This window comes from Rhinolophus sinicus, chromosome 9 (genome assembly GCF_057876585.1).
Source record: "Rhinolophus sinicus isolate RSI-liver-muscle chromosome 9, RSI-T2T, whole genome shotgun sequence".
NCBI lineage: Eukaryota > Metazoa > Chordata > Mammalia > Chiroptera > Rhinolophidae > Rhinolophus > Rhinolophus sinicus.
This window is the reverse complement of record NC_142509.1, coordinates 22,105,197-22,357,745: the sequence shown is the minus strand read 5'-3', so window position 1 is coordinate 22,357,745 and position 252,549 is coordinate 22,105,197. Positions and strand designations below refer to the sequence as shown.

General features: G+C 48.8%; 8 protein-coding genes and 1 non-coding gene across 33 annotated transcripts; 3 read left to right on the top strand and 6 right to left on the bottom strand.

The window, feature by feature from the left end:
- The first annotated feature begins 4,177 nt into the window (after nucleotides 1–4,177).
- GAS2L1 (growth arrest specific 2 like 1) lies at nucleotides 4,178–9,777 on the top strand. The gene is made up of 6 exons (XM_019743127.3): nucleotides 4,178–4,358; nucleotides 5,316–5,973; nucleotides 7,330–7,437; nucleotides 7,534–7,630; nucleotides 7,718–7,889; nucleotides 8,433–9,777. The coding sequence occupies exons 2-6, from the start codon at nucleotides 5,335–5,337 to the stop codon at nucleotides 9,466–9,468; spliced, it is 2,052 nt and encodes a 683-aa protein (XP_019598686.2). The 5' UTR covers nucleotides 4,178–4,358; nucleotides 5,316–5,334; the 3' UTR covers nucleotides 9,469–9,777.
- A 150-nt stretch (nucleotides 9,778–9,927) lies between these two features.
- RASL10A (RAS like family 10 member A) lies at nucleotides 9,928–13,247 on the bottom strand. 2 transcript variants are annotated; one of them, XM_074321389.2, is made up of 4 exons: nucleotides 12,953–13,247; nucleotides 12,023–12,105; nucleotides 10,839–10,963; nucleotides 9,928–10,561 (listed from the first exon to the last, which is right to left on the bottom strand). In XM_074321389.2, exons 1-4 carry the CDS (start codon nucleotides 13,041–13,043, stop codon nucleotides 10,294–10,296), a joined length of 567 nt encoding a protein of 188 aa, XP_074177490.2. In that variant the 5' UTR covers nucleotides 13,044–13,247; the 3' UTR covers nucleotides 9,928–10,293. The 2 variants fall into 2 exon arrangements, with proteins under 2 accessions (XP_074177490.2, XP_019598688.3); XM_019743129.3 differs by lacking the exon at nucleotides 12,953–13,247 and having other exon boundaries at nucleotides 12,023–12,866.
- A 4,218-nt stretch (nucleotides 13,248–17,465) lies between these two features.
- Nucleotides 17,466–65,995, bottom strand: AP1B1 (adaptor related protein complex 1 subunit beta 1). Of its 8 annotated transcripts, none has more exons than XM_074321856.2 (22): nucleotides 65,850–65,991; nucleotides 50,355–50,417; nucleotides 47,261–47,366; nucleotides 44,684–44,819; nucleotides 43,674–43,919; nucleotides 42,294–42,484; nucleotides 41,253–41,474; nucleotides 38,717–38,837; nucleotides 38,189–38,284; nucleotides 37,083–37,198; nucleotides 36,574–36,739; nucleotides 33,138–33,236; nucleotides 32,452–32,711; nucleotides 31,616–31,817; nucleotides 30,755–30,775; nucleotides 29,981–30,124; nucleotides 27,301–27,446; nucleotides 25,991–26,120; nucleotides 25,626–25,710; nucleotides 24,882–24,968; nucleotides 24,632–24,786; nucleotides 17,466–17,546 (listed from the first exon to the last, which is right to left on the bottom strand). In XM_074321856.2, the coding sequence occupies exons 2-22, from the start codon at nucleotides 50,389–50,391 to the stop codon at nucleotides 17,481–17,483; spliced, it is 2,832 nt and encodes a 943-aa protein (XP_074177957.1). In that variant the 5' UTR covers nucleotides 50,392–50,417; nucleotides 65,850–65,991; the 3' UTR covers nucleotides 17,466–17,480. The 8 variants fall into 8 exon arrangements, 7 of the variants coding, with proteins under 7 accessions (XP_074177957.1, XP_019598637.1, XP_019598635.1 ...); XM_019743076.3 differs by lacking the exon at nucleotides 17,466–17,546 and adding an exon at nucleotides 22,039–23,037 and having other exon boundaries at nucleotides 65,850–65,995; XM_074321858.2 differs by lacking the exons at nucleotides 17,466–17,546; nucleotides 30,755–30,775 and adding exons at nucleotides 22,039–23,037; nucleotides 64,449–64,588 and having other exon boundaries at nucleotides 65,850–65,974.
- LOC141569312 (small nucleolar RNA SNORD125) lies at nucleotides 26,654–26,750 on the bottom strand. Its single transcript, XR_012492811.1, has one exon. It is a non-coding gene; the product is annotated as a small nucleolar RNA SNORD125 (small nucleolar RNA).
- Nucleotides 65,996–70,001: 4,006 nt separating the features above from the next.
- Nucleotides 70,002–99,988, bottom strand: LOC109453418 (uncharacterized). Of its 6 annotated transcripts, none has more exons than XR_016022378.1 (5): nucleotides 97,950–99,988; nucleotides 94,154–94,539; nucleotides 90,179–90,286; nucleotides 83,994–87,617; nucleotides 70,002–70,350 (listed from the first exon to the last, which is right to left on the bottom strand). XR_016022378.1 is itself a non-coding variant. In XM_088800949.1 (5 exons), the coding sequence occupies exons 1-5, from the start codon at nucleotides 98,254–98,256 to the stop codon at nucleotides 87,167–87,169; spliced, it is 849 nt and encodes a 282-aa protein (XP_088657075.1). In that variant the 5' UTR covers nucleotides 98,257–99,988; the 3' UTR covers nucleotides 82,607–87,166. The 6 variants fall into 6 exon arrangements, 4 of the variants coding, with proteins under 4 accessions (XP_088657075.1, XP_088657074.1, XP_088657077.1 ...); XM_088800949.1 differs by lacking the exon at nucleotides 70,002–70,350 and having other exon boundaries at nucleotides 82,607–87,180; nucleotides 87,584–87,617; XR_016022379.1 differs by lacking the exons at nucleotides 70,002–70,350; nucleotides 90,179–90,286 and adding an exon at nucleotides 96,704–96,921 and having other exon boundaries at nucleotides 82,607–87,617.
- A 147-nt stretch (nucleotides 99,989–100,135) lies between these two features.
- On the top strand, nucleotides 100,136–108,005 carry NEFH (neurofilament heavy chain). The gene is made up of 4 exons (XM_019743104.3): nucleotides 100,136–101,098; nucleotides 103,039–103,238; nucleotides 104,242–104,366; nucleotides 105,956–108,005. The coding sequence occupies exons 1-4, from the start codon at nucleotides 100,225–100,227 to the stop codon at nucleotides 107,415–107,417; spliced, it is 2,661 nt and encodes an 886-aa protein (XP_019598663.3). The 5' UTR covers nucleotides 100,136–100,224; the 3' UTR covers nucleotides 107,418–108,005.
- A 10,277-nt stretch (nucleotides 108,006–118,282) lies between these two features.
- THOC5 (THO complex subunit 5) lies at nucleotides 118,283–147,743 on the bottom strand. 7 transcript variants are annotated; one of them, XM_088800945.1, is made up of 23 exons: nucleotides 147,612–147,665; nucleotides 147,373–147,482; nucleotides 146,789–146,905; nucleotides 145,698–145,829; nucleotides 144,190–144,333; nucleotides 143,182–143,295; nucleotides 142,945–143,042; nucleotides 140,715–140,861; nucleotides 138,951–139,065; nucleotides 135,811–135,943; nucleotides 135,078–135,110; nucleotides 133,721–133,798; nucleotides 133,014–133,054; nucleotides 132,672–132,771; nucleotides 131,120–131,228; nucleotides 127,185–127,286; nucleotides 126,509–126,605; nucleotides 125,815–125,929; nucleotides 124,439–124,542; nucleotides 124,207–124,294; nucleotides 121,850–121,965; nucleotides 121,070–121,260; nucleotides 118,283–118,485 (listed from the first exon to the last, which is right to left on the bottom strand). In XM_088800945.1, exons 4-23 carry the CDS (start codon nucleotides 145,791–145,793, stop codon nucleotides 118,422–118,424), a joined length of 2,085 nt encoding a protein of 694 aa, XP_088657071.1. In that variant the 5' UTR covers nucleotides 145,794–145,829; nucleotides 146,789–146,905; nucleotides 147,373–147,482; nucleotides 147,612–147,665; the 3' UTR covers nucleotides 118,283–118,421. The 7 variants fall into 7 exon arrangements, with proteins under 7 accessions (XP_088657071.1, XP_088657072.1, XP_019598649.3 ...); XM_088800946.1 differs by having other exon boundaries at nucleotides 147,335–147,482; nucleotides 147,612–147,657; XM_019743090.3 differs by lacking the exon at nucleotides 147,373–147,482 and having other exon boundaries at nucleotides 147,612–147,743.
- An 871-nt stretch (nucleotides 147,744–148,614) lies between these two features.
- On the bottom strand, nucleotides 148,615–163,153 carry NIPSNAP1 (nipsnap homolog 1). The gene is made up of 10 exons (XM_019743131.3): nucleotides 162,997–163,153; nucleotides 157,065–157,192; nucleotides 156,846–156,891; nucleotides 156,511–156,605; nucleotides 153,382–153,452; nucleotides 153,106–153,246; nucleotides 152,784–152,815; nucleotides 152,382–152,476; nucleotides 151,112–151,195; nucleotides 148,615–149,804 (listed from the first exon to the last, which is right to left on the bottom strand). Exons 1-10 carry the CDS (start codon nucleotides 163,104–163,106, stop codon nucleotides 149,740–149,742), a joined length of 867 nt encoding a protein of 288 aa, XP_019598690.2. The 5' UTR covers nucleotides 163,107–163,153; the 3' UTR covers nucleotides 148,615–149,739.
- Nucleotides 163,154–173,680: 10,527 nt separating this feature from the next.
- NF2 (NF2, moesin-ezrin-radixin like (MERLIN) tumor suppressor) lies at nucleotides 173,681–241,175 on the top strand. 6 transcript variants are annotated; one of them, XM_019743081.3, is made up of 17 exons: nucleotides 173,698–174,315; nucleotides 197,865–197,990; nucleotides 200,248–200,370; nucleotides 202,377–202,460; nucleotides 210,795–210,863; nucleotides 211,732–211,814; nucleotides 213,470–213,545; nucleotides 216,036–216,170; nucleotides 219,192–219,266; nucleotides 220,588–220,701; nucleotides 223,276–223,398; nucleotides 224,130–224,347; nucleotides 225,678–225,783; nucleotides 227,065–227,192; nucleotides 229,037–229,202; nucleotides 230,324–230,368; nucleotides 230,785–230,947. In XM_019743081.3, the coding sequence occupies exons 1-16, from the start codon at nucleotides 174,202–174,204 to the stop codon at nucleotides 230,357–230,359; spliced, it is 1,776 nt and encodes a 591-aa protein (XP_019598640.1). In that variant the 5' UTR covers nucleotides 173,698–174,201; the 3' UTR covers nucleotides 230,360–230,368; nucleotides 230,785–230,947. The 6 variants fall into 6 exon arrangements, with proteins under 6 accessions (XP_019598638.1, XP_019598640.1, XP_088657069.1 ...); XM_088800943.1 differs by lacking the exon at nucleotides 230,785–230,947 and adding an exon at nucleotides 240,865–241,175 and having other exon boundaries at nucleotides 173,725–174,315; nucleotides 230,324–230,383; XM_019743080.3 differs by lacking the exon at nucleotides 230,785–230,947 and adding an exon at nucleotides 240,865–241,175 and having other exon boundaries at nucleotides 173,729–174,315.
- The last annotated feature ends 11,374 nt before the right edge of the window (nucleotides 241,176–252,549 follow it).

Genomic DNA, 252,549 nt, shown 5'->3' with positions numbered 1-252,549 from the left:
TCTCTGCCTGCCAACCAGCCAACCAATCAACCAACCCCCTAGCGTAGCCACGGCAGTTATATTAGTGGCTAATGGCTAACCAGCCACAGCGGATGGCTATCTGATTACAGCTGATGGCCATCTAATAACCGAGCCAGCACCTTGCCACATGAGGCCAAGAGCCTGGAAACTGCTCTCTGGGACTCTGTCCCCACAGGGCCAAAGTGAGAGTTGAGGGCAGTCTCCCTCCAGAGCCTGTGCTCTCACCCTCTTGCCTCCCCCCACACAGATTTCCTGTTTCTGAAAGGCTGGGTGCTCTGGCAGCAATGGGCATGGATCAGCCACTTCCTGGCCTGCAGCCCACGCTACGAGATGACAAGCAGTCTTCACTGAAAGCTGCTGCACAGACAACCATCGCGTGTGTGAAAGGCATTGCTGGTCTCTTATCTAGAACTTGAGGCTGTCCCGGGAGTAGCCTCCTGTCCCTGCCCAGAGAGGGGTATCTCATTAGCACTAAACAGCCCTGTGAGAGGTGTTTATGTCCTAGGTGCCTAGGCCTAGAGTGGAGCTGTTTGTCTCAGCAAAAGAAACATCTGGACCACACTCAGATGCATTCAGGCAGCATGTGAGCTATGTCTCAAAGGGCTGTACAAAGCTGGTTTGTGCTGGGGGTGGGCAATGGGCAGGGGCAGGAGAGAAGAGGAGAGGTGGAGGGAGAAGTCAGAGAAAAAGTCTTGCCTCGTTTCCACACCCTGCTCCAAATTCTCAGCTCCTGGTCAGAAGAAAAATTTCCAGCACTGCTCAGTGATCCCACTAGGCCACACCCCACAGGCCTGGGCAAAGGTTGTGAGGTCAGTGGGGCGACTAATCTATGCCCCACATGTGGGCAAAGGCCTGAAGGGAGCGGCTCACCTGCTCCAGGGGAAGGAACAGGGGGCCCCAGGGCTGCAGCCGCTGTGGGGTCAAGGACAACGCAGTGAGTGGGGCCAGTGTAACTGGGAAACAAGCACCCAGATACCAGTCACAGGCTGACAGCTGGCTCTCAAGTTGCCCCAATCCTGCCCGACTCCTGACAGCTGCCAGGCGCAGGTGAGCAGTGAGCAGAGAGTGATGGAGGCAAGTTGGAAAGCAGGCCCTCTTGAGCTTTCTGGTGTTGCTTCTCTCTCATGGAGGGCACAAGAGGCAGCTCAGAGAAGTTTGGGGGCACTTGTCCCACAGCCAGGGCAGAAGCAGTTGTCATGATTGGACCTACATCTGGACAGAGCAGCCTGAAACCCCCTGCGGGTCACTCACACATCCTGGGCTCTGCTCACAGGATCAGTCCAGACTGGAGAGCTTCAAGTGGACCCAACCAGCACCCGAGCTGCCCAGCACCCGAGCTGCCCAGCACCAGCACTGCGGCCTGCCAAGTGAGGACTTTGCTTGAACATTGCATGGCCATCCTCCGACATCCAGCTGCAACCAAGGCTGAGCGGGCTGCTCCCTGGCCCTCAGCAGAAATCTGGCCACATGCCCACTAGCCAAGCCAGACCGAGCCTGCATTGGAGCCACAACACTTGGTACACCACCGTGGCCTCTGGGATCTGTTGGGACGGGCTCAGGATAACCATCGCCCAAATCTCTTATCCCTCCAGCAGTTTCTATGGCTTCCCTTGGTCCTGCAAGGAACAGGAGAGGTTGCCACACAACAAAAGGGGTGAAAGCCAAGGACCTCCATGGCCTGGGCCAGGGGTCTGGCCACACCAGTCAGCATCACACCTGCCAGATGTCCTAGAATCAGAATGTTGGAGTCTATGGTCTGGAGTGGGCCTCTGTGGCCTCAGACCACAGCTCAGGGGACTGGAGATAGGGAGGAGAAAGTCCCCACTTGGTTCCCATGTCCTCAGAAGAGTAGTGCACATCTGTATGCCCTGGCTGCACTAAGACGAGTAAGGGTATCATTCTTCACTTGTCTATGACATGACGACTACTGCTGTCCCATTTTACAGGTGGAACTTAACCATCTCACCCAGTGACCACTAGCAGGGCCTGGGTTCAGTGGGATCTCTCCTGTGTCCAGAGCCCTGCAGTGCAGCAAGATTAATATAAGCGGGAGTCAAACTCCTGCACAGCTGCTGACCACACACATCCTTTGCCCACTCTGAGCCTCAGTGTCCCCAAATTGTAAAATGAGCACACATAAAAGCATCATACTTCATAGGATTATTTTGAGGATTAAATTACTTAGTATCCACACACTAAGTAATTCCTCCCAAAACCCATCTTTAGCAGTCTTCTCCTCCTTGGGTATCAGCAGTCCCAACTTGGGAGGCATTCGTAACTCCGTCCTCATATTCACACCTAATTCACCAGCACATCCCATCAGTTCTCCCCTCAAAATACAGCCAGAATCCAAATCTTACCACCAACCCCTCCGGCACCTCCTGGTTTCCCCCAGAGCTCCTGCCCTGCCCACCACAGCAGCCACAGGGATCCTTAGACCAAAGTCAGGTCACACTCCTCCCCTGCTCTAAATCCCTCCATGGCTCTCATGTGCCTGGAAAGAGGTATGGACTACAAAGCCCACTCGATCTGCCTCCATCTCTCTATCCTCATCGCCTCCTCCATCTCCCTCCACTCCAACCTCATGGGGCCTCGTCACTCTTTCTTGAACACACCAGGCACAAGCCCACCTCAGGGCCTTTGCACGGACTGTCCCCTCTACCTGAAAACCTCTCCTTTCAGATATCCACACAGCTCTCTGCCTCACCTCCTGTACTGATCACTGATTCAAAATTACAGGCCCATTCCACCCCTGCACTCCAGAATACTGCTGCCTTTCACCTAGCTCCACCTCTGTCTCCTCCCCAGCACCTCACCCAAGCCCTAAGAACTAGTTCAGTTTGTTCTGTGCTGTCTGCTCTTGGCTCTCAGTGCCAAGAGACTCAACATACTGTCAGCCATTACTATTACTAGTTATGGGCCTTCCTCACTCGTGGTGGGGGGAGAGCCTGGAGGAGAGGGTAGAGCAGAACCTGCACCACCTGGGTAGCCAAGGCATTGGGGTGAGTGCCCACTTTTTGAAAGGTCATGAGGACCCAACGAGATGATGCATGTGAGCAGCCTGGCACCAGGAGATCTGGCACACAGTAGGTACTCAACAAATGCCCCTGATCCTAAAATGAGGGTATACCCCTAACACTCATGTTCAAACCCTGGCTCCAGCTGCTCTCCTGACTAAGCCCTTGTTTGGGCATAAAAGTATCTCTCATAGAGGTGACTCACCAGTTCCTTCAGGTCTAGGGCACAGAGCAGGCCTGGCACACAGTAGGAGCTTTATTAAAGCTCTAAGCCTTGGCTATTATTGGCAGTGCTTCCCCTGCCAAGCTGGCCCCACCAGGCCAGCAAGGCTGCGGCTCAGGCAGTCCTGATGTCTCCGCCCAGCCGGCAGCAGCAGGGGGCAGGATTTCCCGCTGATCCCAGCCAGGGCCCTCCTCTGCAGTTTGAAAAGAAGCCAGCAGGGGATTAACCCAGGCAGCCCCTTACCCTCCTCTCCTCTTAAATCACTGCCTGACCTAGGCGGCCAGAAGTGGTTGAGTCTGGCTCTCTCCTGCCAGGGCTGGGATCACGGGGTCAGGGGACCCTAGGCCTTAGTCACCCACCTACCTTCTGAGCCTCAGTGTCCTCATCTGAGAAACGTGTACCCCTAAACTCAGGGTTTAAAATGAACATTCAGTGTGGAGCAGGACATCCTGAGTGGGCATAATGGGGGCCGTCCTCCCACCCCCTGAGGTCGGCACTGCCTGAAGAAAGCTCGCCACTCCTCATTTATCTGACCTAGGGAGGTCCACCCCAGCCGGAGGTGACTTTGCAGCCCCTGGCCTCAACCGCTTCCTGAGTTATCTTGGGAACAGGCCGTGGGGCCTTCTCCAGGGAGACCACTATAGGGGGGAGAGGCTGCAATTAGAAGCGCCAAATCCCTCTCCAGAAGACCAACGAGGGTGGAGGGACTGTGGGACTAGCCTGGGTGGGGATGGGACTTCTGGGCTGGTAGAGTTGCCTGGGGGCCCTGGCCTCGGACCTTGGCCTGGGCCGGGAGGGCCAGGCACTCTCGTCACAGACCGGGTTCCGGGCCCGTCCCCCAGTCAGGAGACTCCAGCTCCTCCCCCAGTCCGCCCGGCCGGCCCGGGGAACTGAGCGGTCCCTTTAAGAGCTCGCGGCCCCACCCGCCCCTCCGGGCCTGATCCGAATTCCAGGGAGGCGGGGCGGAGACGGTGAGCGCAGTGAAGCGGCGGCGGGACTGGGATCCGCTGTGGCTCCGGAGGCGGCTCTCTGCGGCGGCCTGGCCCGGCTCCGGCCCCAGCCGGGGCGATGCTCCCCGAGGCCGCGGGATGAGCCAGGTGAGCGCGGGACCCCAGCACCGCCCCGCCTTGACGATGCGCACTGACCGGGAACCGGGCTGCGGCGCGGCCTCTGTTCCCTGGGGCTGTGTGACCTTGGGCGGCCCTGTACCCTCTCTGGGCCAAAGTCCGGAAGGACAGGCCGGGCTGGCGGAGGCCATTCCGAGTCGTCGCCGCACACTCCGGCTTGGGCTCTAGGGAGGTTCCTCGGAGGCGGGGCCTGGCTCCGGCCAGCCGGCTGCCGATCATGTTTGGGATAGTCAACGCGGCGGCTTCGCCTGGCTCCGCCATCCATTGGTCTCCGCGACCTTGACGGAGTTTATACCTTCTCTGCGCCTCAGTTTCCTTATCTGTAAAATGGAGATAATATCACAGCGCGCTCAGCCCTGGCCAGGGTCAGTGCGGTTGCTGTTACTATTACTGCTATGTCGTTTGTTATAATGACACTTAGGGAAGGGGGCTAAGGGAGGACCCTGGACCTTCCTGGAGGAGGTGGGGACGGCAGCATCCCTGAGCAATGGAGCTAACCCCTTTCTGAGTTTTGACCTGGGCTCCTTTCCTGTCCACTGTGAGTCCGAAGCTGTGGGTTTCATCTCTCTCTCTCTCTCCCCCCCCCCCCAACCCTATCACAAAGGGCAGAAAGCATGAGCTTCCTCCCTGCCTGGGAGGGAGCACTCAGCCGGGTCCCCCAGTTGCCCCCCCCAAGAGTGAAACAACAAACACTTATGGACACTAAGTTATTTATAAAAATTATTCCATTAGGTGCAAGAGGAAGTAATATTATTGTGCCCATTTTGTCAACCAAGAAACAAAGGTGCAGAGAAGTTTCTCACAGCTGGGGCTCAAACCCAGGCATTTGGCTTGAAATGACAGGCAGGTGCTGGTGTTCAATGACTTAGTCTGTACTGAGTGCTTTCTGGGTCCTCCAGCAATCCTGACTTGTGTCCCTGCCCACAGTGACTCGGCTGGCCCGGGCATGGCGGACCCAGTGGCGGGCATCGCAGGCTCCGCAGCCAAGAGTGTGCGGCCATTCCGCTCCAGCGAGGCCTACGTGGAGGCCATGAAGGAGGATCTAGCCGAGTGGCTCAACGCCCTATATGGCCTGGGGCTGCCCGGTGGTGGCGATGGCTTCCTGACGGGGCTGGCTACAGGCACCACCCTGTGCCAACATGCCAACGCTGTCACTGAGGCCGCCCGTGCTTTGGCTGCTGCCCGCCCGGCCCGCGGTGTGGCCTTCCAGGCACACAGTGTGGCACCCGGTTCCTTCATGGCCCGTGACAACGTGGCCACCTTCATCGGCTGGTGCCGCGCAGAGCTCGGTGTGCCCGAAGTGCTCATGTTTGAGACCGAGGACTTGGTGCTACGGAAGAATGAGAAAAGCGTGGTGCTCTGCCTGCTGGAGGTGGCACGGCGCGGGGCCCGCCTCGGCCTGCTCGCCCCTCGCCTCGTGCAGTTCGAACAGGAGATTGAGCAGGAGCTACGTGCAGCACCCTCGGCCCCCAATGCCCCCAATGCCCCCACTGCTGAGGACACTGAAGAAACTGCCGCTGCTCCGGGGGTTCCCACCCGTGGGCCCCGCATGACGCCCAGCGACCTGCGCAACCTCGATGAGCTGGTGAGTCCCTTGGCCCCTGCTATGATCTTACCCTGCGCTTTGTGCCAGGGACCAGACAGCAGAGCCAGTGCCCACCACTAGTCCCTGAACCTATCCACAGGAAAGCCTGCCCCATGGAAAGGGTGCATGTGTGGAGCACCAGGTGTACACCTGGCCCCGAGAAGATGAGCAGGCCCATAGAGGAAGAGGTACACGGTGCAGTCACATGGCCCAGCTGGCCTGGGATAAAATCTGGGCTCCATGCATGACTACACCCCTTCTTTATGTGCTAACTAGGTACCAGATAAGTGCTGTGTATTCCTTCATCCAGGGGCCACATGATTTGAGCCCCTCCTATGTTCCTTCAACCGAGTGCTAGATAGTTGTATCCACCACAGCACGGAGCTTGAGGTTGAGTGGGTGCTGGTGGTGCTTGGCCCTCGGCAAGGTGCCTGGCACACAGTAGGTACTCAGTGAGTTCCTAGGGAAGTTCTCAGGGGATCTGCAGGCCCCTCACATTCCCCAGGGCCCTGGGCATATCACTTATCTAGGAAGCCAAGCCCACAGCTGCTGCTGCTGCTGGAGCTGCAGACTTAGTTCTATTCTACTCTGCGCATAGGAGGTGCCAAAGCATGCCCCCAGCTTCCTCCTCCTCCTCCGAAGACTTAGGTGTCCCTGACACCCCCGCAGCTTCTTATCAAGGGATTAGGACTATGATGTGTCCATCCTGGAGGGGGGTAGCCGGATGGCGTGGGCAGAGACTGCCACCCCACCCCTGTCCTGGGCCAGGGTCACCAGAGGCTCCACCTGCTCATTTCCTCCAGCTCCGCTGTGGGTGTGGAGGCAGGCGGGGTTGCCCACATAGCCAGCCTGGCAGCTCTGGGCCTGGAGGCACATGTGGGCAGATGTACGCATGCCAGGCGGGTGGCTTGTGTGTGCATGTTGGTGTGTGCTGTACCCCACATTTGTGGCACCCCGTCTCAGTATGATGTGGGCCCCCTGCACTCATGTCCTGTAACTTGCCTCCTCCCAGGACCTGGCCTCCCTGTGGGCCTCACAGCCTTCGTGTCTGTGAAGTGGGTGAAGGGAGAGTGAGGACAGCTCCAGGGCTCCCCCAGGTTCAGGGGCTGTGGGGAGGTGCCTCGTTGGGGTCCCAGGCCCTGGTCTGACCACCATCTGGTTGGTTCCCTGACCCCTGATAGCCAGAGGGGAAGGCTTGCTCATGGAAGGTCAAGTATAGAGGCTGCACCCAAGTATGGGGCAACACAGTCCATGCCCCCATTCGCTGGACTTCCTCCTGACCTTGGGGTCACTGACGTCAGGCTCCAGGAGGAGGGACTTGACCCCTGACCTCCAGCCTTTCCTCGCTGGCCTTAGGTGAGAGAGATCCTGGGCCACTGCACCTGCCCAGACCAATTTCCCATGATCAAGGTCTCAGAGGGGAAGTACCGCGTGGGAGACTCCAGCGTGCTCATCTTCGTGCGGGTAAGAGAGAGGGGCTGCCTGGCAGGTGGCAGCCCAGGGGGTGGGCTGCCAGGCCCACGGGACAGGCTGTGAGTTGCCCTTGCTGGGCTCCCACAGGTGCTGAGAAGCCACGTGATGGTACGCGTGGGTGGCGGCTGGGACACGTTGGAGCACTACCTGGACAAGCATGACCCTTGCCGCTGCTCCTCCACAGGTCAGTGCCCACGGCAGGGGCAGGCAGGCCGCAGGCGCATCTCTGTGGCTCCACCCCTCACGTACCACCTCTCTTCTCTCCCTCCAGCCCACCGCCCACCCCAGCCAAGGACCCGCACCTTCTCCCCCCAGAGGGTGTCACCCACTCCCAGCCCCCGAGCTGGCAGCCCAGCCCCAGGGGGTGAGCGCCGGGGCTCCCGGCCTGAGGTGACACCCATTAGCTTACGCAGCTCAAAGGAGGGATCTGAGACCCCACTCAGGTAAGAGGCAGGAGGACATGAGGGTGAAGGGTGTAGAGGGTGGGGGCGTCCTCCCTAGACTGGATGACGAAGGAGCTGTGTTCCAGAGTGACTCACACCCTGGGAAAAGTTCCCGTGGGTGGGGACTGGCTTGGCTTCCACTCTCCATGGCAACTCAACCAAATGAACAACACAGCTGAGGCGGGCCCTGGGCCTGGGTGGTGGCCAGTCCAACCCCGCTTCCCTCTGGCCTGCCCAGGAAACAGGCAGGCTGGGGACCCGGAGCTTAGGGCCCTAGAGGCCTTGCTTCTTCCTCTGCCTTGGGGTGGGGGTGGGGGCCCTGGCTGCAGGAAGCTACTGCAGAATCTCTCACTTCTCCCTGGAAGTCCCCAGGACACACAGAAAACTTTGACAGCCCCCACCAACACCCGCCAAAGCACCACAGGTGTCTTCCCCACCCCCTACCAACCACAAATCTGCTTCTTCATTCCTCTCCCTGCCCTTTCCGCATGCCAGTCCTCTTTCCGTGATGGCCCATCTCTCTCTCTTGTTCCCCTGCCTCAGAGCCCGAGACCAGCTTCCCCCCCATCCCCGCTCTCGACGCTATTCCGGGGACAGCGACTCCTCAGCCTCCTCAGCCCAGAGTGGCCCCCTTGGTGCCCGCAGTGACGACTCAGGCACTGGTCCCCAGAGGGAGCGGCCCAGCCGGAGGCTGACAACAGGTGCCCCGGCCTCCCTGAGGCGGCCCCCTGCCCCTCGCAGCCAGTCCCGAGACCGGCTAGATCGGGGGCGGCCCCGGGGGGCCCCAGGAGGCAGAGGAGCCCAGATGTCAGCCCCCAGCCCAGCCCGACGGGCCCGGAGCCAGAGCCGCGAGGAGCAGGCTATGCTGCTTGTGCGGAGGGACCGAGATGGGCAGCACTCGTGGGTGCCGTGGGGCAGAGGCAGTGGGGGCTCCGGCAGGAGCAGCCCCCAGACTCCCCGTGCCCGCAGCCCTGCAGCCCCCCGGCCGGCCCGGGTCTCCAGCCCCAGTCCAGAGTTGGGCAGCACACCGGCCAGTGTCTTCCGCACCCCACTGCAGCTTGACCCGCAGCACGAACAGCAACTGTTCAGGCGCCTGGAAGAGGAGTTCCTAGCCAACGCCCGAGCCCTTGAGGCTGCTGCTGGTGGAGCCCCCACAGAACCAGCCCCTCCCCCAGCTCGGGCCCCAGACCCTCCAGCTCCTGACTCAGCCTACTGTTCCTCCAGCTCTTCCTCCTCGTCCCTCAGCATCCTGGTTGTCAAGTGTGGCCAACCGGGGGACTCGGGCCGGATGACCAATGGGCTACCTGGGCACCGAGGTCCAGCCCTGTCCAGCTCTTCCGATGAAGGCAGCCCCTGCCCTGGTGTTGGGGTGCTGCCAGATGCATCTGGGAGCCCCCTGGCTGGCTCTGAGTCCCCAAGGACCTGGGCACGGGGCCGGATGGACACACAGCCAGACCGAAAACCCTCACGAATCCCCACACTTAGGGGCCCCCGCCGCCCATCTGGACCCACAGAGCCCGGGGCCTGGCACGCCCTGCACTCGGTCAGCCCAAGGGCTGAGCCAGATTCCTGGATGTGATGGACCAGCCTAGCTACTACCCCCCAGGCCTTCATTCCTTCTCTTTTTCCTTTGTGGCCTTAACCCCTCTGCATCAGGGAATATCCCCCAACCCCATGTCTCTCGGGTACCAGACCTCATGGGACCAGACTCCTTGGGACCACATGGCACAATGGGACCTCTGCTGTACATTCCGATTGGGGGATGAGTGTTGCTATTTAATTACTAATATTATTGAATGCCTTAGAGGAGGCTGGGCCAGTCCAGTGAGGACCCCTCCTGAGGTCCTGTGGCCCTGAAGAGCCTGACAGTAAAGTTTTGTTCCAGCCACTTGTGTCTGCTTCTTGGGAATTCACTCTGGGGGCCATCATACCCCTTTGAGGGCCCTCATTAAATGTTGGGATTCTGGAGTTAACTGCCTGGCAGCTCTCATCTCCACAATTAAGACTACCCTGCCTGTCCCAGCAATGCCAGATGCACTTGAATTGTTTCCCCCTTTATTAGCTCGGGAGAGGTGTGACTTAACAATTTGTCCAATGGCTCCAGTAGCAGTTAGAGAGCTTCCAATCAGATTCATAGTCAAGTCCATTCCATCCAATGGGACCGTGACCCAATGAGGTCCCAGAAAAGACTGATCTTATACAAAAAGTCTTGGGCCTGGTTGGGTCCAATGAGATTCAAAGAGAGGCCTGTCGCCCAGGAGACTGGGTAGGAGCTTTCCTTATCCAATCAGGGAGGACACTTCTGTCCAATCCAAGAGAAGTTGGGCAAGCTCATCCAATCCAGGTCCTTGGTGGTTGCAGTCAAACTGTCCATCTCCCCCATGGTCTTCGTGATGGAATTAGGTCACATGAGGCTGCAGCGCGCCGGATGCAATGCCCCTTGCAGGCGCAGGGCTGGGTGCGCAGGGCGGGCACGCACCAGAGCGCAGCGCAGCAGCTCCCGGAAGAGACGCAGCACGTGCCAATTGTACTTAGCAGAGCACTCGAGGTAGCCGCAGCGCCAGCCCCTGCGTACAAGGGTGGCCAGTGCGCGCCGAGGCCCGAAGCGCAGCCGCTGCCGGTCCCGCTTGTTGCCTACCACGAGGATGGGCGCCTCGGGTGCGCCCGCTGGCCTGGGGGCCAGATGGGAATGAGGGCCGTGGTGCCAGGGACCCCACGGCCAGAGAATTCCCCCCAGTAGGCATATACACTCAGGAGATTCCCCTTTTGCAGCCAGAGGCCCCCAGCAAACACCAGACGCGTGTGGCCCAAAGACCTTCCCATGGCAAAAGGCCTAGCCCGGCAGGCCTGAGACCAGGCCCAAGACACAGGAAGAGCCCACCCACTCCCCTCAGGCAAAGGCCCAGTCAGACTGGCAAACTCCCCCACCACCTCCAGCTGCATGCCCACCTGGTCTCCGCTATGCGCTGCCGCAGTGACTTCACATAGTCGAAGCTGTCTGGGCTGCAGATGTCATAAACTAGCACGAAGGCGTCCGTGTCTTGCAAGCTCCAGTCCTTAGGGTCCAGCCACTCCTGGGGGCGGGAGGCTGGGTTTTGTCAGAGCCCCATTCCCACTCTTCCAAGTCCTGACCTTCGCAGGGGCCTAACCCCATAGTGCATCCTCAGGCCTCTGCCATACCCATCCTCATCTGTGGGCCCCGGCCCCCAAGTTCCTGGGCCAGACTGTCCTCATGGCCATCAGGGTAAACATTTCCAAACTGCCTGAAACCGGTCAGTCACCACCAGCCCTCTTTCACTCTAGGTCTCCTCTCCACCCACCCTCTAGTTTCCCCCTCCTTCTTCCCCGCTTCCCACAGCTCAACAGGAGTCAATTGCTTCCCTCTAAACCCTGGCAGATTACTACTTCTCCTAATACTAATTCCAAAGCACTGGGCCCTCAGAGACCACTGATTGTCGGAGCCTGTAAACTCTCAGGCCTCTGGGCCTAAGCACACGTTCTTATTTCCACCTGGAATGCTTTTGCCACTTCTTTTAATCAAAACTTTACTCATCCTTACAGGTTCAGTCTAAATGCCACCCACTCTTGGAAACCCTACTTAATCCAGTCTGCTCTTGCTTCTTCACCTCTCGGAGGCATCCAGCTCCAAGGATTCAGTCTGTTCTTGACTTAGCATAAATTACTAAAGGAGACTTTGCTCCAGGTCACAGGAATAAAGGAGCAGAGAATGCCCCCCCCCCCAAAGTACACCCCTGTATCTGGCCCCAACTTCTTTCACTAAAGCTCTGCTCAAGGCCCCAAACACTCAACGCTCACCCTTAGGGAGACACGACCACGCTCTGCCACCCACTGATCCAGACCCACCAGCGGAGGCTGGTAAATACAGAAGCATTTACGCCAGTGAGAAAAAGCCAGTTTGCAAAATCGCCCGGCCTCAGGCCTGGTCCTGTGAGGCTCCAGGCCGGCGAGAAGGGCTGAGACACACAAACACCAGGACACACACATCCATCCTTCAATCCACGAACACATGTGGGCACCCTGGGGCTGTCCGTGCGGACAAGCACGTGTGCACCGAGTATCCCCACCACCCCTCCCCACGCTGTCACATGCTCCTTCGCCCTTGGAACCGCTACCTCTAGACTCTCGGGGTTGTGACCCGGGCCAGCGGCGTCGCCGTCGCGGATGCTCAGGTCGTAGACGGAGCCGTCGAGCAGTACTGCGGGACGGTAGAGGCGCGGTCCGTTAGTGGGCTGGTGGCGCTCGGGGTAGTCACCGAACAGAAACTGGCGGATGATAGCCGTCTTGCCCACGCCCGGGGCGCCCAGTACGGCCACCCGCAGGTTGCCCCCCATGGCCGGCGCGCACTGCCGCGCCCCGTGCTGGAAAATCTCAGGCGCCGGCGCCGGGCCGTGCGCCCCGCGCGCCCTGCCCGGTGCGTCCCGGCCCCGCCGCGCTCCGCATCGCTACCCGTAACACTGAGGCCCGGAGAAGCCAGGCGAGGACAGAGCAGGCAGTAGGCGGGCACACAGACAGCCGAGAAGGCCGACGGCGGACGAAAGAGTAGCTCCGGCGGGTGCAGAAGAAGCACAGAGAGAACAGACCCGGCGCGCCGCGCGCAGACACCGCCTCCGCTCCGCAACGCTACTGGAGGCGCCGCCGGCCGCGCGGAGCACCAAGGTCCGACCTCCTCGCCGCGAGGGTCCCGCAGCAGAGCCGGGCCCGGGGGACGGCGCTGCCCTCGGCGCCTCAGTCCCTCCCTCCTTCTCTCGCTCCGGCGCCCGGAGTCGCTGCACCAGCCGGCGGCGCGAGCGAACGAGCAGAGCCTCCCGGAGGTGGCGATGAGGTAACCGCCCGCCGCCCCTCCCACCTCCCCCTACTCGCCCGGGACGCCCCTCCCGGGAAGGGTCGCAGGAAGGTGATTGGGGTGCAGGGAGCCCGTGGAGGGACCTAGCTCCTTCCGCGGATCGCGGTTCTCTCAACCCGCTCCAAAATAGAAGCCCTTCCCGCCCACGTCCGCTCCTCCAAACAGCGCTCTGCGAGGCTCACTCCAGACAAACCCCTACCCGCTAGACTCAGGCCGCCCGGGGTCGGATACTTCCCCAGCGATGTGACCTTGGGCGAGTCGCCGCACTGCGTTGGCTGTCTGCTCCGCATCCATCAAAACCAGACACCATTTCTTGAGAGCCTACTACATGCGGGGTCCTTTACTAAGCAATTCCATACGTGATCCTTGAATCTATAGCCTCAACCTGGTATCTCCATTTGAAAGGAGAAAACTGAGGCCGGAGAGGGGATTCTCCAAATTTGGGGGCAGTGGGTAGCCCCTGACCCACAGCTTTATGGTCTCTTCTGAGGAGCCCTCCCACCTTCCTCTGCCCACAGGGGAACATGGGCAGCACTAAACAATATGTCAAATGACAGTCATCGAGGGAGGGCAGGACAGGGGGTGCTGAGCCTAGTACACACCGGTTCACAGCAGCTCAGCCCCAAATCCCTGTCCCAACAAGGCTGAAAGATCCAGAAATTGGTGGACACCACCCCTGTCACTGCTAAGGCCAGGTTTTCTGCCTGAGACTCCACCTGTAACTCTCTCAAAGCACCAAGCCACTCTCCCTGGAGCTGGGGAGAAGATTCTTCCCCATCAGGCTTGGAAAGCCTTGATTTGCCCAGCTTCCCTCCCTTCTGCCTCTGCCTGCCCCCTCCACATAGAGGGGGCTCCCACATCTCTGATCAGATGCCCAGGTATTTGGTGAAATGGACACACTGCTCTGTTTCTGCATTGACCAAAGTTTTCACTTACTGTTTGCCAGGATGCTGAAATGGATTTAAAAACTAAAAATAAAACAAAAAGTCCTACCTTAGGAAGGAAGGTTCTAGAACACATGGGATCCAGGAACTGTAAGAGCACAAACATCCACTCCCCGTCCTGGGGGAAATAGAGGTGTGAAGAGGAGCTAAACCCTGAGTGGGGAGGGCGTGCATCCTCCAGGGAGAAGGTGATGGCAACCAGAGAGTGTTTCTCCAGAGCATTGGGTGTGTTTTCATCCTCCCACATTGGATTAGGGACCTGGACCTGTTTTCACTCTTCTCAGCCACTAGGGAGCTCAGAGCCAAACTTGTGGGTACCTCTGGCAGTTGTTCCAGGTCTTCAAGCCCAGCGAGGGGGGACTCCTGGCTTCATCTTCATTTCCTGCCATGATTTTTCCCTTCACCTGGTTTCCCCACTTACTTTGTAACTTTTCAGGCTTCTGGAGTTTGTGAACCGCCTCATTTCCTTTGGGGAACAAGGCAGGGAGTAAATAAACTAAGCCTCCCTTCCCTTTTGGTACTCAGCAGGCTTTTTTCCCATAAGGCTCTCCGTGTGGCCCACTCCCCTGCCTGGAGCACCCTCTCTTCTTGCTCCTATCCACCCTTGGGAGCCAGCTCTGGGTGTCCTTCTTCTGGAAAACCTTCCTTGCTTCACTTTCCGACAGAGTGCCTTCTTGGGCGGGGCTTCTTCAGGAACAGGCAACAGGGCTGGTGGATGGCATACCTGGGATCCGGTATGGTTTCTCAGGGCGAGGTTTTGGAATGATGGAGGACAGTGAATGTCCTATAGTTCCCATGAAGCCCTATAGACTCTGCAGGGGTGACAAATTCCCTAGGAAACTGTTATATCAGCATCACTAGCAGCGCTTCCCATTTATCAAGGACCTGTGATGTGCAAAGCTCTGACCCATGGCTAGATATTCATTAAGGCTCAGAGGGATGCAATGATTTGCCCCAAATTTTCCAGCAGGAAACTGGCAGCACAGGCACTGGAACCCAGGACCTTGGGCCAATGAACCTGATATTCTGAGAAGTTCGAGTTCATCCGGGCCCAGGGGCCAGAAGGAAGGCAGCTGGAGCCTGTGGCCTTGTGGGAAGGGACTTTGAGGAAGCCCCTGGCACTGTGGGGACTGAGCTGAGCTGTGACAGGTGTGGGCAGCCAGTGCCAGGCTTCCCCAAGACTGGCAAGCCAGAGACCTTGGGCTGCTTGTCTGCCTGGGGTGTAAATTTTGAAGTTTCTCTCATCGATCCCCTCACTCCTTCCCCAAGGAGAGGCAGCCAGGCTGCTGTTTGCTGCGCCGCTACTCCTATACCCCTCACGTCCTCCCATGCAGTGCTCCAGGGAACACCCACCAAACATCCACACGTGCTCCTTTGCACGTGGGACCTGCCCTGCCCTCTGTGGCTTATGAGGGAGACAAACATACAGCCAGGCACAGACAGATGGAAACAGGAGCATTAGGCTGGTTCAGGCCTAGGGGACACAGGGGATGCACCAGCTTGACCGAGGGTGGGGGCTCAGGAAGGGCCTGATGACACAGCTAAGCTGAGCTCTGGAGGATTAGCCACAGAAAGTAGGGTGGGCTCAGTGACAGTTGAGAGGGCCTGGCCAGGGGCAGGCACTGGGTAGGAAATTCTGTGTCGCCCAGTTCATTGCCCACAGCCTCCCAAAGCCAGCCAGCTAGGTGTCCCCCACCACCCCAGCACCTGACTTTTGCCACGCAGCTGCTTCCCAACTGGCCTGATTCCAGCCCTTCCCTGGGTCAAGCACTTGGAGTGCATCCAGCATCCAGGGACATTTGCTCTGGACTCCTGTGGCCCAACCATCTGGGCGACTCCACTGACCGTTAGTAGTGGTCTGTCCTGACCATTAATCACAGCTCCACGCTACTTGTCCCAGCAGTAACTCACCTCCCTGGGCCCTGAATTTTGTGTGGGCAGGTATCTTTACCGCGCGGATGCCGGGCACTTAGTGGGTCAATGTCGCTGCCCATTGAGTGTAGCTGTCCAGCCTCCTGAAGGCCAGTGGGGCTCTCACAGCCATCAGGACAAAGGAGGCAACACAGGCAGGGCTTCCAGGCCTCTGAAGTGAGATCTCCTGCGTTTGAAACCTCCCTGTGCCATCTGTGCAAGTTACTTAAACTCTCTGAGCCTCAGTTTCCTCTCTGGAAAGGGGATAATAATAGTCTTGACTTCATAGAGTTGTTGAAGGATGAAATGAGACGGCACAGAGAAAAACGACAATTTAGTAAGGCTGGAGGGGACAAAGTTTGTACATACAGAACACTTTTGTTTTTATATGCAAAGAATTACCAATTACAAAACATAATGAGGAGTATTTGTGTATACACGGGTAAGTACCATGTTTCCCCTAAAATAAGATGTAGCTGGACCATCAGCTCTAATGCATCTTTTGGAGCAAAAATTAATATAAGACCCAGTCTTATTTTACTATAATGTAAGACTATGTTAGGCCGGCCCGGTGGCTCAGGTGGTTAGAGCTCCATGCTCCTAACTCCGAAGGCTGCCGGTTTGATTCCCACATGGGCCAGTGGGCTCTCAACCACAAGGTTGCCGATTTGACTCCTCGAATCCCACCAGGGATGGTGGGCTCTGCCCCCTGCAACTAAGATTGAACACGGCACCTTGAGCTGAGCTGCCGCTGAGCTCCCGTATGGCTCAGTTGGTTGGAGAGCGGGCTTTTAACCACAAGGTTGTAGGTTCAACTCCCGGAAGGGATGGTGGGCTGTGCCCCCTGCAACTAGAAAACGGCAACTGGACCTGGAGCTGAGCTGCGCCCTGTACAACTAATACTGAAAGGACAACAACTTGAAGCTGAATGGCACCCTCCACAAGTAAGATTGAAGGAACAACTTGACTTGGAAAAAATCCTGGAAGTACACACTGTTCCCCAATAAAGTCCTGTTCCCCTTCCCCAATAAAAAAATCTTAATATATATATATATATATGTATATATAAGACCGGGTCTTATATAATACAATATTACATAAGATCCAGTATTATATTATATTATATTAATTATATACCCGGTATATTATATTATATTATATTGATTATATTATAAAAACCCGGTCTTATAGTAAAATAAGATCTGGTCTTATATTAATTTTTACTCCAAAAGACGCATTAGAGCTGATTGTCCGGCTAGGTCTTATTTTTGGGGAAACACGGTATGCACAGATATTTCCTAGTTCTGTCAGCTGAGAGGGCCTCAAAGTGCCATCCAGAAACAAGCACATCCAGATCTTGGTTTCTAATGCTACGCTCCAGTAAAAGGAACCAGGCTTTTTGGAAAAATGGGTGATTCTAGGGTTGGGGCAGGACAAATACAAAATGAGCCTGGAACATCTTGTAATGCCAGAAAGTTAGGAAGTTGCGAAAGAAACAAAAGGATGGTGGCATGTCAAAGGGACACAGAGCCTATCTGAAAGACCTCCCAATGGCCAAAGCTGGAACAATTTAAGCAAAAAGTAAATGTGGTTTTGGATTAAACCCGAATTATAAAATATCCACGACTCCAAACTAATGTAAATGATTTAATAAGTAAGTGTGGGAGAAGAAACAAATCTTCATAACAGAAGAATTCCAAATAATTTATGCCGCTATTCCCTGCCCCCGTGTTCTTTCCCGAGTGTAGGCTGCACTTAGTGACTTGGTTCCAAAGAACAGAGTACAGAAAGGGGGAGAAAGTAACTTCACAGTAAAGAAAGCTGCAAATTCTATCTTGGCCAAGTGATCCAGACTAATGTGACTGTGATAAGTCATGCTGATGGCGTGTGTACCCGAGATGACGTGATGAGAAGGGCACCTCCTCTCTGGTCTTCTTCCTAAAAACCCAGAACCTCAGTCTCACCATGAGAAAAACATCAGACAAACCCAAATGAGGGATAGTCAACAAAATACCGGACTAGTATTCCTCGAAATTGTTAAGGTCATGAAAAACAATGAAAGCCTGAGAGCGTCACAGACCAGAGGGAACTCGGGAGACATGACAACCCCATGGAATGTGAGCTCTGGGAACAGAACAAGGACATGAGTGGGAAAACTAGTGAAATCTGAATAAAGTCTGTAGTTTTGTTGAAAAATTATATAATTTGTTATTTTATATTATCAATATATAGTATTCCTATATATTATATATTTACAAATATATGTTTAGATCATAAATATATAAGGAAAAGAATGAAGAAGTCCATTTATAAAAAGAAGCAAAAAAAAAGGAAACACTTCATGAATCTATGCAAAAATAAACCAATATAGTCAATAATATTGTGATAACTGCACGGTGACATGGTTACTAAGATTTAGTTACTAAAGACAGCATAAGGTATATAAATAAATGTTGAGTCACTATATTGTACACCTGAAACTAATTGTACATGTCTTTCAACTATACCTTAATAAAAAAAGTAAAAAATATATGCATGCAAGAACTTTTAATGAAGAAAACTTAAAATATTACAAGGAGACATCAAAGAAAGCATGAACCAATGTACAGCATGTACTCCTGTATTTGGATGTAAATATTATTCACATTATAAGGATGTGAATTCTCCATAAATTATGAAAATATAAAGATACAATAGTTTTTAAAAAACACAGTGACCAATGAATAGAAAATTCTCTGGTACACAGCGGAATCCACAAAAGCACTCTTATATATGTGGAACTTTAGTATATGAAAAAATGACATTTCAAATCTGTGGGTAAAGATGAATTATTCAGTAAATTGTGTGGAGAGAACTGGGTAACCATCTGGGAAAAGAGGAAGTTGGATCCCTACCTTGTTCCTAACATAAAGCCCAGATGGAATAGGATCAAAATGCAAAAACTAAGATCAGACAAGTATTAGAAAGATGAAGATATTAAGACTACATAAAGGGGCGGCTGGAGGGCTCAGGTTGTTAGAGAGCGAGCTCTTGGCAGCAAGGTTGCCAGTTCAATTCCCGCATGGGATGGTGGGCTTGGAGCTGAGCTGTGCCCTCCACAACTAGATTGAAGGACAACGACTTGGGGCTGATGGACCCTGGAGAAACACACTGTTCCCCAATATTCCCCAATAAAATCTTAAAAAAAAAAGACTACATAAAAAACAAATTCAGCAAGGAAAAGTTAAGAGCAGTAATAGAATGAGGGAAATAATGACAAATCAGGACAAAAAGGACCAATAACCATATAGAAAAACAGGCAAAAAATATGAAGACAGCTCAGAAAAGGACACATAAATGGCTCAAAAACACATGAAGAGTTAAAACACAGTAAGCTATCATTTTTCACCCATCAGTTTGGCACACATCAATACACTGAGTTTGTGAGGGGGCGAGGAAATAGGTGTCTCATTCCTGGCTGTTAGGAGAGTAAATTGAAGAATTTTTAGCAACAGCTATCAAAATTATGAATGAACCTACCTTTGACCCTGCAATTTCCATCTCAGGAAGTTATCCATGCATGAAAGTGAATATTCTTTGCAGTATCACTTGTACTAGCAACACCTTAGATACTGTGTTTCCCTGAAAATAAGACCTAGCCAGACAATCAGCTCTAATGTGTCTTTTGGAGCAAAAATTAATATAAGACCTGGTATTATATTATTATATTATATTAAAGACTGGGTCTTATGTTATAGTAAAATAAGACTGGGTCTTATATTAATTTTTGCTCCAAAAGACGCATTAGAACTGTCCGGCTAGGTCTTATTTTTGGGGAGACACGGTGTAAGTCAATGGACATCATGGGGTGCTGGTTCATGATGGTACCTTCATTCATTGGAACACCACACAGCTGTTATAAAAAGGCATTAGGACTCTCTCCATGATGGACCGGTAGGGGAAAAGTCTCCAAGATATAAGGTGCAGAACAGGGTGTATTTCATGTTACCATTTGTGTATTAAAAGGGAAAAAGAAAACAGCCATCACTGAGTCTCTTTGGAAGGTAACATTGGTTTCTTTGGGGAGAGGAATGAGAATTTTTCACTTATATACTTTTTTGCCTTTTGAACGATGTGAATGCATTACCTTTTCAAAACAGAACTAAAATATGAAATGTAAAATGCTTATGTCCTCTGGTCTAACAAATCTGGGGCCTAGATCCTACAGGTACATTTCCACCCACGATCAAGGACTTGTGTAGGAAAGGAAGATGTGACTGCAGTTGCTTGGACTGGCAGCAGATGGAAACAGCCGGAATGTCCACCAGCCGGCACTGGCTAATGGCCGCCCATTTGCACAAAGAATACTGAGGTGGGTTTATTTGTACAGATAGGTAAGATAAGGAAAGTGCTGGTCGTGTATGTGTAGAGTGTGCTACCATTTGTTAAGTAAATACCTCCATGGATTTGCTTACATACATGCACAGAATATTCCTGGAAGAAAATCCAAAACCCAGCAATGAAGTTTGCCTCTAGCGAGGAAAACTAAGAACTGGGTAAGGGTGGGAGGGAGACCTCAACCATTTGTGTGGCTGATCTGACCCTGGTCTGGAAGCTCCATAAAAAAACAAAAACAGCAATCCACTAGTTAAAGATTAAAAAGTGTAAAACGAGTTCATGTCACAGGCCTTAGCACAGTGGCTGGCACACAGGGGCACCCATGAGGCCCTTGGTTTTTGTTGGACCTTCCAGAAATGACTGGCTGCTGTTGTTGAATTCCCCAACTGGCTGGGAAGGCCCAGAGCGCTGGAGAATGTCCTGCAGGATGCCAAGGTCTTGGAGGTGTCAGGCCCTGAGCGGGGGAGGCTTGAGCACATCAGGACCAGCGAGTTACACGAGAAGGGGAGGAAGCACGGGATGGCTTCTCACTGAGGCCAGGGAGGGAGAAGCAGAAGGGCAGACTAGATATCCCCGAAAGCACTTCTCCTAAAGGCCTGGGCCCCCAGTGGCGATGCATGTTTTCCTGATGCGACGACGAGGGAAAGCCCAGGCTGGGGGAACTGGGAGTGCAAATACTCTCTGCCTGTTTCTCCCGAATATATTAAGACTGCTGGGTCCCCTCATAAGGGGTGCTGTATGGGTGAAGAGGGGAACCTCTGGTTAAGGTCCTGCCCATAATCTCCTGAGAACCAAGCACAACTTGAATTAGGAGGGTGAACCTAAGGTGTCTGCCAGTCCCAGGCCCTCTGTCCAACCAGGCCAGCCTTTCTCGTCAGCTTTCCTCCTCACCCCACCGGGGACAGCTGTCTTACACGTCCACTCTTCTGCCCTCAGCGGTGGAGGGGTGGGGACAGAAAGCTCTGTGAGGTCCCGGATAGCTGAGCCAGCAGTGCACTCAGTGGGTGGGTCAGGCAGCAGGTGACAGCAGGCCACATGACAGTCTCCTTAAGGGCTCACAGCCAGAGGGGACCCCAGCCATATTTGAGCACGGCCTTCTGAGCCTGAGGACTCTCAGGTGAGGTGGGAACCAGAGTTGTATTAATAGTCAAGGGTCTTGGCTGACTGCGACTCTGTGGTCCCTAAGACAGCGTGGCAACCCCCAGTCAGAAGAGGGCCAGGTGCTCCTTCTGATGCCAGGGCCCAGGCAGTGGCAACGGCAGCCGTTTGTCAGAGGTAGGCCCGGGGCAGTGTGGCTGGGGCTGAAACAGGTGAGGGCACCGGGGCTACTCTTCCCTTTGAAGCAGGGTGAAGGCCCACCGGCCACAGGCACTGAGAACCGGCAGCTCTGCTGTCGGAGCCCAACCCAGGGTCTGGCTGCCTTTCCCTGGGAGCCAAGTCAATGCGAGGACTGGGGCCACATGGGGAGTCAGCCCTTGGTAGCAGCTGGGGCGGCTGCCAGCCTAGTACCCACGCAGCAGCCAGTGGCAGGGTGGGGAACAGCCTGCCCAGACAGGTCTGGTGCTTGGCCCGCCCGCCCGCACCCTCTGCCACAACCGCTCCCAGGAAACTCCCCGATGGCAGGGAGCTGAGGAAAACAAATGGATGTCAGCCCTCGGCCCACATCAAAAGGGATGGCGTCTGCTCGGGCAGAGTTGGGATCAAGGATGGGAGAGGTTCCAGGGAGACCAGCAGACTTCAGACGTCAGTACTTACAGACACGGAGGAGGGAAAGGCGCTGTCCGCAGTGCCAGGGGAGGGGCCAGGGACCCTGGACTCCAGGGGACTCTGGACCCACCCAGAAGAGCCTCAGGCAGCACCTGACACACTGGCCAGGGATATGCTTGATGTCATCATTTTTATTCACTTTCTCTTTTCGAAAATAAACATACAATATATAGTCTATTTATATATATATTAGATATAGTTACTGCAGGGCTCAGAACACTATCCTTCCACTAGGAGGCAGATTTCAATTCTGACATTTGGTGGAGGGGGAAAAAAGTGTCCGTGATTGCCAAAAGCAGAATCTTTATTATTAAACAGCAGTAACAGGAAAACCTAATGCTCTGTCACACATACTGACACTTGGGAGGCCAGGCGGAGGGGAGCAGACACTAAGGAGAAACCCCAATAACCCTGCACAGGAGGCAGCCTGCTCGCCGAGTTCCTCATCCCTTAGCCCTGTCTGTGCTCCAGGAGCCCAGGGGACACCGAGGAACGTATCATAGGTAGTGACCGTCCTCAGGGGCAAGAGGGGGGAGCCTGGTAGGTGTGTGTGCAACTGCCAGGAGAGCAGGAGCCTGGGCAGGGCCTATGGGAGCTTCTGCCTGGTCTTCCCCACGTGGGTCAGCTCTCAGGAGGCTGTGGCCCGACTGACAACCACTGGGCCCCAGGCTAGGGGGATTCAGGCAGGGGGGGTGTGGGGGTGCAGGCCCCGGGAGTCCCAGACCCTGAAAGAACTGCTCTCCTGATACCAAGGGGACCCTTCACGCATGCCAGGACAGCCTGGCAGGGCCCATCTCATGACAGCGCGTGGTGGGGAGGCACACGAACACCAACCCAAGAAAGTGGGGGCATGGTGCTCCCCAGGCTGGGAGCGCCCTCAGGTGTCGAGAAAAGGAAGAGAACTTTGGGTCTTCCTGTCCAGCTTCTGCAGCTGCTCTGGCTCTGTCTCTTTTGGTCCTGTCCTCACCTGACCCTAAGTGTCAGCAGCCGTGGAAGAGGGGAGTCCCTGTGCACCGGAGTACACTGAGCCTTCACTCCAGGAGGGGTGCCGCCCGCCCTGAGGACCCAGTGGGCCCTGCAGTCAGGACCAGGGAGCCCCAGGGGTGGCCAGCAGCCTTCCCTGGCCCCTCCCGGGAGGAGGTGGTGCTGTTAACCCCGGGGGGCTCCTCAATGGGCTGGGAGAAGGCTGGGGCGGGCACTGGACGGGGCCTCAGTTCTTGAGGATGGTCTCGTAGGCCTGGTACACATGCTGGGACACCTCTGGCGCTCGGCACTTCAGGGACAGCTGCAGGGGAAGAGAGGGGTCTCGCTCATTCCCACGGCTCCTCTCTGGGGTTGTCATTTACTAGCCTGGGAAGGAACACGTGGGGAGGGCAGAGAGGATGGGAACCAGATGGAAGAGTGCGGTGTGCACACGTGGCCTGCTGGCAGCAGCGGCTGGGGCAGATGTGTGGGGAAGGAGAGGGCGGCCGCCACAGCCAGCCGGGTGTGGACAGAATCACTTGCTGCCCACACACCTGCTGTCAGCCCAGACACCACGGCCCTACGGCAAGCAGCGTGAATCAGCAACGGGAGGCTGGCAGGGAGGGCCTGGCCCCCACCCTGCAGAGCTGCCTGGGCCCCCACAGCCCATGGAGGCTGAGGTCCCGGAGGAGGCAGGGGGCTGGGAGATGGTGGGGCGCTGGGGGTTCTTCCTGATTTCCTACCCAGGAACCAAGTACATCAGAAACTTTGCCTCAGTTCCAAATGCAGTGTGAGCCTGGAGAGCACAGGCAGAGGACAGACAAGTGCCACCACCCTTTCTGCCAAAATCACTGCTTCTGAAGGGTGCAATTAGGAAGGGGGAGAGGAAGTGGAGCTCCGGACATCAGCAGGAGTGGCCCCAAGGGGCTCTGGTCTCCTGAAGAGCTCTGTGCATAACAGGTTGGGAAGTGGGGGTACCAGCTCAGTTGGGGCCACCTGGTTGGGAAGCGCTGGGGTATCAGCAGTGGGCAGGATGCCCTCCTGCCTGCGCTTGCATGCGTGTCTGCCTGGCTTCGGGAGCAACAGGGTGAGGCAGGGCCGCAAGAGCCAGGGGTGCACTGGAGCCAAACCAGGAGATGGGGTGTTCGAGGTGTGGCTGGGGAGGATGAGGGAAAAGAGGAAGAGAAAAGCAATCCGCTAACCTCCAAGTCCTGCACCACGGGCACCAGCAGGGCAGGTGGACATGCAGCAACCAAACACAGGGAGACGGAAATCACCACCACCGAAGCCACTGCAGCAGCCCCAGCCCAACCACAGAGCCATCACTGCCAGTGGGGCCCGGGAGCAACGTCTCGGGAAGGGGGAGGCATGCCTGCCAGAGATGGTGCAGGGGGAGAAGCAAAGCCTGGTGCTCGCTGGGCCTGGAGCAGCAGCTTGGCCTCCAGGACAACCACGCACTCCGTGGAAGCCGTGTCCTGACTGGGGTCTGACTCAAAGCGTCGAAAGGACAAGCTGCTGGGAATCACTGACCTCCCAGCTGCGTCCCCAGGCAGGCCGGAGCAGGAGGGCCAGAGACTGGCCTAGCAGGGCCACTCTGCAGTCAGGCAGGTGTCGGGCCAACGGCGCCACCTCACAGGCCCACTTTTACAGACTCTTCTAGTTCAACTCCTTATTCTGAGGCCCAGTTTGGTGTCTTACCTGAGTGACTTGATGGGATTGAATCGGAGACTTTCTAAGGCCCTTTCCAGGGACACACTTCTGATGCTTATCGACACCAGGCTGAAAGGGACCCCAGCCTAGCTGGGCTAGAATGTCCCCCATCAGAGCCAACCTCCGGCCTGGGAGGAAGGCGGGGCAGGAGAGGCGCCTGGGATGGGGCGGGAGGGCCCAGGGGCTGGCAGGGCGGGAGCCCTCACCGTGAAGCTGGGGTTGCCTGGCTGGATGCGCAGCTCCGCCAGCACCCAGATGCCGTTGGTCAGCTTCAGGGACTGGTAGAGCATGTCCTGGCCCTCCACGTTCCTCTTGGCGACTGTGAAGATGTTGCTGCCCTGCAGCCGGCTGCTCGCGGCCTCTGGGTGTCAGAAGGCCCCCTGGTCAGCAACGGGGGAGGGCCTGGAGTGCAGGCGAGAGGCAGTATGGATGGGGCTGGGTGCTCAGGAGTCCTACCTGCGTTGAGGGGGCAATCTCTGATCTGGAATTGGGTTTCGTTCTCATTGGGAATGTCCTTCCATGTGGCCAGGAACGTCTGCCGGTCTGCGGGGAAGAAGGCACGCTGATGAACTTGTGGCCCCACACAGTAAGACCCAGCAGGAAGCCGGGTACCTTGATGCTGAGGGCTGGCACGGGCCCTGCCGCCTGGAGCTAACCCGCAGCTCTGGGAAGGTGGCTACTTGCAGTTCCCAAAGGACTGGGCTTCCTGCCTCTGGGCCTTAGTTCTCTCCTCCTTAGCACCCACAGGTGCCCTTCCCCTGCTCTGGCCCCAAGCAGCCTACTCATTAGTCAGCCTGCGTTATGGGGCCTCTGAGTGAGAGATGAGGGGGGCAAAGAGCTCCACGCAGCGCCGGGCTGGGCGTGAGTCCTCTGGGCCCTGGGATGAGTCTTTTCAGGGATTCTCGTCAGGGCACAGGAGATGGGCATCAGGGGTGAGGCATGACCTGGGTTCCCGGCCTCGGGGAGCTGGTGGGTGACTCTCTAGAGCGCTCAGGCAAGGCTGAGGGGCAGAGCAGAGAACCCTGGAGTGAGATAGCTCTTGCGTGGCACAGCTCCCTTGGGGGGGGGCACAGATGGCACGGTGAGACCCTGGGGCCGTGACGGAGGTGTGCCCCTCACTCCAGGCTCTGACTCATGGACTCTGCTGTGGGGCTGCCAATCTACCATTCTAGGGACCCTACGGGTGCCCTCATGACTCACCCATCTTCCCGTCCTCCACAAAGAGGATATGCAGCGGGTACAAGGTGCTGAAGTAGAAGACGTCGATGTTGTTCTTCACAGCCACCTAGGAACGGGTCCCCACGATGCCTGACTCACCTCTGAGGCCTCAGGAAAGGCCCTGCTCCCTGCACCCCCCACCTGAGCAGATTCTCTCACATGCCTTTCCTGGGAACCATGCCCTTTCGTCCCCTCTGATGGGGCCTCCTTGTCACATCTGTGGCCTAGAGCCCGACTTCACAGATGCAGCCCTTTGCCGACACAGGCCAGGCCCAGCCCTTCCCATCAGACTCCTCCCCGAGGGTGGATGGGTAAGGACCGGGTGTTTGGTCCTGCGGGGAACACACCTGGAGGTTGTTCAGCGGCTCCATCTTCATGACTGAGCCCACCGTGCTGAGAGGCAGAGAGAGCTCCACAGTCTGGTTGGGGCTGAGTGGTGCGTGGACCTGGAGGGGGGCGGCGGGGGCCAGGCCAAAGCTGGGGAGAGAGAAGCCCCCACAGGGATGGCAGGGGGAGCAGTGCTGACATGGTGGGCTCCTCAGGTTCTGGAGCTGGGACAGTGGTTGGCAAGAAGCCTCTCCAGCAGGCCAGCCTCACCTCAGGCCCAAGCCCAGGCAAAAGGACAACCTCCTGACCTGCGTCCTCTGGCCCTCAATGGCCATGAGGACGGGGGGAATCTCAGGCTGGCTGCAGGCCTGAAGCCCACCTCTGCTCCTCGTTCTCCTCTGGGCTCGGCCCTGGGCAGATCCAATAAGCATGGCCTTACCCCGTCCTGCCCTCAAGGAACTTCATCTAACACCAGGGGCCTCTAAGCTGCTTCTCACTTGGAAACTCTGTGAATGCCCAAGTCACTGCTGCCAATTCCCATGTCCCAGGAGGGATGTGACTTTGCCAAGTGACATGCAGGGTTTTACTTTCTGGGCCAGAACTGGCCAGATCACAAGATGAGTAGCTGTCACCCTCCCTGGTCTGACAGAGGGTCAGGACCCACTGGCCCGCAGGCTCTCCCTGAGAAAGCAGCCCCTTCAGTCAACTTCTTAGAGGCTCAGTTTGCTCATCACTAGAGCTGCTCAGGAAGAAGAATCATCAGGAGAGGCTGCTTGGTTCCCCAGAGAGCCCTGCTGGCCTAGCTGGCCTGGTCCATGGAGACCCTGGTGGTGCCAGACAGGAGACCTTCCCCACTGACCCCCAGTGCAGGGGACCTGGAGAGGGTGAGGAGCCCGGAGCAGCCACTGCGCCTAGAGGCCCTGTCTGACAGTTTAATCCTTTGCTGGCAGGCAGGCCCACTCCCCATCCGCCTCAGAGCTGGAAGCAACTCAGGCCTGGAAAGGGGGCTCCAAGCTCCTGTTATGTGGGGTGCTTGCCAAAGGCAGGCTCCTAGGCTGAAACTGGGAGCTGTGTCAGTAATATACCCCTTTGGGCAGTGGAGGAAGGCAAAAAAAGAGGAGATGCCCTACCCCCTCTGCCTGGTCCTTTGGAGTCCATATAAAGAGGTTACTGGAGAGGGAAATCACCGCTTTAGAGAACTTTAGCCTGACTTGTGGTTGTGAGGAACACCTGCCCTCACCAGAAAAGAGGCACCAGGCCCCCGGCAGCCCTGAGCCCCGCCTGCAGGCACCAGCATGGGTTCTAGGCAGGCTGGCCTCAGGGGGCTCACCTGTTGCGGTTGAACTGGATGGCAAAGTCGGTCATGACCTGCAGGGCCTTGTTGGTCAGCTGCAGGTCCATGGAAATGGAGCCCACCTGGCGAGTGAAGGTGCCCGAGATCTCCAGCCCCTTGGCCTTCATGGCTGGGAGCCAGACCTGCAGGGAAGAAAGGAGGGTGGGGGGCGGGGTGCCGGTGTGTGCCACTCCCCCAAAACTCAACAGCCCCCTCTCCCTCCGCCTCTCTTCCTCTCTCTCTCCTGAAGGTGCCTTCCAGATTGACCACACATGCTTTTATCACCAGGGGCCGACCATGTGTATCCTGAGATGAGAAGGACCCTGCATGGCCCACCCAGGGCCACCAGCACAGCGTGGCAGAGGAATGCAGCAGCTCTGGGGAGGGAGGTGCTGGTGTGCCCAAGGGCTGACCCAAGTCTTCAGAGGTCACAGAAGGAACAGTGAGGAAGCAGGGCTGAAAGCGAGAACAAGCAGGCTCCCAGCCAAGGAGAGCAGAGAGCCCAAGGCCGTCCTGGGCCTCGGCCAGAGCCTCAGGCCACCCTGGCGTCACAGACTGTCCTCCCTGGAAGAAGGCCGGGCTGGCCTTTAATTGTAGAAACCAGTCTGACCAAGGACAGGACCTAAGAGGACTGTTGCCTGGCCTGCCACTGCTGTTTGGCGGCCCCTGTCACCTGAATCTCAGCTTAAGAGCTGTCTCCTCAGGGAAGCCCACCCCCAGACTCCTTCCCTAGAGGTATTCAGGGAGTGTCTGCTGAGCAAATGGCTGGAATGAAAGCCCTGCCCATGCAGGACACCTGCTGGCATCACCCTGTGGACATGCAAATGCCTCTCAGGCTGCTATTCTTACTCAGACAGCCCACAGCAGGGCAAACGGCTCAGGCCCCCTGCACAGCTTCTCCAAGGTGCCCTGTGTCAGCAAATGTCCCACCGTCTCTCAAGTTGCTACCACCAGGAAACTCGGAGCCATCTGGGCAACAGTCCTCAGCCCACCGTGACCCCTTCCACCATTATGTAGCCAGTCCTGCCAATGCTACCTCCTCCAATCTGCTGCCAGGTCCGCCGCTTCTTTCCTCTCTACAGGCACCACCTGTGTCTGAGCTGCCATCAGAGTTCACCAGGTAAGATGGCGGCTGCCATGTGGCTGCCCCAATTCCTCTCCCCAATTTCCACAGCAGCTAAAGTCATCTTTTAAAATGCAAATTTGATCATGGCACCTTATAAAACCCTTCCAACCCTGCAATGGCTCCCACTTGCCCATGGCTTCTATAGCCTGGTGCTCTGCCCTCCCCGGGGTCTGCAGGCACCTGCTTCTCTGGTCCCCACACACACACGCTACTCCTTCTGTTTGGAAAGTGCTTCCCCATGCCCATCCCTACCCACCCCCCATACTTCCTAACCTTGATCATCCTTTGCTTCTCCTGCACAAATCTGTGAGGGCAAAGCACACGGCTTTAGTTCTCAGCTATGACTCAGCAGGAACTCCTGTCAGGTGACTTCCCTGGGCCCCGCCTCTCCATCAGGCCTCCTTCCCCAGGTTCTTGTAGAACTGGCTATCTTTCTGTCACTATGTCTGACTGCTGAGATGGGGACCTCATCTCTCTTGGTCACTGTGGGTTCATGGAATCTAGCACAGGTTCTAACAGAACTAACCCTGAACATTTGTTTACTGGAGGAACCAATGAACTGTCACTACCTACTGGTCCAAATGCTTGAGGAACTCCAAGTTCTTGTACACAGAGAACCTCATCCCCCTTGACCAGGAAGTTTGGAGAATGTATTTATCCCCACAGGTGGGGTGGGGAAATACACATGGGACAAATAATTCTAGGTAGTCACAATGCTGTTAGGAAAATGCAGGCAACATACGTACTGATTCTGAAAGGAGAGCAGCCTCATCCTGAACATCCTATGACTAAGGTAGTGGGGAAAGTCCTTCCCATGATGGAATGATTCCTCTTCCAGGAAGCCTGCCCTGACTTCTCCTGACCTCAAATGAACACATAGCTCCCTGAGGGCCACCTGCCCAAAGGCCAGTTCCAGGCTTTATATTCTTGGCAGCCCTGTAATGCCTGGTGAGGGCATCGTCTGGGGTGGGCATGCCCAAGCCTTCACAACACTGAAATACATCATTTTATTCTTTTCCTTTTATGTCTCCTCTATGCGGTGGGAGCATCTTTTGATTAATTTTGAAATTACATGTGTAAGTGGGTACACGGTCCACAAATCTCATTTAAGGATAGAAGAGAAAGGGGGCATTATAAGATGTCTATTATCAATGAGGGCCATGGAGTCAGATAGCACTACTCCAAACAGATGGGACTTTTGCCAGTTCCCTAGAAGGTGCTGGGCTCTCCTTCACCTCCAGGCCTTTCCACAGGCTGTTATTTTGGGCTGGAGCCCTCTCCCCACTTTTGCCTAGCTAATTCTGACTTGGTCTACAGGCCTGAGATCCAGCTTCCCTCGGGGACCCCTTCCCCAGCACCCCGCCCATGCCTGATGCAGCATGTTCTCCCTGTGCTCCCACAGCCTCTGCTGCCCTCAGCATCGTGTTGGCTAACAGCTGCTCCTGGAGCTCATGTCTGCTGGCCTGAGCCAATTCTGCAGAATTTAAGGAGCCCACACATCAATCTCTAATTTCTCTCTGCTCTTGCCACAAGAAGAAGGGTGGTACTTACTGTTTTGGGGGCCACGTATGATCCTGACAGGGTGCCCACGCCACTGGTCAAGTCAAAGAGGTCACTCAGGCCACTGCCCATGGGTGCTCCTAGGTTGGCTGGTACTGCAGCTGCTGGGGGAGTCACGAAGTTGGGGCCCCCGATCTGGAAAGGAAAGACAAGGGGTCAGAGTCAGGCATCTAAGGCAGGGACATCAGGGGCCCAGGATGAGCAGAGCCACCTGGCTCTTCAGAAAATAGGGGGGTAAGACAGGAGGGGGTCCCACAGGGCTGCCATCACATCAAGTCTAAGTTGCAGAGACAAGACAAGTGAAGTGGGTGGAAAAGAGAGGCCGAGCCCTTCCATACCCTGCAAGCCTTGAGTCTCAGGGGTGACCTCTGGGAAAGGGCTGGGGACACTCACAAGCTAACACTCAGCCCACAGATAAAGGGGGTGCCTGAGACACACTGCTATGCTGGGACTGTGCTAAGCAGATGGAGTGTGCCCTCCAGAACGTCAGAGAGGGGCTGTGGGGACAGAGTGGCTGGCAACCCTCAGGATGACAAGGCAACTCTGTCACAGGGTGGCGAGGATGGGTGAGGAATTCATGGATATGGAGACCCAGGGGCAGCTAGACACCAGACAGTCAAGGCAGAGGCTGCCAGCACACTGGACAGAAGGCCAGGGCTCCGCAGGGAGAGACTGCTTGGACATCATCTGACCCTTGGGATGCTGGGCCAGTGCTCTCAGGAGGAGCTGGGACAAAGGCTTGGTGACACAAGGGTTGAACCGTACCCCTTCAGGCTCATCCCCCATCTCCAAGCAGAAGCAGGCAGGGTGAAGAGAACAGGCAGCCACATGCACAGAGAAAAGCCAGGAAGGAGGACACAAAGAGAAATGAAAGAGAGAGAGGGGAAGGGGGGAGGGGGGAGGGGGGTGGGAGAGAGAGAGAGAGAGAGAAAATTAGTTACTGCTGCCCTATCTGAGATGAGTCTGGTGCAAGGCTATGCCAGGCCTAGGAGGGGCCCAGACCGTCTGTATGAAGGGCACTAACCCTCTGGCTTTACCCCACCACCCACATCCTGTACCATGGCCCTTCCTACCCTTTCCTGGGTCACAGCCTTGGGGACTTGAGCCAGACATGGCCAAGTGACAGAGGCTCTGGCTCTACCAGCTGCCCCCTCTACCTGGCTCTACCAGCTGCCTGAAGAAGTTCCAGGGAGATACCCAGGCCGGTCTCACCACCCCTTCTACAGGGGAGGAGGGCTGTCTCTGACCGCTCATGGGCCTCGCTCAGGCCTGCTGGGCTACTGCCCCCAGCTGGTGCCGGGTATGGCGGGAAGAGGACACAGGTCTGGCTCCTCCTGTCCTATGGCCAAGGTGCCTGCAGCATCAGACTTGGAGGAAGGGGCTAGGCCTGGCCCTACACTGTCCCAAATCCCTTGGGCCTCAGGGCCCGGTAAAGAGCTAAGTCCTATGCCTGCTACTTAGCAGCTATGCTAGCCTCTGTAAGCCTGTTTTCTCACCTATAAATAGGGAGCTACATGATCACCTTCGCAGGCAGAGGTACCTGGTGCCTGGCACAGGAAAGGTGTTCAATGATTGCGCCTCTGAAGATCATTATCAATGTCATCCAGAGGGGTTCCCGGGACGTACCAGGCTGTCAAGGCCACCACCAAGAAGGTCCACAGCTCCCATCTGCACCGAGGAGGTAGCCAAGGGTGGGCCGCTCACCGGGGGTCCGAGGTCCAGGTTGAGGAGGTCACCCAGCAGGTCACCCTGGGCAGGGATGACATCCGGCTGCTCGCCAGAAGGCGCTCCAGGAGGGGCTGTCTCAGGGCTCTCTGTGCTCTCGCTCCTGCAGACACAGGCGGAAGAGGGTCAGCAGGGTGGGGGTCGGGCTGTCTGAGGGAGGTCCGAGTCCGCAGTCTCCAGGACCCGCCCCTAGGACATGCGACTCCTCACTGTCCCAGAAGGGGCGGTCTACGTGCCCCTTCTTCCCCCACTTATCCATGTGTTTGGCTTTCCAAGAGATCCAGATTCACGGGAATGAGTGAAAGGAGGGAACATATGTATTTCCAACACTTAGCCCAATCTAAAGAGCAGACTGGATGCCAGTCCCCAGAAGACTGGGCAACCAAGCCAAACCCACCACCTGGGAGTGGCAGAGGAGGAAAGCGAGAACGTGACTCTGGAATCAGACAAACTCAGGCCTGAGCCCAGCTTGTTGGCTGTGGGATTCAGCAGCAGGCACTCTCCATGCCTACTGTCCTAATCTGTTAAATGGGGACATCTCTACGTGCTGGTCTAGGGCACCAATGAGCTCACCTAGTCAACACCTGGTGTGTAGTAACCACTCAAAAAGGGGTCTCTAGAACCCTAATTTTCTCAGACTCAGACCTCACCAGGGAACATCACTTTGGCCTGAACCCGAGCTACTGAACTGAGGAAGGAGGTGGGCGGCTCAGCCCGCGACGGGCCGCTTCACTCACGAGGCGGTGCGGGGCGGCAGGCTCTTGTGCACCACACCCCGGCCCCCCTCCACAAAGGCGCTGGGCGGCTTGTGGTAGACGGAGGCCAGTGTGCCGATGTAGCAGATGAGCTCGTCCAGCAGTGTGGGCTCGATGAGGTCTGTCTCTTCAGAGATGAGCGGCTTCTCGGCCAACACCACCTCCTTGGCAGCCACTGGGTCAGTGGAGAGCAGGCGCCAGTAGATGTAGCCGCGGTCCCGCAGGTCCGGGTTGTCGGAGTCCTTGTGGGGGGTGATGAGAAGCCCATGAAGCTCAGAGCAGAGCAACCGGGGGAGGGGAAAGGGAAGAAGGGGAAGGAGCAGCTTGAATGGACGTGGCCTCCCAGATCCTCCACTCGAGCTCCCGTCTCCAGTCCCCACTCCCCTCCATGGGCAGTCTGCCCTCCCTGCCCTCATATAAACCCCTGGTTCTCAGACTTCCCCCTCCTCTCTCACTGACAGTCGGTCTCCATTTCACCACCTGACCCCATTCCCTCTTGATTTGTTATGGCCGAGCTCCCGGAGCAGGCCTTCTGGATCATGCTGGGGCCAGACCCACAGCAGTGGCATTGTTAGGGGCCTGACCACCCAGGTCTGGCTCCTTGGGCTGAAGCGCCCCTTGTGGAGCAAGAGTTGTGCTGGGCACAGTGGGGAGGCTGGGGCACCCACCTGAGTGGCCAAGCTGAGGACCTGCTGCACGAGCTCCTGGGTCTCTGTCGGCTTCTTCAGAAAGAGTTTCACAATAGCTGTCAGCAGCTGCAGCTGCACCTGCGGGAAGACAAAGGGGACAAGGAAGAGTGTGAGCTTCGGGTGGGGACAGCAGGAAACCAAATGAGGGCCTTGAAGAGGGAAAAGAGCGTTCTAAGGCCCCGCAAGTGGAGAACAGCTTTCCTAGGTTTGCGAGTGGCCATGGAACACGGACTAAGGCCACAGGGGGTGTTGGTAGTGCTGAGTGGCCTGGACCTTGGCATTACCACTCAGGAAGGAGCTGGCCGCTGTACCACTTGGCAACACTACACAGGCCAGGAGCTGCTGCCCAGCCTTAGGGTCCCAGAAACCTGTCAGGGCTCCCGGCCTCCCAGGCCTCAAGGAGCTCACAGCTTAAAAAAGGCAACACGTGTAGCTGGTAAGCTTCTTAAAGGGACCACCGTCAACAAGTGGAGGTGGTGCTAGTGCGGCCCAGGGGACTGGGCCATCGGGGCCCACAGAGCCAGCCTGTCGTTGAGGAGCTGCGCTTCTACCCGAGGGTGGGAACCATCTCTGCCCAGGCCTTGCTCAGCCTCCACCTCTTAACTGGCTGCTGCCTTCACCTGAGCATGCCTCCTGCTGCCCTCGGCTTGGCCAAAACCTCCTTACCCCTCTGAACTCATGCTGACCCCAGCCCCCACAGGCTTCTGCAGCCTCCTGCACCGCCACCCCCCATCAACACCGCGTCCCCCACTGGATTGGAAATGCTTTCCAGCCACTGGGCTGTCCTGTGGAGAGAGCCCCCTGAGGGCAGAGCGTGTCTGTCACAGTTGAATCCCTGGTTATTCCTCAGTCAGTACTCAGTGTGTAGCAGGCCCTTAAGGAAAACTTGCTGACTGAAGAGACATCTCTGAAAGAATAACCCTCTGCACACAGTCCTTCCTTAGCTGCATCTCATTTTTGCCAGTCCTGGGAAAAGAGGGCAGCCTGAGGCTCCTGAGCCAGGGCTGTGCCAGGCACAGGCCTGCAGTAAGAGGGCGGGAGTGGACCTGGCAGCACATGCTGGGCCTGTCCAGCAAGAGGGCACTTACAGAAACAAAGGGCTGAACTACCGGGTACACAGGTTGGAATGACAGCAGGAGGCAGGATGGAGGGGAGGTGGTCTCTCTCTGGGAATGGGTGATGCAGAGTCCTTGTGATTTGGTTACACATGAGCCAGTGGCAGAGGAGCAGTGGGCTATTTCCAAGGCAGGAGGCAGCCCCGGGACTGGCTTCTGGCCCTGGCTCTAGCCCCCTGGCTGTCCAGCCTAGAGAAAGCCAGCTGGTGAGGGAGAGGTGTGGCCTACTTCGGGGGTTCTTGTGAGCTTTGCAAACGGCAATTCACGGCCGCTGACTTGGAGCTAGTTAGATCACACCTCATGTGGACTCTGGTTCTATCACTTCCCAGCTGGGTGATCCTGGACAAGTCATTTCACTTCTCTGAGTGTTTCCTCATCTATAAAATGGGTATACTACCTCACAGGGTTCATGGAAAACTCAGTAAGACAACAAACAAAGAATCTATTATGTATTCTGCTCAACACACAACAGCTGTCATCACCATCATCAATATCAGCACGGCCACCACACAGGGACTCTTTACCAAGTTCTTCCCAACCCAGGTCAGCTGGCTGCCTGGAGTCATTCATCACTGTCTGGTCTGCTACTCGGTCTGGGACTCTGCCCAGGAGCCCAGCTCCTCCCACCTCCCAACAGCCCTCCTGCAATGATGCTGCTGCCTCTGCCATCCACACAGGGGACAGAGGCAGGCTGGGCTAACGTACCACGCTGGCCAACATGAGTTTCCTGTCCCTCGGAGAGGCCTAGGAACCTAGAACAAGGAGGCTCACAGAGAATCTGAAATAGGTTTCCCAACTGCAAAGCACCAGACGAGAATTCTTATAAAAGCTCTGAACTGTGCTGTGAACCCAGGAGGCAAAGGGAGCAGGCCAGTTAATTAGAACACCACCACACGGCTCCTGTTTGCTGATCCCTGGGGTGGGCAGTTTACCCACATCACCCAATAAGCTTTGCAGGAGCCCTGTACCAGAGACCAGGAAAGGGGCGTGGTGAGGTGAACTTGCTCCAGGCCACCCAACAGAGGAGAAGCCTGGATTTATTTCCCCACCCCAGGGAGCAATTAATAACGGCAGGGCCTTCAGATATATTTCCAAGGGAAAAATGCAAGGTGCTGAACAATTTGAATTTGTATAGTATGCTATCAGTAGTGTTTACAAATATATGAAAGGGAAATATGTATGGAGTCAATCCTCGTTATTTCTACCGTCCATATTTATAAATGTGCCTACTTGCTAAAATTTACTTGTAACCCCAACATCAATGCTCGTGGCACTTTCACGGTCATTCACAGACACATGCAGAGCAGTGCAAAATCCGAGTTACCTGACATATATATTCCCAGCTGAGGTCAAAAGAGGCGACACTACCTTTTCATTCTCACATCATAAACAAGTGTCCTTTTCAGTCTACTCATGTCTTTCACACTTTGGTGCTTTTTGTGGGTGATTTCTCTGTTTAAAGTGGCCAAGTGTAGTGCTGAAGTGCTGTCTAGTGTTCCTAAGTGCAAGTAGCTGTGAAGAGCCTCATGGAGAGAATGCCTGTGTTAGGGAAGCTTGGCTTAGGCATGAGCTGTAGTGCTGTCGGCGCCCTGAGTTCAATGTTAACGAATCAATAACGTATATTAAACAAGGTGTGTTTAAACAGAAACACCAAGTAAAACAAGGCTATGGGTTGACCAGCAGACTAAAAATGTTGGGACCAGAGGCTCGTAGGAACCCAACTCTGTATTTCTCCTGGGAGCAATGGTTTCCTTGCTAATTCAGTGACTTTACAGAACATAAGAACCGCAAATAACAAGAATCGACTGTGTACGTGTATGTTTACGTGTATACAGAAATTTGTGTATACCTGATGGTGTATTTCTAAACTCTATCTGGAAGTATTCCCAAGAAACCAATAAATAACACTGGTGACCTCTGGGAGAACTCTAGCCGGGAAAGCGGTGGGAAAGAGAATTTTCACTATATGTATCCTTTCCTATCTTTTCAATTTTGAACCAAGTCAATGTATTATCTATCCCAAGAAAAATACAAAATCAAAACCAGAAAGCTCTGTCTGCCTTCAAGGCACACCACTGGAGGCCGTCCTCACATGTTCCCCTCAGGTACGGTAGTGTGGGGGGAAAAGGGGCCACACCTATCACCCATACATCACTTATCTGTCTGTCCACACCATCAGTGCCGTGTTAGGAGGGGCAAGGCCCTGCGGCCTGCTGGCTGAGGGGAGAGGTTCAGAGCAGGATGGACCACAGTGGTGATGACCCACACCCTGGCCTGAGCCGGCCCACTCGACAGCTCACCTGGGTGCTCTCATCATGGAAGCCCTCCAGGAAACTCTCGAGCAGCTCATCGGCATTGTCAATCCGCTCGGCGTACTCGCCCACAATCCAGATCATGGCAGCCCGCGCCTCGGGCTCATCCAGGGAGTCCAGGTTCTCGCATAGTGTGGCAATCACGCTCTCATACCTGGAGACCAGCACACAGCCGACATGTGAGCACTGAAGGAGCCGGGGCAACTCGGGAGGCCCAGCAGGGGCCAGGAAAGACAGGCAGATGCCCGGAATGGAGAGGGTGGTGAGCAATGGGATTTGAGTTTTATCTGTTACATTTTAGTTCTTCTTTTGCTCTGGGGAGCAGAGGAGGGGAGGGGCAGCTCAGGAGCAGTAAGAAAAAACAAAGCGTTTCTTTTGAGAATGCTGTTTGTGGCAGAGAAGTAAGGAGAGAGGAAAGGCTCCTCCTCGCTTTTCCTCCCCACGCCCCCGAGCCCAGCAGAGCCGCATCACCCACACTGGGAGGGGCGGGCACCTACTTGTTGGGGTACTTGCGGAAGATGTCCTTGATGACCACGATGGCTTCCTGAACCACGTAGTTGACCTTGGTCTGGATGAGATCAAGCAGCGTGCTCACACAGCGCTCTGCAGATTGCTGTGGGGAGAGGAGATTGCGGATACGGCCCCTGCACCCACCTCCGACAGCGCCCTGCTGACTGTGCCTGGGCCAAGGGCTCAGTCACATCTTGTTCCTTGTCACGGCAGGAGAACAGAACACTGTCCCCAGATAACGGGGTAGAATGGGTACAAAATGACGGCCCTGGGATGGCAGGGACAGAGGCAGATAGAATTAGACTGAGGAGAAGGCCAGGGGAGCTCCTGCGAGTGGGGAGTCCTCGGAGCTCCTCCAGGCCAAGCCCTGAGGGCAGCCTGATGCTACCTCACTTCCACTTATTTCCCCAAATGGTCTCCCATGACTAAAAACTTAGAAAAGCTCTGCTTAGACACTCCCCACCCCCCAATTCCAACATGCTGCACTAATGCCCTTGTAGGAGAAATTTCTCAGGATGCCATCACAGGTGCCAGGGGAAAATGTCCCAAGGCGCTGTGCTGACCAGCTGTCCCAGGATTCTCTAGCCCCCAGTGGACCCATTTAAGGAAATTCAACTCAGTGGGCAAGGAACATCTCCATAGGAAGAGAATGGGAGGGAAGAAATGCCAGGACACGGGCGTCTGGCTAGTCCTCGGGAGCTGGAGCAAGACGTGCATGGACAGCTGAATCATACTTGCCAGAACGTTTGACAGGCAGAGCCCCTGCCCCAAAGCGCCATGAATTGAAAGCTAAGTCTACCAGGGCAACCACCAGCTGGGGCTGCCCTGTTCTCTTAGCTAATGCTTCAGGAGAACCTGTGATTATAATAGGTTCATTTCATCTGCAACAACTCAAAGGCTTAACGGAGATTACAGAGTAAGAAGGAACCCAACCAAATCTGCACAATGGGTGCCTTGGGGGCTCTGGTGATGACCCTCCTGCATTCCCGGACCATGAGCAGATGGCAGATTCTGCTCCCATCAGACTGGTTTCCTGGTTTCTGCTTTCTTCCCCTCCCACTCCCCAGGTGAGGACAGAATCCCAGAGCCTCACCTCCACCTTGATGGCACAGCGGCCAATGGCTCGCACAGCCTTCCGTACAAAGTCCACATCCACCTCTGTCGCGTACTCTTTAAGCTCTGCCAAGACCTGTGGCCCAAACAGAGAAGATGGGGTTGGAGGGATCTGGTGGGGCAACCTCCTGGAACACCCAAGCAGTGGGGATGCACAGACTCCTAGAAGAACAGGATTCTGCCTCTTGCTAGAGGTGGAAGGCCTAAGGGAGACAACTGTCAGGTGCCCCAAGGGGACAGCAGGGAAGGACTAGTGGGCAGTACTGGACAACCCTGTTTAGGTTGATCTTGCTAACATATCCACCTAACCACCACTTTTCAATGGATGAGTAAGTAGTAACAGGGAGAACAGATTCTTTATCACTTAATGCTTGTTACGTGCGTGCTTACAGAGCCTGTGCCCCAGGCTAAGTACACTCCATGAGATGAAGTGTTAACAGTGAGGGTCAGCAGCCTGCCCGGAGGCCCACCCCGAGGCCCGGGCCCCTGGCCACTGCCTCCTGCCGACCTGGGCAATGTTGGCCTGGGAGGCCAGGCGAATCATGATGTCCAGCTTCTCCAGCTTCACATAGATGGGGTCGTTGTACTTCACGAAGAAGACCTTCATCTCGTGCTTGAGGATCTCAGGCCTGGTGGTAGGGCAGGGTTGCCCAAAGAGCAAAAAGCAAGTCATCAGCCCTGTGCGAAAACCCCTTCCACATTTGCTGGGGCACTTCTGGGGTCTGAGGTGGAGGCTGACACCCGTGAAGGCCGTCACCACCATGGCTGCCCACTCCTGGGCAGGAGGCCCACTGACTGGCCATTGTGAGTCTAACCACATCCCAGGAAGGGAAGAGGGAACATGAGCAAGAGGTTTCCCATTAGAGAGGCAGCAGGCACTAGGCGACAGGCTTGGCCTTGGTTCCAATCCCAGCGTGCGACTGAGGCCTCTACTTCCTCACCTATGCAATGGGCATGCCACTGAGCCAGAAAGCATTACCACTGCAAGCCTGAGTCTCTAGTCTTAGAAAGGTCTGGAGTCTGGGAACTCAGCTTTCGGGAGTCGTCTCACCATTCCCTAAATGATAAAGGCGGTTAACTGCGCCTAGACTGCAGAAACAATATGGTCTATGCTAAACACTGGCTTTTTGGTGGGTGCCAGGCAGAGGGTGCCCACATGAGTATCAAATAGGCACTCCCAGGCAGAGTTACACATTTTATTGCTGAGGGAGGAGTGTGCTCTGTGTGACCCCCACCCCCATGGATGGGAGGGCGTATAAGGAAGCCGGCACGTGGATTCCTCCAGACTCCACCTGTGTCATCCTTCCTTAGGATTCAGCTGTGTATCCTCACTACTTTTGATAATAAATCTTAGCTGTGAGGACAATACATGCTGACTCCCATGAGTCCTAGGGAGCAAATGAATGTGGGGTGGTCCTGGGGACATGACGGGGCTGTTATAAGTTACACGTGATGCATCTAGCATGATCGGTGCCTGCCTCAGAGAAGGCGCTGGCCACACAGGAGCGATCAGCAGTGGCACTGCTCCTTCTTCAACTGGCACCACCCACATCATTTTTCCTTAGATGAGAAAGGCTAAAAGGTGGAGAGGCTTGTACCAGGTCACACATCTAGTGCAAATAAGGACGGGAGGCAAGATGAGAATCAACACGCCAACTCCTACTCTGATGCCCTTTCCAGAACAGAGGAGGAAGGAAAAGGAATGAGGACAGACGGTGAGGAAGGGAGAAGACACAGCAGAGAGGAAGGAGGGAGCCTGGGTACTCCGTGCTGCTGTGCAAGCTGCAGAGAGGTCCTGACAAAGCAAGGAGCCTCTGTCGTGCCTATGGGGGAGGCAGGATCCTGAGCTGGGGGGCAGCAGCAAGAAGTGATTTCTGCAATCAGGACGTGGCAAAAGCTGCCCAACCACATGTCAGGACTGGGCCAGGTGGTACCTTGGCAACACAGTCGACTTCTTAAGCGATTTGCCGTGTTAAATATAGGCCAGGGAGCCCGTCGTGATCCACGTCACCACACCTTCCTAATCCCGCCCTGCAGCTGCGAATCCCTGTCACCCCTTTGTCCAGGCACTCAGAGAGCTTTCCCACATTTAATTCCAAACCTTCACAAATGTCCTCATTCCACTGATATCTCTGGGCCCCCAAGAGTGTCCTAAGAACCAGACTGATGTTACGATGACAAGGAGCATCTTCCAAGAGAGAATGTCTACGAGGCCCTTTTCTCTGTGTAGCCCCGGTCCCACCAACGGGGCTGCTGGAACTCACAGATGCTGGTGAGTTCATTGCTAACCAAGCTAGGTGACCAAAAAGGCCGGGAGCACGCGCGAGTCCAGCTCCGTTCTGCAGAGATGCTGGGCTCTGTCACTGGATGGTTCCAGAGAATGCCTCCTGCTTTGGGTCCCTTGGACCTGCACTGCTAACTGCTTTTCAGCCCACCCACCCAGGGCAGCAGGCACCTTCCCTTAGGAGCAGTGGCTCATGGCCACAATTGTTCTCCTGGGGAGGATGGAACCAAGCCGGGCAGCATTCAGAGCCACTCTGACGTACCCCACCCCTGGCCCCCAGGCTGATGCAGAGTCCACAGCGTCTCACCACCTGCAGTCCTCCGACCTCAGGAAATTGGACCAGAGCTACAGACTCTGTTCCCAGGGAAAATGCATGCACACAGACAAAATCTTACAAGCCATTTCTGGAGAGCCCTGGATTGTGGAGCCATCCACTGTCTGTGGTGAAGAAGCTCCATGCTAGCTTTTTCCTGATTCTCCACCTGGTTAGGCTAAACCAGGACTTCGCCACCTCAGCAGTGCTGACATTTTGGATGCAACGGTTCTCTGTGGGGGGCTGTCCTGCGACTGTACGATGTTATGCAGCATCCCACTAGATGCCAGCAGCACCCCCAGATGTTACAACCCAAACTGTCTGCAGACATTGCTAAGTGTCCCCTGGGGGACAAAGCTGCCCTTGGCTAAGCAGCCCTAGATTAAGCTGAGACTTCCGGCATGTGACACTAAGTTGCCCAGCAGCACGCGTGTGGCGGCCCGGTACCTTTTCTGCACGATGAGGTTGATGTTGCGCAGCGCCACGTACTGCAGCTCGGGCTCCGCCGACAGCAGCGTGACGAGGGGCGGGGCCAGCTTCTTGAGCAGCGTGCCGTAGTAGTCCAGGTCCTTGGACAGCATCTCCATGAACTTCATGAGCACCTTCACAGCAGACAGCACCACCGCGGAGTTGGCGTGCGAGAGCCTGGGGGTGACCCGCTCACAGATGCTGGAGGCCGTTCCCAGGGGGCGAAGAGAAGACAGATAAGGGGAAACAGCTGTTTTTAGTTATCAAGACAGCATGTCTTCTGTATGTGGGAGACCTTCTTTCTGGTTCTACAGCCTGCAAACTGACCCCAAGAGGTGAGAAAATCCCTCTGAAGCTCAGTTTCCACGTCTAGAAAATGGAGATAATGATGCCGACCGCACAGGGTTGCCGGGGCTTAAATGGGACAATGCGTGGAAAGCAGCAGCAGTGCCTGGCATGTAGCCAACACGTGATAAATGGCAGCCCCTTCCCTTCCTTCACTGCGACCGTGTTCAAAGGGGCAGGCTACCACGTTGGTTAGGACTAAGTCAGGAAGTCCCAGCTGGGTGACCTGCACGATTTCCTCCACTTCTCTGAGCTGGAGTTTCCTTTCCTGTGAAACGGGGACAACGAGGAAAGCATCTTCACAGAGCTGCTTTTAAAGATTAGCACGTGCATAGGAAGGACCGGCAGAGCGCCAGGCACCCACCCAGTGAGACTTCCACGACAGGAGGCGCCGATGCTATCCACCTCCCTCCCTCAGCCTGAGGTGACCGGGATCTCCGCTAGCTCCCAGGTCAGGCCCTGGCTTCTGTCTCTGTCCCCAGTGAGCAGTGAGCTGACTGCCTGAAGCAACAGCATTAACAGCCTGGCTCTGGCCTCCCTTGAGGTGTGTCTGAGGACGGTCTGTGGGACAAGGGCCTGGGAAGGAGCCCACTGGAGGCCTGAGGCCCAGCTCACGGTTAGAGACCCCCTGAGGCCAGCTCTGGCTGGGCTGCAAGCAAGGGGCAGCGTGCTCACCTCTGGGCCTCCCGGTCATCCTTGGGCGTGTAGTTGGCCAGGCAGTCCAGGATGAAGATCTGGCCCCATTCGGTACACTCATTCAGGGCTGTCAGTAGCTTGTTAATGGACTGAGGGTTCAGGTCGAGGAGGTTGCTGCTGGGGTGAGACTCAGCGATCTCGGAGAGTGCAGCTACTGCGTTTGCCACCACCTGGTTGAGAGGGTGGAAGGGGCAGAGGCTGGGGGCACTGCTCACAGGCCAGAGGGCAGTGGGGCTAATGATGCTGGCTGGTCAGAAGTTGAATATCCTGAAAAAAATATGACCCGATGGGCAGGGTCTGGAGCACAGAAACCCACTCTAAGCACTCACCCTACTGACTCCTCTGTAAACTGGAACTAAATAAGCGCACCTGCCATTAAAGAAAAAGAGGGGAAAGATCTAGCTCCAGGTGCCTGGCAACAGAAAGCATTACCAGCTACCTAAGACACAGCCCCACCTACCAGTTACAACAGCTCACTTCAGGGGCTGTCAACAGTGCTTCTGAGATCTGTGATTCCTGTAGAGCCCTTTGGGGTTGCTGGGAGCAGATGGGGGCTGGAGTACAGAGGGGCTTGCAGGTGAAGCTCTAGGCTCTCAACCCATTTCCACCAGAGCGGCTGTTTTTACGTGTGCTCTGCGTGGTTTTCAACTTCTCCCTATGCCGGTGCTCCCATGGCCATCCCCATACCGGCCACTCTGCGCCTGTGTGTGGTCAGTGTTTTCGTAGGACAGAGGGATGGCTGGACCCAGGGGTTTGTGCATTCCATTTGAACAGGGCTGGTCGATCTGTCCTCCAAACTGCTGTGTGTGAGGAGACGAGTTCCCCTCCCAGCTACAACCTGGTGCCCTATCCTCCAGCCTGTGCTCCTTCCAGGGGGATCTCTAAACCCTGCAAAGATGTGGGGAAAGGGAAAAGCACCTCACATTCAGAGCTTAGCGACGGTCTTGGTGAGAAGACAGTGACAATGACAGGGACTGGAAGGAGGGCCTTAGTTTTGGTTGCACCCCTACTGTGTGCCAGGCCATACCAGGCACATTGCCTTCACAGCTTAAACCTCACAGTGCTTTTGCCAACCATGTAGGATTAGATCCATCTTACGGATGAAGGAAAAAGGACTCTGAAGGTTAGGCAGCTTGCCCAAAGTCACACAGCTTGTTAGAGAGGGCGCAAAGAACAGAATCCAGGTCTAGCTCCCCCCAAAGGTGGTGCCTGAACCACTGCAGACACGAGAACCATTAGCACACCCAGCCAGGCTCTGGCTTCCAGGAGCTGGGGACTATCTGGTGGAGGGTCAAGCCACGGTCTTCCCAAGTAACCCATGAGGTGGTAGAGGTGGCATGGTGGGTGGCAGCAGCTTACCATGGGGTTAGAATCGGAGATGAGATCTTTAAGGGTGTCCAAGAAGCCCTGGTCCTCTACCAGCTGGGCGTTGATGTCATGCAGCTTGGCCACGCACACAGCTGCTGTCTTGCGCACATATGGGTCCTCATCCTTCAGGCACTTCCGGAGTGGCTCACACAGGTACTCTGTGATCTTGTCAACGCGGATGCAGCCCATGGTCCGCACAGCCAGGGCCCGGATCAGGGGGTTGGGGTCCTCACAGTCCTGAGGGGAACCAGCCATTGGCCAGGGGCAGGGGTGGGCTGAGCAACACCAGATGGCTGCTGTGGGAATCTCCCAACTGCGGCCAACAGCATCAAAAGTACCATGTATGGGCACCTAGCATATGCCAGACACTGTGCTGGGCCTTTGGGCTTGGTCACCTCTGATCCTCACAGCAGACCTACAATACCCTTCCTATTTTACAGGTGAGGAAGCTGAGGCTCTCAGGAAGGCTGGGAGCTCACCCAGTCACAGAGTGGAGCTGAGTTAACCCACATCCATCCAGCACCACAATCCTGAATCTTTCCATTGGGCCACAGAACCCTTCATCTGCCCATATCTGAGCACAAACAGGGGTCGGGAGCTAAGGTTCTAAAGGTGCACAGAGCTGACAATTCTAGTCCCCATTTGTTCCTCAATCTGGAGGACAGAAAATGCAGAAAGAAGCAAAGTCTAGAAGGGGAACACAGAAGCTCTTAGACGCTTGCTGATCCTGCCCTGGCAAAGGATGCAGGCAATGGCTGACCCCAGGGGAACTCGGGGATCAACAGGGCTTGTGTGACTTCACATGGAATGAGTTAGCAGGGTCTATAGCATCTGATTGTTTGGAAAGCGGGAGGCCTTTCTTGGAAGATGAATCCCTTAGGCTGGGAGTGAGAAGGCCTGGAAAGGAGCCTGAGTGTTTCTACCCAGAGCCACAGTGCTTCACCCCAGGAGCTCGAGGGGGAGACGGGGCAGTGCGCTCCTCCCACCAAGCTCCCACTCACCTTCACAAAAGTGTTGACGGCCATGATGGCCATGTCGGGCTGGCTCTTGGCATAGTTCATCAAGTAGAGGTACACCAGCTTCTTCAGTTCCAGGTTGTCTGTCTGCATACAGTTTACCACGTCGGGGAAGAGGGCACTAGAAGGTCAACATGGCATCAGTGTGGGGAAGGCCAAAGAAAGAGGAAGATTTTTCAGGCAGCTAATGGGGCGGGGAGATGTAGGGAGACAGTGGATAGGAGGGAAGGAGAAAGATAACAGGACTGGCCAGTAAAAGGGAGGGCATCAGCTATACTCTGTTACCATGGTAGAAATGGAATTCCAAAGGGTGATTTTAAAAGCAAAGTGACTCCTCTGTTCTTTCCCAGGGTTCAAACATGAGCTCTGGAGCCCATGAGACCTGGCTCAAACCCAGCTCTGTCTCTTGTTACTGTATGAAGTTGGGAAAATTCCTTCATCTCCCCCTCCAGCCCACGAGTCTGTGCCTCATTTGCAAGACAGGTGCAACAAAACCCCATTTCACAGGGGCCCTGTGTAATTAAAGAAGACAATATACTTGACATCTGGGAGGTGGTAAATAAATGAAAATGACTGTTTTTGCTTCCCTAATACTTAACGTGGCCCTTATATTGGGCTGTTGGTTCTGGAGGGTTGTAGGGAAGCAGGGAAGAGCTATGCTGCTTTCACCACAAAGGCCAGCTCAGACGCCCCTAAAATTCAGCCCAGCGTGTACAGAGCATGTGCTATACGCCAGGCTTGGCACTACGGGCTGCAGGTATGTACCTGATCTCATTTAAAAGCCCCAAGAAGCCAGGGGATTATCCCCATTTTATAGAAGATAATATGAGGCTCCTAAATGTCAAATAAGCTGCCTGAAGAGCCAGGTCTGACTCCAAAGCCCACGCTCAGGATGGCTGTTATTCTGGGTAGAACCGTCCCCAACGTGGTACCCACAGTCCCGGAGTCACAGGCCCCTTGAGATGAGAAATATGGTTAGACATCAATTTTCTGTCTCTGGAATCCTCCCCTCCCCTCTGCAGTCTTGTGATTTTATGGGTAAGAACACGGTAACAGAGACTTAAGAGGTCAAAGGGAACTTCCTGAGCCTCAACAGGTAGGAGACCAGTCAGTGCTAAAAGTGACAGATCACCTTGGAAGATGAAAGATGACACGCGAGGAAGAAAGCGGGGGTGGGGTGGGGCGAGGGGTGCGGGGGAGAGGAGGCACAGCTGATGAGCCCAGCTTGCTCTTTTGGGCCGTCACGTCAGCACAACAAGCTCATGTGAGATGAAGAACAAAGAGGCTTTCTCTGTGCGGAGGTGACAGTGGTGTCCTACTTGAAGGAGATTGGCTTTGTCCCAGAAGGAACCTGACTTGGAAGGCGGCCCTGTTTTCCGGCAGACGCCTGATCCCTTTGCCACTCTGTCTTCAGCAGGTCCCTCCCCTGCAGTGCTATCAGGATCCTTGCTCCCCGAGGGCGGCAATGGGACAGGGCAGTCCACGGAGAAGCCTGGAGCAGTGGGCTCCTGCTGTGGGACCCGGATGAGGAGCTGCCCCACGTCAGCACCCAGGCCTAGGAAGCAGGTGCTGGGCACCATGAGGGCACAGAGGAGAGAGAACGGGCAAAAGCCACCCGGATTTGGATTTCAGAAGAGCTGGGCGTGAGTCCTAGTTCTGCCATTAACCATGTGACTATTGGGGAGTCATTGTACTTCTTCTTTATTTGGTTTCTTTGAAAGTAAAAATATCATTACCTACCATACAGGAATTGTAAGGAACTGCTGGGAAAACATCTGCAACTGTTCTGCAGATTCTCAAACACTGTGCAAGTGCTAGGTTGTTGTAAAACCCACTCCCTGCCCTTGGGGACTTTACAATGTGGTGGGCAAGTAAACACAAATACACACATGAGGAGAATAGTCTAGAATTAGTACCAGGTGATAGGAACATAGAGCAAACGCTGTGTGTTCAAGGCAGTGGGCTGGGATGCTGAAGGGATGCAGCAGGAGACCTTGAGTGGGTTTTCAAAATGGAAGGAAAAGCTGCGTAAATGAAAAAGGGGAAAGGGACATTCCAGGAAGGAGAAAAGCACGAGCAAAGGTGGGGCAGCAATTCTACACGTGATCTGCCCCAGCAATCAGACGCAAACCAGAGGCTGCCAGTTAGTGTCAAGCTGGACAAATCCAACATGCAGGTATGTTTTCCGTGCGCACTGTTCATTTCTTTAATACCATCTGGTAATCTAAAATAGGGAGATTGAAAATGAAAAATCCAACTTCTCATTCTTTTTAAAAAACCAGAAGACCTGGCCACACTGGGTTCATTTTCCCCAACAGGCAGCGATCCTCTGGAGTTTCTGACAGGGTTCATGCCATGTCCACTTCCCCGCATGTGGCCTTTTTGACCTAGTTCACTCACTCACTCCATTACTGCCTGACCCCATTCGCACTTGAGCTCGTGCCCCTGGTGCAAATAAAGCCTTCTGGTTGGAAAGGAAGTTTGGGAGGGAGCTGGATGAAGGGAGACCTGGGTGCCTAGAGAGACCCTAAAGGAGATGCCACGCGGCCTCCTCCTGCACACCTGACATCTTTGCCCACGGTCATCGATGCGATCACTTTCTTCACCGCCTCCTTCTTCTTCTCCTTCTTGTCACTGTTGAGCTCTGCCTTCAGCTCGAAGATCTCCCCTAAAAAAAGGAGGCAGGCAAAAAAGGAGTGGTCTATCCCCACCCTGCCAGAGGGAGATTCCCAGTCCCCAACTTCCCCCAGAGTGGGAGGGAAGCACGTAAGACACTCCATGGTGCTGGCTGAGGGCAGCTTTAGGCCCCCGGTCTCAGGTGGAACAGGCAGCAGAGAGAAACACCTGCTAGGAGAGGAATTATCAAGATGAAAGTCTGGAGATCACACTGTATTGAGAAGAACAGTGGAAGCTACAGATGTTCTGAGAGAGACAAAAAGCAAGAAGGCAGGTCCTGCTCAGCCAGATGGCTGAAAACACACAGAGGGAAGCAAAGTCCTCCTCAGCCACCCTTACCCAAAGCCCTCAGGGCGGTGTGTGATGGAATCTGGGGACTTAAGGTCTGAGGGGAGGGGGTAGGATTTGCTCAATTCCCACACTTGGCTTTTCCTGTTTTCCTAGAACTTCTAGTTAAAACAGCTCACTCAGGGTTTCACTTCCTGAGACACAAGAGGTTGCTCAGCTCTGAAAACGGGAATTCAGCTGCCCCACGAGGGATCTAGCATGTAATCAACTGTTTTTAGGAACTTTATCTGGAAAAAGAAAATGAGGAAGTAGGGTTGTCTGGGGCCCTGCCATGAAGAGATAGTCAGGACGCTGATGAACCTAGAAAAAGGTTAAGAGGGCAGACTTTGGAGGGACAGGCCTCCCACCCTCAGAACAGCAGCCGCCAGCCTTTCCTGAGCTTTCTCTAAGCCAAGTACCCCTCTAGCTTATTCCCCCGCTTTCTGTCATTTCATCCTCACAATTCTGCATTTTGCCCCATTTCCCTGCCATTTTATAGATGAGCAAATGGAGGCTGCAAAGAGTTCAGTAACTTGCCCAAGTAACACAGCTGGTAGGAAGTAGGCCAAGACTCAAAACCAGGTCTGCCAGCTCCAAAGCCTGTATGCTCAGGCTGACCCAGGACACACACTTTGCTTCTCTGGACCTATTTCCTCATCTGTACTCTCGACCTTGACCAGGGCACTGGATTTTCCCATTTAACAGTCCGATGTGACCCTCTCATTTCAGGTCTGGCACTCAGTCGCCTGCACTAAGGGTGGCCACTATTACTGATTTACCATGAGACCCGCTGCCTTGGCCAGCTCTTTTGTAGAATAGAGTCCTAGGCTTCCCTCCCAAGTTACTTGGGGTGGGGGTAAAGCAGACTGTCACGTGGGGGTAAGTGCACAGGGAGTTCTAGACAAATTTACAGTGAGAAAAAGAAAACTAGCAGGTTTTTATCATGACTGAACAATGTGGTATTCAGCAAAGAACTCCAAACAAGGTTAATTAAGAATACACAGCACAGCCCGGGGCAAGGCCACAGTGAAGATATTGCTCAACAGAGCCAAGAGGAATCTGTAGTCCTTGAAGTTCAAATTCATGGCTCTGTTGGGCTGAAGGAACCCGTGCTTTTCTCCAAGAGACAGAGAGGGTCATGTCTCTCAGCTATAGAGTCCAACAGACTATGATGGCTTTGAGCCTGGGCCCCACTGCAGGGCTGCCCCTGCTTTGCTGGAAGCCTTTGGCTGGTTACAGTACAACTGGCCGCCAAATGAAGAATCTAGGCCTGAGTCCCCTTGGCCCCCAGAAGGCTGGTAAGGTGAACCTGGGATCTGCCTGCATCTGAATGTCTCCCCTTCTCAGTCCCACACAAGGCATCTGATTCTCCTACCCCACTGCCTCCCCGCTAGCTGAGGCAGGTACCATCATCTGCATCTCTCATCAGAGCTGTGGTACTAGCCTCCCGGCCTCCCTCAGCTTCACCCCCTTCACTTCTTTTTAGAATCTGCCTTGGACCTGAACTTGCTTAAAACCGTCACTGATGTCAGATTTGGACCTAGGCATCTCTCTACAGACATTCCCCTCAAAAGAGAACACACAAAACCCCAGCACTGCCCCCCAATACACTCAGCACTAAGCTCATCCCCTCCGGCCTGGCTCTCCAGGCCCTGATCCCCGCACCTCTCCAACCTTCCTTCCATCACACTCTTGAGTAACTTGTGCTGAAGTGCTTTCCTTTCCCTGAATGTACCAAGGGCACTCACTCCGTTCCCCTCTGCAGCCCCACCCCTTTATCTAGCCAGGTCCACCCAGGCCTCTCCCACAGCCTCCTACACTTCCCTTATCATGGCACCCACTGCCTCTGGGAGGGATTACTACTTAATAAACTGTCTTCTCTGCTTAACCACCAGCAAAGCCAGTTTAGAGACTGTCTCCTCCACTGTACATGGAAGGTATTCTATAGAATTGGCTGGACCAATAAATGAAATGCCTGAGAAGGGGCAGCTGACCCAACGACGACTCTTCTAATCTGGTTAGCAGGCGTGTGCCAATCTCACTTGGAAGGAAGCAGGGAGGAAGGAAGGGCCAGTCAGAAGATGCTTACAGGGTCAAAGCATATCTGCCAGCTGCTACAACAGCCTCCGTTTCCCGAAAAGCAGAAACAACCACAATATGCAACAATATAAGATGAGCTTAGCAAATTTCAGTGCAGCGACTCAGTAAACTAATACTGAGTGGTCATAACTGTGGGGAAACGTTTATGATAATGTCAAATGAAAAACAGAACATAAACGCTGACTTCAGCGACATCAAACACGCGCCCTCGGATAAGGACGAGACACACATTATCGCTGTGGGGCCGCAGACAGCGCTCTGTACCCTCTGTCCTACGGGAAAAACACATCATATTTAACAGTTTGAAGCCATGGGGAACAAAGGGGCTCTTTTTCTGCACTAGGAGCTAACGCTCTTCCCTTCTAGAGTTCTAAAAGAAGCAGTCAATTTCTTACACCACCAACAGTTCAGTTTTCTGGAGCCACCGGGTTAAAGATGCTCTGGGTAATACCCATGACTCCTTCCAGGCCCCGGGTCACCCCCTGTGAGGAGCAAGCCGAGGGGTGGGCAGGGAAAACGTAGGCCAAGACCCCACAATGAAACAAAACAGTACCTTTCTTGGTCGTGGTGAAATATTTTGAGTCAGTCATTTTGGTCCTTTATCTGTGGCCAGACTCTGCAAGACAGAAAAGAGGGGTGACTTTCCGTTGTGTTCCATTCCATTTTCAGTGGTGGAGCACAGGAGGAGGCGAGAGGGATCCAGCACACATGCGGCACGGGAAGATAGCTTCTTATCTCTCCACTGGGCAAATGGACTAGTAGATAAATGGCTGATCAAATTTTGGAAGGCAATTCTGAAGATCTATCAAATTTTTGAATGGGCATACCCTTTGACCTAACAATTGTACTTCTAGGAATCTCGCCCACAGAAATATCTGCACAGGATGTAAAGGTTTTACTGCAGCACTGTCCATAACAATGCACCACTGGAGATAACTTCAGTGCCCATCGATAAGGGAACGGCTCCATACTCGGGAAGAGTGCACAGATTCGAAAGCACCGCACAATCACGGTGACAGCAGCCCCTTCGTGACCACTCTGCTCAGCACTGGTCTAAGGGCTCACGCAGGTGAACTCACTAGAGCCTCATCACAGCCTCACCAGGGTACTGTCATTGCCCTACAAAGTCAAATGAGCTTGGAAAATGTCAAGTTTAAATGTCAAGCTATGGAGATTCATTCTCCCCTCAGCTTTTCCAGCTTCTCTAACAGGGATATGCATCATTCATCTCTAGAGAGGGCTGGCATCCATACGCTGCAGACCCTACAGTGTTCCCCAATTCTAACTGGACAGTGCTCTCAAAGCACCTCTCAGGACATCTCCTAGAGTAAAACAGTGTGACATGCTCTTCAAAGGCAATAAGACAAAGAAAGTACCCGGGCTTGTTGAATGAGAACTTATTTAACAAGCATTTATCGGCACCTACTGTGTAACCTCAATAGTTCCTCTTGGTCAACAGATGAAAGATAAAAGAAGCTTTGTCGGAGCCAAGTGCCCTGGATACATGGCAGAGTCTTCTGGGATTGTTCTAACATTTATTAAGAAGCTATTATTGACTGAGCCCCTCTCAAAGTCAGGGGTTTTACACACATTCTCATTTAATCTTACCAATAAGGTAACTGCTTTTAACCCCATTTTTACAGATGAGGAAACTAAGGCCCAGGTAGGATAAGTAACTTGCCCAAGACCACATGGCTTGTAAGTGGCTGGACTGGGAGACCATTTCAGGTCTGAGCTCAGCATCTGTACTCTATTAATGAAGGAATTCTGCTTCCCCCTTCTGAGAGGGAGGACAGAGCCTGGCAGTGGCTAAGGACTCAGTCCAAAACACCTCGAGACTTTCAACTGTCATCTTCCAGTCTTACCTGTAGTTTCACACGGTAAGAAAACTACACAACCCCCAAAACAGACATTTAGTTGGAGAAAAATCACTCGCTTTGTCCCTTCTGTTGCCTCTATGGAAGAGACGCAAACATGTAACCCATGAACATCTTCCTTCAATTCATTACTATGTGGGGGAGAGATGGTGGGAGGGGTAAGAGGGATTAAGAATCATTTCAAAAGTCTCTGGAAACAAAGCCAACATAGCTTCTCTTCAGCCCAACTGTATTTTTCCAGACTAAGCTTGTATTTATGGCAGGATGGCAATGCGGCTGCTCTCCAACTGAGACAGCCATAGATTTTGTTTCAGTAATCAATGGAAAACAAATATGTACCGTCTTGGGGCTGCCTTAAGTCCTTTGTGGGTCCTAGGATAAAGGAACAAAGGCTTGGCTGATAAAATAGGATAAAGAAAACGACAGAATTCTACTTTCCTTTTGCTTTGCAAGGTTGAAAAGGGATGATGGTACTTTTCTATGGGAACTACAGGAAAGCACAGACGACGATGCCAGTCCTGCAATGGGGATGCTAAGTGCCACTCCAGGCAGCAGGAGTCAGGGCTGTGGACAGATCCACAAAGGGAGGACCCACATGGGTCTGGTCCACAGCTCCATCTGTCCTCCCCATTCACGCCCGGCCCAGGGAGCCACAGCTGGCCAGTGTTCAGTTGATATTGTTGAAAGAAATGAAAAGGGGCCACTGAAAATCCCAGGGAGCCTCAGCCTGCTCTTTGACAGCTCTGTTATGTAACTATTTGGCATTTATTTCCTACAGCAGTTTACTTACACTAAACACAGTTTTCTTTTCAGTGCACATAAAGCCGTTTTACCAGAGAAACCTCCCCAACCTAGAGGTTCTTTTTGGAGCTCTGAGAACGAGCAGGTAAACAGACATAACAGGATGTCTGTCACACAGTAAAGGGCTGCATGGCTTCAGAGGTCACAGGCTTGAGAGCACAACTAGCAGAGGTATTCCAAACTGTTTCTCAAGGTTAAGTTTAGTCTAAGAAGAGGGATCAATGAAGGCAAAAGGGGTTAAAAATTACAGGCCAAAAGAATCACAGAAAGTAACATGCAAATAATGCCAATGTTAAATCTAGAAGGAAATCAAAATGAACAAAGCAAATACTACCTTAGATGACTAACTTCAGCACTGCCCAGAAATTCTTCCTTCTCCAGTAGAGGAGGGTGTCAGGGGCTTTCCCCTGATCTGCAGGCACAACACAATTATCCGGGGGCCCTCAATTCCCAGAACATAACCTGCTGCTGACAGATTTGTGTTGTATGCAGTCAACCAGGTGGAGAAAAAGGTGGGAAATTTGGGGGATTAAAACAAGCAACAAAGCTGTAGAGTCAGTCAGGTCAAAACATCACAGCTGCTGACACCCCTAGAGCGTTGGGCTTTCAATGACACGCTTCCTTTTACAGGTGCTAAGCAACTGTACTCACAAACTTCAACTGCCAACCAGTGGGCTGGCGCTGGTTGCCTCTTTGCTCTGCAGTATCTATTTTGCATATCCCTCTGCAGAGGGCCCGATGGGGCTGGTGATGCAGAAATCAGATCCCTCTGAAATTCTTTCACATACAGGAAATTAGAGGAGGAAGGAGAGGTGGGGAGAAGTGAAAATGCTTTTGCAAAGCCCACCCAGGGCACAGATCAGAAAAACCTCACTTCACTGTGAAAAATCTCCTACACCCTGTTGATCTACTGAAGGTGATTATTTTATTGTGTCCTTTCACTGCCTCTTGGATGTCAGTGCAAGAGAGATTTTTCATTCTCTTTGCAGGAATGGAAAAAAACGTACAGTTCCGTCCTAAAGGAGCTCAGACTTGTAGAAGCTGCAGGAAAGACTGTGCTGGCCTTGCTCAGCTGTCCCCATACACCGCCATCCTACTAACGGAGGCCAAAGGGGCTAAGACCTTGTTCTTGGATGAATTCGATCGTGTACATGAGCCACAACAGAACGCAGGCAGCCAATTTAGGCAAGAAAAAGCTTAGGGTCTGGATTCCATCTTTGGAAGTCGCAGAGCACATTTAAAAAGCAATTTAATTGGAGGGAATTTTTGGTTCAGAAACTGTTCTGGCCAGTGTGATGAGTCACTTTTGCTAAGGAGACCCCTCAACTGAGCATTTACAGGCCAAGGAATGGCTCAAGGGGATGGCATAGTCCAAATGAAGGAAGGGCTGCTTTTGTCTCCAAGGAGCCCTGCTGCGATCCTGCCTTAAGTCTACCTTCCCACACCCATCCGAGGAAGATGACTCTGATGCCACAACCCCAGTCCAGTTCCTGTTCATCTGACTTTTTTTTTATATCCTATTAACATACCTGCTTCCCCTGCCACTAGGAATAAAGCCTGAAATAAAGTCGTTTTCTCTTAGGTTTTCTAGAATTATAACGACGTCCCTGGTGAGAATCACTGGCATACTGGCCAGGGACAAAGATGTAACGTAATCTAAGAGTGGAAAACAGGTCCTAGGAAGAAAAGGGAAGGGGAAAGAACTCATATGTTCCCAGCGAAAGACTCTGGATGGTTTTCTTTGGGATTTCAGCCACTGAAGTTAGGGTTAGGTTTAAGGAAAAACAAAACTCTTCACATATCTAAATGTGATTTTATGAACAAGAGATAAAGAATACCTTTCTGTGTTTTAAGCTAATGAAATGAATTTAATCTATAAAAATATGTTAAGAAAATAAGTATTGACTATATTTTAACTTTTCTCTAGTTCTCAAAGTTGCTAATGACAATTAATGACCTGTAAGGGAAAGAGTGCTGAACTAACTAAGGTTACAGTTCACTTCGTCTCTATAATTCAACTTCCCCTCTTGAAAATGGGGACTTCACCACCTGCTGCTCTACTTATTGCACGTATTTCTTCTGATGGAATCATGTGAGAATGAAAGCGAGTGTTAATGTGAACACTGTAAATATTGGGTGGTTCCATTTATATAAAATAGGCAAAAGCAACCTACAATGATGGACATCAGATCAGTGGATGCTTCTAGGTGGGAAGGCCTGACGTGAAGGGGCCACGAAAGAACTCTAAGGGTGACAGATATGATCTGTGTCTTGATGCAGACACTGGCCAAACTATACACTTAAGAGCTGAGCATTTTACTTGATGTAAATTGTACAAACATTAATTTTTTAAAATAACAATGTAAAACCCCCCAACGTTAGAGAAGAAAAATAGAACACTGTATAACCCAGAGGAAATAAAGCCTTTGTGAGCTGACATAAAATCATTTAAGTCTTAAAAGATCTATGAATTCAATTATGTAAAAGTCAAGTTTTTCTGCATGGATGAAAACATAAAAAAACACAAGACATATGATAAACACACACAAAGAAATTTGCATCACATCACAGACAAAAGCCTATTTTCCTTAACACATAAACTACAAATAGGACAATGACAAAGGATAAGGCCTGTTCATAGAAAATGAAGCGCCATGGTTTAAGCTTGCTGATAATAAAAGAAATGGAAATTGAAACTACAATGAAATTCCATCCATCAGCTTGGTAAAGACATAAAAGTCTAATAACACTGCATGTTGGTGCTGATGTGGGAAAATAGATACCTTCATACGGTGCTAATGAGTCTAAATCGCTATAGTTTCTATAGCAATTAGCCTTTGACCCGGCAATTCTGCTTCTAAGAATTTATTTTATTATAAACGTACAAAACTATGCATATAGTTACTCATATAGCATCCTTTGTAATAGCAAAATATTGTAAACACCTTAAGTTGTCTTCCATAGAGGACTTGTTTAAAAAATTAGGGCACAGCTTACAGACATATGGAATACTACACAACCAAGTAAAAGAATGAGGCAGTTCTACACGTGCTGGTGCAACACTCTCCAAGATCTGAAGTGAACAATGCAAGATGTACAAGTATATGTAGTTTACTACCATTTCTATTAAAAATAAAAATATGAATATTAATAAAACATAAATACCCATGTTTGCAAATACATCAACTGTCCTTGAAAGGGTAAACTAGAAAAGTTAACAGTGGTTTCCTCCAGAAAGGAAGGTGGATTACCAAAGGATGGACGAGAGACTGACTTTCATCAGTCACCTTTTTATGTCTTGGGAATTGTATATCCTGTGCCTGCATCACCTTTCTTATGAATATAATACAGTTTGGAAAACAATGGTGCATCTACCCCAAACTCCCACGCTCATCCTTTTCTCTCAGGTCAAACACCACCGCACCAGAGGAGCCTTCTCTGGCTCCAGAGGGCAGAGGCCTCCTGACATCTGACTCAACTATCGTGGACTTTTCCACAGCCCTTCTCACGCCTCTTACTTTGGGATTTGTCCTGTTTAATGCTGTCAACCCAGTGACTGGCACTATGCCTGGCACATTCCAGGAGCTCACCAAATGTTTGCTGACAAAATGAAGGAAAACACAGGTTCCCAGAGAAGCTACAAAACCAAGGGCCCATAACAGATCAAGACAAGATTCTCCGATGAGTGCCAGACACTGACGACTGGGCAGACCAAGAACATAAGGTTTTGCAGTTAACGTTCAACAAACATGGCAAGGCATCAGTGCCAAGATGGCTGCCAAGAAATCTAGCTTTACTACCAACAGCTGTGTGATGCTGGGCAAATCCCTCCATCTCTGAGCTTCACTTTTACCAATTGTCAAACGAGAGAATTCAGATTAATGGCTTTTCAAGCCCCTCCTTGCTTTTAAACCGCTTAAAACAAAAGTGTAACTGCTCTGGTTGCTGTAAGAGTGGGGGTCCTAGAGCCTGGCTCAGTCCACTATGCCCAACTCCCAACCCCCTCACCAGGGGCCCTCCAGACCAACCCATAGTCCCATGGGACCGTTCGAAAATCAGTCTAGTAAATGACAGACAAAGTCCCTCCTACATCTCACAATCTAGGACAAACCCATTTCCTCACCAATGAGTGCTCTTCGTGGGTACCAAACAAGAGGAAATGGAGCATGATCATTCTCAGAGCACAAAAGACGTTTCCAAGAGGACAAAAGAGAAAAATTCAGAATGCAGCCAGGGCCAGCGAACATTAGGTTTTCAGTAGGAAGGAAAGGAGCAACAAGCCAAGCAATTGCCCAGATGGCAGCCAACGGCCCGGGGAAGGCCTGTTCTAGGCTCAGGACAGTGACTCAAGTTAGAGCAGCCCATGCTCTGCGGCCGGATGAGGCACGTCGCAGCACTGGCACGTCGCACTGCACGCTCGGGGACTTAACAAGGGGGACGACTGGCACTGTGAGATCAGCCAGAGCAGAAGCTACAGGAAAGGCAAAAGGGAGAGAGACACTCGGCAAGGTCTGATCCAGCTGCCAAGACCCATCTCTGAAATCAAGGATACTCAGGCAGGGAAAACCGATTCCAGAAAGTCTGTGTTGATGGCTTCCAACGTCAGTATTGAAATTGTTACTGTTAAATCCTTGCCTGATGAAGAGCTGTTCAGAAACTTGCTCCGAGGCACAGGTTAGCTCAAGGACAGGCAAGACTAAGCGAGGAAGTGAATAAAAGGGGCCACGTGTCTTCATTTGGAACAGAAAAGCCAAACGTTGATCATCCCAGTGTTTTGCTGTTTCAGTTCTGTCTCAAGAGCAGAGGTTGATTTATTCCACAAATATTCCCTGACTCTATGCCATGTTCTGGATTGTGTCTCTGCCCCACGAAGCTTAGGGTTTAATAGAGATGATAACTCCACTCACTACCCAGTAACACCTCTCCTCACCTGTCCAATAGTCTTTTAAAAAGGAAAGGTCCTCATGGGTAAGTACTAAAGTTCACTTTACAGCCAGGGGAAACAGGTAAGGCCAATTCAAAGAGTAAAAGGTGAGTCAGCAGTAGAGAAACAAGATTTCAGACTTTCTCTCCGAGACAATGGAGTCACCAAACTCAGACAGATAGGCTCTTTCAAGTCAGCTCAATAACTATGAAAAAATGAGCTGTGTTCCTCCTCAGGCTTGGCATGCAATTTGGAACCAAGGTGGCAGTGGTGTAGTGATGGCAAACGGAGGTCTGCTATGAGCCAAATACTAGGTACAGAACTTCAAATTTAATCCTCACAATAATCAGTGATGGTATTGATAAAATCAGAAGTTTACAGCTGAGGAAATGGAAGCCCAGAAAGGTCATGGCATCTTCCTGGAGTCACACAGCCAGAAAACGGCAGTGCTGCCATTCTCCGCCCTTACCCCATAACGAGGTCCTGCTTGCCCCGCTGTCAAGCGAGGCAACTCCTCCCTGAATGAAGCCCTGGCAGAAACGCACACACTCCAGGCCAAAGGGTACGGGAAATGTGTTGCCACACGTCCCTCCAGTCCCTTGAATGCTGAATGACAGGTTATTTTAGGGCCAGCCCATCCAGTTTGGACAGTGAGAACACCAAGTTTGGTACCTACCGTGCCTAGTGAAAGCCTGTCTAGATGAGCTTGCTGGGTTATGGGCCTCCTGGGATCTGGATGAAAATTGATTGGTCAAAATCAATCTCCTGAGACCTATTAGCAATTAAAGCCTCAAATGAAAAGGAACTAAAGGAGGCAAATGCCACAATGCAAATGTCCCTACAGCAGCACTGAGTCTCTAGAACCTAATTTTAGAACCAGGTGCTAGTTCTCAACTACCTACAAGCAGTAATGTGTGGAAAGATCTGCTGTGAAGAAAAAGGAAAGCTCCTCTGGACTTGAAAACACAAACAAACTGGGGCTTCTTCTGAACAATACTTGAATTAATCAAGATGAGGAAAAAGACGCCAAAGACTACAGAATAAGGTTCCTTAAACTCTGTTTTCCCACTTATACAATGGGAACACTTTCTGAAGATCTGTCAGGTTTCACAGTCGTCCATTCAGCATGTCACAGAGTGGAGTACCGCTGGCTCTGACTGAGACTGTACCCCACGCAGAAGCACAGCACACAGCAGACTAAGGAAAGTCTTCTCCCAGTGGTTCTGACACATTCCGAGGCCAGGTAAAGGAGTGCAGGTGAGCAGCAGAGGGACGATGCCTTCCAGCTCACTGCCATCAATGCTCAAGAAGGGTTCTGAGACCGGTAGAGAGTCAAGGGAAACCCTCTTAGATGAAGGTTTGCCTAAACATGAAAAGATGGGGCAGATTTGGAAAGGGAGGGGTGAAGGTGACTTGGAGAAGACCCCACAAGACGCCAATCTAACAGGAAGCGAACTGAGAATAACTAAACCACCAGCTGGGGTGCAGGCTCTGTACTAGGTGATTTATAGCCCCCCTGTCCTTTAATTCTCAAGGTAACATGTTTCAAAATGAGGAATTAGAGGCGCTGAGAGAGGAGTGACTTACCTAAGGAGAAAACAAGCACGCGTGTTCAGGAGTCTGGAAGGGAAGGAGACCCTCTGCCTGGCTAAAGGCCAGGACTTGGAAGGGAAGGAGCTGATGAGGCAGGCAAGGAAGGATGAGATTCAAAGATGGGCTTGGGCGCCAGAGCGTTGGATCCTGGCGGCAGAAGATGCAGCGGTCCTGGCCAACGAGAAGTCTCACGCAGACTAGCGTGGCCACTGCACACCGCGCCCTCCTCCTGGAAACCCGTTCTTCCCGTGGATTCCAGGATGCCATGTCCTCTGCTTTCCCTCCTACCCCACTGTCTGCTGCTCCCCGTCTCCTTTGTTAATGCGTCCTCCTTTCCCTCTCCTTCAACACTGGCGTGCCCAGGGCTCCTGCCTGGTACCTCTTCCCTTCTCCATCTATGCTGTCTCACCTCTTTGGTGACGTCGTCCAGTGTCAGGGCTGTAAGTATCATCTACGTGCTGACAACTTGACAGCCCCAGGCCCAGCCTCTCCCCATATACCCAAACGGCCTAACTGACATCTAACCTTGACTGTCTACATGGCTAACAGGAGGCTCAAACTTATCATGACAAAAACTGACCTCCGGTTCCCCAACTGGCTCAGCCTGCAGTCTTCATTACGTAGTTACTGCCAATATCATCTTTAACAGGTTCTCAGGCCAGAAACCTTGGTTACCCTTGACAACACACACTCTCTCTCTCGCTCATATCCCACATCTAATCTAGCGGCAAACCCTACTGGGTCTGACTCGAAATGAATCCAGAATCCAGGAAGCAGCGTTTCATCAGCTCCATCACGCCCAGCAGGCCGCAGGCCACTATCGCCTCCCATTGGGCTGCTACCAAAGCTGTGTCCACACTGCCCCCCACAACCCACCTCAGCAACAGGCAGAACAATCCTATTACAGTCTAAGCCAGCGGCACACCTTTGCTTAAAATCCTACAACGGTTCCCCGTCTCCCTGAGTAAAAGCCAAAGTCCCCATCCTGGCCTCATGGCCTCTGAGGCCCTGTATGTGATGTACACCCCCTTCTGTCTCTCTCACACACACCCTCCCTGCCACCACCTCTTCGAATTCTTCTCGCACTGTTCTCGCCATCACTCCCTCAGTTCCAGCCATATGGGCCTCTTTGCTGACCCTTGAACAAAACAGGCATGTTTCTACCTCAGGACCTTTGCACACATGGTTTACTTTTCCAGGGAGGCTCTTTCTCCAAATAGCCTCATGACTTAGTCTCTCACCTCATTTAAATCTTGGCTCAAATGTCACCTTCTGACTGAGGCCTTCTCTGACCACTTTATTTAAAATTGCATACATCGCCAACCAACCCACCTCACTTTCTAGTCTTCTTTCTCATCTTGTTTTGTCTTCAAAGTACGTAATACCAACATTCTATAAAATGTATTTATATTGTCTATTGTTTTCTCCTTCCATACTATAAATTCCACGAGGAGAAGGATTTTGTCCCTTTTGTTCACTACTGTAGTCCCAGCTCCTAGACTGCTACCTGGCAAATAGTAGGGACTCAATAAATATCTGAATGACTAGTGCTGAACTCTCCTCTTGAGGAAATCTCACGTTCTGTAAAACCATCCTAGCTGTCTAGCTGACAGCAACTGCCCAGTGTTCCAGTCACAGGGTTTGCCAGGATCAGAGGATACATCTGATGTGGTTGTCAAGCTATTTTGACAAAATCGAAATTGAAAATGCCAAACCCCATCGCCAGTTTTACAGCCAATAAATGTAAGTAAATAAATTATAAGAGGGAAAAGAAAGGGCAGAGGGTAGACGATCAGGCAGCAACGTCTCTATTGGGAGACATGTTCAGGCCACTTCCCTCAGGGAGGCCAGACCACCGTCCCCTGCTCCACAGGCATCAGTTCACAGAGTAACCAGAACCGTGGGAGGTGGGGGACAAATGCTGGGGGAGAGGCTTAACGGGGCTCTGACACAGGCTATGAAGTGAGCACAGCTGGGCCCTTCCCTCTGCCTACAAGCCCTCAGGCCCACGGGAACGTCTGCGTTCCTCTCACTGCCTTTGCACATGCTGAGCCTCTGCCTGGATTATCCCGTCCGGCTTTGAGAGTGGCTGCTCCAACTTACCCTTCAAATCTCAGCTTAGATGACATCATATCAAAGATACGATCCCTGCACGCACTAAGTAGCAATTTTTCTGTCCTCACCCCCTAGTAGTCCTATTGAGACGTTTACTGACCAGCTCCCGCAGTTCATAAACAGGTCTACATGCCGGGGCTGCAGCAGTGAATGAAACAGACAAAAACCCTTCCCTTCATAGAGTACACATCCTAATGGCAGACGGGACCCTAAGCAAGACAGACCAGTGAAATGCACAGCATCTCGGATAGTGATCCAGTGCTACGGAGCAAAGGAGAGCAGAGAAGGCTAGGGAGTGTGGGGGAGGGGAGGTTGAAATTTAACTAGGGAGGCCACGGAAGGCCTCCTTGAAGTGACAGGTGACACTGTCCAGGCATAAGAAATAGTCCGGGCAAAGGTTGGAGTGTACCTGGCCTGCTTGAGGAACACGAGGAAGGTGACATGGCTCGAGCTGAGTGAGCAATGAGGGGTGTAGGGGGGTATGAGATCAGACGAGAATGGAGGGGGCCTTCCAGATCCAGGTAAGGACTCTGGCTTTTACTCTGAGTGAGCTGGGAGCCACTGAGGATTCTGAGCAGGAGTCCCGAAATCTGACTTACATTTTAACAGGTGCTGGCTGCTAATGCTTCTGTTTCCCTCATGGCTTATCAGCTTTTCTAATTTTTAATATTTGTTTTCTATTTCTTCTTTGTCTTTCTCCCCCATTAGAATGTAGTAAGCAGCCCAAGCCAGAAACTGTCTGGCTTGTTTACCTATCCTCACACTTAGCCCAGTGCCAGGCACACAGCAGGGTCTGAAATTAATACTGAATGAATGAATGTTGGATGTATGAAGGTTCTGTCCTCAGTGTCTCAACATCCAGCCACCCAGCCCTTGGCGATCAGAGAATAAAGACCAAAGAAGCAGACTCAACAGCGGGCTATAACGAAGTTTTGTCATTCCACTCTCAATATGCTTAAGACCCCAAAAGCAATTAGGGTGTGGTAAAAAGTATGTGCTACCCAAGTCTATGCCTCTACAGAGCTTAGCTGTAAATAACGTTTTCAGCGCTGCAAATGGACACTGCAGGGTTGCTTTTAAAGCTTCTGAGACGTGACTTTCAAATCTGCCACCTTCCAGCTCAAGTCCACAGAGGAGATGGTAACCTGGGGGATCAGACTAAGGCATCCGAGCGGATGATAAACTCGGAGCACTCTGGAGTCGACCAGCCATACTTTTATCTTAACAGAAGAGGTCTACCGATTTCAGGGAGACCCTCCTAATGAAGGGCAAGCCCAAGGTCAAACCCAAGGCTAAAAACCCAAAAAGCATGAGGCTTGGAAGTCTAGAACGACAGTCAAGCTCTCCCTCAGCTCCATTAAATAACAGGAGACAATCCAAGAACAAAGGTTTGGGAAAGGAAAGGTGGCCACAGTACGTAGGACAGGGGCTCTCCAGGGGTCTGCACAAGATAACAGGTACAACATGCCAGAACTGTAAATGAGAATGTCACATACTTGAGGGGTTTGTGACCTAAAACATGTCAATACATACAAAGCTCTCAACAGTGGCCAGCCACCTAGTACTTGAGAAATGTTACTCACTATTACTACTATACAGGGAGAGACGTTACCACCAGCACCTCCCCAACCCCCAGGGCTCTGGAGGCCCTGAAGCACGTTGGTGGCTCACTGGGTGGTAGCAACAGTAGTTTGATAATAGTGAATACCACCACTGCTCAGATTTCTCCCTGTCCCCTGGGGTGACATGAGGATAGACAGATCATCTGGAAAGTGCTTTGAATTTCTCAGGAGTTGAGGAATCCTGACCATTCATTTGTTCATTCACTGAACAATGACTGAGCACCTACCACGTGCCAGACATTTTATTAGGTGCTGGGGACACAGACAGGACAAGTCCTCTTCAAGAGTTAACAGCCTTTTACGTAGAAGAGAGCCAAGTAAGCAATGATAACCCATTGTGATCAGTGCCACATCAAAGAAGGGCATCTAGTTCAGGCCTGCAGGGTAGGTGGGAATGACCAGATGGGAGGCACCAACAAGTGGTCCAGCAAAGGGGAGGATGGTGACAGGAAATGGTGTTCAGGCAGTGGGAACAGCAGAAAGCAAAGCCACAGAGGTATAAAGAGTTGGAGCTTGGGGGGAGGTGGGAGCGTGCAGCAGGAGCCAGGCAGGGGTCAGGGCCCAAAAGGCCTTGGAGGCCATGCTAAGGAATGTGAGTTTAGCCTGAGGGAAAAGAGGAACCACTGGTGGATATGCAAGCAGGATTTTTTAAAAAGGATCCCCCAACTGCTCTCGTGATATTTTCTCTCTGGAGCTATTTGTGTCTCTGTGTGTGAAGAGAAAACGAATACAAAAACTGGGTTGTGATAATTTACCAGTGACCTATCTTCGATAAAAAGACCTGTTGCGAAAAAGAAACATCTTCAAGTAACAGAGGCCCCCTCAGCTTACAGAATCACACCAAAGAGCAAAACCCATACCCAAGCCATGTTTGCACACTGTCAGCACCTCAGGCTTTGGTGCCGGGCAGTGGGGTTTTCTGGGAAGTGAGCAATTTAGACTTGCCACAGTTTCAGAGGGTGACTAGAAAAAGACGTAAATCCAAGCCTAAAGCCAGCAGGACTAACAAACTGAACTTGTTCTGAAAAACTTTTAGGAAGTGAAACCAGAAGGATAGAAGTCCTGTGTATATAAAGATCTCTGTTTGCAGAAGTAAGTAACACCCCACAAACCTGAGTGACAGCCTTCCTCAGACACAGGCCCCCAGCTGGCATCAACTGCCTAGGGTGAAGGCACCCACTACAATAACAGGCTCTGTACAAATTTCCTCATCTCACCCCAATACACACCAGTGCTGGGGGCAGGGGAAGGAAAGTGGCGGCCAGGATTATTTCAGAGCTGAGGTAAGGGAGGCCCAGCCTCAATAAATTGTCCAGGGCAAACTACCAGGAAGCTGCTGAGCTGGGGATGGGACCCAGGGCTGCCTGATGGGGAGACGGGGGTGCTGTTTCCATTATACACGAGCCCTCTGCTCAACCCCCACTCAGCAGATCATCTCTACACAACCTCTGAGGGATCTGATTCTTTGAGAACTAGTGAAGCTGCTCGTCATGAGTTTCTAAGAGATCAGAGGAGCCTGGTGGGCTCAACCCAGGGCAGGGAGTCAGATGCTCTGAGCTCTGCTCATGTTCCTACATCTGTGACAAGTCGCTTCATCTCAAATCCTCTCTTGGAAGGAGAGGGATAAGGTGACACTATTAAGTTTCTGTGAATTCAGTGGAACTAGGAGAACGGATCATAGAGTTAAAAAAAAAAGGTATTACAGTAATATTTACATCACAGCTTTCTTCAGAAGCATGTGGAAACCTTCCCGGGTTCATTAAGGCTTGTAACTCGCAGGAGTGGGTAGGAAGGCAGCACGTTTTTCTCCTGCTACTGTCAAGGAAAGTGAGCCAGAACCGGAGCAAGTACGTGTCTGTAAAGGAACAAGGCGCAGACTCACAGAGCCTCGTTCTCAGACCACCGAGCCACCTCACGATATGCCAGGCAAGACGTGCTCTCCCCAGCCAAACAGTTATGGGGCCGGCACTTTTCTCAGCGTGACACAGACCCTTCTTTTGAGAATGTTCTTCAAGAACGAGGGCCAAAAGATCCCCTCGGGGTCATGTAGCTCCTCTCTTTATCCCAAAAGGAGTGCAGCTCAACCACGCTCAAGGAGAGTTTCTGAACAGTCTTAGAGTCACGGATAGTCCTGCTTGGTGTCTCCTAGTTCCCAACAGTCAGGAAAAACTTCCACTGGCCCTGAAAGGTTATCACAGCAATAGTCGGAAGGGCTGTTTCGTCCTAAAGAACGTGAATCAAATGCCCCTTATGACTGTTAGATGAGAAGCAATAAGGCTACATTTTTACATAGGTGCAAATAAATATAATGACAGTTAAAGATATTAACTAACCCCTACACCCCAACCTTGATCCAGCCTCTTTTTTCTCTGCACTTTGTGGGGCCCTGAAAACCTGAGTGGGAACCCTGGCTCTGCCTGTACTACCCGACTGACCTTACCATGTGTGATTTAACCTCTCTGCATCTCAGTTTACTCACTGATAAAATGGGGATAACAGCACAAGTTGCTGTGAAGTTTATATGCTGCCTTGTAAGTCGAGTACTTAGCACACGCCTGACGCACAACAGGGGCTCAATCACCAGCAGCGAGCTTTTGCATCCGTATTCTTAGCCTTATTACACACGCCCTCAGCTAACCTGTCTAGGAGACGCCAACACACACACCAAACCCAAGGCTACCACGGAGCAGGCGGCTGTTTCTTGATTTTTTCCCCCCGCCTTTTCGAACCTTAGCAAAGAGATAAGGGCCTGAACGACGAGGAGGCCTCAGGATGGCCAGAGGGGTGAGTACAAAGGAGGATACTAGGACCCGAAGGGGAGTTTCCCTTCTGGCCAGGCGCCGGCTCCTCGGGGCCTAAGTCTAGAAGTCTCTCTGGGAGGACACCTCAGGAGGGGCTGCGGACCTGGGGCGGCTGGAGTGCAGGCCCGCGGCCAGGTAGGCGCGAATGAATGAACCCGCAGTCCTTCAGCCTCGTCCGAGCCTGGGAAGCCACTCTACGCCCCTCTCGCGCGCCCCGTCACCTCCGTGACCTATGACCCCGTACACCCCTCACCTCAGACCCCCGACTCCCCGCCCACTTCTTCTCCGACCTCGCCGGACTCCCCGCTTCCTCACCCGCAGGTCCGAACGTCTCTTGGCAAAACCGCGCGGCTCGGCTGGGCAGCAAAATGTCCGCGGCGTCGTCCTCCCGCTCTCCCGGTGCGTCCGAGCTGCCAGCTGCTCCGAGCCCCGCGGCTGTCACCTGCCCAGCGGAAGTGAGCTGCTCGCGCGCGGGCACTTCCGGTGGACGCACAGCCTGGGGGCGGGGTCAAAGGTGTCACCCTAGCGGGAGGTGGGGTCCGCGGGGCGGGGCCAGGAGGGGGCGGAACCGATCGGAATTAACCCCTTCTTAGCCGCGGCAGGGCTTCGCCAATGTCTCCCGCAGAGCGCTTAGAAAAATTAGCCCCCTAACCGCTAAGTAATTTAACGTGGATGGAAAAAAGGGTAGAGACTTTGAGGTCCATCTCTTCCTTCTGTGTTGCAGACGGGAAAACTGAGGCTCTGAGAGGGGCAGGGTTTTGCTCAAGATCACTTACCTTACGAATGGACGAGTCAAAACTCGAGCTACAAGTCTAGTCTAGCGCTTGCTGCCCTTCAGTGCAGCCCTTTGGAAATTCTGCATTGTACGGGGAAAACATTAGACCCTCCAAGGAACTTTTATCCAAAGAGAACTTCATAATGTCCCATTTCCCCTTTTGCTGGGTCTACCAGGACTTTGATTCTTAACGTTCTCCTCCTTATAGTTTTTCTTTTCTTTTCTTTCTTTCTTTCTCTTTCCTTTTTCTTTCTTTCTTTCGTTTTAGGAACAAAGAATTTAATAGTCAGGGCTAAAGCAATTAACCCAGAAAATATTTTAAGTAAATGTCTTTTGGGTTTGTTATTTACCTATTAGTTCCAGGAAGATAAACTGCTATTAATAGAATGAGAGCATCACATTTTAACATTTTAATTACACCATTATGGGCATAAAAGACTATAATTAGCAAAAAGGCTTTATTAAACACAAGTACACATCTCTAACTTTGTCTTCTAAAATATTTTATTATTTTTATTTTTTCTTACATACTTTTTACTTTTATTTTTCAATTAGCGTTGACATTCAATATTATTTTGTATTAGTTTCAGGTGTACAGCATAGTGGTAAGACGTTTATATAATTTACAAAGTGAACCCCCAATTAGCCTGGTACCCATCTAGCACTATTACATAGTTATTGCGATATTATTGACTATATTCCCTCCGCTGTACTTAACATCCCTGTGACTATTTTGTAATGCCCCACTCCGGTTGAAGCCATTGTTTCTCAGTCTAATTGTGTAGGACACAGCTCCCTGGCCCATGCTGGTATTATTGGCCCTACCCTTGCTAAACCTACAGTTTGGGGAGAGTAACAGCTGCAGACACAAATGGGATAGGGGATACACTGGGGCTATGGGAATCCAGAGCAGTAACTAAGGTTCCCCCAGGGTTGGAAGGACCAGGGGAGGTCTGGACAATTGGAGGGCATTTAATCTGAATTTGCAAAACAACAATGAATGTTTATGTGCCCGTTGGTAGGCAGAGGGTCTCTTGCTCCTCACATCAGCCCCATTTTATCTGGGTAGGGGCAAACTGCAACTCCAAGAGCTTAAGTCAGTGTTTGAGTGGCAGAGCTGAGGGACTGGTCCCAGAGCCCCAGAATACGTGCTTCATAAGTCCTACTCACTCACCTAAAATATATTTGTCACTCCTTTCTGAGCCAGCCATATTGGGGATACAAGAGTGAACATGAAGTGGTATAACCTCTCCTTGGGACTACTGTTAAGTGTGGGAGAGAGGCAAATAAAAGGACAATTATAACACAGCTCAGAAGGACCAGGGATGTGTAGGAGACTTGGGCACCAAACTCAATCTGGGAAACTCAGGGATGGCTTCCTGGAGAAGGTGACATCCAGCCTGAACTGTGAAGGATGGTATTACTACTACTAATAGTTACCATGAACCAGGCATTGTACTAGGCTCTTCTACATATTAGCTCACTGAACTTTCCTAACAATTTGATTCCACATCTGTCCCCAAGTAAAGATGAGAAAACTTAGGACAGTGGGCAAAGCCAATTTCTCCCCCACTTCCCTGTGGGCCTGGGCCTCCTCTCCCATAGCTCAGTCTGTCAGGAGAGCTAAAAATATAATACTAATAAGAGACACAGCTCAATGCCAAAGCCTAGATAATTACAGCCTGCAGAGGTGGAAGACAGGCTTCTTGGGGGCTTCCCTCTCCGTCTCCACCACCAAATCCAGCTGTCCACCTGCCCGAGTCACACTCACTATCAAACACTCAGAGCTGTGTCTAGAACAGTCACATCTAGGACACATGTAGTCCACACAGGCCCTCTGAGACCCCGGGCCCAGGAGGAGCCCCTTGCTCCAGGATGGGTGGAGCAGAGCCAGTGATGGTCAAGCCCACTTGGAGAGAGAAACGACCTCTCCCAACAAATACATGATTACTAACAATAACATCCCCTCCTATTTGGAGGAGGAAGTTTTAAAACTTTTCTCCAAACCCTATTCATTTCTTCTCTTCCCTATTGAGTTGGCTGACGTTGGACAGGTTTGTCAACCTCTTTGGACCTTAGTTTCTCCTTTCCGAGAACTCTGAACCCCTCATGGGACAAGTACCACTGTATGTTCTTGACATCTATCACCCTTCTCAAGTGGTGGGCACTATGATAACCCCCATTTTACATTGACACCCTGAGAAGCTGAGGAACTCTCCCAACTTCACGAGGTAACAGTGGGTCCACGCTTTCCCCCTTGCCCCATGCTTACCTGCCTCATGACGTGTCATCCAATCAGAGGAAGGTTGGAAGTACTTGTGATGTCATGAAATGACCCAGGACCTGCTGCTGGGCTTCAGCAAGTGCGAGCTTCAGCAAGTCCCTTCCTCTTTCTGACACACAGAATCTCAGAGCCCATCCTTCTAACTCTATCTCCACACTGGTGCATAATACTAAGTACTTTATGTTGCATTAAGTGTTCTTTCCATCTATGCCCACTAGAGGGCCCACAGGTGACATTAATTGCCACCCTTCCCTGTGGGTGAAATTTTCCCACAGGCAGCTGACAGAATGACTTTCTATGTACTGACCTCCTTTCTAGATTCTTCTTCTTATGTGATTTCTATTCCTCTCCTTCATTTTCTGCTTGCTTGCTGTTTTTATCCTACAAATGTCTAAAAGTTGCCTCAGATCCTTTCTGGAAGGAGGCAGGAGGTGGCTTTGTCCACAGCCTCACTAACAAGGCCAGCCCCCCACCTGCTGAGGGTGGACAGCTCCAAATCCTTCCCAACCAGGGCAGGCCTGGCACAGCCCCCATGGCAGAAGGGCCTAGAGGCTGCCCGGGACCCCTCCTCTGCCCCCATCTCTCCCTGCCGCAAATGCTCGCATTCCCCCATCCCTGTTCTTCCCAGGAGCAAAATTCTGCTTACCCACTCCTGGCTCCATTGCCACCATAGGCCATTTCTCAAAGGGTCTGCTCTCCCCTCTCAATTGCCCCTGAGAGGACTGAACCACCCTTTGCTGGTGCTATTGAAAAAGCCCAGCCTCTGAACCCCGCCTGGGTTCAAATTCCCAGCCGTGGGACCTCACTTTCCAATTTGGAAAATGGGGCTGAATGGGTGTCCATGCAAAGTTGTTAAAGAGATTAAATTGTAGAACTTACAGTGCCTGGCAACCTATAAACAGCTCCTTCCTCAATGGGAGCTTCTATTTGTATTAGTATTAGTTCAACTCAGCCACTTCCTGGCTATGTACCTAGGAGCATATAACTTAGCTTCTTTGAGCCTCAGCTTCCCCAACTAGAAAATGGGACTAGTCCCCTTACACAGATGTCAAGAAAATTACAACAGATATTGTAGGTAATGTTCTTAGAGCCATGCCCAGCAAGCACTAAATAAGCAGTAGTGATTGTGATTATTAAAGGCCATGCGTTAAGGCACAAAGAACATGTCAGTAGACTCCAGTATAGAAGAATTGGAATTCACACATCATTCTTTGATGACACTCTAAAACACTAAAAATAATAAAACCAGAAAACCAACTACACCTTGCAAATAAAACACTCTCTTCTAAATAACCCCTGAAACTTCTATGCATATAACTCTGCTCCCTTCTGAAATCCCACCAAAACAATAGTAAGGGAATTTTAGAATTTTGATAAAGTGTATATAACATAAAACTTACCATTGTAACCAGTTTTAAAAAAACTTTTATTTATTTAAGTGTTTTTCCAGGACCCATCAATTCCAAGTCAAGTAGTTGTTTCAGTCTAGTTGTGGAGGGGGAAGCTCACAGTGGCCCATGTGGGAATCGAACTGGCAATCTTGTTAGAGCACCACGCTCTAACCAACCAGCTGCCCCACCATTTTAACTTTTTTTTTTTTAATTTTATTGGGGAATACTGGGGGACAGTGTGTTTCTCCAGGGCCCATCAGCTCCAAGTCGTTGTCCTTCAATCTGGTTGTGGAGGGCACAGCTCAGCTCCAAGTCCAGTCGCTGTTTTCAATCTTTAGCTGCAGGGGGCGCAGCCCACCATCCTGTCTGGGAATTGAACCAGCAACCCTGTTGTTGAGAGCTCGGGCTCTAACCAACTGAGCCATCCAGCCGCCCCTCATTTTAACCATTTTTAGGTGTACACTTCAGTGGCATTAAGTACATTCACACTGTTGTGCAGCCATCACCACCAACCATCTCCAGAACTCTTTTCATCTTCCCCAAAATGAAACTCTAAACCCATTAAGTACTAACTCCCTATTCCCCCTTCATCCCAGCCCCTGGCAACCACCATTCTCTTTTCTGTCTCTATGGATTTGACTACTCTACCCCATATAAGTGGAGTCATACAACATTTGTCCTTTCGTGTCTGGCTTACTCATTCAGCACAATGTCTTCAAGGTTCATCCATATTGTAGTGTATGTCAGAACTCCATTCTTTTATGTCAGTAATATTCCATTATACGTATATACCACGTTTTGTTTATCCATTTATCTGATGGACACTTGCGGGTTGCTTCCACCCTTTTGGCTACTGTGAACAATGCTGTTAGAAACATGGGTGTGTAAATACCTGTTTGAGTCCCTGCTTTCAGTTCTTTAGGGTATATACTCAGAAGTGGAATTGCTGGATCATGTGGTTATTCTATGTTTAAGTTTTGAAGGAACTGCCATCCTATTTTCCACAGCAGCGGCATCATTTTACATTCCCACCAGCAATGTACAAGAGTTCCAATTTCTCCATATCCTCACCAACACTTCTTTTCTGTTTCTTGGATTTTTTTTTAAATAATAGCCTTCCTAATGGGTGTGAACAGGTATCTCACTTGGTTAAAGGGATTTTTAAAGGTAGAAATCCACAAAAGCCATGAGAACAAGAAAGGAAACAATGGTAACAACACTAGAAATGGGAAAGCAAATGGATAAAAGGTTAAGGACTTAGCTGAATCCTAAGCCACGAAGACAGAAGCCAAAAAGCAACCCAATTGATACTGCAGAGCCCCCAAAGATTCAGGAACTGGTGGCACCAGAAACGTCTGGAAGTAGGAGTGAAAAATGCACTAAAATGTGGAGGATTGATTGAAAGTCTGAAAAGGAGTTAGACATCGCCAGATCCTTCCCTAACGCTGACCAGAAGAGATTATGTCCCCGTCATCCAGCAGAAGACCTCAGAAAAGAGCAAAACAGAGGGCCCTGGACCACGGAACACCAGGTAGTGGAGGCAGGGAGTGTAATACAGTAAAAACAGGGCCCCAAGGCAGTGAGAATCGCAGTGGACAAGCCCACTCATGTCAGAGCTGTCACTTAGCTTTCAGTGCATCGCTTAAAGCTGAGGAAGCAGCCAAGGATTACCAAGCATTTGAGGAATGTGGAAGTCAGAGGCTAGTATGACAACAGATTAAACAACATGGTAGATACAATCTAGATTAGTTGCCGCATACACATACTCCTAGATTATTTTGGGAAGAAACATAAGAAACTGATAACATGAATCCCTGTGGGGAAGGGACCTGGTGGCTGAAGGACCTGGGAGGATAGGGGACTTTCCACTGTACTTCCTTTTGAACCTGCAAAATTATTTTAAGCTTTTCATTTTGAAATACTTTTGTTTTATTTTATTTTATTTATTTTATTTTTTATGTTTTTGGGGGAAGGGGAACAGGACTTTATTGGGGAACAGTGTGTACTTCCAGGACTTTTTCCAAGTCAAGTTATTGTCCTTTCAGTCTTAGTTGTGGAGGGCGCAGCTCAGCTCCAGGTCCAGTTGCCGTTGTTAGTTGCAGGGGGCGCAGCCCACCATCCCTCGTGGGAGTTGAACCCACAACCTTGTGGTTGAGAGGACGCGCTCCAACCAACTGAGCCACCGGGCTGGCCCTTGAAATACTTTTAGAATTACAGAGAAGTTACAAAAAATAGTAGAGAGTTCTCATTAACCTTTCACCCAGCTTCCTCTAATGTTAACATCTTATCTAATCATAGTATAGTACACTGTGACTATAGTAAACCATAACTAACTAAACCAGAGACTTTATTCAAATCTCACAATTTTTCCATTAAAGTCTTTTTTTTCTGTTTCAGGATCCAATCCAGGATCCCACATTGCATTTCATCATCATATCTTTTTAGTCTTCTCCGGTCAGTGACAGTGTTTCCTTTGTTTTATCCACTTTCAGCATGATGCGCTTTTGGCAACAGCACAAAAGTTATGTGCTCTTCTTGGAGCATCATTATCGGGGCGACGTGATACATGATTTCGCTGTATCTTATTACTGGTGATGTTAACCGTGGTCTCCTGGTTGAGAGTGTCCGCCATGTTTCTCCACTATAAAGTTACTATTTTTCCTTTGTAATTAACGAATATCTTATGGGGAAATACTGTGAGACATCTCTGTTGTGCTGATCTAATCATGATTTTTCTATTTCTCTCATTCTACATTTATTCATTGGAATTCTACGGTAAGGAAGCAATGTCCCCATTGCTTTATTCAATGATTTATTTCTATCCATATTCAATGAGTTATTTAAATTCAATGATTTATTATGCATATGAACTCACAGACATTTTGTTCTCAGTTATCACCCAATTAAATCATTTATTTTGTTGATCTTTTTGTCCAACTGTGGCCCTTGGGAATTTCTTTAGCCTGGCTCCTTTCGACAAGCCCTCATCATGTTTTTTCAGGATTTTCTTACTTTCTGGTATTTCAAGATGTTTCCAGGCTCATCTTGTCTTTTCTCTGCTCCAGCACTGCAGTCAACTGTTTTTCCAAATAAATTACACTTGGACCATGATTTCATTAAGTGCAGGTGAAATTTATTGATTGTCCTTCCTTCAGGTTAATATTAATTAGGTTACCTGAACACAGCATCCTAGGTACGTTATGTGAATTATTGTTAATCCCCATGTTACCTCTGCAGGCTGTGCACCATTATTATCCCTATCTTACAGATGGAGAAACTGAGGCTAAAAGCTCAGTTCGTACATGGTAGAATAAGAGCTTGAGCTCAGACCTGTGGGCCTCCAAAGCCTGGACTCTTTTCCTTGATAGGTAATGGGAGTTAGGGAGGGCAGGGGGACATGAGAAAACTGACAAATCCACATCAGCAGCTGGAAGGATCACGATGGAGGCCTCAGAGCCGTGATGGATGTGTAATGTGTCAATATGGCGAGGCTAAAAGACATGTCACAGAATTCTCTTCCCTGGGTGGGCCACAGGAGAGGTTCTTGTGCAAGGATTGGAGGGCAGAAGCAAAACAGCAGCCGTTTTTGTAACCTACATACGTTGAAGCAGATTGGCATGAGGCAGGGGCAGGTCTGCAACTGCTCTAACTGCCCCACTTTCCTAGGATCAGCCGTTCACTCTTCGGCCAGGTGTGTAGCTCGGTGAGGAAGGGCCGCGGCTTCTCCAAGACGCCTATGTACAGTATCAGGTTAGGCAGCAGCAAGAACACCTGGTTTCAGACGGTCCACATAGGCTCCAGCCTCTGCCTGTGGATTCCAGTATGTTCTTGTCCTACCCCACATTACATCCCTCTGGCCCTCCTGACGGCCTGCTCAGAGTCCAGCTTTCCTAACTGCCTTCGTCTCAGTGACTGGAGGATGACAGATTTCTCCCAAGCTGGTGCCAACCACAAAAAGTGTAGTGACCTGCTGACCCAAGGGCCAAACAAAACAAAAAGGAAACCCAGAATCCTACATAAAAACCCAATCGTCTGTATCATAGAGGCACTTTGGTCAAGGGGTATCCTGGAACTGGGGCACCCTGGGGACAAAACTGGTGATGGGAATCTGTGGGTGGGTGTGAATCCCCACCACCACCAGAGGGGATCATGTTCTCCCAGGAGCAGGGTTTGGGCCTCAACATCCGGGTTGGGATCCTGCTCTGGAACTCAGCTGGGTCAAGAGACACATGTGAGCTGGGCTCCCAGGTGGGGCTGAGCTGGACTGCCATGATGCCCAGATGGGCATCTGCAGCTGGGCCCTGGGTGGCCACCAGGGGGCTCTGAGGCCACGTCTAGGAAGGCAGTCCCTACAGAGCTAGGGCGTCTGGGAGGTAGGAAGAATTCAGGGTAGAGGAGTGGAGGTCTCCAAGGTTGTATAGGACAACTCACATGTGCAAGGCAGCCAGCTGTACTCGTAGGAATTATTGGTGCTGTGGCTCCATCTGCTCCACCTTGGGCAGCTGGGGGTACAAAGCTGGGTTAGTGCGACCTGGGACTCGCTTTGGGGCTTACACTCATGGAGAGGCCCGAGGCTATCATCATGCGGGGTGGGGAGGCTGGAGGTGGCAGGCCTTCGCCTCATGAGGATTTCTATTACTCCTTTGCTGCTCACCAACTGTGTGAGCCACTGTGTGATCCTGTTCAGGCCTCAGTTTCCCCATCCGTATAAGGGGGCTGGATTGGATAATCATTCAGGTGGCTCCCAGCCTGCTAGTAATAATGGTGATGATGGTGGTGCCATATGCCAAAAGCTCATCATGTCCCAGACTCCACACAAAAAATCATTTAATTGGCCTATCCCCCTTAACCTGCACATGCCTGTGGGGTAGGCTCAGTAGCCATCCCCATTTCATAGGTGAGGTCATAGAGGTTGATACAGCAGGAATAGAGCTGAGCTGGGAAGAGCCCAGCCCAGAATCACACGGATCTGGGCTCGGACCCAGGTTCTGCCGTTTCTAGCTGTGTGACCCCGAGCAAGTCAGTTGCCTTTTGTGTGCCTCTGTTTCCTCTCATGCCCACTACACAGGGCTGCCACAAGGACCAAAGGACGCCCAATGCCTGGAGTGCAGGGTACACACCGTAGACATCAATTCTTGTTCCAGACTAAATGCATCATTATCTATGGCTGGAATTTGAATCACACAGTCCATTTGATTCCATAGCCCTGGCTCTCCGCTCTCTGAAGCAGGAAGTGAAATGCTGTTTGGGTTGAAAATGGATTTCTTGATGGGCTCAGGTCACCCCCTAGAGGATCCAGGTCACCATAGCCACACATTGGGCCTGCCAGGTGCCCAGAAAACTGCCCACCCAGCTCCCCAGCCAGGCTAATATTCTTGTCTCATGTGGCCAGCAGCCTCTGCCACTCCCTCCTGGCAGGCCCAGAAAAACCTGTGCGTGTGTGTGAAGGCTTTAAGGCTTATTTCTTTGTTTGTGGACTCGTGGCACATTGGCTTGATCTCTTCGAAAACAAGCTACACTTTGAGACAAAGACTGGCCTTTGCCTAACACCCCTTTGGGGATAAAAGTGGAAAAGTACCACCCAGCCTAGCCTGTAGTTTAACTCCCTGAGGGTTGGCTATTTCCCCCGGAACTGGCTACAGCCTCCGGCCTGATTCTCAGTGATCAGACTGTTCCAGAGTGAGGCGGGCTGAAGACCTACAGGTTATTTGAACTGTGAGTTGTTTTGGTCCCAGTGTTAAAAAATGGCATCTCTGATGCCTAAGCCTTCTAAAATTGTCCTTCCTCCTGGGACACCGGCCAAGTATATGCTTGAAAGCCGTGGGGTATTTTTGAGCAGGTATTTAACTAAATGGACAGATCTGACTATAGATAATTATAAATATCAGTGGCCGCTTGGAGGAACTTTCGATATTCCCAAATTTGAATTTCTGAAAACCATTGTACAGCAACAGCGCTGAAACTAAGAAAGAGGAATGGAATGCCTTTTTGGAGTGGTATATGAGGCGTCAGATCGAGATTGTGACTCTAAAGTTACCTTTTTACGAAATAAAGTTTCAAAGCTAACTGAGACTGTTAAAAATGTAAAAAGAGACCCGGTGGCTCAGGTGGTTAGAGCTCCATGCTCCTAACTCCAAAGGCTGCCGGTTCGATTCCCACATGGGCCAGTGGGCTCTTAACCACAAGGTTGCCATTTCAATTCCTCGACTCCCGCAACGGATGGTGGGCAGCGCCCCCTGCAACTAAGATTGAACACGGCACCTTGAGCTGAGCTGCCGCTGAGCTCCCGATTGGTTGGAATGCGTCCTCTCATCCACAAGGCTGCCAGTTCAATTCTTTGAGTCCTGCAAGGGATGGTGGGCTGTGCCCCCTGCAACTAGCAACGGCAACTGGACCTGGAGCTGAGCTGCGCCCGCCACAACTAAGATCGAAAAGACAACAACTTGACTTGGAAAAAAGTCCTGGAAGTACACACTGTTCCCCCAATAAAGTCCTGTTCCCCTTCCCCAATAAAATCTTAAAAAAAAAAAAAAATGTAAAAAGAAAGGAAATGGCGCCTAAAACCTCATGTCCTCTCTCCTCTGCATCACCTTGTCCTTCCCCCACTCCTCCCTTGTCTCAAACTCCACCTCGGACACCATCTTTTCCTCCTTGCCACCTGCTGAATCTTCTCTCTTCTCCCTCAGAACCTATCAGTTCTTTTCCATTCAAGGTTAAACCCCCTGGGGATCCTAGTAAACCCCACGTCTCCTACATCGCCTGGACCAAAGCTGAGTTACGAGCTATATATAGTGAAGGAATTTCCCACAGTAACTAAAGATTCTAATAAGTTTGCTAAAGAATTTGATATTATCAGACTGGATTTTCTGATTTATATCAGCTGATTAATATGTTGGTTGGTGAAGTCCAAGCCAGACATTAGATGAAAATTGCTGGATGGGAACATCCTGAAAGGGATTTGGAAAAACAAACCTCGGATTATTGGGAGGAAACCAGGGAACTTGCTAGGAAACTACATCAAGCAATTCCCGAGGCTTTTCCAAAGGCTCTTGATTGGAGCAAAAATTCAGGATTGCTCAAAAAGGCCTGCCGAATCTGTTAATGACTATTATAAGAGATTCCAGGCCGTTTTTAAGGAAAAGTCAGGTCTTCCTTTGGATGCTGGCCACACATGGACGGCTTTTAATTCTTTGTTTGTCAATGGGCTGAATGAAGACCTTGCCCTCCTGGTTAAGAGATCTAGAATGGGATGGAAAAATGCCTACCCTAGACTGGTTAAATTTGGCCGATGAGTTCTCTCATACCCTAGGCAGACCGCCTAGAAGTCAGATTGCCAAGACATTTGATTTTGAACAGAGACAAATGGGAGGGTCTGTGGGAAACCAGAGAACTGCAACTTTTTGCCATTACTGCAAGGAGCAAAGACACTGGAAAAGAGATTGCCATAAGTTTAAGCGCACAAAACGCTCTGCCTTCTGACCAACCTCTTTCAGGCCTCCCTAAACCCCAGTGACGGGGCTCTGAGGAACTACACGAGTTTTTCCCCATCCTTCCCCTTAATCATCTTGGAGAGACTTCTCTTCAGATTGGGGAGGAAACGATTTCTTCTTATTGCCACCAATGCTACACTCTCAGCGGTCAACCCCACTGTTGTAAACAAATATCTCGGAGTAATGAGACATTTCACATAGAGGGGATTTCAAATAAACCTCAACAGGTTCACATGTCTGAACCTATTCCCTTTTGTCTAGGTCCCTTAAAAGACGAACATTGTTTTCTCCTTAGTTCTTCTGCCCCTACCCATTTATTAGACAGAGACTTCTTAGAGAAGTATCATGTTGGAATATCTTTTTCTCGAAAAGGAGAAATAATATTAGAGTTTGACGGTAACCATCAGAATCATCAATCAGGTGAATTGCAAGACCTTTCAGCATCTTTCATTTGTGCTCTCTCTGATGGTGCAGTAACTGAATCTGAGAGTACTGATCAGTGGTCCCTATTGGACCAACTACCATCTTTATAGGCAAAATCTCCAACTGATATTGGCAGGATTTACAGTACACTTCCTATCAAGATTCAAATCGATCCTTCAAAGCTTCTGCCTAGAATTAATCAATATTCTATAAGTAAAGAGGCCATCCAAGGTGTGAAGCCCATAGTAGAAGATTACATAACTCAGGGTCTTACTTATCCCTTGCACTAGCCCTTGTAACACTTCTGTTCTACCTGTGAGAAAGCCAAAGGGACGAGGGTGGAGGTTTGTCCAGGACCTCCGAGCAATAAACCACATTGTCATCTCTCGACACCCTGTTGTTCCTGACCCTCATACGCTGCTGGCATCCATTCCAACTGGAAGTAAATTCTTTACAGTAATTGATTTATGTAGTGCATTCTTTAGCATCCCGGTTGAGGAAGCTAGCCAATAGCTTTTCGCTTTCACTTGGGAAGGAAAGCAATTTACCTGACTGTGATGCCTCAGGGATTTACTGACAGCTCTTCTTATTTTTCACAGATTCTGAAGACCAATTTGGATGATATAATTTCCCCTAAAGGTTTTACTTTGTTACAATATGTGGATGACTTCTTTGTTCTTCTCAGGTTTTCTCACAGGATGATAGCATCCATTTGTTGACACGATTGGCCTTAAAGGGACCTAAGGTCTTAAAGAGAAATTACAATTTGCCCATATTCAGGTTCACTACTTGGGACGTCTGATATCGAAACAGGGTCTGTGCCTGGATCCAGACAGGCTCCATGGCGTCCTAACTTTTCCGAGGCCCAAGACGAAGCATCAGTTACGAGGTTTTCTTGGACGAGTCAGCTATTGGTGAAATTAGATCCCAAATCTTTCTCTTATGGCAAAACCTCTGTATGTCCTGTTAAGGAGTGGCAGTCCAGACCCAATTTCATGGGAAGAACAGGGTGACATGGATTTCAAGGCCTTGAAGGAGAGTTTAACAAACCCCCCTTCTCTTGGGTATCCTAACTATCTGATTTTCCTTCTTCCTTTTTGTACATGGAAAAAGAAGGAAATGTCCTTGGGGTGCTCACTCAAAAGCAAGGGGATCAACATATTGACTATAGGATACTATAGTCAATAACTGGACCCTGTGGCTCGCGGATCCCCTCCTTGCCTCAGAGCTGTTGCTGCCACTGCCCTCCTGGTTAAGGCCACAGAGAAGATTGTTGCAGGATCCCTTCTATCTTGTGCCTCATGCAGTAAAAACTCCCTTGAATTCTTGTCATACCCAGCATCTTTCAGTCAGCTGTCTTGCTTCCTATGAAATGCTTTTATTAACTGCTTCCCATATAACCCTTTTACATTGTAATAATCTCAATCCAGCTACTTTTCTTCCTTCCGAGACCAAGGAAGCCCCTCGCGGCTGCCTGACATTAACAGATCACCTCCTGACTCCTAGAGATGATTTGCAGAAAACTCTTCTTGGTAAAGCTAATTTCTCATGGTTTACCGATGGTTCTTACTTAAGAAATGACCATGGTAAGTACTATGCTGGTTACGCTGTTGTAACTCCTTCTGAGGCAGCACCTTTGCCCCTGGCCACTTCGACACGGCAGGCTGAATTATACGCCCTCACTGGAGCTTGCATTTTAGCAAAGGGTAAAGCTGTCAACATTTATACTGAGAGCAGATATGCCTTTGGGGTGGCTCATGACTTTGGAATGCTGTGGAAACAACGTGGTTTCCTTACCTCCAATGGAGATAAAATTAAGAATGGTCTATATGTGCAGAAATTACTGGGTGCTCTACTTTTACCTGATACTTTAGCCATTATTAAGATTCCGGGAAACTCTAAATTTGACTCCCTGGAAGCCAAAGGGAATCACCTGGCTGACAGTTCTGCTAAAAACGCTGCCCTTAAAGACATCAGAAATAGTCAGGTCTCTGTCATGGTCCAGAGGGAAGCTTCTCCAGCTGATAACTCAGAAAAACTGGCCAGAAAAGCCCAACAATTAGCTTCTGAAGAAGAAAAACATAACTGGAAATCCAACAATTCCTGGTTTAATAAGGAAAAGAGACCCTGGTTTAGACCATATAACAACCCAGTCCTACCGGAAAGTTTGAAATACCTACTTTTAACCACTGTACATGCGTTGAACCATTGGTCAACTGACAAAATGGTAGCTTTCATGCACCAGTATTGGTGGGGAAATATTAATAAGACTGTGAAATGTGCCTACCTCAGGTGTCCCATGTGTCCTAAGTATAACTCAGGGAAACCTACTCACACTGCCCCTGGACATTTTAAATTGCTACATGGACCACTTGAGGTTTGGCAACTAGACTTCATACAGCTTCCCCCATCTCATGGATACAAGCATGTTCTAGTCATGATATGTGTTTTCTCACTGGACTGAAGCCTTCCCTTGCAGACAAGCTAATGCATCTGCAGTGGCTAAAGTACTATTAGAGAAGATTACGCCTACATGGGGAACTCCCCTTGCACTCCACAGTGATGGAGGAACTCATTTCAGTGGTCAGGTGCTAAAGCAAGTCTGTGCTGTTTGGCCAGTTCTGCAACATTTTCACTGTGCTTACCATCCCCAATCTTCAGGATTGGTTGAACGCACTAATGGTATTATTAAGACGCAATTGGCAAAATTTACAAAAACTCTTCAAATGCCTTGGCCAACAGCATTGCCATTAGTTCTTTCAAATCTCAGATCTACTCCTTTTGGGACGCATAAGCTCTCGCCTTTTGAGATAATCACAGGACGCCCTATGCTTCTCTTGATCCACTACTGGTGAAAGGAGACAGACTTGAGTATTGTAAAGGCTTCATTGATTCTGTCGACAATAATCATGGTTTAGTCAAGCAATCATTTTATCATATACTCCAGGGAAGTGAAAAACTAAAAATTCATGTTTTACAACCTGGAGATTTTGTTTATTGGAAAAGACACCTCAAAAAGGATTCCCTCCAGCTACAGTGGAAGGGCCTTTACCAAGTGCTGTTGACTAACCCCTGTGCTGCTAAACTACAGGGAATAGACTCTTGGATATATGCGTCACACCTAAAAAGGGCACCAAACCCTGACTGGAAAAGCACACAGTCTAGTGACCTGAAACTAAAACTGTCAAGATTTAAAGCAGGTGACCCCTAAGGAACTTGACTTCCTGGTCTCTGCCCGCCACATAAGCTGGGTTGTTCTGTTCTAATTCTATCTTTAACTTTGATCTATTTAAGTTCTGCTTCTGATGCCGGTCGACACTGGACACCAGTTGTTTCCTGATCCATGCACTCTTCCCCACGATGGTTAGAGATGACACCCAGAAGACGCACTTCTGACATCGAGGAACTAGAGGCTGAACAGACATCGAGGGACAAAAAGCTGGACACTGGAAAACCTGAGATCAGAAGACCTGACTGTTGATCAATGATGCTTTTAGAGAAAAGATCTTGATCAAGATGTGGGAATGTTGAAAGTGAACTGACATCTTAAGATGCTTAACCATAGCGCTGGGAGGACTGTGGGTGGCGCTGGGCCCCTTGTTGACTCTCTAGTCTTCACTTCCTGTTGAACTCTGTGGTAACCGCCATGGGTAGGGATGCCAGTAAAGCGGGGAGCCATGGTGAGGTGGGCTCCTTTTCCTTTTTCCACATGGGCTGCCGGAGGGCAGTCCGGCCCCAAGTGTGTTTGCACTCCTTGGTGGTTCCTTTTCTTTTTCTTCCCCCGAATAAATCATTTTCTTTTGGTGGATTATCTGGAGAATTATTTTGGCCAGTTGACAGGACGATGACCTTTCAACAGACAGCTCCCATTTGTGAGGTCAAAGCACCAGACAGGGGTGAGAGCCTGGAGACAGGGCAGTGGTGAGGGCCTGGAGAGGGCTCCCTGAAGAAGGCAAGTCTGAGCAGGGCATACAGACCCAGCTTTGAGCATCATACAGACCAAGGTTTAAATCAGTAGCTGTGTGACCTTGGGCAAGTCACTTCACCTCTCTGGGCGTCAGTTGACTCAATTGTAAAAATGAGAGCTATCTGGAAGGTGCTATTGTGAGGTCGCTATGAGATAATGAATGTGAAGCAGGTGGTGATTCTTATTATGTGAGTCGTTTCCCAACCACCAACGCCCTCCAGACACAGAGAGCCAAATGAAGGTCAAGGGCACAGTAGCTGCTCAGGAAAGTGAGCCAACCAACTCCGTGTGGACCCCCTACCCCCCAGGCTGGCTCTGTATTGAGCTTTTACAACGGACCGCACCACTCCTGTCACTATTAATGCTACCATCTCTAACAACAGCAAGGAGTGGGTGAGTGAGCTCATCTCTGGGGAATCTCCATATTCTCACACTCTGAGTCTACCTACAACCCCTCTGAGGCAGGACAGGAGCCCCTGGAAGCCCCTGGGCAGTTCCAGGGGCCTTGAATGTCCATACCATTTGGCCAACCTTCCTCTTGAACCATTGCTGATGCAGTAGCACCTCAGCTCCTTGGCCATACATTCATCGACCTGGACCATGTTGGAATGTGCCAGGTGGAACAGTGAGGCCACAGCCCCCACAACCTCAAGCTCATGCGGCTGGCACCCAAGACCACCAGGAAAAGCTCACGGCTTTTTGGTTAAAAGGACCTAGGTTATAAATGGAGAAACAAAATGTCTTTATCTATACAATGGAGGAATGTCTGTATTTATACAAAGCAATGAAGTACTGACATATGTTACAACATGGATGAACCTTGAAAACATTATGCTCTGTGAAAGAAGCCAGACAGAAAAGGCCACAGTGTATTATCCCACTTATATAAAATGTCCAGAGTAGGCAAATCCATAGAGATAGAAGGGAGATTAGCGGTTGCTCAGGGGCTGGGGACGATAGAATGGAAAGTGACACCTAGTGGGAATGGGGTCTTTTTTTTTTTGGGGGGGGGGAACGTTCTGGAGTCAGGTGATGGTTGCCAAACTTGGGGAATATACTGAAAACCACTGAATTTTACACTTTAAACTGGTGTATGTTCGGTATGTGAATTATCTCTCTACTTTTAAAAAGAGAAAGAGGACCTGGGTTGCAGTGCTGGCTCTAGCTGTGTGACCGTGGGCAAGTTCCTTAACCTGCCGCTGCCTCCTTTTCCATCTTCTGTAAAATGGGAACAGTGTCTCCCTTTGGAAGTCACTGGGAGAATTTACTGTGTTAATGAATGTGGAGCACTTGGCACAGTGCCTCCTCGGCAGCGGGTCCTTAGTAATGGACGTGGCCATAGTGGTGGTGGTACAGCACCAGGACGACGTGCACCCTGGCACTAGCCAGGCCACAGCTGGGGGTGTAGAAAGAGAATACTTTCCGGCCACTCCCTGTGCAGCAGGATGTTGAAAGCCAGAAGGCTTGGCCTGGCTGCGTGATTTGGGGCAAGTCAGTTGCCTTCCCTGAGCCTCTGTTTGCTCATCTGCACAATGGGGATGATAACAGTACCCTCCCCCCTGCCACAATGGAAGCAGTGGACAAAAACCCAAGTGTGAAAATGCCAAGTGATGCATAGATGCCTCTGCTGAAAATAGCTGTGGTCATGACTGTAAACCCTGAGAGGGGCTGGCCCTGTTTGCTGAGCCCACCTCCTCTCCCATACGCTCACCTACTCCTTCAGTTGCCCAACGTCAGCCTCCCTTTCTTTCACGCACAAGCAGATTCTGCTGGCAGAGCTCCAGCCCAGTGGAGCCCAGGGGTCCAGGTGGGAATATGGCATGTGGGGCTATAGCATGGGGCACCGAAGCTCCAGAGGCCTGGAGAGTGAGGCAGGACCCACCTCCTAGGCCTCATCAGGGTGACAGAGTGACCTGAACTCAGGCCAGGATGAGACTACCCACGGCACCACTTCTTTGTTGGGTGTCTCAGGCGAGAAGATGAACTTTGGTTTCCAGCTTCCCAAACCCACTAGATAATGGAACCCCTCATAACCTCCTGTGGATGTCCCCCCAGCCCTGGCCTCCTGCCTGCTCCTTCATTCAGTAACCCCCAAACTGGCTGATCCCCTTGCCCCACACCTGGCTCACCTGCCTGGGCACCAAGAAGACACTGTTCTTGAAGAGGACATTGCTGGAGTCTGTGATGGGTCCCCCAGTAGCATCTGGTGGTTGTCCCTGAAGGGCCAACCTGAAACTTCCCAGAGGCCAGGACTAAGGAGCAGGAAGGTGGCAGGTGGGTGCAGGAGAGAAGATGAGTTATACAAGGTGGGTGGTGCTGGTGGTGGAGCTGAGGTTGAGTGGCGGGGTGGGAAGGCAGGAGAACAAGAGAAGATGAGTGAGCTGAGCCTATACCCTTGGTCGCTGAAGAGGGGAGGAGGTAGGGAAGGCAGGGTCCGAGAAGAAATTCAGACAGGAGGGGTCAATGTCATAGTAGACACCAACCGCCCCAGGCTCAGCCATGGCCCAGAGTCCTGAGGGGCCGCCCTCAGAGCTCAGGGAGTAAACATCTGGGCGGGTGGGCCCAGCAGAGCCTGTCTCCCTGAGATCAGCCCAGACACACCCAAGCTGGCTGTGATAAGAAGGGAAGCAGCGGAGCAGGTGGGACAAAAGGCCTTGGGAAGTGAAGCCACTGACTCCAGCTGGCTCAGATGGGGCTGTTTCCCTGCTCAGGCTGCTCCCCTCCCCCCAGGGCATCCACCCTGACCTTCACCTCCGGGTTAGGCTCCATTATTAGATGTGCTGATGGGACTGTACTCTCAGCATCCGTCCGGTTTGTGTGGATGTCTCACCTTCAGGCCAGAAACTGAGTGCAGGCTCCATGTCTGTCTCGTCCTCCATGCTCTCCAGCACCTTGCAGAGAGGACCTGTACCCTTCTAGAGAATGAAGACTTAGATACTAAGAGCGAGAATGTGAGAAGGCCTCATCAGCTCACCGGGAACATATGTGGGGGGTCTGACCCTGGCCTCAGGGGTGATGCTGGGAAAACCAAAGGCCAGGGCAGTCTGGGTCAGCCTGGGCCCAGCGGCCATGTGGGTAGCAGGAGTGGCCTCCAGGTCCCCACAGGCCTGAGGCTGGGCCCCATACCATGCTCATAGTGTGTGGTGGGGAAGCTGAGACTGAAACATGGCAAGGAAGGGGCAGCTGTGACCCAAAACAATGACAGTGACAATGGTGCCACCCCATTTACTGTGCTTTTCCAACTCACAGGCACTGTAGTAAATGTATGTGATCAATTGTCTCATGTTTAACCTCACAACTGCTTTGCAGGGTTGATATTAGCAACCCATTTCACAGGTGAGAAAATTGTAGCTCAGAGACGCTGAGTAACCAACCCAAGTCATATAGCAAGGAAGTGATTGAGCTGGGAATCAAATCCAGGCTTTTACTCCAGAGACCACAAGGATAACTACCAAGCGCAGGTAACCTAGTAGTTGAAAAGGGTTGTCATTCCCACTTTACAAGGAAGGGACCACGTGTTAACAAAGGACATCACATTCCTTGGCTTACAGAATAATTCCAGTAGGTCCCTAGGCTGTGTCCTGGCAAGTGCAATAGACTTGGCTGCAAGAGCTCTGGGTGTGAATCCATCACTGTGTGACCTTGGCCTGGTTAACTTACCTCTCTGAGCCTGTTTCCTCATCTGTCAAATGGGGAGCTGTACCCACCTCATAAAGTTGCCAGAGGATGAAATGAGGTAATGAATGCCAAACTGCTTGGCCTAGTTCCTGGTATATAGTAAGTGCTCAATAAAGGTTGGCTGAAGCAGAGCACTGAGGCAGAATTCACCCAGGAAGCTTCAATAGCCCTGCACTTCCTAAATTCATCCATTATAATTGCCTTGTATATTGAACACTAACTATACGAGGTACCTGCCATTAACTCAGTCTATACACACACACACACACACACACACACACACACACACAGCCTGGGGTGAGGGGTACTATTATCATCTCTATTATACAGATGAGGAAACTGAGGCTCAGAGATCCTTGGGCTCTGAGCTCTGTGTAGGCAGAGAACATGTCTATGTCCTCCTAACTCTGGTCTCCTAATATAGGGCCTGGTACATAACAGGTGCTCAGTCAATATTTTGATGACAGGGTTATTAAGGGTTGGAGCAGAGAATCAAACTCTTGTCTGTCAGGCTCTTTTCAAAGCCTGTTTTTTAACTGCCACCCTGTGTGCTTGTTCCTTCCCATGTCATGCATGCTTCTGTCTTAGGAGTTGGAAGCTCAAAGTCTAGTGCTCCGTAGGGCTAAGTAAATAAAGACGGGTGGGCTGAAGGAAGAAATGATATAAGCAGCAGCTTAAGGTAGTCTGGACAGACTCTCTGCCTCCTATGTCACCCTGGCTGTTTCACCAAGTATAAGGAAGCCATTTTGCCCTCCAGGCTAAAACACAGAACTTTCTGCTCTTAGGAGCCTTCTACAAGTCCTTCTGGGCCAATACTCATATTCCAGGAATAAGCCTACACTCCTGCACACTCTGAGCCTTTGTCGAGGCTGTACACCCAGCCTGGAAGGCCTTCCTGCTGCCCTCCACCCCACTCCCACCAGTCCACGAACCTCCTCATCCAGGAAGCCTACCCTGCTTTGAAGCCAAGAACCCCATGGAAGGAGTTTCTCCTGGCCCTAAGGCTGGGTCTGAGGAAGGTGGTGGCTAGAAGGGTTGCCCAGGAACAGGAGGCCTGCAGCATCCCAGACTAATGGGACTTGTAAGACACTTAAGCTCGACTATTTGCTAATAATTTCAGAAATGCAGATTAAAAAAAAAAGTTCCCCCTTAACTACAAAAGTGACATGCACTTATGGTAAAAAAGTTCACACAGAACAAAAACTCCTCCACGGGTGCAGTCCCTCCCCCGAGGGCAGAGGAGTGGCTGTGGTTGAACACAGGGCTCCAGCACTGGGAAAACTAGGCTGAAAACTGCACGGCGCCACTGCTGACCCCAATGGCCTTGGGCAGTGCCCTTGTCCTCACTGAGTCACTGTAAAGTGGGAGAATAGCAGGAACTGCCCCCTCAGGGGTTGTTGGGCAGGTTGAAAGCTGAAGTGTGTGCCTGCACCATGCTTGGCACAGGCCCACATAGAAGACACATTCGATGGTGGGTGGCCATGATTGGTGATATCAGACCCTTCCAGGGCAGCTAGAAAAGTCCTGAGCAGTTTGAGCTCCATTAAGGCTGCTGGATGCACTGATAATACTCACAGCACAGTAACAAGAGCCTGGGCGGTTCTGTGCTCAGCACCCTTCTTCCTCAGCGTCTGGGTCCTAGAACCAGGAGACGGGGGATATCCTGATCGCAACAGCGCCCTCTGACCCCTGCCCTCGTCCACCCCCATGCTGCAGGCCTGCCCCTTGGAGAGCTTTCCTGAGCCTGGAGGAGCCAGGCCCAACCAGAAGCTGGCTCATTGCCGGTGCTGCGGGCAGCGTCCTCCCCAAGGGCTGCACCAGCCTTTTTCTCTGTAACCTCCCCAAGCGCCTGTAACTCTCCCTGCAGAGACTGCAGAGGCCTCTCCTGGTAGCTTGGGCAGGGCTGACTCCCTCGCCCTCTTTCTGGCTCTGCAGGGCGCAGCTCGGCTCCAGGGCCAGGGCAGGATGCCCAGGGACAGGTGACTGCAGCGTTCTCGCCTTCATCCTTCAGGCCATCTTAGGGGCTGGGCTCCCCACTCACCTGTCCCTTCCCTTCTCAGCCTCGCTTTCTCCACCTGAAAAACAAGGTGCTGGGGTCTGAATCTTTTTAAAGATTCTGAGGACAGTCATGGTCACTATCCCCCAACCGCTCACACACACCCTCGACCCCTACATAATTTTGCACAAAACTTTACCACTTGATAGATTTGCTTCCCCCACTTGATAGATTTGCCATGAATCTGCCTGCTTAAGAATGTCTGCATTTCAGGAGCTACTGTTACTTATAAAAAGCAAGGTGCGAAACAGAATATATACTGTAATCTTATTAAAACATATTAACATTTAATTGTAAATGTATAGAAAAATCTGTAGGATTCTACATAATAAATAGTTCCAGAGCTTATCTTTAGGGAATGTCAGGGGGTGTTCAGGGGCTTCCACTGTGTACCTCAGACATTTTTATGACTGAATTTTTTTTAAACAAGTGTGTGCCACTTTTAGGGATTTTTTTTTTTCCCATTTAAAATATGATCCTATAATATTATCACCAACCACTGTCTCCAGACCATTGATCAGAGTGGGAATAAGGACTCAGGCTTCTGAAACGCAATCGACAATGGGTTAGCAGTACTAAGACCGTGACTTGACATAACCGTATTCCTACGTGTGAGGTAAGCGACCTATCTAGGCCTCCGTTTATGCTCCAAAACGGGGTTAATGTTAATTCCTACACCTCAAAGGGGTTCTTACTTTGATAAGGAAAAAATAATAATAATGTTTGTTTTTAAAGAAAACAACTCTTGAATGAGGCATTCTCTCAAGGACTGCCTGAGTTTCCAGTGGAGGTGCTAAGTCTCGGAACTGCGCTCATTGGCCCTGGCCAACTTCTTTCTAGCTGCTGGGTCTCGGGCTGGACCCCCGAAAGGTCCCCGTAGGGCCAAGAGTCCAAAGGACAAATGTAACTGATGGAATCTAGCCTGGATTCTTGCGTCTGGCACCAGTTCAGCAATGGGGATATAAAAAACCCAGACATCACCTCATTGCTGCTTCATCAAAAAAGGAGACTTTCTCCCTGCACATCCCTGCAGAGGACAAATTCCTGCTGGCGATGTGGCCTGGGAGGGAGCAGGAAGAGCGGGGGGAATGTGGGGAGCTCTCCCAGTTCTGGGACCCCGGGGGCAACCCAGGTTATTATGCTAGCCTGGGGACTGACCCCTTGGGAACCATGACAACTTCACTCCTGGGGACTGTGTGGGTAGCTGACTAGAATAAGCCCCTCCACCCCTCCACATACCCTGTGAGGAGGTACTGGCATCCGCTTCTAACGAGATACAGGGGCTTGTCCGAGGTCACTGAGCTACAGTCAGGATTTGCTGCTAGTCTGACTAACTCCAGAGTCAGTGCTCTCAGCTTCCAGGGAGTCAAGAAGCCCGTGGCCTAAGCACAGCTCTCTCCTCAAATGCCATGTGCCACCATGGGCAGATCTGAGACCCTTCCTGGGTACTTCAGTATCCCCCTCAGGGATTTTTCAGAGGAAAACTCCAGGCCATCGAAACTTTTCCTCCAGGACAGCTCTGCCATGAGTTTATGTGAGGGGCTTTCCTGGATGATTTGGTCTGATGGTCTCAGAAAGAAAATTAAAACAAGACAAACAACTCCTTAGACAGGACCAGACAGTCTCCAAGGGCTGTATCAGAAAGGTTCCCTCAGACTCAGATACACAGTGTGCTCTTTCTAGAGGCCAGTCCTGCCCCACCAGCTCCCCTGGCCCTGCCTGCTCCGTGTATGTGGCTCAGGGGCCTCATGGCCTCCTACTTCCTGCTCACCACTGAGCTGGGATCACACAGTTTACCTGGAGACACAGGGACGCCCCCTAACCCACCCTCAGAACCACCTTGGCCACAAAATACCCATCGCCAGTCCAGCCCCCATTTCTGACACTGTCTTGCAGGGCCCTGGACAGCCCCAGGCGCGGGGGCTGGACTGGGCCTGAAAGGGGAAGAAGGCTCTTGTTTATTGTCACCTGCTAGTGTGACACAGGGATTTACCTCCAATAACTCAGGTCTGACTCTCCTGAGTTATGGATAAAGAGACTGAGGCGCGGGGGTGAGGACTCGCCTGGGGGCCGTGGAGAGTCCTGCCCAAGGCCATGGGGCTGCAAAGCTAGGCTTCTCCATCACCGCCATCACCCACCGTGTCCTACCTCTCTCTTATTTGCCTGGCCTGGTTGTCAAGGTCCCTGTTCAGACACACAGGAGACTCAGTTCCAACGTGAAAGATACCATTATAGGATCGTATTTTAAGTGGGAAAATCAGAAGTATGGATATCAGTGATGACACCTTCAAGATCATTCCCAAATGGGGAAACTGAGGCCCATAGAGATGCCATAATCTACTCCAGGCTGCCCAGCCCATGTATGGCAGGGCTGGGATAGGACATCGTCCTTCTTCTCAATGTACAACCTGCCCCGTGATCCCAGGTGTCCAGGAAAGCCCAGCAGGTCTGAGAAAACATGACTGTCTGCAAGTGGGAGCCAGGAAAACAGGGACAAGGAGTGGCTGCAGGCAGTTTTGCTGGACAGAGACCTGAGTGCGCCATGAAAAGGTGCTGTGGCTCTGGAGGGGGGACAAGCACCTCACAGGGGAAGCATCTCCGCAGTCCATGCCCTCTGCTCTCCATGGCAACGGGGATGCTGTGGCGGTGGCTGCAGCCCTGGCTGAGTCCCCAGCACGGCTTGCAGTTCTGTAGAGGGAGGGATGTGGGAGGAGATGCTGATCGGGCTCAGCACGGTCCAGCTCCAGCCGCAGTGAGAGCAGAATGCCCTGAAAAATCTGCCGGGGGTGGCCTGGTCACCTTACCCTGCAGCTGGGCAGAAGGAGAGGGCAGGAGGGGGCTTCAGTTCCCTGCCTGGTCAGGCCTACAGGCCCAGGGGTCATGCCTTTAGTGGCTGGGCCTGGAGAAAGCTGCAGAAAGGGGGCCTGAGGCTGGATGGAGGAGAAGCTTCTTCAGGCCCTGGGGCTGAGTCTGAAAAGGCCCTGCTAGGAAGGGGCATCCAGATCTTGCCATGGGGGAGGGGATGGTCTGGGGCAGGGACAGGGGAGCTGCAGCCCTGCCATAATTCACGATGTGACAAGATAGCTGAAGAGGCACTTGATGGATGATGATCGTGATATTAATGAGAGCAGTAAGGACAATAATGGTTCCCGCAACCAGATGAAGGAGGCATTATTTCCCCCTATTTTACAGATGAGGTCACTGAGGCCCAGAATGACATGACCTGCACGGCTGACTTGCTCCATCCTAGTCCTGGAGACACTTGTGTGCCCCTCCTCCCTGGCTCTGAGCTCCGGGTGGGAGGAGGCTTTGTCTGTCTTGGTCCCTGCGTCCTCTGCCAGGTGCCTTAAACGCAATCTGCACTCAGTACATAAGATGAGTGGATGCATGAAGCCAGCGCCACTGGGGGTAGAAAGGGGACACCCAATGCTCCCACCCTTCTCCACGTAAGCAGAGACACATCCTTGCATCTGTATATGGCAAAACCCCTGGTCTGATCTGAGCTTCACAGTATCCCAAGAGGTGGCCAAGGCCTGGAAAATCATCCCCATTTCACAGATGAGAAAACTGAGATGCAGGGAGGTTATGTGCCTTGCTTGGGGCCCCTCAGCCAGCCAGTGGTGGGCCACTGGGACCAGGGCCCTTTGCCTCCTCATGGAGCCCTCTGGGAGAGGCTGGACTTACTGCCAGGAATAAACAATGCCAGCGATAGCTAGCATTTAGGGAGCACTTATGATATGCCCAGCATGTAGCATCTCATCTAATCCTCCTAACAACGTTTTTTGTTTTTTTTTTAACAATTCAATCACTTAACATGTATGATTCAATGGTTTTAAGTATATTCAGAGTTGTGCAACCATCACTGCAATTAATTTTAGAACACTTTCATGCCCCCAAAACGAAACCCTGTACTCTTTAACTAGCATCCCTCAATCCCTTCATCTCTCCACCTCTAGATAACTACTAATCAACCTTCTTCTCTATAGATTCACCTATTCTGCATATTTCGTATAAATGGAGTCATATAATATCCATCACCCATTTATTACACCCATTTCTCACATGGCAGTAACTGAGGCTTAAACAGGTGTAAACCTTACCGAGAGCCCTCAATGAACCAATGATGGGTAGTATTGAAATCCAGGCTCGCATGACCCCAGCGATTCTGTTCTTTGTCACTAACTCCTCCAGACAGTGAATCTTGGAGCTCAGTAACTACCCCCCTCCTCCCCTCCCTTCTTCCTGAACCCAGGGCCCCACCCCAAGTTCCTCTGTCACACTCAGGGGTTCTGCTACCGTGTTTCCCCAAAAATAAGACCTAGTCGGACAATCAGCTCTAATGCGTCTTTTGAAGCAAACATTAATATAAGACCGGGTATATTATTTATATATCATATCATATCATATCATATCATATCACACCGAATCTTATATTATACTAAAATAAGACTAGGTCTTATGTTAATTTTTGCTCCAAAAGACACATTAGAGCTGATTGTCCAGCTAGGTCTTATTTTTGAGAAAACACGGTAGGGAAATCCCAGGCCCCGGGACCCTATCTCCAATTCTCTCTCCTGACCCCTGCTTTCAATCCTTCAGGCTTCAGCTATGCCATCTCCTTTGGGAAACTCTCCCTGATTGCTCACCCTTCCTGGTACTTCCACTGCCCATGTGCATTTGTCCATAGAAGACCAGGCAGCCTGGCTCCCTCTGGGGAGGTATTTGGGGTCACCCAGTGAAACAAGGCAGGGTGGGGACTAGGGCCAGATCCCCAATTCCCACACCAATGTTCTTCCTCTTGGCCTATTCCGAACAGGAAGCCCTCCTCTCCTCTACCCTCACCCCATCCTGAAAGTGGTGCCATCAGGCCATGGGGAAGAGGGTGAAACTGAGGCTCAGAGAGGCTAGTGATTTGGCGAAAGCCACAGGCACTGAACCGAGACTCACCGCTGACTCCCCAACTTGCCCCTCACCACACGCTGGGTCAACAGCCCCATCCGTGGCCCCCACAGCCCCTGGGCTTGCCCCTCTATCAGTTCTTAGAAAATTGGCTCTTTACTTGTTGGTGATGAGGGAAACTGAGGCCCTGTCTTCTTTGTGGCTGTATCTCCACTGCAGGCCCAGGTCTGGTATAGGTCTCAGGAAACGTTTGTTGAATGGATGATGAAAGAAGGCAAGGAAGAGAGGAATGAGGTCTGGGGTGGGGTGGGTGGTTCAACCACCTGTCCCAAATCACATGATGCCACTCCAACGTCACAGGGTCTTACACCAGTTCTTTTGACTCCTAAATCCAGAACTCTTTTGACATTTTGGGGTCTTATGCCTCTTGGATATTCACCCACACAAGGTGGGTGAGGTGCCCTGCTGGGAAGTGGCAGTGCTGACATTCAGTCTTGGATTGGTCTGACCTCAGAGGTAAGCCCTGAACCATTAGGGAGTAGCCTCTCCCAGCAGTTACTGCTGACTGTTTGAAGGTGGCTGCTCCCCTTCACCTGTGCAGGACATCTGTCCTTGGAAGCCTCCCACTGGGATATTCTGAGTGAACTGGCAGAAACACATTCATGACAGAGTCTCAGGGGATGCACAGTTTGCCAAACCTCAGCTTGTCTCTTCATCTGCAATCATAAAATATTAAAGCTGGAAGGTGCCCTCGCTATTGGGATTATCTAGTCTCCATATCTTAGGGGGCGGGACTGACGTCCAGACATACAGGAAACTCGGTCCAAGTCACAGGTAATTATGAACAAACCTAAGACTCGGGATATCATGTCAATGGTCCCCAAAATCGAAGAACATCAGCTCAAGAAACAATGTTCAGAGCCTTCCAGTCTAAGCATCTCATTTTACAGAAGGGGAAACTGAGACTCAGGGAAGACTTGGGTCTTCCTAAGAATAATACACAGGCAGGCAGAGCGCACCATCAATGGACCACAAAGTTCCAGTTTTTTACTGGCTGGAGTGAACTGCTCTGTGATTCTGGGCCTCCAATGCCCCATCAGTAAACGGGATGATAAGAACAGTACCCACCAGGCAGGGCTGTACTGAGGTGGAAATAACACACGTGATGGGCTTCACACAAGGCCGGGCCCATGGTAAGTGCTCAATAAATCTGAGCTACTACTGTCACTTGTTACTTCCATGGCCATATCTCTTGTCTGTCACCACCCCAGGCTGTGGGGCGCCTGGTCCTCCAGGAAGGGGCTGGTCCCCACCCTCCAAGATTCTCCAGCCTCAGGAATGCTATTGCAGCAAGGGAAGGAGCAGCCCCACGGACTAGCCGGTTCCAGCTCTGATTTCTCAGTGCCTGCCTAGGGATGGAATTTCTGAAAGTGCTGGAAGGAATCCTAATTTTCCGCAGTCGTGGAAGTGTCCTGGGAGAGTCCGCATTTTACAGATGCGGAAACTGAGGTCTGGGAAGGGGGAGGTTACACTCAGAAGCACACAGGGAAACAGGCCCAGGGCTTGATGCACTGGTGTCCTCGCTTGTGCACGGAAGCCCTGGGAAGTTCCCCTTCCCCTCTAAGCGCTACCGTCGTCGGGGCGTTCGTTACTCACGACGAGGGAAGTGTTGGCAGTCAAAGCGCCGCCACCTTTCAGCGGTTCCCGGGATGCCTCTGACCCAACGCCACGACTACCAAGACCGCCGGGAGGTTGGGTCCCGGCTGCGGGCGAGGCGGGCTTCTCCCAGCCCCGGCCTTCGGAGGAGCGATCGGAGCGTTCGGGCGTTTCCAGCGCCGGGGGGGCGGGGCTGACCGTGTCGCAGGCGTGCCCGCCGCCGCCTGCAGAGGGTGCGAATCTGTCAAATCGGAGAACCCGCCTACTATCCCAGAAGTAGAGAAACAGGTTCTGTAGTCTCGGCCTCTGTTTCATCCTCTGGAAAATGGGTTTGATGACAAGTCTTGTGAGGCTGCAAGAGGACCCAGATAAGTCTGTGAAAGGAACTAGAAGACATAGTGGTAAATAAGCAAGTTTCTTAACTTGCCTCAGTTTGTTCATCTGTAAATAGGGATAATTGTATCTTCCTTCTTTGTGTATATTGTGAGAATTGCAAACTATGGGGAAAATACATATAAAGAGCCTGGCACCTTGTAAGCACCCAGGAAACGGCAATGATTGTGGTAACAGGCAAAGTGCCCCACCAAGCCAGGAAATAATGTCTAAGTCTTGGTTCCTGCCCTCAAGGAGCTCCAGCCACAGAATCAGAAGCAAGAGAGCTGCGAGCTGTAGTGAAAGCACTGGCAAGGAGTCAGACTTGTCACTGACCACTGGGGCCTCAACTTCCTCCTCTGTACAACTGATAGTTTCTAAGGCCCTTTAGTCTGGCTTCCTTCAACACTGCTTGTAAAATGCAGCCCAAGATGATTTATAATTATATGTATAAGGTAGACTAGAGTCTACAGGAAATCACCACCGATCGGCATTTTTTCATTTAACAAACTTCACTGAGCTAATACTCTGGTACCAGGCCCTAGAGATTCAACATTGAATAAGAGACAGCTCTTGACTTTACGGATCTCAAAGTCCAGTTAGGAGACAGATAGCCCCTTAGAACTCAGTGTTAGGGCCACAATGAGGGAAAGGCAGGGGACTGTGGAGGCCAAAAGAAGCTGCTATCAAAACGCTGGGGATCAGGGAAAGCTTCCTGAAGGAGACGGTAACATGGCATAGCTGAAGGATAAAGAGAAGTTCTGTGACGGGTGGGCCAGTGAATACTGGGGTGGGGAAAAGAATTTCAGGCAAGAAGCTCAGGGTGTGAGCAAATATGGCAGAATCAAGAATTTCCGCAAAACTGATGTAGTTCAGTTTTTAATGTTTGCTTCATAAATAGAGTAGGGGGAGGGAGGCTGCCTCCCCTTTACTATAAATCAGATTCAAGTCCTGCAAAAGTAGGACACCTCTAAGGAGGGGGAGGAGGATGAAGGAGGGTGAGAAGGGATAAGGAGAACAGAGGTATTAGGGGAAAGAAGGAGGGATGTGATAGGGGAGGAAGGAACAGAGAGGGGAAAGGGAAAGAAGTGGGGAAAGAAGAGGGCAAAGGAGGGAGACACGGAGAACACCGGGCACGATGAACACTAAAGGGGAGGAGAAACACGGAGAAAGAGAAATGCTCGGGACTTTATGTATACATAAAAATAACTGCTGAACTCAAAAAGGAAATACTAGGAGTGGGGTGAGTTTGCAGGCAATGGAGTGGGTAGGGCTTGAGCCTCAGCAAAGGAGCTGCACAGCTCCAGCTGGGAGGCTCCAAGCCTGAGGGCGGGCGCCACACTTTCAAGGTCTCTTTCGCAGTCATCCTGCCAGGCCTCCCTCAAGGGCTCAGCAGGCCGGGAACTGTCCAGGTACCTGGTGCTGAAATGTCTGGGGCGATCCTCTGCCTCTCCAAAGGGGCACAGTCCTTTGACAACTAGTTGTTAAGCACCTACTGTCTGCCAGCCATTGTTCCAAGCACTGGGAAAAATGGCAGTGAATAAAACAGACAAAAAATCCCCACTCTTATGAGAGGAGACAAGATATAATTTCCCATGTTAGAAAAGGTCAAGTTCTACGGAGAAAAATCAATCCAGAGAAGAATGAGTTTAGCACATGCACCCCAAACAGCAGTCACATGCTGTTGCCCAGAGAGGTGATACAATGGTGCAGAATTCCCAGGCAGGGAAGTAAGCCCCTGTGTAAAGGATGTGCCGACCTTGGGTCACAGGTCACAGGGACTCTGAGCTGAGCAACCTGTCAGAAGCCAAACCTCAACCTCAGCCAGCTGCCTGTTCCCTCTCTGGGGGTCTCTCAGTCCTCTATGCTAAAGGGATCTAGACTTCTATTGTGTCAGAGAGATGGGTTTCTACCCTGTGTGTCCAGTACCAGCTTAGGCCTGGATGATTTGAAACACTGGGTTCACCTCTGCTCTGCCACCAGTTCAACTGAGGGTAATTCACATCCTCACTCTGGCCTCAGTTTACTCATTTATAAAATAGGGACAATGACCCTTGCCGAGTGGACCACGTTTGAGGTGGTACAAAGCAGACAGTGGTGGCTGAATTCTCTCTGCTGTACACACGGAAGGGATTCTCCCTCACTAGGGTCTCATTCCTCAGTGTTCTCAGTGCTCACCACAGGGGCTCGTCCTGTAGATGCTGAATGAAGTGAGTGACAACAGTGTTTGGCTGGTTTTCCCAGGAGCTGTACTGCTTCATCCTTCACACTGCAGTCCTATTCCTGAAGAGCACGCACCCTGGGGTCCACAGGAGCCCAGATGGCAGCCCAGGGGGACAGCAGGGATGAGGCCCAGTTCTTGAGTGGTCCTTCAGTGTGGGTCACCCCGGATGGCACTGGGGGGCAAAAAGTGCCTGTGGTCAATCTAGTTTGGGGAACACGGCACACTAAACTCACCTTTGGGAGATTCCCCCACACTCATGGCCGAGTCCAGGCTCCAAGAGCTGCTCCGGGAGCCCTGTTTCACCATGAAACCCCCTCTTTTCCTCTCCTTTTTGGATGAACACATCATCATCCTGAAAAAGGTGCCTTGGAAAACGCTAGACTAGGATTTGGGAAGGACCGGAGAATCCTTGTCCCAGGGAGACGATTTTAGAGGTTTATGCAATTCTGTAACCTAGTGTGTACTGTGTGCTTCTTACATAGCAGGTGCTCAGTAAACATGTGACAGATGAACGAACATGCTGTTCTACTCACTTTTTAATGGTAAGAATTGAGGGGAGGAAGGTAAAAGTGATTCAAGACCCAAGGACTCACAGCAGACTCATTTTTAGTTCTCTCTAGACCACAAGTGTGATGGGAGAACTGATGGAATTTATTCATCCATCCATTCATTCCTTTATTCACCCAGTGACAACACAGAGTGGTAAGTGTGATGCAGTGGATTAGCACTGGAGACCACGGAGGGGAAAATTAACTAAATAAGGAGGGTAAAGGAGGCCAGGATGGCTTCCTGGAGGTGACCTGAAGGGCCCTTTGAGGGACTGACCTCAGGGCTCCCACCTTCATGTCATTTTCCCAGCCACAGGAATCATGCTTAGGACTTCTTGCTTGGAACTCACAGGAAGCTGTGACCCCATGGTTGTGGCCCCCTGGGCTTGACAGAATCCATCTTGGCCCTCTCCTCTTTTACCTGGCACCTCCCAACATTCCTCTGGCTGAGCTGCCTGTCAGCCTTCTCACACCCAGAGAATGGCTCTGCTTTATGCAGATAACTGAAAAGGCCCAAAGGAACAAGACTCTAATGGCAAAATTCCAAGCAAAACGACAAGTAAATGGGGAACCATGTGAAAGCAAGGGGGCCCTGCGCAAGTCTCCTTTCCCACAAAGTGCCGTTCTCAGAAGCCCCAGACGAGACACTCACCTCCATCCTCCCAGCACCAACTGCAAACCAGCCTCTCTGCCCCCTGCAAGCTGGAGCATGCCTGGATCTTTACACGGGAAGAAAACTGCTTCATCATGTTCTGCTTCTCTATGCAAAACCAGAAACCCCCTCCCCCTCCTCCTTCTTCCCCTGCGCACTCTCCTTCCAGCAAAACGTGGTTAAAGGGGCAGCACCGCCACTTCCCCTGCGCTGAGGGTCTGCTTAGAACTCGGGTGCTGGGAATGAGGTGGAGGGCAAACAGAAAAGAACTGGCACAGGTCTTTCCTGGGAGATAGTCTGTCCCCATCTTGGGGATCCCACAGAAGGAAAATCAGTGTAAACTGGAAACGTACATAGGAGGGGTTGAGATAACTGCCTGAGGGGGGCTCAGATCTGGGAGAGGAGTCTACACTATTCTCCTACCCAGCATCCGGCATCCCCAGGGGTCCTTTCAGCTCCCAGCGGATGAGCGGGACTGTCCAGGTTTGTGTGTGGGAGAACTTCACAGAGAACAAGGGACCAGACCCCTAGCAAAAAGTTGAGGGGCTGGGTCTTTGGCTCCCTGCATGACCCTGCCAGATCATTTACCCACTCCCTCCTCAGTCCCCCATCTGTTTAGCCCTAAGGTCAAGCAAGGGGGAGGTGCACACCTCCTTTTCTTCCTCCTCAAGGAAAAAGCAGAGGTTAACCCCTTTCTCCCTGAAAAGGAGCAAGCCATGCCCCGGAGCTGAAGCACCATCCGCAGTACCACTCCCACTCCCAAGGCATTTGAAATGAGCCAAAACCAAGAAAAAGACAAGTAACACCAGCAGTTGCAGAGCCCCCCCAGATTTCAAGGACCCCTTTTAATACATGATCCCCCAATAGGCCTTATGGGGGCAGAAAAGGATGCCTATCGTGGCACCCACTTATCTATTGTGGGGGTGTGGAGAGAGATGCCAAGTTGAAGTTGAGGAGATGGGGAGGAGAAAGGGAGAAAGATGTATTTCCGAGTTGTAGTAAAGCAGCTGCCATATTCACAGGCAGCACGTGGTCCCCTCCCCCAATTTAGCCAAAGGACACCCCCCCACCCACTCACAAAGCTAAAGCTGCTTGGGGAGCTAGGTAGGGGTCTCAAGTTGCAGTCTGTCCTAGGGCTAGGGCACCTTTTTGTATAGATGGGAAAACTGAGATGGGTGCATAACTTGTCCAAGGTCACTGGCCAGCAAACTGTGGAAACGACCTCCGTGTGCAGACCCTGGCCTGAACGACTACTAGCACAACTGTCACTCCCCCCCAACCCCACACACGTGCCAGCTCTCCCAACTTCATGCCCAGTGCCTCGCAGCATCCCCCCTCTGGGTTTTCTGACCCTGTGTATGCAGAGGACCCCCTGCCCCCTTCCCTAAGGGTCCCTCCTGCTGTGGCTGGCTGCAGGGTCTCCCACTTCCTATCCTGCAGAGACCACTGTGTCCCCCCATCTGCGCTTCCCTCTCTCCATCCTCTGCAGCGTCTCCCATACCCCCAATTCAGGGTAGCCTTGCCGCCCTCCCCAATTCCTGGTCCCGTTCCCCTATTCCGGAGCTGCAAGCAGAGTTTCTTGAGCCCTCTCCTGGTGGCCCCTCTAGCTATTAGGGGAACCGTGTACCTCCGTGCAGAAGTCCTCCAATTCTAACCTCTGTAGCATCCACCATGCCTCCATTCAGGATTGCCTTGCTCCCTCCCCTATTCTCTGGCGGCTGCAGACACTCTGCATCCCCTATCCTGAGCGCCTCTAATTATTAGGAAAACCGTGTGACCCCCATCTCATACAGGGGTCCCCTCATCCTACTAACTACAGTCTTCCATCGCTCCATCCCGAAAGCACCGTGCCCTTGTTCCCATCAGCTCTTCTCGTCTTCTCCCAATTTCAGGTCCCTTCTCTTTTTCCGACTACAGTAGCAGGTTTTTACAAGCCGCACCCCGGGGTCCCCACCAGTCCACTCTGGGAGTCCCCTACCTCCTGACCTGACCTGGGGGGGCGCGCGGCTCTTCTGACGCCGCGCGGATTCCCCTTCACTCCTTGGCCCCTCCTGCCCCGCCCTTCTCACTGCGGCGGAGCAGACCGGCCCCGGGGCGCGGGGGAGGAGGCGGAGAGGGCGGGGCCCCCCTCCGCCACCCCCCCCACTGCCGAGGGGCTGGACCCGGTCGGGCTGCTATAAAAGGGCGAGTGTCCGAATGCTGCCGCAGTGCCGCCCGCCCCGTCCCGGCTCGGATCTGGTCTCCCCCTCCGCCGGCGGCCGCACCTGCTCCAGCCATGATGAGCTTCAGCGGCGCGGACGCGCTGCTGGGCGCCCCGTTCGCTTCGCTGCACGGAGGTGGCAGCCTGCACTACCCGCTGGCCCGCAAGGGCGGAACGCGCTCGGCAGCCGGCTCGTCGAGCGGCTTCCACTCGTGGGCACGGACGTCCGTGAGCTCCGTGTCTGCCTCGCCGAGCCGCTTCCGCGGCGCAGTCGTCGCTTCCAGCACCGACTCGCTAGACACGCTGAGCAACGGGCCGGAGGGCTGCGTGGTGGCGGCAGTAGCGGCGCGCAGCGAGAAGGAGCAGTTGCAGGTGCTGAATGACCGCTTCGCCGGCTACATCGACAAGGTGCGACAGCTCGAGGCGCACAACCGCAACTTGGAGGGCGAGGCTGCGGCGCTGAGGCAGCAGCAGGCGGGCCGCGCCGCCATGGGAGAGTTGTACGAGCGCGAGGTACAGGAAATGCGCGGCGTCGTGCTGCGCCTGGGGGCGGCGCGCGGCCAGCTGCGTCTGGAGCAAGAGCACCTGCTGGAAGACATCGCACACGTGCGCCAGCGCCTGGACGACGAGGCCCGACAGCGCGAGGAGGCTGAGGCGGCGGCGCGCGCACTGGCGCGTTTTGCGCAGGAGGCCGAGGCAGCGCGCGTCGAGCTGCAGAAGAAAGCGCAAGCCCTTCAGGAGGAGTGCGGCTACTTGCGGCGCCTCCACCAGGAGGAGGTGGGCGAGCTGCTCGGCCAGATCCAGGGCTGCGGCGCCGCGCAGGCGCAGGCACAAGCCGACGCGCGCGACGCTCTCAAATGCGATGTGACGTCGGCGCTGCGCGAAATCCGCGCGCAGCTTGAAGGCCACGCGGTGCAGAGCACGTTGCAATCCGAGGAGTGGTTCCGAGGTTCGCAAACGCGCGGAGGTGGGGGGGAGGGGGTGCCCCCTGTTGGTCCAGCAGCGAGGAGCGGGGTGGCGTGACGCCAGGGGACGCTGGTGGACTCTGCGTGGAGGTGGCTGGACTGGAGGGTGCGCTACTCAGCTTTCTTAGGCAAAGTGCATGGCCCTTTAATAAGGGTTTTACTCTGGGACACCTCTGCTGTCCCCTCTTCCCTCCCACACACATACACTCTGGCTTCTCCTTTGGCTGTGCTCCTCCAGGGTCTTTATGTCTGTCCTTTAACTCTGGGTCCCCTCTGCTTTCCCCCACCAATGTGAGATCATCCCACTCCTGGGCCTCTTTCCATCAGGTTCCCTCTACAGCGCCAAAGAAATCCTGGCTTGTGGTCACAGGCGCTGGGGACTCTGTCCTTCAAAGTAACCTGCCTTCCCTGCCCAGTGCTGCCCATCCCCCTTTCCTGTACACTGCAGGGGACTCCATTCTTCTGACCGGTACCAGGCTCCTCCCCACTACATGCAGAGAGAGGTGGGGCATTCTCACATCATTTTTCCAGGGGTGGGAGAGATGGTGTGTGTGTGAGGGGACCATCACCACAACCAGTTGGCGCCTGAGACTGAGGTGGCAGGTGAGCCCCTTAGTGTCCCCAGCCTCTCCCAGGAAACTGGGAGCTTCCCAAGTCTGCCTCCCTCCCCCACTACATGCTGCCCTGAGTCAGCTAGATTGCTGCTGCAGCAGCTCTGAAGCTGTTTCCTGCAGCTGCAGGGTGACCTTGACCAACACTTGCCCACTCTGGTTTTCATTTTTATTTGGGTTGAAAGATGGAGGTGGATCAGCTGAGCTTCTTACTTTGGGGAGCTCCATGACCCCCCCGCCCCGAAATTGTAAAACTTTGTCCTTGTTCTTGGGGGAGGGTGCAGATGTTTCAGTGATTTTCAAATGTGTCTGTGATCCAGAGGATAACAATCCTCACCCCCCAGGATGGTTTCTAAATCTTTGCCAGCACTAGCAGGGAAAGCCATGAAAGCTAGGATTTGGATGCACGGCTTTCCCCGGCTTTCCCCGTTCCTTTTCCACTCCTCTGCAGCGGCAGAACTGTCTCCTCCCCCATTTCTGCAGCAAGGCTCCTCCCAGAGCAAATCCCTCTGTTCTCTTGGGCTTTGCCCTTCACACAGGCAGACCATCCAAGGACTTCTGGTCCACCCAGCTGGCTTCCCTTCCCTCTCCCACTCCTGACTCAGGTCCTGGGTATCACAATCTCAGTACTCAGGATGTTCACTTTCAGATGTAGACTAGGCTCTAGACCTCTACTGGCCCCAGAAGGTCTGGGAACCAGCAACCCTTTGCTTGCATGGGCCAAGTGTGCTGCCACTGGCTCAGGGGCTCCAGTGCTAAAGAATGAGAAGGGACAGAGGAGCTGGCATGCAGGCCCCAGGCTCTGCAGTGACTTTGGTCTCTGCACAGCAGAAACTTGCAAGAAAGGGGCTGCTTGGGAGCTCACAGCATCCTCATGCCTTCAAAGGTCAAAGACTCGTGAACTTGTTCAGCCACAAGTTCACAGTTAAACTGAACCAGAAGTTTAGAGTTAAGCCAGGTTTCACATCTGAACTCCCAGCTCTTGCTGGGGAACTGAACCAGGCATTAGGCCCAGAAATGGGGTCTTCCTCTGCACTGAAGGGTTTCTGGATCCTGCCTGAGTCGGCGGAGACAGAGTCTGATCTTGGGAGCTAGCTAGACACTAGATTTGAATTCCAGCTTAGCCATTCACTAGTTGGGTGACCTTGGGCAGTAGTCTTTTGCCTACCATACAGGACAAGGTGAGTTAAGCATCCAGGATGACACCCAGCACCCCGTACGTCCTCAACCCATGTGAGTTACCTTCTGGATCTGGGTCTTGAAACCCATACCCAGGTGTGTCTAACCTCAATCCCTGTTCCTTTCTCCCCCAGTGAGGCTGGACCGACTATCAGAGGCAGCCAAGGTGAACACAGACGCCATGCGCTCAGCGCAGGAGGAGATAACTGAGTACCGGCGCCAGCTTCAGTCCAGGACCATAGAGCTGGAGGCACTCAAAGGCACCAAGGACTCGTTGGAGAGGCAGCGCTCTGAGCTGGAGGAACGTCATCAGGCTGACATTGCATCCTACCAGGTGGGCAGGGGTGGGGCAGAGCGCCAGACTGCCTCACCTGTTTGGGTGACCCTGGACAAATCACTGCCCTTCTCTGAGCAGGGTTGTGGTGGTCAAGACTATAGGCCTTTGAGTCAGATATACCAGGGGTACCAATATGCCTGTCTAGCTGTGTGACCCCAGGAAATTTACCTGCCTCTCTGAATCTGAATTCCTTCAAAGAAAAAGAAAAGAAAAAAAACGCCTGCTTTGCAGAGCTGTGAAGGTTAAAGAAATAGACAAACTTTTTAAGAGATGAGTGTAAATGTTCCCAGCAGGGTTTGGGCACGGTGAGCATTCAGTAAACAATAACCAGTGTCTGTGAGTGTGGGTAGCCTGGGAAAGGCCTTGACAGATTCCCCATTAAAGACAAATGGCAAAAGAAAACATCACCTTTAAAGAACCTATGCAAATAGTATGTGGTGGTGGTAGAAAAATTAGCATTGTAGAATGCAAACGGGAGGCAGTAAAAATCAGCCATAATAGTTTACTTTAAGCAGTGGTTAAATGGGCCTGAGAACAGGGGAGAAGCTTCAAATCATATTTACGTTCTGTGCTTCAGTGTATTGTTTCAGTTGTCAATAACTGATGCTTCTGGAACCCTTACTATGTGGCAGGCACTTTGGAGAATTGGGGAACCAATAGGGAGCCAAAGCAGACAAAGCTCTGTTCCCACTGAGCATTTTCTAAGCTTAAGAGATCTGTATAAATTCACCCATCATCCCACTGACCAGTGATAACTATTGTTGGTGTCTAGTGTTTTTCATTCCAGACCATTCTCCAGGCTGAGGTTATATACATAGCTGGACTTTTGCTCCAGGTGGTTTCCATGTCCATGAATGAGGCCCCCACAGCTCTGACAGGGTGTGTGTTAGCCCCAGCAGCGTGGGTAGACAGGACTGCTTTGGGTTTGCACAGCCTGCCCCAGCTGCTGAGGGCCAGCCTTTGGCTGGTGATTGACGGGTATGTGACCCCTCCTCCCCAGGACGCCATCCAGCAGCTGGACGCCGAGCTGAGGAACACCAAGTGGGAGATGGCAGCCCAGCTCCGAGAATACCAAGACTTGCTCAATGTCAAGATGGCTCTGGATATTGAGATTGCCGCTTACAGGTGAGGTGGGCCAGGGTGCCTTCAGAGTGGCGGGGAGCCCTTGTATTCTTAGGAGGAGCTAAGCCTTGAGTTTCAAGCCCCCAGCGAGGCAGCCTGCCTGTCTTTTTTTTTTTAACTGTGGTAAAATGTATATAATATAAAATAAACTATTTTAAACATTTTTAAATATATAGTTCAGTAGCATGAAGTTCATTTACATTATTGTGCAACCATCACCACCATCTGTCTCCAGAATATTTTCATCATCTCAGACTGAAACTCTGCTCGTTAAACAATAACGCCCTATTCCCCTTTCCTCCCTTCTTCCAGCCCTGGCAGCCACCATTCTACTTTCTTTGAGACAAAAATCTCGAGAGTAGCTTATTTTCATTCTGACAAGGACTTAGTGGGCTAAAAGCTCCTTCCCCCTTCCCCAAATCCAGCTAACCAAAGGCCGGCTTTGGAGGGAAAGGAGGTACTTGAGTTATCAGGGGCCTTTACAACTCTCTCTCTTAATATTTCTTACCTCTCTGAGCAGTTGTTTTCTGGAGAAATAAAAGGGGCGGGAGTGATTATAATACTGACATCAGGGGGTTGTGGGGAGAAGCTAATCCTGTTCATGAGCAGATCCAGGTAACGCAGATGCCACTGGGTTGCCACAGAGAAATTCCTCAGTGACTGGTAACCATGAGACCTCCCAGCTTAGCAGTTTCCTGCCAAGACGCAGAGCTGATCCCATGAGGACCTGTCCCAGTCGCTGTCTGTGACCCTTCGCTTCCCATATCTTGACTGTAGTCTATAGTCCTGCTACTCAATACTTGGTTCATGAGCACTTGTTAGAGAGATGTACTCTCAGCTTCCCCACCCCCGGGACCTACTGAATCAGAATCTACACTGTCGTGAGACCCCTGAGTGATTTGTATGTCATCCAATTTGCAAAGCACACTGACTCTGAGGCAGGCATTTCCAGGTCCTTTTTAGTCATCATCTTATTGAAACAACCCTCTGAGGTGTAGGGACTCTTATGACCCTCTTTTTACCAAAGAGGAAACTGAGGCTTAAAGAGTTTGGGTGGCTTGGCCAAAGTTATACATCTAGTGAGGTAGCAAAGAGTAGAAACTATTGTATCACCCAATTCCTAAAACCCAAAGGATGAAGAATACAAGGGGACGGGAGACCCTTGAAATTCAAATAAGAACATTGTTAGACCTCTTAAACTCAAATTGGTAAGTGGGAAATTGTTTGCTCAGGCTCTTAACTTTCTCTTGAACAACACTTTAGTTGAGGGACAATAAATGTAACTTTTGTTAATGTAGGCACTTTCTCTTGAGGGCCTCTTTTTAAGACAAAACAATATGTGTTATCGCGTAAGTTGCAGCCTTAACTGCATTAAACAAGAGCAATGCCATTGGGGTGCGGATTCTAGGTGGTTCCTGGGGTAATTTGCTAAGTAGCTTTCTCCATAATCAAAGTGCCCGTCAGTCACATTCCTTCCTCTGCCAAAGTCCGTATCACTGGACGCAGTGGACCTTCAGAGGAAGCCAGGAGGATCCCAAACTCATCACTGTGCTCTGAGTTCACAGTAACGTGTTCCATTGTCCATTCCGCAGGAAACTCCTCGAGGGTGAAGAGTGTCGGATTGGCTTTGGCCCGAGTCCCTTCTCCCTTCCGGAAGGACTCCCCAAAATCCCTTCCACGTCCACTCACATAAAGGTCAAAAGCGAAGAAAAGATCAAGGTGGTAGAAAAGTCAGAGAAGGAAACTGTGATTGTGGAGGAACAGACAGAGGAGATCCAAGTGACTGAAGAAGTGACTGAAGAAGAGGAGAAAGAAGCCAAAGAGGAGGAGGAGGAAGAGGAGGAAGGGGGAGAAGAGGGGGAAGCAGAAGAGGGAGAAGAAGCAGCAGAGGAGGCTGCATCCCCAGAGAAGGATGTCCCCAAGTCACCAGAGAAGGAAGCAGCCAAGTCCCCAGCCAAGGCCAAGTCCCCTGTGAAAGAAGCAGCAAAATCGCCAGCTGAGGTGAAGTCCCCTGAGAAGGCCAAGTCCCCAGTGGAGGTCAAGTCCCCAGAGAAGGTCAAGTCCCCCGTGGAGGTCAAGTCCCCAGAGAAGGTCAAGTCCCCTGAGAAGGCCAAGTCCCCAATGGAGGTCAAGTCCCCAGTGGAGGTCAAGTCCCCAGAGAAGGTCAAGTCCCCAGAGAAAGCCAAGTCCCCGGTGAAGGAAGAAGCCAAGTCCCCTGAGAAGGCCAAAACTCCTGATGTGAAGTCCCCAGAAGCCAAGACCTCAGTGAAGGAGGAAGTAAGGTCCCCTGCAGACATCAAATCCCCTGAAAAGGCCAAAAGCCCCATCAAGGAAGAGGCCAAGTCCCCAGAGAAGAGCAAATCTCCCGTAAAGGAGGAGGCCACGGCTCCTGAGAAGGAGGTCTCAAAGAAGGAAGAGGCCAAGTCCCCCATGAAGGAAGAAGAGAAACCCCAGGAGGTGAAAGTCCAAGAGCCCCCGAAGAAGGCAGAGGAAGAGAAAGCTCCAGCCACACCAAAAACCGAGGAGAAGGACAGCAAGAAAGATGAGGTGCCTAAGAAGGAGGCTCCAAAGCCCGAGGTCCAGGAGAAGAAGGAACCTGCTGTAGAGAAGCCCAAGGAATCCAAAGTTGAAGCCAAGAAAGAAGAACCTGAAGAAAAGAAAAAAGCAGTGACTCCAGAGAAGGAGGCTCCTGCCAAGGTGAAGGAAGAGGCCAAACCCGCAGAGAAGACTGAGGTGGACAAGAAGGAACCAGCTGACACCAAGGCCAAAGAATCCAGCAAAGCAGCAGAGAAGGAGCCGGAAAAGCCAAAGAAGGAAGAGACGCCAGCAGCACCCAAGAAAAAAGAGGCTAAGGAGGAGAAGGCCATCGAGGCCAAGAAGCCTGAGGAAAAACCCAAACCAGAGGCCCAGGCCAAGGAAGAGCCCAGCAAGGAGGCCCCCGCACCTGGCAAAGCCAAGACAGAAAAGGCTGAGAAGTCCTCTAGCACGGACCAGAAAGACAGCAGGCCACCGGAGAAGGCCACAGAAGATAAGGCCGCCAAGGGGGAGAAGTAAGGTAGGAAGAAAGAAACATCAGAACAGCCAAAGAAACTCAGGAGGGTCTGGGAGCTCAAGGGTCAGCATCACAAATTTTCATTTTTTTCTCCCTTTTATGTAAGAAGAAAACTCTGCTTAGATGATGGGGCCCTCCTTCACCAAACAGGAATTTCTGTTAGCAATGTTAGCAAGAGAGGGCCGTCCCACGCCCCAAACCTTCCCCAGGCGATGGACCATTATGTTATGATAGCTTATGTAGCGGAATGTGATCTATGCCGAATGCCACACGTAAACACTTGACTGTAAAAACTGCCCCCTCCTTTCCAAATAAGTGCATTTATTTCCTGTATGTGCAACTGACAGACGACCGCAATAATGAATGAGCAGTTAGAAACACATTATGCTTGAGATGTCTTAACCTATTCCTGAATGCCTTCTGTTTTCCAAAGGAGTGGTCAGGTCCTTGCCCAGAGCTCTCTATTCTGGAAGAGCTGGAGTGGGTGGGGCTGGGCAGTGGCCACTGAATCATGCCAGGGCGCACTTTTCCACTGGAGTCCACTTTTAATTGCTTCTGTGCAATAAAACCAAGTGCTTATGAAATGAAAATGCTGCTGCTATTTCTTCTCTTCCCCCGGGCAGGTGGGGGGCCAGGGCCAGGGGAGGTCTAGATGGCACACTCAAGACTGAGCATCGAGTCTCTTGCAGGTCTGGGACCAGGTACATGGCCTCTTTTGTACTATTTCCTGAGCACAAGCCAGGCAGTGTGATAGATGCTTTATTTTTAGGATCTTGTAGACAGGTGGCCTGGTGCATGGTTTCTTAGCGTGGTTCGGAGATCTCTTACATCCGCATCGGCTGGGAGCCTTATAAAAATGCAGATTCCTTGATTTCACCCTAGGCCATTGAATCGGAATCTGAGAGGCAGGCCTGGGAAAGGCCACGTCCCACTTGATTCTAATGCATACTAATGTTTGGGAACAGGTGAGGTTCTAAAGAAACAGAACAGTCTAGAGAATTGCATATGTCCTCTTTTGTGAGGAATGAGCCTTCTGGATGAGTGGCCATATGAAGCTGACTCACCTGTAGTGAAGACGACAGTTACCATATTGGGAACATGTCAATAGTCACTTAACTGGACTCCTGACATGCTCCTCTAGACACAATTTTGAAAACTGTGTTCGTGTGGATTTATGTGGCGTCTTTACTGTAAAATTCTTGTGTGGCTTCCAACTTTAGGACTGTCATGAATCCTTGTTCTGTTTTCTTAGCACCTCTCCTCCTGGGACTTGCTTCTTTTCCTGCCCCAACCAGATGGTTCTCAGAGCCACCACATTTTCTCATTACCACTGGTCACTGGTGGGTGGTTCAAGGATGGTCACCTGGCCCCAGCTGAGCCAATGAGAGCCCCTTCCTGTCATTTTAAACTTGAGACCAATAGAGTGGCTGGTACTCTTCTTGTAGAATGTGGGAGGATGTGGGAATTAGTAGTTGTGGGCTGCCATTTTTCCAGCCTTGTGGGAAAGCTAGTCTGTGAGAGAGGGTGAGATAACCATGTTTCCCCGAAAATAAGAAGTAGCTGGCCTTATTTTGATATATCAGACCAGGTCTTATATTAATTTTTGCTCCAAAAGACGCAATAGAGCTGATGGTCCAGCTACATCTTATTTTCGGGGAAACACGGCAGATGGACAGAGACAAGATACCTAGAGAGAGTCAGGGTAGATTTCAAGTCCCTGATTTTGGCGTTCCTTTCCATGGCTTTATGGCCATTTTTTGAGCCAATAAAGTCCCCTTTGCCAAATCTCATTTGGCATATCTTTGTCATTTGCAACCAGAAGAGTTCAGAATAACATAGTGACTGAACGGGTGGTTCCCACGCTAGAAACCAAATGGTGATTCTCAGAGAATGAGCAAGTGCCTCTTCAAAGTTCAGTCCAAGGTCAGCTCTTCAGCTTAGGGTTCACAGCTCATCTGCAGCAACCATCTTCACCTATCACAGGACTGATTTCTTTTCTTTTTAAGTTTATTGGGGTGACAATTGTTAGTAAAGTTACATAGATTTCGGGTGTACAATTCTGTAATACATCATCTATATATCACATTGTGTGTTCACCACCCAGAGTCAGTTCTCTTTCCATCACCATATATTGTTTTTTTTTAAAGAGTGCTAAGACAGTGTAGTGTGGTCACATTTAAACAAGGGGTCTTTAGGGGTGGCCGGTTAGCTCAGTTGGTTAGAGCATGGTGCTGCTAACACCAAGGTTTCCGGTTCGATCCCCACATGGGCCACTTTGAGCTGTGCCCTCCTTTAAAACATAATAAAAAATAAACAAGGGGTCTTTAGATGCCATTTTAGAAATGGCTCTGATTGGCTCTTCAAGTTATCAAACACACCCAAAGACTCTACGGAAACCTAAGCTTTAATTTTCTAAGCAGCTCTGTCCTAGGGAAACCAGACAGACGCCCTCCCTCCCCCCCCACAACAGGCCCTGGCACGTAGCTACAATATCAAAATATCAAGCTAGGGATCTGGGACTTAGGAAATCCCTGTGTGTCTTGTCTGGAAAAAAAAATCACTGTTGGTTGAGTCTCCCAAATTGCATATAACGATAACAACTACTATTTTTAACCATGTTTTTACGTAAAGTCTCTCCAATTCACATGGGAATTTTACAAATAGCTATTCTGATGCCTATTTTAATGGCAAGAAAACAGATGAGGTGAGTTGCTCAGAGTCATAGCTAGTCAGTGGTAGAGCCAGGATTTAAACCTAGAACTTAACTCCAGAGTCCATATGTTTTCTGTAATACTAAGCCACAGAATCCTGAGCAAGCTGTTTTGGTGTTCCATTGGTTTAGTTTTGGTCATCAAAGGACTGCTATGTAGGGTGACAATTGTCCCAATTTGCCTGGGATGGAGGACATTGGGCTTTCAGTGCTAAAACTAGGGAAGTCCCGGGCAAATGAGAATGAATTGCTCCTCACCCCTAGCGTTTGGGCAGCCACTTCACATTTCAGGATATTGCAGATGACATAACCTATAGGCTTAAACACTATTATGAACTGCATTGTATTTCTCCCTTACCCCAAATATATATGTTGATGCCCTAACCCCACAATGTGACTGTATTTGGAGACAGAGTCTTTAGGGAGGTAATTAAATGAGGTAGTTAAATGAGGTCATGAGGGTAGAGCCCTAATCCAGTAGGACTGGTACCCTTACAAGAAGAGGAAGAGACACCAGAGATCTCTCTCTCTCTCTCTGCATGTACAGAGAAGACACCACGTGAAGACACAGTGAGAAGGCAGCCATCTACAAGCCAAGAAGAGAGCTCTCATCAGAAACCAACCCTGGTGGCACCTTGGGCGGACTTGTGGCTTCCAGAATTGTGAGAAAATTAATTACTGTTGCTTAAGCCAGCCAGTCTGTGGTATTTTATGGAAGCTCTAGCACACTAATTGTCATGCAGGGTGTCATGCGTGGTCTCTGGTCCCGCTCCCCACGTAAGAACACAGGATATGGTGAGGCCAAAAAGGAACACCCACGGAGCCATAGATAGGGGAGTCATACCACTAAGGTCTCACTGGCGGCTGGGTTGGAGACACAGGAAGCAGGATCCACATGATCTGCAACCTGCCGTCTGCTTCTCTGCCAACCAACCAACCCCACTTGCTAGCTGCAATCTGCCCTGCTAACTGCAATCAGCGCTTGCTAGCTCAGCCACCATCTTCTTGCTAGCCCCCATTTGCTGCTAGCGTAGCCCCAGCAGTTATATTAGTAGCCAATGGCTCACTGGTTACAGCTGACGGCCAACTAGCCACAGCTGATGGCCTTCCAATCACAGTTGATGGCCATTTACTACCTGAGCCAGCACCTTTCCACATGAGGCCGAGAGCCTGGAAACTGCACTCCTGGCTCTGTGCCCACACTAATACAAACACATAAAGGAGTTAAGTGGCTAACCTACCTGAAACAGTCAAAGATGGCATAAGTTTAGGCCCAGCTTGATTCACAGGCTGAAATGAAGTTGCTGGGACTTGATCAAGTCTTGTCCTTCAGCTGTTTTCCTTAGTGTTGGCTTCTGTGATAGGCAGCCTGTGAAATGCCTCCCAATGTTCCCCAACTCCTGATATTCATGATTTTTAAATCTTCTCTCCTTGAATGTGAATCCTGATGTAGTGACCTACTTCTAGTGACTGGAATACAGCAAAGTGATGGGATATCATTTTTGAGAATAAGTTACAAGAAGATTCTGGATTCTGTTTTGCTTGTTTTCACTTACTCTTTCACTTGCTCTGATGGAAGCCAGCCGCCATGTTGTTATCTGCTCTAAGGAGAGGCCCACGCGGCAAGGAAATGAAGGAGGCCTCTGGCCAAGAGCCAGTGAGGAATGGTGGCCCTCAGTTCAACGAAGAACTGAATCCTGCCAACAACCACGTGAGTGAGCATGGATGCAGATCCTCCCCAGCTGAGCCTTCAGATGAGACTGCAGCCCCAGACAACACCCAAATTGCAGCCTTATGAGACCTTAGGAAGAAGCACCAAACTAGCTGTGCCTTGATAATAGATGTATTGTTTTTTTAAACTTTTAAATTTATTTTAAGTGTATTTTTCCAGGACCTATCAGCTCCAAGTCAAGTAGTTGTTTCAATCTAGTTGTGGAGGGTGCAGCTCACAGTGGCCCACGTGGGGATTGAACCGGCAACTGTGTTGTTAAGAGCACTGCACTGTAACCAACTGAGCTAACCGGCCGCCCCGATGTTTGTTGTTTTAAGCTGCTAAATTTTGGGTAATTTGTTACACAGAAACAGATAACTAATACAGCTTTTCTCAGGAATGCCTTCTTTTCATGGCACTCCTAAGTAGCTATGGGCTTGCCCTCTTCCAGGTACAAATCAGCAAGAGATTCTGTCCTCACGAGTTCAAACAAAGTCTGAGGATTAAACTTTATTAGATGACTAGATCATGTGCCCATCCTGAAATTAATGGAACATAATAATTGGACCTGCTAGGTCACATGCCAAACTTTAGATCCAGGGGTGGAATCAGCCCTGGATCTATGAATTACATAAACTGGACCTCACATAACCCAGGGATATAGAGGATTCTAAAATCTTACAAAGGAAGAAAAACAAAACAAAACAAAACAAAACAAAACAAAACAAAACAGGGTGATCAAGAACCAGAATGGTCCCAAAGTTCTCAGCAGCAATGACAGAAACTGCCTAGAAGTCTATACTAATAAAATAAATGTGAAAGGAGAAAAAGGACAATTGAAAGCATACAGAGTCTCAAAAAATTACTTCCCATAAATTCTTTCTCTGAAAGTTACTAGAGGACACACTCCAACAAAAGAACAACATAAACCAAGAAATAGAAAAATCTAGAAATACAGAAAATAGGGACTACAACAGAGAAGAGAATCTCCAGTGAGATGACAAAGAGGAGCTGAAGGGCAGTGGTGCAGCCTCTATCCAGATCAGAGTGGGTCTGGGAGGGGCGGGGAAGTTCCAAAAATTAAACTGATAAACTATGTGATACGATCCACCATGTGTAAAATTGAATTGAAAAGCTTGTACTGAACTATGGGAGAGTGTGAGGAGATTTAGTCAATTTCAAAGAAAACACAGCAAATAATAAAAGGGAAGCAATGATTAACTCCAGGACAAACACAGTATTATGTATAAGAAGTGTAAGTATGATATGCGATTAACAAGTAACCATATTTACATAATAATAACAAAAGCAATCAATGTATATTACACTCAAAAGTAAGATAAATATATATATGGGAAAGATGGGGAAAGGGGCCGGGGAGTATATAATTGGTCAAAAACATTCACCTCTGATAGAAGTCTGGAGAAAATGCTTAAAATTGATAAATCAAAGGAAAGACTAACAAACTATCCCAGCCTAGAGGAGACTAAGGAGACATGATGACTCAGTACAATGTGGTACCCTGGACTGGATCCCAAAACACTAGTGGAGAAACTGGTGAACACCAAATAAAGTCTGTAATTCAATGAATAGTAATGTACTAACATTAGTCTCTTAGTTTTGACAAACATACCATGATTGTGTAAGATGTTAACATTAGAGGGAGCTGAGTGAGGGTATTCAAGAACTCTCTACAGTACTATCTTTGCAACTTTTCAGTAAGTTACAAATTATTTCAAAATAAAAAGTGTTTTTTAAAAATTGACATATCAAGAGATTACGTATGATTAAAAACATGGAGGTAAATACCAGAACCTGGGACCGAGAGTTGAAGGGAAGAGTAGATAGGGGTCAGGGAGATGAGGTAAAGGCCCCGATGCATTATTATAAACAGACGGTAACCACTCAAAGCAAACAGGGACTAAAACATCACTGAGTGCAATCTCTTCAGTGTACAGATGAGGAAACTGAGGCCAGAGAGGCAGGAACCTAAGGCCAAACAGCCAAATGGCAGCAGAGTTATACTTTCCAATTTGCTCCATAGAGTAAATATGGATTAAATGGATATTAATTTTTTTAAGAATCTGATTTTTAAACAATTGCCCTCAATGACACTTACTTAGAAAACCTACATCTCCTCAGGTTTGAAACCAGAGGGAGGACACGATAGGCGTTAGAACTATAAGGCCTCTTATGAATCAGACTCAGCCAAGGTCTATGGAAAATGAGAGGACTTGTCTAGACTAGAACAGGTCATCAGCTTTGGCACCACCATGGTCACCACTTATTGAGCACGTCCCAAGGACTGGCCCTGGGCTACGCATTATACATCCACAGTCTAACAACAGCCCAATGAAGTGAGTACTACTGAACCTGCATTTTCCAGTTGAGGAAACTGAGGCTCAGAGAAATGGACCTTGCCCAGAGTCCCAGAGCCTGGAAGAGGTGAAGCCTGGATTTAAATTCAGGCCTGTCTGACCACAGAGCGCAGGCTCTTCCTTACTCTGTCCTCTCCCGGGACATAATACATGGTTATCCCCAAACCAGATACCATGTTTCCCCAAAAATAAGCCCTACCCCAAAAATAAGCCCCAGTTAAGATCATCAGCCAGACAAATGCATTTAGTACGTTATGACGATGTTCCAGAAGATGACATGACTGTATTTGAATAAATGTAGATTGTTGTACATGAAAAAATAAGACATTCCCTGAAAATACTCCCTAATGTGTCTTTTGGAGCAAAAATTAATGTAAGACCTGGTCTTATTTTCGGGGAAACATGGTACTGATGGTATTTGGATGCCAAAAGCCCCAGCCCTCCTTGAGGCTAGCATTCTTACGGTGGCCCCAAGTGGCACAGGCAGAGCAGAAGGATCTTACCCGGCTGCCCTTCCGCTTGTGTCCAAAGTGGACGTGCAGCCAGTGCTGTCGGCATCGGTTGGCCAGATGCCAACCAGGACTGACTTGAACCATCTGACAAACAAAATCATCCTCCCTCTGGAAGGATAACAAACCTTAGGAAAACCAATAGAATCAATTTGCTAAGTAATTGCTTGTCAGGTGTCAGCGACCTGGGGGACACAGACAATACGTGGAAAGGAGCTGACTGCTTTGGGATGTGCCCTTCCTATTGGTAGCTGTTGGCTCAGCAGATACAGCGGGGTTGATGAAAAGCATTCTTCCTTTTTTTCCCCAGGGGATTGTTTCAGAGTGGATAGGTTAGGTTCTGCCTGTAATAATAAAAAACTACATCTCAATGGCTTAACACTAGGCTGAAGCCTAGAAGGCAGGGATGAGAATCTCTCCTCTTTGCTGAGCAGTGCTGGCTAGACACAGGGCGTGGTGCTGAGAGATGTGATCCAAATCCCCACAAGCACTGTGTGAGGAAGGTTCTAGTGTTACCTCCAGTTGTAGATGATGACCCCCCAGGCTTAGGGTGAGTCAAGCAATGTGCCCAGGGTCACACAGCTGCTCAGAGATAGAACAAGGACCTAGGAACGTCAGCCTGACACTGAGCTGGAACTCCTGACCACCACAGCACTCTTGGTGGACACGCGTGGCTGCGTGGCTGAAATGAATAAACGGCCCAGCCAGAGTGCCAGCCTGAAGCTATGTGAAACCTGAAGCTATGCTTGTGAAAAGGAAAGCTGTGAAGGCAGACCGAGCGCTGGGCTCGCACCCTGGGTTCTCAGCTCGAGAACCATGTGAGCAAGGACAAGTCATCTAACCCTTTGAGCCTCAGTTTCCCCATCTGTGAAAAGAAAGGCCATGTGTACCCTTGGTGGCCTGTTGTAATTAAATATGACAGTGAATGTAAAATCGGGAGTAGCACAGAGCCTGACTCAAAAGAGATGCTTAGCACCTGTTCTTATCAGGAGGCTGCTGAGCACCATGGAAAGGGCAGAGGTTAGCGACACCGACAGGGAGAAAATCCCTTTGGAAGTCTGGCAGCTCTGCTCCTTCCTAGGAAAAAGGTTTTTAGCTTTGTTTCTGCAGAGTGATCGGCAGGTACACCTTCAAAATAAAAAGGGCCTTTTGGATTTATTTGTAGAGGAAACAGTTAAGAAAGGGCAAGCTGAGAAGAAAATAGAAACTAGAAGAAATCAAGAACATAGATGGCAGCTTTAAAAAGGTAAGGAACCTGGGCTGAGTCCCAGACGCAGGAGGACACAAAGGGCCTGAAGTCTGGGCTGTGTCCCAGGGAAGGCAAGGCCAATTCCGGCTGAGGAGGAAGCAAGCCAGGCCCCTTCCCCCGTCTGCCTAACCGAGGCACAAATGGCTGGATCGTCCTGGGCTTCTCAATAGTTTTAAAACCCTCTCCTTAAGGCCAAAGGATTCTTTTGTTCATCCTTCTCCTTTGAAGAAGAAAAATCTCTTCTGGAGGGTCACAGGCTCTGAGATCCTACCTAGGAAGCAGAGCCTCCTTCCAGCTCTAACAAGCGGTTTGCAACCTTATCCTGACTACTGGAGACAAGCTTTTGTGCTGAGTCAGTCTGGCCGCCTTCCAGCCAAGAACAGAGTGGAGACTGCAATGCAGGGGCATTAAAGGAACTATTTTTAGGCCACCTTTCAATCTTATTCAGCACAGGCAGTGAGACGCAAGGCCTGAAGGTGGCCAGACCAAGGGGAGAGTGGCAGGGACAAAGTCCCAGGCAAGTAGGTCAGGGGACACGGAGATCTCACCCTGTGGTGAGAAACAAGCGCCCGGAGGTTCGCAATGCTGCCCAAGGTGCAGAAGAGAGAAGAGGGGGACCTGCTTGTGGAGAATCAGGCCCTCCCGCATCATTTGAGGAATCACCAAGAAAAATGAGGCAAGGAAGAAAGTACAGCGACTTCCAAAAGGAGACTAGGGCAATGTGCACCTGGGGAGCTCGTTAAAAATACACTTCCTTGGCTTCCTTGGCCCATCTTAGGTCAACTGAGTCTGAATATTAGAGTGGGGTGCGTGGGGATCTGCATTGCTAGTTGGCTCCCCGGATGGGTGACTCACACACACTGAAGTTCGAGGACCTCGGCTGGAGAGAATCTACCTCTGGAATTCAAGGGAACAATGTTGGATCAGGGGAAGGGGGGCACAGGTAATGGCGGTCATGTAAGAGCCACCGGAGGTGCCCTTCTCTCACTGGGCTCAGGCTTTCATCTGTAAAATGAAGGGCGCTGGTAGGGCCAGGAGTCTCCTAGATCTTCCTCAGAAAATCCTTGTCACTGCGTGCTCAGGGATAGCTGAGAAGACAGGAGGAAACAGCTTCTATACCAGAGGCCCATGTTATCCAAGGATAATCAGTAAAAGTCCACTTAGAGTGAATACGCATACACTGGGGGGGCAAACTTCAAAGTATGTTGTGGCAGGAAAAAAAACAACCCATTTGATTGGGACTACCACAAAAAATAAAATGTACATATATTGAAAGTTACTAAGAGTAAATCTTAAAAGTTCTTACCACAAAAATGCACAAATGTGAGATAATGATGTGTTGACTAACCTTTCGGTAGTAACCGCTGTGCTATACATAGTATATCAAATAATCACGTTGTACACCTTGAACTTACAGAATGTTATGTGTCAGTTATATCTAAATGAAGCTGCAACAACTTATTTCATCTTGTAGCCAGCACATTTAGATTACACTTGCAACTATGTAATCATTCTTAAATATTTTTACATCTTTATATCTTGTTTCTTAAAATGAATAAAGAATGAATTAAGTACTGATTTGGGGGGGATATAATTTTTCTGACAAAACTGTCCAGAAAAAACTTTATGCCATCCTTCTGTTGCCTGACTTTGCAGGACTCCAAAAGAGAGAATTCTGCAAACATTTTAGAGGGTGTTAGCTATTTCCCCACAACTTCTCTGAATCCTTTGAGAGTCAAACCATTATTTTTGGAGGCACTTATCCTGTCATCACCATGAAGATTTTCAGATGTCACCTGGTCTGACTCTGCCAGAGCCTCCCTGGGTGGGAGTTCTACGTGTGATTCTCCAAAATCACTCCCGGTGCTTGCACGAAATCCTGCAAGGTTTACAATTATTCTTTGTGATGTACTTGTCTTATGTTTGCATTGCACTGTCAGACGTTCATGACACCCAGTGATCAGAGAAGTTGGCCATCAGAGACACTGACAGATCTAGTGGAAAGGGGGGGGGGGGGAAGAAGAGCGTTTGTTTTTGTGCTACGCTGACTTTGACTTCCCCTGTCACCTCCTAACAGCTGGGACTTAGGATAATAGCAAGATGACAGGACGTCCCAAAGCAGAAACAAGGGAGATGAGTGTGGACAAGATACTGATTCTCTGTAGAATCAGAATCATTTGCACTCTGCTTTTCTTGGCCACCTAGAGAAAGCCTATTCACAAATGCTCTTTCATTCTGTGCTGTGGCTTCCACCTACCCTTCCAGACTGCAACGCCACCCCTTCTCCCAAAGGAGGCACAAGACAAAGGCCACTGGTCAGGTGACACTTTAATAGGCTAGAAATAAAACACCTATCTTTGGAGACGACCGAGAGCCACATGTGGACCAGAGGAGAAAGCAGAGGCGCAGCACTTAGGACCCAGGCAGAAACACTAGGCCAATCGGGAGGTCAGCGATGGCTGAAGAATCCTTGAGGATGGTTATATTTAAACGGCTTTATCCTGCTGGGACCCCTAGAGAAACAGGAGAAGGGAGATCGGTTAATACCATGGCCTTTGGGCTGATAGAATAAATTATGGTATCCACACCATACTATATGCCTGTTAGGGGAAAAAAGGAAGGTGCGAGAAAAGCAGATTGCAGAACAGCATGTAAGGTGTGATACCGTTTTTGTAAAAATGTCTTTATACGCTTGCAAATGCATGAACACAGACTGGAAGGGCGCTTCTGGGGACAGGGCTTGGGCACCCTCACTTTTTAACGTTTTTACACAACTGTTCGTTGTTGTTTGTATGTTTAACAACAAACATGTTTTATCTCTGTAATTAAAAAAAAAAATTAAATCTGTGCAGGGAGATTCCTATGCAGATATGGTAGGAGTCTGGAATCAGGGAGTGAAAAGAATCTGTGCTAAGTGCCTACATCTTAGATGCTATTTCAATCATTTTATAGATTTTACAGATGGAGAAACAGGCTCAGGGAGGTAAAACTATCTGCCCAACATTATACAGTCAGAAAGCAGCAGAGCACAAATTCAAAACCAGGCCTAACGCCAAAGCCTGTTGGCCACAGGCAGGCTGACAAGCATGGCCAAAGTCTCGATGGACCTCGTGGAGCTTAGGTGCTTCAGCCATCATCCTGGGACCTCAAGCAGAACTTCACATGGGGTCCACAGTAACTGAGGTCCAGCTAAAGGGCCTCTTTTGTTCATCTGCCTGTGACTGACATTCAGTGGTAACCACTAAGTGACGCCCTGGGTCTTAGTCTGAGGAAGGGATGGTGGGAGGGAGGGCCGCTGGGTAGGTGTGTGTATGTAGGATTGTAGAGATGAGATGAGGGGAGCGATAAGGTTTTTATTCCGACACTAGGGCAACCACTTACTTAAGTGAGGGCTTATTCTGCCTGCATGGTACTTGGCACTGCACATGCTCCATCTGGTTTAATTTCATCCTCCCAACACCTGAGGTGGATGCTGTCTTATTGAAGAGAAATCTGAAGCTCAGAGGGGCTAAGGAGAGACTCCAATCACACAGGTAGGAGCAGCAATTTGAACCTAGGTCTTTCTGGGTTTGCTCATAACCATGATGTCATATACCTCCCAGAAGGGCAGTCATCCAGGCAAGTCTAAGACATGGCTGATGGAAAACTGACAGCCTGAAGGTATCCAGCCACTGGCAGAGGCAGACCTCAGGTCTTCTGCTGCCCAGCCCCTTGGCCTGATCCCAGTGGGTCAGCTGGACTCCAAGCCAAGAACTTCACATCACACATCTCACCAGTCATGCAGTTAACTGGGTCTAAGTAGCCAAAGGAGCACCTTCCCAGGATGTCCTGACAGAGGGGCTCAGCCTGGGCGACATACAAAACGCTTCAGGAAATGGGTCCTTCGTGAACCATTAGGTAACAGAAAATAAGCCCTGGTTGTGTCGGAGCTCCCAGCCTGGAAATGTGCTCAAGAACTGAGATCTCACACAGACCCACTAAGGAGAACAAGTCCCAGAAGGCGCCAACACTTAGCAGCCAGCTCTGCCTCCCAGCAGCCACTCAGGGGAGGAAGCTGGTATCATCAGAGAGCATGAGAGAGCATCGGGCCAGGTGTGGTGCCAGATGGAGGAGGGAGGATGCTGGGACAGCTTCTAGGGGCTGGGACTGGCTGTCTGAGAAGGTGAGGGGCAAGTAAGGCACCTCTTAGACTGACCAGGAACAGGGGGGTGTACCAATTAGAAACAGATCATAGCCCCTCCCCCTTCTCAGACACCATTCCTCTCCAAACCCTTGCCAAGATCGGAGGGGATGCCCGAGCAATGTACACTCTGGAGTTTTAGAACTGGCCCTCTAAGAACATGAGTTAGGGGATGAAAGGGAAAAAGAGGACCAAAGTGAAAAGAAAAGGAGCTAGAAGTGCTGTGAATGCAGACGCGCTAAATGCCAAAACGCCAGGACTTGTTGGCATTTCTTGAGTCCCTGACTATGCTGGGAACCATTCTGGAAGCTTTACATAAATTATCTCTAATTCATCATAAGCTAGAAGGTAATGAACTTTCACTTCAGCCTTTAGGAAATAGGTTCAGAATTGAACTGAAGTGCCTCTTCCCAGGTCACACAGCAAAGTAGAGATCCGCACGTGTCTTACGTCAGAGCTGCGCCCTTCTGTAACTCCTGACTGCCTAAAGCTGCGGTTCTCATAGATGTGTGAGCACCCTAGGAAGAGTATAGCAGATTCTGGGGACTGGTGGGGATACATATAGTTTAAAAAGCTTATTTGGATAGTAAAAAGCAAAACCTATGGTTTTGCACAGAAAGTACAGGAAGTAAAATTCAGCCAAATCCCCTTGGTTCATGGTCCGGTGTTGCTGACTCAGCGGGTGGCCCATGTTTGGGGGGTGTTTGTGAAGAACAGCTGGACCAGGCTGATAGGAAGTAGGCTGCAGGGCAAGTTTGAGGAAGGAGAAATCCGCAGGTTTTCATTTCCTCTGTCAACAGAGGTAAGTACACCTGGGAACATGCATGCCCTCTCTCTGTGCCAGGCTCTGATCTCTGCCCCAAGTCCCAGGGAGAGGCAGGGCTGGAGGTCCCAAAGGCTCCCACCCCTCTCCTCACCTGAAGAGCCGCAGACACATCTTCTCCTGGGGAAATTCCTTGGGCCCCTCCACGCTGTCGTCATGGCTCTCGGTCTCTAGGTAGACGTCCAGCAGCACACACAGGCGCTGCAGCTGGTTGGTCAAGAGCTGATGGCTGGGCCGGGGGCCGCACAACTCCTTGTAGCACACGTTGACCTCGCTCTCCATGGCCTACAGGTGGGAAAGCAGAAACTCAGCACGACCTTCCACCTGCTGGGTGTGATGGCGCCACAAGAACTGGGCCTCTGCAGCTGGGCCACACCACATAACTCTCCCTGCCGTGCACACCCACAGTCAAGAAGATGGAGATGTGTAGAGGAGGAATCTCAAGATAAGATCCAAATCAGAAGGTATTAGGGTTCAATATGGCTCCATGGCCATAGGGCTGCTACGGCATCAACAGGCGTAAGAAAAATTACAGCTGCAAAGATCTCACACATCACCTCATTCCAGCACTTCTAGGCGTCTGAGTTAATTCCCATTTCCACAGAAGACCAAGCCTACGCCTTTCAAGGAAAGTATTTATATTCTATTTTATAAATGGGATGAAACTTATGGACCCCGAGCTAAGTAAGTGGTTGAGATAGGTTGAGGCTCTTACTACACCATGCAGCCTCCAGGAGTCCACAAATCCCGGCAGGACTCTCTGCTCTGGGAATGACACCAGTGCCCAAGCCCTCAGCTGCGACAGGTTCTGCCACTGTCCACCTCCCCAAAGGGGCTCTCCCTGGTCCTCTTGTCACTCCCAGCAGGGCCTTACCCGAATATTGTCGTCATTGCTGTTGGTTTTCTCCCCTTTCCAGTTTAGACAGAGCTGGAAAATGGGTGGGATGGAGGAGTAGCCGGGGTTTAGCACCACGGCAGCCTGGAGTTTGGCTGGGAAGGGAGGGGAAAGAGGGAGAAATCAGTTCTGAGACCCAGGCTGACAGCTATGGACTCTCCCGACCGCACCCCTGAACCTACCTAGCTCGGAGGTCTCATATTAATCCGAGTGCTGCAAAGCCCATTCTGGTACTAAACTGACTTCTAGAATCTCCGAAGTGAAACTGCCAAGTTGCAGACCATGAGGTCCTATGACTCTGGTCCCTCCAAGGAGGCAGAGGTGTGTGGACTCCCCGAGTCTGGTCCACATTGGGTTTGCCCAAGAGTTCTATGTGCTCCTTTGACAGACATTTGTTTTAACTGGCATTTCTTTATTTGCCGGCAAGTTAAGGATTTTTCCCATGTGAAGACTTACTATCTGTTTTTTCTTTCCAACAATATTGTGTATTAGCTGTTACATCAAATATATTTTCTCTATCTTGTTCCTTCCATTTTAAAATATTTTCTTATGTGAAACTTAATAGCCAACATTTATTGAGTACTTACTGCATTTCCAAGCACTGTGCTGAGACCTCTATGAACATTTTACTTCATCCTGACAGTGATGGGTCCTATTATTATCAGCTCCATTTTACATATGTGGAAACTGAGGCTCTGACAGAAAATTCCCTAATATCAAACAGTTGCAAAGCAACAGTGCTGAGTTTAACCAGAACTGCCTGATGTCAAAGCTGTGTTCATACGTAATTATTAAATGAAATATTTGTATTTTTTAACATATTCATTTTTTTCTCTGCTGACCATTTTTGCCTTTTTCAATAGGATGACATTTATCTTCTCCACCAATGGACTAAGTATGCCATTCTTTTTTCACTATTTATGGGAGAGAAAAAGAACTCTCGGATCCTCCAGTAATTCAAATAACAGCAGACAAGAGAGTACAGGTTAAGACAATTGTTTCCCGACAGTCACGACAACACTTATTACAAAGTGATTTCTTTCTCTATTATTGTGTTGCTTCTGTCGTAACCGTCTGCATATATTTCTGGATTTATCTCTGCTCACCAATTGTTCGCTTTTAATCTATGCTATGTAGTTTTCAAACTGATCTATTGTAAAACGACTTAAAAATTTATATATATATATAAAGAGTGAAACTTATATATATTTAAATTTTATATATATATATATATATATATATATATATATATATATATATATGAAATCTGGAATTGGTGCCCACATATTTAAATTTCACTCTTAATTTTTCAAATACAATAGTGTGTCTAATGAAAATTTTAACTATCATTCATGTGTGAATCTAGAATACTTATTATCTTTCTAAGCTTTCATCTCCTCAATCAGGAAGCAGAAGTGATGTCTTCCAATGACTTCCCTTGGGACTTTATATATTTCTTGGACTGCATATTTTGTGCCCTTTCAAAACAGTACTCTATGGTGTGTAGGGATGAGGTAAAAGTATTTTTTAAAAGGGGAGAGGATGGGTAGCAAATGCAAAAATTCCAAACACTAGTCACCTACCATGAGGGAGAGAATGAAATGGGATTGCAGGCCTCAACTATCTGTGAAATATTTGATTTCCTCAGAATATTTTTAAAAACACACAAAGAAAAAGAGAAGGGAAGAAATTGGGGGTAGAGAAATTCTAACGAAGAGTACCACCTTTCCTTACATTTCTGCACTATCTTAAAACTACAGACAATGCCCTCAGCTCTGTGGCCAAAGCACCAAGCCCCAGGGCTCAGCTCCTGTGGTCAGTGCCAGGTGTGCTGAGGTTGGGGCCAGACAACAGGACCACAGGGAACATCTGGGTGGCTCCAGCAAGAAACCCTGGTGAATCAGATGCTAGGACAGCTGTGCAGAATCACAGCTTTCCATGTCTCCAAAATGAGTGCAGAAACTGCAGAAGGGGCAGGGTTGTGCCACCCTGTGAACTGGTGGAAGAATAGGTGTCTGAGTCTAGAGGGTGGGAAAGCCAAGGGCTAAGAGCTCAGGCTCAGAGGTCAGACTCTGTTTGTGACTGAGTCTTCATTCCCTCGCCTATAAAATGGGAATATTACCATCCCAGGGCTGTTATGAGGATAAAATGAGATAAAGCACACATGTGGCTTCACTGCAGGACGAATCCTTGCTGAACAGTGGCTCTCACAATCATTACTATTTGCTAAGTCCCCCAGCAGGATTCCAGGATTTTTCGTTTCCGTTGGGCAACTCCCAGGAATGTTTTATTCTTAGTAGCTCCCCTTGCCTAGAACCACTGGGATCAGCAATTACCTGTGCCCCTTTCCACGAGTGCCATGTAGTAGAGATTGGTGTCCCCAGCCAGTCCCGCCTCCACAATGTCTTTGGTGAAATGCAGCTCCTAGAAGTCACCAGAGACAAGAAGTAACCTGCTAGCTCCTCCAGTCAAATCTCTTGCCCTTCTGGTGGAGGGGCAGAAGCTGAAAGGGGAGGTGGGCCTGTAGTCCCCAGGACAGCAATGATGACCTGTCACCCGTCTACCTACCATGTAATCGTCATGGGCAATCGCCACCCACTTCACCAGGCGAGAGACAACCTTTGCAGGGAAGAGGTATTGGCAATCACTGGTAACTGGTACAATGCCATGTTCTAAAAGAGAGCAAGACGGGTGGTGTCACAGGTAGAAATCAGGTGCCACAGCTAGGTAACTGGCATCCTCTGGAGGGCTCAAGTGGCTGTCAGCTGTTCAGGTATACCTGGCACTCAGTAGGTACCCAGGTGACGTGTGCCAAGAATGTAGGCACACAAACCTGACCTTCACCCAGTGCTATGTGCTTGTAGCCAGACCCAGCACCAGCCTTCACGGTGCTTTATCCTTAATGCAAATGATGGTCAGCAAATCAAAACCCCCTGGCAGCTAGAACCTGGGACAGTGCCTCTGCAGCAGTGACTGTTAATTAGATCCAATAGCCAAGAGGGCTGTTTTCACAGCTGACCTTGATGGAGGTGTTCCTAAAGTGTTCTATGTCAGTTTCTCTAAGTGAGAAGAGCTAGAGAACTGCTCCAGGGTGAATTCCTGCTGGCGTTCAATAAGCAAACATGCCGACACAGTAAGTGCTGTCCAGGATGACAATCATCCAACCTTGAGACAAAATTAATTCAGCAATGCTGATGGGGAGCAAGGCCCGATGGACAAGCAATGCTGCCCTGGAGAGATCAGGGTCCAGGTGGAGCCCGAGAACTGAACCAGAGACGTAGGGTCTCCAGATGGATCTTAGAAATCCAGTGCCTTCCCTGACAGTGACTCTTTGACCAGAAATAACTTAACCGCTACTACTCTGAAAATGCCTCGTACATAGTAAGCCATTTACAAGTCTTCACTGAATGAATAAATGAAAATAAGCCCTCATAGGGCCACCATCTTGGTCAACGGCTCATCAGAATCACCTGGGAGCTTATGAAACACAGAGGGGCTCAGCCTCATCCTGGAGGGTGTCAGCTGAGGTCTCAGGGGAGGAAAGGGGGGTGGATCCCTGGAAAGTTGTGTTCAAATAAGCTGAAGGTAAACTTCATAAAGCAGGAATTGGACTTCTACTAAGTATCTGTAGAAAGCACACCAAAGTCTGACATGCACTAACTTAGGAGGCACTGCTCCTGACCAATGCACTCACTTGTGCCACCCAGAAGGCTTTGGGCCTCCTCTGTGAACTGGGACAGCCCTGATGGGAGCTCAGATCTCTGCATGGATGGGCCTGCAGCTCTCCCCAACAGCCCTACCAACACCTCTGCTCAGCGAGAGCCACGAATCCAGCCCTCTTTGATTTGTTGTCAGGATTGAAGACATCTGAGTGAAGGGCTAAGTCATTTTTGTCCCTGTGTTGTCCGAATGGCTCTCAAGTCACGGCCCGAACACCAGCTTACCCAGGGATGCAAACTGTTTGTGGAGGGCCAGGCGGGACTGCACCCTGGTCTTCAGCAGTTTCATGGTGGTCTCCATGTGGCTGGAGCTCAGAGAGTGGTCAGCAGTCACCGTGTGCTGTGGATGACAGCAAGTGTCACACCTGAGTGCTCCCCGTCCCCGCCTCCAGGCACTGCCTCTCTCCTAGGACCTGCCTGCCTGTGGCAGCCGAGAACACCATGCCAAGGTGGGCACCTTATGGGAATGGCAGGGTTTAGTTGCTTTGATAGGCCAGACACTGAGTCCCAGCAGGAACAATACAAGCTGCTGGGTTCTTCAGAGGCTGTGGCCAGTTCAAGAATAGGAAGGCTTCTGTTAAGATGCCAGGTCCCCTAGGGTTCTGCTTACACTTCACTTTTGGCCTCTTTGTGCGCAAAACTGAGGGGTGGCAGAGCCTAGAGTTGTGTTGCACCCACAGCAAGGACCCAAATTACTTTGATCTAGAGGGTTACTAGACTGAGGGAGAAGGCAAAAGGTATATAAACACTTTAGACCTCGGACATTTTAGGGTCCTGAGTGGAAGGAGGACAGAGCATATAGTCCTGAGGGAAGGCATTCTGCTATTTTAAAGCTCTCAAAGGCCATCAGAAACCTTTCTAGGGTCTGTATGGGAGGAGAGGAAGTAGAGCTCCAAGGAGACTAGATCAGCGTACACACCTGGGGCTGCTCTTTTGGGAAGTGGAGGCCACCCAGCTTCTGTACCCACAGATAGGGGTGACCCAAATCAAGTACGTAGTCTCTCAAAGTCAGGATGCTGCAGAAAATAACACAGAATAAAGTGATTTTATCAGTCCTTTCTGCAGTGGTCCCAGGAGATAGCCTCCCTCCCATCCCCCACACAGGCCCGTCCCGCAGGCTCAGCCATGCTCACAGCCATGCTTCCAGCAAACTCTCTGGACTTCATTGGTTCCCTGTGAATTTCACCTCTCCCATGTTCACTTTTTTTCCCCCCGACATCCTTCAACTCATAAGCAAATCTCAATAAAGTCGGTGCACTTGACTTCTTCACCAGTCTACCAATTTATAAAATATTTAAAAACTTTTTACTCCTCAGAGAAGTAAAATGTAAAACATTTTGATTATATCACGTGTTCTTACCACGTTCCCCAAGTTTTGATACTTTCACCCTTTCCCACCTACACATCCATGACCTCCACTTGCCTCATAAGCAGGAAAGGGCATGTGTCCCCTATTCGCAACACAGCAGTCCCTCTACCCCACCCACTGTCCCCTCTGCCCTCTGAGAGGCCACTGGCCTTACAAGGTCTCCGGCCTTGGGCTTGAGCCACCAGAGAAACTCAGAAGCAGAGAGGAAGAAACACCGCTGACTCACCCAACTTTATCAAACTGGTACTGATTGGCTGGATTTGGAGTTTTCTTTCCATGATCCCCAGGATACAAACAGCTCAGGACTGAGTCAGGAGACAGCAAGTCACTGAAAGGGAGAAGATGCAGTGAGAAGGCAGGCCGGCACCTTGCTTCGAGGCAGACTAGGGCACTCGGGGATGGGAATGCCACCTCTCACTGATGACCAATGCCACCAGTTACTGCTTCCTGTGGGCCAGACCCTTTATACACTTGAGGTCATTAGATCTTCATAACTCTGTGAGGTAGGGAGTACTATCATTTCCATTTTATGGAGGAGAAACTTTGAAAGATATGGCTTGTCCAAAATGCTAGGAAGTGCGGGAGCTCGGGATTTGCAGTGTCTAATCAAAGACAGTAGTGCCCTTAACCACCAAATTAAAAAAAAACACCTGTCCCTTCGAGAATTATAGGTGACCAGGGCCTTATCTCAGGGGAACAAAGCCCTGTGACACTGAAAATAGATATAACAATAATTTCATAGATTCCTTTCTATGCCAGAAGGAACAAGTGTGCAGCTTTAGTGCTGTGTTTATCTCACTCTGACCAAATTTCACGCTACTCACAGAAAAAGGTCCCCTTTATCGTCCCAGAAAAAGACATTAGCACATGCACTGGAGACAAAGTGACCCAATACTATAAGCAAATAGACAGCAACGCCACTGCCACCCACCTAGAATGGTTAGGGCACAGCCTGTAATTAAACGTGAGAAGCAGAGAAGAGACTGGGGGGAGGGTGTGTGTGTATAATACAATGGAGTAATCTGATCACAAAGGACAACAGGCCCATTGTTTCCCTCAACCAGCACAGGGTTCTCCTTCATCTTTTCAGGGACAGCATCCAGAGCAACTCAGGCAGCAGGGCTGGTCCTGCTGTGCTGAGCCCCAGGCATGCCTTCAGGACTTAACACTGGGGCTCTGGTAGCTTCTGGCTCTTCACTGTTCTCTGTTTCTCTGAGTCTGTCTGCCCCCGCACAGTGAAAGGTCTACCCCTTTCACTGCTTCCCATGGAAAACTGGCTAGAAAATAAACAAGAATTCCTAATCTTTTGGCCAATGTTTACAGACTATTACTATGTAATAGAAGGAATCAACTGAAATAAAACAGAACAGCTAAAACTGCACATGATAAGGGTTTCTAATCGACAAAACCTAATGGGAAAATCAAATCTTCTGGACAAAACTTACATCTGTAATATGTGGCTCAGGACAACTGAATTTGGTAAAAATAATAGACATAAAAAGGGAAGCTATATATAAAAATACAACACCAAGGGCGGCCGGATGGCTCAGTTGGTTGGAGTGCGAGCTCTGAATGACAGGGTTGCTGGTTCGATTACCACATGGGCCAGTGAGCTGCCCTCCACAACGAGATTGAAGGACAACGACTTGGAGCTTAGAGCTGATGGGCCCTGGAGAAATGCACTGTTCCCCAACATTCCCTTCCCCCGCAAAAAAAGAAATACAACACCCCACCAAAAATTATTCTATTCGCCAAATCTTTACTATAAAATTTTAATGGAAAAAAAAGGATTTAAAAAACAAAACAAAACAAAAAAACACCTCGGTAAAATAAAAATGGAAAATGACTTAAAAACAGTTTAATGGCTTAATGAAAAATTAATGGCTTAATGAGGAATTAAAATGCCTTAACGGATATCATTCTGGATAATAATTTCTTAAGGAAAAATCAACAAGGTTGGCATAGTTCTGATTAAAATGCATGCATTAAAAACATTAATTTCCTAATGAATAGATCCTGGCAAGTCATCAACATTGCAAACATCACAAACACAGAGACAGCCCATCTCCCGACGGAAGCACTCAACATCTGTGACGCAGTCCCTGCCCTTCCGTCACCCTCCAAAAAATCAAAATGGAATCTGATCAAGCCTTGAAATCTAACAATGAACATAAAATACAGGGGGAAGGAGTGACTCATTCAATTGTACGGTAGGGATGCAATCATCAAAATCTCATTCTCGGGGACCTACCAAGCAAACAACATACTTTCTTAGCAAATAAAAGAAAAAGGCAGGCACATTCAGATGAAAAGATGCTTGAGAGAAGCTTCACCCAATTGCAATATAGAGTTATCCCAAGTCAAAATCCAAACTGTTAAAAGAAAACAGAACTAACAAAAAACACTTATGAGAAAAACAGGGAAATTTGAACTTGGACTGGCTATTGGATAACATTAAGGAATTAGTGTAATAATGTGATTATATTGAATAAAAGCATCCCTGTTTTAGGAGATAAATAAAACCATAAACCAGGCTGGTGTCTCCAGGGGCCAAAGCAGCCTGTACCTGAGCAAAGGCCTCTGGGCTGGGAGTCTGGAGCTCTAGGCCCAGGGCTTCCATGGTCATATGGCTCCCTGTACCTCGGTTTCTCCATCTGTACAACAGAGGGATGAGCTAGGCAACACCTGAAGGCCCAGAAAGATCCAATCCTGGTTTTAAAGTGGTGTTTCCTTTTGAGTCTCTTCCCTCTTTGGGGGCCAGTGCCCACCTGGCAATGACAGGACAGTGGTACGCAGGCCTATTTCCTCACCTGGTAGAGCTACTGTGAGAGTTCAACGAGTTGATGATAAACACAGCTGTCATTTACCAAGTGCTTCGCTTACGCTAAGCATCTGACCTGACTCTTCACAAGCTCCCTGGACGGGGATATTACAATGAACAACCACAGAATGAGGAAACAGACTCAGCAGCCAGGAAACTCAACAACAGCTGCACGCAGAGCTGTACGTGGCAGACCTGAGACTGGCCAGAGCTCCTCAGCAGGCAGTAGTACTGTCCCCATCGCTGTACATGCACCGCTTAGAGGAGGTAAGAGTTAAGCACGCACTAAGGCCAGCCCGAAAACCTGTTACTAGCAGGCAGAGCACCTGAGACATGAGCAAGCAGAATGCTCACGACAAGGAGCTCCATCCGGACCGGGCCCTCACAGAGCCCCCGAGCTGCTCACTGCACCGAGAGCTCTGGCTGAGCAGTGTAACCGTGCGTGCTACAGAAGCCAGCCTTGGGCTCCCTCTGCTGGGGTCATGTGGGTGGGAATGGGGTCAATTTTATCCAGAAGGCCCCAGGGGGTCAAACAACACTCAAGCACAGGGACCAAGGCGGTGGCCCGAAGGGGGCATGGACTATAACGCAGGGTAGAAAACCCAGGAAGCCATCAAGCACCAGATCTGTGCCTCCTTCGGTGGTCCTTCTACAGCTGACACGATGACTCCGCGGGACCAGGTAAGAGCAGCGCCAGGCCAGGGCAGTGCTCTTATAAGTGGGCCTATTCCACCTTACGACCCTTTTGGTCCTCCTCCCTCCTTCCTGCTTCTGGATGTGGAACAAGACTGCCGTGCTCAGGGGCTTCCTGGGGATGCTCGACCTATGGCTGTCACTGTGCTTCTGTGCACCCTCCTCAAAACCCCCGCAGGGATCCACCACAGGCCTCCTCCCACTGCCCAGATAAGGACAACCTGGGATTGAGCTGGAAACCAAAATCCCAGCACCCTGGGATAGAAAGAGAAAAGGAAAACAAGGAGCAGCCTACGTTTGTCGACCTGGTAATGTCTGCCAACTCTCATTTTCACATGCACGCTCTTTCCACACTGGATATAAAGAGCTGGTATTCAGCCCCAGCTACTCAAATTCCAATACGCTGCAGTCACTTTTATCCTCTGCTGTGCAGTAAGAGGACTTCACCAATTCAAGTCCGTGAGCGCTTTGTAAGAAAAATACCAGCGATGTGCCAGGACTTCTAGGCCATGTGGCCCTAACCAGGGACGTCAACGTAGCCATGCACCTCCTCAGAGCCAGACCAGGACGAAACCGAGTGGCCCGGCACCAAGGTTCTCGTCACTCCCCCCTCCCTCGGCCCACTCCCTGCGGCGCCTGCCCAGTACCCTGCACTGATGGGGGTGATCAGCTCCGTGGCGGTGGTCACTTTGGCTTTTACTGTCATGATGTTGAGGTTCATGAGATAGTAGAAGGTCAGGTGAAGCACACTGTCATCTGGAGGGGGAGGAAGGAAAGAAGAGATCATTTACGAGTTAAACATGAGAGCAGAGTCAATAGTGACATAGAAAGGAAAGTCAATGAGGCTCTTAAGATCCTTTATTACAAAAACGAAAACTCAGTGGCAATTTAATGTTCAGGAAAAAAAGCAGAGCTTCTACAAATTCTTTGCTACTCCTCCCTCCAAAAGGTGGAGATTCATTTCCCTCCCGATGAGCGTGGGCTGGACTTAGAGACTCTGCTTCTAACAGATACAATATGGAAAGGGAGTGATCCAGTGATCACCAAGAAGACCCCAGTAATCACCAGTAATAAGGTTCACAGCACCAGTAATAAGACAGTGATACCATGTACCCCATGTCACGTGATGAGGAGAGCACATCTACGGTCTTCGTCCCCAAAATCCACAACCTCAGTCTAATCAGGAGAAAACACCAGACAAGGCCAAACTGAGAGTTCTCCTACGTAATAAATAAGCCTCGTCTTCAGAAGTGTCAAGGTCATGAAAGACAAGCAAAGAAGGGGGAACTGTCACTGCCTGGAGGAGACTAAGGGGCACGAGGACTAAATGCAATGGGAGATCTTGGAACAGAAAAAGGACATTAGAGGAAACACCAGGGAAATCTGAATAAATCCTGCAGTTTAGTTAATAGTGTCGTATCAATAAAATCAACATTGGCTTTGATAACTATACTATGGTTAAATAAGATGTTGACATTAGGGGAAGCTGGGTGAAAAGCATAGGACAATGTGGACCGCTGTACTATCCCTGCATTATCACTGCAACTCTTCTGAGTCAAAAATTATCTCAAAATAAAAATTTATTTGAAGGCAAAGAAAGGACCAGTGTGTAGAGTATGTTTCCATTTGTATAAAAGATAAGAGGAGGAGGAGATATACGCTTGTATAAAAGCTTCTAAATACATAAAATATGTTTCTAGAAAATACGTAAGAAACTTGTCTCAACAGTTGACCAGAGTCTGGGAGTCGGGATGAGAGGGAAACTTACACTTGACTGTGAACCCTTACACTGCTTAATGCTTTATCACGTGCTCCTTTATCCATACCAAACCGATTTTAAAATATATATTCTCTGTAGAACACAGTCCTACTTACATGGTGATTAAATTAGGCACGTTGGTCATATTACTCAAAACCTGCATACTCGTGCAACTTGTTCTGTGTATCTGACTTTGAAAATTCAAAAAGAGGTATAGTTTTAGCAAGCATCCCTTATGTGTCTAGTTTTGTTGCTCTGTTGTTGTGGTCGACTTAGGGGGGAAAAAAAAATCAAATGAACTCCATGGAAAACGATGCGGATAAACAGAAATATGAAACCAGAATCTTTTCTTAGGCAAAGAGGCCTCTGGCTTGCTGGCGCCCGTGCAGCTGGCTGAACTCATAGGTGCCATGAGATCTACAGAACAAGAGGGAACAGACCTTTGCACTTCAGGTCCAGCATGACGGACAGCGGGTGCCTCTTCAGCATCTCCTTGCGCTTGTCATCCAACTGAACGCCCAGTGTGGGTCGCCGGCGTTTCTGGACAACGGAAAGAACGGAGCTGATGAGCACTGATCGTACAGACGTCCCCCTTCCTTTTCCTACCAGCAGGGCCTCAGCACTGCTGCCTGAGACCTGCTGTTGCAGCTCTCTAGCTGCCAGCCTCCCAGCAGCCCTGTCTCTCGAACCGCTTTCTTCTGCTTCTAGGGTGGGTGGCACCTGCCAAGCAGCAGGCCCCAGTGCAGCTGCCTGGCACCCCCACAAGAGGAAGGGGCTCTCACCGTGGTCTGCTCCTCCTCAGCGTCCGAGTCGCTCTCGTCATCTGCAGCCACAGAGAGAAGGCATCTATAGGTGAGGGGGTCCCCAAGTCTCCTAAAAGCGCCTCAACACATGGGGTATAAAGGGACCCAGACTCTGTCGCTTGTAAACAGGTTTCTTTAGGATGAAAAATAATCTGCTGCTTCTTATTCAGTATAGAAAACATGGTGATGCAAGAAAAAAAGAGAAGTGACCTATAACCCCACCACCCCTGTCTTTTAAAGCGCTTTTTAAAGTCATCCTATGGGTCACAAGCCCCTCCACTGGTGGCGGTGGTGGTGATAGCAATAACGGTAATATAAACAGCAGCAGCAGCTCACATAATCGGAGGGGTTGCTATGTGCCAAGGATGATGCTAAGGGCTTTGCTGCATGATCTCGTTTAATCCACGTAATAATTCTACATGAGACACAACTATCCCGTTTTGACAGGTGAGAAAACAGGCCCAGAAATGTCAAAGCGCTTCCTGGGGATCAGTGAGCTAGTGAGTGGCAGGGCTGACAGCCAAAGGCAGTGCTTGCCCGTCTACCCCTGCGCGGTCAGACATTCAAGTCCAGCTTCCGGCGACATAATCAGTACAGCTAGGACCAGCGCTGTCCTTGGAGGCGGATTCGGTGTCCCTGGAAGTAGCCATGGGAGCCTTGGGGCAGGGTGCCAAGCAGCACGTTACCTTGGGAGTCCTCAGGCGGCTTAAACAGAGCCTTGGCTTCGTCCACACTGCCTTCAATCGCCACGGACAACGTCTTATCTGGGAGCAAGAGAAAGCTTCGTGTGACAGCCGCCGAGGGAAGGAGCTACGCTACAAGAGCAGGCCAGCTCTGGGACTGCATTTCTTCTGCCTTTGTCACAGCTCCTGACTGCCCGGCGGTGGGAGGGCAAAAGCCCTTTCTCCAGATGAAGAGGAACACGGTAGGAAACTTAAGTCTTTTTTGCATCATTAACTGAGAACAAAACCCAAAGTGCAGATTCCTGGACAATATCACCTGAGACTAGTGGTGAACATCTCTGTTTTCAGGTTTACACCAAGGCACAGAAATCCCAACCTGGGGCCTAAAGAAATCCCAACCTGGGGCCTAAAGCGACGTGGCACTCTCCTGCCAACTGCCTTAAAGGTTCTCATGCAGAAGCCCACGAACTGTCGACACCACAGAAACGACGGCTCTCATCTGAGTAAGTGGTTATTCTCTATTCCACTCTATACCAAGCACTTGGCTGGCATTGTCACATTTAAGTGGGAGGCAGGAGGCCAGTGGGTGGGAACTCGGACCCTACAGTCCAGACCGAGGCCCGAGGCCCTGCCCCACCAATTCCCAAACAGGTGACTGGAAAGGTATGTCACAGCTCTGAGCCCCCGTTTCTGCATCTATGAAATTGGAATGTAACAAATGACAGCTGCCCGGCGGAATGGTGAGATAATAATGCTTATGATTTTAATCATAAAATAATTTTTTACAATTTTAATCTTTACAACAACCCTATAGGAGCAATGCTATTATTATAGCCATTTATAGATGAGAAAATTAAGGCTCTGAGAAGTTTGATACAATAGCCAGGAAACAGATAAGCTAGATCTATTCAACTTGAACCTGGCATCCCAAGTACGAAGCTAAGAGACCTGCTCCATGCACCAGGTCTGACACCTTCCTGAGTGATGCCTGGGCCTGCCTTGGTGGAACTCCGTGGGTCTCGTGCTGGGAGGTCAGACAGGCCACCACCCCTCCTGCTCCATTCAAAAGAGTATACAGATTACACATAGTCACAAGAGCCTGAAACGGTTTGCCCAACTGCACTAAGGAGGAAGGGTGAACTTCCCCCAAGTGGCAGGCCACTGAGATAATATTCCCAGGTGGCCAACCACGGGTCTCTCTCTGACAGCCCTGCACGAGCCATCACACCTCACCCAAACGAGCTAACGGTCCCCATCCACCACTGGCAAACTTTAGAGTGGTTTAATCCTGAAATTCTACAATAAAATGGGAATGGAAACAGGTTGGGGTTTAATCACAAAAGAAAGGAATATTACTCACCCTGTCTAGGGGGCTGGGAGGATTTCATATGAGCTGATGATGGAAACAGGAGGGAGAACAGAACAAAGGGGAGGGAGAGGACCCGGAGGAGCAGGAAGACACAAGAAGAGAGACAGTAAGGTGTCGGTGTCTACGGCTGGAGGAGAGGCATGCACTGGTGCCACATCTGTCTGAGGCTGTGGGGTGGGCTGGGGTTGAGAAAGAAAAGTTGAGGGGCTGAGTGAAAGCTGCAGTAGGGCAAGAGGCAGCGTCTTCAAAAACTTCTCAAAACCCTAGTGGAGTAAAGGGCTGCCCTTGCGCTTAATGAGGACACATCTTCTCACTGGGTCATTCACCATAATGACATGCAGCTTGTTTGGGGCCTGGGACAGCCTGGGAGAGCTTGCTGGGACCTGTGTTTACCAAGCCTTCTCTCTGAAGCAGAGCAAGAGGTGCCAATCCATCTGCCAAGCGTGCCTTGGGTTGCCTGGGCACTGCACCCAACGGCCAACCAGCCAGGCTCATCCAAGATTCAAAGCCAACCATTCTGAAATGCCCAGCAGGTTAGTCCAGCCTCAGGCCAGCTGGTCAAAGCAGCCATGCTGAGTGGTGCAGAGGGGAGGCAGCATTTGTCACCTGAGGGCATCTCAGCAGGACCTGGGAGCTTTCCTTAGCAGGCAGTGCTTCCAAATGACTCAGTCAGCCGTGGCTGCTGTGCCCACAGCCCCTCTTCCTCACCCGGCCCGATACTCACCACAGGCCTGCCCATAAGCAGTGGCCTGGACAAAGAGAACATAGAGGGGAGGCGGCAGGTGTCTGGCCGTCTCGTACTGCTTGTGAGCCTGGTCAAACGGCATGAACAGGTACTCTTGCACCGGGAGGGAAGCCTGCGTGCAACAAAAGAAGGATTTTTGTTTTCCCGCTTCAGGTAGTCCAGGTATGACCATGTAGCCACTTAGTTATCCTATATTGTTTTTATTATGAAAGTGATACATGGTACGAGCTAACAGAACTAACGTGGATAAAAGGTCAATATAAAAAAATCAATTGCATTTCTTCATATCAGTGAGAAAATAAACTTAAAAAAAGACAGCATTTCCAATAGCATCAGGAAAACATCAAATACCTAAGAATAAATAAATGAAAGGTGTCTCAGCCTCTATACAAAGAGGAGTGAAAGATCTAAATGAATGGACACATATGCCATGGTAATGGCCTGGAAGACTCAATACTGTCCAGATGTCAATTCTCCCGAAAGTGATCTACAGATTCAGTGCAATCCTAGTCTGAACCTAGAAGGCAAAAATAGACTAGCTGATGGGGCAGCCGGTTGGTTCAGTGGTTAGAGCAAGGTGGGTGCTCGTAACAGCAACGTCGCCGGTTTGATTCCCATAGGGGCCAGTGAGCTGTGCCTTCCAGAACTAGATTGAGAACAATGATTTGACCTGGAGCTGATGGGTCCTGGAAAAACACACTGCTCCCCAATATTCCCCAATAAAAATTAAAACAAAAAAATAGACTGATTCTAAAATTTATACGCAAGTATAAAAGGCCAAGAATAACCAAGACAACCCTGAAAAATTAAGTTGTAGGACTTTTACTACTGAGCATCGAGACTCCCCCCCCCACTCCAGTTCAAGCCGTTGTTTCTCAGTCTAGTTGTGTTGGGCACAGCTCCCTGGCCCATGCTGGTATTATGAGCCTTGTGCTCCCCCCGGCTGAGGCCGTCGGTCGCCGGGCCAGTCATTGGTCGGCCACTCCACAGCAGTTTTCACCAGCTGCCATCTGCTCATGCTGGCTGCCGGCCACTCACGCTGGCCGCTGGCCACCAGCTGCTCCTGGCAGCACACAGTAGCCCACGGCAGCTCACGTTGACCTCCGGCTGCTAACAGCAGCCCAGCTCCAGGGAGAGCCATTGTTCACAATCTTAGCTGTAGAGGGTGCAGCTCACTGGCCCATGTGGAATTGAACTGGCGACCTCAGTGTTAGGAGCACCACACTCCAACCACCTGAGTCACCGGGCTGGCCCCAAGACTTCTGATAAAGCTACAGTAAATAAAACAATGTAATATTGGTGCATGGATAGATACCATAAAGAAAAACATTGGTAATTAGGTATTAAAATTAAGAACATCTGCTCATAAAAGGATACCATTACAAGAGGAAAGTCACAGAATGGGAAAGATACCTGCAGAAGACTCATTTCCAGAAAATAGAAAACACTCCAAGCAATCCAACAGAAAAATGGGCAAAAGACTTGAATAGGCCTTTTTCTAAAGGGTTAACCCAAAAGCTAATCAGTATATAAAAGGTGCTGTGCTCACTAGTCCCAGGGAAAAGGAAACTAAACCCAAAAGCAATGCCCTCCAGAATGGCTACAATTAAGGAGACTGCAAACATTAAGTGTTAGCAGGATGTGGAGCAATCAGAACTTCCACATGGTGCTGGAGGAAATTTTCGAAAGTCAGTACAATCACTTTAGAAAACTTTTGGGGTCTTCCAAACCTAAATATATGCATGGCATATTTTTTAACAACCCTACCTTTTTGTTTCTATTTTCTTTCTGTCCAATTATGAAGTGCTCTTGGGAATATCTCTTAACAATTCTAATTCTATGCCTAGAGTTGAAAGGAAGAAATGTAGATCCTGCCAAATCTCAGAATAGGGAGTTTATAACTTCTCTAGGGTCCTTCTGCAGTTCCACCGTGTTAACCACTTACCCTGCTTCATAAAACTAAGGATTTAGACCAAATCTGGCTTCACAAAGCAAACAGAATCAGGTCACCTATATAGAAAAATATTACATTTTATAGGTGAAGTGGGGATTTCTCACCCTAAGGTCTCTAATGGCTTTCAAATATAAGCTCTTTTTATTTATTTTTAAAGATTTTATTGGGGAAGGGGAACAGGACATTATTGGGGAACAGTGTATATTTCCAGGACTTTTTATTAGGGAACAGTGGTGTGTTTTTCCCACGCCTCTCATCAGCTCCATCCAAGTCAAGTTGTTGTCCTTTCGATCTTAGTTGTGGAAGACGCAGCTCAGCTCCAGATCCGTTGTTAGTTGCGGGGGGGCGCAGCCCACCATCCCTTGAGGGAGTCGAACCGGCAACCTTGTGGTTGAGAGGACGCACTCCAACCAACTGAGCCATCCGGGAGCTCAGCTGCAGCTCAGCTCAAGGTGCGTGTTCAGTCTTAGTTGCAGGGGGTGCAGCCCACCATCCCTTGAGGGAGTCGAACCGGCAACCTTGTGGTTGAGAGCCCGTGCTCCAACCAACTGAGCCATCTGGCCACCCGGGAGCTCAGTGGCAGCTCATTGACTTCATTTTAGTTGCAGAGGGTGCAGCTCACTGGCCTATGTGGGAATCAAACCGGCAGCCCCGTTGCCCAGAGCCCACGCTCTAACCAACTGAGCCACCCGTCTGCCCTTTTTTTTTTTTTTTTTTTGGTAAAGTTCTTTTCAGAGCGAGATCTGGCTGAGCATCTGGCCCTGAGGTACAGTCAGGGCGATCTAACAGATATCCACAGAAACATACTTAGATGCCTGGAGACTGTGGGCTGGTGGAGACCACACAGAGGGTAAACTAAACTTAAGAGTTTGCTAAAGTGTTTTACCTGGATGAGGCTCTGGGTGAAAAGCAAATGTCCAGGTAAATGTGTGTATATATTCCTGAGCCCACCTGGGCAGCATTTCTTCCACCCAGGACACCAGCTGGATGGACATTAGCCAAGACCATCCGTGCGCTGTGCCCTAACACAGATTAGGGTAACAGATAACAGACCTGACAAAACCCAAAGGGAGACATGGCTGCTAGTGGCCTCAAGTCGGCAAGATTTCACTGGTTCTTCAGGGACAGCAAAGCAAAAGGCTCGGGATAGGAGGGAGGCCCTCACCTGCATGATGCTGTTGAGGCGGGGCTGGAGGCTGCTCAGGTACTCCTTCTTCACCTCAATCTCCTTAAGAATCTTCTCCTTGTTGGACAGGCACTCTCGGTACTTCTCTGCCAGCCTGTTGAGGAAGGACAGAGCACTGGTACTAGATGCTCTCCAGGGATATCCTGACGTGCCTGTTTACTGTCAGAATCCACCGAGGAACAGCAGTCGGGATGAACTAATGTTTACCAAACACTTACTATGTGCCCAGCACTTTGAGAACTCTTTATAAGCATTATTGCATTCATTGCTATAAAAACATTGGAAGATCAGGACTTTTCTTATCCCCAAAAGAGGAAAGTAAGGCTCAGGGAGGTAAGTAACTTGCCCAGGGTCATCCAGCTAAGAGCAGGCACAGAGCTAGGATTTAAATCTATGCCTGTCTGAATTGTACACCTGAAATCTATGTAATTTTACTAACAATTGTCACCCCAATAAATTTAATAAAATAAAATAAAAATAAATAAAAATAAATCTATGCCTGTCTGGCTCTATCTATAACCACTAGGAAATACTGTGTTTTCCCGAAAATAAGACCAGGTCTCATATTAATTTTTGCTCCAAAAGACGTATTAGGGCTTATGTTCAGGGGATGTCATCCTGAAAAATCATGCTAGGGCTTATTTTCCGGTTCGGTCTTATTTTCAGGGAAACACGGCACCTGTGTCATCTCCTGCTCCATTTCTTGCTTTTAGAAGCAAGAGCCAAATTTTCACAAATGTGGTCCTAGCAGTTACAGGACCCAAAAGAGACTATCGACTGGCCTGAGTAGGGCAGGGTGGCGATGGATTCGGACCAGTGACACAGGATTGCAACACTCAGGGGTCAGCCTGTGCCCAGGGCAAGTGGTGTACTGGACAGGGGAGTGACGGACCAGCCTCATCTGCTAAAAAACTGACACCAATTCTCTCTGAACCAGACTTAGTGCTTATTAAATTCACCACATGGACCAATGGCACAGAATACATTCTACAACAGAAAAAGCATTGGGTAAAAACAGCTGCTTCTCCAACAAAAAATACAACAGGTGTGCCAACCAAAAGCCCTAGAATTCTTGTACAAATATGAAAGGGAAAAAGTCTCCATAATGGAAGAGATGCAGCCATTAAAACTCCAATGTGAAAAAAAAAAAAACACCCACTATATTCTTACAAAGACCTAGATTAAATTACGCAGCATAGACATTCTATTTACAGTTAATAACTAAAAGCTCTTTATTAGTATAGGAAAGTTTTTTATATAAAGCTGTACCTTGAATTAATTATGATAGCAAAAAATGGAAACCACCTAAAAGCAATCCAATAAGGGAATAATTATATGAATTATAACTTGTGTATACATGAAAATGTTGTACAACCTTCTAAAATAATATTTGCAAAGCTTTAAAATACCACAGGGATATTCTTAGAGGCAGGGGGAAAGCCAAAAAATAAAATTAGATTCATAGTACAAAGGTATTTAGGTCTCAGGTTTGAAAATTTTAAAGAAAAGTTATTTCAACTTTCTGTTACAGCCTTAAGCAATTCCAACCCTACCCATGATGCAGTTGGCCAAGTCTGAACTATCAGATGTCAATTAATCACAAAATAGGATTTGGTCTTAGAGACTATTCTGTTGGCCACAGTGTTTTGCTGTCTGATTGTGGGTCATGACAAAGGACTAATCCCCGTGGGTAAAGGTCTGTGTCTGCACAGGTGAACAAAGTTAGGAAAGAGGAAACGCCACCTTTTCCGCTGCTCCAGCTCCCAATCCAGACGTGCAAGGGTTTGCTGGTGAGGGTCACCCATGGTGACTTCAGCCTTGCTGATATCTGGAGGCGCGTCCTTATAAAACTCCTCTAAACTGACCAGATCAATTTCTTCATGCTTTGACCTGCAGACAAAAACAAATGTCAAGTTGCTGGTCTTAGGAACCCAAACTGTGCCTTAAGCAGGCCCCCAGTTTCCCATGATGTACGCCCACTTAGCCTAGGTCCTCAGCTACCCAGCAACCTGGAGTCCATTCTTGTCAGCAAATGCTCATTAGCAAATGTTTCAGTTTGAGAGAGGTAGTTGGTGACATGCCACAGGATCCTTATCCATGCTGTCCAACCTTTTTATCCATGAATTAGCTAAAGACCTGGAAGGGATGCTTATCAAATTTACAAGTATCTCCAAGCTGAACAAGAGAGCTAAGAGCTTCAAGTGATAAAAATACTATGGTCTAGGCCTAGATTGCTAGGTTGAAATAGGAAATGTTATTTAACAGGAATAAGGGTCTGCATTTAAGTTCAAAACATTAACAGTATAAGCATGGAATGGGGACGATCCAACATGGCATAACCAGATGTGAAAAGATCCAGAGGTTTTAATTGTTGCATGTACAGTGACACACATGTATAAAAGAAATCCAATACTCTTTCCTGAAGTAACACAGTGCACAGGTCACAGACAGATGATGACCGTAATAGCAGCTACCATGTATTAAGCACTCACTGTATGTCAACCTTACCTCACTTCATTCTCAAAACAACTCTATGAAATGGGGACTTTTATCTCCATTTTTCAAATGATATGGAGTCTTCCACAGTTAAGCAGCTTGCCCAAGGTCACACAGCTAGTGAGTGGCAGATCTGGGATTTGAACCCAGGCTGTCTGACTCCAGGGTCTACCATGGCCACCTGCCTCTCCATAAGCCTGAGTTCTGCTGTATTCTGGGTTTGTCAGCTTTTATCTGAGTGACGGTTACAGGTTGGGGTATCACATTCTTTTATTTTGTTTTTATACCTTTTTCACTTTTGAATACCTAAAGACTCACAAGAAGTTTCAAAAATAGTACTGAGAGTTTATTTCCTCTGTCTACATTTCCCTGGGTTCCCACAATGATAATATCTTATCTAAACACAGTACATTATCAAAACTAGGAAACTGACAATGGCAAAATACTATTGTGTTTCCCTGAAAATAAGACCTAGCCAGATAATCAGCTCTAATGTGTCTTTTGGAGCAAAAATTAATATAAGACCTGGTCTTATTTTACTATGAGACCTAACCTTATGTAATATTATAGTATAATATATAACATAATATATAAAATATAATGTAATATAATATAATGTAATATAAGACCGGGTCTTATACTTACATTAATTTTTGCTCCCAAAAGATGCATTAGAGCTTATTGTCCAGCTAGGTCTTATTTTCAGGGAAACACGGTATTAACTCAGGTACAGACCTGATGCAGATTTCACCTCTTAGTATTTAATATTATGTGATGAATTTATGGAGCAGATAAAGATGCCTCTCAAAAACCAGCACCATTATTATTAAAATACACAATGTCTAACTTGCCCCCTCACCCCAAGTTCATTTAAATAAAATATGCCTCCTTTGAGTTTGCACAAATAGTTCTGACCAAGCAAGAACACCTTCCCTTCTCTTCCTCTTTCTACTCCTTCCTCCTTCTCATCTCTCAGCTTGGATTTACCAAAAGGCACTGCATTTTAAGAACACTGCCAAACTCTAGTTTGTTCAACTGAAGGCAGCTAAGCAGCAAGAAATTCAGGTTCCAAAGAATAAAACCCATTTACAAAAATGAACTATTGGAACTTTAGAGATGAAAACTGGGCCAAGAGGTTAAAGGACGTTCACTAGAAGTGAGTTGCTCCCACACAAGGTGCCCAGGAATCAAACTGGTAATGAGTGTAAAGGGCCCTGCTGGGAGAGAGAACTGCTTTTGACCAGGTGCAGAGCTCAAAATTCAAAAGGGTCAGACAGGCTTCTGAGTTTCTTTGTGCAGCCTGAAAACATTGCTTCCAATTTTCCCACTCGAAGTGATCTAGTCACCCTTCTCCCAGGTCCTGCAGTCTCTACGCTCATCTGATTTCTTTTAAAGAGACTAGCTCAACACAGAGCTATGTAGGGAAAAGCAGTTACCAACAGACCATCTTGCCAAAGCCCTGTCCTGCAAAACTCACTTAAACTCCAGACATTTGGTGATCTCCTTCTGCAGGTGCATCACCTCATACAACAGGTTCTGGAGCTGCAGGTGATAGGCATCTACCTTCTGCTTGGCCTGAAAGACAGACAAAGTCAGAGGTGAGTAGGGCAAGTCAGCGTGGGGCAGGGCAGAGCAGCAGCAAACTGACAGAAGGGGCTTATGAAGGGAATGGGGAGGAGAGAGGAGAAAGAGAGTCAAACCTCTCAACTCCTACCTCATGTGTCTGATCTCTTCCTTTCTTCAACCTGATGTGGGCTAATCGGTTTAGCTTCTTTAGGGTCATGAAATGCACACAGCTCTGGATCCTCCGATCTTCAATCTCGCCTGCCTGCGGGCAAAGAAAAGCGGGTCAACACCTCACCAACAGGTGCTGGCTCTGCTTCCTTCAGCCCCAAACCAGACACTGGGAGGAGCTCAGAACCATGAGAAGTGTCCGAGGGAGATGAAAGAATGACTGTACAAGGGAAATGCTTAAGGTTTGCAGGCAAAAAAGCAATTTCTGCTTGGACTGAAGCAGTAAGAAATGAAGATGGAGCAAGTGTAGCCAATGCACAGTTACTATCTGTCCCTGCATATTAGACACAGAAATCCTAGCAATAGCAACATCTTGCAATACAATTTGACCTCTATAAATAACATTATAGAATAATTTAAATAAAAATAGAATTATAGCTGTAAAGCTTAGATACAGTAGAATAGGTAAGATGTAATAACCTTAACAATATTGGCCAGTAAGTATAAGCACAAATCAGTGAGATTCCTGGAAAAACATGGATTGTTTTTTGTTTTGTTTTGAACTTATCCATCTAGTTTTTAGTCACACTTTAGTTTCTCTGCCCAAAGCCTGGTTTATTCATTTAATATTAATAATCCATTTTGGTCTCTGATTTACTTGTACATATCCACCCTTATAAGCAAGGACATTTACATGTACCACCATTTCTCAACAACTAGCAAAACGCCTATCACTTAATAAATATTGGTTGGATAAATTATCAAATTATAGTTACGGAAAAATTAATTACCCTGTACTTTCATTACTGTAAGTGGTGATTGGGTGGTGATGAGACATTCCAATAAATTAACAGGCAGGTCCCTGGAGCCCCCAGGCTCCAACTACGTATTCACAGCTAGGACAGAAGACCAAGATCAGGAAGGGCTTGGGTAGGGGCAAAACAGATCCATCCATGCAGACCCACCAGGTTCGTGCTCGTCTCCTTACCACATCCTTGCCTCCCTTGCTCTTCAGGTCCTGGATCTCGGCCATGAGCCTCTGTAACTCCTGGCACGTGTACTTGTACAGCTCGTAGTCTCTGCCAGGGTCCCGCAGATCCACCTCAGCCTCCTCGCTGTAGTATTTACCTTCCTGTGGAGGCAAGAATACAGGCTTTGGGTGGGGAGTACAGTCTCCATGTTGGGACGAGGAACATGGGCTGGGATCAGTAACAGTGAAGCCCCACATCAGGTCTCTAAAGGATCTGGTCCTCGAATCAAATGTTGGTCCTCTTTTTAAAATGGAAAAGAATTCCTCTTTTCTCCTTTCTGATTATAAAGTAATGCATGCTTGGTGACAGAGATTCAGCACATTGTGAGGAGTATCAAAAACAAAATGAAAAATTGCCTGTAACCTCATCTCCCAGGCTGAAATAACTCCACTGTTAATAGTGTGGATAAATACAAATTTTATTTTCAAACAAAATGGGGTCATATTGTCCATGCTATTTAGTATACTTTCCCATCACAATAAATATAGCTCTCTATCAAAATGGCTGCATGACAGATAGTCTGTTAAATAAACCAGAATTAATTTAACCAAACTTGGGTGTTTAGATGGTCAAATCAAGCTTCAGCAGAGACTAAAATATTATTACTCTCCTAGCCTTTGGAGTAAACAGAACATCTCTTTAATACAGTCAACTAGTTAATAATACTGTACTGCATATTTGAAACCTACTGAGACTAGATCTTAAAAGTTCTCATTACAAGAAATTTTTTTGTAACTATGTGTGGTGATGGGTGCTAACCAGACTTACTGCGATCATTTTGCAATATATCAAATAGTGAATCATTTTGTTGTGCACCTGAAACTGACATGTCAATTACACCTCAATTAAAAGTCAGAATCATTGCCCCCAAAAGGATGAGGCCCTTCATTAATCTTGATTTCGTAAATCTGAGGAAAGTATCATTTCCTACTTAAATTTTAGCGCATATATTTCTCTATTCTACTATTAAAAACAAACAAAAAACATAACCCATCAAATAATTAAACAGTTAAGTCATAAATGAGCTCGACAGATTCAAGGATAGAGAAATAGCAAAGAAGAAGAACCTACTGAGTACAGGAGCCCTCAGGCCGCAGAAGAGGTTCTGCGGGCATGTGGTCCTGGCACTGTCTCCGTAGCAGACAGCAATGCCAAAGCTCCAGTGGCATGCTGCAGATGGACTGCCTTCTTCTGACCACCAGGAACATTGGAAACACACACCATACTAGCATGAATTCTCTGTTCAGGCACTAATCATGTCTAATATAGGCTTGTTGGTTCTCGAGATGCTGCAGCTAAACTCGATGTGGCTACTTTGTAGAGCCAAGTGAATTCTGGGCACCCGGTTAAGCAGAGGCCACCCTGGAGGCTGTCCCTGTGAGCCTCAGCTGCTGTAAACCCACAGCCAGGTGCCTGGCCACAAGCTGCAATTTCTCAGCAGCATGGCAGCCCTGGCTGATCTCACCTGCTCAGTGTCAGAACGATTACGCTTCCCTTCCGATGGAGCTCCATCACTTCGGATCACTTTGGGCTTCCGTTTTTTGCTCGATTCTGATGACATGCTGGTTTGGTGAGGTCAGGCAGAAACAGCAGAAACCTGTTAAGAGGAGAAAGCTTTCGATATTTTCCAGAGTTGGAACTGGAAATTTTCCTGAAGTCAGAATACTTGCGTCTAACTTCAGTTCTAGCCATTTACACCCTGGTAACTCAAGAAAAGGAACTCAACGCTCCAAAGGCTCAGTTCAATCCCTCAGGCTATCCAAAATGACCTCATCTTCTTAACCTCCACCTCCTTTAGAAGAACCACCCCACGGACCAAACTATTCAGACTGCCATGTAAGCCCATTACCAATACTATTGATAGATCACTGTGTGCTGGACCTTGATCTAAGCACTTTATGGGTATGTTTGCATTTGATCCTTTTAACAAACCTTTTAGATAAGAACAAGTACCATTTTACAGATGAGAACACTGAGATCAGAAAGGTGAATGACTTGCCCAAGGTCAAACAGCTAGTATGCTACAGCTTGGGTCCATCTAAGGCCACATCAGCGCTCTTGAGAACTACATTAGTGTGCTTCCTAGTCTTGCCACTATCTCATCTGGCACAACTCCCTGGTTGACCCTAAAATTTAAAAGAACATTTCATGAAGCTTTGGGTCATAAAGCATCTTGCTTCCATTACCTCTCCTGGTTGTCACCATAGCCCCAAGGTGAACAGCACTATTCCCCTTACCCCAATGAATCTTGTCACCAACACTTATTGAGGAGGCCGATAGCTCATCATAGTGGAGCCAGAGAAGCCCTGAGTTGGAACCTCCACTCTATTAGTTTATGGCCATCAGTCCTGGGACAAGTCAAGTCACTTCCCTTTTCTCTGGGTCTGTTTCCTCACAGATCAATTAAGAATAACAGTTCCTGGGGTGGCCCCTTAGTTCAGTTGGTTAGAGCGTGGTGCTAATAACACCAAGGTTGCCGGTTAGATCCCCGCATGGACCCCTGTGAGCTGCGCCCTCCTTAAAAAAATAAAATAATAAAGAACAATTCCTACCTACCTCAGGGGTTGTTACGGACATTAATACAGGAATGTCCTCCACTGGGAAAGGTGATGAAGACGATTTGGGAGCGGGGCTGTAGATGGTACATGGATGATCTTACATAATGCTGAACACCTGAGGAGAAAGTTAATCCCTTTTCAATTACTTTTAGAAACTTCTGATTGCTTCAAGGAGACTGTCTCATCTCCCTAGTTTACCTTTAACATCTATGAACACCAATATTCCTTTGTCAACAAAAGGACTGTCTCAGAGCTGTAGACGGAAATCGGGCCAGAATCATTAACAATGATCTGTTTTATTAAACATTGATTTTTGTCACTACCTTCTGCATATGGCAAGTGACAGAAATTTTATATTTATGGCAGAGACTTAAATTTTTCTTTTGAAGTAAATTCAAATTTTAAAAGTGACTCGATTAAAAACCTTTAGTAAACAGTCTTACATGGTTGGTTGATTTGGCCCGAACCCACAAAGGTGAAACCCGAAAGGCTTAAACGTGGGAAATCCCGACTTGGGCAACACAGTAAAGAGTGCCCGGCATACCTAAGCGCACAATGACTGTGAACTGTTATCACCATTACCACCATCGTCGCGTCGTCATCATCTAGAGGCTACAACGTGGGCCTGACGATGTTGCAGCTACCGCGACATTTTCCACATAAGGAAACGGAGCGCGCGGCGCTGAGCGACCCTGGAACCCCGGGGAGTGAGGACGGAGAACCCTGGTTGGACTCCAGCACAAAGACGCCTTCCGCGCGGTCCCCACCTCAATCCCAGAGCCCCCCTGCCCGCCCCGCCACGGTTCCGAGCCTTTCCTCACCCCACGGCGCCCGAAACCAGCCCAGGATAACGAGCCACTTCCCACGGCGGAAAGACTGTGACCCGCGCACCATAGAGAAACCGAAGGAAAGAGCGGCCGGCCGGAAGCGAGGCGCGGAGGCCGGAAGTGAAGCGCAAAGGCCGGAAGCGTAGCGCAAAGGCCGGGGAGGGCAGTCAGCGTGCAGTGCAGGCGGCGGCTTGGTGACGTGGGAGCAAGGAGGCCGCGGCACCTGGGCTTTAGGGGAGGGTCCCAAGTGCCAACAGCCTCATACTGCCCTCTAAAGCCGAGAAACTGAGACGGCAAGGACAAAGATTCTTATATGCCTCGTTCACTCTTTCCCCAGCGCCTAAAGTAATGGCCAGCAATTAGTACATGTTTTGTCATTTGTTGTTTGACTAAGGCCCAACGTAACACAAGAATGTGGCAGTGCCAAGATTTGGACCTTTGTGGATTTGCTTCCATACCTGGAATTTTCTTTTTTGGGTGGGGGGAGGTTTCTAATTTTGATGCTTATTTTGCTAGTTTAACTCGTTTGCTACTAGACAATATAACCTGGATTCTTAAACCATACACATTCATCCCAACATTTCCCACTGGTAAAGGTAGCACGTCAGGGAGGACATTAACTCCGTAACACTTTTTCCCCCCAAGGTGCATCACTAGTTTCCCATTTTACGTCCGATTTGCCCAGGGCAGAGTCACAACTTGAATGCAGCATTTGACAGCTTCAGTGTTTTCTATCCCTGGTAGAATTGTGCATACAGGGAGGGTTCGGGACTTATGGTGTAAATCCTACTTAACTGGAGGTGGAAACACTTGGTACTGAATCCCTGGTTATACAGGACAGTTCCTTCTGCCATGATGGGAGGCCATCCCTGAGAGGAGCTCAGGGAGCATAGTACGCTGGGCAGTGGGGGGTAAACTAGCCAGTTGAAACTGGGAAGCTGGCCCTGCCTTGGGCACCTGCCAAAGTTACTTGCAGATGAAGAAAAAACAACGATGGTTTATAGTAAACATTTAATTGTTTCCATCAGGAACTCCAGCACAAGTTTTCCTGAAAGGGAGGCAGAATCAAGCGACCCAGAGTTTCATGAGGTGTGAGGGTCACGGAGGAGGCTTCCAAAGTCACTGACCCCACTTCACACACCCAGTAGCCTGGTAGAATGAGGGTTGGATGGATAGAATGTGAAGAGGGAGCAAGGGGATGCAGGGGGAGGGAAATACAGGCCCTGGCCCATACCTTTGCCCGCAAGAAGGAAAAGGGAGGACAGGAGACGCTCTGTACAGGGCTGGAACTACATATTCAAGTTTCCAGCCTTGTTATGTAGAAACAGGTGAACCTCTCTCCGACTGTCTTGTATTAGGAGCCCCTCCTCAGTGGTCTTTTGTCACCTCTGTTCTATCTTCCCCATTCTGTATTCCAAGTTCTGCAGTTCAAACCCTAGTTCTGAATCCTAAGTTCTACTTTCTGGGTTCCTAGTTCTGGGTTCTTGTTCCTGTTCCATTCTGTTTCCTGCCCCCAGATTCCTTCCAGCTTCCTTTTCCCAGCCTTTCTGGGTGGAATATATGGAACTCCTGCTGACTTTGCTAACTTGAGGGTTTCCCCCTTTACATCTTGAAGCAATTCTAGGCTTTTCCGCAGCAAGAGGGACATGGTTTAGACTATCCAGCAAGTAGGTGGCCCAGTGGAGACCAGGGAATGCCTGAGCACCTGGCCTGCTTTGACCTCTTCCCTTCCCACCCAAGCTCTAATCCCTGGACACACTACCTTTTGTGCAACTAAAGATAAACTGAGGGATTCTGTGGTGCTAACTGGGGACTGGTGGCCTTGAGATGAGGAATCTTAAGGAAAATGTGAGAAGACATAAAAGGTTGTTGTTCTTCATTCAAAGAAATTAAAAACTGCTTCCCACCCAGGGGAAGGAGTGGTGGGGAATGTGGGAACTGTATGGGCAGAGCTGCAAATCCTCAGAACCCTGTCATCCTTCAGCTCCCCCTTTTCTGAGCTGAGCACTAGCCCCCCGAGTCCTCCCAAATCCGAGAGAAAACCAAGGCAGCTGGACCGGGAGCTCCTCTGTCCATGGCTGCCCTGAGGGAGAAGGGGAAAGAGGTGGAGCCAACAGCAGCATCACTGGAGAGGTGAGATCTTCAAAGGAATCATGATCCGAGACTCCATGTGTCGCACCAACGGGACTGTGGAGAGAGGCAGAGGTCACGGATGAGGCTGAGGCGAGCCAAGTCCGGAAACTGGCTTTTGAAGGGGGAGGAGGCCTGAGATGCTGAGACAGGAGAAGCCCCAATGCCCTCCTAAAATGGCCCGTGGAGAGTACCAGGTCTTCCAAACTGGAAGGAGAGGGGACTTAGGTGGTGATAAAACGCAACACTTAAAATATTTTCATAATTATCGATTTTCCTGTATATGTGAAGAAAAAAAACCTAGCATAGTAAAAAGTGATTTCAGATACTACTGCTCATGACAAGTAGGGGGGGATTTAAAGAAAATAACTGTGGCAGTCGTATATGGGTAGGACAAACACTGTCAGCGGGTCCTCAAGTGGCTGAGGTATGAAACAAACAGACTTAGTCCAACTGCCTCATTTTACAGATGGGGAGGCTGCAGCCCAGAGCCGGGCAACCCAAGGTCACCCGGGAGGTCAGACCCTCCTGCTCAGAGCTATTCAAACTTTACTGTGCATGCAAGTGATTAATACTTATAGTTCTTGTTAAAGCACAGATTCTAATTCAGTGGGCGGAGGAGGGGCTTGAGACTCAGCATTTCTAAAGGTTCCAGGGATGCTGACACTACTGTCATTTGGGACCACATTTTGAAGAGCCTCCAGTAAACTTCAGGAGACGAACTCTCCCCTACACCAGTTACACCAGTTAAGTGTGGCAGCCAGCTGTAAGCTCCTTAAGGGCAGGCACAGGCTCCTGTTCATGCTGGGCCCCCCAGCCACCTGTCCACCATAGTCCCTGGCACAGTGAGGGCTCAGTCAACACCTGCTGACTCCAGGTGGTTCTCAGGGGGCCCAGCAAAGCGGCAAACACTGTGAGCAAAAGAACTGGCTCGAAAAAATTTGCTGTATGCTTCCTTTGTGTGAGTCTGGGCGAAGTTTAGCGCTTTTCACAAATTAGCTCCTGGAATCCTTCCCCCAGCCATCCGAGGCAGGCACTACCGCCATCTTACAGGTAAGGAAACAGCCTCTGTGAGGTGCACCAAGCCTGAGGTCACAGTGCTCGCTCACTACCCCGTTTCTCTGAGGCAGGGACCTCCCGGTGGTGTTGTCATCCCCCAGAGCACTCACTCAGGGACTCTGGATCATGTGGCGTGTGCCACCCTGATAGAAACCCCTTAACTCATTTTATTAAAAGAAAGTTCCTCATCACTAAAGGTAATCAAGTGAGGCTAGCTCTCCTTGCAGAGGAGATTCCAACCTCAGTTAGGGCTCCTGCAGATGACCTCCAAGGGCCCCATGAAGCCCCCAGAGGTCCTTGCTCACCTGTGTAGTAGACATTTTCATCCCAGCCCCTCTTCCTCCAGGCAGCATTTCTAGTTTCCTCCCGAGACTGCAGGTCTTTATAGGCTGTGGGAAAGGCATTGTTTCATTCTTTGGGCAGAGGGTCTGACCCTGGACCCAGCACAGGGCCCCCCTCCCACGGCCCTAAGCCCTGTCCTGCTGGCTCTTCCTCCACAATGCCTTGGACTGTTAGCAAACACTGTCTGCCTTGACAATCTCATCCGATCAGTACATTTGTTGACAACTCCCAAATTTATATTTCCAGCCAGAAATCTCCCTCAGGCTCCATACTCATGTATCTGGTGCCAACTTAACATCTCCACTTGGATATGTCAGCATCACAAATATAACACTTTTGAGGGTCAAAATTACACTCTTAAACCCTCCAACCTACTCCTCTTAGGGTCTCAGTAAGCGACACACAGCTGCTCAAACAGGAGTCTGGGAGTCCTGGAGCCCTCTTTTTGCCCCACACAGACAGTTCATGCAGAAGTCCCATTGAGTCCATCTCCGAACTAATTAATCTGTGGACTTTTCAGCATTTTCATTGCCACCATCTTAGGCTAGGCCATTACCTCTCCTGCCTGAAGTAGTGTAACCGTCTCTTGATGACCCAGTGCCTCTCTGCAAAATACTTCCCTGCAAAATGCTCTCAGCAAAGCACATGGCAGCCAGAGGTGTCATATTAGAACACACTATAGGTCGTGTCATGCTGCTTAAAATGCTGCAGCAGCCTCCCATTGCATTTAGAATAAATCCCACCTCGTCCCCATGGCCTGCGAGGCCCAGCCTGACCTCCTCACACTCTTCCCCACTCTTTCCCCACAGGGCTCGTTTGCACTCCTCAAAGCACTGAAGGCCTTTCCCCATTGCAGGGCCTTTGCATGTGTGGTTCCCTGCATGCAAAGGCCCTTGGAATGCCCTTCCCTTGCAATTCACAGCTGGTTCTTTCTCATTCTTTAGCTGGGCTTACATTTTTACCTCCTCAGAGAGGCCTTCTTTGTCTATTCTAGCCAGTGTAGGTTCCCATGCTTTTTTCATCATCATCATCATCATCATCATCTCTCTCTCTCTCTCTCTCTCTTATTTGTAATAATCTAAAATTATCTTTTTGTCAGGTTACGTCTGAGGTGCTGTGTCTCTCTGCTAGAATGTAAGCTCCACCAGGGCACTAATGTATTCGCATTGTCTATGCAGAGTGCCAATGGAGCAAGGGGACCAGCAGAGGGCTCCTGGAGGGTCCCCAGCCTACCCCAGAGATGGTGCACAACGTAGAGCTCCCCTATCTGCGAGAAGAAGCCGCCCACTGCCTCCTGGTTCTCCTGCCGGTACTTGATGGCCCGAGCCCTGGGGATGGCAGAAGAGAGTGGAGCAGAGGCCATGGCCAGAACAAAGGGCTCCCTGGGCTGCCCCAGCTCTCAGAGATGGTCAGGGAATGGGGTGACGGAGGTGCAGCTGCTGGCTGGGTGTTCTTCCAGGGGAGGCCTCACAATCCTCACCTGCTGATTGGATCCTTCTCCTGGATCTGTGCAGGGCACAGGTTGCCAGGCTCCTTGCCATATGACCCTGGGAAAGGTGGCCCCCCCAGGGTCTTGGTGGGGGAGGCGCGCAGGGTCTCCCCAAGCCACCCCCAGCCTATGGCATTGCCACTCACCAGTTGTTCCCCCACTCGATCATGGTTCCTGGCTGAAAGAGAACCGGGAGAGGATGAGAATGAGCCCCACCTCGGATTCCCAGTGTTACAGCTGGGTGGAGATGGGAAGCTGTCATGTCTCCCCAGCTCCAGGGGCCACTTGGTCTCATTCAGGGGCTCTGACTCGCACGTGGGTGTGCATGTGTGCACAGGTGCGTACACACCTCTGTTCTGGGCCCAGAGGGAGAGGCCAGAAGGCGCAGTGAAGGTGCAGGGGCACCTGTAAAGCAGCGCCGCAGCAGGGAAGGTGGGTGCAGGCAGGGATCTGGTGGGAGGGAGGCACCTTGAGCTTGTATGTCCTCAGCTCATAGATGTTGGGGCCTGCTCTGGGCTGTGGCTCGTTCCAGAAGCTGAACTCAAGGAGCATCTGGTTTCTCCTGGACAGCAGCATTTGGCTCCGTTCCTTTCGGAACTCCAGGTACTCCTGCGAGCATGGCAGTCTGGGCATGGCAGTCAGGAAGAGGCCCCCCCACCCCAGCCGTGTGTCCCATGGGGTGGCTGAGGCAGCCCCAACACAGGGCTGGGCCTGAACCAACACACAGAGGTTTGCCGAGCATACCTTGTTATTTTTGAGCTTGTTCATGCAGTCCATGAGGGCTGGGTAGCCACCTGAGAATCGCCACAGGTGCACTAATGGGTGAGAGGTACAGGTCAGGGGGCCACTTAGACACCCTGACCCACTTACCCCAAGATTGGCTAAGTGTGCATGTAAGGAGCTGGTCTCCAGCCTGGTTCTCTGTAGCACCAGCACTTTCTCTGAGTTCCCTTTGCCTTGGTAGGTGGCATTGCTGGGCAGGGGATGACTCCAGACACAAGCCCAGAAGACCCAGGTTTGAACTCCAGCTCTGACAGCTGAGCTTTGACCCCTCTGGGCTTCGATGTCCTCATCCTGAAAATGACAATGCTCCCACCCACACTTCCTCAAATAGAAACAAGAGAATCAGAGGTGAACTTGTACCCAAGGAGCAGTGGCACACATAAAGCCAGGCCTGTGAGATAGGCTGGACAAATGGACGGAGTAGGTCTGATGGGCTGAGATGGAATATTCCAAGACAGGTAATTTAAAAAAGAAACCAAGAAACAGAATTCTACCACATGTGTTTAGGGGTAGAGGGATATCTCCAGAGCTGCTGGTCGATGCACGATCTCGTGATGGAGACTCAAGAGATTGTGACAGGAGATGCCCCCCTGGGGCAGAGAACTAGGGCAGGCAGGAAGGAGGCTTACTTTTCACTGAAAATCTTGTACTGTTTGAAAATATCATAGCCTCTGTACAGGGTTAAATAGTGCCCAAAACCCCAATACCACCAAATCCATGCCAACCAGACACTCAGAATGTGATTTAATTTGGAAATAGGGTCTTTGTAGATGTACTCAAGCTAAGATGAAGTCATACTGGGTGGGCTATAAATTCAATGACTGGTGTCCTCATAAGAAGAGGGAGATTTGGACACAGGCACAGAGAGGACACAATATGAAGACAGAGACACTGAGGGAGAATGCTATGTGCCTAAGTAGGCAGAGATTGGAGTGATATATTTACAAGCCAAAGAATGCCAAGGATGTCCAGCAATCACCAGAAGCTGGAAAAGACAAGAAAAGATTCTCCCTTAGAGACTTTAGAGGGCGCATGGCCCTGCCTCACACCTTGATTTCAGACTTCCGGGCTCCAGAACTTGACAGAATAGATTTCTGTTGTTTTAAGCCACTCAGTGGTTGGTACTTTGTTATGGCAGCTCTGGGAACTAATACACCTTGCAATAATAAAGAAACCTAGTTCCTGTAGAAAATTGCCATCCTTAGGAGTACCACTAGGACAGGGAGGAAAGTCTCCAAAGGGTCAACAGGGCATGCTAGCGCTTAGGGCAGTTGGCTGACCGGCACTTTGGAAGCTCAAACCTTGTTACTTCCCATCCCCAGCCTGTACCTCACCTGCCTTTTGACTCCATCTGTGCCTTATTTTCCCATCTGAAAAATGGTCTGACCCTATAGTTTAAAGGCCTCTTTCCCAAGGGAAATAGCAAGCGTACATATGGATGGATGGAAGTCTACCACGTCCAGGAATGCTGACCTATGGAAGAGGGATAAGCTGATACAGGGACCAATAGGGAAAAGTTACAGGAAGGGAGGGCATCCTAGCCCACAAGAAAGAGGTTTCTAACAATGATAGCGGTCCCTCTAGAAGATGGATCAGCAGTTCTTACAAATTCATTCAAATGTAGATTCCTGAGCCCTGCTCCTAGGGGATGGCTCAGAGGGCTGCTCCTCAGCTGTTTCTACACGGCAGACAACACGTCAAGATACACAACATGGAAGACATGCTTTAAAACTTCGGTATCCCATTCCTCAAAATTCATTTCCCAATGAGCAAACACTTAGGAGAATCCAAGGAGTGCTGCTGGAGCTGATTTAGTTGTGCCTAAAATGGGAAAACTATAGGGGTTGGAACTGAAGACAGTTTGCTTTGATCTGCCTTTCAGTGTGTCAATGACTATTACTGAAACAGAATAAATGATTAAGAGACTCTATCTGCAGATCATAGAAAAACACAACAACAACCAAACAACATAATTATCAGGGCTGTCAAAGGATGAGATAGGTGGTTTGAGGTAGTGAGTTCCCCGTTAGGGGGAGTATTCAAGGGAAGCTTAGAGGACCTTCTATCAGGACTGCTCCAGAGGAACTCCCTGTGCTGTACAGAGTCTAAATCAGCACAAAAGGACTTTTGACTATGATGGAAATATTTTATAGCTGTGGTGTCCAACATGGTAGCCATGGGCCACATGTCTATCAGCGGGCACTTGAACTGTGGCTAGTGTGACTGAGGAACTGAATTTTTCATTTCATTTCTTTTTACCTAATTTAAATGTAAATAGCTACATGTGGTTAGTGGCTACCTTGCTGGACAGCGCAGATATAAATGCCAAGGCCCCTTTGAGTGGCTGAGATGCTGTGAGTCAACCAAATTCATATGTGGGTCCTAGCAGCTGGTGCCAACCGAAGTGGGTAAGTTGGGGTGGGATGGGGCCTACTGGGGGGTAAGGAACCAGCTCAGACAAGAGCCCTATTTATTCCACAAATACATGCTGCATACTGGGGATTCAGTGGTGAAAAAAGACAGGCAGGGGCCCTGCCTTCCCAGAACTCACCATCTATATGGGGAGACACACAAGTACACTACAGGAAGCCCAATCAGGGCTGTGAAGAGGCAAATCCTGGGGGCTGGGGAGCCAGGGAGGTGCCTCACCCAGCTGGGTAGGAGCGCTCAGGGAAGGCTTCCAGGAGGAGTTGATGTCTACGCCAAAATAAGAGATGAGTAGAGGACTGAGCCAGGTTCAGTGGGCAAGACAGAAAGGCTGCTTCAGGCAGAGGAAACAGCACGAACAGTGTGGAACTAGAAGGTGAAAACGATCTGAAGAACTGAAAGAAGTTGTGGGTGGGAAGCACAGTGAGCAAGGAGGATGTGGTTAGAAAAGGCCAGAGGCTGGGCAGGGAAGGACTCGCACAGCCTCACGGGCCATCCCAGGGCAGAGGGGAGCCACCGCAGTTGTCTGAGCAGGGGAGTGAGCCGACGAGGCCTGCATTTAGAAAGACCCTTCTGGGTGCTGCTGTGACGTGGGAGTGGAGGGCAGCCACGTGTGGGGGCCTGGGCGGGGTGCCAATGGTGCTGGAGAGGTGGGCACCTCACCTGCCTGGTCCTGTTCCCCGTACCACGTGTTCCAGTTGCCCACAAGCGAGCAGGGGTAGTCCGCATCCAGGTGCAGCTTGGGTAGCACTGCCTCCCTGCAGGAGGGGCACAGAGAGCGGGGAGGGCTCACACCAGCCACCAGGGCCCCTGAGATAAGGGTTCCAACTCAGGCCCTCAGGGTGTCAGTCTCCCCATCTCTAAGATGCAGAGCCTGGACAAGACATCCTTAGGACTTCTGGCTCTGAAATCTACATCCCTGGATTTCTGCAAGGAGAACAAGGCTGGGATATAGTCCCCACCCAAACTGCAAGGCGTGGATAGAAGAAGATGCTCACGTCAGGCTGTTGTAGGCATCCAGATACTCCGGCTTCACGTTGTGAACTGCAATAGAAGACAGAGAGTGGGGGGTGTTTGTGTCTGCGGGGAGCTGGTGGCGGCTGGGGGGGAGCCATACAGAGCCAGGGCTCGCAGGGCAGCTCCCAGGACAGCCCCTATCATCTGGGACCCCCCAGAGGCCCGAGGAGGGTGAGATGGCCGGCTCAGCAGCCACTCACACTGGATCTTGTAGAGGTTGCTGGTTTCCTTCTTAGACAGCAGGGTGGAGTGGGCGTCCTTCCGGGGATCCACCTTGTGCACAAAGAGAGAGCGGAACCAGCTGCCTTCATTGTCCTTGGAATAGAACCTGCAGGATAAAGGAATTTAGGGGGACATGAGGGGCTGGGGGAGCCTCAGCCCTTCCATTTGTTCAGACATCCTGCTCCCCAAGGCTGGCAACCCACATTTCTGGGAAGGGGGCCATGGAATCCCATGACAGCTCCAGAATGTAACATGTCATTGGAGCCAGCTGAGCAGACGCGATCCTTTCTGCAGAGATCCTGGCTGCCCAATTTGTTTCTTGAAGCTTTGCAGAGGCAGTCTCCCTTCCTCCACTTCACCCCTTTCCAAGAGGCCACACAACTGCAGCCCCGTCAAGAGGCAAACCAAACCCAAACCCTCCTTGCCAGATGTCCAACGCCCTTGACAGCCCAACCTATATTGTCAGCCTCCTCTTCTGTGTGCCCTCCGAGTGTGTACCCCCCTCTCCAGTTATGCTCCTCCTCAAACACAACAGCTTCTTTTCCTGTGCTGTTTTGTGTGTGCTAGTTCTGTCCCATCTGATGAGAATGACACACTCTCTGTCCTTCCCAGTGCTCACACTACACAGCCTGTGCCCCTTCCCAGCCCCAACAAATGGAGAGCCAAAGACAAATAAACTTAGTGCCTGAGGATGTCACCATCTGCTAGAAGAAAGGAGCCTTGGAACACAATTACTGCTGGGGTCTCTGGGAGAGCCCAGGGGAGCCAACCTGAACTCAGCCTCTGCAAATCTGGGCAGGCTCTCCAGAGGAGGTGATCTTACTAGTCTTCAAATCTCCAGTGCTGATTTGGCAGATAGAGCGGGTAAAAGGCATTGCAAGGCAAGATTCATTCTTTCATTCATTCATTCATCCAGCCAGCCAGCCAGCCAGCCAACACTTAATTGACAAATATCTGCTCTGTGCACCTCGCCAGGGTGCTGCTCCCTGTGAGAAAGAATCAATGAATGAATGATGTGCCTTGTTCAGAGCAGAGGGACCTGCCACCAGGTCCTGCCAGACCACAACTGCACTCCGCACATAAGGTCCCAGCAGCTTCTAACCAGGCCTGAAAAGCAAGTCTCCTACTGAATGATTTCTAGACTGGGAGCCTGGTAATGGAGGCCCCATTAGCAAGTCCTGTCCTTTTTATGAGCCTTTTCTGTGGCTAGAATAAATGTCTTGCAAATTCAGTGTTACATTTCCCCCCCTAAATATGGAGCAGCCACTAGGACTGATGAAATTAGAAAGAAAACATCTTAAAGTAGTGATGCCTTTGTATGAGCACAGAGAAGGACGAGTGTCCCCAACTTTTAACCCTGTTTCCCTGGGAGAGGGGTGCAGGAGATGGTTACATTTTTCTTTATTCACTGTAAGTTTTTGTAAAGCCAAAAAAGGTAAAATAGAAATGTTTTAAGTGTTCCTGAATACATAGTACATGTCATCTTGCACGTATGTGCTTCATTAACAAAAAGACAATTATCAGACGGGCGGCGTGGTCTGTGAAAATTCTAGACCAGAATAAGGGAGCCTTGCTATAGATAACATTCCTCTGTCAGGGATCTGTGATCAACTTTTCCGTAGCACGATCCCGCTGAATCTACATGATGACGTTCCAATGTTGATACCATTAGTGTCCCCGTTTTCGAGATGAGAAAATAGAAGGTCAGGGAGTTTAAGGAACTTGCCCGAGGTCACACAGCAAGTCAGGGGCGGCAGAGCTCAGGTAGGAACCAACCCAGAGCTCTTCCCTTTAAAGCCAGCCGCCACCATTGGGTCAGGCATCAACTTGGGAGCACAAAGCAGATACAGTGAAGAAAACAGGTGTTTTCAACAAAGCCACAAGCAGAGGGAGCTGACCTGTGGTTTGAGCGTAGAGTGGATGCTTCCCCTGGAAGGGGTGGTGGCAGGGAGAAGAACAGTTCCTATGATTTGTCAACCAAGACCTTTGCGCCAGAACTGGACTTCAGGTAATTTATTAACATCAGTACTCACCAAGATAAACAGCTAAGTGGCCCATCCTGGAGAAGAGAGCCTGGGGGCTGGAGTGCTGGAGCGTGGTCCAGAACTCCAATGGGTGCCCCTATCCCTCTTTCCTGCCTCTGAGCTTCAGTTTCCCCGTGTGTCAAACAAGCAAGGTGGAACAGCTTATCGCTAAAGATCTTTTCTGTAGATAAAACCCAAGAAGGGACCTGTCTAAGATCCCAGGGCAGGGTCTGAACTAGAAGCCAACATCTTCAGGCTCTCATTTTCAAGGTTCAAATATTTTCTCAGTGAAAACAAAAGATTCTCACTTACCTTTGAACTCCCCAAGCCCTCTCACCCTGCTCTCTCTTTTTTGGTAGCTCCTAACACATTATACCTTTTCTTTTCTTTTTCTTGTGTTTGCTTATTACGTGCTTTATTTTCTCCCCACTAGAAGCTCCCCCACAAGGACTGGGCTGTTGTCTGTCCTGTGTATTCCTGCGTCTCCCCAGTGCGTGGAACAGTGCTTGGCACATGGCACATGCTCAGTCCACATTTGGGAAATGAAAGGAGTTGGGGGGCAGGGGCGCTCAGACACAGCTGCAGGAAAACGTTGGAAGCTGGTAAGACAGGAAAGAAAGGGTGGATCTTTGCTCAGAGCGTGGACTTGGGGCTCGGGCCCTTTCTAGCCCCACCATCACCAGCAGAATAAGTGTTTAAGAGCAGGTTCTGGACAGACTTGGGTTCTAATCCCGGCTCATCTCTCTGAGCCTCATATTCCTCACCTGTAAAATAGGGGCAAGGGGATGGGCCTCTGGAGCAAGGGCCTGACGTGGCAGTGGCAGCTAATATCACTGCTCCTACTAAACTTCCTAACTGATCTCCAGGCTCCCACTCTTTCACCATTTTTCCTGACCTGCCTTCAATCTTTGTAAAAACCATTTTGATGCTGCTATTCCTTCTGCCCAAAAGTCTTCTGTGGCCCCCTGATACCTACAAAACAAAAGCTAGATGTCTGCACTTGGGATTCTAGCTCTCATCTACTTTGCCAAGCTTTCCAGAGTCAATTGCCTTTTAAATTTGCTAACCACAGAGCCGGCATTCCCCAGTCCAGTGGTTCTCAGTCCACAGTGTTAGTTTCATCTGAGAAATTCTCAGGCCCCATCCCAGACCTACTGCAACAGAAATTCTGGGGATGGGCTTAGCAATCTGGGTTTTAACAAACCCACCAGGGGATTCTGATGCTCACTCAAGTTTGAGAATCACTGCTGTAGAGTAGTTCCAATGTATTTTTTTTTTTAAATGTAATCTCAGTAAATCATCCCAGAAATGCCAAAGATTCTGTTATCTAAACTCTATTAAGAATGCCCCTTAGGCCTAGAAAAATACAATACAGCTTTGTTCAATTTGTGGGAAGGATCTGCCCTAGTTGGACCAGTTTAGCCCCTTCTCCCAAAACACCTCTCATATTCCCTTAGCCCTTTCATCATATGATTATGTCTTGTCTCCCTAAACACACAGGAAGCCACTAGCTGCTATCCTTCCCTCCCCCAGTATACCTAGTGCAGTGCTTTTGGCATGAAAGTTGCTCAATATTTATCCTAGATGAGAACTTATCAGTAGATGACACATTTGCACTCTCAATAGGGCTCAACAGTCTGATGCCTCCTCACATGAAACTGCTTCACAATGTACCAGATTTATTTGCTCGGAAGCTCGGCTCTGTGCACATTCTGAAACACTCTTCTGTTCTGAATTGGCCAACTTTAGAAAGGGCCACATTCCTGCTTACTGTTCCAGAAGTGTGTCTTTAGAAGACCTGCTACAAGAACTAGAACTAAAATTCTGTTAGCAATAGGATTACTGGTGCAACAGTAACAATAACTGCTGTTTATTGAGCACTTACTATGTGCTAAGAGCTAATCCCCACAATGTTTTTGAGAAAAATGAGGCTCAGAGATGTCCCATCCATAACTCAAGGACCGTTAATCAACTGCCAACAGGATTCCAATCCAGGTCCATCTGATTTCAAAGCCCACAAACCTGAGTGGCCAAAAGGGACGCTGCTGTGCTCCTCTAATGACTCCAGAGAGATAATGAGCAGAATGATGGTGGTGGTGGGAGGGGGTGGTTGGAGAGGGTGGAAGCAGGAGGTGGGGTGCACGTTCCCTAGTATCGAAGGTGGGACCAGAGCATAAGTAACTGCAAAGCAGTCCTGGAGGGACTTGATAAGTATTCATCCACTTGGTAAGTGCCTTCACAGTAATCCGACAAAAACACCTAGCAGCGATTAGCATCCCGTTTACAGAGAAGAAAACTGAGGCTAACAGAGGTTCTGTGCCTCCTCCAAGGTCACTGGTCAAGTAAGGAGCAGCAGGTAGCTTCTATGTCCCATGCCCCTGTTGTGGCCTCTGGATAGCTGCCACACAAATGGCTTCTACCACTAACTGGTTCTGTAACCTTGGGAAAGTGAGGTCCTTTCCTGTCTTGATTTCTTCATCTGGAAAATAAGATGAAGATGATCTTATAGAAGATGATCTCCTCAAGTCTCTTTCAGCCCTCATATTATGAAGGGCTCACACAGAAACTGCTTGAGACATGGGCTTGAGCAGGGGGCAACATCTGTTGTGTGTTCACTGGGGGCTAGCAGTCTCCCACACATTGCCTTTTTAATCCTCCACAGCCCTATGAGACATGTACGATTTTATCACTCCCGTTTTATAGATGAGGAATCTGAGACTTCAAAAGGCCAAAAAACTCGCCCAACGTCATCCCACTAAGAAAGGTTGAGTTAGATTTGCTGCTGGTGCCAGGCAAACTTCAGGCCCTTTCCATGATATGTTTTCTCCCCAAATATTGGGTAGTTGGGTGGGGGCACATGCCAGCTCCTCCTTCCCAGCTGCCCCAAAACCCCACTGCACAGCACTCTAACATGTCATCACAAGGTCTAACCGGAACTCTGTAGCTTCACGATTGCGCTGCCAGGCAGAGGAGACCCCTGCTTCCTTTCCACAGGTGGAGGGACAGGTGTACTCACTTCTTAACAAATGTTCTTTTTTTCCCCCTTAGTTTTATTGGCAAATATTCTTGAGCATACACTGTCCTGAGCCCTGTGCCAAGGGTTGGAGAAACAGAAAAATGAAGTGATGGGTTACTGGGGGAGACAGATAAGTGTGTACAGCGGCGGTAAGTGCAGAGATGGGGAAAGTACAGGGTGCGGGAGACTGAGGAGGGAGGGGCCGCCCTGGACCAATCAGGGAGGCCAACCCCTGCCTGCGCCCAGAGCAGAGCCCAAACAAAAGCCTAGGCTAAACGCATGGCCCAGCCAGCCTCCCTCAGCCAGGAGGCCACCAGTTGTGGTGCAAAGAGCACTGGGTCAGGAGACCAGGGTCCAGACCCAGTGCTGCCACTGGAAAGCACGGGGAGTGACCTTGGGCATTTCCCATCCATCCTGAGTCCTCCTTTGCCCCACCCACATTGTGCAGGGTTGAGGAGCAAAGGGTCTGTGCAGCCAGCCATGGCCCTTGAAGATCCTCCACTGCTCTTCCCATGTCTTCCCCCCAGAACTTTCCGAGGGGGAAGGTGCCTCTCCTAGCTCAGTGGGTGCTCACATTAACCGCAAAGGCCAGATGGGGCCACTTCTCCTGCCCTGTGCCCACTCCTACTCTTCAGGGCCCAGGACCTCCCCTCCCCATTCACCCATCTTTCACTCTGCCTAGAGCCAGGTATCCACTAGGACAAAGATCCTGAGCATACCTTTCCCATCTCCCCCGTTCTTACCCAGAGCTCTACTGGCCAGGTCTAGATCTTCTTGGCCGTGCCTCTACCCCATAGATTCCAAGCCGGAGTCTCTGCCCATCCCCCTGCACGCCCCGCGCACAGCCCCCCAACCCGGCCCGGCTCTCACCGCGCCGCAGCCGCAGCTGCAGCCGCAGCCGCAACGTCCCCGGCGCGGGGCCAGGGGCCCCCGAGCAGCCGCCGCGCCGCCGCAGAGATGCTGCACAGCAGTGTAGCCATGTTGGAGCGGAGCTGGTTGGAGGAAGGCCTCGCCCCCGAACTCAGCGGAGGAGGAGGGGCGTGCATAAGCACCGCCCCCTCCGGCTTGCCTGCCTTTCTCTGCCCTCCTCCGGGTGGGCGTTGCGGAGGTGTTTCGCCCCCAGCTGGGTAGACCATGGGCGGAAGTTGGGGTGCTTGTCTTCCGAGTACCTGCCATTCAGCTACTGACATGCTCTGTGACCTTGAGCAAGCCCTTTGCCCACTTTGGGCTTCGGTATTCACCTCCGTAAAATGGGAGCGTTGAACTATGATACCAGGGATTTTTTTATTTTTATTTTTTAAAGATTTTATTGGGGAAGGGGAACAGGACTTTATTGGGGCACAGTGTACTTCCAGGATTTTTTTTCCAAGTCAAGTTGTTGTCCTTCAGTCTTAGTTGTGGAGGGTGCAGCTCAGCTCCAGGTCCAGTTGCCGCTGCTAGTTGCAGGGGGCACAGCCCACCATCCCTTGCCGGAGTGGAGAAATCTAACCGGCAACCTTGTGGTTGAGAGGACGTACTGCAACCAACTGAGCCATCCCGGAGCTCAGTGGCAGCTCAGCTTAAGGTGCCCTGTTCAATCTTAGTTGCAGGGGGTGCTGCCCCCTCCATCCCTTGTGGGACTCGAGGAATTGAACTGGCAACCTTGTGGTTGAGAGCCCACTGGCCCATGTGGGAATCGAACTGGCAGCCTTCGGAGTTAGGAGCATGGCGCTCCAATCACCTGAGCCACCGGGCTGGCCCAATACCAGGGATTCTTAACTGGGCATTCAAGAATAAGGGGGCAAGGAGTCAGTAACCCCCTGAAATTGTGCATTTTTCTGAGGAGCGATCCACAGTCCAGTGTTTATCACATTAGCAAAGAAACGACTGCCTCCCCAACAATTTAAGACAGGACTATGAGGGATGCTTTCTCTCCATCATCTCCTTTTCTCTTTCCATCCCCTTTACCATCTCTGCCTGGGCCTCCTGGGGCATCACGCTGTCCTGCCCTGCCTAGCTTTTCTGTCTGCCCTCCAAACGAATTCCTTCTCAGCCCATAATTCCCCACCCCAGATCACAGACCTCAGCAGGGTCCTAGACCCTGTAAGCACCACTGGGTGGACCAGAGGCCTAGTCCTTCCCAAGGGACATGGATGGAGGCACACCCTCCCAAAAGAATGTCCGCTCTCTAACTCTAACCCGTGGCTCCCTCCTGGTATGCTTAGGGTGGGGGAGTGGAGGGCAGGCTTTAATTTTGTGATTCCTTCAGCAAATATCGAGTCTCCCTGGCTAGCACCTGTGCCAGGCTGTGAGACACCAAGGTGGGCAGAACAAGCCCCATCACTTTGGGAATGTGAGTCCTGATAGGGGAGACCAAAATCACATCAGCACTGACTTTGAGTCCCTCCGGGGCAGACACCTTAGGTCTCTCTCCCCTCACCTCTCCTGCCTGACATATAAAATATTTGCTGAGTAAGTGAACAATATACACAAAGATATTTTTGCCAATTGCAATAGAGGCTATGAAGAAGTATGGGGAGCTATGAGGACTTATAATGGGGAGGAAGAGAAAAAGGGAGGTCGTATATAGAATTTGAGGGTCAGTAATGACTTCTATAAGAAAATGAGGCTCGAACTATGATTTTTTTCCTGTGTTTTCTAAAGTTGACACAATGAACATGTATTATATGTGTGATTTATTTTAAAAGGCAACTGTATGTCATTATGATAAATGGGAAACATGAATCACTTGCGTAAACAAGTAGACTCGTCAAAATAAATGCAATGAAAACAACAGTGTGGCTGTTGCCTTGAAGCTCAGGCAGAAGGCTGTGAGCCTGAGGCCTGTTCTCTGTGTTAACAAAAGCACAGAGAGGGGTTAGAGACACAGCTGGGCCCAGTGGCTCCTTGGGGTTATCAGAGGGACCAAAACGGAGTGAGCTCCTCATTCTGGAAGTCAGTGTGATCGGAGGGTTCCCAGGCACAGCTACTCAGGAAAAACCCAGATAGGTAGATGGAGGCGCACTGAGTCATGCAGTGGAGCTGCCCTTCTCTTAGGATCTGAGTGTGGCAGGTGTGGAGAGGTGGAAGTGACCGCCTCCACTGGGTCTTACCGGAGGCCTGAGACCTTGAACCTAAGCATTAAAGGATAAGTAGGGGGGCCAGCCTGGTGGACCAGGCAGTTGGAGCTCCGTGCTCCTAACTCCGAAGGCTGCCTGTTCGATTCCCACGTGGGCCAGTGGGCCCTCAACAACAAGGTTGCTGGTTCGACTCCTCGACTCCCGCAAGGGATGGTGGGCTGCACCCTCTGCCACTAAGACTGAACACAGCACCTTGAGCTGAGCTGCCGCTGAGCTCCCGGATGGCTTAGTTGGTTGGAGAATGGGCTTTCAACCACAAGATTGCTGGTTTGACTCCCAGGGATGGTGGGCTGCGCCCCCTGAAACTAACAACAGAGACTGGACCTGGAGCTGAGCTACGCCCTCCACAACTAAGATTGAAAGGACAACAACTTGACTTGGAAAAAGTCCTGGAAGTACACACTGTTCCCCGATAAAGTCCTGTTCCCCTTCCCCAATAAAATCTTTAAAAAGTAAATAAATCAATGAAGTAACAAATTCCATTCCTTAAAAAAAAAAAAAAAAGGATAAGTAGGGAGATTTTGCCAGGAGACGGGAGCAGGGCAAGGAGAACCGTAGGCAGAGGGAAGCAATGTGTGCACAGTATGTAAACGGGCTGCCAGGAAGAAATGGGTTCAAATTGTTCAGCACCATCGAATATAATTAAAGGGCAGAGATGATGTGGAGGCATAATCAGAACAAGGAATACTTTTCTAACAATGGCATGGGCAGCCTTGATGACCTGTCACTGGGTATGCCAACAGAGACTGCATAGCAACTCATCGGCAATTCATTGGCCACGTGATAGAGGGCATTTGGCATTGAAACCACAGGAAAAACCCAGGGCCCATGGACAAGGAGGGGCCAGCCCTCCAGATCTAAGTTGAGAGTCATCACCAAATTCTTGGTGTTTCTGGCTGTCTCTGTCAGGGAGAATACGGGAAGGTTGAACTGCGGCCTTTCATGCTTGTCTATGCATTTCCAAAGAGGGTTCTCCCATTTCCTCCCACTTAAGTGAGGCAGAAGGATCAAATAGGTGGTTCCAGAAGTACACTCCCACCTGTGACCTGGAGAGATGGGAGCTAGGTCTCCCTCCCCATGCCATATGAATCATAGTGTGGCAGCTCCCTGGAAGTACGGCTTTCAGAACCCCAACCCCACCCCAGCTAGGGTGACCAATGCATTCCAGTTTACCCCAGATTGTTTCAGTTTTAGCACTGAAAGTCGCTCATCCAAGGAAATCCCTCTGTCCCAGGGAAATCAGGTTTGGCCCTATCCCTCTCCCTAGGACAGAGCCACTCTATCCCAGAATCTTTTCCTTGCTTGACTAACTCATATACCCTGCTTGAAAGAGTAGGGCAGGGGCCTCTCTTTGTGGCACTCAGTGACATGTAATGCCAGTTAACTGAGCAGCTGGTATGAATGGATTCCTGCCCCATGGACTATGCATTCTGAGTAGCAAATCCGATAGATGTTGGACAACAATTTCAAAAATAAGGAATTAGACCATTTCCAATTACTGTGGAACAAATTACCCCCAAATTTAGCAGCTTGAAACAATAAGCACTTATTGTTTCGCACAGTTTCAAATGGGTCAGGACTTCAGGTTAGCTGGGCTGCTTGTGGCTTAGGGTCTCTCACAACGTCGCAGTCAAGACGCTGGTTTGGTCTATGAAGGCTTGACAGGAGCTGTGGGATTTGCTTCCGAGGTGGGGTGCTCGCACACCTGGTAAAAGAGTGCTGGATGTTGCCCAGGGGCCTCAGTTCCTTGCCACCAGGCACTGCTTGGGTGGCTTCACCGCATAGCAGCTGGCTTCCCCCAGAATGAGTGATCCAAGAGAGAGTAAGGTAGAAACTTCAAGAAATTTTATAACCTGGCCTTGGAAGTCCTGCTTGTCATTTCTGCATTATCTCCTTGGTTACACATTGTTAGCCCTGCTCCATATAGAAGGGGGCTTTACAAGGGTGTGAATACCAACATGCAAGAGTCATAGGGGCGGTCCTGAAGGCCGGCTACCATAATTAGGCTTTGCACTAGGCCCAACTTAATAAGGTTTGGGCTCAGCTCTTCAAGGAATCTTTAATGAGTAGCCCTCCCCAGCACACTGTCTTCTGCCCTACGATTTCTCTCTCCCCTTCCTCTCTGGGGTCCCTTCCCATCCACCACTGAGTCTGTGACATCTCTTTCTCCTGAACCTGTCCATCCCTCCCCTCTCTGCAGAGAGCTGACCCATCTCTTCTCCTCCCTCCCCTCCTCCCGGAAGCTGCCCTTACGGAATCTGCCTTCATAAATCATTTCCAAGGCCTGTTGCCCAATTTGTGAAATGAAATGAGAGGAGCCAGGGACAAAGACAGATGGGCAGCACCAGGCGGAGAGGAGCAGGCAGGTTCATAAGTGTAAAATATGGACAAACCTGCCATCATCTATTCTCTGGGACAAATAGATCATCACCGAATGGGCTGCAGAAGAGCAAAGAGACAAATTACCCAGCTGTGGCAGTGTCACCCGTTCCTTATTGATGGGCTTTTATGCTAGGGCCAAACTGCTCTCAGAATTGCATCCCCAGCTCCAATGGGGCCCAAATAGGAGTGACAGGGACAAGAAAGCTTTTTGTCTCAGCTGGGACATGAGCCACACTGCCAAGTCCCAGCCTTTTTGTCGTATGCATTCATATGCAGATATGAATTATGGAACTTTGACGCAGTGCCACATAAAAACATTAACAAAGTGCCATTCCACGTATAAATTGGAAATCATACAAATGGAAAACATTTTAACTCGTCAGGTATGGAGCAATTTCAAAGCCGTCGGGATGAATTACGAACTGTGTTTACGCTACTGCCACAAGGCGGCGCCACTGTAGCAGGGAAACGAATGACCACAGTGCGTCATTATGGAGCAAATCACGCTGTAGCTATGGTCTCTTGCAACCGCTTCTTGTGGCTATTGAGCTGTTATTTTGTCATTCGCTATCGTTATAAACGACTTTAAAAAGCTATAACAACATAATCATTCACGCATTCACGAAGTAGAGATGCTAGTGCTGAAAAAATACGCCCTCTTTTGAGTGGATAGTGGATGTAATAAAATACCACGAAGACTGAACCCCCTCCGCGACAGGTGGTGCTGTTAATTTAGAAGAGTGCCGGCGGGTAGAGATAATACCGCAAAGATACAAAGCAACATCAAAAGCAAAACTATGGCAAAATGGTTGTGGATTTATGAGCTGTGCGAATGCATTTCATCACCTACTTTACATTCATTCCTGTGGGGAAAGTAGGGTTTTGGAATACAAACTTTTGAATCATATAAAGTTTACAGAAGGCATCCCTCCTGAAAAATAGGACTTTCCTGGACCTTTCCAGTATCCGCGCATAAATATAGCTCCTGGAACCTGCTCCTGGAAGGGGAGTGTTGTGGGTTGAATTGTGTCCTATGAAATAATAGAAAACATATATTTAGTGTCTGCCTCTGGTTCTGGCACAGAGTTCCTAAAACCCTTGTAATTTCCCAAGTGATAAGAGCACTAGGAGCACTTTTTGTTTAAATATTTGGTCTTTGACCCTGGTTCCTGACACAGAACTCCTAAATCACTTGGAATTTCCCGAGTGATAGAAACATCTTTTGTTCAAATGAGGCAATGCTTGGTGGGCTTTCAAGCCATCATTAGAAGCTTGGAACTTTTAGCCCCATCCCCCATCCTCCTGGAAGGGGAGGTTGACTGGAAATTGAGTTAATAATTGATTATGCCTACATGATGAAGTCTCCCTAAAAATCCCAGAAGTATGGGGTTCAGAGAGCTTCCGGGTTGGTAAACACATCCACGTGCTTGGAAAGTGGTGCACTGCCACTCCACAGGGCGAAGCTTCTGCTCTCCAGATCGTTCCAGATCTTGTTCTACGTGTCTCTTCATCTGGCTGTTCATCTGTATCCTTTATTATATAATAAACCCCTAAACCCAAGTGTTTCCCTGAGTTCTACCAGCCACTTGAGTAAATTATCAAATTCCAGGAGGAGGTCACGGGAACCCTAATTTATAGCCAGTTGGTCAGAAGTACAGATGACAACCTGGCCCTGCAATTGGCATCTGAAGGGGGTGGGGCAGTCTCGTGGAACTGAGCCCTTAACCTGTGGGGTCCACACTAACTTGAGTTAGTGTCAGAATTGAACTGTATTTTAGGACACCTAGCTGGTGTCTCAGAGAATTGCTTGGTGTGGAAAACCCATGCATTTGGTGTCAGGAGTTTTGTGAGTGCAAGAGTAAAGGAGAAACACAGGAGTGATTTTTCCATACATGTCCCCTAAAAGAAAGATGTTGAAGTCCTAACCCCAGTACCTCTGAATGTGGGACCTTGTTTGGAAATAGGGTCTTTATAGAGGTAACCAAGTTAAAATGAGGTCATTAGTATGGGCCCTAATCTCCAACATGACTGATGTCCTTATGAAAAAGGGAAATCTGGACACAAAGAGAAATATGTACAGAGGGAGGATGATGTAAAGACACACAGGGAGGAGGGAGAAAGCCATGTGAAGGTTGGAGTGATGCTGCCACAAGCCAATGAACATCTAGGGATACCAGAAGCAGGAAGACGCAAAGAAATATCCTCCCCTACAGGTTTCAGAGGGAGCATGGCCCTGCGGACACCTTTATCTCAGATTTCTAGTCTCCAGAGCTGTGAGACACTACATTTCTGTTGTTTTAAGCCACCTAGTTGATGGTGTTTTGTTACGTCAGCCTTGGAAACTAATACAGAATCTCAGCTCAAGACCTAAAGTATCTACCACAATAAGGAATACAGAAACAGCATCAAATTGCAAATTAGGCATGAGCATGAATTTTAGGCCAGAAAACAGTCATTTTTCAGTGCCTACTGTAGACAAGGCCCTTTGTTACCTTCACACTGTCCTTGGAAACCATGGGCCCAGAGCCAGAGATGTAGGTTTAAGATCCAGACTGTATCTCTATTAGGCTGTGCGGTCTTTGGCCCATAACTGATTTTGGGCCCCTCTGTTTTCTTAACTGTCAAATGAACACGATAACCTACTTAATCATGAGAATTAAATGAGAATGCATACATATGAAAATGAGCACTCAGTAAAAGTGGAATAAATGCATGCTTTTAGGCTTTGCTATTTGCAGTTCCATTTCCTATTCTCTCCATTTTAAGTGATGATGAAATGGAGGCCCAGAGATGGTAAAAACCTTTTGCAAGTCACACAGCACCTTGGACATAGAGGGTGCTCAATAAACAGTAATTCCTTTTGAAGAGGGGCTCTTAAACATGTCATATCATTTATTATTATGCCCATTTTTACAGATGAGGTAACTGAGGCTCAGAGAAGCTAAGTTGCCCAAGGTCACAGAAAAGTAGAAATTCCAACTCAGGTCTGCCTGCCCCTAGCACTGCAACTGACATCCTGGACAAATTGAAAGATCTTCAATTTCAGGGCTGAATGGAACAGGATGAGTACTAGTGATTTCCTAAGATGTTCTGGGTTCTTTCCCATTGTTATTTCAGATAAGAGTTGTTGCCTGCAGCCTACTTTCATTCAGGCTCTGGGCCTCAGGATAGCACCTTGGAACGCATCCTGGCCAAGGCCTCAGAAGTCTTAGGTCCCAGGTCACCTGGGACAGGTAATGTTGAATGAGTCAAGTCACCTTCCTGAGCCTGAGGCTGCAGACAGGCTAGAACTGCTTAGTTTGCCTGGTTTCTATCTCCATCCTACTCTCAAAAGAATGTAATGCAGCTTAGGAAAATACTTCTAGAACATCATTCCCATCATGGGAAAACTTATAAGACAAACCTGAACTGAACAAATATTTGGCCGATATTCATTAGAAGTGTCAAGGTGAAAAATAAGGAAAGACTGAAGATTTATTACAGACTACAGAAGACTAAAGAGAAATAACCCAATGTTATGTGGGAACCCTGATAGGATCTTGGAACAGAAAAGGACAGTAGTGGAAACTCTGGTGAAATTTCAATAAGGGCTTTACTTTAGCTAATAGTAGCATATAAATGTTAATTTTTTGATTCTGATAATTCTGTTATGATTAAGTAAGACGTTGACATTTGGGGAAGCTGAGTGAAACATATAGAGAAACTACTATTTCTGCAAACTTTAAGTCTGATATTAGTTCAAAATAAAAGTTTAAAAATTCTACATATGTAAGAAATACTTTGTTATATAAAGTATTGATCTAAGTAAAACAAATAAACAAAAAAGCCATTAAGTAAGGGATCCATAAGTATATAAAAAGGAATACAGCTAGTGCAACAAATAATAAGTGAGTGAGTGGGGGGAAAGGTATTACAAAGTGAGGAATAAAGGCAGGATACTATTCCATCATGTCTATTTTTATTCTTGACGTTGGCCTCCCTTCAGACATCCAGACCTATGTATCTACCTGGATGTTTCCCTAGGAACATTTAAATTTGGCATGTTTGGCCAATTAGCCCAGAGCCTAACACCTAGTAAGCCTTCCATAAAAGCAAGCTGTTATTGGCCATCAGTGTCTTTTTAGCCCCTGATTTCTGATCCACCTCCACTTGCTACTCCTCAGTGGGTTCCAAGATCACTTAGGTATTTTCTGTCAGCAGTCTTGGCCCTGGGTTAAAGAAAGCCCTGATTTATGTCCTGGTGGGGACCCAGGAGAATCCAGCCTGGTTCTCTCACCCCCAGGGAAGAACTGAAGCAATGAAAATGAAGACAATTCTCCTCCCTCCCCCATCAGTTTGGTGGGGAGAATTTGCTAGCAGTAGACAGGACATAATGTTCCCCCACAGCAGCCTCTCTGGGTGTGCCAACAAATGACGTCTGGGGCCTGGCTGGTGCTTCAAGGCACCGCAGGGGCCCATGAGGAAGAGCTCGATTTATGTTACTAGTTATCATTTGTCGTGCGCGGAGGCCTTCTCGCCGCGCCATCTTTCAGGCGGGGCGGCCTGCGGGGTCTCTGCTCCCGCTCCCCACGCAAGAACGCAGGATATGGTGAGGCCGAAAAGGAACACCCACGGAGCCATAGGTAGGGGAGTCATACCACCACGGTCTCACTGGAGGCTGGGCCCACCGGACGCCGACCTGCCGTCCGCTTTTCCGCCAACCGACCGACCGACGACTCTCCTCCACTCTCTCGACTCTGTTCCTCTCTCTCGGCTCTCCTCTTCCGCTCTCTTCGGCTCTGCTCGGCTCTGCTCGGCTCCTTCGTAGCCGCAGCAGTTATACCAGCGGCCAATCGGCTAACCGGCCACAGCCGACGGCCATTCACCACCCGAGCCAGCACCCTTCCACGTGAGGCCGAGAGCCTGTAAACTACTTTCTGGGGCTCTGTCCCCACATCATTTTAGCAACAGTGTCTGCTGAGTGCTCCAGAACTGTAGTTCGTGGGGCTACACCAGGGAGCAATTTGGCAAACACAACCAGAGAAGCAGGCAGGGCAGTGCTAATACTGGCAGGCTTTGGATGGAATAAGAATAGTCCTGGGTTCCAGTCCCAGCTTCACCTTTCACTATCTGGTTGATAGCCAGCTAGTGGTGCTGTCATGTTGAGCCTGTTTCCTCCTCTGTAGAGAAGAGGTGATGGTTAACATTTATGGAGTGCTTACCGTTCAGTTAAAACACAGGGAACTGTCTCTATTCAACATTTAGGAGGTATTTAAAACTAGGAATTAGTTTTTAAATACAGAAAGTTTTACTTTCTCACCTCATATACACTCGTTATAAGCTTTGATGACATTTAAAAAATAAATAATACACGTATATGGTTCGAAACAGAAATCAGTACAAAGTGAGAAATGCTTTCGTTTCGACTGTTTTGTATCTACAAAAACAGCAATTCCCTAGGATTCAACCTAGTATGTGCCAGCCACCGTTCTAAAACTTTGTTAACTCGCTTAAATTCCTCAAAACCTCCATGAAGTAGGTACAATTATCCCCTCCTCGGTAATAATGAATACTTCTAAAGAGAAGCAGAAGGATCTGTGGGAGAGTGCCGGGAACCTAGGGGGCCTCCACAAGTAATTTAAATGTTTTGAGAAACATAGGTCAGTATATGTAATTATTAAGTGCCAAACAGAATTATCCGCCGGGTGTCCGAAACACGATGCCTTGGGGCGTCATACTCGGCGCGTACTTGATCTGAAGGGCAGTCCTTTACTGGACTTGGGAGAAACCCGACTCCCCTACCCTGGGGCCAGCCTCAACGTGGTTTCCCAGGAAAGGCGCGCCGGGATCCGCCGCCTCAACCAGTCTTGTTAGAGTAGGCGTACCCCTTACTAACAAAGCGATCGGAGCGACTGCCTCTATAGCCAGTCAACTCCGAACCGAGGCCCACGCCTCCAGCTGGAGCAGAACTCCTAATTGGTGGATTCCTTGTGAGGAAGGCGGGACGGAGAGTGAAAGTCCCGCCTCCTTCGGAATTTTAAGCCAATTGCTGCGTCTAAGTGGTGGCCGCTGTTAGGTTGCGCTGTGAGTTGTGATCTCGGGGGCCTGAGGGCGGGGCAGGGAGCAGGCCGGGGGCTGCAGGGAGGGGACACTTCCCGCGGGCGCGCGGAGCGAGGACGGTGACAGCCACGCGCGCACGTGCGCGCCTGGCTGCGGCGCGGCCCCGAGACCTCCATCAGCCGCTGAGAGGCGCGCGGGATCTGGGCCGCTGCCGTCTAGGGGCCCCGTCCCCGGGTGACCCCAGCGTCCTCGGCTCGAGTCCCGGAGCTCCGGGCCGAGTCCGCCCCGTCGGTCCTCGCTCGCGTTCCCTTCCTACGGCCGTAAGGGCTCGCCCTGCAACTCCACCTTTCCGCTCCCGGGGCAGGGTCCTCGCGGCCCATGCTGGCCGCTTGGGGCCCGCGCGGCTCAGACAGCTCCCAGGCTGGCCACCCGGCCACCATGGTGGCCCTGAGGCCTGTGCAGCTCCTCCAGGGGGGCTAACAGTCCCAAAGCGCAGGCCTCGGGACGCGAAGGTCCCGGGCCTGAGCCCCGCACCATGGCCGGGGCCATCGCTTCCCGCATGAGCTTCAGCTCGCTCAAGAGGAAGCAGCCCAAGACGTTCACCGTGCGGATCGTCACCATGGACGCCGAGATGGAGTTCAATTGCGAGGTAACCAACTGGCAGCCCGAATGGGCTGCGGTGAGCGGAGCCTGGCGGAATCTCTGCTCACCTGGCCCTCGTGCGGGTCTGGCACTTACCGGGGCGCCCCTGTCGCGGTGACAGTCGAGGTGGAGACTTGAGGGATTCTACGTATATCATCTCTGGGCATAGATAGGGATGGCCAGAACCGGAAGGAACCATCTAGGCCCAAATCCTCATATTAAAGATAAATTGCTGCCCTTTACAGTAGGGCTTTGGGTTTGGAAGCACTTCCTTCGTGTTTTCATTCATTGTTACTGCTAACGGCTGGAAGCATCTGTGTTAGCAAATTCTAGTTTTCAGTGTCAGGCTTAGGCTCCAGCTCTACAGAGTTTTTACTTCATTAGACAATATTATGTACACCGGGTATTAAAAAGCATCTTGTGTTATTGGGAAGTCTATACTTGTTTCCTTTTTCCAAAACTTAAATTTTCTGGAAAAAAACTTTGAGGAAAGAGGTGGTATCTTAAATTTTCCATAGTTTCTGTCATGATGATAACAGTTACTATTCGTTGAATACTTTCTAAGTGCCGGACAGTCATACATTTAATTCTCACAACAACCCAATGAGATAGGTACCCCAAATCATATATATAGTAAATGGTGAAGTAGGGTGTTGAATCAAGCTCTTAGCCAATACAGTACTGCCTTAAGTAATTTAAGCTCTTGCTATTCAAAGTGTGGTCTGTGGACCAGCAGTATATGCAGCAGTGACCTAAGTCAGGGATTGGCAAACTTTTTCTGTCAAGGGCCACATGGTAAATATTTTCAGCTTCGAAGGCTATAAGGTCTCAGTTGCAACTACTTAACTCTTCAGATGTACTATATTTGTAGCACCATTGTAGCCCAAAAGCTACTATAGACAGGATTAACTTCTAGCATGACTTCCAATGTGAAGAGCTCCACTGACATGGTTCTCTATAAAACTGCTAAAAATTGTTGTTTTTTTAAAAAATTCAAATCCTCTAGGAATGGTCCTAAAGGTAAACATTAAGTGAAGAAACATCTATTCAAGAAAATACATAAAAATTTGGTAAGGAAGGCAAGAGTTTGTGGCATTTGAACCAAGACCACTACCACCCTCCCTGCTCCCAGCTCAGCAAGGCAGAGAGAGATTCTGCTTCGGACTGCTGCAACTCAGAACACAGGTCTCCCTCTCCTAGTCAGAAGGCTGTCTTCCCAAGAGGAGCAGAACTTCAGTGTTTCTCAGCTGCCCAAGGTTATTTGTTGCAGAAACTGAGTGAAGATGAAAGATGGGAGCTTCTTTCTTCCACCCAGTTCCTATGTATGAAATGGAGGCTGTGCCCTGGGTGTGGCACACTGAAAATACTAGGCCCCATTTACTCTTGGCCCACCCTCAGCCTGGGAGAAGGTGGTTCCAGCCCAGAGAGGCAAACTGAGAAGACCTCAGGGTGTATGTCCTCCCTCCCCACTTCCACCAAGGGCTCAGAGATTTTGCCAGGAGGGAGAAGCAGGCCTTAAAAACCTTAGCTACTAATCTCTTTCCAAAGGTTGTGACATCATTTGCTACAGATTATGGAGAAGTTTATGCCTAAGGGTACTCAAGAACGGTGGGGGTCTTGGTGAAAGGCAATTGGTAGGGGATTTGTGGATTGAACGACGATGCGACCTAGATTGTAGGCCACCTTGTTTGCAGGAGAGAATGGGGCAATAAGATAGCTAGGGAAAAGCCCTGCTGGGGTCAGAACAAATATCAAACATGGATCTCAGGAACTGTTCCCTCAAAAGAGACACCTTTTGATTGGATTACTCTGTAGAGCAAGTTATGCCCCCTGAGCACTGTTGAAAATAATAGAACAATATATGTCGTGCGGGAGACCCTGCTCGCTGCGCCATTTGTCGTGCGCGGAGGCCTGCTCGCAGCGCCATTTTTCAGGCGGGGCGGCCTGCGGGGTCTCTGCTCCCGCTCCCCACACAAGAACGCAGGATATGATGAGGCCAAAAAGGAACACCCACGGAGCCATAGGTAGGGGAGTCATACCACTATGTTCTCACTGGAGGCTGGGCCCACCGGACGCGCGACCTGCCGTCCGCCTTTCCGCCAACCGACCGACCGACGACTCTCCTCCACTCTCTCGACTCTGTTCCTCTCCTCTCTTCCGCTCTCTTCGGCTCTCCTCTTCCACTCTCCTCGGCTCTGCTCGGCTCTTCGGCAATCCTCGGCAGTCCTCGGCAGTCCTCGGCTCTCCTTCGTAGCCGCAGCAGTTATACCAGCGGCCAATCGGCTAACCGGCCAAAGCCGACAGCCAATCAGCCACAGCCGAGCCAGCACCTTTCCACGTGAGGCCGAGGGCCTGTAAAACACTCTCTGGGGCTCTGTCCCCACAATATACCACAATTAGTGGAGTTTAACAGCTGGGTACGATTAGGGAAAGAGAGCCCTATGGTCTCTCTTTCCTATGGTCATAAGCAAAGATGGCCTTCCTGAGGACAAACGTCATAGGCCTTAACCCTGTGAGGGAAATAGATTTCAGCCAGTCTTTAAACAAATAAGCACATAACAATAACAAGCCCAGAAAAGGGGGCACCAGTTCCCAGGATTGCTATATTATCTAAACTGTCTAGTTTCCAACAAAAAATTATGAGGTATGCAAAGAAACAGGGAAATATGACCCATACAATTGATAAAAGCTAGCAACAGAAATTGCTTGTGAGAGCGACCAGATGTCAGATTTAATGAAAAGGTTTCAAAGTAGCCATTATAAATATGTTCACAGAACTAAAGGAAAGCATGATTAAAGAAGTTAAGGAAGGTATAATGATATTTTTGCATCAGATAGAGAATATAAATAGATAGGAATTATTAAAAAGAACCAAATTAAAATTCTGGAGTTGGAAAGTACTATGACTGAAATAAAAAATTCACCAGAGGGGCTCAAAGTAGATTCGAACTGGCAGAAGAAAGCGTTCGCATACTTGAAGATGGATTGATAGAGATTATGCAAGCTGAAAAGTAGAGAGGAAAAAAAATGAAGAAAAATGTACAGAGCTGCAGAGAAATGTGATAGATTACTAAGTGCAGCAACATGCACAGTGGTAATACCAGAAGGAGAGGAGAGGGAAAAAAATATTTTAAAAATAATGACTGAAACTCTCTAAATTTATTGAAAAACAATAGCCTAAACATTCAGGAAGCTTAGTGAACTCCAAGGAGGATAAATACAAAGAGATTCACAAACAGATATATTAAAAATGCTGAAAGTCAAAGATGAGAAAATCTTGAAAGCAGCAAGAGAAAAATGACTCCACACTTACAAGGGAACCCCAATAAGATTAACAGCTGATTTCTTCAAAGCACTGAAAGAAAAAACTTGTCAACTAAGAATCTAGCACAGCTGGATATAAATGAAAAGGACATTTCAAAAATGAAGGTGAAATAAAGATTTTCTCAGATAAACAAAAACAGAAAATTTGTTGCTCAAAGACCCACCTTATAAGAAATACTAAAGGAAGTGCTTCACACTAGAAGCAAGTGACTTCAGTTAGTAATTTAAATCTGCATAAAAAAAAAGCACCAATAAAGGTAATTATATAATCATAAAAGAGAATATAAATGAATATTTTTCTCCTTTCTCTTAACAGATTTAAACAGCAATTGTGTCCATACACACATACACACACACACGCATATATAATACTGTTGGGAGTATAACATAGAAATGTAATATATGTGTAATGTACTAGCCAATAACAGCACAAAGGAGATGGGTGGGAGCATACCGGTAGCTGTAATGAGCTAAGGAAATGACTACAGATGGTAAAGTTGCAAAGTAATAACTATAACAATGTATTGTCAGGTTTGTAACTCTAATAAGTGTAATATGTATTAACTCTAATACTATAAAAAGGGAGAAGGGAATGGAACTATATAGGAGTAACATTTCTGTAATAGCACTGGAATTAAGCTAATATAAGTCTGAAGCTGATTCTGATAAATCAGGATTATATGGTGAATCCTAGAGTAACCACTAAAAAAGAAATCTTTAAAAATGTAGTGGAAAAAAGTAAAAATATAATGGAAAAAATCATTAAAGAAATTTAAATACTTCATTAGCAAATATTCAATTAATGCAAGTTAATTGCATTAATTTATAAAGGAGGAATAGAGAAACAAAAACAACATAGGAAACAAAAAGAAAAATGGCAGTTATACACTAAATTATTAGGTAACTTAAATGAAATGGACAAATTCCTAGAAAGATACCACTACCAAAATTTATTCAAGAAGAGACAATCTGTATAGATCTCTACAAACGGAAGAGAGTAAATTAGCTATAAAAATACTACCCATGATGAAAAGCTCAAGCTCTACCTACTAGAGGCCCAGATGGCTTCACCACTGAATTCTACCAAACATTTCAAGAACAATTAATGCCAACTTTTAACAAGCTATTCTAAGAAAAATAGAAGTCGAGGGACCATTTTCCAGCTCAGTTTATGAGGCTGGCATTACCCTGATACCAAAACCAGACACAGATAACACAAGAAAACTAGACACCAATCTCATAAATATGGAAGCAAAAATCTGTAACAAAAATGCTAGCAAACTGAATCCAGCAACATTTGAAAATAATTATATGCCATAACCAAGTGGCATTTATTCCAGGAATACAAGGTTGATTTAACATTCCAAAATCAATTAATGGGTATTATACCTCACCAACAGAATAAAAAACAAAAACCGCATGATCTCAATAGATGGAGAAGAAGCACTTGACAAAATCCAACAGCATTTCATGATAAAAACACTCAACAAAATAAGAATACAAGGGAACTTCCTCAACCTGATAAAGAACATCTGTGAAAAACCCACAGCTAATATCATACTTTATAGTGAAACACTGGATGCTGACCCCCTAAGATTAGGAACAAGCAAGAATGTCCACTTTTACCACTTCTGTTCAACATTGTACTGGAGGTTCTAGCCAGGACAAGTAGGCAAGAAAATGAAATACTAGGCATCCGTATTGGAAAGGAAGAAGTTAAGCTTTCTGTATTCACTGACTACATGATCTTGTATACAGATTCTAAAGAATCCTCTAAAAAAACCTATTAGAATTAATAAACAAGTTGAGCAAGGTTGCAGGATACAAGATCAATATACAAAAATTAATTGTAATTATACCAGGGATGCCAAAAAAAATGTATATACATGAGTTGTATTTATCTTTTGTTATTGGTATACAGAGGATGCCAAAAAACTGTATACACATTTTAAGAAAGGAAAACTGTACTAAAATTGTAATATTCAATATATGCCAATAACAAAAGATGAATACAAATCACGTTTGACTTCTACAATTACAAGAGGTTCTCAAAGTGGTTACCATCAGCGTCCAGACACCTCTGATTGTGGTGAACTACTGCTTGAGCAACATTGACCAAAGTGTCCACTTGTATACATTTTTTGGCACCCCCTGTATATTGAGTATTACAATTTTAATACAGGTTTTTCATTTCTTAAAATGTGTATACATGTTTTTGGCACCCTCTGTATATACCTGCAATGAACAATCTAAACATGAAATTAAGAAATTCTATTTACAATAGCATCAAAAAGTGTAAAATACTTAGGAATAAAATTAACAAAATAAGTGCAAAACTTATATTCTGAAAATTATAAAACTGTTGAAAGAAATTAAAGATGATCCAAAGTGGAAAAACATTTCTTGTTCATGGATCATAAGACTTAATCTTGTTAAGATGGTAATATTTCCCAAGTTGATGTACACATTCAGTGCAATCCCTCAGTTTACTTCTTTGTAGAAATTGGCAAACTGATTCTAAAATTCATATTGAATTGCAAGGATCCTAGAATAGCTAAAACAATTCTGAAAAAGAAAAAAGTACAGACACTTCCTCATTTCAAAACTTACTACAAAACTGCCATAATTAAGATAGTGAGGTACTGGCATAAAGATAGTCATATAGATCAATGGACTAGAATTGACAGTCCAGAAATAAACCCATATTATCTTTGGTTAACTGATTTTGACAAAGGTGCCAAGACCCCTCATTGGAATGAATAGGCTTTTCAACAAATGGTGCTGAGACAACAATATAGCCACATGCAAAAGAATCAAGTTGAACCCTTCACATCGCATACAAAAGTTAACACGTTGCGTACGGCGGGGTTTAAATCCCTCATACCCCTCTGTTCCGGCAGGTTTTTAAAAGAAGCTACTTTAAAATGCACTCTTCTCTTTAAAGCGTAAAAGCTTCTATATCATTTATTATTTTTCTATGGAATTTTTTAGGATTACTCACCTATGATGTTAGTAATCCCTCCTGGTGTGATACTGCAGAAAGCAGCTTCCATTGTTATTAACGAAACACAAATAATTCAATAAAATGTGCAAAGTAAAAAGAGTCAACAGTAAAAACGAGAATTCTCGTTATCCGTCCTTAACGCATGGCTCAGAAAAAAAACGAAGATTCTCGTGATCCGTACGCAACATGTTAACTCAAAATGGATCAAGACCTAAATGTAAGAACTAAAACTGTAATAGAAGAAAACAGGGGTAAAACTTTATGACTTTGGATTTGACATAGGATTCTTAGATTTGACACCAAAAACATGAAGAACAAAAGAAAACAGATAAACTGGACTTCATCTGTGTTCCAAAAGACACCAAGAAAGTGAAAAGAAAAAATGTTAGCAAATCACGTGTCTCATAAGGGTCTTATATCTAAAATATATAAAGAACTCTTACAGTTCAATAATAAACAGGCAAATAACCCAATTTAAAAATGGGCAAAGGATCTGAATAGACATTTTCCAAGGAAGATATAGACATGTTAATAAGTACATGAAAAGATGGTCAACATCATTAATCATCAGAGAAATGCAAATCAAAAACACAATGAGATACGACTTTACCACAATGAGAGCTGACCACTAGTGACTGGAATTAAAAAGGCATATGACAACAGTGTTGGCAAGAATGTGGAGAAATTGGAATCCTCATACACTACTGGTGGTAATATAAAATGGTGCAGCCACTTTGTAAAGCAGTCTGGCAGTTCCTCTGTTAAACATGGAGCTACCATATGACCTAGCAATTCCATTCATAGGCATCCACTCAGGAGAAGTGAAAACATGTCTACAGAGAAACTTGTACACAAATATTTATAGCAGCATTATTCTTAAGAGCTATTGCCCAATAAAGATCTGAGGCTGCAAAACAAATTAAAGGTTTGAGGTCTTAAAGGATTCTAATTCAGGAGAGACAGATTCAGGGAAAGACCTGAAATGTGCTCTGGGGAAGACAAAGAAAGCTGAAGCTTTTAAAGGCAAAAACCACAATCTAGAACAAAAGAAACTTCTCCCAGTGGCTACTTAATACGGTGTGGATGGCTAATTCAAAAAGGATTGGTCAGGTCCAGGTGGTGAGATTCTAAGGTAAGCATTGGCGTGGAAATAAGGGGGGTTAAGTTCCAGGATATACTTCTACAGTAAGCAGGAAAGTCCAAAAGTTCAAACCTCATCAGCGTGCGGACATGAATAAGTCTGACTTCACTAATGGCCTCTGACTCCATTTTAGGGCTCCCCGCTCCATATTTGTTTTAGATATTTTGATTCACAGAACCAAAGGTGGAAACAACCCAAATGTCAATCAGCAGATGACTATAGAAACAAAATGTGGTGTATCAATACAATGGGATGTTATTTGGCAATAAAAATGAATGGAGTACCAATACATGGTACAACATAGATGAACCTTACAAACATGATAAGTGAAAGAAGCTGATCACAAAGACCACATATATGATTCCTTTCATATGCAAATCTAGAATAGGGATATCTATATAGATTTGTGGTTACTTAGGGCGGGGGGAAAAAGAGGTGTGGGGATAGGGGAATGATAACGTGTTTAAGATTTTTTTTTGAGGTGATGAAAATGTTGTGAAATTGAATATAGTTACAGTTGCACAACACTGAATATGCTAAAAACCATTGAATTGTATACTTGAATAGGTGAATATATGAATAGGTGAATTATATCTCCATAAGGTTGTTTATAAAAACAGCCTTTGATACAATTAAAAATAAGAGGCATGACTTTGTTCCAATAACACTTTAATTATAGACACTGAAATTTGATTTTTTTATAATTTTCACAAGTGATGAAATGTTATTAAAAACTTTTTCCAACCATTTAAAAATGTAAAATTAATTCTTAGCTCTCAAACTGCACAAAAACAGGGAGACAGTGGCTTTGTCTTGTGGGCCATAGTTTACCAACCACTGATCTAAGTCACTATTTGATATGTTGTGAGAGATGGTGAGGGACACCCATAAGGAAAGGGATTTTGTGTGACCTTTCTTTAGCCACAGTTTTGCCATGAAAATCTCTTATTTTTTCTGTAAACAGACCCCAGACCCAAAGAGGATGGACAATATTATCAGCAATGGCAGGGTTTCTCAACCTCGGCACTCTTGCTTTTTGAGGGGGATTGTCCTGTGCTGGAGTATGTTCAGCAGCATCTCTGGCCTCTACCCACAAGATATCAGTACCACCCTCCGTCCAACCCCAGTTATGACAATCTCAGAAGTCTTCAGACTTTGTCCAGTGTCCCTAGGGGATAAACACCCTCCCCTTTTCCTGTCCCCCCTCCCCCACATTGGAAACCACGATCTATAGAAAAGGATAATAGTAGTGACATTCAGAGAGGCAGAATGTTATGAGGTATGATAAAAAAATACGGTGAATGTTTAAATAAAAAAAATTATTACAATAAAAGACACATTCCCACATTGCCGTTAGTCCCCCTCAAAATACTCCCCCTCACTTTGAACACACTTATCCCATCGTTCCTGCCACTTTCTTTCTTTTTTTATTTTATTTTTTTATTTTTTTATTTTTATTTTTTCCTGCCACTTTCTGAAGCAGTTCTGGAAGTCCTCTTTCATGAGTGTCTTTAGTTGCGCTGTTATGGCTGCCTCTATGACCTAAATTGATTTAAAACATTCACCTTTCATGGTCATTTTGACTTTGGGGAAGAGCGAGAAGTTGCATGGTGCCAGATCCAGTGAATAAGGTAGATGAGGACACACTGGAATGTTTTTTGTTTTTTTTTTGACAGAAATGGCCGTACCAGAAGTGATGTGTGACTCGGATCCTTTCCGTTGTGATCAAACAATATGGTGAATGCTGCTGCTGAGTGCCATCCAACGGGAAGTGGTGTGTCAAACTTTAGTAACAGTGTGTGACAAGTTTCAGCTTGTTTCGTGCAGTCAGTCGGGTGTGAGCTGTGGTTGAGAGAAGGTGTGTTTTAAAGTGTGCTGTAAATCATCTTCCATGCTCCGTGTCACACATCGCTTTTGGTATATGGCAATTTCTGTCAAATAAAAACATTACGGTGTGTCCTCACCTACCTTATTCACCGGATCTGGCACCGTGCAACTTCTGGCTCTTCCCCAAAGTCAAAATGACCATGAAAGGAAAACAGTTTGAATTGATTCAGGACACCGAGGCAGCCATGACAGCGCGACTAAAGACAGTCACGAAAGAGGACTTCCAGAAGTGCTTCAGAAAGTGGCAAGAACAATGGGATATGTGTGTTTGAAGTGAAGGGAAGTATCTTGAGGCGGATTAATGGCAATATATCTTTTACTACTGTAATAATTTTTTAAATTTAAACATTCACTGTATTGTTTGACCACACCTCATATAGTGTAGAATTTGTCAAACTTTAAATCTTAAAGGATTCGAATAAATGACCTGAGGATGTTGGTAAAATGTGGGTTCTGATTCTGTCGTTTTTCGTTGGGACTGAAAATTCTGCATTTCTAGCAAACTCTTAAGTGATGTCTATGCCACTGACCCAGGGACCACACTGAGCAACAAAGCAGTAGAAGAAAGTGCATAGGCTTTAAAATAAGGTGAACCGGGGCTTGAATTCCAGCTAAAGTGCTTAAAATTTAGGTAAGATACTTAAACTTTCTGGATTTCAGTTTCCACATCTGTAAAATGGAACTAATAACCACTGACCTCTCAAGGTTCTTATAAGGATTCATAGAATGCGTAGTGCTGGGCAGAAAGGAAGGTACTATAATTGGCCTAAAGTAGAAGGCTTAGGTCACCACAGGTGCTGCCATGTTGTCATTTGTCAAACTGTTGCATCTCATTGAACCTCAAGTTTCCAGTGAAAACACCTGTTTTTAAGCAATGTCCAAATATTCTTTTGAAAGTAACAGTAATTTCATTTAGGACGATAAGAGAGAACTCTGCTTCTGAGAAGCGATCAGCCTTATGCTCCTGTCCTATTTTTATGTTGTACGTTAACTGGGCAAGGTACTAATGCGAGGAGATGGCCAGTGCATTTGGAAAAAAAGAGAGATGGTTTTGGAGGAATTCTCGGCTTTGCTGAGGTCAAATGTACGTGGTTTTCTAAGGACTCAATTTCAGAACCAGTGGTCGTTAAAAGGAATCATGTTACCTTGTGTTAGTAACTTCAGACTTTTTTTGCTGCAGAGAGAGGGGAAAAGAAAATCTCTTCCTTGCACTGCATGCTGCATTGGCTCGATGCTTTGGAGGATTTTTTCCACTTGAAAGACTCGATATTTGTCATTTTGAGAAAGTAGGTGCTGAATGTAATTTGCCAGGAGGCTAAATGGTTATGTTATTTCTTATCTAGGCTGGAATTTTACTCTAATAATTCAGTCTATCAGTAAGAAGAGCCAAGTATGAAAAATTTCTCAAAATTGAGTTATGAGAGATTCTGATACTATCTTATATTGAAAACGAAGCCGCCTTCTCATGTTGGTTGGTACTCCAAATGTTTTCACATACCCAAGGGGGATTATGATTGGATTAAACACCAACATCACAGGTTATTCCAACAAAGTTGTCCATGACAGAAGGAACTTGTGAAAGGGGAGAACGAAAAGAACAATGCTGGTGTTTTTAGTAAGATGTTAAATTTTAGACACCACAAGATTTAGGCCAACAATTCCCTTCTGGGATGGTAAACTCCGGGGGGCAGTGGTGGTTATTTCATTGCTCAGTTGTAGTATATAGTAATCGTATTCTACACGAGGGCACTGAGAAACTTGTCTTCTTGTTTCAGAAGAAAGATTGTCTCTACCTCATCGTTGGGCTCTCCCATGGGGTTTAAGCAGTGCCTGTGGATGGCATGGGTGCCCCAGATGTAGGACATGGACAGTCAAGGGTGATTGCTGAATGCAGTCCTGCTGGTGAAGAGTAGATAAGGAAGCAGGGCATATACTGGCTAGTGCTGCTGTCTGCTGGACCCCACGTCTGCCCTTTTGTGGGAGAAAGGGCTAAGATATAGCAGTTACATGTGTCAGGTACCATGCTCAGTGCTTTAAACACACTATCTCATTTGATATAATGGAGACTCGTTTATTTATGAATTAGACAGATATTTACTGAGTACCCTCATGGGCTAGGCAGTGAACATGACCTAACGGTGATCAAGACCCACTTAGGATGTGGATGCTGTCATGGGCTTCATTTTCAGAGGCGGAAATGGAGGCTCAGACGGGGTAAACAGGCTGCTTAAAGCCCCAGGGGAGCCATTGTCTATTCTGAACAAGAAAGAAGAGGACAGGGGCAGGTAAGTAATGGGAAAATAGATGGGCACACCGGGTAGCTCAGTAACGACCAATGAGGCCAGCAGCTGTGTATTGGAACCTCAGTACGAGGCTTTCCAGTAAGTTGCAGAGGTCTTAGCTCAAGCTCTAGTTTCCTCGTTGGGGCCGTGAAGCAGCACAGGCTAGAGGTTACAACCAGGGTCTCGGGAGCCCCATCCCTGGCTCGGCCCCTCACCAGCTGAGTGACCTTAGACAAGTCCCTTAATCTTCTCACATGCCTTCGTTTCCTTCTCTGTAAAATGCGGGTTGTAGCCATTCTTCCTGCAGAGGGTTGTTACAGGGATTTAAAATTGAGTTATTATTGGAAAGGTACTTAGACTAGCACCCGGCACAGGTAAGATCCATATCAGGGCTGTCATATGAAGGGAAGTATGTGCAGGGCCTCTCATCATTTGGCTCCCTTTCCCAGCCTCTCCTGCACTTCCTCACATACTCTCTCTGCTCTGGGCCCATTGTCCTGTTTGCTCTTTCCTGAAAGCTTTCTTCACACTGCCACCCTTTTGTATTGGCTCTTCCCTTTGCCCAGAATGCCCTGCTTTCTTGGCTCCTGGCTTAGATGTTCTTATTCTCCTCGGCTCTGCTCAAGTGTTCCCCACTCTTTGTGTCCAAGACCACCACACAGTTCTGAGTGGTGGGGTCAAGGTTTGAGCCCAGGCCATCTGTCTTCCAGCCAGCCTTCTTTCTACTTAACTGTGCTACCCAAATAGGAAGCTCCAAGTAGAAAAAGGAGAGAAAAGTTTAGAAACCTGGGGAGAAGTTAAGTACAGTGGTACCTCGGTTTTCGAACATAATCCACGAGCCCTGAAACATTCGAAAACAGCCAACAGCTAGGCCTCAGGATCTTGCACTCAGGGGAAGCTGTGTGACATATTCGACTTCTGAGTCGTGTTCGAAAACCGAAGCATTTACTTCCGGTTTACAGCATTCATAAACCAAAATGTTCATCAACAGAGATGTTCAAAAACCGAGGTACTGCTGTATTTGATAAATTGGAAAAAGAAAGTAGAAATAAGAGATCTTTCAAAGAACTTCCTAACTCAACAACTATTTGTCTATGACATTACTTATTGCATGTGGTGTACGATACCATTTTAAAACCGTTTTGTGAGCTTGCCAGTGGGCTTAAATTTGTGGTTGAGTCTAGCCTGGCCTGAGTTGGGCCCAGGAGGTCAGCACACTTTCCTGTCTGGTCCCCCTGCACAGTCAGGGTGCTACTTGTGTAAAACCATCAATAGCACTGAACCCCTGGCTTCTAGGCAGAGCTCCTCTGTGTGACTTTTGGCACATCTCTGCTTCCCCCAGGCTTCAGTTATTCATCTGAAAAATGAGGGAGAACTTGATTTCAAAAGCCCTTGGCTTCAACATCCTATTTTAGGTGATCTGGGCAGAAGAAGCTCATTGCACAATTCCCTCTTTTAGATTTCCTTCTTAGGTAGGAAGTCAACTCAGGATTTCAGCATGTAACTATGAGAGAAACCTTCTAGAGGACAGGAAAAATATGGCTTAGGGAACAAGAGCTGGTGTCCTGATAGAAGGGGTAAATTGGCCCGGGGAAAGTCCTATCACTGCCACCTGCTCCCCAAGTGAACTTGGACTTAGCTCTCTGCACCTCAGTTGCCACATCTGTAATGAGGAGAATTGTAGTATTTTTCTTATAGGATTGTTTTACGGCATGAATGAAGAAGACCGTTGTTTTTTCCCCTAATAAATTTTATTGGGGAATATTGGGGAACAGTGTGTTTCTCCAGGGCCCATCAGCTCCAAGTCATTGTCCTGCAATCTAGTTGTGGAGGGCGCAGCTCACTGGCCCATGTGGGAATCGAACCGGCAACCCTGTTGTTCAGAGCTCGCTCTCTGACCAACTAAGATATCCAGCCGCCCCGAAGAGGACCTTTATAAGCACTAAGCTCAGAGCCTGACCTTCATAAGCACTTGGTAACCATTAGTTTCCTGTGTTATCATGAGTTGGGAGTGTGGGAACAAAGAGAAAGGGTCTCATGCTAGAGGCACTGTGAATTTTTTCCTTTAATAATCTCCTTCATTTTCTTTGAACCTTCTTCAGGTTATCCATGCCTTTGTAATTGTAGACCCTTTAGACTCTATAATCAGTCTAAATATGATGAGCTTTACCTTATTCCTTATCCCTGTTTAAGGATCTTTTTTTTTTTTTTTAATAATATGCTATATAATTGATCTCTATTTAGCTTGATGTCCACTGTGATAGCAGGATTCTTTTCTGATTTCTGCCGTAGTTAATTATTCTTCATTCTTTTGTCTACAGTGTGTCATTTTGAAAATTTCCTTTTTTCTTTGTTTTTGACGGCTTCTCCAATTATTCCTGCTAGTTTTGCATTCTTGTCCAAGAACATTTTTGCTGCTTGTTTAATTTCAGAAGTTAAAGCATTTGAGGTCTTAAAAACCTGGAATTGAGTTTTCTCAGAGCTGCTAATCTTTTTAGCCAGCTGGTGTGATGAGGCTTCTCTGGTTTGTTACAGGATGATGTGTTCCATTCTCCTATCTGTGCTTTGTCCAATTTAAATTCTAAATCCATGCTTTAGTACATTTTTAGCAAGTAAAAAATTTATTACCAAACAAAGGCTGACTTCAGGGGAAAAAAAAGATCTTTAATCAAATCTTCAGTCATTCAAGATGCTTGTCCCAGTTTAGGAATCACTCTGGCACCACTAGATGGGGTCAGAGCACATCATTTCTAAAGGTATCTTTTCCTCTTCCAGCTCCCACTACTGTTCTTTTTGCTTCTTTGCCAAATTTGGACCTAGCTTTGGAAAATTTACAGAACCTTTCTGTTAGTGAATTAGGTTACTTATGGTTTTCCTATCTACCTTGCCAATTTTAGTTTCCTAGTTTTAGTAATTTTGGTAATTTGATATTCAGATAAAACTTAAAACTGAAGCCCGGACTAATTACTAAACTTAATTGGTCTGTCGTTCTAAATTCACCAACGGTGTTTTTATCTAGTGTCCTACTCATATTGGTTTGAGATTAAATCAGACTCATAAATATGTTTAGAAGGTCTTTAGCCTACAGTCGTTCTCATCTATCTGCAGGCATTTTTCCAGGCCTACCCACGCATACCTATACCTTCCAATGTTGTTAAAGGCAGTGTTATTATCATTAATGACCTTGAAACTTAAAAATCAAAAGGTCAAGCTAGAAACCGAAACAGAATGCTTAAAATGTCTTTCCAGGCTAGAGTCTAGGTTCTACATGAGCTGATTTACGCAAACGGGTTAAGCTCCAGCTCTGTTGTGTTGGGAGCTTTTTTTGAAGGAATGCACTTTTAAATACAAAGTACAGTTTTTGTGAAGGGCAGGAGGAATTAATCAGTTGCATAATACTTAATTGTGGGTTGTATTTAATAGTGTGTTAATTTTACCTCATGACTAGGTATTTGAAATTTAGCTTTGTCTATTTGCACTGAATTTACTGTTGTTTCCTATTTGCAACTCTCTGCAGAATTTTTATTCTCAGTATTTCAAATATTGTAATCATTGACAATTGCTGAATATCAGCAGCCTGCTTTGTGCTAATAAACTTCTGTTTTCCAGCAGCATTATAGTGATCATTTTTGTTACATCAGAGCGTTCATTATTATAAGTCAACTCTTGATTATTAAGAGAAAGGAACATGATAACAATCGAAGAACCTGAGTAAGGGAAAAGACTGTAGAAAGCACACATACGTTAAATGTTAAGTTTCATTTACATCCCTGAAATTGATTTTAAGATATAGAATGGGATGTTAAAGGATTAAAAGAAAATTATTATAGCAATGAAAAAAGTACTACATGGTTTATATAAAACCAGCTCAAGCTCATAGACTCAGAGGGTGTTAATCCTGAAAGACCACTTGATGATTGTGAAAGCTGAGACTCAAAGAGGTTAAGTGACTTTCCCAACACAGCGGGTTTGGGTGTTTTATAGCTATTTGACAAGGCTGTGATTGCTTTCATGTTGTGAGCTAAATTCCAAAGACAGAAATTGTCTTCTTTGCTTTGGGGGGATTGTAATGCTTTTATAGTACCATAACCATATTGTTTCTTTTTGCTTTGTCATCTGTCAACCAACTTTGAAGCGCCTCATCTTTTTTTCATAGTATCATAAAATCTGGGCATTGCACAGGCCATAAGAGATTGACAGATGAAGAAACTGAGGCCCAGTGGAGCTGCTTAGTTCACCCAAGGTTACAGGCTTGTGTGTGGTAGACAGAGGGAGTTAGGATTCAGAGTTCCTCTCTGGATGCACTGCTGCTGCCATAACCTCTCTCCACTTCAGCAGGAAACATGCCAGAAGCTGCAAACATAAGGAATTTTCCCCCTGAAAAAGCATAATTCATTTTGTTTTGAAAGACTTATCAGAGTTTAAAACCTCCATTTTATGACTTCCCAAGGTGCTGTGATTTGTTTCTTTCTAGTCTCTTTTGTTCTGTGGAAATTTTTCTTGGTTGGTTCTTTGAGATTTAGATTTCCTTGCCAAGGTATTTTTAGAGAGAAGAAATCAGTACATGTCACCAAAGGGGGAAAATATATACCTTAGGGCCCAATTATGCGATTAGAATTTTAATAAGGAGTGTCATAAATTCTTGCTTCGTTGCAATCATTACTTAAACTGTTCTACTCAGAAGTCTCATCTAGTTTTCATCTTCATTATCAATATTGTCAGCCAACCACAAGCATTTATGGAGTGGCCACAGATTGTGCAGCATTTGCTTGGGTTCTGGGAGACTTAAAGTGAAGTGTGTGTGTGTGTGTGTGTGTGTGTGTGTGTGTGTGTGGTGGTGGCCCTTGCCTTCAAGGAGTTTGTGATCTGCAGAATTGGAGGAAAGACAGGAATCTAGGGGAAAAGCAGGCCCGTCATTTTTTTTGTATTTGTAAAGTCCATACTGACTCGTGTACCCAGTATCGTTTGTGGGGAGGACAGCGGTGAGATAAAGGAATGGATCTCAGAAAGGTCTGGTTATGGATAAATGGAAGCACATAATTTTGCTGACTTGGGAGGGCACAAACTGGGTTGTGGTAGGGCAATTGGTTGAAGGAGGGAAGAAGTCATTTCAAGGTGGAGGACCTTGAAATCAATAATTTAACTAGATTTCACATACTAACAGATGATATTAACAGGACTGGGAGAGGAGAATTACTTGCTGTGGTTGATTATGGCAGAAATTGACAGGACACGATTGGAGTTGGGATTATTTTTGCAAAGAGAAGGTTTCAGGTTTGTGAGATTTTGCTCAGATTTAGATGAATGACATAGAGGTCATGATTGCTGGGCAGAGAAATTAATCTGTTTATATTTCAAGGATCCGCTTTTCCCTCATGTTGAGAAGGAGTGGTGTATTCTTTCATTGTGACAGGAAATGGCACGATCATTTTGTAGTTTAAGCTCCTGAGATACAAGAACCTGCTTCTGTGGCATGGTGACACCACACCGAGTCGGGAAGCGCTGGTTTCACACCCGCATTACTGCACTTTTTTATCCTCTTTGATTAAATATTTTAATGGAACTCGTTATTCACTTGCTATCCAGCAAAATCATTTTTTATAACTCTTTCCATTGTGTTGATCTTGTAAATTGAGGTATTTGGCATCTATTTTTTCAAAATGGACAAAGAAAAGTTGTATTTAGGTTTGGATCTGGTACATGAGCATCTTAAATTCTCAAGTCTTCTATACTGTGTTTCCCCAAAAATAAGACCTAGCCGGACAATCAACTCTAATGCGTCAAGACACATTAGAGTTGATTGTCCAGATACGTGTTATTTTGGGGGAAACACAGTAGTAGATCAGTTCTTGTGGGCCAGCCGTGACTGCAAATGTCAGTTAGGGATAAACATTGAGAGGGGATCATCCTTGATTTTCCATTTCTGAAATAATTGTAAATACTTGGCGCATGTCCTATGCCTGGGGAGGTGCAGTTCCTTCTGTTGCCCTATGGATAAGGGAGCTAACCTTTTGTCAATTTTTATGGCTAATGTTAGGGCAGCTTGTGAACTAATTAGGAGAAATCCTGATAACCGACTGCTGGGTGTGTCAGTTCTCTTTCACCTGCTGTGATGTAGATAGCCAGTCAAATAGCATCCCCTGTGTGGCTGATAATCTGGTTCCCCCTGACCTCTATGAAATGGAAGTTTGCTTCTTTGGTAGCTTTTTCCAGATTTGAGTCTTCTCTGTAAAGCTGGTTTCTCTGTGAGTCCTAATTCTTAGGCCGCACACATATGGCAGCCAAATTCGGTTTTCTTTCTTCAAGAAAGTTGTCCTTTTCTAGCTATGGCCTTTTACTATCAGGTGGCTGGTTTCCTACTCATCCTACATAGTTGTATCAGCAAATGCAAGGGATTCAATGGCTACACGGCTCAAAGAAAGCAGCGGGAAATACAATGTGAAGGCTGCGAAAGCAAAAAACAAATGGTAGTTTTAGGGTTGTGAGTCTAAACCTGGCCCATGGTAAGATGGTTGTGATGACGTTATATATAATTCTTCCCTGGTTAATAGACCCCAATCAGCCCTGTAGGTTACAGGTGCCAGTTGCTTCCTATAACAGGCAAGTGCTGCATTCCAGCTGCATTTCTGCTGCGGAGGGTAAGTGCTTAGTGCTATTTACTTAAAACATTCTAGGTTGATAAATGACAAGCACTTCACTCTGGGTAAAGCTCATAAATTCAGCTCCTACAAAAAATAACAAGCCGACAGCACTTAGTCCTGTTTATAAAGTTCATACACATCTGTCTTTGATACAGGCACAAGTATATATCTATGAAATAGCACTGCAGACTGTTAAAGTAATAGAGAGCACAGCCAGAAAGCATGAAGCATCGTGCTTCTAGACTCACCACCATTAGCCCCTGGACTCCTGAAGGGCATCTTGAGGATGAGGCCTGCGGACTGGGAGCTTACATGCCATGGAGCCCAGATTTGTGTTCCTTCCTGCCTTTCTTCTTGCAAATCACCTTTCTCACTCCCTCCCCCTCTTTTTGCAAAGTGAGCATCTGCCTCTTAGCCTCCCTCTTCTTCACTTGGTTGAGATGAGGCAAGGAGTCGCAGTGGTGTATGTGGAACAGTTTGAACACTTTGGCCAGGTGGAAAGACATCGGTTTAAATGAACGTTTGATCAAACCAGGAGTAATTCTATTTTTGACAATCTATTCAGGAAAAATGACAAACCCTAGGACAAACAAAATGGCCTTTAGGTAGTATAAGTCAAAGCCCGAAAGGCTTACATGCGATCAGGTGTCAGAAAAGAAAATATTTTAACCAAAAAAAAAATAAACATGCGACTCATCCTGTAGGTCGTGGCTTCTTACAGACCCAGCAGGTCCTGTTATGGGTTACATGACTGCTCCGAACCAGTGGCTGAACAACCTGGTTCCTAATCAGCTGTGGAGAGTCTGAGCTGTCACACGCATCGGGCTGAAGCTGCATATTCAGGACTGCATTGAACAGTCAGTACTGCAGACAGGATAATTATGCTGCTTGTCAGAGACTAGGAAAGTGCAAAGAACATTCCTTTACTTTGCAACAGCTTGGACCCAAGCGGCAGACATGCTGGCTGTTCCCTCCAGCTGGCGTGACCTCCCTTTCTTCAGCCCCTTCACCAGAGGCCCAACTACCGCTGGGCTGTCAAGACCCAGCTCCAGCAGTGCCAGCGAAGCCCCGCACCCCCAGACCCCCGTCGTGCTCACACAACACTCTCTTCTGTTAACGTTTTCCGGGTTATGTCTTCATTATCCATTTACTTGTCTTCCGTGTTATACATGAATAGGGACAGTGTCCTGTCCTGAATTCATCATTTCTCTCTTGTGCCAAGCCCAGTGACGAGGACGTAGTGGATGCTCAGTAAATGTTTGTCACATGAGTGATAGCGTGGTTGGCTCGATGAGAATTGATGGTGCCCTTTCTGAGCTGTCATCCATCATCCATGGAGTGAAACAGGACTGGGAGGCTTTAAACAGTGTCACTTGAGAATTTAAGGAGAGGAGGCAGGGTTAGAATGAATAAACACTACCCTTTACTGAGTATTTACTATGGGCAGGGCACTGTCTTAGGCTTTTTAATTGTTTTAATGTGCTTAATCCTTAGATCCATCTGCTAAGCGAGGTTCTGTTTATTATCCCCATTGTGTAGCATAAGAGAGTTTAATAACCATGCCCTATCTATGCCTTTTAGACTGGTTCCTGGAAAGAATTAAACGCTAATGTCATGAGGTATCCATCTTATGTAATGGTTTAACTTGTCTCCTGTATATCTAGAGTGGTACTGGTTATGATTTATCTTTGGGAAAAAGGAGAAGTCACTTGGATAACTTTCTGTGTTCTGTAGTTCACATGAGAGAGGCAGAGTTAGATGGTTGACAAAGAATGGGTTTTAGACGGTAGTTTTGGTCCTTTTGAAAGCACAGCCTATTCTCCAGTCAAACTGAACTACAATACTTTCATTTCCAATAAGGACCATCTAAGCGTCTTTGCCTCAAGACCTTTGCATATGCTATTCCCTCTGCCGGGAACATACTTCCCTGCTCACTCCTCCTTCCCCAAGTCTTTACTTGGCTCCTCTTTCCCACCATGAGAGTCAGTTTAGATGCCATTTCCCACCCATCCAAGATAGCGGGTCCCTTCCCGAGGGTCCCTACGGCCCCTGGGTGTCCCTGTTGTAGTACTCACAAGTGTTGTAGTGCTGAAAACTACACCGGGAGTTGATTTTTGTATGTGGGATGAGGGAGGTGATTATCTGTCCCTGACTGGTTCACGCTCTAGACCTGTTCTGTGAGAGCAGAGACTGTCTCTTTTGTTCCCCTGTACCTCAGCTGGTGCTTGGACAAAATGTGTGTTCAACAAATATTTGTTGAAGGAGTGGATGGATAAGGGTTCGTTTTGCTTTAAGTTTTCGAGCCTTGGGTTTTTGGAGTAGTCAAGTCTTCCGTCAGACAGGCATCGTTTGCTGTGTCTTGGATGTATGTACTGGGTTGGGCAGCGTGGGGAATAGGAAGCCCGTTCATAACCCAAGACCTCCCGTCCCTGGGTGTCCTGAGAACCACCCGGAGCGACTGTGCTCAATGGTTCTTGTTTGTAAAGAGGTAGAAACCCAAATTAGGACTAAGGAAGCCTCATACATTTGGGGTGGGGCACGTTGCAAAAGTACAACCTCAGGTAGGTGAACGACATGGTGGTGGTTAGATTTAACCCAAAAGAAAAACTTGATTACTTAAAGACAGAACATTTTATTTTATAAATAGAGCTAAGACTTTAAAACAAATGTTTTTTTAGGACATCTCTACCTGGTTTCCTCAGGTACCTTAACTTATCTTGTCTAAAACTTAATTGCTCGTCTCTTCCCCCAGAAATTGCTGCTTCTCCTGTATTCCCTCTCGCCTTTAGAGGGATCCACCTGGTGCTCAAGTCAGAAACGAGGGTGTCCCTCTGGATTTTTTCTTCTTCAGTCCCCACTGGCATCCAGGCAGTGCGGTGACTGCCTCCTTTCTGCTTCTCAGGCTGTCCTCTCTCTCTCCCACTGCCTTCGGTAAGACAGGAGCTGGCCTCCGTTCTGCCTTTCTTGAGTCTAGGCTCTTTTCCTCCAACTCATTCTACCCTCTGTTGTCAGCACATTCCAGAATTGAGGAACTAGGGGTTGCCTACCTTAGACCACCATGAAAAAGGCTCGTGTCTGCTTTAGCAGAATGCTGAAGAATCTGTGACTCAGTTTCCTTATTTATACAAAAAGGGCTTGGATCTACAGTAGGTAGACCCAGCAGGTAGGGGTCTGACATTCTATGATTCTTAGAGTCAAAGTGAAAAATGTAAGTAGGGCATTACGAATTGGTATGAGAATCCCCCCCCCCTCACTTTATTGCCAGCTCCAGGGGAACAAAGACTTATCTCTTTGCATTCAACAGAGATAGTTTTGCATTTTATAAACAAAGAAGTATGAAGGAATACAGGAAAATTGCATTAATACAATATTATGTTTGAGAATTTAAACTCCCAAGTCAGGAAATTCACTCATCATTCTCTGGGCAGCTTTAGTTTTGATGCCCTGTGCATGCCATTTACAGCCGGCCCTGTGGTGCCAAAGCCCCGCCTGGCCGTGGCCGTGAGTTAAGCTGGATTGGGGGTGGTTACCTGGATCTTGGCCTTTGGGTGTTTGTTTAACTTGTCTAAGTTAATGTCTGTTCTTTAGCTTTACGTTATCTTGTAGCAAGGCAGTCATTTATAATTTATATTCTGTGTACTGTCTCAAAATAGAGATGAGAGGATAATCAGCTCCCCGAAGCTTCTAGTTTTCCCAAATGACATTTCTTCAGTGAAGTCTGCCTGTAGGCATTAAAACCTGGGGTGAATTAAAAAACCTTTTGTCCTCTTGTCAGACTGGGAAATGGGTGTACCAACAAGCATTGTTAAGCCTTAAAGGGGACAGGGACAGAGCTAGAAGGACAGACAGGAGAAATGGCCCTGGCGAAGGACAAAAGCCAATACATAACCACTTGTCTGCTGTCGTTTTGGCTTCCTTCCGTCTAGGTTGAGGGATGGGCTCTCCCGTTAAGTAGCTCGCAGAGAACGCACTGTTCATTCACATGTATTAAAAATGGAAGGCCTGCTTGAAAAATCTTCTGTAGAATCGGGTTTTAGCAAAAGCCAATGAGATATTAGAGGTCGAACTTATGTTTTCCTTCTTGCTTTTATAACAAGTCTCTAAACTCTTTTTTTTTTTTTCCCCCATTCCTTTTCATTACGCATCTTCACTGTGCCAGGAACTGGGCGGAGATTTCTAATGAGGGCAGGACAGCTGCTGCTGCAGTTGAATGGTCATGTTCTTTCGGTGTCTGGCGACCTTGTATTTGAACCCTAAGATTGTTCTTATTATGACCACTGACACTGGGATGTATCTCATGTGCTCATAACTGTACTGGGTGTCCATTTGAATGTCCACCTGATACTTGGGGGGTCCTTAGGGGAAGGGGGCTGTCTGCAGCTAAGGGGTCATATGGGAACTTCCTGGGTTATTTAACTTGAAAGCCACAAGGTGGCAACATTTACTAAGCTGCTGGGCATTTTCTTCCCCTATATCAAATAGACGTTGCACTTGCTTTTCCAGCTACAAGATTGAATAGCTGAGAAAAGGGTTTAGCAGCCATTGCATCAGGTCCTTTTGGAAGTGAGGCGCTAGGCTAAGCACCCTATAGTCTATTAGTATCTGTTCATGCCCTTGTTTAGATACTGAGAGTTTGAGATTACTCCGTGTGGCTGTGGGCCAGTCGCCTCCCCGTGGCCTCAGTTACGCGTCGTGAGAGGAGAGAACTGGGATCGTACTGACAAGTTTCTAATGGTTCTTTTTCTGCATGATTTATGATTTGGGTTACAGCTTCCTCCCCTATATTGCTTTTTAGGAAAACTGATAGTAAAACTAGCCTTTAAATTAAAAAGAAACACTAGCCTTTTATCAGAGGGCAGGGTCATGATTTTTTTAAAAAAAATCAACAACAAAATCTCAAGGGAATTAATGTCCCTAGAGGCTAGCCATCTCCCTCGGTTAACTCAGGAGGGCTAGACTCTACCAAATGAGGATGCTTATTTACCAGCTTTCCTAAATTAGCTTTGGGGATATTAAGGTCTATAAGGAACTGACCAAGGGAGGGATTGTGTATGCTTTGCAATGATTAAGCCATTAAGCTCTAATTGGTATTTTCCAACTCATGGTTTTGTGGAGGAAGCTCTAAAGTTATTTAGGAATTCTATGCCCATCAGCCATCTTAGTGTCATCCCCACATTTTGGAATCTGAGAGTAGAGCGTGTGGAGAACAGGTTTTTGTGAGAGCAGATGATGACTTTCGCTTATAATGTTTTTCCGTCTTCGTTTGTTATATTGCAGATGAAGTGGAAAGGGAAGGACCTATTTGATTTGGTGTGCCGGACCCTGGGGCTTCGGGAAACCTGGTTCTTTGGACTGCAGTACACGATCAAGGACACCGTGGCCTGGCTCAAAATGGACAAGAAGGTGGGGCTGGAACTGAATGAAAGCGGTATGGCTGGAGTGAGCTCTGCTGTTCTGCCCTGAGCCTGTGCCCCGTTTGTTTGCTCATCACGGGGCATGACGGATACCTACTAGAGAATGGGGCAAGTCCTGAAGTCAGTCATGCAATAAGCAGGTCCTGGAGATGCCACAGGCTTTCTACTCCTCACAGGCTCTCCTAGGCAAGCAGAACCAACCAGGATTGAACTGTTGCGGTCCCTGGCTTCTTTACTCATTGTCACCCGGCTGATTACTTCTGGCTTTATGCCGTTCAATTTATTGAACTACTGGTCAGGCTTTGTGAATAAAAATTAGACACACACACACATTTTACGATTTATGTCTTTGAAAGCTTTTCTTGGGCTCATGTACTTTATGGAATTTTTAAAGTCTGTTTGAAGAACACCATGGCCCGATTCAATTTAATCATGAACGTGACGTGATCTAAGGAATAGAGTGTCCTGGTCCCTGTGGTAAAGGATGATTATCTGTTTTGTCCTCATGATTTTCTGGGGCTTCTGAGGCCCAGAGGTGGACAAGTCTGGGCTCCCAGCAGTTTTCACGTGGCTTAGAAATGGATGTTGCTGAAGGAAACTGCCCTCTGTGTGGGTTCATATGTGCACACACAGACATGCTTACCTACTTACCTGCCTACCTAACCGTGAAAATGGATGAGGGTAGGGCCATATACTTTTGTCAGTAACTCCTAAAAGATGCCTGAATCGCAGAGTAAGTCAATGTCTAATTCTTACCCTCAATGAAAACCCCTATAATTAATTGCCCACCTGATTTTATTATCTACTACATGGCATGATAAACAATGAAAGCCTCCTGTGCTTCAGCAGTTTGACTCTAAACCCAAATGTTCAAATTGTGTTTACATATGTACACACTAATCTGAATCTTCACATTAGAATCCCTGCTGGGTGTAAATTTAATATGGTAATTCCCGGGGCGGCCAGTTAGCTCAGTTGGTTAGAGCGTGTGCTCTTAACAACAAGGTTGCTGGTTCGATTCCCACATGGGATGGTGGGCTCTGCCCCCTGCAACTGGATTGAAACCAGCGACTGTACTTGGAGCTGAGCTGCGCTCTCCGCAAGTAGATTGAAGGACAACAATTTGACTTGGAGCTGATGGGCCCTGGAAAAACACAGTTACCCAATTAAAAAAATAGATAGATAGATAGATAGATAGATAGAGAGATAGAGAGATAGAGAGATAGAGAGATAGAGAGATAGAGAGATAGATATCTATCTATGGTAAATCCGCATGATCGTGGACATCACAGTGCCGCGGTGTGTCTGTGTCAGCGAGACTATCCTGGATGGGGTGTATTTTGAATCTCCGCGGCACCGCCAACTGGAATTTAGGCCGGGGCCTGGAGAGTTACTTATCAAAGACAAGCAGAACTTATGTATCTTTTTGTGACTCTCAGCAAAATAAATTTTAAATCATACCTGAGTGTTGGCCAAATGGATGTTAGATTGGGGTCATTAGGAGCCATGATACCTGCTGCTCAAAGGATATAAATTATGACACATGTTAGTGGAAGCTTGGAGCCTGTCACATGGCATGTTTACGGCCTGAAATGAAATTCATTCTGGAGAGCAGATGGTTCGAGCTATTCAGTGGGTGGATGAAATTGTTAGAAGATTAAAGGCAGTGTGGTTTACTGATTGTGCTCAAGTATTTTGTGGGGCATCTCTAGAGGTTCCTTGAAACAAAGGGTTGCACAATGGACACGTATCACTTCTGTTGCTCAGTTAATGTTTAGATGATTTCACAGAGATCTAGTTCATCATCTCTAAGCTCCATTCCAATATGGACCTAAATGTTGGAGGGGGGGACAAGAAAAAAGAATAAAGGAAGATTTAAAGCTTTCAGAAAGTTTAAAACCTTCAGCCTACCATAAGGGATTGTGCCCAAGACCTTTGAGTTATAAATTTCTAATTTTTAACTATCTCTGTGGCCTTGAGAACATTTGTGCCTTAATCTTAGTTCCACTCACCCCTTGGGGATGTTAGTTAACTTGGTTCAAAAATGCCATGTGAAGTGAATATTACCTTTTCTTGTAGATGACTTTGTGAATGCCTCAAATTGAAGAATCACAATCTTTGGGGAATGTGATGAATTTAGAGGGGAAATAATATGTATACACTCCTTTCAAAAGGTTCTTTGATGGTTGTGTGGGAGGAAGAGGTGCCAATATAGCTTGTTTGTCTTTTGCTCTTCAATTCTTCAGGTGCTGGATCATGATGTTTCTAAGGAAGAGCCAGTCACCTTTCACTTCCTGGCCAAATTTTATCCTGAGAATGCTGAGGAAGAGCTGGTTCAGGAGATCACGCAACATTTATTCTTCTTGCAGGTACACCAGCCCATGCTACCTCCCTAATTATGGGGAAACTCACCCAGGCAGGGTTACAGAGGCAGCCTGGACAAACCCCTCGGAGCTGACCACAAATGCTTCATATTGCAAAAACTTTCCATCTTTGGAAAGTCAGTCCTTTTGGTTCTGTAATGGAAAAAATCTTCAGAATAGAACTACACTTGAGTGATAAGAATTGGTGTCAGATGAAATTGCAAAAGGTTCATGGTGAAAGAAGGGGTATAAGTAGCTACCTAATTCGCAACCTCTTTGAAGATAGATCCTGTTTTCTTCTCACTAACTTGGAAGTACTCAGCAGTTGCAAAGGAAGTCTAAAGAGAGTCATAAAGAGTAGTTCTTCCAAAAGTTTAAAATCTGTTGTCATTAAGGCAGGACTTCAGAACTCCAATGACACTGGGTTACTCCCATTCACGCAGAACTTCAAACATCATACTTCGTGCTACTCTGTCTATACTTGCCTTATTTCTGCCTTATTCCATCATAGATTGTAAGCCCCTTACATGTAAGGCTTGCTGAGTGCACAGTAGGCATTCCACAAGTGATGACTCAACCGAATTGAAGAAATTTGGTGAGCCATGATGATAGGTTCAAAGACAGCTCGTTGACTCTCTGGGGGCACAGTGGGCGAGGGGTTGGTGTTCTTCCCGGTTGATCAGAGCACTTCACTAGTTTCATGGTTAGTTACAGTGGTTGGCACTGCAGCTGCCTGTATGCCCAAAGGTACCCATTGTCAGTAACAGAAAAGATTGCAGCAGGGGTGTTAATTACATGATTTCCCAGAAGGCCATGTATTGTCTATCACATAGTCTTCTGATAATTAGTTTGAGCCTCAGATTATTATGTTTAGTAAATAGTAAGTTAAATGTAATAAAAATCCTCAAATAATTTGTGTTACCAAAAAAATTTGCAAAAAAACTCTGCGTGTGTGTGTGTGTGTGTGTGTGTGTACATACATATACACATATACACACATTCCCCCATCCCTAACATTTTCCGATCAAAGGGAAGCCCTTTCAGTTTTTCTGTAGTGTGGCTCTTTTTCCCTTTGAAAAGAAACCAAGGGATTGGAAAGTTGCACTGCTTTGAATGAAACCGCATAATGATCTCGTAGGCCCCAGAATGTCCTAGTGTCATAGAGATGGCTTTCTTGGAAGCTCTCAGAAGCAGTGCTCGCCCCTCATGTGACTTTGGCTTAATTTCCCCTCATACTGCAATGTTGGAGTGTTTTCATGTCTGAGCAAGACAAAATTGACCGCTTTTATGAATCGGTGAGAAAAGAGTTGGTTTTTCCTGTTGTGTTTATTTCGGTCTGCCTCCCCCCAGCCCCCACGTTATGTGGCTCTCTTGCCTCTAGGTCTGGAACATCATACGCTGCACCATTCTACGAAATTAAATGCAATGAGATATGTTAATTCAACATTATGGCTTAAGAATTATATTTCCTGGACCTCACATGTACTTAAAAGTTTAATCGATCACACTTTATTGCTTCCTTTTTCCTTAGAGCAGGCATATTGAAAGTGATGGTTTTTTTCTGCAGTCATAACTCAGTGGCCTTGCTGACTTGTGTTAAGACTTAAAAGTAGACTCCATTTCCTCTGGTGCTGCGTGTGCTCAGCAGGGGCTGAGGCTGCAATCACCACCAGAGCTGTTCCTGACACTTCTCAAGTTCACGGCTCTCCTCTGTCACAGCCCAGATGTTAGTCTCTTTTAACCATGAAGACTGGTTTTTCCTCTTCAGCGTTTGATGGTGAACAGAAGAGATAAGGGGCTTTTATGCATGGCCATCTTACCAATAGCTTCTCAGTGACTGAACTCCCAACCTGTCTGCGGCAGTAAAAATATTGTACCCCTTTTCAGAAAATCATTAGCAGGCTGGTTTGGCAGCCCTCATTCGAACACTCTGCAGTCATTTTCTGTGCAACCGGCCTGCACAGCTCACTTCCACACACACGGTATCATTTCTCCCTTGTTGCCCCTTTCAGGTAAAGAAGCAGATTTTAGATGAAAAGATCTACTGCCCTCCCGAGGCCTCTGTGCTCCTGGCTTCTTACGCCGTCCAGGCTAAGGTAGGCTCAAAGAAGAAAAATGAATTCTTCTGGACATTTACGTGTGTCACGGGGCCACTCCAGGTTGTCTGTTTCTTGGGGTTTTCTAGACTTCAGAAAGACTTCCCTCAGAAAGCAAGAGGTTATGGAACTTGTGGACTAGGGGAACCAACTGTCATCATCTCACTTTTGTATAATCTTGTGAGAGTCTGTATGTGTATACCGGTAAATGTACAGCTTGATGAATATCCTTTGTAATCTCATTGGGCACATGTGGTTACTTACATGCACTGGACCAACCTCGCTCTTTATTAACCAGGAAAAATGAACTTAGGGTCGCCAGTTGTTTGACCCAAACTGGAGACCATAAGTTCATTTAGGTCAGAAAGGCCCAGGTCCTCATTCCAAACTCATCTTCTGAGGCCCTGTGGCCCTATGTGTGGGGACCTCACCAAACCCTAGAGTGTGCCCTGCTTTATCCACCCCTGATGGGCACGCTGGCTTGCTTATGGCTGTTCACTGCGGGCTCTTTGGCCCACTGAGCGAAGTTGAGCTTTCTGGTTAGCTGAAAAGGCATTCCCAGAGACATCGCTATGGATTGAAAGTAGTGGGAAAGGGAAACCAGTGGTCTTGTGTTTTTGTCCACTCTGTTTTTATAAGACCCATGCATGGTCGGGCCAGGAGGTTTTGTGTCCCTCAGATTTCCACTTCAATCACAGGCCACTTTTTCTTTATTTTTTTTCCTGAGGGTGCAGCTCACAGCGGCCCATGCGGGGATCGAACCGGCAACGTTGGTGTTATTAGCGCCACACTCTAACCAACTGAGCTAACCAGCCACCCCACATGCCACTTTTTCTTGGTCCCTGTGCACACCACCTTTTACCGCAGCATTAGAAGATGTCCCTAGAATTAGGACACCTGATTACTTCTGTGATTTTGCATAATTTTTTGTTATTTTCCTTTTTTAGTTGAAGATGGCCATAACGCCATTTCCCTGTAGTGTACAAAAATTAGTTAGACTCTCTTTACTTCCTAGCCTACTTTTTTGTTTTGGATAGCTTAATACAGTTTCAGATCAAAGCCAGGAAGTAACTGGCCTGTCATTTGGAGGGAAAAAAAAAAATTTGTACATGCTAGTCAGACTAACAGAAGCACCAGATGACTCAATCATTTGCTGACTGGTCTAATATTTGCTGAGTATTCACTGGCCTGAGGGGAAGGAGTTATTGACTCTGTCACAATACAGACGCTAAAGCAAGTGTCTGCCCTCAGCGATTTGCCCAAGGTCATTCGGGCAATCTTGGGGTAAAGCTAAGGGCAGCATTCATGGCTTTGGGATTATATTTTGTGCCTCCCCTATTCGACTGCCCAGAAAAATGAGTAATTGAAAAAAACAGAAAATGGGCCTTGATTCAACTAAAACATATGCTCCCTTTTATGCTTTGATTAAGAATATTAATAACAGGAAAAATGTGTCCTTTCAATCAGTATCACCCTGACAGTGATGAAACAGTCATTGTCACTCTCATTAAATCCGAGCACTTCCTGGCCCGGAACGGAGTTCCTTTTTAGCACGCTTTCCCTCCTGCTGAGAGGAGACCCAAGCTCTCAAGGACACTACCTCTCTTTGAAGGGCTTCCGTCTCAAAGGCTACAGTTTCTTTGCATGGATTTTGGGTCACAAATTCAAAGGCCACCTGTGGAAAAAAATAACTTTTCTGGGCTCCAGCAGATGTTTGCTTCAACAGATTTCACTGTAGGAAAGCCCTACTAATTTGAATCTGACTAATTTAGAGATGAAAGTGATTCACAGACAGCATATGCGGTTCATATGGAGGAGGATGTTCTGTTATTTCCGGCGTAAAATTTCAGGATCTCACAAATAAAGCTAATCTGTGGCTTCTCGTCTGCATTTGGGAAACTAAGGATTATTATAACATGCTTCCAGTTTCCAGGACTGCTGGTTAATATTAAAAGGATATCTCTGATTACGATATTAATAAGATTTTACATGCCTGTAGTGTTTTACAGTTTTACAAAGTGTTATAACATGAATATTTTGTGTGATAACTCAGTGTAGTCTTTTCTGTAAGCCAAGGCTTGAGAGTCTTATGCTTGTTTTATAGATGAGGAATTTAAGGCTCAGAAAAGGATAATACTTTGTCTAAAGTCACAATACTTTATGTTAATTCTTTTTTTTTTTTTTTGATGGAATTTATAGCCCATTTGTTGATGGACAGGATTTGAAGCAGAACGGAACTATAGAGTGGAGCCGGGATGAGAACCCTGGTGTCTGGTTGCCTAACTCGGCCCTTTACTCTTGCCTCTCACTGCGTAGCATATGCCGCCTTTTGCTAAATCCCAGATTCATTTATGTGGTCACATTAGTCCAGACTTTTCAATAAATCGTATTGGTTCCTTCCATTATGTTCAGTTTGTTTTCTTCCACAACCTTTCTGAAACAGAAAGGAACTTTTAGAAGTGTGGAGGGAAAAGCGAATGGAGCTCATTAACACATGAAATGTAATTATGCACAAATGTATTCATTAAAGTGTTTTAGCTGTTTGATATAGACACAGTTAATTCTGAAGCATAAAGAAACAATTACCCTCAAAGTATAAATACAAATATAAATCACATGGTTCAGTTAACAAGAACCACATTTCTTGGTTCGAGTTGGAGTTACATTTGAATCAAAAGTATGGGCTGGGTATTTTTTTGGTCCAGTCACATGACATAGCAAACCATCTTGCAATGTTTTAAGCCACCTGTTGGATTTATGTTGACATTTTGCTGTTTGAAACGTGTTCTTATTAAAAATGACTTTGAGAGAGAATGGTACATAATTTATCAGTCTTGCAGTAATGGCCTGCAAACTCCTAGTGTTCAGAGAGAAAAGAGTGGTGGGAAAGAGGGCTTTGTGTTTCTTAGTTAAGTGCTCTTTGATACAAATTAGGGATAGAGTACCAAAAGGCAATTGAGAAGTTGGGTATAATTTAAGTGTAGGTAGGTAGAGAGTGGCAAGAATTGGGGCTGGAGAGGTCTGCAGAGGCCAGATCATAAAGGGTCTTAACTTTATCCTGTGGGTGATACAGAGCCAGTGAAGGGTTTGTATTTTAGACAGATCCTTTGGTAGCTGTATGAAGGACAGATTGGAGTGAGAGACAAGTTTGGAAACAGGAGGACCTTTTTTTAGCAGGCTCTGGTGGTCATCCTGGTGACTGTGAGGTTCACACCTTGGGCAGAAGTCAGTTGGATGGGAGGAGGCTGACTTACAAATATCCAGAAGGTAAAAGTTAATATAAATGGTGCTATACTCTGCATATTTTTCTTTTTTTGCATATCCCTTTACAAAATCGTATTTTTTCCCCGCTCAATCAACATTGATTTTGAGATGTATCTGTGTTCTATGTGTAGTTATAGCTCATTGATTCTAACTGCTGTATAGTAGCCATTGATGAATAAACCCAGTTTATTTATTCATTCCCGTTATGAGGGAAAGGTAGGTTTAGTTTCTGCTTTTCCCCTGTTGTAAACAGTGCTTTACTGAAAATCCTTTTATATGATTCCTTATGTACATGTACAAAAGCTTTTTCCCCTTAAGGTAGATTTCTAGAAGTAGAATTGCAGAAATATCCAAAGATATATGAAGAACTCCTAAATATATATATATATATATATATATATATATATATATATATATATATATATATATATATATGACAGCAGAACAGTGGTCACAAAGGGTATGAACAACAGGCACTTGATAGAAAACAAAAAAATGCTCAGTCTCACTAGTAATCAAGAAAAAGAAAAATTAGAGCAACAATGAGGTAACATTTCAAACCTATAAGATTGACAAGGATTAATAAATCAATAGGAGCTGGAAGGGACTGTGAGTTGGCATAACCTCTGTGATGGAGGAGGTGGGGGCTGGTCAGGTGAGAAGACACCCCCCCAAGTCCCTGAAAGTCCACTTTTAGGTGGTTACTCCAGAGAAACTCCTGCACCATGTGCCCTTTTCACTTAAAACTGTCAGAATGGATAGACTCATCTCTTTTTTTTAAACACTGAACGGTATTTCATAAAAAGGAGGGACTATGGATTATTTAAACATCTCTGTTGGTGGGTATTTAGGTTTGTTTTGCTTTATTACTTTTATGTTAGACAGATGCAATCAACATCCTCGAATATAAACATATGAACAGGAGTCTCTATGATAAATACCAAGAGATGGCATAACTGGGTTGAAGCATAAGAACATTGAAACCTTAAATAATGCTAAGTGAAAGAGGCTGGACATAAAAGGCCGCATATTGTGTGATTCCATTTATATGAAATGTCCACAATAGGCAAATCCATAGAGACAGAAAGTAGGGGATGGAAGGACGATATTAGGAGTTACTGCTAATGGATATAGGATTTCTTTTTGGGGTGATGGGAATATTCTGGAATTAAAGTGGTGATGGTTGCACAACATTGTGAATATGCTGGAAACCACTAAATTACAAGCTCAAAATGATGAATGTTATGTATGTAAATGTTATCTCAATAAAAAAAATTAAATAGATATGGCCAAATTGCCCTCTAAAACTGTTGTCCTAATTTAACTTCTAAGAACAGTGTGTGACAATACCTGTTTTTCCACATCCTCATCGACAGTGGATGCTATAAGTCTTTTACATTTTTGCTAATCCAACAGAAAAAACGTGTTTTTTTTTAAGTTTTCATTTCCTTGATTACCATTGGGGCTGAGTATCTTTTCATAGATTTACTGGCCATTGTATTTCTTTCCTCTGTCAGTCAGGTGTTTATGACTTGCCCATTTATCCACTGTATTGTTTATCTTTTTCTAATTGAGTTATAGGAGCTCCATATGTGATGGGTATTAACCTTTTATTTTTTTATCTTTATTTATTGGAGTGGCATTGATTAGTAAAATTATGTAAGTTTCAAGTGTACATTTCTGTAATCCATTTACCACCCAGTCTCAGTTCTCCTTTTATTACCATATATTTAATCCCCTTTACCCTCTTCTACCATCCCTCTCCCCACTTACCCTCTGGTAACCCTTTTATCGTTTTTTTTCCCCCTCCTTTTGCCTTCCCCCCACTCTGGTTCAAGCCGTTGTTTCTCAGTCTAGTTGTGTAGGACACAGCTCCCTGGCCCATGCTGGTATTATGAGCCTTGTGCTCCCCCCCAGCTGAGGCAGTCAGTCAGTCGCCGGTCATTGGTCGGCCACTCACAGCGGCTCACGGCAGCTCTCGCCAGCCGCTCCTGGCAGCACATGGAAGCCCACGGCAGCCCACGCTGACCTCTAGCTGCTCACCGCAGCCCAGCTTCAGGGAGAGCCGTTGTTCACAATCTTAGCTATAGAAGGTGCAGCTCACTGGCCCATGTGGGAATCGAACCGGCGACCTCAGGGTTAGGAGCTCTGTGCTCCAACCACCTGAGCCACCAGGCTGCCCTTTATCTTTTTTTCACATGTCAGACTTGTCAATCTTTTTATGTTTTGAGTGACTTTTAGAATGACTTCACCCACCATTATTAAACACCTGTTCTTCTATATTTTGTTCTAGTCTTTTGATGGATTTTCATTTATGGTTTAAGTCTTTAATCCATCTGGATTTTAATAACTGGTATGTGGTAGGGATTTTATTATTTATTCTGTATATGTATTGATCAAATCTATATGTTTTGTGAAATCCTGGTCAGAGCACTTGGTCTAATTTTCCATACATACAGGCAAAGGAAAGTATTTAATATCCAGAAGGGGCCTCTGTTTAACCTAAGAATTGACTCTGAGAATCCTGTAAATGATGAACTCCTCTCTTGAATTTAAATTCAATTGATTTATATCAGGGATGAATCAAGGTTTTTTGGGGCCTGGAGTTTATATGACTTAAGGGGTTCTTTTCAATGCAAGAATACAAATTATGAATATAAAATTCAGGTGCAGAAACCCCAGCTTCATTAGCTTTACAGTAAATTCAGTCCTGGTTGTATTATCAGAATGCTTCCATACATAAAAGGATGAGGCACCGCCATCTCCATCTATGCAGTGGTATGACTTCCTTTTATATTTACCAACTGCCACAACTTGAGAATTTTTTCTTCTTTTGTTTTTTAAAGAGTTATTTAAGAGCAGACACATACATCCAGGTGGCTTTAATGTAAGTGGAGTTAGTCCAGTGGAGAAGTTCTTTCAGAAGAATCTTTGCTGCCTCTGCATTGCTCAGATGTAACCTATTTGATCCGTGGAGTAGCTGGAAACTCAGTATAATAATGTGGATCGTTAATCTTATGAGCCTTTGGAACCTGAATTTACAACTTGAACTTTGCATATCTGCTTACTTTTGCATTAGAGTTTGGTCAGCACTCTTTAAGAGGCTTGGAAATGCAGCGAATAGGGCTTTCTTTAGCCTCCTACCCCTTTAAAAATTAGAGAGGCAACCAGTGATTAGTGTCATTATAAACAATGCAGAGACATTCACTAAGACCTAAGCACTGTGCAAAATGCTTCCCTGGATTGTCTTACTTCATCCTCATCACCTCCTGCGAGGTAAGCAGTATTATGACTCTTGCTTTCCAGATGAGAAAGCTGAGGTTTAGCGAGAGGGTGCTGTACTCAAGACCTCAGGGGCCTACTCCGGAGTCCTCACTTCGAAATCCTCTAAGACCAACTCTCTCATTTGCATTTGATAAATTAGAAAACAGACTCAGAGAAGTGATACAACCTGAGTTATTGTTTGACACCAGGTTGTATTGAGTGCTATGTTGTCAAGCATACTTTTAAAAATTTTATGGGTATTATTTAATTCCTACAAAAGTCCTCTAAGATAAATACTGTTATTATCCCCATTTTACAGATGAAGAAACTGAGACACAAGTTTTCAAGGTCACAACTAATAAGTGAAAGAGTTAGGATTGAACTTGGAGCAGCCTGCCTCCAGAGCCGGGATCATACCTGCGCTCTGCAGCTGCCTCACAAGAGAGTACCGTGAAATCTCATACAGTTACTGACTTACTATTTCCCCAGGCCTTTCAGAGATCAAAACAAACCAGGTTCCTTCAAGTTTTTTAAATGGAGTAATGCCTAGAGAGGGTTACCCGATCTGTGACATATTTTAAATGTTCGAATTTGACAGATTCCTCTAACACTCAAAAAGCAATGAAATACCATTCTGCGATTTACAAGACAATTATGAGATTCATAAGAAATCTTAATTTGTGGGGCTTTTGTAGGGTGGTGTGGGAATGAAGCATGATTTAAAGTCGCTGGCGAACATCTCCTTTCAATCCCACAAGTGTCTGTTCGGTGTATGACTTCATTTGGAAAACACATCAGGAGTACAATTTGAGGCTCTTTGGGAATGACAGGGTGGGCACATCCTGACCCAGTTTAGTGAGATATAGAGTCAGCAGCCTCGTGCCTGACCTTTCTTTTGTTTTCACCATATTGGTGGCTAAAAGGCTAAATGTTTATAGAAGATTCTACGAAAATACTGAGCTTTGTTGGTTGTAGTCAAAAGAAAAATTACCAAAGGCTGACTGACAAGAGACGGGCTTTGATTTTATATTCTGTATGTTTTACGGTGAGTTTCTTTTGACAAATTCCTTCCTTTTTGATTATTTCCTGGTCAGACTAAAGTTTCCTAGGAAAGAAAGGGATCTTTTTTCTTTTTTTTTTTTTTCTTAAACCAGAAAAATAAATCAAGTTATTATCCTGGATGGAAACATTAAAATGCAGGGCCCATTTCTGGTCCCACTAGTGACTTGCTCTGCAGCTTTAGGAAAGCCAGTTAACCTTTTACTCATTTCTTTGTCTGTACAATACAAATGACAATGTTGGCAGCACATTTTTCCAAAGCGTTTTTTCAGAGCCTTCAATGAAAGATATTAAAAATATTGCCAGCATTATTCCCAGCTCCCACCTAACAATCGGCTCTAATTACCAGCCACTTAGAAGCATTTGTAGGTAAGGCTCTTACCACACTTTGTTAATCACAACTTTCACAGTTGTGTTTTGTTGTGTCATTTCAAAAGCTAATGTTTTGGCAGTGACTGCTTTCTTTGTGGGTTAGAAAACACAACACGTCTCCAGCTCCGTTTCCATACAAATGTCACGTTCTTATTAGCACATCACCCGTAGGGATTATGCAACTCTGTTCATAGATATAATCAGCTTTGTATTTTCATTCAAGGATAACAAACTAGCAAGGTTGAAATCTTGACTTGTCATCAGGATTGAATTGCTCCCTGGAGTTGGGAGGGAATGCAACTGAGTCCAGCTGTTCAGAAATGACAGTTGTCTTTCAAATCTCAATCGCTTGCTGTCCCTTTCTTCTCCTTCCAGTACGGTGACTACGACCCCTCTGTTCACAAGCGGGGATTTTTGGCCCAAGAGGAATTGCTTCCCAAAAGGGTAAGAAATCAAATTCCCTGTTTGGGAGAACATAGCAGATATGTGGTTTACAAGAAACCTAACTTGAAGGACTTGAAGGAATAAAGAAGTTTGTAGCAAGAACTTTGCTATAAATATTTTGTAATCAGTGTTGAGTAAAGAGTGTGGAATCTCTGTTAAAAATATTACAAAGCAAAGGTTCATGGAATCAGCTTGGGGTGGCCAGGACCATCATGGCCTGCACGGGTCCTTTCTTTAAAGGTGGGTTTGCGTCATTGATTTCCAGGAAGGAGTGTGGAGCAGCATGTGTTCAGCCCGGGGAGTTGAGCTGCTAGCAGCCGCTTGGGGTGAATAGAGGAGATGAGTTGGGGGTGGGCATTGTAGTTTTTAATCCTTGGTGTTGTTCATCTTGTTCATTAGCCACAGAAGCAGGCCCTCCCTCCCTTTTGCTGCTTCTGATTTTATAGCTCCACTCATCCATCATGTGTAATAAAGGCCTGCGCCTTACCTTTCTGGCTTTATCTGCCCCTTTGATGGCTTCTGTGCAGGCGAAGGCAGCAGCACACACAGCCTGGCCTGGCTGGCCCAAGATGAGTGAGCACTGCTCTCACCGCGGTCCTCCCTCTGGGATGTACAGCCCAGGAAAGAGGGGCCACTGCCCAGCGAGGGGTGCCCCTAGGCCTGCGTAATGGTGCAGCTTTCCCAGTTGTGACTCACACTGAATGGTGCTTGTTTACACGCCCACCCTTGCCTGTGACTGGCTCCCTGTGTGGGGCTTTTTGAAAATAGCTGTGCTGTTTTGTAAACCTGATGCACAATTGTAAAATGGCAAATAATGCCAAAGCTTTCTGTGTGTGTGGGCTTTTTATTTTGCTCTGTTTTTTGATAGGTGATAAATCTGTATCAAATGACTCCAGAAATGTGGGAGGAGAGGATTACAGCCTGGTATGCAGAGCACCGAGGCCGAGCCAGGTGAGGCTACTTCATTTTCGGTTTTTATTTCTTTATGGGCTGTTTGTTTGTTTGTTTGTTTGTTTGTTTTGCGACCGTAAAACTGGGACATGATTGTTGAACAAAGTGAGTGTATAAAAGAAAAGAGAACTGGGAGTAATGCTGGTTGTCTTACTTTGTGTGTCCTTTTTCTGGTGGTATGAAGTGGGTACCTACGGCCTGTCAGGGTGTACAGACCCTATTGCATTCATTAGTCATTTTGGTTCATTTGAAGAATTCTATTGTATGGATATCCCATAGCTTTTGCATCCGTTCCTCTACTGATGGCATTGGAATAGCTATAGGTTTTTCACTTTTACAAAATGTTCTGCGGTATATACAATCTTATATTGTTATAATATAATTGCATGAGTAGTTCTGCCCATAGATTGTTTAGAAGAATTGCTGAGTCAAAGGATGTGAGCATTTTGCCTTTTGACAGGTGCCACCAAAGGCTGTACCTGTTTACGTGCCCATCGACAGTGTATGGGTGTCTCCGCCCTCCATTCTCTCCCCAACACCTGTTTTTATCGATGTAATTTTTATAACCTAAAAGGTAAAAAAATGAATCTTAAATATTCATTAGTATTTCTCTTGATCGTCTTTTCATTAGTCTTTCAAAATTCTTTACTCTTCTTCAAATCAACTTCCTATCACACTTTTTAACTTTTCAAAAAGTGTAACATGCATACCAAAAAGTAGACAAGTTCTAAACATACCGTGTGATGAATTATCACAAAGTGAAAACACCCTGTAACACCAGGTGACAGGTGAGCACACAACCTCCCCTTCACTGCCCCTCCTTCCTTCCCAAAGGGAACCTCTCTTTCTAACTCCCTAGATTAGTATTGCCTGTTTTAAACTTTATATAAATGCAGTCAGACAGTTTCTGTTTTTTGTGTCTCACTTCTTTTGTTCAGCATCATATTATGAGATTTGGGTTTTTGACATGTGACAGTAGTTTTTTTCATTTTCATAGCTATGTAGAATTCCACTGTATTAAAAAACCACAAATTATTTATCCATTCTACTATCGAAGAACATTTAGCTTGTCGGGTTGCCTCCCGTCTTTTGCTATTACAAATAATGTCAAAAAATTTTCCAAAGTAATTATACCAATTTGCATCAGCAGTGTGTGTGATTTCTAGCTGTCTGCCTGCTTTCTAACACTTGACATTCTTCCGATTGAATTTTTAAAATTCATTTGAGAGCTAGAGTAGAAGGTGGCTCTGCAGAAAGAGTTGTTTCATTATTAAAAACCTTCTAGGTGAAGAAGATACACAACTAGATCAAGCAACACCTTAAATAAAATTTGAACATTCAAATCCATTTGAGGGGAGAAGATAACGTACCACGTGCTTTTCTTGAATTACTTGAAACGGTTGCCACTATTTATCAAGGGCAAAGCGTGAAATTGAAGCCAAGAAATGCTGTAATGAATTTGTTCTCTTGTCTTTGTGGGGATGGGAAATTCTACTTGACCTCATTGTGTGTAATAGACTCAGCGTTGGGAAGAGCTGCACTGGTACCTGCTCTGGCTTGCACCTTCCAGCAGCTTAGAACGCTCAGGTTGTCATGCGCCGCCCTCCAGTTTTCTTGCTTAGCTCCAGTAACAGTAGCTTTCGTTTTCCTCACAGGGACGAAGCTGAAATGGAATATTTGAAGATAGCTCAGGACCTGGAGATGTATGGCGTGAACTACTTTGCAATCCGGGTGTGGAAGCCTTTCTGAATTCCCTATATATAAACAGAGGTTGAACCTGGGACAGACTGGTCAAATGGGTTACTTCCTCATTCTAGGGTGGTAGACTCTTTAATGGTTCAGTAGTGAGGAAGGGAAGAGGGTCTTATAGCCTCGTTTTCTATTTTTAGACTTCAATTAGATCCTAGGTAATTAAGTGTCACTTGAGCCTTGGGGGGACTTGGCACTGGTACTGCTCTCAGCAGAAACCTGTTTGAATGCTCCCAGTGTTAACATTTGATTATTTCTGGCTCTGTAAGATCTCCAGGGGGCACCAGTAAGTATTTTCTTCCCCCACAGGGCACAAGGAGAGTAAAGCTGCTTTTATAGATTACTGATTTGTTTGGGTGGCGACTCTTGTTCCTCACTAGCAGGCTAATTGGTTTTCTATTCAGACCATCATTAGTCCACCGTCCTCTGGGAACCCATTGCTTTGGCATCAAATAGGCATTTGTTTTCAGCGGAGGTCTGGCCTGACCCGTCTTTCTCCCGAGGGTCCCCTCCTAGATGCAGAGTGTAGGCAGCTCCTTCCAAAGGAATTCTTGTGAATTTGCTAAAGTGTTTCATTGCTGGCTCCAAACTATAGATGAGTAGACGTGAAAACAGCTGTCCACAGTGGTCCACCTTTATCATCGCAGTATAGTTGGCTTTCCTTTTTGGGTCCCTATAAATTCGATATTAAATTTGGGTAAATTGAAACACATTTTAAATATTCTAGGATAGCTGTCTACATGATTTATTTGTTTTCTAAATACAGATTTTTAAAAAATGGATTATTTTGCTTAAAATGTGACACACTGAAAAGTTATGTTATTTCATATAGTAAAAAAGTGCCTAAAAGATTTTCTATAATAATGCAGAAGGTTATTTTTTAAATTTTTATTAATTTGTGTTTGCCGATTGTTTGGTTTCTTTAAGGTTAGGCTACTTTAACACATGTTTGTGGCTTTGTCAACACAAGTCCTCTTGCCTCATATGCCCAACCCCTAGATGCTAGAAATTTAGTGTTTTACAATCCTTAAAAAACAGTTCCTTATTAGGGAATATTTCTGTAGCAGTCAGATAGTGTTTTGTATGTGTTTCTTGTGTTACACTAGACAAATAGACAAAGCTAATGGATATTTTAGTGTCTTTTGTGTTAAAGTTCCTGAAATTTCACCATCAACTAGGGAAGATACGTGCTTAAAACAATTTAAAAGCAGCTGCTTGAGTCCTCGTCTCTCTGTTTGAAATGTTGGAGTGATAATGACAGGAGGCAGAAGGTGGAATCCTTTTTTTAAAAAAAATGAAAAAAGTTAGTCAGAAACATAATGAAACATCTCATTTTCCAAAATGTAGCATAGATTTTAAAAGTACAAAGCCTCACTTGTGTTAACACGGTCGTAGTTTTAAGAGCTTTGCAGATGAGCCGAGGAATCTCTCTCGTGGTTTGGTCCTAACACCTGCCATCAGGGTGTTAGAAGGAGGAAACCAATTTATCTTGGAGCACTGGCTTCTCCATCTGACACCTGCTGTTAGGTTGGTACTTCTCCTCACAGTCCAAGGGCCTTGTTTGCAAATCTGCTTTCCTGCCCTTGAGTCTGGGTTCAATCTCTGCTGTCAGTAAGAGGGTCAGGTGCAGGGGGCTTTCTTCTACGGTCGTACAAATAGACAAAGCCAGACCACAGTGCAGGTGAGTGCTCCAAGAGACATTGTTTTCCTCCGTCTAACAGCCTGATGGCAAGTGGACGGACCTATAGCACAAGGATGTGGCCTCCAGGGCCACAGCTGGTCAGGGACCTGGGGCCCCAGTGTGCTTGCCTTCTGGCTGCTCTGACGACTGACCAGGACCGCCATCAGCGATATAGCATGTGTACAATCACATTTTTAAACAGCTTTCTTGAGGTATAATTTATATATAACTCATTTTGATATAGTTTTCCAACATTTTATTATTAAAAAATTTCAAAGAATTTTTGAAAGAATTTTATAGCAAACACCCATATATACCCTCTGCCTAGATTCTACAGTTAACATTTTATTATACTATACTTGCTTTATCCCATTAAGACTACGTTTTAACATGTAATAAGACCTTCTGATCCCAACACTTAGAATTTTCTTTCAGGTAGTCCAACAACCTTTTCTTTTAATATAAGAAATGATTACTCCTACAGATTTCTATTTTACGTCTATTATAACCTGATTATTTAGTTAGAGGTTAACAATGCTCAGATAGCCAGTGACAGGAGCCTTAGTGGGCCCTCTGTGGAACACATGAGTCACAAGAATGGCATAGTTTTGCCTCTGCCTGCCCGAATTCAGGAAGCTGGAGGCCCCCTGGGTTACAAGACAGCTGTGACTTCTGTTGGGCCCTGTTGAAACTTGTCATATATAACAGTGTGTGCCAGGTCTTTTGAGAAATTGAATAAAATCTCGAGCCTCGCAGGAGCTGACAGTGGCTGTTCTTTGTCGACTCTACAGAATAAAAAGGGCACAGAGCTGCTGCTTGGAGTGGATGCTCTGGGGCTTCACATCTATGACCCCGACAACAGGCTGACCCCCAAGATCTCCTTCCCGTGGAATGAAATCCGAAACATCTCGTACAGTGACAAAGAGGTAGGACATGTCTGTACTGCAAGTGCACCAGTGGCCCAGCAGAAGGGCTTTCCCCACCTCTCCTCCTTGCTGTAGCATCCCCAGCCAGACTTCTCCTGTCTCAGGAAAATCCTTTCATTTCCAGGCTTCGGGGTTTTAGTTGTTGGTTTTTATAGTATTTACAGCACAGTATTGGCACCCTATTTTCAAATAGCATCACTAACCCTTCCCTGCTGACTAACAAGAGGCTGGGAAGCTCAACCTGTCAGGACTAAACCCCAAAGAACAGTAAATAAAACAAAAAGTAACTTTTCTTATTACTTGGCTTTCTATTGCTGGTGAGAAATTCTCTTTGTATTTTAAGTGTGGTGTATATTAAACCCTCTCTCTGTGTCCAGTGCTTGATACATGTGGGGTGTGTGTGTGTGTGTGTGTGTGTGTGTGTATGATATCAGCAATGATATAAATAATGGTATCAGGTTAACCTGCTTATAAAAATTTAAGAATAAGTTTAAATAACCTAGATGAACACTCTAAGTTAGAATTCAAATATTTCTAAATAGGATGGTAACCTTTCCCCAAACACTGTAATCCTACATTCATTTGTTTGTTCACTCAGTCCTTCTTTGTTCATTTTAAAGGGATTATTGAGCATCTGCTTTGTGTTGGGTTTTGCAGGGGAAACACACATGTAGAAAATCCTGTCTCAGCCCTCAAGGAAGTTATAGTCAAGCACCGATTGGGCGGCTGTAAGTGCAGAGTGAGGGACTGGCCACGAAGGTGATGGTGCTGTAGCGCCCTTCTGCTTAGAAGCACTCACCCCTACTCTTCTGCTTCAGTCCTCACAAGAATGCTGCTGCTCGGAGAGTAGGGGCCGAGTTTTGGTTATCTGGGTCACATCAGGAAGCAGAGATATAGAGGGATCAAGTGACCTGCGTCTGGTGAGTGGAATTATAGGGGCTGAGCTCCAGGTTCCCTGAAGCCACATCCCTGCTTTGCTGTGGGGCACAGAGGACAAGCCCTGAGGGCACAGGGCACCAGGCAGAGAAGAGCAGGCCCAGGCAGGCGTATGGAGCCTGCAGTCAGGACGCTGAGGATGTGTGAGTAACAGTGGCGGCTCATGTTACTGCCTGCACAGCCCCCACCCCGAGCAGATTTCCTGTTTTCTCTTTCCTCGGAACAACTCGGGGAAAGGAACACCAGCCCCTTGTTTCTAATACATGGTTGAGATCTACTCAACCATGCTCCATGAGACAGATTGAGCTTCTTAAAATATTCTGGCTTTCAAAGTTTTGTAAATAGCCCAGGAGACGAGCATTTAGGTGTTTATTTTTGAAAGTCCTTAAATTGAAAGCTCCACATGATTTAAAGTAGTAGTAGGTGTGCCGTGGTATAGTCGCTTTTCATCTCTAATTTTATAAAGTCTGTTTACGGCTCAGCCACACATTTGTGCTAAAGGCTCCCGAAACACTCATTCTTCGCAGAACCTAAGGATTAAAGTCTCCCCTAGAATGGCCTGACACAAGAAAGTCTAATATACGCTCTCCAGGGGCAAGGCGCCCTCATGTTCTATCATGTCAATAACTCGCACAGTGAGAAGACTCCAAGCTGGTTTGACATAATAGGAAGTAATCTTAGTAGCTAAGTATGACAGCCATGCTGTCAAAACAGAAATGTTGGTTTATTTTAAGTGATCCATTGATTCTTTGAGTGCACCCTGGCATGGCGCAGAGCCTGCGGTTTCCCCATTACTTGTGGTTTCCCGCTGACAGCTCTGGGATTTGACAGCAGGGCCAAAAATAAGCTCACGAAATTCACAAATTGCAGCCTACACAAGCAACGCCGCTGCTAAGTTAACTTGACCGAAAGCTAAACAAAGGACCATTTTCTCTCCTCATTATGCTAACCCCCTGTCGGACAATATAACATGAGAAAGAAACACCCAAGAATGTATCTTCCAAATGTATTTATCTGCTTAGCAAGTCTTTCCTGGGAATGAATATCCGTTTCTTAAGTGCATCGTTGAAATCGAGGATCTGTCTGGTCTCATCAGGAATGGTTGGGAACAGCAGTTGCCATTTGTTCTTTATATGCGCTGCCATGCCTAGTGTTCTGGCCCTGGGTTCTCACACTAAGCTACCACCATATCCTTATCATTCATCTTTCTCTCCCCTTTGATTTCAGGAACTATGTTTTCCGCTTCCACTACAGTCCATTCATCTTCATTCACACTTTACTGTATTCCTTCAGCGTTCATCTAATAATCCCCATGTTCAGAAACCTGGAGTGACTCCCTGTAGCTGTCACATCAAATCTAATCCCCTCTGACTGGCTACTCTCAGCCCACCTCATCACCCCTGCCTTCCTCTCGATCTAAGCTCATATCACCTTGTCATCAAAGAGCAAATAATGGCGTACACATACACAAACACACACACACTCACACTCACACTCACACTCACACCCACACTGCTCATTTCTCCATCTCCTTATTTCTATCGCTTGCCCTGTCCAGAATGCCCTTCCATCCTACCTTTTAGCTTCTCATATTTTTCATCTACAACCAGCTTACGTCCCCTCCTACTTAAGCTAGATCTACTCTGAACCCCCCAGGACATTTGTGCTTTATGCTACCCAATGAGGCACTAATATATGATGTAATTTCTTGAGTAATTGACTATTGCTGGTCTAGTTCAAGCCAGATTGCGAGCCTCCTGAAGTCAGGGCTGTGCCTTAGACTCTGGGGTGGCCCTCTCAGTGTTGGCCTGAAGGTTGGGCCCGTCAAGGGTTCCTATTTCAGGTTTAGATGATGCCTAAGTTGGTGCCGAGAGCACACCTCCCAGGATCCTGAGCTTCCCCAGCACTAGACTCGGTGCCCTCAAATGCTTGTCGTTCACCGCGGTTTAGTGCCCAGGCACCAGGAAGCCAGGAGAAGGCACAGCCTCGTGCTGCATCTTTGCCAGTAAGGTGGCTGCTTTTGTGGAATGTCCCAATTGGTGCTAGGCTGTCAGACTGAAACTGTTTTCTCCTTCCACCTTTCAGTTTACTATTAAACCATTGGATAAGAAAATCGATGTCTTCAAGTTTAACTCCTCAAAGCTTCGTGTTAATAAGCTGGTAAGTTGGAATCCCAGTTTTTATTACTGATAACTGTAGTTTTTGTGAGAAATCAAATGCCTTTTTTGAAAGAGTATCAGAGTGGTATCTTGTGAGGTATAGAATATAGTTCAGTTGTATTTAGTGAACCAATCTGTTCTCTGGGATCACAATAGTATCTTTACTTCTTTTTCTGACTTCTTCTTTTCTGATATGCCGGAAAGACTCTTCTCTTTAGATTCATCTAAAGAGTTAAACCTAAATTTTATGATGAAGGATTTTTAAAAATTACTTTTATTGAAGTACTTCATAAATATAAAAGGATAAGTATATATATGAGGTATAAAGAATGGCAGAAATACTGCCTAGCTTTAAGAAATAGCACCCCCCCCACACACTGTTGAAACCACTCATATTAGCTAGTTCCCCCTCTCTCTTCTCCAAGGGTGATCATGTTGTCTCTAGGGTCCAGAGAATATGTACATGTAGCCCTAAACCTGCAGGGCTGTAGTGTATGTCCACGTTCAAGATCATGCCAGATTCTTTTCCAAAGAAGGTGAATTATTTTACAAATCCAACAGTAGTGGGTGACACTTCTTTTTGCTTTATGTCCTCAACAATCGTATTATCAGTCTTTTAAAATTTTTGCCAATCTTGTGCATATACAGTGGTATCTCGGTGTCATATTAATTTGCATCTTTATATTTACTCATGAGGTTGAACATCGTTTTGTGTATTTATTGGCCAATCTTTTTGTCTCTTCTATCAAATACTTGTTTCGTGTCTTTTGGCCATTTTTCTCTTGGATTGTTTTCTTTGTTGGTTATGTCTTCTCTCAGTTTGTGACTCATTTTTCCTTTTTTCAAATAAAGTTTCAAGGGCTTGATCTTCGCCTTTAAGTTTTGAATAATTCTGAAGTTGATTTTTGCATGCGGTGTAAGGGAGGGATCTAACTTATTTTTTTCCATATAAACAAATAACCTGTTGTCTCAGACCAGCCTATTGAGTGACCTTTCCTATCCTCCGTGATCTACAGAACCACATCTTGACTTAGCAGAGTGAGGCACATCCAGAAGATATGCTAGTGTCTTCTATTCCTCTCTTCGATTTTTTGGTAATTTTTGTCCCCTGCAGTAGCTGAGGCACCTTTATTTTGCTGTGTGCAGAGCTGAGAGCACTAGAGGCCATCAGTAAGTAGGACTCTGGTGTTTCACTCCACACGTTCCTCTCAGGCTTTCTGCTGCCCACAGAGCCCTCAGACCGAGATGCAGTAGCCCCGGTGAGCTGTAGGCAGCCAAGTTAATTTGTGGGTTTGACATTTCTCCTGCTTCCATGGCCACAGATTCTTCAGCTCTGTATCGGGAACCATGATCTTTTCATGAGGAGAAGGAAGGCTGATTCTTTGGAAGTTCAGCAGATGAAAGCCCAGGCCAGGGAGGAGAAAGCTAGAAAGCAGGTGAGCAAGACCAGGTTTGGACGGCTGTTGTCACTGCGTGGTGGTCTTGGCCTGGGAGGTAAGGAGTGGTGGTGGGCGGACTGGAGTCATTTGGTCACGGTTGTGCCTACTCTTATTTTATCCCTTTTGGGTCTTTCTTGGCTGATGCCCAGCTGGTGGGGTATCAGCTCTGGAAATGAGGAATAAACTCTAATAGCATATCTAAAAGAAATGTCTTTAGTTATTTTCCACTGAAGTGAAGTAAGTAAAGTGGGAATAGATAGCCTGCATGTATCCATCCATCCATCTATCCATCCATCCATCCATCCATCCATCCATCCATCCCATCCATCCATCCATCCATCCATCTCTCGTCCAGTGTAGCTAAGCTTTCTTTTTGCCTGCCTGTCTCCTTTTCCTGGACGTCTCCTTTTCTAATGAGATGGTGATAGAATGCATGGCAGCATTTCGTGCCTGCTGCTGGAATGCTAATTAGACTCCGGCTGCACTTCCTCACTGTAGATCAGCCCAGGCGGCACGGCGCCCACCACGGGAGGTGCCAGGAGTGCCCATCAGCAGACTGGATGATCTACATCATTGTTTTCTACTCATAGATCATTTCGACTCACCGAAATCTACTCAACTAATCTGAGCCTTGCTGCTGAGAATATTAATTGTGGTTTTGGACGAACTATTAGATAGAGGAGCAGCAGCTGCAGTCGGCTGCCCTCAGGCCTTGCAGGCTCGGAGGTCTAATAGTCAGTTTGTGTGCAGCTCGCTCCGATCTGGGGACTTCGGCCAGGCAGGCTGCCGGGCCTGAGAATCAGAGTGAAATGCCCAGTGTGGTGCAGTGTGCCTGCAGCTCTCCATCGTTTTGCTTTCTGAGACGGCAGGCCATACATGCACTCTTTGGGAAGCTTTGAGGATGGTAGAATGGGCTTTGTTGTTGCACAGAGAAATGCTCCTGAGCCAGCACAGGGTCACAGTGGCAACTCTCAGAAGAGCCCCCCCTCTGACCTCTTTTGCGGCAGAGCAACGCTTAGAAGTGAGAGATCTGAAAATGGCAAGTTGAGTGTAGGCCTTTGGGCTGTGGCAGAGACGAGCATGAACACACCCCAGCAGCCCTGCACTGGCTGTAGAACAGCAGAGGAACATCCCTGGCACCTGGCAACTGCAGGTCAGGGGCGCCATGTCCCCTGGACAGACACTGACCTTGGAGCCAGATGTGACACTTAGTATCTGATGCTAGTAAATGACTTACCTTCTAGACCTGTTTTCTCATCTGTCACGTGGTGCTATTGATACCTCTTCTCTGCCTCAGATCAAAGGACGTATTGAACCTGAAAATCTTTGTAGCTTAAACTGCTTTGCAAACAGGAGGTCCCTTATTATGGAGGTGGAGGTCTCAGGGAGAGTGCAGTGCTGGCAATGGAGGGGATGGCCTGCGCTTTTTTCAAGTGGAGAATAATGGAAATATAGTTATCCACCTAATGGAAATCGTAAGACGATGGAAATTAGAGAACAAATTGGCCAAGCTTTTCATTGACCTGCAAGAGGAAAATTGGAGAAGAGTTTACAGCATTTTACTGCTTGTCTTTGCATTATTCCTTCGAAGTCCAATGTTCCTTTTTTTTGGCTTCGTATTTAGAAAAAGCAGCAGTCTTAGAAATCTTGTGTTTGCAAGAAGATCGAAGCAAGAAGTAATTAAATGTGCTTTAATTATTTAAGGAGGAAAATAGTGCAGTGGTCACTTCTGGCTTCTCCTTTCTGAATTCAGTGAGTACTGTAGGATCACGGAGAGGGGCACTTGTCCTGTGCTTGTTTGCCTTATTAAGCTCGGCATGTGGCCCAATTACTACAGTGATCCAGAAGGCAAGGGTGGTGGTGGCGGCTTTGTACTGGTGCCTTAAGCATGGGGGCTCTGCTCCCTGCCTGGCTCCCTCCTGTCGCAGGCCTGGCCCAGGAGTTGCCTCTGTGTGAGGCTGTGAGAGTCTGTGGTATGGCTGCTGCAGCTTCCTCCTGTGAAATACAATGTGTGAACTATTGATGCATCACACAGAATGATTCCATCTTCTCCGCGGGTCAGAGGCAAGAGTGGAGCTATTGTTGATGAAATTAGAAGCGGTGTGGGAGGGGTGCATGTAGATTACAAATGGCGAGGTGGCTCATCCAACCGGATGAGAAAACCATTTCTGGGGCTCCATCTCAGGGAGACGGAACCTGCATTGTGTCCTGTCAGCCATAGGGCAGAGCCATGTGAGGTCTCCCAACAAAAGGGATTTTGGCAAGGTGGCTGTGTCCGCACACAGCGTGTATGTAAGAATGCCTCCTTCCATCCAGGTAGAGACCGGGCTTGGTTTTTTGTGCTTGGTTCATTTGTTCATTCACCCCTAGATGTTTTTTAATGAACACAGTTTCAACTCTGCAGCTGGCTTAGAAGGACAGAGGGTGGTGGGCGACAAGAATGACACTGGTTACTGGAAGAAAAATGTCCCCAAAGGGGAGACTCTGGACACTGGGTGTTCTCAGATCCCTGTGGCATCATAGGTCATGAGCCCCGTGACTCAGTGACTGTTCTCATCCCCCACTCCCCAGATGGAGCGGCAGCGCCTCGCTCGAGAGAAGCAGATGAGGGAGGAGGCTGAACGCACGAGGGACGAGTTGGAGAGGAGGCTGTTGCAGATGAAAGAAGAAGCAACAATGGCCAACGAAGCACTGGTGATTTCCAAGGGGTCTGGGTCCCAGGAGGCTACACGGGGACTTGCTTGGTTTGCTGGAGTTAGACCTCCCCAGGATCACAAATTAGTGACATTTGCTTTGACATTTCAGATTAAAAAAAAAAAAAAATCAGTGCCTTTTCTTTCCACCTGTGCTGGCAGAAGCAGATTTAGGTTGAGTTCTGTGCAGCCAAACTCCACTTTCACTGTGGGTTGCCTTTAAAGCTGGGCCTCCCAGCCTCAGCACTACTCACATTGGGGCCAGATTGTTCTTTGTGGTGGGAGCTGTCATTGAAGCATGTTTAGCAATTTCCCTGGCCTCTGTCTACTAGATGCCAGTAGCACAACCTCACCCCCCATTTGTGACAAGCAAAAATGTCTCCAAACATCGTTACATGCCCCCCAGGTGGCAAAATCTCCACTGGTTTGGAACCACTGATTTAAAGGGAAAGTAGAACAGAGTTAAGTTGGTTTTCTCTCTCATAAAGCACAAGCCTCTGTTCAAGTGGGTACTCCAAAAAGGTGTTTTCTTATAGTGCCCTATGGATGGAACCTGAAGGGCCCTTCTGATAAGTGGAGGGGGGTGGCTTGTCATCTGTTGCAGAGTGTCATCTGAGAGGACACTCTCAGGAATCCGAGACTGGTGCTTGCTGATCTGAGGGTCTGAGGTCAGATCTGGTGGGACAACAGGCACGTGATCCCCACTCCAGCGGGCGGTGCTCTTCTCTCCAGATGCGGTCTGAGGAGACGGCTGACCTGTTGGCAGAAAAGGCCCAAATCACTGAGGAGGAGGCAAAACTCCTAGCACAGAAGGCCGCAGAGGCCGAACAGGAAATGCAACGCATCAAGGCCACGGCCATTCGGACCGAGGAAGAGAAACGCCTGATGGAGCAAAAGGTGCTAGAGGCCGAGGTGCTGGCACTGAAGATGGCTGAGGAGTCAGAGAGGAGGTCAGAGGTTGGGGGGCAGGCGATCCTGGGCACTGGGCCCCGGGCGAGGGGCTGCTCGCCCCTAACCCTGCCCCGAGGTGGAGTCTGACTGCAGCGGTACTCAAGCTGCTTCTCCATCTCTGGGGCAGGGGAATGGTTCCTCTTTTGACAGGGTGGTGGGGACTGGTGCTTAATCTAGTTTTGCAGCTGCAGCTAGGGGAAGGGACACAGGAACACAGTTCTTTTGTTGAGTGGACATGCTTTTGCCTTTGTGATAAGCCCCTGTTCCTCTGATAGCTGTGTTTGCAGGAAAACTATTGAGCATGTCCCCAGACTTAACTTTTAGCTGAGGAGATGTAAGGAGGCTCTTCTTATATTTAAAAAATGTGGTTCTTTTCCCTTTTAATTTAGGGGGCACGTGGGGAGACAGCAGCTATTTAACGTAGCAACTAGGCACCACTTCCCTGCAGCCCTTGCTTGGTGCTAAGGCTCCTGAGGTAGATGCGAGAGGAGTGATAGGATCCTCTCTGGCCAGGATGCTGCGGCTCACGAACAAGTTGAAGGATGGAACTGTCGCCTGTACTTTTCTAAGACTATTCTAGGCTCTGGACTGTTCTGGTCCAGCAGCCTTCAGATAAACACTGGCACATTCTCCACAGCATTTGATTCTTCGTTTAGAATACCTGAATCTGGCTTTTCGCCACCAGGGTGCATTCACTACAGTTGTCCTCCCCGCTTTTTCATGTCATTATGCAAATATGGTGCCTCATTTCCTGCCCTTTCCCGGGCTGCTTTCTTTCTGTGTTCAGGTCACTTCCCCCATGAGTGAGGCATGTTGGGTTGGGTTCTGTGTCCTGCAGGGCAAGGACCTGCACCAAAGCACGAGGCCCCAATGATGGCGCCTGAGGAAGTTGGCCCTCACCTGTAGTTGTTTTACTTGGGGCTTGGGAAGAATCAGTTCTTTCACTTCCTGCCCTCTGTGATCCAATATAAGACCTTTGATCCACCAGACTGTTCCTTTGCCCATCCCACTCACCCAGAGTTGAAGCAGAGAAAGCTTCGGTGCCCTCCCCCAACTCCCCTCCCCCTCCCCTAATTTCAAAGGTTCCTACTTGACTCTTCGCACTAGCTTCCCTGCTTTTCCAGTTGAAGTGAATACTACCTGGGAATGTTGTCCTTGCTTTGGAAGTTCTGATTTCATGTAAATGTCCCCCCACCCCTTCACCATCCTTGTTTGCCATCCTTGGGATGCACGCAGGTCCTTCCTGTCCAAGGGGATAAGAGGGAGGAGGGGTCTCTTCCCTCCACCTGTCATCTTCTGTGGAGCTGATGGCTGCTCCTTTCCGTGCAGGGCCAAGGAGGCCGATCAGCTGAAGCAGGACCTTCAGGAAGCTCGCGAGGCAGAGCGAAGAGCCAAGCAAAAGCTCCTGGAAATCACCACCAAGCCCACATACCCGGTGAGCCTGGGTGGGGGCCACCAAGACCTGGTCACTTTCCCTTCCCTCCCAGCCCTTCACTTCACCTGGTAGTGCCTTCAGGGTGACCGTTCAAGCAAACACATGGCAGAATGAGTGAAGCAGAGAGTCTGCAGTTAGGGCCGGGGTAGAATACCTGGTCTGCCACTTGGCCTTGGGCTAGTCAGTCACCTCTCTGGTTGCCTAGATAACAGGCAAGAGAACTTGATCTCTAACCTCTTAGTGCCAAGCTGAATATAATCTTCAACTACCAGTATGTACTGTATACCATAATCGTAGCTCTGGTCGGATACTCTGTATACCTCACATGATCTGCTGTGCAAGAGCCAGCTTCCAAACTCAATTTGGAGGCAACATGAATTGAGTTTGTATACAGACAGGGTGCACAGGTGCCTAGAGGAGAGCTTAGCCCAGCCTAGAGGGGCAGGAGGTGCCTGGGCTGACTCTTGAAGGGTGAGTGGTTACCAGCCAGGTGGGGAGGAGACAACAGGGTGTTCTGGGCAAGTGCACTGCAGTCACACACACAGCACAGACATGCATGCAGCAGAGGCAGGCAGCACAGGGCACAGAGGCATGAGCTGCCCAGGGTTGGAGGTGGAGGGAAATGTAAGCAGTTTGCTATTGTCATCTGTTCTGGTTATCTATCACCGTGCAGCAAGCCATCCGAAGCCAGCCACGTGGCTCCAACAACCTTCTCTCTCATGGCTCTGTGGGTCGACTGCACCAGTGGTCCTTCCTTGGGATCTCTGAGGCAGCTGCAGGCAGACGGCAGCTGGGACTGGAGTCTTCTGAGGGCTACCCTGGGCCAGACACCCGGGATGTGTGTGTTTTTAAAACACGCATTGAAACTAACTTTATACACTGCTCTAACAATACATAAATAAACGAACCCCGGAGGAGATTGTCCATATCGGGTTTTTAATCATATTTCATCGTATGGATGGATTGTATTTCATCTAACCAGTCCCCTATGGCTGTGTATTTAGTCTGTTTTCTTTTGCAATTATGAAAAACACTGCACTGAACATCCCAGAACATAAATCTTTGCACGTACGTGCGGCTGTATCAGTAGAATAAATTCTCATCAATAGGACTTGGGCTCAAAGAAGACAGTTGTGATGGGAGGCCAGGGTGGTGCTGGGGGGCAGGGCCTGTGCCGTCCCCACTGCTTTTGTGGCTACTGGAGGGTCGGTGGTTAACCCAGCAGTGCCCCTCTGTTCTTGTAGAACGCGAACCTCCTAATTGGCGATTTCTTATTCATAGCCCATGAACCCGATTCCAGCACCTTTGCCTCCTGACACGCCAAGCTTCAACCTCATTGGCGACAGCCTGTCGTTCGACTTCAAGGATACGGACATGAAGCGGCTTTCCATGGAGATAGAGAAAGAGAAGTACGTACGTAGTCTCCCCAGCCCTGTGCCCTGCTGGGGGCAGCCAGTGAGCTGGAGTGAGTGGGTCTGGGCCTGGGGACAGTGGAGGGTCACTGCCACAGCCCGTCGCCAGCTCCTGCAAAGGTTTGCTCTGTTCTCACCCACTGGAGGAAGAATGTCCTAATCAGAAGTGAAGGCCTACAGACGAGCATTCAATCTTCCAGGATGAAAATGACACTTGATTGGTGACCTGGAGATGAGAGCGGCTCAAAAACCTCACCTCAAGTATAGGACTGGCTGTTGGGAGCTCTGAGTTGGTCAGACTGCTGTGCTCTGTTGGTAACAGAGCACGTGCTAATGTTCTAACATAGTAACAGAACATGTTTCCTGGTTGTGTTCTCTGGCAGCTGAGATCTGCAGCATCCCATGTCTACAATGAGGGGGAGAGAGAAGAAACTCAGGCTTGAGGCCAAGGGAAAGGAACGCTTGGGTTGGGGCCCCCCTGCTGTGTGGGGCAGCATTGAGCGCAGCCCTGCATACCCGGTTCACAGTAGCACCTGCTGCATTGGTCAGTGGAACTGGATCCGAGATGGCAAGGAGTCCCACTGCAGAGGAGATATAACCGAGGTCCCCCTAGTTCCCAGCCGCAGATAAACTGGCTGACTCTGCCAACTGCTAGCCAGAGAACAATCATGATAGCTGCCACGTACTGAGTGCCTGGGTGTCAGCGTGTTTTAGCTTTTATCTCATTTCACTCCCATTAACTAACATCAAACTGACATCAAAGTTAGGTTTTAGTGTTCTCATTTGTAAATGAGAACCCAGATTGGAAGCATTTAATGCACTCACCCTGCATCACCGGATTCAGCTCCGAGCCCGTCTGAGCCTCTGTGCTTTCATTTTGTACGGTATCTCGGGACAGCCCTCTTGGGACCGCATCTCCTTGGATCTCAGGGTGGGCAACCATGAGCCGGGCTGTGGCTCTTCGGGTTCTCACACTGAGAACCAGAGCCTCTATCTGTGGTGTCTGCTGTCAGAGTTCCCCTTTCAGCCGTCCGCCATTGTCTAGGCATGCTAAGTGTCACGTGGTTGTGATTAGGGTGAGGCTACGTCCTGTCCCGTGTCCTGATACCTTCTAGTTTCTATTTCCTTACTTATTAGCTACCTGTGCACACGTTGACAGAATCCATATACTCGCATGGGAATCACTACAGAATATTCCTTGGTGTTTGTGTTGCATGGTTTGTCTGGCCATACCCTTGTAGTTGGACCCTTTGAGGATGATTTCCAGATTTTCACCATCATAGACACAGTGCCTCTGCCTGCAAGTGATGGTGGGGATTTTTTTCTTCCTGGTATTGGCTGAGTGAGTGTCCATCATCTTTAGGAGATGACATCCCCAAACAAGGAAGGATGTAGCGATGTGGCCACAGTCAGTCAGAAAAGGTCACTTGAATGGAATTACTTCTCTGAGAAGGGTTGAAACAAGATGGTTTTGAATGTCAGGAGGCTTGTTTCATGTGTTGGTTTTTGTACAGATGAAAAACGATCTATTACAACTGAGATTTGTAGAGCACTTTATGAGAGTTTACAGTAGAATAGAAAAAGGTTTTCCTATACTGTATTTAATTCTGACCACAGCCCTGTGATCATTATCCCAATTTTATGGACGAGGAAACAGATTCAGACCAGTTAAGTGACTGGCCCAAGCTCCCACGGCCCGTGAATGGCCCAGTAGAGACATGAACCCCAGGCTTCAGAGCCTGGATCCTGTGCCGAGTGGCTTGTAGGTCGGGAGCATCTCAACCCTGATATGTGTCTCCCTGGGGCCAAAGCCGTGACGCACCATGTTCTCTTGCCGGCAGAGTGGAATATATGGAGAAGAGCAAGCACCTGCAGGAGCAGCTCAACGAACTCAAGACTGAGATCGAGGCGCTGAAACTCAAAGAGAGGGAGACGGCCTTGGATATTCTGCATAACGAGAACTCGGACCGGGGTGGTACCAGCAGCAAGCACAACACCATTAAAAAGGTACCAAGTCTCTTGTCTTTCGCTGATCAGGACAGTCATTAATGAAATGTGAGGTTGGCGTCTGGTTTCCTCGGTAGCCAAGTCATTCGACTGTTGTCATTTTTTATATGCACTTAGTTGAGGAAAGTTTTTGATGCGTGCCAAAAAGGGAATTTAATCTGCCAGTGACTGTGAACCCTTTGGCTTGATGGAAGGGGAGCTTTTAACACAAGCATTTCATGATGAAATGAATCACTGTTACTGGATGGGGTTTGATCCATCATTTAGCAGTAAACCAATTCTGTCTTTTAAGCCTAGGGGAGTTATGCCCAGGGAGCTGCCTTAATTAATGAGAAAGCGAAATGAGATGGAGGCTATTGAGAATGGACTCTCCCGCTAGCCTTTTTGTGTTTTTTAAGTGGCAAGGATTATAAAATTCTGTTCTTGATTTAAAAACGAAACTCTGAATTTAGATATGTTTCATTGTTTTCCTCTTTACCTTAGCCCTTAAAATGGTCTCCCAGTTTCAGGAATATCTGTTTTCAGTGGTTAAGCTGTGTCTGAAAACTCTAAGATATCTGCATCTACTTGCCGTCATTCATAGGTACAGTTGGGAGCCCTGAATTCTCTTGACTGCAGTTAGTATTGACAGCGGGTGGAGAATTCCTTTTAATAGTGTAACCTAGAAGGAAAGACCTTTCCATGTTCCACATTCTTCTTTCCTCTGGCTTCTGTCATTTGCTGCATTTCCCTTCCAAAAACCAAATTATTAAACAATTAGCAAAACGGAAGATGAACTGAGGCTTCAGCCCGCGAGCAGAGAAGTGAAATGATGACTCGGCCAGTGAGCCAGTCAGGCCTCGGAGGAGCTGCCCCAGACCCCTCCCCACCCCCCACTTACTCATCTGGGCACCCGGAGTGGTCTCAGCTTTGCGGCTGCTGCAGTGAGCCGGGGCTTCAGCCACAGGAACCTAGAGTGCTGAAAGCTGGAGAGACCCGTTTCCAAGCCATAAAAACAAACACATGAACTCGTTTGTCACAATTTCAGGCCTGTCTGAGCATTTTTTGCAAATGGCACACGTGGCATTGTTGATATCACAGGGTATGTTTTTGTTTTTCTTCATTTTATTTTGCTGGTTTAGCCTCAAGCCCAAGGCAGAAGACCTATCTGCATTTGAATCCTCAAAGTAGGTTATTCCCAGGTACTCTGTATGTGGTGATGGTACTGCCCTCTGTGATACTAACCCATGCATGAGCTTGCCTGTCTCTGTCCCCGGGCCATGCCGCGCCCTCCCGAGGACAGGTGGTGCCTGGGTACTGGCCGAAGCATGCTTTGAGTCTGAGAGCCAGGCGTCTGCCCTATGGGGCCAGATCAGCCTCCAGGCGCCCAGAAGAGCCTCATTCTGAAGAGCATGTCATGTGGCTGTAGGACCGGTCGTCCTTCCCATGTTGTGTCACTGTTGGGCTGGAGAAGGTCACTGCTTCTTGTCCAGTCAGGTCTGTCTAAAAGTCCTTTGTCTTGGTGGCGTATTTCTTAGGTAATAACCCTAGCATGGAAATGGGGTAAATTTGGGTGTTTTTAAGAGCGGTGTCTTTAACTCAGGATCAAGACCTTTCATGTGGTGACAGCCGCTGAAGACCCGTGGTCATGCCTGACAGCTTCTGGTCATGGAATGAGCAGGCTGCCCCTGCTCGCTCATTTCCGTTACAGCCTCCCCTTTCTGTACACATCCATTTTCCTTGTCAAGTAAAGCAAACCAATAGCACAGGGGTCTGATGTGTAGTCAGTCTCAGTGGACCGTCTGTCCGTCAGCGCTCAAAAGGCCGTCTCTGCTTCAATTCCTCCACAGCCTGGGGCGGAGCTGCCATCCGAGTGAACGCATATTGGGACAGTGCACTTGCGGGCACCCGATAGACGGGCAGTCAGTGGTTGCTGAGGGAATTAATTGAATGAGGGCTGCTTGCCTTCCGCAACAGTTCGTTATTGTACCCACATGCCTAGGCAGGGGAGAGGCATTATTATGCCCGGTAATAAAACAACATCCTGCCTCTGCTCCTCACCTAATCCCCAGAAGTCCCCAAGCCAATGAGGCCCAGAACATCTGACAGTTACGTAGGATGTGTCCTTTGGAGTCCTCGCCGTGGTTTTTGCTACTAGAGTAAAACAAGCTCATTGGAAGCTTTCTACCAAAAAATAAGATCTGGCATAAATAGATCCCATTTGTGGTTGTTATCCAAGCAAGAGAGGTTAGCTATTAACGTCCCAGATGGATCTCATTATCAGATGAATTCGAACTGTCAGTGGTTCCAAGAACCCATGGCATAAACCCCGGTTTTATTTAGCGGGCTCCTATTTCTTCAGCTTTCCTACCACACGTTGGTGTTGGAACACCCCAATACCAAACAGTGCATGCGCTGAGCAGGGACGACCAGCACCAGAATGGGCAGGCCAGGGGGATCATCAGCTCAGTAGTGACCCCAGGGCGCCCAGAGGACCCTGGCTGGGTCCACTTTGGTTTCCTGGGCTTGGTGGCTCGCACAGGGGCAAGCAGAAAGTCCCTTTTTATTGCAGCCTGTGCTGTCAGATATTTCCCATATGTGACTGCCCTGTTCACCTTGGTACGATTTCATCTTTCCTCTCTCTGTAACGATTCAGAGCTCTTAAATGCGTCAAGGGGCCTGATTCGGACTGTCAGTTCTCACTGAGCTATTATTATAGACAAACGAGGTTTGATTTGTAGTCAGATTTGTCCTGCTGCTAGGACATACAGAAGGCTTTTCTTTTAATGTCTTCATATGAACTTGTTTTCAAAGCAGGCTGCCAGCCTCCAATTAATCAAAAATTCTGATGAATCAAGGGTTAATAAAAGCATGGACTTGGCTTTCAATACAACTGGAGTTGTCTCAGCATCACTGGATTTAATAGTGATAGTTTTTGCTCCACGTCAAGTTTGATGCATTTTCCATTTTTTTAGACTTTGGTGGTCCCTGTGGCCAGGACTGACAACCTGCCACCCCCCTGTGCTGGGGTGGCTCTGGGGTTGTGGCTGCTGCAGTCTGGGCTGAAGTGAGCCAAGCTGGAGAGAAACACCACTGCAGGCTTTGGAAGTGTGGGTACCTAGAATGTCAAGGGCAGAGCTCCATCAAGAAAGTCTGGGATGAGAACTGCAAAGGCTGGTGGTGAACTGGAGAGTTTCCAATATTCTGAAAGCTCATTAATCTTGGTTCAAACCAGCCTGCATTGATTTTTGTTGTGTTTTTAATGTTTTTTGATCATAGATTTCTACAAGGATGGAATGGTTTCCCCATCTACCATGATCCGGGCTCCTCCTTGCTCTCGGTAATCTTCTGCCTCACCAAGAGGTCTCAGTGTCTCACCTGCCTCAGTGGTACCTCTGGGGGCTGGGGAACACTTAAGCTAATTCCAAGGGTTTACCCTTGGGTTACTAGGGGGTTGCCATGTTCCCTTGGGAATGCTGAGAGGCAGTTCAGTCCAGTTAATTAGGGCGACACTGCTCTGCCACTTTCTTTCTCTGTAATTCTTTCTCTTAAGGCTCAGTGTTGTCATCTGGTCCTTACCCCCCAGGATTGTTGTGAGGATTGAATGCGGTAATACACATAAGTGCTCAGCCAGGGCTTAAAAATATGTGAGAAACAGATCTGCTTGTGAGCCTGTGGTGAGGAATGCACCACATTTCCGTACACCACTTGTGATACGTGTATCCACTAATTGTATTAATTTCCACGTATCTGAAGGTAAAAACCTTTAAAAAGCCAGAATTAACTTCCCTGCTTACTATCTGATTTGGGTTTGCAAGGGTATATTTTTCTCCTTCTGCTAACTCCCCACATTTCCACTTTTTCCCAATTGATAATCTGTGCAATTGGTTTGGTATTTGCATCTGAGTCAGAGAGTCACCAGGAATCGAAAGCCACCCTTGGGAATTTAGATTTGTTTCATTCTCAGGGGCAGTGGCAGCAATACGTATTCCTGGCATCTGTGTGTTTTGGAGTGAGGGCGTGAGGTCCGGCAGTGAGGCCGGGGACTGGGACACAGGTGTCCTGGCTCGATCTTGTTGCCTGCAGAGCCATCGTGCTGATGAGGTGAGCAGTGGCCAGGTGTGAGTGAGCTGTGCAACACACTTTGGAGGTGAAAATGCAGTCCTGGAGCATACACACTTCAGGGCCCTGCTTTCATCCCCTCTCAAGGGACAGGTTTCACTCCCTGGTCCTGAGTGGCAGGAGATTTATCATCGTTTCTGCGCCCGTAGCCTCCGAGGGAGCACAGAATTTTAAAGGAAATCGACAGATGAGAAATCACAGGGGTCGTAGAACTTAGCTTATTTTATTAGTAAGTGGTTTGGACCACCGAGGTCCAGCTGTGGTTTCCGCCAGTGGAGGAACAGGAATGAGGAGCCGTGACATTTATCTGAAGCTCTAGCCACCTCTCTTGGAACAGGAAGACATAAAAGTCCAATGTCATCTTCAATTTGCGCAGACTTCCGTTGGAGATGCAGGGCTGGTGAAGTGAAGTAGAACACTTAACACACCCTGGGAAGTGATAAATCACAGGGCAAGATCGAATATGCGTGAAAGGCGTCTCCTGCAATTAAAGCAAACTGCCAGAGCCTCCCTGGTGACCTCTGGTCTGCATCGCCTGCCTCAAAGAGGGCTGCTACACAGTTCATATTGCATGTGTGGTTAATATGTGTTCAGCCTTCCCCTGACCCCAATCATGGGAGCCCAGTGGCTCTGCCTACTTTGGAAACAGCATTGTTTCGTGGACCATCCTCTGCCCTGACATAAAAGGCAGTGCACTGGCTGTCTGGCTCCAGGACCTTCTCTTTGTTGTTGTTGGAACCCCACAGAGGAGGGAGGGAAGGGGAGAAGAAAGGGGAATGGGAATGGGAGTGGGGTGGGGAGCAAGGATTAGCAAGGAGCACAGCTGCACCAGCTGTGGACGCAGAACATGTAGAAGAGAGAGCAGTGGCCATCTGGACTCTTCCGGCTCTGGGAAGCACAGGGAAGGTGCTGGAGGTCTGGGCTGTCTTAGGGAGTGTGCCCCTCCTGGGTGTGATGCCAGGGCCCAGCCCGAAAGGGGGCTCTCTCTCTCTGACACGCACGCACGCACGTACACACACACACACACACACACACACACACACACACACACACGCACTTGCGAAATGTCCCAGCGCCCGGCTCCTCTTCACAGTTGAGGGCTTAGGGTTTTCCTGCTTGTTTCTGGAAGCTCTCCAGATAGAAAATTCTACCAGCCTCTTTTCCAAAAGACCACGACCCAGTGCCTTTTTGGTTGGGAGACTTTGCCCGTCAAGCAGTTGCCCTGTGGGGGGTATGGAGGAGTCTGTAAAGCCTGCCTTGCCCTCCTGGCATCTACTATAGCCATTTAGAAGTGCCTGAGGATATTACTGGGCCTTATTTGATGCAGTAAAACATCCCATTTGGTCCCTCAGCACTGAAGATATGTTTCAGTGCAGCTTTCCTCCGGCACCTGATTTGTTACTGCAACAGTGGGAGGGAAGAGATAGGATGCAAACTCATTCTGCGGGCTCAGGTTCTGTTATGATCTTTCCGTGATTTCCCTCCTGATAGTGGCAATTTGAGAATGACATCAGTAGATCTGCACCTTTTTCCTAAGGTGCTCACTCAGAGTGTTCAGAGCTATCAGCCTCCACCTGCCCAATGAGGTGAATAGGGCAGATTAGTCCATTTTCCAGGTGGAAGAATGGAGTAGCAAAGGGTCCTGCCAGCATCACAGGGGCAGACACCAGTTTCCAGCCATCTTCTGCTTTAGGTCCCTACAGGATTAATAACACAAAAGGGACCCTCTGGGTTCTCCCTGGCAGATTTCTCTCTAGAGCACAAATTGGTTTGTTAACTGGAATAGACTTGGCCTTTCATCCCACCTCTGTTTAGGGATAAGTGTGTGAATAGCTCTCTCCGCATGCACATCCCCAGATGGCTTTTGGGTGCAAGCTGTCACTAGCAAGATGGCAGAAAAGCTTTCTGGCCAGCTTACAGCAGCTATCCCCCTTCACTGGCCCTGCCCTCATTTCAGGTTTGGAAAGCGGAATGTTTATCAAGCTCCAAGCCAAAGATTGTGTTGGAATTTGCTGCTGCTCGGTTTGCCTATCACCTTTCTGCTCCAGAGCTGGCTTTCACCTGGTGGCTCTGCGTTTCCTTTGGTATCCGCGCCCTCCCCCCGCCTTTCCTTTTCAATACATATGTAGTAGCAGAGGGGAAGTATCACATGATTTTAGGGCATGCATTTCAATTTCACTGCATTTTTATGGGTCAAGCAGAGTCTCAGCACCTGGAGTTATTAGGTTAGTATCTAAAATGGGTTCAGCGTTGTGGGTCTTATTGTTTAACATGAATTAGCTGGCCCCCTCCCACCTTCCCTTCTCCCTCTCCCTCCTCCCTTGGGATGAGTGGATGGAGGCGAGAGCTCCAGAGACTAGTTGGAGGAATCCTGGCACTCTGATGAGTTTTGTTCTCCCAGCTTAATTGTAGAGCTTCCTGTCTCTCATCTGGATAGCCATAGTGACGCTGTGTCCTGCCTGCCCCCCACGCCACCCCCTTTTGCGTTAGGAACCCGATGATCACAATGCAGCCTTGTGAATCAATTTTCTCTATGTGCTGATGAAAAGTGTAATTCATTCTTAATCAAGCAGCCTTGCTGCTGCAGGCTCTGTGCCCAGATACATTTAGTTACCCCCAAAAGGACTTTTAGAGGAGAGCTGGGGGGAGAGTTGGCAGTGCCACCCCCCCTGCTGTGTTTTTCCAGCAGGGGGCACTCTTGGGACGGATGCTGGAGGAGCCTGTGCAGCTGGAAGCCCTCCCCTGCGGGGGTGGGGGGAGCGGGGCAGGCTAAGAGCCACTTGTGAGCCTGGTGCTTGTCACAGGTGCCTTCCAGGCTTGCTGTCTCTAGACCCTGGGGCCATTTCTCAGGAGTATGCAGGTGCCAGATCCTTGTATCTTGAGGGGCTACCTGAAATCCTCCCCCAGCGAGCACTAGTGAGTCTGCATATTTCCTGCAGGCCTGGGTTAGGGAGAACCTGCTGGGTACCAGGTCCTTCCTACGGTTCAGAGGAGCCAGCCTCCTGTCTTTGTAAGGAGACAGACATGACTCCTGAAGCTGAACTTACTTGGGTTGGGTGGACGTGTCCCTCCGGTCACACACCACACAAAGTTTGGGTAGCGTTAGGAGGTCTGGCTCTGCCAAGTGGCTCCCTCTCCTGCCCTTTCACAGCCTGGTGGCTGTCACAAACAATTGGCACTTTGATGGAGAAATGAACAGGAGGAGAGGTGACTCTGCCAGACTTGTGTCTGTCGATACTGGGCAGGAAGCAAGGGGCAGGCTCAACAGGTGGAGCTGAGCCCCCGTAAGATAAAAGCCAAGCCGTGTAGAGCTGCAGCAGAGAAAGAAAAGGAAACTTGTCTCAGAATGGAATTGGATTAGTGACAGACTCGAACAGCCGGTTCAGTCAAGAAAGAACTTAATTCCTCCTGTATTATTCACACGGCTGATTTTAATCAGATGTGAAGAGACAGCTGGAGGAGAGAAGCACTGGGGCAGCCAGTGCCTGGTGAGGAGACTTCGTGTCCTTTTAGTCATTGTTGGGGAGCTGGCAAGAGCGCTGTGGCTGGAGGCTTTGCACAGAGCCCGCGTGGCTTGTCGCTTCCCGAAGGCACTGGGGACGACCCCCAGGACTCCTTTGGTTGGCCTTTGTCAGGATGCTGTGTGAGTTTTGGGCAGTGCGTGGCAAACATCGTCCCCCACTTGTCCGCAGAAGAATCCAAGAAGGTGGAGCAGATGCAGCAGGCCTCGGAACGCTGCAGCCGTTGTCCGTGAGGCCGTTTCTCTACCTGCTTACTTACTTAGGCTTTTCTCCTCCTATGAAATTCAGACAACCGTGGAGATTGGCCGTAGCAGTGGGCCTGTAGCCCACACCCCATTGAACTGGGGGAATTCGCCTCCCTCCTGGACACACTGCCCGCCCTCCCCCGCACCAGTAGGTCTGGCTGGGGGGTGCAGAGGGGTGTTGTTGGGTCATGAAAGGGAATGCAGGGGGTGGGTGGGACTCAGGACTGGCTGCAGTTCTCCCAGTGTGACATCCTGGAGGCCAGGGCCTTCGCTGGGTCATCTCGGCGGTACCCCTGTGTGCGTGTGGAGAGAGCCAGGCTGGGCACTAAGCAGAAAGGTGGACCAAACACTGACGTGGGCTCCACCTCTGGGTGGAGGGATGGTGGGGAAACCAGAACACTTGTTAGCCGATTTTCATGAGTATACAAAGAAGGCCCACAGAGAACATTTATTTTATGAAGAGCTAGCTTTGTGCCATTTCCTCTGAGCCTTTCCCTTCTATTTTATGAATACCGCCTGCCTGTAGCTGTACTGTAAATATGACAGTGAGCTTTCTAGCAAGAGCAGGTGGTGAAGGATCCCACAGGTGAGCAATGCTTGCCCGCGGAAGTGGGCGGTAGGCGGTGGGAGGCTGAGCGGAGGCCAGAGCACAGCTGGCAGGTGCCTGAGGGGACGCCTCCTGAGTTCTTTTTAGAAAACCTCCCTGTCCCTGGGCCACTGCATCCCCACCTGGGGGAAAGATGCCCCAGGCTTGTCCTTGCAGACCCTCCTCTTCCTGCCTGTCCCCCCACCCCCACCACCAGCACCCACCGTGCCCTCCTGTGTCAGACTCGGCGTGCTGGCTGGCTCGGGAGGAATGTCCAAGATAAAGGACACTGCTGAGGTGGAAGCAGGCAGTGACCGCGGTGGTAACTAGAAGGGTTTCAGCAGGGGACAGGGGGCTCATGTGGTCATTTCCTCTCACGACAGGATTCCTGATGGAATTGGAACTGCCGCGAATTGTACAGTAAGGTCTGCTGGGGGCTGAGGCCCGGCCTCCCAGTACCCTCAGAGTCAGCTGCCACATCAGCTGCCTCTGCCCAGTGGCTCTGCCTGTCCCTCTAACAGTCAAGTGCATTCTGGAAGACTGTACTCTCTCCTCTTGCCAAGGCCGTGTGTCTACGGTGCTTTCCTATTGGTACAGGACCAGAGTCCCTGACTTCGCTCGGGACCTTCCTTGGCCTGGGGTACAACTTCTGCTCTTGCAAGATAAGAGGTGGGGCTGGGCTGCTGCCGGTAGGTTGAGGAGAGGGCTTGGGGGAGCAGCCTGCCCATCCGAAGAGGGCTCTGCATCCCAGCGAACACACGCTCAAGTAACTGGAACCTGGTGCTGCCAGAGCTGCCAAAACCCTCCCCTGGCACTTCGAGGGGACAGCCAGCACGCAACTTGGGTAGAGGATCCAGGAATTCTTGGAGCCGACAATGTACAAATGGGCAGGAGTCTCGCGGAGGCCCCCACAGCCTGGGCTTCCTGCCTGGGGAAGTGGCCAGAACTCTCAGGGGCATCCACTTGGCCTGCCTCAGAGGCCACAAAGGCCAGCGCAGCATGTGACCCTGCCTTTACCTGCAGCCCCTTCTAACATGCACTCTGCACTCTCCGCTGCTGGAAGGAGAGGAGCCAGCGTCGGGGAAGGGGAAGAAACTGGGGGAAGGGAAGAAACGTGACGCTGCTGTTAGTAATAACAGCTGTTGAGTTCTCACTGTTCGCCAGGCCTGGTGCTGAGTGCTTCACAGCGTTTCCCAGATACTCCTCACCTTACCCTGTGAGGAAGGGGCTGCCACCACCACCACTTCATGGTGGGGAACTGAGGCCAGAGCAGGTAACGTGCCCCGGGCCACCCAGCTGGTCAGTGGCTCAGGCAGCTTTGGGTCAGGTAGTCTGGCTATGCCTGTGTGCAACTTGGTGGGTGGAAGGGCTGGGGGTAGGGCCCTGTCCCCTGCAGGTCCCCTGTCCCCTGAGTAGCCCGCCTGAGGTCTTCTTGAGAGGGTGGGAGAAACCTGAGCGGAGACACTGGGTTTTACACCTTTTGATTTAAACTCTTCCCCCAAGAGGATTTCTGTCCCAGTGGTTCTCTGGTTCTCTTGCTTTCCCAGTTACCATCCTGGTTCCCATGATCACAGAGCCCATAACTCCTGGCCCTTCTCCTCAGGTTGCATTTAGGGAGAAACCCATCCAAACTCAACTCCCTTCTAGAGGGAGTTCAGTTTCAGCAAAGAAATGAAAGCTTTCTCCATTCCCATCAAGAACTGGGCTTTCCAAAGTGCTTCTGAAATGGGTTCCACTGAAGAAAACAGCTCAGATGCCTCCCCACATTCAGCTTGTTAGTCGGGAACTTCAAGGCCAAAAGATTTGGCACAATTTAAAGAGCCGGCTCTCAAGCTGTTTCATTTTGCACACACTGATGCCGCCTGTCTTTGATGGTGAAATGCTCGGTTTGACGGTTTGACGTCTTCCTCCCCCTTCCATCGGAAAGCCACGAATGGTACTAAGGACTTTTCGGATTCAGAGACTGCCAGAGGGCAAGGGAATGGGCCAGACCGTCAAGCCTGCCCCTGTGGTGTAACTTCTGAGGAAAGAGGCTCAGAGAGCTCAAGGATGTCCATTGAGGCCACACAGTGAGCTGGTGGTGATAGAAGTGAATAAGCTCCTAGGCCTTCTCAGCCCGTGTGCACATCTCACCTTTCCCACACATCTCACCATTTCACTGTCATTATAACCCTATACCTTATTCATTCAACAAACATTGTTTGAGCTCCTGGTAGGTGCTAAGCACCATGTAAATGTGAGTGGTTTGGGGATATGAAGATGGAACAGCGTGTACTGTGTCCCCCTCCCTGAAAACTCGATGAGGTCCCATAGCTGGATATGGAACAGACAGTTTTGCCCAAGTAGTTGATTTCAGGGGTAGAGCAGGGAGTGGCGCACTGGGGGAGGGTGCCTGTGCCAGATGCTTCTGTGTGGGGAGATCCTGGGAAGTGGCCCACAGAGTCGGGGAATTGGGGTTCAGCAGTGCAGGAGTTCGTGAATTCTAATGCCTTATCTGCCATGTCGAGAGCTTGACACTGGGAAGGCCTTATAGTTTCTGGGCAGAGGATTGCCTCCCGTGCACTGTCTCCCTGCCCAAACAAGCCCCACCTCGAAAGCTCATTGCCTCCCAGCTTGTGGATGGAAACCCCCTCTCAGCTGCCAGGTGATGGGCAAGTCTGCTTTGGAGCTACCTGGGAAACCGGAAGTGGAAGGGACAGGCTCTTCCTCATCTGACGCAGGCCTGTCTTGCCTAAGGCCACGTTGCCTTGCCCCAGAGGTGTCCCCAGGGCTTGAGGACTGAGCCACTTGCTCTGCCAAGTTGGTCTTCTGAGCCCTGAGGAAGTTGAGCAGCCCAAGCTGCACCACCAGACAGCACCCCAAGAGGCTCCTTGGAAGCTCTTGTAGACAGGAATGTGAGAACCTATTAAACTGGCTAGGGATCTGCCCTCTGTGAAACGGCAATGTGGATGACATTTTCCTGCCGACATGCTTCTGCCCTCTAGCCACCTCTCCTGTCATGTCCTCATTTGTCACCTCCTAATTTGAGTCCTGCGGCAAATCTGAAAACTTATTTGGGTTTGACCACCAGCTTCTTGAACATCTATTTGAACCATCTTCCCTTTCACTCCAAACCATCTTGGAGGTCAGTCCACCAGGCAGGATGGCGTCCTGTTGTGAAAGAGCAGAAATCTAGTCCCCCTTTCACCTTCTTCTCTGCTTCCTTGCAGCTCACCTTGCAGAGCGCCAAATCCCGAGTGGCCTTCTTTGAAGAGCTCTAGCAGGTGACTCAGCCACCCCTGGACCTGCCACTTCTGCTGCTCCCTGCACCGGCAGGATGGGTCAGACACCGTGGGAGCCACCCGTAGGTGGGCTGGCTGGGAGCTTCCATGGAGCTCTGGACCTTCCCCCAGCTGAGCGGAGAACCCAACCCCCTTCATGTGCAATTGCCTGGAACGATGACCCTGCAGAGATTTCTCTCGGGTTCTAGTTCTCCTGAGTCTTTAAATTTCTTAAGAAGTTTTTGTCTTTCCTCGTCTAATGTGTGATCCTGTATGTCCTTTGTTGGAGTCACCTGAGTTGTGCGTCTTACCTTCCAGTGCTGGCCTCCCAGCCCAGGCCGGGAAGTGTTTATGGGGAGTGAAGTGCATAGGTCCCCTGGATACCAGGAGCCTGGCGCCACCACCCTACCCCCAGGCTTCTAGAGCATTCATTTCCTCCCCTGGCGAGGAACTGGCATGCGAAGAAGCATGGCCCCCTCGAGCCCAGGCCCAGAGCGGCCTGCCCGCCCGCCTGCCTGTTACACATCATCGGTGAGCTTGCCCACAGCCCATGATGAGCCAAGGGGTGGATCCGCGGCCCAAGCAGCCCCGAGGCAGTGCTCCGGCTGCCAGGTGTAGGGAGTATGAAAGGCCGCCGTGACTGGGGGAAGACTAGGCAGAAGCTGTGACAAAGGGCTGGCTGCCAGCAGAGGGGCTGGGAGGCCAGTAGAGCCGTGAGAACATTCACTGTCCTCCTGCCCCCCCAAACCAGGGCCCCAGAGGCAGGTGGGAGCCACCGGTCTCTTCTACCTCCCTTCAGCCTTAGCCTCTCCTGCTTGTGGCGGGCTGGGGGTCCCTGGTCATGCTCTAGTCAGCACCTGGTAGCCCAGCCATGACTGGGGACCTCTGCAGGGCTCTGAGGCCCCACAGGTACTTCTTGCTGCCCCAAACACGAGTTCCATGGCCCCAGCCTACGTCGTTGATCTGAATCACCTTTTCTCCTCATGTGCCAGCAAGCCCCTCTTACCCGTTATTATACCCGGGCCTCGTTTTGCTGTTGCCCTCATCCCCCAAAGGGTCCTTTATATTCCCTTGTGGCCGGTGTGGGGTCCCTTTGTGCCCCTCCCAGCTTGAGCTGGACGCAGGTGTCACTCACAGTTGGTGTGCCGTCCCCACTGCTGCACGAGTGCCCACTATGCCAGCACGTCGTAGACCACCCCTATGGCCCACACTGGCTCCTTGGTGTGGGACCACTGTCTTGCCCTTTCTGTACCCATGGCGTGGCACTGCCATTCCAATCCTTCCAATAGGGCCGTTGTGCAGAGCAGGGGATTAGACTTGACCAGTGAAAAGATGCTTCTTAAATGAAGACGTGTGAGGGCCTGGAGATTTCCTGAGAGCAGAGGTGGTCTCTGGCAATCCTCTGTGGTTTGAGAAACAAGTTCACAGAAATCCTGCCTTTTTGCACAGTCAGGTTGACCTAATGGTGTCCTGGGCTGGCCGCCACCTTCTTGGGCCACATTGCCCCGTGGAAGCCAGCCCTATGTGTCACCCCAGCCCTTTAAGACACGCAGGGTGGGACTTCGCATCTGGATCCTAAGCATGGGTGTCTGTGGCAGAAAGAGTTCCTCTGGGTGTCCCCACCTCTCCAAGGCCTCTTCCCCTGAGATGTGGGGGAGCCTCACGCATTGGTAAGTAAAAGTCTGGCTCGTGGGTTGACGCTATGTCCTCAGGCTCTCCACCCATCCCTGAATTTCCATGGCAGTCACTTTCCTCCTGACATGTACATTTAATCCGTAACAGTGGCTGTGGGCACAGGAGCATGGTGGTGGTTTATAAAAGCATTGTCAGGCTTTTTAAAATTATTATTTAACTGCCATGTGTGTGTCTGGAGTCCAGGAAATGCCAAGCTATGTGGCCACAAGGGAGCCAGCTGGCGTCTGAGCTGTGGCAGGAGCCCCCTCGGGCCTGGGGAGCAGACCTGGGAGGCCGGCAGAGCCTCGCTCAGCCAGGAACACCAGCTCTCCTCGGAGGGGAGAGCTCGTGGGTACCCCCCAAACGTGGGTACGCAGAGACAGTGGTGGCCGTCAGATGGTCTTGAGCCCCAGTGGAAGAAGAAAGAATGAAAGAGGAGCTTGGTTTTCTGCAAATTGTGCCTGTGGCTCAGGGGACTGTTCTTTTTAAGTGAACGTTTTTAGGGCGGGGAGATTATAGGCAAGGAAGCCTCTAAACTCCATTGAGAGCAGGGGCCTGGCCATGACTATTTCATTACAAGCACTTCTGAGGGTTCTTGGTCAGAAGCACCATTCACGAAGTCACTGCTCAGCTAGTGACAGTCTGTGAGGCTGCGCTGTCACCCCTAGCTGTTCCACACAGACTGCCTCCTTCATCCCGATAGAGGCCCCGCCTCAGCCATAGCGGCCTTCTGACCTGGGTATCCACTCAATTATTCACGTACCCGCCAGGCCCGCCAGACAACACCCCGTGCATTACATAACACTTCTTAAGTGACTTTGTTGTGTAATCTTGGGGGTAGGTTTCTCTCTCACCCTTTCTTTCAAGTCCCAACGGCAAGTCCAGCAGCTGACACCTAGCGAAGGTAACTAAGTGTCGTTCACTGACAGGGCTGGAGCCTCAGCCCCTGGAGGGAGGCGGCCTTGGCGGGGAGGCTTCCAGGGAAGCTCCAAACGCTATCAAAGATGTCAAACAGCCCTTTTTCCTGTGGGGCCTGAGTCTCACCTCCCATCAGGACCAGACCCTGGAAGGCTCTTTTCTGTTCTGGGGATTACTGTAATTTAAATGATTGTTTTAATAAAAATTCTAAGCCGTAAACAGTTTATCTTGGGCTTCCTCAGTTAGCTTGTTGCTCAGACCATTGAGGTGGGAAGACGGGCTTGGTGGCAAGGCCACCTCTTGTGGGTTTTGAGGAAACGGGGCCTCTGCCCTCCCTGCCTGCATTTCACCTTCAGCCCCGTGTCTTTGGTAGTAAAGGGATCCCCTTTTCCGGGCTGATGACAGCACCCCTTACTATACCTTCACCAGGGAACTCCCTTCCCTCTTTCTGTGGGGTACTGGGGTCGTGGAAGTGGTCCTGGATCAGGTCCCAGTATCTGTGTTTCCCTTCCACACACCCCTATCTGTCTTCAATTCCAGACCTGAAAACTAGGGTGCTGGCTGGGTGATCCCCCCAGGTGCTTTTGCTTCCTGGTTTCTCCCTCTGGGCTCTGGAAGAGGGGGGCGGGCGGGCATGCAGAGCCACTGGGGGCCCAGGCACTGTGTGCAGGACAAATGACGCCCTGCTGTTGTCACTGGACCACATGACATTAACACTTGAAGTTGGGAACTACCCCTGTAGAGCTTACCGTTTTTTTGTTTTGTTTCTATTTTTTCAATCAGTAAAAGTCCTTCGTTAAGACCAAACCTACTGTAGGATAACCCTTTCCCAAATCACACATCTTAAAATCAGAGATTCAGGTGGCACATGTGTTATCAGGGCTTCTGAGGGAAGACAGTGCTGCCTGCACGTTTCAGAATGCATTTCCGATCTCTATTATACAAGCCAATAAGGAAAATGACCTACCAAATACATTAAACTTTCCAAGAACCTGAGTTAAATATAACTAGTTTTTTGTATATATTCCAAAGATACGTTTGAAGTTGTAAAATTAGAAAATTGTAAAATTGGTAAATAATGCTTTGTTAGTTTTAAATCTATAGAATTAGTAACTAATTAGACCACTTTATCAGATAATAATATGAAATTTCTTCATTTCTTAAATGTAGATTGTTATTTTCAGTGATTGGAAATAGTTTGGTTTCCTACATAGGGTGAGTCAGAGAAAGTACCTGATAAATACCCATCATTTGAAGCTGTCCAGACAATATTTTAACCTGTTATATTTTTAAAGCCAACCTCTGACCCCCAAAAGACAGTAATATGCTCACAGCGAGCCCAAGGTCTCCATTAAGTGGGGTTAGAATGAATAATACTGGTATTTTGGTATGGGGGAGACCAGTGGATTTCTTCCCTGCTTTTGTTTTTAGTTTGTTTTGACCATGCTGTAACCCAAAGCTGCTGGCCGGCCCTCGGTGCTTAATTCTGGCGTTTGCAGCCTGGTCCCATGGGCTCCCTCTGGCTCCTTCCAACCTTCCTGCCAGCACTTGGTCCTTTGCCTTTGGTCCTCGCCTGAGAGCTGAGTTCCTGGCAGCTGTTCCCAGGGCTGCCCACCCCAGAAGCCTTCGCTTTGGAGGAGCGGGTAGGGAGCCGCCCACGTATAATGACGACTTGGCAGCAGGACTCTGGGGGGGAAAGGTATTGGTGAGAAAATTGCTGCAACCGTGTCTAATCCAATTTCTTGCACGTCTGGGGAAGAGAAAGTCGAGCCATCCACACACTCTCTGTCTCCCTCTCAGACAGCCCAGGCAGCTGAGCGAGGCCACGGGCTCCTCTTTCCTCCTGGGGCTCCCTGGCAGCCTGTCATTGCTGCATTATGGCAGGATGCTGCGGCCGCAGGCCCAGCCCGGATAGGGAGTCCAGAAGTCGTTTATAGGGAGGTAGCTCGGGCCCATCCATCAGCACCACGCGGACCCGAGCTGACCCAAAGGAACCCTCACGGTGTCCTCTCCCGGTTTCCACGTTAAGCCCATCTCTCACTGGGATGGTAGCTCCTGGCATGTTGCCTCTGAGCCAAGGAAATGAAGACATCTCCTGAAGAGCTCTGCAGTCTGAGCAGCAAGAGCCTGCCTGGCCAGTCTGCTAAGCCACACGCTAGCTCTGTGCCAGCCCTTCCCTACAGGGCCAGACGCTTGGCTTCCCCCAACCTGATTCCTCCTCTGTAAAGAGGGTTGACAATGATGCCTCTGGGGACCTCTGGGACATTGTCAGGACGACATGAAAAACATGCAAAAAGTACACAAATTTCTGAGAAAAAGGGTTAGGATGGGTAACAAGTATTACCATTATTTACAAGTAATAGAAGCAGCGTGCGTGAAGAAACATGAAATCTTTTCTTTACACCCAGCCATGGGGAGGGAGGAGGGGCTCGGGGCCCTTCCGACTTGGAACTCAGAAAGCTGTGGGTTCAAACCCCTGCCCAGCCACTTGCCGTCCATGTGATCCTAGGCAGGTTACTTAAGCTTTGGGCACAGCAACTTCTTCCTCTACAAGGGAAGTTTCAGAGGGTTTTGTGGAGATTAATAATACCGGGAAAGCTCTAAGCACCCTGCCATTCAGGGAGGGTGGCTCTTTTTCCGGATGCTTCCTCAGGGTGTGGGTGGGGGTCGCAGGAGGAGACAGAGAGAAAAGCAGTGGTGACCCAAAGGAAGCCCTGGTCAGAGGGACCAAGCCCACCCTCAGCCCCCATGTGGGCCCCATCCCTCCACCTGCACAGGCGCTTAATGAACCTGCATCTGGCCTGTTTGTCCTTGCTGTGTTTGCCCAGTGCCAGTGGCAAAGCCCGGGAGATGATAGATAACCCTGGCTGGGACTGCCTGGAAAGGATATTCAGGTTTGTCACATTAATACTCGCAGCTCCGGTCAATAATTTACTGGAGGCTCGGGGTGGGAGAGGGTTGGGGGGGACAGTGCTCAGCTCTGCACCTGGAGCTCTTCCCCAGCCCGTGGGTATCTGGGTTGTAAGTTCCCAACCGCAGATACCAGGGCGGCACAGCAGTGACCTAATTTTCTTTTATCAGGCATAAGGAAGAAGTCCCCGTGGAGTCTTGCCCATTTCCAATATAAATAATGTAATTCCCCTGCCTGCCTGCTAGGGGAGGAAGGGGCAGCCTTTGATCTGAAGGAATTAAGTCAGTAAACAAAAGTGAAGAAGGCTGCGGAGGCAGCTCCTTTCAGGCACCTGCTGTGCCATTTGCCCTGGGAGAGAGGAGTTAAATTCAGACTAGTGAAGTGGACCAGTGGGGACAGCCTCACTGCCACACACCCTTCCCCTGGATCTGCCTGATGTCTGCCTTTGTGTACAGCTGAGCCCTGAGACATCTTCCTAGGGCCCCCAGCACACACCTGCCGCAGCCCATGCATGGGGTCCCCCCACCCTACCCAGCAATGGCCCAGCTTGCGCCCTGGGTAATTTTCAGTGGAGGATAATTCTGGGATGGGCAGGGGTCCCAGGCTAGAGAAAGGCTCCCGCCCCCGTGGGAGGAAGGGCTTCTGTGGCTAGCAGAGCCACCTGGACTCTGTCCCTCAGAGAGACGTTTCCAGCCTGCGCTTCAGAAGAGCAGGCATGGGTTCCGGTCCCTCCAGCTCTCTGCCCGCAACTCGCTGAAACTGTGTGGCCTTGAGGAAGCCCCTCCACTCTGGGCTTCCATGTCCTCAGCTGTAAAGGATGAGGTTTGGACCAGAGGACCTCTGAGGGGACCTTCCGGTTCCAACAGTCTTTGAATGTCATGTTTCTAAAGAAATTCCTCAGGCTGGTCTCCCAGGGCCTGTAAAACCAGTTTCACCCTCCTGGGAACTGAAAGGGGAGTGACTCACCCAGTATCCCACAGGGGTGGCCAGACACAACAGGTGCCAACACAGACAGCTAGCTTCACCCTGTCCCTTCTAGTCCCACATGCCTCTGGCACAAATGGCCAGAGTGGAAATTGTGGTGCCAGCCCCCAAGTTGATGTGAAGGGCAGTGGGCAACAGGGCAGGGGGTTGGCATCACCACTCTAGGCTTCCTGCTGCCTCCTTCCGAGTATCAGGCCCGGCTCCTGTCAGCCCAGGTAGAGGATGGGATGGCATGTGCTGCACCATCGGTCAGGCTTGCTGTGACAGTTGTCCTGCCCTAAAACCCACAGGAGACTTCCCTTCGTTGCCCACTCCCCATCGTCCCCCAGCCTTCCCCTCCCAACAATAGTTCTGAGGCTGAATCTATTAAGTCCTTCACATTAGCCAGCAAAGAGAGAAAGAGCCTTCTTTCATCTTATCTGGAGTGAATTTGCATTAACACCTGGGGAGTTCTGTTTGCCTTGAGAAAGCACATTGCTATTCTGAGCTGCACATGCCTAGGAGAGGAGTTGGTTGCAGGATCCTATTCTTTTATTAATACAGCTGCTCTCTCCTCCCTCCTCTTTCCCATCGAAGGGGGAGAGTGGCTGGGGATTCCAGGGCTCCCCGCCCCACATAGGAAGGTCCCGGAAACTCTGAGAAGGGAAAGCAGGGCCAGCTCTCAGGTGGATCAAGTGTCTTCCCCTCACAAGGCTGGCTTGTGAGTTTCCCCCAACTCCGGGAAGCCACCAGGTTTCAGGGACAGCCCTCACCTCAGCTCAAACCCAGGGCCCCGTTTGCCAAGTTCTGCTGTGACCAATTCATGCTGAGTGTGGAGTGGAGAGGCCCAGGAAGGCAGCTGTGGGGTGGGGGTCGGGGAGACAGCCCACTTTGAGGAGGGAAGGGGGCTGGGAGATGCAGAAACTCAGAGATGGCTCCCATGGGACTGGAGGGCCCCCAAAGTCACCATGTGGAAGTCACAGCGTTACAGGCGGGCCTGACTCAGTGGCTGCTGTGTGCCTGCCCCAAGGGCACTGCTCCCAAGCCTCTGGCAGCTGGACTGGCATCAGCCACCTTACCTCCTGTGGGGCAGTAGCGAATCAATGCCACTTAGGGTGAGCGCACCCAGGAAATATTGTTTAGCACGAGTGTGGGTTGGGCAGGTCTTGGTTTTCAGGTCTTGGATCTGAAGACTGAGGTCCTAGGAGAGAAAGTGGGGGTAATGGGGGGGAGCAGTCACGCCTGCCCTCTGCCCCACTTGCCTTCTAGTGTCTCAATGCACTTAAAGAGGCTTAGCTCGCCCGAGTCCAGACCTGAATGGACACAAATCCCTCTCCCTCCCTCCAACTGCCATGGCTTGGAAGCTGAGGGAGCCGAGAGTCCAAGATGAGCAGTGGAAGAGTGATACCCCCCCCACCTGCCACCCCCCTCCCCCCTCCTAATGATCCCATGGGACAGGGAAGGGGAGGAAAATGCAGGGCAGACAGGTGGGGTCAGGCCCCATCTCCTCAGGGGTGGGGAGCTGGGCAGAGAGAGGGTCCCATGAGGATTGTGAGGGGCACAGCACAGCTGGAATGAGTGCTGCTCAGGGGAAAGAGCCTGCACTCAACCCTCACATTACTCTCCTGCATGATGGATTCAGTTCCCACTGACCACAGGGTCATCATGGGGGTTGAATGGGATCACAGATTCCAGGTTCTGAGACAGTGCCCACTGCAGCGAGAGTTTATTAAACGAGGCCTGCCGCTGTGCGGTTATAGCTATTTACTCTTAACTTATCCTGACTCGGTTATCAGAGGAGACAGCTCAGGGAAGGAGGGGCCATCATAGACCAGACGGGGTTCTCCCACAGCTCTACCTCCCACTCTTGCACCCTGGGCCTCTGGGCCCCTCTCTAGACCACCCTGAAGTGCACCCCTACCCCCCTCGCCCCACGCCACGAAGAGAGAGGCAGGATGTGGCCATTGCAGGGGAACCCTCCCAGAACTGGGTTTGGGGTTTGGACGCTTGTGGATTGACAGCAAGGGAAGGGCTGGGCACAAATGGTTGCAAATGCTCCCAAGTGGGAGACAGTTGCAGCTGGCTGGGCACAGCCCCTCTGGACTTGGTGGGGAGTCTGGGGGGTCTGGAGTCGGAGGCCGGCATCAGCATTCCACAGGCATTCTGTCCCTCTGGCAGGCTGCCCGCCTCACCCAAAACTGGGTCCATTCGAGGTGCCACAGCTGCTCTCTCCAGTGACATTTACTGACTGGGAGGTGGCCACCCAGACGTGAAATCAGTGCCAGCCTGAGGATAGCCCACTTCATTAGAGCCGGCTCTGCTCCACTGAGTAGGTCAGCACAAGCCCACCACAGCTGCCACCCTGAGCTCTCCAGCTCCTCCTGGCCCATCCAGCCGCACTGCCTGGCTCAGGAGGGCAGGTCCCGACCCTTCACCCCAGCACCGACCCTGTCTGCCTGGGGTCAGGGCCACGACATCCGCTGAGCACCTGCTCTGGCCAGGTACCAAGGAGGGTGAAAACACGACCCATAGTGATCCGTGTTGGCCTTGCGAGCTTGGTCTGTCTCATTAATCCCCAGCAGTCCCAGGAGGGCCACATTCACCACTGGACACACCAACCCCAGTTCACGGCCACGGCTCCCACTTAGGTCGTTATTCAATGGCATCATGAGGCCCCGTGAGAACCCTGTGCAGTCACCATTGCTTCCACGTGAGGCAGATGGAGACTGAGGCTCAGAAAGGCCAAGTGACTTCTCAGAGTTGGGGTTTAAACCCCCTCCTACCCCTCTGCCTGGGCTCATTCTGCTCCTCGGCTTCAGAGAGGAGCAGCTCAAAGCAGTCTGGACAGAAGCCCTCCCCTCACATTACCTGGGTGTGGCCATGGGCCCTCTGTGGGGGCTCAGCAGTGGGAACAAGCCCCTGGGTGGGAGGGGCTGGTGGGGGCGGGGCCAGACTCTGGGAAGGGAGGTTCCAGGCCTGGCCTCCTCCATCCCCAGCAGGGGAGGAATTAGGGACATTGGGCTGGGCTTGGTGCTGTTGGGGTGCAACTGCTCCTTCATTCACACGCCCCCACTCCTTGGCAGCTCCTCATGGAGCCTGTTCCTGGCAGGGCAATGTGTGCCTGGTGGGGCAGTGTGGCCCTGGCAGGATGGCAAGAGAACATGTCCTGGGTACAGGTGTGGGCTCTGCCTCTTCCCAGCTGGGGATCCCCAAACAAGTCACATCACCCTTTTGGCTCTCGTTTTTGAAACCGAAAATGGGGGTCACTGATGTCTGCTTTGGATGAGTAGATGAGACAATGCACTTAAAGTACTCGGCACTGTGCCTGGCACCGAGTGTCCCTAACTGCCAGGGAGCACGGACCACCCAAGGGGGTGATCTCCTGTCACATTCTCCTTTATCTAGCATGTTGGCTGTAACACTCAGTCCTGGTCCCCCTGAAACTCCCAGAGTACCTGGGCAAGCAGGTGGCCAAAACCTTCTTGTCAAATTCTTCCGTGCCCAGCACAGAGCTTGGCACAGAGTAGGTGCTCAGTACCGATTTGCTGAGCGAATTAATGGGTCTCAGTTTCCCCATCTGTGCCTGAGAATCCTACCTCACTTGCTAGGCCGTGGTGCAATTCAGGTGAAATGATGGCTCAGAATGCCTTTGTTTTTATAATTAAAATGCGGAGGAGGAGGAGAAGGGAGGCGGTGACTTCCCAGCAAACAGCGTGGGGGCTGGGACAGAGTCTGGGGCATGATGTCCCCCTGGCCAGATGGTTGGGACAGCTGAGCTGTAATCACAGCAGTGCCGGGTCATCACTCAGCCACCATCTTCCTCAGCTCCTCTGGCAGGGAGGAGCGTCCATCAATGTCTCCTTCCCCCATGACGACCCAGACAATTAGCCAGTCCTGCCTGAATCTGCTGGTCCTGCCACTTGAAGCCACCTCTGTCTCCTCCTCCTACGCCAGCCTGAGGAGCCGCGCGAGGGTGCGAGGCAGGCATGAGCCTCAAATCTGTGAATCTTCTCTTCTGGGTGAGGGAACGCTGCTGTGTCCCCGTTTTACAGATGAAGACATTGTCTCCCAGAGGCGAGAGGCTCACCCTGGGTCACACAAGTGAGTCCCAGAACAGTTACTCAAATGCTGGTTGGTCTGGCCCCCGCACCCCCCCTTTTAACTTCTGCCACCCTCCTCAATTTCCTCATGCGCATTAGAGAGCTGCAGACTTCCTGAAGGTTCCAGCCTCACAGAGCCTGGCATAGGGGCTGTCGCCTGCTCACCCCATCTCAGTGTCCCACGGACAGCATGATGGATGAGAATCCCATGGGGGGCAGGTGCGACACGCCCACACACATGCGGGCCCACTGTTGGGTGATGGATCTTTTCCTCTTCTCCCCTCCCTAGGGGCTCAGCTCCATCTGGTCAGGCGCAGTGCCAGGCTGATGGATGGGCAGCCTGCTGGGCCACCCTCGCTGCAACCGCCACCCGCATCCTCGCTGCTCCGCTCTAGGGTCGGCTCTGCAGTCCCTCATTCAGTCATTCAACAAACACATCAAGGGCCTACTACGTACTGGAACACAGATCAAGTAAGACAGACTAGGAAACCAGCTGTCACCACCACCACCACCACCTCCCCCAGTGTGACAAATGTGGTCACAGGGAGAATAGAGGGTGGCTCTGAGAGCCAGAGGAGGCCTCTGACCAGATCCGAGGGACCCGAGTGATGGGGTCTAAGTAAGTTTGGAGGAGCAGCTTATACAAAGGTTTAGAAGTGAGAAAGGGCAAGGAATGCTCACGAAGCTGCAAGCTGGGACAAGTCAGGATGACTAAGGCACGGAGACAGGATGGGGGCAGGGGGCAGGATGGGAGGCTAAGGAGTGTGGCGAGGCCAGTTTGGGTGAGTGGATGGAGGAGCCAGCTTGGCACTTCCAAAAGACCCTGCAGCTGCCGGAAGAGGGTGGCCTGCTGAGGGTCTGCAGAAATTGAGGAGCAGAAGAGAGGGCCCTGTTGGGGTGAGACTGGAAGAGGCAGTGAAAGGGAGGGATGAGAAAGACTGGAACCGACCATGATCAGTACCGCAAGCCGGGGGGTATGTTAGGCCCACATTATAGATGAGGAAACTGTGCCCTGGCAATGCGTAAGGACTTGCCCAAGGTCACGCAGGGAGGGCGAGGCAGAGCTGA

Excerpts from the sequence above, each read along its gene's own strand:
- GAS2L1 (XM_019743127.3), top strand. The coding sequence starts at position 5,335 with ATGGCGGACCCAGTGGCGGGCATCGCAGGCTCCGCAGCCAAGAGTGTG. Across the intron at positions 7,438-7,533 it reads GCGTGCTCATCTTCGTGCGG|GTGCTGAGAAGCCACGTGAT; the intron begins GTAAGAGAGAGG and ends GGGCTCCCACAG. Across the intron at positions 7,890-8,432 it reads GGATCTGAGACCCCACTCAG|AGCCCGAGACCAGCTTCCCC; the intron begins GTAAGAGGCAGG and ends CCCCTGCCTCAG.
- RASL10A (XM_019743129.3), bottom strand. The coding sequence starts at position 12,241 with ATGGGGGGCAACCTGCGGGTGGCCGTACTGGGCGCCCCGGGCGTGGGC. Across the intron at positions 10,964-12,022 it reads ACAACCCCGAGAGTCTAGAG|GAGTGGCTGGACCCTAAGGA; the intron begins GTAGCGGTTCCA and ends TCCCGCCCCCAG. Across the intron at positions 10,562-10,838 it reads CAGCGCATAGCGGAGACCAG|GCCAGCGGGCGCACCCGAGG; the intron begins GTGGGCATGCAG and ends TCTGGCCCCCAG.
- AP1B1 (XM_019743076.3), bottom strand. The coding sequence starts at position 50,391 with ATGACTGACTCAAAATATTTCACCACGACCAAGAAAG. Across the intron at positions 44,820-47,260 it reads ACCGTGGGCAAAGATGTCAG|TGCCCTCTTCCCCGACGTGG; the intron begins GTGTGCAGGAGG and ends TTGACCTTCTAG. Across the intron at positions 38,838-41,252 it reads AACCTCATCGTGCAGAAAAG|GCCTGAGATCCTCAAGCACG; the intron begins GTACCGGGCCGC and ends CCCTACCACCAG.
- LOC109453418 (XM_088800948.1), bottom strand. The coding sequence starts at position 98,256 with ATGGGGACAGACTATCTCCCAGGAAAGACCTGTGCCAGTTCTTTTCTG. Across the intron at positions 90,287-94,153 it reads CTGCCAACACTTCCCTCGTC|AACTGCAAGCCGTGCTGGGG; the intron begins GTGAGTAACGAA and ends CTCCCTCTACAG. Across the intron at positions 87,618-90,178 it reads GGAGATGCTTCCCCTGTGAG|GTGGAGAAAGCGAGGCTGAG; the intron begins GTGCTTGTCCCC and ends CTTGTTTTTCAG.
- NEFH (XM_019743104.3), top strand. The coding sequence starts at position 100,225 with ATGATGAGCTTCAGCGGCGCGGACGCGCTGCTGGGCGCCCCGTTCGCT. Across the intron at positions 101,099-103,038 it reads ATCCGAGGAGTGGTTCCGAG|TGAGGCTGGACCGACTATCA; the intron begins GTTCGCAAACGC and ends TTTCTCCCCCAG. Across the intron at positions 103,239-104,241 it reads CTGACATTGCATCCTACCAG|GACGCCATCCAGCAGCTGGA; the intron begins GTGGGCAGGGGT and ends CCTCCTCCCCAG.
- THOC5 (XM_019743090.3), bottom strand. The coding sequence starts at position 145,793 with ATGTCATCAGAATCGAGCAAAAAACGGAAGCCCAAAGTGATCCGAAGT. Across the intron at positions 131,229-132,671 it reads GCTGGACCTGAAGTGCAAAG|ATGACAGTGTGCTTCACCTG; the intron begins GTCTGTTCCCTC and ends CTCCCCCTCCAG. Across the intron at positions 121,966-124,206 it reads ACTCGTGGAAAGGGGCACAG|CCAAACTCCAGGCTGCCGTG; the intron begins GTAATTGCTGAT and ends CTCCCTTCCCAG.
- NIPSNAP1 (XM_019743131.3), bottom strand. The coding sequence starts at position 163,106 with ATGGCTACACTGCTGTGCAGCATCTCTGCGGCGGCGCGGCGGCTGCTC. Across the intron at positions 156,892-157,064 it reads CAACCTCTACAAGATCCAGT|TTCACAACGTGAAGCCGGAG; the intron begins GTGAGTGGCTGC and ends CTTCTATTGCAG. Across the intron at positions 149,805-151,111 it reads TGAAAATGTCTACTACACAG|TCCCGTTGGTGCGACACATG; the intron begins GTGAGCAAGGAC and ends CTCTCTCCACAG.
- NF2 (XM_074321861.2), top strand. The coding sequence starts at position 174,202 with ATGGCCGGGGCCATCGCTTCCCGCATGAGCTTCAGCTCGCTCAAGAGG. Across the intron at positions 216,171-219,191 it reads TCTCGTACAGTGACAAAGAG|TTTACTATTAAACCATTGGA; the intron begins GTAGGACATGTC and ends TCCACCTTTCAG. Across the intron at positions 219,267-220,587 it reads AGCTTCGTGTTAATAAGCTG|ATTCTTCAGCTCTGTATCGG; the intron begins GTAAGTTGGAAT and ends CCATGGCCACAG.